Source organism: Vipera berus (assembly GCF_964194415.1).
Source record: "Vipera berus genome assembly, chromosome: 2".
NCBI lineage: Eukaryota > Metazoa > Chordata > Lepidosauria > Squamata > Viperidae > Vipera > Vipera berus.
In genome coordinates this window covers 147212821-147501178 of record NC_138203.1, presented here as the reverse complement: position 1 = coordinate 147501178, position 288358 = coordinate 147212821, and the positions used below count along the sequence as shown (strand labels likewise).

The following is a 288358-nucleotide window of genomic DNA, read 5'->3' as shown; positions in this document are numbered from 1 at the left end:
TACAGTGCTGACAATTGGATAACTTATGTTCAAAAACTTATTTTATTAACTTGTGGAGCTGTTAAAAACAGTACTAAAAATCCCTAAAACCCAACATTATAAGCTTTGGGGAATTCTGATTTAGAAGCACCTGGTTGGATTTTATTAAGTGGGTTTTATTTCCACTAGAATGCAGAAGACCATGATAGGCATCCAATGAATAGATCTGAATTAACAAGCTATGTTTTATAAGCCAGGAACAGCAATATTTTCAAACTGATTACTTAAATTATTTTCAAACTGATACCACAATTTTCTGCAATAAATTACACTCAAGACAGTTGTCAAATTGGAATAAATAAAGAAGCAAAATACAATCCTAGCCATGCAACTAATAGACCAAGAGTGATAAAACACTGGCAAAAAAATATCTCTTCGGAAAGCGCAAAGGGAAAAAATGCTATCAGAGCCAAAATATGCAAATCTCTTCCACCAAACTGCCTCTGTTACTTTAGCAATGTCTAAATACTGAAGCTGGGTTCACACGCTACCGTTACCTATATTCTTGTTTGACTTAGTACATTGGATGAAACCAGCCACTGCTGGTGGGAAATAATGCTTTATCATATTGTAAGAGTCCAGGGATAAACCATGGTTAAATGAACCATACAGGTTGTCATACAGAGATATCTTCTAGCCTTTCCTAAAGATTGCAGAAGATAAAAATTGCCCTTCGTTGTATACATAAGATATGAAATGGTAAGAGGCCAATTGACCTGAGGTCTTAGGATGTCAATCATACCAACTAAAAATAGATGAATCAGCAGCCTATTCACAGAACAAGTTTAGGACATAGATTAAAGAAAGACCTCAAAAGATCAAGGAATCTTTTTTGTTTGCAGTATGAAGTAAGATGCTGCCCAATTACTTATTTAAGATCCTAGCTAGATCTGATCCAACTTCCCACAGAAGAATGTTCAGAATAAGCATGAAAATAATACTGTGCTGAATGAGGCATAGGTAAAGGTAAAGGCTAGTCGTTTCCAACTCTAGGGGCCAGTGCTCATCTCTGTTTCAAAGCCGAAGAGCCAGCGCTTGTCCGAGGACGTCTCCGTGGTCATGTGGCCGGCATGACTAGACGCCAAAGGCGCACGGAATGCTGTTACCTTCCCACCGTAGTGGTCCCTATTTTTCTACTTGCAGTTTTACGTGCTTTCAAACTGCCAGGTTGGCAGAAGCTGGGACGAGTAACAGGCACTCACTCTGTTACACGGCACTCGGGATTCGACCCGCCAAACTGCCGACCATCTGATCGACAAGCTCAGCGTCTTAACCCACTGAGCCACCGCATCCCTGAATGAGGCATATCACAATACATATTACTTAACTCTATCTAATCAGAGCATTTTTCATCATCCTATGGGAAATGCTGAAATGCCATTGACTTGAGCCTTGGAATGTCACAAAGATGACATTTTCATAAATCTTCATCAGGCAATAAGCCTTAATCTATATGCTTGGGCCACTGGGAAATGCCCAATGGTTAGCATTAAAGCACTAAGCATGAACAAGAATAAATAAAAGACATGATAAAGCTTGCAAGAATCTTGACAAATACAGCAATATCAACTTTCACCTGTCCATGAATATTTGACAGTGGACCAATGGCTGTCCTATGTCATGAAGTTTGAAAAAGATGAAGGAACAGATGTCTTTTGTTTTGCATGCACTTTGTAGGAAAAGAAATCATTATAACGTATGTAACAAAAGAGGGAAAATATCCAATATTAAAATATGAGGAACAATTAGAATTAATGCATGGATATAATATACCAATTAAATTTAATCAAATCTAGTTTAAATCCTGCTTCACGCATCTCAATATACAGTAGACAAAATACTGTTTAATCTTTATCAATGAAGAATATTGCACAACTGGAAAAGAGGACAATTAAAATTTTCCATCATGAATAGCCAAGTCTCCAATCCCCATCATTCTCCAAATAAAATAAATATATGGCAATGCTGATGCAATGGAATAATTTTCTTTCTCTCTTGGTTAAAGATACTCTTAAGAGAGATTTGTTTGATTGTCCACTATCACACTCTGATTGCAACAACATTAAATTCATAAATGAGCAAAGGAATATGTAGTGTGTCTATGTATAGGCATTATTTTATTTATTTAAAACATTTATATGGCCATCCATCTTCCAAACAACTCTGGGCAGCTCAAAAGTTAAAACAACATGTAAAATCTTATTAAAACTATAAAACTGCTGTTGCTTCAAACCAGCTCCAGTAATATTCTCCATGGCAGAAACTGTCTATATCTGATGGGCAGAAATGGGGAACAGGAAAAGACACACAATTTATTTGGAATTCTCATCCCCAAGCCAGCTTTTCTTCAGGGCTGGCTGGAGAATTCTAGGATTTGAAGTCCACACATCTTAAAGTTGCCATGCTGGAAATACACTGATGCAATCTAATCCCTGTCTTGGTTAAAACTTATCTAGGAAAGGAAAAAGGAAACCCATGAAGCAATTTGTTCCCCTGAGTAGCAGCTCTTAACACTGGGACACTTTAATGGATGTCCAAATGAAATTTCTTTACTTGTAATTTAAATTAGTTATGCCTTCTCCTGTCTTCTGAAACAGCTCTGAATGCTTTGGTCCTATCTTCTGTATGACAGCTCTTTAGATACTTGAAAACAACCATCATGTTAAATATATCTAATGTCTCCAATTGTTCCTCATGTTTGTTCCATCTTGACTGACTTCCTGTGGACATTAAACAATTTAATATTTTATTTGCTCTTCGCTGCTTACACACTATCATACCAGGATTATTTTGGCCCTGTTTGTCATTTAATAAGCCTAGGTTTTGACATTTTCCTATTAATTATTTGCCTCTGATGGCTCTGGTTTTTTTTTCCTCCACTTTATTTTTGATTGCTTCTCCTTCTGATAGCTGATACTTTGCTATAATCCCTTCTCTTGATTTATGCATAGACACATTTCTCCATATTTTCTTTTTTGTTAAAAATGTAATAGCTTTAAAGGCCCAAATTCAAATTATGTGGTTGCTAGTAGTCAAAAATAATGTAATGTCACACAATCAATCATTGAATCAACAAATTAGAAAGCCAAGATATAATTTAAGAAATAAATATTGCCTAAAGTTAAACTATGTGCCTGTATCCCTTCTCCTCAGAAGGGGTTCTAGTGTTCTTTTGGTTTATAAAAAAAGGAGCAATGCACAGCTCTGATTGGCTGAGACCTATGACAAGCAGAACTCTTCTTGCTTAGAGAAAATGTTCTTTCCAATTAACTCAACAAAATGTTGGACAGATATTATGCAAATGGTGTCAGGGCTTTATCTGACTGCCTATATGTCAACAGAATAATACTCTAAACATTGAACACCACAGGACCACCTTTATTGTAGGGAAAGAAGCTGGCCAAAGAAAGATCAACTTTGAAAATGTCCTGGAATCAACTGAAGAAGAAAATAATCTTTGAACAAAATAATCTCTAAAGAATTGCCTAGAATATTGATAACTATTCTAGTCTAAGAAAACTCCTCTTCCATTCTGGTCACATGGCCCAGAACAAAGCAAACATCAATCAATGTATGCTTCTCAGTGCCAATGTCCACACAAACATATGGCATTGCTGGTACAGGTAGTCCTCGACTTTTGGGCATAATTGAACCCATAGTTTTGGTCATAGGCCATGTTGGTCTTAACAGAAGAGAAGAGAGCTCATCTTTTGGGGCCTCATGACAAGGAAACTAATCCATAACTGCTGGGTAAACCAAACTGACTACAGCAATACCAATTTTGGAGTAACTATATAACCGTTGGGGACGCGGTGGCTCAGTGGGTTAGGACGCTGAGCTTGTCGATCAGAAGGTCGGCGGTTTGGCGGGTTGAATCCCGAGTGCCGCGTAACAGAGTGAGCCCCTGTTACTCGTCCCAGCTTCTGCCCACCTAGCAGTTCAAAAGCACGTAAAAATGCAAGTAGAAAAATAGGGACCACTATGGTGGGAAGGTAACAGCGTTCCATGCGCCTTTGGCGTCTAGTCATGCCGGCCACATGACCACGGAGACGTCCTTGGACAAACGCTGGCTCTTCGGCTATGAAACGGAGATGAGCACCGGCCCCTAGAGTCGGAAATGACTAGCACGCATGTGCGGGGGAACCTTTACCTTTTTTTTTATATAACCGTTGTCATTTATACAAAACTAGAGAAATGTTTACAGCTTTGTTTTAATGTTCACATGTTCATAGATCAAGCTTGTCTAAGTGAAATTCTCCCTATAAACTTTCAGTACTAGAGCAGAGAAACCAGGATGAATGACTAAACGCAGGATTTGTCTATGGATTTAGACTAAGGAAGCTACTTGGATAAGCAGTGAAACGTTTCAAGCTGAAAAGGAGAGGAAGTCCAGTTGCCGTGACTCAACTTCCACACAACTCTGCCTGGATGACTGAGAATATCCATCGACATAGCTATAGATTTATATAATGTGAACATTCAGCTACAAACATGCAGGGGTGTGATTCAAGGATGGACCACCGACTTCTGAGACATGCCTTTATCTCTTTCCATGCTCTCACCCTTCCGCTTCATATTATAAACAAACATGGGTGATTCCCCCAGAGTAAAACTTCTGTTTTTTCTGCCAAGCACCTGTTTTTTTCATTTGCTGCAAGCATCTCAAAATACGTTTCTATTAATAACTTCATAAATAGAGCCCAGATGAAAGCTCTGTTGAGATTTCTGGATAATTCGGATATGATAGTTTGCACTGGCACGTGAACGGCAAAGCATTTTTTGAGCAAGAAATGATTGTTTGGTGGAAAAGCATCTTCTTTGCATACCAAATGGATCTCCTAGAGACATTTGATTTGGCCCCTTATAAAGACCCACATATATAATTTATTTTTTTAAAAGCATTTCTATATTGATAACACAACTCATACTCTTAATGGAAATGAAAGGAGTGGGAGTCAGACCGTGAGTGACAGCAGAAGCCATGACATTTGAAAAGAGAAGATGGAATAATAGCATTTCTTGTTAATTTGGACAACGAAACTGGCAATTCCAGGAGTAAAGGGTGAGACGGAAAAGGAATAAGGGGGAAATATATATTTTTTCCTTCTGGTTACAAACAACACTGAAAGAAAAAGAACACTTTCTAAACAGTCATTTGCTTGACGAATAGAAGAAACTATTTCTTAGGAAAGCAAACCTGCCCTACTAGTTAAAACTCAGCCATAAACTGTCAGCTTTTAAACCAGGCTAAGAAACCAATGCCATGTACTGTAGGTAAGGCCTACTTTTATTGTAACAGCTATAGAAACAGTAACTTGCGAGTCTGAATATGTTCTTCTCTCCCTCCCTTTGTTTTCATTTGAACTAGGGAGGGTCTTATCTAAAATGTTTTCTCAAGCTACATTTTTTGGCTTGAGCCCAAGCCTCTCTTTGTTGTGACTCAGGGCCAGCCTGTGGGGCCGACAGCCGGCTCCAATGTATCGGATGACTCAGATGAGGGGGAGGAGGGAGACGAACCGGCTGATGATGGTTTGGAGGCTTTGCAGAGCCCTCAGCCGGGGACCTCTTCTCAGCTGCGTGAGCCCGATAGTGCGGAGGATGATGACCCACAGCTGGCCCTGTTCAAGGACGCCCGACGCAGGAGGCAGTCGAGCAGGAACAAACAAAGAAAGGCTGTGGGACTCCTCGGGAGGAGGCACAGGGAGACCACGCCCTGAGCTCTCAATAAAAGGAGTGTTTGGGGAGGGGCTGGTTGCTGAAAGCAACTCTTCCGCTTGAGGAGACAAGCTCTAGTGTTTTTGTTAATTGAGTAATAAATCCTGGCAGACGCCTTTTAGCCTTGGACGCTCTCCAGTCTCTTCTTTCTGAATAGGGGTTTGCCTTACTACAAGGCCAGAAGAGGGCTGGTTCAGAACACTCTTATTTGGCCAATGCCTAGGTAGCAGCTCTTCCTCCTGGCCTTCAAGGCCATTCCTCATACAGAAGTGTAGCATTGCTTGTAATAAGAAGATCTGCCCTTGCTTTCCACAGACAGATTTGGTTGTTGGGGGCGGGGGTGGGGGTGGGGACAAAGTATTATATATGGACTAATATTGTCCTAAAACATGCACTTTTCTTTCAGTAATGATACTATTCCTGAAAACAAGGGGTTGTTTTTTTTAAAAAAAAGATAACAGTCAGGTTCCATGTTTTCCTCTGAAACAAGAAGGCTTCACCCACATCATAGCAGCCAGGACACTGGAATAAGTCTCGGGCCTGCTCGGCATGCCTTAGGGAATTCCTCTTCTGTATTTAGCAGGAGACAGCCAAAGGACAAAAGTAAATAGTCTGTTCTACTGAATGACAAGCAGCATTCTTCAAATACCAGATACTGGGGAGGAACAGAGGAATGTGGTTATCTCTTTGGCCTTCTTTTCTAAGCTTGTGATTTACCTGGATTTGTCTGGTTGGCCAGTGAATGATAGAGAATGCTGGATTACATAGATCCTTGGCCTCATCCCACTAGCTCCTCTTATTCTTAATCAGGGGTCTTCAAACTTGGCCCTTTTATGACTTGTGGACTTCAACTCCCAGAATTCCTCAGCCAGCGTGTCTGGCTGAGGAATTCTGGGAATTGAAGTCCACAAGTCATAAAAGGGCCAAGTTTGAAGACCCCTGTTCTTAATTCTTAATCACACCTGTAATGGGTGTGTGTGTGTGTGTGTGTGTGTGTGTGTGTGTGTGTGAGAGAGAGAGAGAGAGAGAGAGAGAGAGAGAGAGAGAGAGAGATATCACCCTAATCTATACAGCAATTCCAGATGAAGACTAAAACCCTGCCTGTGCATCTAAATTTTATAAAAGCAAACTTTACTGAGCAGCAATATCATAAGACCATGTTATTAGATCAAGATGCTTTTTGGACTTCCTAGTCGGACCTATAGCCCTGGGATTTCCAGGTAGTCTCTTTTCCAAGTCCTAACCAAGTTTGACCCTGCTTAGCTTTTCTCCAGGTCAAAATCAATTCAGTCCTGTCATCTGCTGCAGGAGGCAGCCTAAAGCTAAAAGCTCTAAAAACACTAACATTTTGACTCTACAACCTTCCCCCCCACCCCCGCCCCCGCTGAGTTCTACTCCAAAGATCAAGTGCAGTCTGCTGATTTTTAGGGAGAAAACGTCTACCTTCGATGTAACTGCATAGTTTTTCGTCCAAGGTTTCCTTTAAAGCAAAGAGGAAGCAAAAACTGCTTTCAAAGAAGCAGCAAGACTCGGTGATAAAAAAAAAAAAGATGAAGCACCAGACTGCTTGTGCTTGCCTTCCTGCTTATTTACATACTTAGTTATTTGCGGTCAACCATTCTGCTCAAAACAAGGGACGCGGTGGCTCAGTGGGTTAGGACGTTGAGCTTGTCGATCAGAAGGTCGGCAGTTTGGCGGGTCGAATCCCGAGTGCCGCGTAACAGAGTGAATGCCTGTTACTCATCCCAGCTTCTGCCAACCTAGCAGTTCGAAAGCACATAAAAATGCAAGTAGAAAAATAGGGACCACTACGGTGGGAAGGTAACAGTGTTCTGTGGCGCCTTTGAAGTCTAGTCATGACCACGGAGACGTCCTCGGACAAGCGCTGGCTCTTTGGCTTTCAAACAGAGATGAGCACCAGCCCCTAGAGTCAGAAATGACTAGCACACATGTGCGGGGGAAACTTTACCTTTACCTTTTATTCTGCTCAAAAAGCAGCCATTCCTAGGGAGGGAGGTATTCAGAACATAGAACAATAGAGTCAGAGGAACAGAGAGAACTTTTAAATAAGAAGTTAGCTCATTGAATGTTAATATTCACGCCTGTGCCATGCAATTCAGTGTGTTTGTTTCTGTATGTGTTTGTGTAACATGAGCTGGTTTATTGGTGGGTGGAGAAAAAGGGAGATCATCCCTCTGGGTAACAAAACTCTGCAATCTGATTGCATTCAGTGAATATTCCCAGTTAAGTACATGTAGAATAGTAGCTTAAATTCAAGTTTCCTACAGATATATTGGTATGGAATAACCTTGGAGTAAGGTCTTCTCTCTATTTACCTCTTCACCTCACCATTTAGGAACACACAGGTAGTCCTCAACTTACAGCACTTCATTTAGTGACTATTCAAAGTTACAATGGCAATGAAAAAAGTGACTGATGACCATTTTTCACACTTAGAAAAACCATTGCAGCATCCCCTTGGTCATGTGATCAAAATTCTGACAACTTGGCAACTGGTTCATATTTATGATGGTTGCCATGTCCCGGGGTCATGTGATCCACTTTTGCGAGCTTCTGACAAGCAAAGTCAATGAGGAATCATTTAACAAAAATGTTACTAACGTAACAGCTGCAATGATTCACTTAACAACTATGGCAAAAAAGGCCGAAAAATGGGGCCAAACTCACTTAACAAAATGTTTCACTTAGCAGCATAAATTTTGGGCTTAATTGTGGCCATAAGTCGAGGACTCCCTGTACTCCTTGCAGAGTTGTGGAGTTGACATCTTTGGGGGTTCTTTAAAAGACCCATAAAGTACATCCCTTTCATGCAGGCATTTTATAGCTAGTTTTAACTGTTAACTGAATTAATTTCATTGTTTTATTGCTATTTTAACTGTGTTTATTGCCTCGGTTTTAAATTTGCTTTTATGGTCAACCACTGAGAAAGTTCGGTAATCAGCAGTATATCAAGTCAAATAAATTTAAACTCTTGTACTGAAATAGGAGAGGTGATGAATGTACAGCGTAGGAGAAAGAAGAGTGGTTGACTGAGATCCTACTCCATTTTTCTTTTTTTATTCACTCCTCTTCCAGTCAGGCTTCATGTGAGGGGGAAAAAAAACAGTGATAAAAATGAGTTGGCACAAAAGGCTGCCACACAGTTCAAAGTAAACCAACCTGATTGTCAATCTTTGGAGTCTTGTTCAGATGAGAAAGCAGTTGCTCGGAACAATGTGCTCTTAGTTTACCTGGAAAAAACTTGAGAAGAGAGATTTGCAATCTCCATAGGTTCAGCCCTCTGACGTAAGAGGAATCTAAACACACCATGTTGAAAAATTGCTTCCAAACAGGGCAAATGTTGAAATAAATGGATTTAATCCATCCTGTTTCCCCTCGTGCCATGCACCACCCACAAACATAAATAAAGTTTGCTTTTCTTACCTCATCCCCTGTTTCTTCTGTGACACGTCTCTTAAGATGGTAAACTTGAGGGGAAAGAGCATCTGAATTTCACTATTTGGTGATGGGAAACCTTCAGGCTGAACAAGGTCTGTAAATAATGCTGGTAAGAAAAACCAAGTCTTATTTGGGATCTTCAGAAGTCTTTTGTTCCAGCTTAGTTGGCGCTGCCTTTTTCTTTAGTCTCTGCTTCAACTCCTGGAACTACACTAGTGTGAAAAAGCATTTGCTCCCTTCTAGATTTCCTATGTGTTGTATATGTTCTCCGTGTAGTGTTACTAGAGCTTCCTGTGGGTCTTGCTGACATAGAAAAGGAGTCTTGAATGAACTCTCATTTGATGTTTGCTTCCCTTATTCGCAGACAAAATCATTCAACGAGTGATCATTGTACAAGAGAGACAGAAAGTTTAGCCTATAGAAATAAAACCACAATTGAGTCATCCGATAAACAGTCTACAAAACTGGCAACATCGTTCTGCAAGACTAAACATGTGTAGCTCTAAGGCATGAGTGGCATGCCAATTATCATCAGAAATAACACTGACAACAAAAGACATCTCTACCGTGCAACAATTCCATCTCTCCAGGAGCTGCTTTACATAGGTATGAAGAACGATGCTGCATTTAAGAGAGCATTAGAATCATTAAGCTTTTTGACTGGATCAGAAAAGCCATCTCAATCTCTCTGGCATCTTGGGGGCTTTTCAAGGCTCCTCTAAGCTGGGCACTTGTTGAAAGAGTTAATCCAAACTTGCAGAGGTGTTGGCAGGTATATCATGCTTCAGTAAAACTGTCCAGGCCAAGGTCTGCCTGAAGAATTCATCAGTGGCCAAGCAGAAAAGGGAACAGAGTGTCTACAGATTGATAAATAATATACTACCTTCATTAAGCCATTCACGGGAGGTGAGGAAATTGGTATCATGGTCAAGAGGCAAGAGGCTTTTCATCATATACTTTTAATAACTTTGCTGAATACACTAAAACTGCTCTTGTAAACAAAATGTAGCGCATCCCATAAGGAATTCTACAGTATTTCTGGATGCAATCTGGCTGGCTTCCAAGATTTTCTAGTTAAAATTAATCAGAGCTGGTTTTTGAAGTGTGTATACAATATTTCTTAGGACGTTTAGAGCGTAAAAAGTCTTTGTGAATCACTCAAAAGAGTCATCCAGTGCTGTGTTTTCTTCTGATGCAGATGCCTTTCAGAAGTCGAGAACCAAAACCTGAGTGTGATAGTGTCTCTGTCCCCAGTACTGACAACCACACAAACTCTGATCAGGAAAGAATTAAATTTTATAAAAATGATTTCGTAATAAATAAAAGTGGGGGGGGAACAGATGACTGGGAGAAAAGAAGTGCAAAGAAATAAATGGATCACTGAACAAATCAACCCAGATGTCAGTCCTAGCCCAGCCTGGTCTTCTAAGAAACACACTCAAATACATTTGTAGTGAAAAGGTTATTTTTTACTTAAAGTCAAGTGGTGACAATAGCAAAACCAATGCTAAATATTTGTGTGTGAAGATTCCCTAGCTAACTTTCCCTTCTCCTTTCCACCCCCCCTGTTATCTCCCATTATATTCCATGAAGATGGTTTGGTAACTGTCCCTGTAGATGGATAGGCATTGCATTAAATTTCAAGATATGTGGCCTTCGAATGTCTCAGGATGGCAGGAAGTTCACTTTTGGTCTCCCACTCATCTTCCCACAGCTTTCTCCCCCCCCCCTACCCACCCAGCTGACGGAAGGCTGGCATCTAGTGAAGCATACATGCCAGTGCAGGATGGCAGCTCTGATACCAGAGCTCTCACTCCAGGCACAAATGGCCAGGCTTAAATTACCCTACTTCTGACACATTATGTGAAAACCTAGCTTTCTGGAGAAGGTTTTAATGCCAGGAAAGATGAAGGAAAGAGAAGAGGATAAGCAGCAGCAAGGTGGATGGATTCAGTTATAGTGGTGATGAGGATGTCATTGGAAGGGCCGAAGGACCAGGTTAAGGAGAGATCGCCAGAGAGAAAATCTATGTGGCTATGAGTCCACAGTGACTTGATGGCACATAATCAATCACTCCAATCAAGCATAGTATGCTGGGAAAATGCAGGCTACCAATATTAGGTTATAGTTTAATGCTTGGGGTGAGCCCAGTCACCTGTGGGTTATTCAATTAACCATGGTTAAGCAAGTCATGACTTAGCATCCTGTCATAATGTAGTCAATATCTCACAGTTATTACGAATCAGTGTCTAAGGAGAGACAGAAATACATTCTGGACCTACAGTTTGAAGCAGCCTACTTGAAATACAGATTAATAGCTTAGATATAATTAAATCTTTATCTAAGGAAGAAAATGCTTTGGCACTGTTCTCTAGTCCTGTTCTGTGAGCCACATACAATGAGAGTTGTAAGCCCAACACATCTGAAGGATACTGGAGTTGGAGACCCTAGCCCTAAGGAATAGCACACAAATGCACGTAAAGGAGCTCAGAAATAGTTGCTTAAAAGATAATAGTTTATTTAATATTTGAAGCATTTAGACCCAGAGTTTCAGCCTGAAAGGCTGCTAATGTGACCTGCGTAACACAAAAACAGACAGCCCCTGTCCTTTGGTTGATGCTGGGACACAGAAAGGAAATGGGGAAGGGGCATGTAATTCTTCACATTTTATGGCTAAATACAGATAGTTCTCAACTTACAACTGTTTGTTTAGTGACTGTTCACAGTCACAACGGCACTGACAAATGACTTATGACCATTTATGACACGACCGTTGCAGCATCCCCATGGTCATGTGATCAAAATTCAGACACTTGGCGACTGGCTCATATTTATGACAACTGCGAAGTCCAGGGGTCGTGTGAACCTCTTTTGCGACCTTCTGACAAGCCAAATCAATGGGGGAAGCCGGATTCATTTAACCACTGTGCGACTAACAGAACAACTGTTAGTGATTCACTTAACAGCTGTGGCAAGGAAGGTTGTAAAAACGGGGCAAAATTCAAGAAGCGTCTCGCTTAGCAACAGAAATTTTGGACTTCATTGTGGTCATAAATTAAGGACTTCCAAAAGCTTCTTTTTTTTCCTTGGTTCAATGAAAAACAATTAATGTTGCACATTCAATTCAATAGGAAGCAGGCAGGGCCTCATTTGAAGTTGCAGAGCATCCTTCCTCTTTAGAAGAGTCTCTTGAGCTAAGCTACCACCGCCTCTTGTGGGAATATCCTGTCAGTTCAGTAATACTTTGTTTTTCTTAGTTTTGGAGAAGGTCTCCCCACTCTCGAGCATTCAAGCACTGGTCTTATCCTACCTATCCCATTCCAGACATAGCTAGTCACTCTGGTTACCAAAGTGGCCAGGGGTGGGGGGGGGGGAAGAAATCGCCGCTTGATCCAATGTCAAAAGCTGCAAGGAAGAAACTATTCCTTTGAACCGGAAAGGCAAAATCCAAAAGCAGAAAGGGAAAGATAAGGCATTTATACTTCTTTATTGAATTTGTGGGAAGTCAGCTCCCCAGAGAAGGAAATATTAAAAAGGGCAGAAAAATATATTTCCTAAAAAGATATTGAAGAACCAGAAAAGCATGGCCAGTTTGCTTAATAGCCCCAGCTCTCCCTCCCCCAAGCTCTGTACAAATGCAGATGTAGGAGGCTAGAAGCTTAGGACAGGGCTTTTCAACCAGTGGTACGGGTACCACCTGTGGTACTTTGGCACCTGGCAGGTGGTACGCAACCATCCTAGAAAAGTGGTAACAGGGGAGGGGAATGAGCTGAACCAGTGGCAGCACTGCACAAGCCTGAGCGAGAGATGGTTGGAGCTGCAGGGCTGTCAGGGCTCAGCGAAAGAACCAGGATCAGCGCCAGGCTCCAGCTGGAGCTCGGCGCTGATCCTGGCGCTTCTGCTGAGCCCAGAAGAAACGCCGATCTGCTGGAATGTTGCAGCATCTCCAGGTTCTTGTGATTTACATTCAGATGCTTGGCAACTGATTCATATTTATGACGGTCACAGTGTCCCAGGGTCATGTGAAGTGACCAAAACCTGCTGCAACCACCCAGCAGAGGGGGGATAAAAACCAACCCAACCCACCCTTGCTGCCAATCCTCAACAGAAATCCTCCAACAATGAGAACCTCGAACAGGAGGAAGTGCACCGCTGGGTGGGCAGGCAGGTGTCTTGCTTGGCTGTGGCTTGGGGGGGCACTTTTTTCAGTGCCATTGTAACTTCAAACAGTCACTAAGCGAACTGTTGTAAGTCGGGAACTACCTGTACTTTATCACTTTTTTCCTTCTTTTTTTTTGGTGATCGAGTTTTTGATACCTTGCTAGGCGACTGGTGGTACTCGGATGTTGCCATATCCTAAAAGTGGTACAATGGGTGAAAAGATTGAAAAGCCCTGGTATAGGAAGACAAAGACCTAATATCTACATACCCCAACCAAACCCTAAGACAGGACATAATAGGGTTAACCCACAGATGCCAAAGGGCAAACCCAGACTCAGCTCAGAATACGTGACACAGGAAATAGCCTCAAACAGGAACAGGAAATAACTCCAAACAAAAGGCTCCAGGGAGTATAAAAACCTACTCCCTGGATGTGCTAGTTCCTTTTTTCCTGCCAGAGCCATCTTTCTGTCTGGCTCTACTCTTCAATAAACTGTAACCTTCTTTCTAAAGCAGTCACCATGTTGTTTATCCCTGGCATGGATGAATCACGATGAAGACTTTTCCTTCAACACATTGTATCATGAAGGATAATAGGTGGGATGCCACCCTGGAAGGATGAATTCTACAAAATGAAAAAGGATGTGAAAATAGGCTTCCAGCAGGATGAAAAGTGTCCAGCTTTTTTTCAGTCGACAAGAGGATAATAGGAGGAATGGCCAAGAAAGATGCTCTGAAAAGTGGGGAATCAGATATTGTCAGATTGCAGCTTCCATCCTCTCTGACCATTGGCCATCCTGGCTCAAACTGGTAGGAGCTGGATTCCAGTGCCTTTTGAAAAGCCATAGGCGGTTTATCTCTGCTCTAAACCAAAGTGTTCAGAGCACCAGTTAGAAATAGAAATAAAAGCCTTTTGTTCACAATCCAGATCCATTAAAGAGATGTCAATTTTGTTGGGAAATACTCAGTTTGTTCTTTCTTTATTCTTAGTATACTATGCTATAAACACTTCCTGCATGGCAGGCTTCCCTTATCCAGAGTCACCAAATTAAGCTAATCTAACCCTATGATTTGCTGCCCAGCCCTCTGGCCGTAATTCCACACCTGCCACCACTGCTTTCAAGATCTGCCAACAGTGCATGTTTACAACTTTGCAAAGTTCACCCTGCTAAGCAAATAGGACCACCAGGATATAAAAAGCAGGAAGAGTTATGGCCGAACTGCAAAAGAGAAGCAGAAGTATTTTGCAAAAGGGACAGAGAAGTCTGCAATAAAAGTCACTACAAACGAGGTCTGACAGTTGGATCATTAAAGTGACACAGTGTCTATACAACCCAGGAGTGACAAGCCCTGGCCCACAGATGTTCTAACTGGAGAACTCAATCCATCAATCTTTCAGCCTATTCCTGACTTTAATTGTTAAAAACCTAAATGGCTGGGAAAATCATATCAAAAATCTGTTTTGCCATTTTCTACATCACTAGTAATCCATATCCAAAGTTCTGCAGAGGCACTTCACCTGGTAGGAATATCACTGAAAAGCTGGTTTCCATGGGGACAGCCCAACAGCCTGCATGCAACAAAGTGCCTTAGGCACATAATAGTGAGGGACACACATGCACATACCTTGTCTATTACTGTTTACCAATTTTATAATCTCCTATTATTTCTGATGCTAATGCCCAAGGCAGGTACCAATAATAAGTATTGGGATTTTAAAACTTTAATTGTGAGATCAATTACAACAATACAATTTAATGTGTAATCAGGAGAACTTAAGAAGCATGTCAAATATCTCCAAATGCAATCAATTAAAAACCAACTCAAAATTAAAATCTTAACCACAAAAAGCTGACCTAGAGTAGACTTTTCCTGCCAATGGAAATAGATTGATCATCTTCAGGGAATTGAACTAATAAGGACCAAGTTAAAGAGTTCTCAAATTTTGTAATCCTATGATAATCAAATCCCTAATAGCCCAAATAAGATTAATGATGAGTTTTTTTAAAAAATATATCAATTTCATTGGAAACAAACCCCAAATGTAATCAAATATAAAGTCATGTTTTTAATAGGAAAGAGAATCTCCTTTACTGTAGTATACTTCCTGACTTCTGGATTTTATTACTGTATTGAGATCATTCTTTTGTTTGTCCATGTTTCATTTGCTTTTTACAATAACAATTAAAAAAAAAGGAAAACCTGAATAACTTAAATATTGCCCATGGTGCTAGCTGTCTCGCTTAAGTCTTTGTATGCCTTTTACACACTGAATACAAAATTCAGGGTAATACTATATATAGTTAGGAATTTTATTTTGAAGGAAATTCAAAAGAAATGTCAGTGACTTGCTCCACCATAATAGTACTGAGTAAATCAGTTCTCAGTTTATCATCATGTAGATTCAGTATCTTTACTAACACTCACATTTCTCTAGGCTTTCCAAAGACTAATTAAAAATAATAAATAAATACACACACACCATTGTTGACAGACTTACTAGAGATTCACAAATATGTCCTAGAAAGCTCAAACCCAACTCTTCACATTCAGCATTGATGGTTCTTTAATATTTAATGATAGTTTTTTCATATGCTGGACAGGTGTCAGTTGTTATACTCTGTAAAAGATGAGAATTTAGTCCATTTCAACTGTGTTAAAAAGCCACATTACACTTTAATCAAAGTAAATAAAACTTTGAAATTTTTGACAAAACAGTGAGTTTCAATAAATTGAAGTCAAACATATAGCAAAACAAACAAGCGTAACAACTCTTCATTTAAAAATAATATCCCATAATATAAATTAAAATTTACAGAATAACAAGATTTTTGCAGTTCATGAAACTCTGCTGCCTTTCTTATGAAAAGGAAGCAAGTAGAAAACTGTGGAAGCTCAATAATGCTCAAAAGTTCAAACTTACAAACTTGCCTAAAGCTATTTATGTGTTTATTAACAACCTCCCAATTTCAGCCTAATGCATGAACAATATATGAAATTCCAAAGTCTAAGAACAACCCTCCACCACTTGTGTGTTTCCATTTGGGTCATAATGTATTTTAATATGCTGCACTTGTCTTGCAAAAATCCAATGACCTTGTGTTGGAGGAGGCATACAAATCCATCAAATTATACATAAAATCTGAGAATCTCATACAAAAAAAGACAGAAAGGGTGTATCATATTGCAATAATCTCATGATAAATCAGTTCTTCCAAAGTAGTAAACCCAAGGGGAAAAAATCATTTCCTTTAAAATGTGTGCAATTGAGGAAGCTCTGCAATGCTTAATAATGATACATTTGAATTCCAAAATGGGTGAAATGCTGTATGTGTAGATAGATAGATAGATAGATAGATAGATAGATAGATAGATAGATAGATAGATAGATAGATAGATAGATAGATAGATAGATAGATAGATAGATATGCTTTAAAACTGATTCTCATGACAAGATTATGAATCACCTCTTTTGATTAGTTAAACAACACCTCCCTCTCTTGGACACATATGGTATTAATTTGCTTGCTTTATAAAAGAAGAGAAAAGTTATATTATTTGGCAGTTTAAGGCCACAACGAATTAATTAGTGTATGTATGTACTATTTAATTCATGTATAAATATACATATTCATACAGGTACCAGGGAGAAATCCTAAGGTTGCTGTATCACCATGCTGAAGCTGGGGCACGAAACGCAAGAGAAACTATCTGCTATCCTAGATCTTAATGAGCTGGTGAAGATTCTGCAGAAGAGATTTCATGCAGACCCCTTTTGCCATTTGTCAGAGTTCAGCATCTGCCTAATGACCTGCTGATATTTTCTGCTGATCCTGTCTTTGTGGCAAAGGGCTAATGAGAATGAAAGAGGATTCAAACAGACTGTCAATGAAGACCGGCCTGCGTAAATGCAGCCCCTTCAGGGTGGAGAAGTTTAGCTCTTGTTATTTCCAGGATTTTCAAATTAGGAGCTCTCCGGATGCAAATCCAGCCTTTCCAGTAGTTTGTGGTGTGCAAGGCACATTTTGGATGCTGGCCTTGCTTTATGCCAGACAGCGGAGTGCAAGTCAAAGGAGGCTCTTCCGGCTAATTTATTTCAAAGGGAGAGCTAGCACACTTTGAACTTCTGTGTCAGCACCTTTCGCTCAGGAACATCAAAGTCTCTTGCAAGGCAATTAGTTAATGAGTTGCTCAGCCTTTAGGAAGCAAAGAAATGAAGATGGCAGCAAGCAGGGGGAAAATATGGCAAATTGATTGGCCTAAGAGGGCTGTTCTCCCTGACTGAGCGGTTTACAATGTGAGGCTGTCCATTTCAATGCTATTGAAAAGAAACCGTCCCTGAATTTAACTGAATTTAAAGCGGTGTAAATATGCACAGGACAACTTTTAAAAAATGAAAACTCCTATACTTCGGGGTTCCTCCTGCCACCTGGGACAAGATCAAAGTGAAGTATAAAGACATATTTGAAAGCACAAAGTGTCAACGCTGCTAACATCGAATGTTATTGCTTGACAAGAGATGAAGAAGTAGTTATTTCATATGTTAAACTTGTGTATTGCTTTAAGACTTGTGTATTGTTTTAGTTTAAGGTTAGGAGGGGGGATGAGTAGGATTGCACTTTTCAAGGCCATCTCTAACTAAGAAGATAAGGCTTTGGCGGGTCTTCTAACTGAAGGGAAACTGATTCTTTAAATTAATAGGAGAATATGATTAATGACAAAATTAGAAAGGTGGAGAATTGTGTTTTAATATATTGTGCAAGGGCCAGAGATCTCAGATTCCAGCTTCCTTCAAGCAAGCATTTGCCAGTGTATTAGGCTAATAAAGGACTTTTAAGGTAAACAATGCCTCAGAGTCACTTGTATTGTGTAGTGGGTCCGACGCAAGGAAGAGATGCCAGCCGGTGTGTGAGTTCAGCTCTTTATTGAAGGGGGGTAGTGAACTGGGGAATGAGGGCTACCTGGCCTCCTTAAATACCTAGCCAGGTAAGCGGACAGCCAATGGGGTTGGCCCTAGGCTTCCCGCCGAAACTGGGTTTCCCGCCGAAACCGTCCAGGCCAACGCCCCCTGGTGGCTGTTGCTATGCAGGTGCCTGCATACATAACACCCCTCCCCCCTTAGAGAAGAACCGCATAACAATGAAACAACTTGCAACTGACTACAACTATGTACACTGATTCAACACTAATAAAAAAACACAACGATGCCACTGTGTGGGGGTCACTTGCACACATAGTCCGATAGGTAGGCAGGTGTCCTGTGTGTCCGAGTGGACCGTCTGGGTGTAGTTTGGCCCTGGGCTTGGACCGCGGGTTCTTGAGGCCTCTGTGCAGGGTTGCAAAGAGCTGGGCTCAGGAGGCCCTCCTCCCCTGGTTCCTGCTCTGTGCAGTTCCCGGCTGGGTTGACCTCTCCTGGAGTGTGGCTCTCCTGTTGGGCGTGTGTGCTGCGCTCAGGTACCCTTCCTCTGAGCTGGTTGATATGTCGCCTTATGCGTCTGTCCCCCTCCACCCCCACGATGTAAGAGAGGGGTCCTGTTTTCTCAACCACTGTCCCCGGAACCCACGGATGTCCAGCCCCGTAGTTCCTTGCCCAGACCAAGTCCCCTACGTTGAGGACCCTGTGTGCAGGTGATGATGGCAATGGTGATTGATGGTGATGATGGTGATGGTGGCCTTACGGTCTCGGCTGCTACCCGGTCTGGGTGTAAACGGTCCAGCTTGGTGATGAGGCGCCGCCCCCATCGCAGTTCTGCTGGGCTCTTCCCGGTAGCCACGCATGGTGTAGTGTGTTGGGCGAGCAGGAATTTCACCAGCCTGTGGTGCCAGTCCCCACTGATGATGCGCCGGAGTGCATCTTTGGTCGTCCTTACCATCCGTTCGGCTTGCCCGTTGGTTGATGGATGGAAGGGCGCGGAGGTGGCGTGCTTAATCCAGTTCGCCTTCAAGAACGCCTGGAAATCATTAGCGGTAAACTGAGGCCCGTTATCAGACACAATTACGTCGGGGAGGCCGTGTGTGGCAAAGAGTGCTCTGAGCACCTGGATTGTCCTCCCCGAGGTCATGTTGGGAACAGGGACTACCTCTAACCACTTGGAGTGACTGTCCACCACTACTAAAAACAGTTGGCCTTGGAATGGCCCTGCATAGTCAATGTGGATGCGGGACCAGGGGGTGTGTGTGGCCTCCCACCGGTGCACTGGTGCGTGTGGCATTTCTGGCCTGGATCTCTGGCACGTGTAACAGGCCTTGACCCGCTCCTCAATGTCCTTGTCCAACCCTGGCCACCAGAGATAGCTTCTGGCCAGAGCCTTCATCCTGACCACCCCCAGGTGTCCCTCGTGTAAGGAGTCCAATACCCTGGCCCGTAGTACGGTGGGAATGATGACCTTGCTACCCCAGAGGAGGCAACCCTTGTGTGTGGAGATCTTGTCACGTCTGTTGAAATAGGCCTGGAACTCCGGCCCCGGGGATTTGCCCTGCCACCCCGTGCAAACCTATGAGTGCACCCGGCCCATGATGTTGTCTGTGGCTGTGTGGCTGGCAATGTCCTTGGCATGAACGGGACACTCCGGTAGTTCCTGCAGGGCTAGGATCTGTGTGGCTGGGGCTGGGGCTGGATCCGGGGTGTCTAAAGGAAGCCTACTTAGACCGTCTGCGTGGCCCATCTCCTTCCCTGGCTTGTGCACCAGCTTGCAATTGTAGGCTGCAAGGAAGATGGACCACCGGAGCATTCTGGGGGACAGAATTTGGGGGGTCTGCCTGACACAAAGATTATTAAGAGTTTGAATTGTTTCTTAAGAGAACTGACCAGTGAATTTTTCTAAACAAAGAGATAAGGGAAACTAGGAAATAAGGGAGATTAGCTGGGTATAAATTTAGCAACAGGTAAAATTGAAAGAGAACATGAAATATTTCAGTGAAGTATTCAGTGAAGGTTGTTGGAAAAATCTGAAAAGAATACAAGAATGGCAGTGGCAGTATCAAGTCTGTTAAGAGAGATTTTATTACATTTGAAGGGAGAATGGAAAAAAGATTTGCAAATATGGAAGAAAAGATGAATAAAAGACTCTGTAATACAAACGGGTGAGACACAAACAATAATTCAAGAGGTGAAAACAAAATGATAATGTGACACATTTAAAAGAGAATGAATTTCCCTTGGGCCTAAAAGCAGCTACAGAACATCCTGACAAAGATAGTAAGGACAGGGTTGTTGAAGCCCTAATATATTTTTTTAAAAGGGGAAGAGGAAGACATGGGTGTAGAAGAGGACAAGGTGTACAGAATTAACACAAGAAATGAAAAGTAAAGAAATTTTAAGAAATACAGTATGCTTGTGCATCTTGTCAGAAAGAAGATAAAAGACCAGGTTTTATGACACTAAGCTAAGAATTAGTGACACCAAAAATATATAAAATTGACAGGTTTGATAAGGCAAGGGATAAAACACTCAAAACCCTTTATAGACCTTTGTTGAAAATGGAGGGAAAAATGAGTTGATGATTTCTGGATTTACTGATTGAAAAAGTTTGAAAGTGAGAAGAAGTGAACTATGTAATTTAATCTTACAGGGTAAGGAGTTTGTAACTGGTATAAAGAGGATCAGGATTCATTTCTTTAAATATATATATTTCTTTTTTTTTTCCTTTATTTCCTGCAGATCTTTATTTTCTCTATCTTTCCTTTTTTTCTCTTTTCTGTATTTTTTTTCTCGTTTTCAGGTTTACCTTTTATATGTAAGTCCTTGACTTAACAACCACAATTGAGCCCAACATTTCTGTTGCTAAGCGAGACAGTTGTAAAGTGAGTTTTGCCCCATTTTACAATCTTTCTTGACACAGTTGTTAAATGAATCACTGCAGTTGTTAAGTCAGTAACACGGTTGTGAAGTGAACCTGGCTTCCCCATTGACTTTGCTTGTCAGAAGGTCACAAAGTGTGATCACAGGACCCTGGGACACCACAGCCATCACAAATATGAATCAATTGCCAAGTGTCCAAATTTTGATCATGTGACTTTGGGGGTGCTCCAATGGCCGTGTGAAAAACGGTCATAGGTTGCTTTTTTCAGTGCCATTGTAACTTCAAAAGGTCGCTAAATGAGCTGTTATAAGTCGAGAGTCGAGGGCTACCTGTACTTGTTTAAAAATTTGCAATAAATTTATATTTAAAATGTCTGTTTTGCATTTGTACATCAACAGGACAAAGGAAAACATCTAAAGGCATGATTGATTTCTAAAGGCATGACTAAGTACAAGGAATAGTTAAGTTTAAAAGAGAGAGATAAAATGTGCAGCATGGAAATTTACATATATATAAATTACACTGCCTAATGTGCGATCAGCCCAGTTTCGAATCTCAGAAGGGTATGACTGACTGATGAAGACTAAAGAGTCAGAAATGCATCTCAGCCTCCCTTAATTCTTTGTTAGTAATTTACACAAATATATGAACTGTCCGGTGTGACTACAGCCTGTTCGATGGCCTTCAAGATAGGCTGAAAACAGGAAATATATATATATGTGTGTGTGTGTGTATATATATATATATATATATATATATATATATATATAAGTTAAATGCTTGTTAACTATTTAGATTACCTTGCTAGGCCCCAAACATGGGACAAATCATTATTTCCTGTTTCAGCCTAACCGAAGGCCATCGACAGGCAGTAGTCACAACAGTGACAGCTCATATTTGTGTAAATATATATATGTAAATTTCCATGCTGCACATTTTATCTCTCTCCTTTAAACTTAACTATTCCTTGTACTTATCCCCCAAACTATAGAAAGATTAATTTATTAAATGTGTTTGGCAGAATTCTGGTCAAAAGATGTAACATCCATGAATAAAATCTAGGATGTGCAATGCAGCTTTATGCTGAACGGTATTTCCACAGACCATATATTTCACCTTCAGCGGATCACTGAGATAGGCATGAATGCGAGAAAGAAAGTTTATTGTACGTGTGTGGATTTAAAGTTTATGCTAAAGTGAGTAGACTTGAATTATGGAATGTTTTCTGTGAATATGGAGGAAAAGCTTAGTTGCTGAATGCAATCATAACAGTACGTGATGAATGTAAAACATGGTGTTAGAATAAATGGAATGCTCAGTGCTTTTTTAAATGCTTAGTTCAATACTGATAAGGAAAAAGACAAGCATGTATGATGTCCCTCTAACCATTTAATGCACTTATCCTTGGGGTAACTCTAGAGATGTGTTGGTTGGTGTCGTGAAGCAGCATGTTCTTTGTATGCAGATGATGTCACATTGTTGCTGCTTCACAATTTGCAGTGAAGGCAAAAGACTAATGAGTTCAGAATTGGAAGTTAATGTATCAAAGAGCCAGGTAGTTGCATTTGTCAAGAGATTGAAATGAGTGGCACATGGATGGCGAAAATTACATTAACTTAATTTATGTACCTCGGCAGAATGTTTATTAAAAAAAATGAAGATGTGGGTAGATAATATTTATCGTAAAATACAAGTGATAAGTTGGTAGTGCTTCTGCTCACTTTGTTACACAGAAGTGGAAGATGCCAGCAAAAAACATGTCAATCAACTGAATAAGGTGTGAGTTGGAAATTTATAAGTGGGTTAAGGGAAAAACAAGGGTCAGAAATGAGTGGATGCTAAGAAAATATAGACTGATGGCAAAAGCAAGTGGGCAGAGCGAAAGTCAGAAATGAAATTTGCCATATAAAGAGGATGAAGGTGGACTGAGTTGCAAAGAAAATATACGGAGGAAGAGTGGATGTGTGAAGAGAAAGACAGAAAATGGAGTTGGAATAGATGAGATTCTTAAAAAGAGAAAAACAAGAAGTTTAAAGGACAAAAAGCTATGTTTAAAAGTGTGTAGACCTGGTAGAAAGAAAGACAGTTTGCAAGGAAAGAAAGATAAGGAGCTCATATAAACTACGTTAAGTTGCTTTTCCTTTTGTCTCCAGCTTTCCAAAATCTTTTGCTCGGCACTGAACAGCTTTTCTGCACCTTGCAGAAGGGAAAGAACCTGATGGGCACGAACTTAACTGGACTGAAGCCGAATCTTGTTCTCTGAAGGAAAAGTGTGCCACTGAATCTTTAGCATCTGACAGCCTACTGGCCACAAGGACGTAGAGAGTGAGGGATTTCTTCAGATTTCCTCTTTGCTTTCCCTCAGCCTGGTCTTTGTCTGAAATTGCTACTCCTGCTTTTGCTCCCAGGGCATTTGTAGCTCTTTTGCTGACTGATTCTCCACCTAATAAAAATGAAGTTAGCTAGGTCAGGGCTTTTCAACCAGTGGTACGAGTACCACCTGTGGTACATTGGCACCTGGCAGGTGGTACGCAACCATCCTACAAAAGTGGTAGCGGGGGATGGGAATGAGCTGAACTGGTGGCAGCACCACACAAGCCTGAGCGAGAGATGGCTGGAGCTGCAGGGCTCTCAGGGCTCAGCAGAAGCACCTGGATCAGAGCTTCTTCAGGGCTATCAGGGCTCAGTGGAAGCTCCAGGATCAGCACCAGGCTCCAGCTGGAGCTCGGCACTGATCCTGGCACTTCTGAGCCCTGATCAGCTGGAATGTTGCAGCATCTCCAGGGTCTTGTGCTTTACATTCAGATGCTTGCCAACTGATTCATATTTATGACAGTCACAGTGTCCCAGGGTCATGTGAGGTGATCAAAACCTACTGCAACCACCCAGCAGAGAGAGGGGGAATAAACCCCCGCTGCCAATCCTCAACAGAAATGCTCACAACAATGAAAACCTCGGACAGGAGGAAGAGCGCCGCCGGGCAGGCAGGCAGGCAGGCAGGTGTCTTGCTCAGCTGTGGCTTGGGGGGCACTTTTTTCAGTGCCGTTGTAACTTCAAACAGTCACTAAGCGAACTGTTGTAAGTTGAGGACTACCTGTACTTCACCACTTTTTTCCTTTTTTTTTTTTTTGGTCAACATGTTTTTGACACCTTGCTAGGGGACTGGTAGTACTCGGATGTTGCCATATCCTAAAAGTGGTACATTGGGTGAAAAAGTTGAAAAGCCCTGAGCTAGGTAGTAGCTTTTCCTACCTTCTCCCTGTATTTTCTTAAATAAGCTTTCTTTTGATTACATTTATGAACCTGCTTCATGAATCCTAGATTCCCATTTTTGGGAATACTCTCTTGCGCACATGCATGCATGTATACACAGAGAGAGAGAGAGAGAGACAGACAGACAGACAGACATTTGCTTTCTTCACCATCAGCAATTTATCTTCCCTCTGTGCCCAGAGAATCCCTTGTATAGGTAGATATCAAACCATTTCTCATAGATCAGGACTGGTGCCATTATAGCTGTTTAAAGTTTATTCCGTTGGCCTGCTGGCCCAATGGATAATTACACTGCCAAGCAGTCCCAGACATGGAGTGATTTAGAAAGCTCTCTCCTCCATGACTCAGGAAGAGTTTGTCTCCAAAATCTGCTTTGGTTCCCCTGCTGTCCTCTAATAAACCCTCCCCACTTCTTTCTCTTCCATACACACAATAGGATTTTTAATTCTATTTCTATTTCCAAATTCTATTTCCAAAACAGGACACAGAATGAACCTAAAATAACATGAGCATTATAGATCATAAAACTGTTAACCCTGCCATAAAACAATAGCAAAAACAAAAAAAAGAAAAAAGAAAACATTATAGCGGATGCTGTTTTTAATGGCACCAAGGTTGTTTAAGAATGCCTTAGCCTGTTTCCGGAAAGATGACAGACAGGCTGCCACACAGGAGCTGATGTTGATGCTTTATTCTTTGCACCACGATAAGCCTTGGCAGCATTTACAAAGCAAGCTTAATATGGGAACTGAAATAACCCGTTTTCTGAGTTAGCACAGTGCATCAAACCATGTAAGAACAATTACAGAACATGCTAAACTAGAACATGCTACACCACCTACACTCAATCATATTGTGTTCGCATGTTGTGTGAATGCAGCCACTCTTTAATTGACATGGATATGGGTATAACTATGTTCGGTGTGGACATCAATTTTTTTCAGTGTTGACTGGAATGTCAATGGGCACGCTTGTCAAAAGCCCACCTTTTTTTATTGAAAAGTTTTACAATACATTTTATCTTTAACAATCCCTTCCCCCCTCCCTCCACCCAACCCTTCCTAACCCTCCCTAACCCTCCCCCCCTTCCCCCCTCCACCCTCCCCGACTTCCCAGAGCTAAATACAAGGTATAAAAGTAAAAACAATCATAAACAACCATATGTTAGCCACAATAAACTATTAAGTCTATCGCACTCTAGCTCATATAAAATGACTACAAACAATACTAATATCATATAAAAAAACTTATACAAAAGCCCACCTTTTTGAGTTCAAAACATACCAAGACTCTGATGCCAATATTCTCAAACTTTGGATGGACCCTGAAAGGGGTCACAAGCAACTTAGAGCAGGTCACAATTTAAAAAAACAACAACAACTGATCATGGGAGTACCACATAAACTCTTTCTGGAGTTTGTTTCTTGCTTTATCCATGCAAAGCAACTTTGGGCCGGTCCAAGCAAAGCAGAAGCAAATCCCAACAGTGCTTCTCTTTTGCCTGCACAGATAAACTCCCTCTGGTCTTTGCTCTTCATTTTGGGAGCAGTTGCAAAGTTTGAGAAACTCTGTGATAAATACTTTAACATTTAACACTTACTTTTTAAGAGTAAGTGGTATATTTATTTCCTAACCAGCCCTAATACTAATAAGGTATTAGTTTAATTCGTGGGAAATCATATATCATTATTTATCATTTTAAGCAGTCATGGCATTGCAAAGTTGCAAAGCTACTTGCTGTAATGTGAGCCCTAAACCAGATTTAACAGTGTTAAGAAACAAACAAAGCAGTCTCAGAATAGTCTCTTGCTGCACTCAAAATGGAGGGACAGGAAACTAGGGCCCTGTCCTTTCTATTCTTACTTTGCCACTAACCACCACCCAAAAATTAAGTGATTCCTACAGGGAATGAAAAATGGTTCTCTGAGTAATTTCTTTGAAACTGTAAGGTTTTCCACTTAGCCTCACATTTGCCCCAGCGTTACTCAGGAATTTAAAGGCACCAAAGAAACTCCTGAGCTGAGATTTCAGCAAACAAACAACTTTTATTTTGATCAGAATAGAGTTGGGTGACCCCATCTCTCTTCATGGCTGGTAGAGAGATGAAGGCAAGAACCAGGAAAGATGTCTTCCACCTTTTATACCTTTCCAGAACAAAAAGATCAGGTCTTGGTTCCAGACATAAGATAGCACAAAAAAATAATTCCTAGATGATGACTCATACACAGCAACCCAGGCTTCACCGGAACTCCTTTCCCCCCTCCCCTTATTGTGCTCTTTTCGTGTAAGCAATCTCCTGTACGTTTAACGTGAAGCTTTTACTTTTCCAATATGCATAAAGCATCTGCTCAGGCAATTGACTGCAAACTAATGATTGCAAAATAACAAAACAATGATTACATGATAACACTACAAGTATCAATATAAGATGGTTAATATATAGAAAATAGCTCCTAATGTCAAACTTAAACATACTAAACTCATAAGCACAATAAAATGCCTTCAAAACCCTCTTCCTCCTCCTCCTCCACCCCCCTTCTAAGATCTGGGAAAGCAAATTAAAAGGCCAAGGAGGCCAGGCAAACTGACAGAAATGTGAAGGGTGATTTTGGTAAAAGAAACTAATACGGTAACATGTGGCTGTGGTCTGGGAATAAAAGAAAACTAAAACCTGCAACAGATGTTAAATGTGTAAACCGTATATGACAATAATGTAAAACCCAAGAGGGGAAAAATCCAAGAGATAAATTCCATTTTATACTCATAAAATAAAAGAGAAGCCTACCTCCTGGATAATTTAGGAACAATCTGTCAACATTTGAAAGATGCACCTGGGTCTCTTCTTGGGATTGTGTGGCTACCCTCTTTGACTGCTGCATGACCATTGCAAACTGGAATTACGTTTGCCCTCCCACCTCCTCCAAAGCATCTTTTGGGGACTGAATCTTAAGCAAAGCAAAGTCCTACCAAAGAGAGTCTGATGTATTGAGCAACTTCATGAATGCTGGAGCTAAACAGGTGAGTTGGTGGTCTTAGAAATTGATCCAATTAATAAATGCCTGCGATCCAAGTGGGATGCAAGGAGGTCTCGGGTGAACTTTCCTCCTCTTAAAGATAGTCCTCAATTACCAATGTAATCAGGACTGACAACTTTTTCACTAAGCAATGTGGTTGTAAAGTATGATATTTGTTATGTATGGGGTTTAAGCAGCAGCTCAGCAAATACCACCAGGTGGTGCTGTACTGTTACCGTATTGGCTGGTTAACTTTCGGTGGGAGATTCAGATGAACGGATTGGCCGAGAGCGTACCTGGAAAGGTATATAAGGGGTACAGGTAACCCCTTTGTTCAGTACAGTCCTACCCATAATAAAGAGCTGTTGCTGTACTCATCTGCCTGCTGTCTTCCACGTGGTCCAGAACCCACTACACAATAGTGGCGATGAGGGTGGGATGCTGCTTCACTCAGAGCTGAAATCACTAGCTGAAATCACTAGCTGAAGTCACTAGGAACGGAGGAAAGAGTACCTTTCTCCGATTCCCTTCTACCAAGCAGCATCCACAGGACCAGGCACAGCATGGCAAAACTCGGTCAGATCTGCGAATGCGATGTCAGCCATCCCGAACGCTGGGAATCGCATCTGGGCCAGGTCGAGGGATACCTGCTGGTCAACCAGATCACTGAAGACCGTTTTAAAGCGGTGGCCCTGCTGTGCATCAGTGGGCCTGCCGTTTACGATATAGCCATAGGGTTGTGCTCACTGACAGCTATCGGAACCGTTTCCTATAGCGATCTCACGGTCAAACTAAACAAGCATTTTATGCCACGGAGGTCCGAAATGTTCTGTCGTTTCCAGTTCGTCCAGCGGATCCAGTTACCCAGCGAACCGACGGCCGACTTTATAGCGGCCATGCGACAGGCTGCCCGTCTCTGTAAGTTTCCCGATTTAGAAGAGAGGCTTCGCAACTGGATCGTTTTCGGTCTAAGCGAGCAGCGGCTATGACAGAAATTGCTCGCGAAGCCTACAATGAGCCTGCAAGAGGTTCTGGAGCAGGTCCTGGCATATGAGGCGGCCAGCGACTCAGGCCAGACCACTCACCGACCCAGCAGCAGCTCTGGGGGATCAGTCCACCATGAGAGCGCTGCGTATGGCGGAGCAGACGAAGACGAAGCAGCTGAAATTGACGCGGTACACCGGAGGCCGGACAATCGACAAATCCAACAGCGCGGAGACCAAGGGGCCCATCGGCGACCAACACCATCGCAAAAATACACCGGAGGGAACGGTGCTGAAACTACCTCTGGAGATGGAGCAACCAGTCCCAAGTGTGCCGGCTGCAGAGGGAACCATGCGAGGGCGGCCTGCAGATTCCGCTCGGCTAAGTGCCGGGTCTGTGGAAAAACAGGCCACATCACAGTGGTCTGTCGGAGTCATTCCCGGGATGAGGAGGCATCGCCGAAAGGTACCGGGAAACCCCTAGTCACCACCTCCAATTCCTTCGTGAGTCTGAGAGCCATGTCCCACACTGGGGTCCATCGGTTGCTCACCCCCAAAATTAAATTAGAGGTCCATTTGCAAGGTGTGCCTTGCAAGATGAAGCTCAACTCCGGGTCTGCTGTCTCTATAATTTCTTACGAGACGTTTAAACTAGTGTGCGGCTGGAGCAAGCGGTGGGCACAATTAAGACTGACCAATCTTAAACTAACTGATTTTCAAAGTGCACCCGTTAAAATTAAGGGGGAGGCCACCCTGTCGGTGGGGTTCAGGGAGTTCCGTGGGCACTTGGATGTCCTAGTAGAGGGCCGGAGGACTAGCCTAGTGGGGCTGGACTGGTTTGGGGCTCTGGGCATAGGGATCTCTGGGATCCATAGCACCCAGGCCAAGAGCCTCGAATCCATCTGCAAAACATTTGCAGACATATTTGATGGCAAGTTAGGAAGGTACACCGGGCCACCCATTAAATTCAAACTGAACCCCAACATCATGCCCATTAGAATTAAACCCCGGAGAGTTCCCTTCACTCTCAAACACAAAATTGAGAACGAGTTAGATAGGCTAGTGGAGCAAGGGATGTTAGAGCCAGTAGAAGGGGGAGAGTGGGAGACCCCTATAGTTACCCCACTAAAGGCTAACAGGGAGGTGAGGATCTGTGCTGACTATAAGTGCTCGGTGAACTGGGCCCTTAATCCGCACACTTACCCGATTCCGACGGTCAGCCACGTCCTCGCCTCTCTCCAGGGCGGTGCCATCTTTGTGAAGCTGGATCTGGCACAGGCATACCAGCAGCTCCCAGTTACCAGGGAGACGGCAGACACTCAAACCATAGTAATGCACAGAGGAGCTTTCAGAGTTAACCGTTTGCAGTTCAGTGTCTCTGTAGCTCCAGGAATTTTTCAGGAGGCGATGGAAAAGACTCTGAAGGGCATTCCGGGATTGTGCCCTTACTTTGATGATGTCCTCATCGCTGGAAGCTCTGAGGAGGTATTGGCTGAGAGAATGCAGGCTGTTTTAAGTAGGTTTCACTCTGCAGGGCTCAAACTCAAAAAAGACAAGTGTAGCATTGGGGTGGCATCCACAGAATTCCTAGGGTTCAGGATTGATGCCAAGGGAATCCACCCTGCAGAATCCAAGGTAAGGGCAATCAAAATGGCCCCTACCCCCCAAAACAAGGGGGAACTGCAAGCATTCCTGGGACTCCTGAATTTTTACCATTCATTCCTCCCACACAAGGCAGCCATAGCTGAGCCTCTGCACAGGCTCCTAGACAAGCAAGCTGCATGGAACTGGACCAAGGTCCACAAGAAGAGTTTTAAAAACCTAAAGGAACTACTATCTAGTAATTCCTCTGTCACCCAGTTCATAGAGTCAAAGCCCATTTGCATCGCTTGCGATGCATTTCCCTATGGAGTGGGCGCAGTTTTGAGCCACTTAGAGGAGAACGGGGAACAGGTGCCCATTGCATACTACTTCCGCACGTTGTCAGGGGCAGAAAGGAATTACGACCAGATTGACAAGGAAGCCCTGGCTATAGTGGCCGGGGTCAAAAAATTCCATGACTACCTCTATTGCAGGGATTTCACCATATTCACGGATCATAAGCCTTTATTGGGGTTGTTCACAACAGACAAACAAACCCCTCAAATTCTGTCACCTAGGATGCTCAGGTGGTCCATATTCCTATCTGCATGCACTTACAAACTGGTTCACAAACCAGGTAAAGATATGGGCCATGCAGACGGGTTAAGCAGGTTACCCTTAGCAAATTCAGAACCTGATCCAGCGCCTGCAGCCCAAATACTGACCATCCAGGACCTACCTGAGTGCCCCTTACAGGCAAAAGACATAGCCGCTGAAACAACAGCAGACAGAATCCTGACCAGAGTTCAGTCTTGGGTAGTCATGGGGTGGCAAGAAAAGAGTCCAGGCCCAGAATTCCAGGCTTACTTCAATAGAAGACACGAACTGTCTGCTCACAAGGGATGCCTTTTGTGGGGAAGTAGGGTCATTATTCCCGAGACACTGAGAAACAAAGTCATAAAGTCACTACACGAAGGACACCCGGGAATAGTCAGGATGAAAGCGTTAGGTAGGAGCTACCTGTGGTGGCCAGGTCTAGATAAGGCCATAGAGGAACAGGTTAATAGTTGCTATGACTGCCAAAGGTCCAGACCAGAGATGCCCCATGCACCTGTACACAAATGGGAGGCTACACACAGCCCCTGGTCCAGAGTCCACATTGATTACGCTGGTCCTTTCCAAGGACAGCTGTTCCTAGTGGTGGTAGACAGCCATTCCAAATGGCTAGAGGTGATACCAGTCAATAGCATGACTACGGCCAAAACTATCCAAGTGCTCAGGGGGCTCTTTGCCACACATGGCCTCCCTGACGTATTGGTCTCAGACAATGGGCCTCAATTCACCTCTGCTGAATTCCAGGCATTCACCAGGGCCAAATTGATTAGGCATGTCACAGCTGCACCTTTCCACCCATCAACCAATGGATTAGCAGAACGCATGGTACGAACAACCAAGGACGCATTGAGGCGCATCATCAGTGGCAACTGGCATCAAAGGTTGGCACAATTTCTGTTAGCACAACACACCACACCTTGCACAGCCATGGGGAAAAGCCCAGCAGAACTTCGTTGGGGCAGGCACCTCATCACCAAATTGGACAGGCTACACCCCGACAGAGTGACTGCAGAGACTGAGCAACCGAAGCCCTCTAGAGAACTTCTCACCAATGACCTGGTTTGGGCACAGAACTATGGGCCGTGACATGCATGGATTCCGGGGGTTGTGGTTGACAGAACTGGGCCCTTGTCCTACATTGTAGGGGTGAAGGGGGACCATCAGATCAGACGACACATAGATCAAATCAGGAAGCGGGTTCCAAAAAGGTCACAGATCGATCAACCCCAACAACCGACAACAACAGGACGGGAGGAGAGCCGGTCCTTACAACAACAGGCCCAGGACCATCACAACAGCGTGGTTGTAAGGGCTGACCCTAGGATGGGTCAACCAGGAACACTGAGCCAGGACTCAACCTCTGACACTGCTGTCCCAGATGAATGGCAAACTCTGAGGCAGTCATCCAGGGCTCACAGGCCACCTGCCTATCTTGCAGACTATGGACAATCTTGAGGGGGGGACAGGCCTAGAGTCAAGTCATGGTTTGCCATTAACCATTGTAACGGCAGGGAAATATTATGCATGATGTCTTGTATTAAGTATATTGTTTGTTCTTTTAAGGGGGAAGGGGTGTTATGTATGGGGTTTAAGCAGCAGCTCAGCAAATACCACCAGGTGGTGCTGTACCATTACCATATTGGCTGGTTAGCTTTCGGCGGGAGATTCAGATGAACGGATTGGCCAAGAGCGTGCCTGGCAAGGTATATAAGGGGTACAGGTAACCCCCTTTGTTCAGTACAGTCCTACCCACAATAAAGAGCTGTTGCTGTACTCATCTGCCTGCTGTCTTCCATGTGGTCCAGAACCCACTACACAATAATATTGACTGACCATGCTGACTTATGACTGGAGTTATGGCAGTTGCAGTTGCCTTCATTAAGCAAATCCCTCACACTGCAGCATCCCACAATCACACCAATCCAGCTACAACCTACTGCTGGCTTCCCCCACTGATGTAGTCGGAAGCCCCCACAAAAGATTAGAAAGAGCAACTGTGTGACCGTAGGATGCTGTGACCATCACAATTGCAAGCCAGTTACCACGTGCCCAAATTGCAATCATGTAACCACAGGGACGCTGTTATGACTGCAACTATGAGCAATAGTCATTAATCCCCTCATCCAATGCCATTCTAACTCAGAATGGTCCCTGGAAAAGTAGTCCTTGAATGATGACTACCTGTATGACCACTAATTAATTAATTAATTAATTAATTAATTAATTAATTAGCTTCTTTATTTATTCGGTTTTTATAGCCGCCCATCTGAATCAATGACTCTGGGCAGCTTGCAATTCCATAACATGCCAAGGTAGCGAGGTTAGGCTGTTCTAATCTTCCCTACAGGGGACAACCCTGGATGACTGTATGAATGTTTAATGACTTCACTTGGGGCACATTCACATGTGTTCATCACACAACACCTGCTGGCTTCTGATTCACCCAGGTTTTAGATGCTTGTGACATATGAAGCCTTTAATGGCTGTAGCGCCACAGACTGAAGAGTTTGTTTGCAGCATTTCCTGTTTCTCTAGGAGGAAGTAAGCACAAATGATAGCTACCATCTCAGGAAGGTTCTCTTCCTGTTTACTGATATTTTGAGTACAGTTTTTACAGCAAAGGGCATCCTAGGAATTATTCCTATATTCTAGCCCCATGGTGGCGAACCTATGGCACGCATGCCACAGGTGGCACGCAGAGCCCTGTCTGTGGGCATGCGCGCCGTCACCCCAGTCCTGGGCCTTCAGTTGGTTTTTATAAAACCTTTTTGCTTTAGGCCTCCACCGCCATGGGCAAAAACACCCCCGTTCAATCAATCAATCAATTTCAACTTCTCGCAGGGGGGAAAATAATCTCGCAAAGTTGGAATTGATTGATTGAACTTTTTAGTCCCACCCAGTCTGCCAATATCACCGCAGCCACGCCCACCCAATGGGCCACGCCCACCCAATGGACCACACCCACCCAATTCCCCCGCCAACCCTGTACCCAATGATACATAAGTGGGTTTTGGGTTGCAGTTTGGGCACTTGGTCTCTAAAGGTTTCGCTATCACTGTTCTAGCCTTTTGAAAGTCTATGCAAAAGGCTAAAATATAATCAATAATAAAATACAGAAATAATTTCTATGTTAGAGTACTGGATGGAGACCAGAGAACTGACTTTCAAGTCTCCACTGTGTATGAAGCTCATCTGGGAATTCATCTGCAATATCTAACCCACAATTATTATTATTTTTTGATGCCTTTAAGTTATTGTTGACTCCTGGCAACTGCGTAAATCCTTGCAATTTACTTGACAAGATTTTAGAAGCGGTTTGCCATTGCCTGATTCCTGAGAGAGAATGACTGGCCCAAAGTCATCCAGCTGGCTTTGTGTCTAAGATGGGACTAGAATTCATGGCTTCCCATTTTCTAGCCAGGTGTTTTAACCAATACACCAAACTGACTTACAGGAGAGAGAAAAAAACGGGGCAATTTGAATATAAGCACCTTCTCCCCAGAAAAAAGTAAGGTATCAATAATGACGATTTTCTCTTATTGTAGAAAGCATATTCCAACTGATTAGCTACCTTGGAAGAAGACATTTCAAAGGGTGAGAAGATCAGCAGTGGCACCATGTCTGCTTAGGGCAGTGTCTGCAAAGCTTAGCAACTTTAAAATACGTGGACTTCAACTTCAGTGGGACTTAAAGTCCACTTGTCTTAAAGTTGCCAAGGTTGGGGAAAAACTGGCTTAGGGCCTAATCAAAATAGTGCAATTCCTATAAAAAGGGCTTGCTGTAATAAACTGAGTAAAAGAGCTAATGACTCCATCTGTATCTGACAACGCCTGATTGCATTCCTTTGAGCTACTTATCACAAGAAGTAAATTACTGTTTTGCAAACTGCAAAAGTTTTTTCCTCTTTCAAGTTAATGTTAGCCAGCAGAGGGAGTCACTGTGTGACGGAAGAGTCTTTTTGCAAGGACAAAAAAGAAGCAAGCTAAGTCCCAAAGATGCTTTTTCAGGAGGCAACTGGACTCTTGTGTTTTAATTTGAAGATGTTTTGCTTCTCATCCAAGAAGCTTCTTCAGCTCCGACCAGATGGTGGGGAATGGAAGGGGTTATATTCCTTGCAGGCAGCTGGTCATTTGCATTCTTGTAGAGAGTTGTTGAAGCCATTTGTAGGTTTAACTGTCTCCTCAGGGTCACCTGAGTAGTGTCAATGTGTGTGGAGCTTTCTTGGTTTTCTGGAAATACGTTGGTACTCCCTCACCATTCGAAGGGTGTTCATCCCAAAGTGCATACCTACTAAATGTCTATGGAGATTCTCAGTCATCCAGGTCATGGTTGTCCCAAAGGTGCTTTTTCAGGAGGCAACTGGACTTTCTTGTTTTTCTTTGAAGATGTTTTACTTCTCATCCAAGAAGCTTCTGGATGACTTCGATGACTGAGAATCTCCATAGACATTTAGTAGCTATGCACTTTGGGATGAACACCCTTCAAATGGTGAGGGAGTATCAATGGATTTCCAGAAAACATTGTACACTGTTGTTGTTAGCTGCGAAGTCGTATCTGACCCATCTCGACCCTATGGACAACGTTCCTCCAGGCCTTCCTGTCCTCTACCATCTGCTGGAGTCCATTTAAGCTCACGCCTACTGCTTCAGTGACTCCATCCAGCCACCTCATTCTCTGTCGTCCCCTTCTTCTCTTGCCCTCAATCTTTCCCAGCATTAGGCTCTTCTCCAGTGAGTCCTTCCTTCTCATTAGGTGGCCAAAGTATTTGAGTTTTAGCTTCAGGATCTGGCCTTCTAAAGAGCAGTCAGGTTGATCTCCTCTAGGACTGACCGGTTTGATCGCCTTGCAGTCCAAGGAACTCGCAGGAGTCTTCTCCAGCACCATAGTTCAAAGGCCTCAATTCTTTGGTGCTCAGCCTTTCTTATGGTCCAGCTTTCATTGCCATACATTGCAACTGGGAAGACCATAGCCTTGACTATACACACTTTTGTTGACAGGGTGATGTCTCTGCTTTTTAGTGTGCTGTCTAGATTTGCCATGGCTTTCCTCCCCAGGAGCAAGTGTCTTTTAATTTCTTGGCTACAGTCCCCATCTGCAGTGATCTTGGAGCCCAGGAAAATAAAATCTGTCACTACCTCCATTTCTTCCCTATCTATTGTAGACTACAGGAACCATTTTGAGATGCAGACAACACAGACTTATCCCCAACAGCCTGCGGCTGTCTTCAACAATGAAGAGATACAGGGCAGAAAACATCTGGTTTATGCGGCTCGGGAGGGGACACGAGGCTGGCTCCAGGCGGTTATATCTGCATCTTTGAGTGAGGGTAGTTTCCCCGCCATCTTGAAGGAGGCGGTGGTGAGACCTCTCCTCAAGAAGCCTGCCTTGGACCCAGCTGTGTTAAATAACTTTCGTCCGGTCTCCAACCTTCGCTTTCTTGCGAAGGTTGTTGAGAGTGTGGTGGCGCATCAGCTCCCTCTGGTTCTGGATGAAGCGGATTATCTAGACCCATACCAATTGGGTTTCAGACCCGGGTACAGCACGGAGACGGCATTGGTCGCTCTGGTGAATGATCTCTGGAGGGCCCAGGACAGGGGATATTCCTCTGTCCTAGTCCTATTAGACCTCTCAGCGGCTTTCGATACCATCGACCATGGTATCCTGCTGCGGCGTCTCAGGGGATTGGGAGTGGGAGGCACGGTTCTTCAGTGGTTCTCCTCCTATCTCCTGGAACGTTTGCAGTCAGTGTTGGCAGGGGGGCAGAGGTCGACCTCGAGGCCTCTCGCTTGTGGAGTTCCTCAGGGGTCGGTCCTCTCGCCTCTCCTGTTCAACATCTACATGAAACCGCTGGGTGAGATCATTCATGGTTTTGGAGTTGGGTATCATCAGTATGCTGATGATACCCAGCTTTTTATTTCGACCCCAAACCACCCCAGTGATGCCCTCGACGTGATGTCCCGTTGCCTGGAAGCGGTTCAGGTCTGGATGGGGAGGAACAGGCTTCAACTCAACCCTGACAAGACTGAGTGGCTGTGCGTACCGGCATCTCGGGATATTCAGAACATTTCATCTCTTTGTATGGGGGGGTGAGTTATTACCCCCCGTAGATAGGGCTCGCAACTTGGGAGTCCTCCTAGATTCACAGCTTTCTTTGGAAGACCACATAATAGCTGTGACTAGGGGGGCCTTCGCCCAGGTTCGCCTGGTGCGTCAGTTGCGGCCCTATCTAGACTGGGATGCCCTGCGTACGGTCACTCATGCGCTCGTGACCTCTCGTTTAGACTACTGCAATGCTCTTTACATGGGGCTGCCCTTGAGGACCACTCGGAGGCTCCAACTGGTACAGAATGCAGCCGCGAGAGTTGTGTTGGGAGTTTCCCGATACTCCCATGTTACACCTCTGCTCCGTGAGCTGCATTGGTTGCCAGTTGTCTTCCGGGTGAGATTCAAGGTTCTGGTAATGGTTTTCAAAGCCCTACATGGCATGGGTCCGGAGTACTTTAGGGATCACCTGCTGCCGGCGTCAACTTCCCTCCGCCCTGTGCGCTCCCACAGAGAGGGCCTCCTCAGGGTGCCACCGGTCAGAGAATGTCGTCTGGTGGCCCCCAGGGGGAGGTCCTTCTCTGTGGGCGCCCCGGATTTATGGAATCATTTGCCGGTTGAGCTCCGGATGGCGCCCAACCTTCACTCCTTCCGACGCGATCTGAAGACTTATTTGTTCGAACAAGCCGGCCTGGCCTGATGGGGGATGGGTTTAGGTTTTATTGCTATTTTAAATGTATTTTAATCTACTGTTGTAACTTGGGCATCTTGTTTAATTCTTTTTTAGTTTTTGTATTCCTGTACTTTTATATGTTTGCCCTGTTCACCGCCCTGAGTCCTTCAGGAGAAGGGTGGTATACAAATAAAATTATTATTATTATTATTATCCTGTAGCCAAGAAAGCTCCACACACATTGGCACTACTCAGGTGACCCTGGGGACACAGGTAAACCTCCAAATGGCCTCAACAACTCTCTGAAAGAATGCAAATGACCAGCTGTCTGCAAGGAATATAAATCCTTCCATTGCCCACCATCTGGTCAGAGCTGAAGAAGCTTCTTGGACGAGAAGCGAAACGTCTTCAAAGAAGAACAAGAAAGTCCAGTTGCCTCCTGAAAAAAACACCTTTGGGACAACCATGACCTGGATCACTGAAAATCTCCATAGATATGAAGCAAGCCAAGATCTCTTCATATATGTAAAGAGAGAAGAGAAACAAAAATGAAGAAGAAAAAGAAAATTTTCTGCTAACCAGGAGCCTGGTAGCATCTTTTCCAACTAACACATTTTATTAAAAGGCACAAGCTTTTGAGAGCTGCATTTCATTCCATCAGATGCTTCTTGCAGAAAGAGTTACATGGCTCCCGGCCATTGCAGACTAGCATAGAAAAGCCAGTTTGGTGAAGGGGTTAAGGCAACAGGCTAGAAACTGGGAGAGCATTTTAGTCCTGCCTTAGGCACAAAGCCAGCTGGGTGACCTCAGGTCAGTCACACTCTTTCCACCCTAGGTAGCAGGCAAAGGCAAATCACTTCCACAAAAAAAACCTTGCCAAGAAAACTGCAAGGACTTGTCCAGGTAGTTGCCAGGAGGCGACACTGACTTGAAGGTGCAAATAAATAAAAGAATAGCATAGCTCCTGTAGAACTTCCCAAAGGTGTTTCAGAAAACAGAAAGTTCTATCTACTGATAATGGGAAAATACAGGATTCAGGGTTGAAAAGAGACTAAGTGTCCCTTTCTCATTTCCAACAGCACGTTGGAAAATCTGCTTTCAAGTAAAATTGGAGTTCTATTCTCCTACCCGACTCATAACTTTCATAGAACTGTAAATGAGAGACTTCTGTTTTTCCACACTGGGGCTGTTTAGGTATACTGAACTATATTTCTTTATAATGTCTGCAACTCAGGAATATACCTTTTCTATTGTCAGCACATCTTGAGGTTTTTTTTGGCAACCCACTCTTCCCCTTCTCCAGGGCACTGTGTTTAAAATAGGACCATTAAGACTTGCTCTATAAGTACTGAACAAAATTGGGACAGGTGACCCTTGTCACCCATATCTCAGTGTTTGCCATTTGCCATATCTGCAGTGGATAAATCTCAGCAAATGTAGGAAACTTTTCAGACATTGTGACTTTGCCCTTGCTTTTTTGTTGCTTTAGGTATGCTTCAAATGGCAGAAGTACTTTACCACATGCATTGGCTCCAGGTACTCAACTTATGACAATTTGGACCAAAGCTTCTGTTGCTAAGCAAGGTGGTAATTAAGAGAGTTGTGCCTGATTTTACAACCTTCTGGCCACATTTGTTAAACTAGTTACTTGCAGTTATTAAGTGAATCATGTGGTCACTAAGCAACCCTGGCTTTTCCCCCCATTGGTTTTGCTTGTTGGAAGCTGGGTGGGAAGGTCGCAAATAGTGATCATATGAGCCGGGGATGACGCAACTGTTGTAAATACATCCTGGTTCTCAAGTGCCCAAATTTTAATCATGTGATCATGGAAAGGCTGCAAATGGTCATACCTGTGAGGATTGGTTGTAAGGTACTCTTTTCAGTGCCACTGTAATTTGGAACAGTTGCTAAAAGGATAGTTGTAAATCAAGGATTACCTGTACATTTTTTTCTGGTCAACGGACATGTTTCAGTATTTGCTTCTCATTGCTTAGTCATCACAATTACAGGGTGATTTTTTTCCACACAGCACCTGCTTTTCTCATCTTATCCTATAGATAAGATCATATTTTTTGCACCATATAGCTGGTGTTTCTCTACTCTTGGGTAGAGAATATGGCGAGGGTCCGGGATATTTGAGGGAACACCTGCTGCCAGCATCAAGTTCCCTTCGTCCAGTGCGCTCGCAGAGGGAGGGTCTTCTCAGGGTGCCGCTGGTAAAAGATTGCCGGCGGATAACACCCAGGGGGAGGGCCTTCTCTGTGGGTGCACCTGCCCTCTGGAACTAGCTGCCCATGGAGCTCAGGACTGCCCCTGACCTACACTCATTCCACCGGGACCTGAAGACTTGGCTCTTTGAGCTCTCTGACCCAGGCTGAGAATTTTTACTGGGGTTTTATTTTCAGGGATAATTTAATCTTTTAATTCTCTTTTAACTTTGTATTTTATATTGATGTGATTTTAAAATGCCATGTAAACCGCCCTGAGTCCTTCGGGAAAGGGCGGTATATAAATCTAATAAAATATAAAAATCTAAATCTACTCTGCTCTTTCACCAGGAAATTCAGGCCCACCAACACTAGCACTCCCTGCAGATTGCTCCAATTGCAAAGAATGGTATGAGGGCAGCACTTAACATCCAGAGGCTTTTCACAATCCTGTGAATGAATAGGGTTGCCAGGTGTCCTCCTTTTTTATCCCCATGTCCTGCATCTAGCAGGCATAGCTGATATTGTCCAGCTTTTCAGGTGCTTTTAAATTTATTTTGGGCTGTTTTCACAATAGTAGTCTTTCAAACATTTGAGATTGTGACCTTGTATTATCTGCTTGTTTCTTTCCCTCTTTCATCAACACAACTCAACAGTCTGGATTTATGTACAGTAGTTCCATTTCCTGATTCCAGCAAACAGCTTCAATCCAGGTCCTTCAAATCTATATAGATCACATGGCTTATGCTTCTATGGTGAAATCTGCAGCTTTTCACTGAAATCTTTGGCTCAGATGCCAGTTTGCATAATCTCCTTCCCCAACCCAGTTTGGTGTTCTTTCCAATTGTCCTCCTTTGCCTGTTGATGAGGTACAATGGAGCATGGCCATTGCACACTGTCCATTATGGTGCTCAGGGCTTTTTTTCTCATAGAACACTCAGAACGGAGTTCCGGCACCTTTTTTGGATGGAACCTTGTAGGGTAAGCAAGGCGGGTTGTATGACATATCTGAGTTCCGGCACCTTTTTCTTTTACAAAAAAAGCACTGATGGTGCTTAATCCTAACAAAGTAAACACCAACTTTTTTTCCCACAGGAAACATCTAGTTAAAGAAATGCAGAAGTTTTTATGGTAAAAGATTATGATTCCAGTTGATTATGAAAGCCTTTTTAAAAAAAAAGTAAAGGGCCACATCCTGTGGCTCTTGCCTCTGCTTTCTCACAATCCACAACTCACAGACTAGCTTTAGTGTCCTTAATTAAACCCAAGGTACAGCAACTATGTTATGGCTTAAGCATAATCCATGACCCAGACTCAGGTATGTAAGCCAAATGTTGTGTCTAGTTTAATGAACAAATTGTGGTTACAAATAAACCATAGCTTAGCATATTTGAACCTACCCATAATTTCAGGTTACATCACAAGGTTGAAGACGAGAAGGAGAAGCCTCAACCCCTTCCAATTTCCTCCAGACTAAGTGTGAGCAACTATGCCTTTACAATTTAACTTCAACTCCCAGAATTCCTGAGTCAGAAATGCTAGCTCAGGAATTCTGGGAGTTGAAGTCCACAGGTCATAAAGTTACCATAGTTGCCAACTCCTGCTCCAGAGCAGGGGTCCCCAACCCCCGGTTTGTAGACCAGTACTGTTCCACGGCATGCCAGCAACCTGTCCGCACAAACAAGGAAAGCCCCATCCACAGGATGCAAGCAGCACACAAAACCATGCCCCCTTCGGTCCTCGAAAAACCTCTCTCCACAGAACTGGTCCCTGGTGCCCAAAAGGTTGGGGACCTCTGCTCCAGAGGATTGTTGGAGGCAAGGGCTGACAGTGGCTCCAATAGGCCTAACAGAGAGCAAGGCTTTTTCCAGAGAAATAACTCAAGGTATTTGGGGCCTAAGGAGAAAAATATAAGCAGCGCCCCGCCACCCCAGTAACCAAACCCCAGCCATTGACAAAACCAGGAACCTGATTTCCTACCTAAGGCAAATTACTTCAACTTGTGGTGTCAAAGAGAAAGATTTGAAATCTCCCGGATATCCTGATGGGCTGCAGAGACAGGTAGGCTGTGTTGCATTAGATGATTTTCTAGAAAGCAGTTTTCCTGATTGCAAAGGGCAGTATTAGCTTTCCCAACAAAGAACATTTCCTGGTCTGATATCATTAGCCATGAACATGCCTCGGATTAGGTAAACACGGCATTGTTCACCTGTCCTACATCAGCAAAGCCATAAATTCTTGTTAAAAAACCAAGGATAGGCTGTTGACACACTTAAGCCCCAAGCATCTGGTCAGCATTGACTTGCAAAATAATTGTTTTTCATCAGTATTTTTCAGGCATTTTCATCAAGTAAGCACCAGGAAGCTAGTAAGAAGCAGCAATTCTCACCAGAGGTAGAGAAGTGTGAGGCAATTTCTGCTAATCACAATGACCTCACTTAGCCTAGCGTTAGTTGGCTTCTGCATCCAGCAGCATCGGAAGGTTTCAGAATTCATTCATTTAGCCTTCTTTGGAGGTGGTGCACTCATTCTAACATTGCTCAAAGTTTATGTATGGAAAATATTGTACAGCAGTCCTCCCAGCCTTGCTGTTTCCTGGAAAGCCAATGTAAGGTAGCTTATTATTATTATTTCCTGACAGTGAGAACATTTCCCCAGTGGAACAGCTTGCCTCCAGAAGTTGTGGGTGCTCAATCACTGAAGGTTTTAAAGAAGAGATTGGACAGCCATTTGTCAGAATGGTATAGGGTCTCCTGCTGGAGCAGGGGGCTGGACTAGAAGACCTCCAAGATTCTTTCCAACTCTGTTATTCTATTATTCTAAGTATTTGTGCAGGCAGTCCTCATTTAGCCACTCCCTTGGATAGCATTCTTTTGCAGTTATAGTGGTAATGGAAGTAACTTTGCCCCTTGTTGCCTCTGTTGTTTATCTTGGTGCTGGAAGTTTTGAACAGAGATATTAGGCAAGATGAGAAAATAACGGATATATACATCAAGAAAGAAGTTTATAAATTGAGGGCATTTGCTGATGATTTGGTTATATTCCTGCAAAAATATAACATTGTGAGTGCTTCATCACTAGAGGTTTTTAAGAAGAGACTGGACAGCCACTTGCCTGAAATGGTAAAAAGTCTCCTGCTTGAGCAGAGGGTTAGACTAGAAGACCTCCAAGGTCCCTTCCAACTCTATTCTGATTGAGTTAGGGGCTTTAGAGGGTTTTAAAATAAACAAACTGAAAACAACAATGTTGATCAAGAATATGTCTTTTCAGACAATACCAATACTTGCAACTAATATTCCATTTAAACAATGGCAGAGGGATATTTCCAAATTTATATGGCAAGAGAAGAAAACAAGAATTAGACATAAGTTACTGCAAGATGCTAAGGAAAGAGAGCTGTTGGGTTTGCCACATTTGAAATTGTATTTTGAAGCTTGTTGTTTGGTCTGGCTAAAAGAGTGGGTGTACCTCCAGAACAATAGGCTACTTGATTTGGAAGGTCATGAATTAAGGTTTGGATGGCACGGTTATTTAGGGATATGATAAAGTTAAAGTAAATGTTGATTTCAACAATCATTTTGTTAGCCTTGCCATACTAAGAGTTTACAAAAGAGTTTACAAAACATTATTGAAATTGAATTTGGAAAGTGAACACTTAGGGTGGGCATGTGACAAAGCAAAGAAATATTGAAGTAGGATTCACATTCTAATACAGAAAATTCTTAAATCAATATAAAGATAAAGCCAGAAACTTTTCTTCTGGACCTAATGGAAAAAGACTTGGGGAAAAAATAGCACTCTGATTTTATATATGTTGATGGCAGCAAGATTATTTATGGACAAAAATGGAAGGCTGTTTCAATTCCCACCATGGATGAATGGCTATAAAAGTTGATGGAGTTAGCAGAGATGGCTAAATTGACTGTTCTGATCAAAGAAAAGAATATAAGTACTTTTGTTTCTACTTGGAAACCCCTTCTGGACATTGTGCTTGAGGTGGAAAAAAATGATACTTTGATTTTGAGTTTTACTGATTAGATTGGTTTCTAACTATAGAAATGGCTAGTTTATACTAATATACAGTAGAAGAGTAAAAACTATCTTGGGTTTTTTATTTTTTATTTTTTTTATTTTAATTCCATTTATATCCCGCCCTTCTCCGAAGACTCAGGGTGGCTTACAAGCTTAGCAGTAGCCTTCATTCTATGTATATGCCTGCTTATTAGGGCTTTCACACACACCCCAAGCGGCATTATTACAAAGTCAGCTTAATTGCCCCCAACAATCTGGGGGCAATTTTACCTACCTCGGAAGGATGGAAGGCTGAGTCAACCTTGAGCCTGGTGGGATGCGAACCTGCACTAATTGCAGGCAGCTGGTGTTACTTAAGGAGGCATTAGTCCACTGTTCCACCAAGGCTCTTTTGACCCTTCTCCCTTGTCAGTCTAACCAGTCTCAAAGAGCAGGTGCTGTAAGTATAAAATTAAGAAAGACAGCATCATAGGAAAAGCAGGACATACATGCAACAAACTTTTTCCCTTTAAATTTCCCTTTAGTAATTTACTAAATGGTTAGTAAATTCCCCATCTTTCTCAGCCAGCATTCAACACTTCTGAAAGGCATCAGATTTGGAAAGGCTTGTGCACTAAACACAAAATTAAAGCAGCATTCCTTAGGATAGGTAATGAGACAACAGGCCAAGGATATCCAGCATTTTTTTCCAAGCCAAGGGCTACTTTTGGTGTTTAGTTTTTTAAAATTCTCCAGAGAGTAGGTGAAGTCAGGAAAAATAGAGGATGCTGTCTGTTGTGAGAAACTGGGTGGCTCCAGATTCTAGAATGTCTGGGAAAACAAAGGTGAAATACTGTACATTTAATCTTCGAGGCAGAGTTACTGGGAAAAGAATGTGACACGCTCCTGTCTCCATTACTATTTACTAGTGTCAGTGAGTTGGATATTAGGAGTGGCTTGTATGAGTTGAAAACATTTGTGTTAATGAAACATGGAATGTGTAGGGGTGGTGGGGGTGGAGAAGTAACTGCAATTTCCCTAAATCCCTTCTTTCATCCTGAGAAGTGTGCTAGAGAAGTGTGTAGTGGGGTGCCTCAGGGCTCTGTTCTGGGCCCAGTGCTCTTCAACATCTTCATCAACTATTTGGACGAGGGAACAGATGGGGATCTCATCAAATTTGCAGATGACACCAAGCTGGCAAGAATAGCCAACACTCCAGAAGACAGGCCTAAGATACAGGAGGATCTGGACAGACTTGAACACTGGGCGCTATCGAACAAAATGAAATTCAATGGTGAAAAAAGTAAGATTCTACATTTAGACAAGAAGAACCAAATAGATAAGTATAGTATAGGTCAGGGGTATTAAACTCGCAACATTACATGACATGTCACAATATCGCGATTTTTTTCCATTGCTAGCAATGGGGTGGGCATGGTTTTGCCATGACACATTCAGCCCATGGGCCGGCAGTTTGACACCCCTGGTATACGTAGGTGGTACCTTGCTCAATAGTAGCAAGTGTGAGAGGGATCTTGGAGTCCTAGTGGACAATCACTTAAATATGAGCCAGCAGTGTGCTGTAGCTGCCAAAAAAGCCAACACAGTGCTAGGCTACATTAACAGAGGGATAGAATCAAGATCACATGAAGTGTTAATACCACTTTACAATGTCTTGGTAAGACCACACCTGGAATACTGCATCCAGTTTTGGTCACCATGATGTAAAAAAGATGTTGAGACTCTGGAAAGAGTACAAAGAAAAGCAACAAAGATGATTAGGGGACTGGAGGCTAAAACATATAAGGAACGGTTGCTAGAATTGGGCATGTCTACGAAGAGAAGGACGAGGGGGGACATGATAGCAGTGTTCCAATATCTCAGGAGCTGCCACAAGGAAGAGGGAGTCAAGCTATTTTCCAAAGCACCTAAAGGCAAGACAAGAAGCAATGGATGGAAACTAACCAGAGAGAGAAGCAACCTAGAACTAAGGAGAAACTTCCTGACAGAACAATTAACCAGTGGAACATCCTGCCTCCAGAAGCTGTGAATGCTCCAACACTGGAAGTTTTTAAGAAGAGACTGGACAGCTATTTGTCTGAAATGGGTTTCCTGCCTGAGCAGGGGGTTGGACTAGATGCCTCCAAGGTCCCTTCCAACGTTGTTGTTATTGTTGTTATCCAACCTTCAGGAGCAACTTTAGAATACATGCAAAGCAGAAAGATGTCTCAGAAAGGAAGCAAAAATTGCCAGCTCCTATGATTCAGTTCCCTAGCTTTAATGTCATAATATTTTATCTCTTTCTTTCATATTTTCATGTACTGTTGTGCTTAACTGTTAGCTGTGCTGACATGCCAGTGTAAAAATGATCAATCAACATGGGATGTAATCAAATTTGGATTACAGTAGAACTTTAATGTCATCTGAATCATAATTTCTTCATAACACTTGGCTTTTTATTTTTAGTTAGCAAGGATACATTGTGAATTCCAAATAATGCAATACTTAATTCTGTCATATCAAGGTAGGGGAAAAGAAACCTACTGTGTGTTTACTCAGAAGTAAGCCTCTGATTTCAATGTGATTTACTCTCAGGTAACTATGGGTAGCCTTAAGGAATCAGCTTTTATTTTGTCCTTCATTGGCCACATATATTAAAACTGTCCAAGCTTCAGATTAAATTATGATTTAATAATACACTTGTGGCCATGAATTGTACTTGCATCCAGCCAAAGAAGATAATCACACTTTATGGGTCTGTTCTTGAGAAGCAGGAGCAATCATATTAGTGTGGCTATTTTTTTAATGGTCATTTGGGTTTCAATTACATCTACTGAATTGGTACATGGGCTCGGAGAGAAGTATGTTAAATATGGTTATGGCAATCGTATCAAGGATTTTAAGAGTGGAAGTGGAAACAGTTTGCCTGTCTGAGACTTCCAGCTTCTATACCCCCACTGAAATCCCCTCCAAAACATTGAAAGAGCTAAATCCCACCAATTCAGCACTTGCTAGCCCATCACCACTTATGAGTCTACCTTAGGTCTGAGGTCTACAGCCAAGACATATAATACAAATTAAGCACACAAAAATTCGGTCTTGAGGTTCAGGCAGCCAAGCAAGGGTCAACTGCTAAGCTTGTAAGCCGCCCTGAGTCTTCGGAGAAGGGCGGGATATAAATGGAATTAAAATAAAATAAATAAATAAATAAATAAAATAAACAGCCAGTCCAAGGGTCAGAGTTTCAAGTTTCTTATAGAAGCTGAAAACAACTAGCACAGCAGACATAGAAAATCAGATAATTGTTTCTAAATCTTACATAAGGCTGTTTTTAGTTAAGCCAGGTGGCTCTTGTTCGACAAGGGGGTCTCAGTGAGCATCTTTCTTCTGCTCTCCACTCTACTCCCAGAGCCCAAAGGCTTAGAAGTTACATTCCATCACCTAATTATTCCAGCTGTTCTGATTGTGTTATCGCCTCAACTGATTCCTGGCTTGGTGTCTCCATGGTTCAGCTGGAACTGCTTCTTCTGATTCAGAGTTGTTTAGGTCCTGGCTTTGACACTAACACAGGGGTAGGCGACCTTGGCTCTTTGATGACTCATGGACTTCAACTCCCAGAATTCCTGAGCTATGCTGGCTCAGGAACTCTGGGAGTTGAAGTCCATGAGTCATAAAAGAGCCAAGGTTGCCTACCCCTGCACTAACAAGTACTTTTTAATTGATTGTCCTTAAAGGCCTAAACGTATGACTCTGGAAAGCTGTCTAGCTTTTCAGAGACCCATTTTTAAGCAGAAATGATTAAGATTAGCTTTATGCCAAATGTAGATCTAGAATAGCATCTGTTACATCTTAAGCATCTCACCTGATATATAAGCTAACCAGCTATGTTTATTTGTTGAATAAAAAAAACCTAGGTTATTGACTGTGGAGGGACATGGGGAATGGCCTTGAAAGACAGGAGGAAGAACTGCTATCAAGGCAATAATCAGATAAAAGGCGCTTGAGCCCAGGCCAAAAAAAGTAACTTGAGAAAACATCTCAAACAAGCCCCTCCTTAATTCTCACTAAAATAAAGCGAGGGAAGGGGAAGCACCTTCAGATTTTACTACTATAGCTATTACAATAAAAGTAGTCTTGATTTATAGAGCATTGGTTTGTTAGTCTGCTCTATCTTGTTGTCCCAACCCTGATCTTCAAATATTAAATTATATTAGAGGACCCATTTTCATTATCCTGTCATTCTTCCTCCTGATGCCTCTGGATTCACAAGCATTCCTGCCGTGAAAATAAATGTAAAACAGGTAAGAATGTGACTAGCTTAGAAAATGATAAATTCTTTAGCTCAAATCCATACAGAAAAGTAAAGTGCTGAAGGCAGAACAAAAGAGTACCAGATGTTTGTATCTAATGTTTCACTCTTTCTAAATGCCACATCATGGTTAACCACAACATTCAAGAAATTGTTTAGACCTCCCCTGCCCTCCTTTTTCAGCTATGATAAATGGCCCAACAATGTGTTACGATAGTATAATGGTAGACTTGCATGCCTGGAGGAACTGTAATGCCATAATTTATTTTCCCCAGCTATTCATTTTCCTAACCAGCCTTAATAGAGGTGACAGGAAAGAATTCAGGTAAATCACAGTTAACAGCGGGGGGGGGGGGGGAATTCCCAGGACTCCATAGTTAGTCTGACCATTGGTGAGAATTATGGGAATTGAAATATGATCTTTTGAGGGTCCCCAAGCTGGAGAAGAATGTTTAAGGAATAACAAAAGCCCTGGGACTTTCTTGAATGTGGATTTTGCTTGCAGTTGTCAATCTGGAAATGCATTCCAGTGAAGTCGCTGGGATTTAATCTGGAAAAAAAAAATATCAAATCTCATTGTGGCTCTTGTCCCAATTGTAAAATGCAATTAACAGGGGACTTACATCCCGTTTTATGTCCCTTCAGCCCTCAGGTATATTACAGAATACCATGAAAAGAATACAATCAATTTGATAATAAATAAATAAATAACTTTTTTTTTAAATTCCATTTATATCCCGCCCTTCTCCGAAGACTCAGGGCGGCTTACAAGCTACAAAAAGATTCTTCTAATTATAAACAATTTATATGTATATATGCGTATACTTTACTAAAAGCGCCGATGCCTTTCTTTCCAAGGGAAAAATCCTACAACCACTGCAGTAAAGGGCAAAAGTCCTGTGCTGTTTCAAACTGCATCTACTTTATCAGGCTAATAAAAAAGATGAAGGGAGACTGACTAGGCTAGAAGGGGTGGTAAAGAGCAATTTCAACAGTTTATTTTTAGTTGTTTTGCAAACCTTCAAACCTACCAGGGCAACTCTTTCTAACAGGCCGTTTATCGCCATAGCACCCATTTTGCTGATGTGCCTGCATTAGAGGTGCTAAATTCTGAATGTCCCCACCAGTCCCAAAAAGCTGTTTAAAGAAAGGCGAAGCAGAGGAAAGTTTAAGCTTTCCAAACAAAAAGATGGGATTCTTCCCCATGTCATTATTTTAATCAATCAGAATAGAGCTGGAAGAGAACTTGGAGGTCTTCTAATCTAGACCTATCCTCTGCTCTAGCAGGAGACCCTCCCTATATCATTCCAGAGAAATGGCTGTCCAATCTCTTCTTAAAAACCTCCAGTGACGGAGCACCCACAACCTCTGAGGGCAAGCTGTTCCACTGGTTAATTGTCCTCAAGGTTAGGAAATTTCTCCTTATTTCCATGTTGCTTCTCTCCTTAATTAGTTTCTATCCATTGTTTCTTGTCTTGCCTTCTGGTGCTTTGGAGAGTAGCTTGACTCCCTCTTCTTTGTGGCAGCCCCTCAAATACTGGAATCCTGCTATCATGTCACCCCTAGTCCTTCTTTTCTCTAGACTAAAGGTAAAGGTAAAGTTCCCCCACACATGCGTGCTAGTCATTTCCAACTCTAGAAGCCGAAGAGCCAGCGCTTGTCCGAGGACGTCTCCGTGGTCATGTGGCCGGCATGACTAGATGCCAAAGGCGCACGAAACGCTGTTACCTTCCCACCGGAGTGGTCCCTATTTTTCTACTTCCATTTTTACATGCTTTCGAACTGCTAGGTTGGTAGAAGCTGGGACGAGTAACAGGCGCTCACTCTGTTACACAGCACTCGGGATTCAACCCGCCAAACTGCCAACCATCTGATCGACAAGTTCAGCGTCCTAACCTACTGAGCCACCGCATCCCTTCTCTAGACTAGCCATACCCAATTCCAGCAACCGTTCTTCATGTTTTCCGTCTCCAGGCCCTTAATCATCTTAGTTATTAACGATCTTTTTGATCGTTCCCTCACTACAAAGATGGACGTCTGTGGTGATAATGGTTACTAATTTACCATACGGGTTATGTATGAAATGGCAATGATTTTATAAAAGTTGCTTTTATTTCTGCACCTACAAACGTAAAGGGTTGCGAAATTGGGAAATCTCAGAAGAGGCATTAGGATGGCAAAACAACAATACAAACAAAAGGTGGAGAACCACTTAGCGAATAACGATTCGAGGCAATTATGGCAGGGACTGCAGCACGTAACCAACTATAAGGGCAGCACGAGGAGCATGGCAAACACCGATGCCTCGTTGGCTGAGGAGCTGAATATCTTCTTCGCCCGCTACGAGGTTAAAAGACCAGACCCCGTAGCCTTTGCTGGCCGGCCTTCTGACTCTCAGCCACTCACCCTGTGTGAACACCAAGTGAGAGCTGTATTGAAGGCTGTGAATCCCAGCAAAGCCGCAGGCCCAGATGGGGTGCTGGGGATAGTGGTCAGGAATTGTGCCGATCAATTAGCAGTGGTCCTGGCAAGGATTTTTAACACCTCCTTGCAAACGGCATGTGTACCATCGTGCTTGAAAGCAGCTACCATTGTCCCAGTCCCCAAGAAAACTGAAGTTGACTGCCTGAATGACTACAGACCTATTGCATTAACGTCTGTAGTCATGAAATGCTTCGAAAGATTGGTTCTCCAACATCTTAGGACATGCCTCCCACTGGACTTTGATAAACATCAATTTGCCTACAGGGGAAATAGGTTGACAGACGATGCCATAGCTACTGCTTTACACTCTGTAGCAAGTCATCTCGAGAGACCTGGAAGTTACGTCAGGATGCTTTTTGTTGACTACAGCTCGGCTTTCAACACCATTTTGCCGAGCATTCTCATCGAGAAGCTGACTGACTTGAAATTCTCCCCCGCCATCTGCGATTGGATTCAAGACTTTCTTAGGGATCGGTTACAAACAGTGAGGGTCGGGTCTGCTTTGTCCACCCCCCTGAAGCTTTGCACCGGCACGCCACAGGGCTGTGTGCTTAGCCCCTACCTGTACTCTTTATACACTTATGATTGTGTATCATCTGACCCATCCACTGCGATAATCAAATTCTCAGATGATACAACTGTGGTGGGTCTTATTACAGGTGGGGATGAGACAGCATATAGGGCGGAGGTACAAAAACTATCCATATGGTATAGTAACAACAACTTGCACCTAAACATTGGCAAGACGAAAGAGATGGTGTTAGACTTCCGGAGAAAAAAGGAGGAACCTGCCCCACTTTACATCGGGGAGGACTGTGTGGAGAGAGTTTCCTCCTTTAAATTTTTGGGAGTCTACCTCTGTGAAGATCTGACCTGGAAAGTTAACACAACCCAGGTGGCTAGAAAGGCCCAACAGAGGCTTCACTTTCTCAGGGTCTTGCGGAAGAACAGGGTAGAACAACGGCTAATGACCCTCTTTTACCGGTCTACTATAGAGAGCGTCCTCTCGCACTGTATTGTGGTTTGATATGCTGGCCTGAGAGCCGCGGATAGGAAGATATTACAGAGGGTGGTGAGTGCAGCACAAGACATTGTGGGCTGTCCCCTGACACCACTGGATGACAACGCCAGAGCTCGTTGCCTTGGAAGAGTGAGGAAGATTCTCAGGGATGACTCACACCCTGGACGGTATCTCTTTACTCTCCTACCATCCGGTAGGAGATATAGGAGTATAGCCAGCCAACAGGCTGAAAAATAGCTTTTATCCGTGGGCTGTTAGGCTTTTAAATGGGATATAATCTCTATGCACTTATGCAGAATTGATTTGGGAGGCCGGTGTGGTGTAGTTGGTTCACATGGTGTGGTAGGATGGAGGGTTTGTTGTCACTGTGTGTTGGAGGAATAGAGCAGGGGGGGGGAGAGGCTCAGCTAATCGCAATGTACACGTTGTACTTTGACAATAAAGGTTTATTATTATTATTTATTATTCAGCGTGATGCATCCTGAACTGATCCAAAAAGTTACCAGAAGGGAAGCTCGATTCGAAACAGACTAAATTTCATTTTTAACGTGTGCCGATGTGCCCACAGTAAAAAATAAAAAATGACAATAAAGGTTATCTTATCTATTAGCTCGAATTTATTAGCCGGACTCAAACGTGCCGACGTTCAGGGTCGGAACAGGAGGGGGGAAAAGTGCGGTTGTGGGATACCAAATCGTTCTCCCCTCCCGCTTCGAAAAGGAAGCAGACACCCCGGGTGATGAGAGCACCCCCGCCCAATCGCGGAAGTTGCAAATCGAAACGGCTTTAGGAAACACCAGGGAGCAAAAGAGGCTTCTCGACCTCGTGGTATTCCCCGAAGGAAGCGTGGGGGGGGGGGGAAGCAGACCGCGGGCAGGCGCCTCCCGACGCTGATCTCCAAGCCAGGGCAGGTCTGATCCAGTCCCGCCCGGCACGTGATCCCGGTCGCGGAGCTTATGGGAGGCCAGCCCTGGCGAGCACCTGGAAGGCGGTCGCCAAGCTCCTCCTTCCCGCCTCCGGGAAAGGCACTGGGCAAGCGGTCCCCGACGGGGCAGCCACTGGAGCAGAGGTGGAAGGCGTCGGCTTCAGCTGCTAAGGGAGAAGGTTGGCGGACGTCGTTCTCGGGTCCGATCTGAAGATCCTGGTCTCTCGAACGGGCCTGAAAAACTCAGGCGCAAGCATGGCTTTTGGGAAGAGCCAGAAGGATGCCTTCGGCACCCCCGTGGGCCATCTGATCGGTAAGCGGCGCCTTGCCGGGGAGCTCGCGTCCCCTTCGTCTTGGCCCGGGCCGTCTCTGAATTTAGCGGCTCAATCCTGAAACTTCTGCTTTCAGCGCTGGGTAGTAGCATTGACACTGCGATTGGACCCAGACGGCGTGCGTGAGGCTCTCGAATTTGTGTTCTCAAAAGGGTTGTGGGGAGAAGGGCTTCATTTTATGGTAACTCGAATCCCAAGCTATTATCCACTGCCCACTGGAAATTAAGATTGCTGCAATGTTAACAGAAACGCCAACGGCAACCGATTGCTATATAGGGCGCTCGAACCTTCCGCGAGCCTTGGAAGAATGGGGAGAGCAACTGACAGTTTACCTAGTTGGTAAGATTACTTACAGGAAATGTCAGTCAGCAACAGAATCAGAACTCGTGGGAAGTGCACATCTGTGCTTTCTGAACTTTGCAAGAGTTTTTAACCACAACAGGTGTCCAATAGAAGGTAGCATCTGCTGAAGTCTCCTCTTTCAGGGCCAAAAATTGTCGATATAGGCATTAATGCAGTGCTGGTGTTCCTGCATCCTACAGGGCAATGGGTGAAATTCCAGAAGTTGTTGATTAAGATTGATGGAGATTAAGGTTCAGTAGCATCTGAGGGCTTTAGGCTCATTTTATCTTGGATGCATACACCCTTGGCGCCACCAAATACAATCTGTTACCATTAGCTGAATTCCCTACATTTTAAAGTCGGCAGACAGATATGTATTTTTATTTATAGGTGGAACCTTGACTTATGACCACAATTCAGCTCAAAATTTCGGTTGCTAAGCGAGAGAGTTCAGTGAATTTCGCTCCATTTTTACTACGTTTTTTGCCACGGTTGTTAAGTGAATCGCTGCAGCTGTTAAGTTAGTAGCAAGGTTGTTAAGTGAATCTGGCTTCCCCATTGACTTGGCTTGTCAGAAGGGGATCACATGACAACTGGGACACTCCAGCCGTCATAAATATGAGTTAGTTCCCAAGTATTTGAATTTTGACCACATGTCCATTGGGATGCTGCAGTGGTCACAAGTGTGAAAAAAGGTCATAAGTCACTTTTTTCATGGCCATTGTAACTTCAAACAGTCACTGAATGAACTGTCGTAAGTCGAGGACTATCTGTACTAGATATATATTTGGCCATTCTCTCATTTTTTTACTTTGGAAAAGCTGTCTTCTAAGTCTAAATGTCCTACTTTGATTATCTAAAATAACAGTTTGTTCCAAATTGTCTAGCTTTTTAACTGTGAGCCCAATCTTTCCTTTGGCAGCGAAAGCTACTTTTGGAGCCTTGCAGACAGAAGAATGGGGTCAGTTTATGCATATTTGTGACCTTATCAACACAACTGAGGAAGGGTAAGCTGCTTGATGTTCTTTGAAAAGATAAGTGTTCAATCTTTAGCTATGAGGTTAGAGAATAACAATGCTTCTTCATGAATTGCTGCCTTTTTTGTTTGTATCATTTTGTTCTTCAGCAGTTGGGGAAACTTGGGGGAACTTTTTTTTTGTGGCTTTTGTGGAACTTGAGGCTAAGAAATATAAGATGATAGTCTTTCAGGTTTGAAAGAAGACACTGATTTGCAGTTCATCTCTGGATGTGGAGGTGGCTCTGCTGTCCCAGGCTAGAAGCACAGAATTTAGCACAGTGGAAAGGCATGGGAAGTCCATTGTTGTGGTAATTGTGGGTGATGCTCTGTGATGCCACTTTGTTTTCTATCAATTTTGGGTGGCACGTGTCTTCAAAGCTGGTGAAGGCTTCATAGCAGAGGCCTTGTCAGCAGCTGCAGCTTCTTGTTTTCTTAGCTCAGGGGTGTCAAACTCGCAATGTCACATGACGTGTCACAACGTATCACGACTTTTTTGCCATTGCCAGCAATGGGGTGAGCATGGTTTTGCTATGATGCATCTGGCCCACAGGCCGGCAGTTTGACACCCCTGTCGTAGCTGGAAGTCACAGTGGTGTGGGATTTCTTTCGCAATGTCTTTGTAACGCTTGTATGATCAACCTTGAGATCTCTTCCAGACTCCAGTACACAATAGAATAACTAGAGAGGTATTTTTATTTTTATTTATTTTATTTTAATTCCATTTATATCCCGCCCTTCTCCGAAGACTCAGGGCGGCTTACAAGCTTAGCAGTAGCCTTCATTCTATGTATATGCCTGCTTATTAGGGCTTTCATACACCCCCCAAGCGGCATTATTACAAAGTCAGCTTAATTGCCCCCAACAATCTGGGTCCTCATTTTACCTACCTCGGAAGGATGGAAGGCTGAGTCAACCTTGAGCCTGGTGGGATGCGAACCTGCACTAATTGCAGGCAGCTGGTGTTACTTAAGGAGGCATTAGCCCACTGCTCCACCAAGGCTCTTGTATATAGCATATAGTATATATATATATATAGTATATATATATATATAGTATATAGTATATAGCACTCATCCATTCTGATGACATGTCTCACATATCTCACAATTATTATTTACTTAAACTTTATTTTTAAGAAGTAAAATAAATATAAGTTTAAAAAAAAATTCACAAAATGTTCCCTGAAAACAATGCATTCACAATTCTGATTGAATGATGCGGGAAGAGATTTGCACGATTAGGGGGGAAAAACAACTGCCAACCAGACCGAGTGGTGTTTACGGTTTACCCATTTTAGCTTTATATGAAGTTGTAGGAACTCCTTCATCTGTTGCAATGCATGTTAGGGGTTGCCAACTTTCACCGAGTCCCTTTTGCTTGCCTTTAAGTGGGGCTTGATTGACATGAGACCCATGTAAAAGTTTCTTCATGTGCTGTGAAATCTTCATCTTGACTTTTTTTTTAAATCACAGGCAGCAAGAAATGAATAGTTTGAAAATTGATATTGCTATATGTTTTTGATATTGTGATTACTGTTGCCCTATGAGTTGGATTTGAATGTGAATTGTCCGGTGTCTCTGGAACAGACTATAAATGCAAATAAATAAATAAATAAATAAATAAATAAATAAATAAATAAATAAATAAATAAATAAATAAATAATAAATAGACAAATCGCACATATTAGGCAATCCTAGTTTCCTGGTAGCTGTACTTGTATCCTGCCTCCCATAAAAACTCATATTTGTTGGTACTTGTTCATTAAATGTGTCTGTAAATGAATGACAGTGTATACTTAGAAAACATGGTGAGTAAAGCAGTTCTGTAATGGTCATATATAGAATCTATAGTAGGGTGTCCATCTGTTATCTGGGCAATTCTGGAAGTTGAAATCCACAAGTCTTAAAGTTGCCAAAATTGGACACCCCTGATTTATAGGATCTTGCAAGTTTGACTAGAGCCTTCACTGGTTTTTAGCATTTGAATAGATGTGAGCAATAGTAGCTATTCTTATCCCTTTTCTCCTGTCCAGTCATGTCCAACTGTAGGGGGTGGTGCACATCTCCATTCTTAGCTGAGGATGTCAGTGTTGTTCAAAGACACTTCCATGGTCATTTGATCAACTTGACTATATGCCAATGAAGCACGTTCGAAGCTGGAGTGTTCGAAGCTGGAGTGTTGCTGTGTGTCAGAGCTTTTGTCATTCACTCCAATTCCTGTCCACCTAGCACAGGGGTAGGCAACCTTGGCTCTTTTATGACTCGTGGACTTCAACTCCCAGAATTCCTGAGCCGGCTGGCTCAGGAATTCTGGGAGTTGAAGTCCACAAGTCATATAAGAGCCAAGGTTGCCTACCCCTGACCTAGCAGTTCAAAAGCGTGCAAACGCGAGTAGATAAATAGGTACCACTTCAGTGGGCTCATTAACAGGGACATGAAAGGAGCTCCAAAGTGCAAATTGGAAACCAGCAAAGATGTTGCAATTAATAGTCACATGATCGCAAGGTGGGCAACTGGTCATATAAGTGAGCCAGTTGCCTGAATTGCAATCATGTGACTATGGGGACGGGCAACAATTGTAAGTTCAAATTTAGGTCATAAGTCTCCTTTACGGAGGTTGTTGCTAATTCAAATCTTGTTTAAGCAAACGGTCATGAATCAAGGACTACCTTTAATTACATTGGTGTCCTGCCTTCAAAAAAATGCAGAGAAGTCCATTATCCTGAGAGCAACCCTGGGATGTGTCTTTGCCTGAGAAAGAGTGTTTGATCAGTGAGTCTTGTGACTAAATGACACTCATGCCAATGCTCAGTCCACAAGCTGTATTTCCAGGAGACCTTTGAAGCAGGAACTACAGGGCATCTAGCAGAAAACATCCTGTTTGAGGTGTGTAACTTTGCAAAGAAGCAGCATGGTATTTTGAGCATGTAATTCTATGTCCTGAGGTTTGTTGTTTAAGAACTACAATACTAGTTGAAACTGACTTTTTAATTGTACCATAACTCTTACTTATGGATGAGTTAGGGCTCTCTTTTACTAATATTCAAAAGAGTTCTAGTAATATTCAAAACTCTCCCAAGTGTACCCCTTATTTGCTAACTACTGCTATGTAAGGGTAACATATCCTGATTTGCTTGAAGTGACAGTACCTCTTTTGCCAACATGCAAAAAAACCAAACAAACCACTTTCAACCTACTTCACATAACACAAGGATAGAGGCAAATGCCATTTCTGAATTGATATTATTGCACAAATGGTGCAACTTGTCCTTGCATCAGATGTCACATTGTCATTAAAGCACAGAATTGTACTATTTGCATGACAATATGACATACTGATTTGTTATTGTGACTTGCAATGGAGGTTGCTGCACAATGGGAAACTGTCCTGAAAGTGCTGAACTACAGTTACTAGCATTCCTTACCATTAGCCATGATTGTTGAAGACTGCTGAGAATGATAGTTCAGCAACTCTGAAAATCCAAAAATGTGTGAACATAGTTCAGTGTATGAAGTAGCAATAAACACAACATCTAGAATCTTGGATGAGTTATCAGGAGCTACATATCAGAGCTCTTGAATGTAACTCTTCCCTTTCCACACACATATACTCTGGTATATCTTGGCTGCTTTCTTTCAGTAGAGAAAAAGAATCGATCTTAATCTTATTGGGTGTGCTTTAGTCTAGATTACGGGTCCCCAATCCCCGCTCTGTGGACTGGCACTGATCCGCGGCATGTTAGAAATCGGTCCGCACAAACAAGTGAAGTCCCATCCGAGGGATGTAGGCAGCACACAAAACCATGTCCCTTCCAGTCCACGGAAAAACCTCTCTCCACAGAGCTGGTTCCTGTTGCCCAAAAGGTTGGGGACCACTGGTCTAGATGACTTGTTGCTTAACAAGTTATTTTGAGAATGTTTGCAGTTATGATGGCTGCTGAATGGGTACCTTACAGCCCATAAAACATCCCTGACCGTCATAAATGGTCACACCACATGCCCCCTGAGGTCATGTGGCTGCATATAGGGCAGGTCAGCTTTACGACCCATTGTGCAGCATTCCTCAGCCATGTGACCACAATTCCAGCTAAAAATGCCCATTCAAATGAACAGGTTTATTAATAACTGCCATGTTCTTTTAACGATTAAAAACCATCACAAAAAAAGGCCTGGCAATTACTTCCAGTTATGTGGATGACTTGACTTACGACTATAACAATTTATAATGGTAATTTCAGGCTCAATTACAGTTATAATTCAAGGACTACCTGTAGGTCTTTAACCAGCATAGCCAAAGAGAGTGAGAGTCCCACATATTTTGAAGACTGCAGTCTGTGAGAATCATTACTTAAAGAGAAATTTTTGCCCAAAGCAAAACTGGAATAAAATAAGCGTTATCTCTTACTGTTTGCTCCTCTGTACACATTAAGATATAGGCTGATGTTTATATGCATTTAGAAGTATTGCTTATTGCTAATCCTGGGTTTATTTTTCTGGGATGGGTTTTGTTGTTTTGGTAGGGATTATTCTCTGGACTCCAGCCATAGCCTTTTATTTATACTTTAGCAGTGGAACCTGTTCTTCTTTTTAAAAATGTTTCCTGGATGGCTTACAAATATAATAATAATAAAGTAAACCAGCAACAAAGGCTGAATCAAATCAACAAAAAAACAGCAACTCATAGTTACAACAGAATTACCCAGCCAAAGGCAATATCAGTGTTATTGCTGTGGACCTATCCTCTAAGCAATTTCCAACCACGCAAAGAAAATTGGCACATTGTTTTGAAAGATGTCTCAGTTTAATTTAATTTATTAAATTTGTTCTAGTTGCCCACTCTATTAGATTCTGGGTGACTTTCAAAACCCAGAAATAATAGATTAAAAACAATTACCGTATATACTTGAGTATAAGCCGAATTTTTCAGCCCACTTTTTGGGCTGAAAAATTCCACTTCGGCTTATACTCCAGTCAACAAAAAAACTTACCGAGGACTTGTGCGCGGCCGAGGCTTTGGTGCTTCCGGGATCGCGCGCACCTCTCCCAAGCCACCGCCGTCCGAGACCTGCCGAAGTTTGGGGAGGTTTGGGGAGGTGCGCGCGCACCTCCCCAAACCTCCCCAAACGTCGGCAGGTCTCCGTTCCTCCGCGCCCTGCCTGCCTGCTTCTTTCCGCAGCGGAAAGAAGCAGGCAGGCAGGGCGCGGAGGAACGGAGACCTGCCGACGTTTGGGGAGGTTTGGGCGCCTCCCCAAACCTCCCCAAACGTCGGCAGGTCTCCGTTCCTCCTGCCGACGTTTGGGGAGGTTTGGGCGCCTCCCCAAACCTCCCCAAACGTCGGCAGGTCTCCGTTCCTCCTGCCGACGTTTGGGGAGGTTTGGGCGCCTCCCCAAACCTCCCCAGGTCTCCGTTCCTCCGCGCAGACCTGCCGACGTTTGGGGAGGTTTGGGCGCCTCCCCAAACCTCCCCAAACGTCGGCAGGTCTCCGTTCCTCCTGCCGACGTTTGGGGAGGTTTGGGCACCTCCCCAAACCTCCCCAGGTCTCCGTTCCTCCGCGCAGACCTGCCGACGTTTGGGGAGGTTTGGGCGCCTCCCCAAACCTCCCCAGGTCTCCGTTCCTCCTGCCGACGTTTGGGGAGGTTTGGGCGCCTCCCCAGGTCTCCGTTCCTCCGCGCAGACCTGCCGACGTTTGGGGAGGTTTGGGCGCCTCCCCAAACCTCCCCAAACGTCGGCAGGTCTCCGTTCCTCCTGCCGACGTTTGGGGAGGTTTGGGTGCCTCCCCAAACCTCCCCAGGTCTCCGTTCCTCCGCGCAGACCTGCCGACGTTTGGGGAGGTTTGGGCGCCTCCCCAAACCTCCCCAAACGTCGGCAGGTCTCCGTTCCTCCTGCCGACGTTTGGGGAGGTTTGGGCACCTCCCCAAACCTCCCCAGGTCTCCGTTCCTCCGCGCAGACCTGCCGACGTTTGGGGAGGTTTGGGCGCCTCCCCAAACCTCCCCAGGTCTCCGTTCCTCCGCGCAGACCTGCCGACGTTTGGGGAGGTTTGGGCGCCTCCCCAAACCTCCCCAGGTCTCCGTTCCTCCTGCCGACGTTTGGGGAGGTTTGGGCGCCTCCCCAAACCTCCCCAGGTCTCCGTTCCTCCGCGCAGACCTGCCGACGTTTGGGGAGGTTTGGGCGCCTCCCCAAACCTCCCCAAACGTCGGCAGGTCTCCGTTCCTCCTGCCGACGTTTGGGGAGGTTTGGGCGCCTCCCCAAACCTCCCCAGGTCTCCGTTCCTCCGCGCAGACCTGCCGACGTTTGGGGAGGTTTGGGCGCCTCCCCAAACCTCCCCAAACGTCGCGCAGACCTGCCGACTTTGAGAGAGGCTTTGCAGTGGGCAGGCATTGTGGCAGTAAAGGCATACTTCCTCTATCCTATAAAGCAGCGGCCCCCAATCTTTTTTTGGCACCAGGGACTGGTTCCGTGATGTGGGCAACTATAACAAATTTTTAAAAAATTAAAAATACAATGTAATCACACAAATGAGCCAGTGTGAAGTAATCGATAAAATATTGGATTAAGAGTAGGGAGACCCAGGTTTGAGTTCCTGACCTCACCTACGGAAGCTGTAATGTTACTCCTCTAAAACAGTCTTTCCATCTTCAACATGGGGAGATATACAGTACCTCCTCCCTTTCCTAACTACTAACTTTCTTTGGGTCTGCATAACCTCAGACATCTGTGGGCTTAGCTAAAGAGAAGCCATGTTTACAGGGGGAATAGGATTATATGAGTTTTGGTTTGGCTTATGTGTCAGCGTTTAGCAGCCCTCTAACCTATGTCCAGTTCAGCATTTGAAATTATGTGACTAAAAGCTGGTCATTTAACAGTTGGTTGGTATCGTTACCGTTTAATCTAGATGAGCAATAGAGATAACCAAAGTTAAGCTAAGAGTCATCAGGAACAATAGAATATGCCTGTTTACGAAGTATTAAAAAGTGAAATGATCTCTTGCCAGAGAAATTTCACCCGGGGGTGGAGTGGGGGGGGGGGGCGGAAAGCTCTAAAGTCATGCTTTTCCTTTTGTATTATATAGTCAGAAGTATCTTGAAGGCCACATAAGGCTTCATGTAGCATTTGAAGGCCACCTTAAATTCAGGGCCTGAATTTAAGATAAGATAACCTTTATGTTCACTTTTTTCTGTGAACACACTGCACCTGTTAAAAAATGAAATTCTAATGCCCATTCTCAAAAGAATACACACAGACACACACTACAAACACACACATATATACACACAGAGACATGTGTGTTTATATATTAATCACAATAGTGGAAACACATAGTGGAAAAAAAGTCTTGAAAGTTAACAAGGTTGATGCTATATACCGGTAATACAAAGTTATTACGGAATCTAGCTGTTCTGCTTCCGATACTGTGAAGCCTCCTCCCAGAAGGTAACAAAGAAAACTGGTCATAGAGAAGATGTGTAGCATTCATGACAATATGCGGACTCTGGTCAAGCAGCGCTTATATGCCATGTCCTGAATAGAAGGATGTGAACATCCAGTAATCTTTTCTGCTGTCCTCACCACTCTCTGCACAGCCTCCCTATCCAAAGCATTTCCAAACCATACAGTAATACAAAATGACAGGATGCTTTTAATTGTCCCTCTATAGAAAATGGTAATGACTGGGGAAGGAAGATGTGCTCTTCTCAATTTGGAGTCCATTGTTGATGCTTGAAGTTTCTGCAAGGCTTAAGCATGCCATTTCACCTTTTAAAAATACAATGTAATCCCACAAATGAGCCAGTGTCAAGTAATCAATAAAATATCAGATTAAGAGTAGAGACCCAGATTCTTGACCTCAGTCACGGAAGCTGTTTCTCAGCCCAGTCTACCTCACAGGATTGTTGTTTTATGGAAAACAGGATACACACACCACTTATAGCTTCTAATTGAAAGATGATTTAGAAATATAATGTCCTCCAAAATGCAAAAGAACTAAGCAAACCCTTGAGCATGCTGGTTTTTTGTCCTGTGTGATGGAGGTGGAAGCACTGAGTTGTATGAAGACTTCTCTGTACCAAGAGCTCTTTTTTTTTGACATGCTATCTTAAACCTCAGCTCTGTTTCTTCAAAATCTTTCCACCAAAGAAGCTCCTCTGTTGGTTCTCTTCTGCCCCTTTAAAGAAGACATTGAAAACTATGGAAAATTTCCCTATGCAGAGCTATTACCAGAAGGACAGTTTTGGGGTGGGGGGAGGGGGTTGCCTTTGAGATTAATGGAAAAACGTAGAGGCCTATTAGTAATGGAATCAAAGCAATGGACTAGACCAAGATTTTTCAACCTTGCCAATTTTAAGATGTATAGACTTCAACTCCCAGAATTCCTCAGCCAGCAGGTTGATTACGGAATTATGGGAGTTGAAGTCTGTACATGAAAAACACTGCACTAGACGAAGTTTATGTGAGAGCTAAGAGGTGTGAACCCTAATTACCTCATTCCACTCAAAACCAAATCTTTTGTTATTTTTTTAAAAAATAAAGGTATTTATAGTGGGGGAAAATCTCCATTTTTCACAGAAAATTTGTAAACCAATTTTTCTTCCTTTTCATAAATATATAAGGAGGTGCAAAGAACACAATAACCTAGCACAGCCTTCTTTAAGGTGGAGTACAATTTGTTTAATAGCGTGTCTGCCTTGATTGTTTTGAAGCATCCTTTAATTAGACTTAAAGTGAGCCAGGATCCTGATGTTAATGTCTTGGCCTTGCACAGAGTAATTTTGTATTCTAGGTATTTGGCCCACAGAAGAGAAAAATCAATCTTTCCTTCCTCCCTTCCCTCCAATAAGCTAATCTGTTGCAAATGTGGAAGTAGCTAAAATGCAATTAATGTACTGTAATCCTTAGTTGTCCTGTGTGATAGTGGCCTGATTCATATATCATGATGAGCTCTAGGGTGGCTTAGCATTTATAAAAAAATCAGTATGTTTTTAACTCCAGGCTTGTGGCTTGCCTTAATATGTTTTGTGAAACCAGCTAATTGATTCTTATTTAACAAGCCATGGCTAAGCAATTATGGCTATTCATGATATTGAACTCAATAATTGATAAAGCACAACTACAAACCTATATGCAATTATCTGGAGTGGATTTTTTTTGGGGGGGAAATCAGACAGATTATTAAATTAATAATAAAACATGTTTTTTTAACTGATGCTATTGGTGTTGAGTCTACTTAGTGATGAAGTACACTAAAGCAGGGCTGTCAAACTTGCAACGTCATGTGACATGTCGCGATGTATCATGACTTTTTTTCCCATTGCCGGCAATGGGGTGGGTGCAGTTTTGGTGTGACGCATCCGGCCTGTGGGCCGGCAGTTTGACACCCCTGCACTAAAGGGTTAGATAGGAACATAAAGGAAATTGTAGATAAAATTTCTTGTTCCCCTACAGATCTTCGTACAATAAATAATTTTCAACACTAGCATGCCCTGCTGTCTTAGCTTATTTATATTTGGAAATGCTACCGGTAATTCATCAATATTGCCTTTGTTGATATTGTCACACTATATTTTGGCCAAGATAATACAGTAAAGAGTAAAGATAATACTACAGTAAAGAGTAAAGATAATACTGTAAAGAGTAAGGATATGTAGTAAGGATTTTCAGTAGTTAAAGACTTTGCAGGCTATTAGAAGCTGGGAGTAAATTCGGAATCTATCTCAGAGTCACTCTGAATATAATCTTTTATTGTTTTGTTTTTATTTTCTCTCGTATTGATGATGATGATTATTATTATTTTTCCATGCCTCTGGGAAAGGCATCTTACTTACAACACTGACTGTTAGGCATGCTACAGCATTTGGGGCTGATGGGAGTTGGAATTCAACATTTTGGTAAGACTCTAGTGTTCCTACAGTACTTTTACTGTAGACAGAAACAATGCCTTGAGTTTGGGAAACCATTTCAGCAAAGCTTATGTACGGTCGCATATTACCTTCTGTATGGCAGCGTTCTCCAGGGACAAAAAGGAGCAAGGCCTCTTTAAGGAAAAGGTTGAAGATACAGGATCAAAAAAAGGAAAGGAGGTGAGGTTGTCCTGCAGGAATACAAGCTAATTTGAGGGCTAATCCACATGGAGCTCCGTTTCCATCTGTCCTGTTTGCCATCGTTTGCTCCCTAGAGACTAAAATGGAAGATCTGTAACTTGAGCTGGCCACGAACAAGGAGTGTATATTGGAGATGGTGACCCTTTGAGAGCTGTATGCAACGAAATTTCATTTTGAGGTATGCCGATTGGTGTACATTCAAAGTGACAGTAAAGTTGTTGTTGTTGTTGTTGTTAATAGGGATGCTACGCAGTCAATTACCAAATACAAATCATCTCAGACATGAGGTCATGCAGATGTTGGAAATTAACTATCTATTGTACAAGCTTCAGTAATGGAGTGAGAAATTTTATTCTTTGGCAGGTGGGCAACTATGGAACTTTTTTGACCTGTGTACTTCAACTCCCAGACTTGTGCGATGACTTGTCCAAGCCAGCTTGGTAATTCTGAAGCTGAAATCCATAAATCGTAAAGTTGCCTTAGTTGCCCACCTCTAGTGTATGTACTCTAAACCAGTGTTTTTCAACCTTTTTTGGGCAAAGGCACACTTGTTTCATGAAAAAAATCACGAGGCACTCCACCATTAGAAAATGTTAAAAAATTTAACTCTGTGCCTATATTGACTATATATAAAGTAATTCTCTTGAATAGGAATCAAATAAACACAAAGAAAGTATTTTATAATTACTTTTCAATTTTTCCCACGGCACACCAGGCAACATCTCGCGGCACACTAGTGTGCCGCGGAACAGTGGTTGAAAAACACTGCTCTAAACACACAACTCACCTTTGTCACTGAAGTGGCTACCTTGCTTTATTCCCATCTTGATTTAATTTTCCTCTTTGGGGGGTGGTTTCCTTTCAGCAATCTTGATTCCTTATTTTCAGCTAACATTATAAGAGAAATAATATGTATGGTGAATTTTAGTTAATGGTCAGTATGTTTTCTGACTTTATTTCTTCTAACCACAGACCCAAGGATGCAGTGAGAGCACTTAGGAAAAGGCTTTCCAAAAACTGTAATCATGTGGAGATTCATCTTACCTTGTCCGTAAGTACAACATGTTTGGTCCTTAGGAAATATTTGTACAGCACAGGACAGAATTTATGGGAGTTTTTCAGATAAGTGTTTTGCTGGAATATTAGCACAATTTTCTGAGGCATGAAAAATCAGTTTCATGGGACAGAAGTTGCCATTTTTTAATCAAACTTACAAAATAACATTTAGATCCCCCTTATTTTGATAGGCAGAAGACTGCTCCCCCCATTGAGAGTAGCAAAAGTACTTTGTATACCTCAGTTGCTTCTCAACAAATGGTAAAGGAAAGACAACTAAAGCAGAACACACTCTTACAAATTTTAGGTTCCGGCACTGTAGCCTGGAAATTAATTTAGAACCTCCAGTTCTATTTACTTATTAGTTTTATCATCTGCTAGTTCTTCAAGAGCTCAAGACAATTTCTATTCCCTTTATTTTTACCCTTATAATAGCAGGCCTCAGAATGACTGAGAATGACTCATTCAAAGTTAATCAGGGATCTTATGTCCTGAAGGTGGACTAGGGTCTAGGTCTCCACAGTGCCCATGCAACACTTAACCACTATATTAATACCCTCCTCCTCCCCACTTCTCTTGAATGAATCTGGAGGTACTAAGACACAACAAAACACCCAATTTAAAATGAAAAAATAAACAGAAATTCAAACATTGTTCAGAGTTCTAGTTTGTTTGTTTTTTTAACATTCTAGCTTTATCCAACCCACTCTTAAAGTAGGAAGCTTAGCATCTTAATCAGCATATGGCCTCATTTTTTCTTTATAAACTAAGCATTCAAGTATTCAGTTAGCTTGGAAGAAAAAGAATGACATCCTGTTAAAGGAATTGTTGCTTAACCACAAAAAGTTTTCTCTGAGAGTTTTCCATTTTACAGCGTGCGGTAATATCTTTATATGCTAGTATCAAGTCCTATTGACAATATTTTTGAACCAAGTCCATTGAAGCATGTAGTTTTAACTACACGAAGGTGTTGGTGGCTCAGAATCAGATCACATAGAGAGGAGATATTTATTTTGTAATTTAAAAATGTCTTACAATATTTTATCTATAAAGTCAATGTGAAAAAATAATGTCTGTTCATGTATTTCTGTCTTTGCTGGGCTTTAATTGAGGAAGGCACTATTTGAATAACTGGATTATAACTTTATTACAACATAAAGGATGCTGGGAGTTGTAGCTTTAATAATAACTGTTGGGCAACAGTTCACCTTTGCTGTATTTGCAGGCATCTACTGTCTTTCATTTCAACATTACAATGCTGGATGGAAACTTTATATTTACAAAACTGCAATCTGCATGAAACTTAAAAATCTTGGTACTTTAGCAGTAATAATATGTGTATAATACCTTTGAACAGGCTATGGCTTGTTCCACAAATCACAATTACATTTCATCTGTGATTTAGTGTGATACATGAACCAAGTCAGAAGCTGATGAAATGAGTCTTGTGCATTTAGCCACCAGTCCAGTTTCCAGGATGTTGTAGCAAATAACATGCAATTTTAAAAACTGGAGTTAAATGGCATGAGAGCCAGTTTAGTGCAGTTGTTAAGGTACTTGGCTAGAAACTGGAAGACTATGAGTTCTGATTCTGCCTTAGGTACAGCTGGGTGACCTTGGGCCAGTCTTTGTCAACCCTCAGAAACAAGCAAGGGCAAATCACTTCCCAAAAAATACTTGCCAAATAATAACAAGTGGGTGTGAGTTAGAAATACTTGGAGGGAAAAAAATGAGTTTCCTGTATAGTAGCCCAGTCTGATATTTTTATGGGTGTTGTCTAACATTCCTATGTAGGCTGTAATCTAGGCCAGTATGGTCAAACGGCGATAGCAGTTGGGAATTTGGAGCAATGTAGATTGGTCCATTGTTGGAACCTATGTACAGTCATTGTAATGATAAGACGGATTCAATTCCTATGGTTTTTTTTTTTTTAAAAAGTCAGGCACATTGCTAGTGGTACAAATGATTGATAGTTCTTGTACACAGGATTACCTACCTCATTGGTTGTAATGTAAGATGCAGCTTTTGGAATTTGAGGAATTTGCTTTTCAAAATAACAATTACCACGCTGTATGACTGAAGTCCTACTGATTTAAATTTCTCCAAAGGTTTGATACCACCTAATGTTTGAATCCTTCCTTTCAGAAATTATAGAACTGCAGTGAAGGATGTTTCCCTCAAATGAATACGATAGCTTTCATTCCTAATTTGTACCTGTCATCCTAATTAGTTTGCAAACAGTTTCAAAATACGTGAAGTATTGTAGAATGAATGAAACATATGCAATTATATTCCAGCCTCTACTGTAATTAATCATTATTCATAATTTGACAAATGTGAAAGATAACAGGGGTCCCTTGAGATTTCATATCCTGTAAGAAAATAGAGAGAAATTTTTATCCAGTGATCTTTCCATTGGGGATGGTGGATACCTTGAAATACTAAATGGAATGAATCACATCACCATTTCAGAATTCTTTCAGTGAAATCAGATGTGTAGGTGTGTGTTTCTGTGTGTTTCTATAACATAAGCTTTTCTAAACTGGGATATAGCCAGTTTGGTGTAATGGTTAAGGCATAGGGCTAGAGACCACCTTAGTTATGAAGCCAGCTGCAAACATAATTACTTCTGAAATCTTGCCAGAAAAAATGCAAGGACTTATCCAAGCAGTCACCAGGATTCATCTGTCTGTCTATCTATGGAGTGGAGCCTTGTTCTTGAAGAATTCTTATAGAGAAGTATCATGAAAAATACAATGTTGTTGTATTCACAGTAAAGGACAATGTAAGCAGAAATCTGTATATTGTGTTAAATTTCAGGGTTTGCATGATTATTCAGGATTTGATCAGCAGTGGATACAGGTGCAAACAAAATGTCTGCTAGCTCTGTGTCTCCGGAGAAAATAGTACAGTATTGTGCAATGTGTGTGCTACCAACTTCTCTGCTTAATCAAAGGAGCTTGTTAGGTCTGATTATCAGATGTGCAGGAGCAGTTTCTTATTGCGTATTCTGCTTTTATTCTGGTAAATAGTTGAGCAGGACAATTATCGGCAGAGTTGAGCTAATTTAGGTTGATAAATGGCCAACATTTTCCAGACATCAATTTGATGTCTTAGTATGTTATGCTAGATTGGGTATGTCGACAAACTTCTGTGCCCCCACCCTCTTCTTAGTAACTCTGAGTCACTACTATAAGTATTTTGAAGTTCTTCTGAGTTGCAAACATATGGACTAAAAAAACAAAACCAGCTTTGGCTTCCTCTTGGCATACAGATTAGATATCAAACTATCTGCCTTTTATTTATTTTCCCTGCCTGCTCAGCACACTGTAATGTGTGGCTTGAAACCACCTTGGGATAATTTATCTAGGGATTTATTCTGCAGATGTTAATTTATCTGCATGGAGTTTAAATAAAAAAAATTCCATATGCTTTTATAGTTACATGAGTTGGTGGAAGTTGGGAACATGTCTGACCTGCAAGTAATTTCTGTTTATCTACAAGCAAAAGTAGAGGAAACTGCTTAGAATGACAAGATTTTTTCTTCTGCTCAGTTCAGCTTATTCTTTCTGTCCCTCTGTTAAAGAGTTAAAATAGGGAATTTGGAGCTGGATGTATTGTTATGTACTTGCTTCATTAAGGCATGAGGGTGTTTTGATATTTGAGTGATGAAAAATTAGAGACTAAAACCAGAGAACGATAATAAACAGGTATATCATTGAGACAAAATGGTGGCCCTCCAAATTCCCTGTCCCATCTGTATAGATTCTTTTTTCATCAATTAAAAGAAGTCATATTTTCAAATCAGTATTGCAGGCGGTTTTTTTGTCATAGATCTTAGAAGAATAGAGGCTGCATGCAGCCTAGGGGAACATTCACAAATCCTCGCTGTTTACAATATTTCCAAAATGAAGTAAGAAGGAACATTTTTAGATAGGCAGCCAAGTTTGCTGCTTGGTTACATAATCTTTATTACCGGTATTAATAAACTTTGGGTGTGTTAGACCTGCTTTCGTGGGAGATTACCTAATAGTTTAAATGTAAATAAACAAGCTGCTGGATTTACTGGAGCCTTCTCTAGGCCTTTGCCAGTCTTTTTATATGATTTTTACTGTAGTAGAAATCTTAAGTGTTAATTGAAGGATCCTGCTACTTTGGAAGATCTATGGGAGCTAAACATTTTCCCAGGCAAATCTCATTTCAGGGATCTGGGTATCACAGTACTACAGCTTTCTCAAATGCAGTTGCAGAATCTCCATAATAAATGGCTGGACTAGACAGAATGAAAAGATGCCGGTTTGAAACAATAATGGGATTACAAATTAGATGATGTTTAGAATCAAGACGTTTATTCACCTTGAAGGATAGAAACTTGAGATAGGGCTTTAGGGATAAAGGGGAGGGGGCAAAATAGTCTCTCAGTTGCAGTGATGGCCTCTTTGTAATGAGCTGCATCATTAAATGCTACCTGGAACCAAAGAATGCCTTTAAGTTTGTTAATGTAGGGACAACCCTATTGGGCAGTCACACTTCTGAAAAAGACATTCATTTCTTCTTGTCTCCCACAATGGGTTAGGCTAGTTTTGAGGATTTGGGACAGGGGTCAAGGGTTTTGATTTACAGGCAGATCTTACAAGAATATAATATTCCCAATTTGTAATCTGAAGCACTAAAATTGAGAGCTTTACTGTATTTTGACCTATATAAATTGAATACACGGTAGGTACCTCTGTTTCATCATTCTTTAGATTTCCATCCTGCCTTTCATCCCATTAGAATGACACTTAATATCGAGACTTGCATGCCACTCCAACCCTAAAATAGATTGTATGATTTGGCTTGCCAAGTTTCATGAATCTCAGCCATTGTGGCCTGTAAATTATTGTTTATGGTTTTGGTAATTATAATGAACTTGGTCAATTATGACTTACTCAGCAAATCATATTTAAATAAACAGTGGGCCTAATCCAAGGAATGATTCTGACCAAATTGTATTTAGGATGGGCTACAACTTTATTAGGGACGCGGTGGCTCAGTGGGTTAGGACGCTGAGCTTGTCGATCAGAAGGTTGGCAGTTTGGTGGATCGAATCCCGAGTGTCGCGTAACAGAGTGAGCGCGTGTTACTCGTCCCAGCTTCTACCAACCTAGCAGTTCAAAAGCACGTAAAAATGCAAGTAGAAAAATAGGGACCGCTACGGTGGGAAGGTAACAGCGTTCCGTGGCGCCTTTGGAGTCTAGTCATGCTGGCCACATGACCACAGAGACGTCCTCAGACAAACGCTGGCTCTTTGGCTTTGAGACAGAGATGAGCACCGGCCCCTAGAGTCGGAAACGACTAGCACACATGTGCGGGGGAACCTTTACCTTTATCTTTTACAACTTTATTACAGTGCTACTAAAGCAGTGTAGCCTTTGGCTTGCATTGTGTTGCATGTTAGCACTAACTGTCATAGCCAGATATGGAGTAGTGCAAGATGCAAAGCTTCTTGAAGTACAGGAAGAAGATCAACTGTAGATGGGCAGAGTGTCCACCACCAACATCACCGAGGCCTTTCCAGCATTCCAGAATCTCCTTAGGAGACAGAAGAACAAAGTTTGGAACATGTAACTTCTGTGATGGTTGCGCTAGGTAAATAGTCCGAGTGGTTAGTGTGAGTAGTTACTTTCTTTAACACACAAGTGAGCACTGTGTGGCCATCCAGGTATTGTTCAACTGCAATTCAGCATTACCATTCCAACAACATCTGGAGGATCAGCTTGGTAATATTTTTTTTGTCCCTTCTATACACCTCTACTGCTATTGATACTATCAGGGGTCACCAAGTAACTAAGAAGCTCGCACTGATTTATTAAGTGTTAAATTTTCTCTGGATATTTAACATTAAAGGATTTGTATTTAATGCATTCCATTCAGCTACCTGAAATTCTGTGTAATGTAGGTTGATCTACTTTCTCTCAATGCAGATAGTTAAACAAACAATATGAGATCTGTTTTCATTAGTGAAATGATATAATCTGTATTTATATGGCTCCATTTTGTTTGGAAATATTTGTAGTGCTTGCCTGGAACCCATCCCTCTGCCAGTAGAACTGTGCTTTCATGAAAATATTTCCTCCACACCCTTCCCAGTCTATGCCCTTACCCTGCAGAGAGGTTTTGAGAACAAATGATAAGCTGGAACAGAAAGGAAAACTTGTGCCCACTTTTCATGTCACTGACTAAACAATTCCATTAGCAAAACAGAACAAAACTAATTCATGATCACTGTTGCATTTCCTGTGAAATAAATAGAAACATTGCACATTAGGTTTGGTCCGTGGAACTAATATGCCCTAGGAAGTTGTAGAATTACCACCTTCAGTGGAAACTATCTGGTTTGACAGTCTTATCAAAGTTGTACAGAACTAATGACTCTTACTTCGTTTCAAGAAGTTATTTGATAACTCAGGAGACTTGCTTCTAGCTTTTTTCCAGGTCTTAGCACTGCAGCTGTAATTGCTTTCCCCTTCCCATTTTGACCTGCAGGCGAAATGTTCTTCATCAAATGCAAGCAGTACTTCTCAAGTAGGTTGCACCTTTAGAGATTAGCTTCCTTCTCCATTGCTGGAAAATGGCCTTTCCTATTAGTATGCAATTCTTGCCTGCCTTGGGCAAAAAACCCCCCATACTAGTGGTTCTTTCTTTCTTTCCTTAATTGTGCAAGATGCTGTTAAGAAGTTCTTAAGATACTTTAAATAAGGGAAAGTTTATTTGTAAAAACAAAACATTGTGAACAAGTATCATAAGAATCTTTTTTTGTCTATCTCTGGCAAAAATCAAATCTCATACAGTATATCCTAGCTGTACATACCAATAATAGTTTGTTCCTTCATTATTTTCATCTATTTATTATGTTAAGGATATATAAATGCATCGACTTCATTTTCATATTTCTGTGTTATCTTTCCGTTTTTTTAGAACCTTGTCACAACTGAATTTTCTTGCTGCAGGCAAGTTCTTAATAGTAGGAATACAGAACTAGGAATGACAGCTCAAGTCAATCACCATTCTCTGATTTATTCTTATATGCCTCTTTTTTACATGCGTGTTCTTCCAGCTGCCACTGCTGATTAGTGTAGTTTCCTAAATCAGTTACTAAAAGTCATGTCAGGTTGCACTGTTGGAGACATAAATAGTTGTTCAAAACTACAATGGATCTACGATATGCTCGGCAACAGCAAAGACAGTATACTGTTTCCCAGGTTAAGCCTTATATGTGCCTGTTTTGTTGTATATCATTTGTGGATCTTCTGCTTCTATTGTAGCTGTAAAATAACATAGGCTGCCTCAGGATGGCTCTGCTATTGGACAAAGTGAAGTAGCCAACTAAGGCACAAGAAGGGGCATGGAGTCATAACTGGTGAGAGACTTTGGAAGTAAAGTTTAGTGTGCCATCACAACTTGCTTTGTATTCCTAAATTAGCCTCTCTCTTGATGCAAAGGAGGACATTGTTCATTGTCAGTACAGTACTAAAATAAGATGCAGCTTCTTGCTTTATGATGAATATTTACCTTAGAAGATATTCTAGTAGGCAGGAAGTTCTACCCTTCAACAAATCCATAGTTTGCCATCATTTTTTTAAATTAAAATATTTTAAAAACTATCCATTTTTTTTAAAAAAAGGTTCAACTTGCATGATTAACTTGGCTGTCTTCTCGTATTCCATTTAGCCTCTTGAAGCTTCTTTTTGGTAGCTCTTATTTACCTGACTGTGGATGCTAAGATTTCTCTGTAGCATTCTTGTTGCTGCTTTCCAGTTTGTTCCTTGGAGATTCACCAAAGCCTAATATAATCATCATCCAGGAGACTGGTGACCTTTTGTTGCCTATAAGAGTCTCTCTGCAGATATGTAATTTAGCATGCAATCAAATGCATCAGAGTTACAGTTCAGTATTCAGATTAATATTTAATCCATAACACACAAATGAGCAATTGGAAAATAGTTTTAAGATAAGATAAAATATTAAGAACAACAATCAAAATACAATTTCAAATCTGGTAAACCCAAATCTCCTCTTTCTTTAGCATCTTGCAATAATTTGTATCTAATTTGGGGGAGGGTTTCCCCTTGCCATATGAACTTAGAAATATCCATTTGCCATTATTTATTCTTATATTTATAATAATTTAAAAGAATCCATAAAGTCTGAAATAAAAATAACATCTTTTTTACGACAATCATCTTAATTATACAGATTCTAGCCAAAAAAGATAATTGCAACTTTGTCCCATCTTAATAGGTCTTTTTTTGATATCATTCTACACAAGTAAAAAGTTTGAAACAATTTAGAATTTGTATTTGTCAATGTAACCCCAAGATATTTCATCTTTTTCTCCACCTTGAAGCCCAATATCTTTTCTCACTGTTTCATAGTGAAATGTATTATTGTTAACAAGCATTGTTGTTTTCTGTTTGTTTTGAAACCCGATAAAGCTCCTAACTCATTTATTTTCATCAAGTATTCTATTCCAGCTTTTGGGTCCTGCAAAAAAATGACTAGGTACTTGAAACGATCAATATCTACTGGGAGCAGGACAGAGAACTTGCAGTATTTGTTGTTGTTGTTGTTAGCTGCGAAGTCGTGTCCGACCCATCGCGACCCTATGGACAACGTTCCTCCAGGCCTTCCTTTCCTCTACCATCTTCTGGAGTCCATTTAAGCTCACGCCTACTGCTTCAGTGACTCCATCCAGCCACCTCATTCTCTGTCGTCCCCTTCTTCTATTGCCCTCAATCTTTCCCAGCATGAGGCTCTTCTCCAGTGAGTCCTTCCTTCTCATTAGGTGGCCAAAGTATTTGAGTTTCAGCTTCAGGATCTGGCCTTCTAAAGAGCAGTCAGGGTTGATCTCTTCTAGGACTGACCGGTTTGATCGCCTTGCAGTCCAAGGGACTCACAGGAGTCTTCTCCAGCACCATAGCTCAAAGGCCTCAATTCTTACAATAAATATTTATATTTCATTCCAATGGATGTGGCTTGGTACCAATAGATGACCTAATTGGGGCATTCTTCTCTGATGAAAATAGCTGTTACCATGGAAGTAGCTTCCATTAGTTCACTCACAAAAGCTTTGCCAAAAAGCAAAAAAAAGGCTTTTAATTCACACTCTCAATCTAGCTGTTTCAGCTTATTGAAAACAATAGGACTAAACTACTCTAATGCGATACAAGATCCAGTAATTCTTCATCACTGTCTGTATAGGGAAAGTGCAGCAAAGGGAGAAGTGTCGCTATTTTTTTCATTTATCTTGCAAAAAAATGTTTTCCATACACAGAACCACTTTAAACCCGCTTCTGTGAGCAAATAGCTGATTAACATGTCTTTATTTTAGGTAAGATGTTTGGTAGCTGTGATATAGTCCCTATGTGATATACTGTAGCTGTCCCTATCACAGCCTTCCTTCCTTCCTTCCTTCCTTCCTTCCTTCCTTCCTTCCTTCCTTCCCACTATCTATGTTTTTTAATCTGGTTTGCTTGCTGCTTTTCTAATCTGTGATTTGGAGGATATTAGGTTTTCCTACTGTTTCTTGCATTTTACTGTTATAGATGAACAATGATCTAGCCAGTGAAATTGTGGGTTGACTTTATTGTCTTGTAGTGCAGAGGTGGTCAAACAGTGAGCCGTGCTTCCCACTCCCCAGGGATCACGAGCAAATTAGACGGGGGAGTTATACATTTCTGAATTCATAGTTGGTGGGCAGAGAATTGACTCCCCCAGGAAGAAGGCTTTAAGCAGCTTTCAGCCTAATCTATTAATTTCCAGACATGGAGAGGAGTTCTGATCTCCCTATCCTCAACTAGCTGATAGGGGTGTTGTGGATTGGCATATCTCAGGGTTCTAGAATGCAGTCCAAAAAACACCATACATTTAGAGATGGCTTAATTATTAAGCAATTATAAATATCCCTATAATTTGTTGCTGTTACAGTTATTACTTTGGTATTGCCGTTGCTATTATTGTTGACATGATTAGTACAAATTTGCATGGCACCATAAGGTCTGAGAACCCTGGTTTAGCACAAGAGATCCTAAACTGTTTCAAAGTTGAAGAGCCTTTTCCTGACATCAATTTAAATTAAATCTTATAACAAAAAATACCACTAGTATAATTGTGCCCCATGTGTACACTTTCTCTCTTTTGTCACATTATAAAACCAAGAATTCAATACCTATTTTGCAGGACATCTTGGGCCTGCAGTACAAACATTGAGGACATTATACAGATTGGTCCTTGACTTATGAACACAATTGGGACCGGAATTTTGGTGGCTAAGTGAAGTGGTTGTTAAGTGAAGCATCACATGACCAAACCTGATTTTATAACCATTTTTGCTATGGCCATTAATTGAATCATGCAGTCGTGAAGTGAATTTGGCTTTCTTCATTGACTTTGCTTGTCAGAAGCCAGTTGGGCAGGTCTCAAATCACGTTCACATGATAGTAAGATATTGCAACCATTGTAAATGCAAGCCAATTGCCAAGTGCTCAAATTGAAGTCATGGAACCACAGGAGTGGTGCAACAGTTGTAACTTCGAGGACAGGTCATAAGTTTCATTTTCAAAGGCTGTCGTAACTTTGAACCATTGTTAAATGAACAGTTATAACTCAGTGACTACCCATATAGCCTTGGGAATTCACATTATACACTGAGGCTTATCAGAGAAGACATTTATGTTTACAAAGCTGGTTTGATCCCCTCAGCCATATTTAACCACTGGTTAACTACAGGTTTGGATTGAGACTTAAATATAAAATGCAGCTAATTGAAAATGAAATTGCTTCTTCAGTGGGAGAATTGATGCTCTATGTGTGCCTAAAACTTTTGTGGATAATGCTAAACGATGACTTTATTTTAGAGTTACAGTCTGAAGTAGATCATTGTAAAATTACAGGGTAGCTGTGATATAATCTGTTTTTGTCATTGGAATTCTTGATGATGGGAATATCATTACTGAAAGACTGCACTGTTATTTCAGTACGTGATTCAGGATCCTGGAATGGCATTGTTTAAATTTAATGTTATGTTATTGTCTCTTGGTGTTTCTTTTGTGATTGAGAAAGCTTTGTAGCATTTTTACTGCTCTTATAAATGAGTTAAATACTATATTTTGATTATCTGCTCTGAAGGTAAGTGCCTTTCTGCTGTAGTCATATGCATAACCCATTGGATGTATATCTGACAAAACAATAAAGCTGTGCCACTAGCATATCTTAATGATAGCTTATATTTTCCTTTACATCTCATACATTGGTTATAGATCTTAATGGATGTGTGAACTTGCATAGGGTAGCATGTTTCATCAATATTTGGAATGAGATAATTAAAAACTTAGAATCAACATATTGTTCATCTTGTTTCAGTAGCTGAGTGCTGAAAATCTATTTTCCAGAAGAGGTACTGAAGAGAAAGGTAGTGGGATTATAGGTGTCACTTGATTTAAAAAGCTCATATTCTCTGTGAGTTTTCATTCAGGTGTCTCCTAGTGATTGTTTCTCTTCAACTGTTTCATCTATGACATCTGAGGAGATATCTGCCACTGCCCCCTCTTAATTCATGGATAAGTGCTCGGCTCACTTGGCTACCAAGACTGAATGGATCCAAACTCCATATAACTCTTCACCTGCCCCTTCCTCCCAATTTTATCTTGCAACCAGTTTGTAGAATCATTTCAAGTTATTCAGGCAATATTGATGGCCTGTGTAATGTATTTTAAGAAACTGCAGTAGGAGAACCATTGGCTGAGAAACACTCAGTAGTATAAGAGGAAGCTTGAGGTGATAACTGATGGCAAGGGTACAGTGAAAAATGGGGCAGGAGAAATAAAAACAAAAGGGGCTTTGTAGGGTATTGCTCTCACAGAAGTGGAAGTAAATGAAATTGTTCATATCACTGATGCAAAAACCCATTTTTTGCAGCTCCTTGAGATGTGTATAAAGAACTGTGAGCCACGTTTCCAATCTCTGGTAGTGAAACGAGATTTTTGCAAAGATAGACTAGTAAAGCTACTGAATCCAAAGTTTAACTTACCAGTGGATCTGCAGGAGAAAATTTTGACCTTTATCATGGTAAGCTTTCCCCCCCCCTTTATTTCTCTTTTGCTTCCTCTGTGAAATAAATGTAATCAGTGTTTCATGACAAGCTGTGCTGTGGTGCCTGGGAAGGGAGTGTGTGAAAAACAGTTTCCTTTTATTCTCTTTGAAGCTGGAGAACAGAAAGTGCAAAGAAGGATAGAGTATCTGTTGCCCTGGTTTTCAAATGATTCCTTTGTGGTTGCATAAGCTTCCCTATCTGCTCAGACTGAAAAACCATAGGTCAATCATTCTGTATTTTTTCTGCTCTTAAAAAAAGTTATTTTCCCAATCAGCAAATAAAAGAAGTGTATCTGATGGGAAAGTGGGAGTTTTTCCTTCACTGTCAGTTATCATGGGATCATACTGAATCATAAATTCACTTCTACATCTGAGTGGGCCAAAACAGAAATAAGAAACCTTCATGTCCAGTTTTAGCCTTCAGTTTCCAGAAGCCAATAGTAATGGATTATGGAAGTTGTGATCCAAAACATCCAGAAGCATCAGTTTGCTTACCTAAGGTATAAAATTTACCCTTTCACAAAAGTATTTCAGTCGGTAGGGGAATCATTCTGATTGTTTACCAACTCTCAGAAATATTTGTATCAAGCATCCGTTAAGAATCAGAGATTCGAAGGCTGGAAAGATCTGTGAAAGTAAGAAATAAAGTCAGCCTTTCTTTCACAGAACTTTCCAGCTTTACTAGCCATCGAGAATAAAATGATATTCTAATCTCTGATCCTTAATAACTGATTGACACCACTATTTCTGAGGGTTGCTAAACAGTTAGAATGACTTCCGTAAAATAAAAATAAAAATTTAGCACGTCTCCTTATGATGTTGAAAGCTAACCTATCACACGGAGCACGGGTGTCAAACACGCTGCGTCACGTGCCACGTTGTGACGTGTCGCAACTTTTTTCACATTGCCAGAGCTAGGGTAGGGCGCAGCGTCCACATGATGCAACTGGCCCACGGGCCGGCAGTTTGACACCCCTGACATAGAGGAATAAACATTCATTAGTTTGATGAATATGAGAAACACCAGCTTTGAGAAGAACAAAAGAAGGATCGAAGATTCCATCTCATCTATTGCCCTGCACATGCTGCTTTTGGATATGGAAAAGCATTTTGCCTCTCAACAGAGGCATCATATGAAAACTATAGTTCTTTCCACATTACAAGTCAGTTTAATGGGATGACCTCTAGTGTAATGTAAGAATCAGGAAAACATCTGCAGAATGCGTAGTTTTATAACTTCCTATCTTTGGCAATCCCTTTTTAAAGTTAAATCTTGTTTGTGTGTGTGTGTGTGTGTGTGTGTGTTATCCAAAGCAGGGGTAGGTAATTTTTGACCTGTGGGCTGGATATGGCCTGCCACCTGAAATAATCCAGCCTGTGGTCCCAAAAATAAATATATTTACCTGGCCCACAAAAGAGAGGGAGAGAATGATTGCTCTTTTTTGCGCCCTTATCACTTTCTAGGGTGACCATTTTGATGACAACTTCACCAGTCACCTCTGCATAGACAACACAACAGGTCCCCTGTCCAGGACCAATGAGAGGGAGGTGGGAAGGGGGAGGAAATGGAAGTGGCATGGCCTTTGGCTCTATGTAGGAAAAGGAGAGTCCGTGTTCTGAAGTATCCATTTTGAGAAATTTGAGAGATCTTCATTAAATGGCATGGACAATTTTTTTTGAATCTTTGATTTGGTGTTGATAGACATCTCTTAATGTCTCTAAAATGGTTCCATTGAAATCCCAAGGAATCACTTTGCTCCGTCTTGATCTGTCCATGTACTGATTCAGCAAGATGGGGGAGGAGAATTTGGTGCATCAGATTCTTTTCTGATACAGGCACATTCCTCTGAAAGTCTTTTGAAGAAATAGCTGTTGTCCAGTTTTTGGCCCAAAATGGCAGTTATCAGGTTTTGAAAGATAATTAATTGTTTCAGGAACTGTAATCTTTTTCGCAAACAGACCTGTGCCAAGGGGTTTCAGAATGCTGTGGATGTGACGGAAGTCCAGGAGGTTTATATGGAGCTTCTTAAGAAAGGAGTTGAATTTCCATCCTCAGAGATCAACAGGAGAACCACTAAGGTAAGTGCTACGTTGGGAGCTGCTGATCTGAAACAGGCTCTGCAAGTTGCAAAGATTTGCACATGCATAGAAGGTGTGTTAATTAACTCAATAATGTCTATTTGGCACAGTGATTTCCTTTGCTTATGAAGCCAGTCATATATTTCTGTCTTGGAGCTCTTTAAAAAAAATCTAAGAGTAAGAGGAATAGTTTAAAACTATTTCTTAAGCAGGAAACGTAGAAATTGAAGCTTTGAATCTGCCCACAAAATCCTAGTAACCCAGGTTTTTTCCTCAGGATAAAGGAAATTAAGTGCCTGGATTACCCTGAAGGCTTTGCAAAATTCCACAAAGATGTAAACAAAACTGAACACTTGGACAGAAAACACAATATATCTTTTGAAATTGGCAAAGGGTTTAAATAAATGTTTTTATTATTATTATTATTTTATTATTATTATGCCTTAAAAGTACAGGGAAGTTTACTTCCCAGAATTCATAACGATGGGTATATAGATAGGTCTTGATTAGTTAATGAATCCCACAAAATGGTCACTTTAGTCAAATTTACATTATTCAAAGTGATATTTCAATATGGTAATTTGTTCCAGCTTGACCAAAATAGGCAATCTTAAAATTGTTAAGGTTGGGAAACACTGCAATAAACAATAAAAGAATATGCTTTTAATTTAAATTTATGTTTAAGAAAGTCACAGAATAGTTATAGAAAGCCAGAAAAAATCTATGGATTCATACATTCCAACATCTCCTCCTATTTTAGCATTGCTGCGATCACATTCGTGCTGCTCACTTACTTGGGTGTAAATAGTTGTTCTAATACATGGGTGTCAAAATCGATCGCATCATGTGACGTATCATGATGTATTGCGATGTTTTTTGTCTTTGCGGAGCCTGGGTGGGTGTGGCCTGCGGGTGACGCATCCAGCCCGCAGACCACCAGTTTGACACTCCTGCTCTATTATGAGCCTCCTCTTTTTCAATTTTGTACTTTTTTTCTTCCTTTTTGTCCATTTTGCCCACAAAGATTAGCAGCATCTAAAACTGCAACTGTGCATGTGCAAATCTCAATTCTGCATTCACTAGCCTTGCAGGAACTAAATTTTGGATCACATTAAATGCGACCGGGTATCAATTTGCAATTTTCACTAAATCAAATATTGCATTATTTTAACTCACCCTAATTGCAGCCTCCCTGTATGCTCACTTTTTAAGCTACCTTAGTGCATAGTATTCACTTGATATAAGTGGACTGTTGCTAGTTTTTTCATTACAAGTACTACATATTTTTCAATCTAAACCTGACATTTATTGATTGTAAACATTACGTGAGTATGATATTACTCAATTACTGTTGGGAGTTAGAACGTTTGGATCAAATAAGAGATCAGTACTTGAGATCAGTTGGTTTCTGCTGGTTGCATTTGAAATGTGATTTATCTATAATGGTCACTAAACAAATGGTCATAATTGTATGTTAAGCCTCATTAGTGAAGAAAAATTTCAACTAAGACTCATGCTATTTAATTTATGGCTAAAGTAAGAATTAAATTGTGATTGACAGCTTAAAGGTGTTCCTAAATATATTTGCATGTACACACCAATATAAATATGTGGGAGAAAAGTGTGGCCTATTTGAAGTACCTCCTAGCTTTAAATATTGAAAAATCTCCTGTTTGTATCCACAGCATTTGTCCCAGAAGTGCCTTTCACAACCCCTCCCCCCAGCTGCAGTAATAACACTGATTCCTGAGCAGGTACAGTTTATTTCTTCAGATATTTTACAGATTAAGACTCATTATCTCTCTGTTAGATTTGGATGAGAGTGTAAGTTTTTAGTTTATCACTTACTATCTTATCAATACATTTTAATTTAGTGGGTTTCTGGTAGGACAGGCTTCTTCCACCGAGCTGGGGAAATGAGGCTGAACTTTCAATTTAAGAAGAGAAGGAACATTGTTTGCCTTATGAGTCAATAAGACAATGTTCTGATAAAAATGTTGATATTTTTTTTTAAATCACAGACCACAATAGGCCTTCCATTTTATTTTGAATTGAATCTCATGTTTTTGGACAGGTTGGAAAGCTCTACAGTGAACTGGACATGGTAAAAATGAATGTCAGAGTCATGTCAGCAATATTGAAAGAAAATGTTCCTGGATCAGAAAACCCAGATGATATGGCGCTTCTACAGGTAACGTAATGCAGGGTTTTTGTTGTTACTGTTGTTTCTGTTTTGTGCTGGAGGTGAAAATACTTTCTGCACTACCATCAAGCACAGTCATTATACAGAAGTTTAGCTGGTGGTAAAAATATGGGTTGGCGTATCACAAGTAAGAAATGGTCCAAGTGAGATTGCTCAGCTGGTTCTAGCAATTCCTCAGTTGCTCCCTGAATTCCCCAGAATGTCGATTGTATGGTCAAGACGTTTTCTGGACATAGTGAGATGTCTTTTCATATTGTTCTTTTCTTATTAATAAAAACCGATTCTGCCAAACACAAGACTCCAAAATGTGTGGAGTGTAAATAGAAATCACAAAGAAGGGGCAAAATATGTTCTTTCGAAATCATAGCATCTGTTTGGTTTCTCTCCATGTAAAAAATAGCTGTCTGTTTTACATTATTTCTAATGCAGATAAGGCCCTTGACTTACAACCACATTCGGGACCAGAAATTCCATTGCTAAGCAATGTAGTTGTTAAGTGAGTTATGCCATATTGTATGACTTTTTTGCCACTGACATTAAATGAATCACACGGTTGTTAAGTGAATCTGGCTTTCCCCCATTGATTTTGCTTGTTGGAAGCCCCCTTGGAAGGTTGCAAATGGTGATCATGTGCCTCTGGGATGCTGCAACTGTCATAAATACATACCAGTTACCGGGGGCCTGAATTCAGATCACATGGTTTGGTACAGCAGTTAAGGATAGAAACTGGGAGATTGTGAGTTCTAGTCCTGCCTTAGCCATGAAAGCTGACTGAATGGCTTTGGGCCAGTCATTCTCTCTTAGGCCAACTCAGGGTTGTTTATTGTGGGGGAAATAGGAGGAGAAAAGAGTATTTTGTATGTTTGCCACCTTGAATTATTTATAAAATAATAAAAGTGGGATATAAATATAATAAATGACTGCAGGGACACTGCAACAGTCATAAGTTGCTTTTTCAATGCCACTTTAACTCTGAACAGTCATTAAACAAATGGTCGGCAACGGACAGCTTTGTGTAAGTGTTTGTAGCTGGAGTAGGCCACCATTTTTCCATAGTGACAAGATTCCCTCAGTTGCCATCCCTTAGGGGTGCCAGCTAAGGAAAGGATGGGGCAGTGCTGCTGGAAACAAAGTATCTGGGACACTCATTGTCCAATATACCCTTCCCCCTTTTATATACTTTCTTTAATCATATTATCTTTCCTTTTTGGATATCCTCTTTCTTTGTGAAAGAGCAATCTGTGAAGAGCCATCTATTATTCCCCAAAGTCTGACTGATCTCTTGTAGAAAATTGGGCTGAAAACTACAAGTTGCCTATCCATGATTTATAGCATGGAAAACATTTTCCCTTTCCTCCAGTCACTTTTGATACTTTTTAAATAAGGTGGCTTTGTGTGGCATTACGTTATGACTTCAAATAATGAGATGTGGTAATTAATAAATAAGGGCAGAGATTACCTCATACTGTAAAATGGTGGTTCTGTAATCAGATAACATTCAAAACTGCTATGGAAATATCAGCTTATGAAGAAACAGAAGTTAGACTAGGGAGCAATATGGTGTCTTCTTGTTTATTTTTAATATGTCGTGAGTTTCTGCAACAGAACCTAATTAATCTTTAAATGCCGTAAGATTCTGTAGCATGATTGTCCTTCTGGGGGCTTTATGATATATGTGGTAGATCTCCAGTGATTTCTGGATTACTCTATTTATTTATTATCATTATAGTGATCATGAATATGATCACTATATTTCTGTGGTTGTTTCATTTGTGCTACAGTTGACTTTAGCTAAGATCTGGGCAGCCCAATTCTATGCATGCTTATTTGGGCATAGCTATATATCTCTGTGTTCAACTGGATTTACTCCCTGTATCTCAGTGAGAAGTATTCAAAAATGTCCAGAATGGCAGAATACACACAGAAAAAAATAAGGTGAAAAATGAACATTAAAATAATTGAACCCTTCAGAAGCAAAATAGTCCCATTTATTCTCTGACAGAGCTTCAAAGCATGTAACATTCAGTCTTCTGCTTACTTTCCTTATCCACTTTAGAAAGAAACAAATTTTATTGCATTTCTTTCCACAACTAGAATTGAATTGAATTGAATTTATTAAATTTATATGCCGCCCTTCTCCCTAAGGACTCAGGGCAGCTCACAACAATAAAAAGTCAAAAACACAAAATACAAAATTTAAAAAATAATTAAACAATACATGTAATAAATACATAACAATTAACCCAATAAACCCAAATTTAAAACTATAGTCAGTCCAGGCCCGATTGTTGGAACATCCATGTCTTCAGGTCACGGCGGAAGGACCGAAGGTCAGGGGCCATCCGCAGCTCCAGAGGCAACTCATTCCAGAGGGTTGGCGCGCCCACAGAGAAGGCTCTCCCCCTGGGGGTCGCCAGCCGGCATTGCTTAGCCGATGGAACCCTAAGGAGGCTGACTCTGTGGGAGCGAACTGGGCGATGGGAGGTTGATAATGGCGGCAGGTGGTCTCACAAGTACCCCGGGCCTAAGCCATGTAGGGCTTTAAAGGTAATTACCAGCACCTTGAATTGCACCCGGAGGGCAACCGGAAGCCAATGCAGTTCGCGCAGGAGTGGTGTAACATGGGAGTATCGAGAAACTCCCATAAGCACCCGCACGGCCGCATTTTGCACCAGCTGAAGCCTCCGGGTGCACTTCAAGGGCAGTCCCATGTAGAGAGCATTGCAGTAATCCAGGCGAGAGGTGACAAGGGCGTGGGTGACCGCGCATAGAGCATCTCAGTCCAAAAAGGGGCACAACTGGTGCACCAGGCGAACCTGTGCGAAGGCCCCCCTGGTCACAGCAGTTAGATGATCCTCCAAGTTAAGCCATGAATCCAGGAGGACACCCAAGTTGTGGGCCCTTTCTGAGGGGGGCAATACCTCCCCCCATCACAAGAGATGGAACATGTTGGACAGTATGAGATGCCGGCATCCACAGCCACTCGGTCTTGGAGGGGTTCAGCCTGAGCCTGTTCCTTCCCATCCAGACCCGCACCGCCTCCAGGCACCGGGACATCACGTCAAGGGCTGGGTTGGCTCGGGGTGGAGATGAACAACTGGGTATCATCCGCATATTGGTGATAAAGGTAAAGGTAAAGGTAAAGGTTCCCCCGCACATGCGTGCTAGTCGTTTCCGACTCTAGGGGCCGGTGCTCATCTCCGTTTCAAAGCCGAAGAGCCAGCGCTTGTCCGAGGACATCTCCGTGGTCATGTGGCCGGCATGACTAGACACCAAAGGCGCACGGAACGCTGTTACCTTCCCACCGGAGCGGTCCCTATTTTTCTACTTGCATTTTTACGTGCTTTCGAACTGCTAGGTTGGCAGAAGCTGGGACGAGTAACAGGCGCTCACTCTGTTACGCGGCACTCGGGATTCGACCCGCCAAACTGCCGACCTTCTGATCGACAAGCTCAGCGTCCTAACCCACTGAGCCACCGCGTCCCTTTGAGCCACCGCGTCCCTCACCCCAAAGCCACGGATGATCTCACCCAGCGGCTTCATATAGATGTTAAACAGGAGGGGGGAGCGAACCGACCCCTGAGGCACCCCACAAGTGAGGGGCCTCGGGGCAGATCTCTGCCCCCCTGCCAATACAAACTGCGAGCGGCCCGAAAGGTAGGAGGAGAACCACCGTAGAACAGTGCCTCCCACTCCTAACCCCTCGAGCTGTCGCAGCAGGATACCATGGTCGATGGTATCAAAAGCTGCTGAGAGGTCAAGTAGGACCAGGACAGAGGAACAACCCCTGTCCCGGGCCCACCAGAGATCATCTACCAGTGTGACCAATGCTGTTTCTGTGCTGTAACTGGGCCTGAAACTGGACTGGTGCGGGTCCAGATAGTCCGCTTCATCCAGGAATTGCGGGAGCTGACGCGCCACAACACTCTCAACAACCTTCGCTACAAAGCGAAGGTTGGAGACAGGATGATAGTTATTCAAGGAGGCTGGGTCCAGGGCAGGCTTCTTGAGAAGGGGCCTCACCACTGCCTCTTTTAAGACACCCTCCATCAATGAAGCGTTGACAACTGCCTGGAGCCAGCCCCCTGTCACCTCCCTGGCGGCCGAAACCAACCAGGAGGGACATGGGTCCAATAGACAAGTTGTAGCGCTCAGTCTATGCATAATCCTGTCCAAATCATCCAAAGACACAGAGTCAAACTCATCCCAAATGGTACAACCAAGACCTGTCCTTTCCAGTCTGCCGGATTCCACCCAGTCGGAGTCCAAACCAGTCCGAATCTGAGCAATTTTGTCCTGCAGATACTGTACAAATTCCTCAGCCCTACCCTGCAAGGGGTCATCCCTTGGTCGCTGATTAAGCAGTGAGCGGGTCACTCTAAACAGGGCAGCTGGGCGGTTATCTGCGGACGCAATGAGAGCGGAAAAGTAAACACGCTTTGCTGCTTCCATCGCCACTAGGTAAGACTTAAGATAGGTTCTTAGCTGTGTTCGGTCAGATTCTGATCTGCTGGACCTCCAACAGCTCTCTAAGCGTCTTTTCCGGCGCTTCATCTCTCAGAGACCCTCAGTAAACCAGGGGGCCACCCGGGATCTGCACCGGGTCAGAGGCCGCAAAGGCACAACTCGATCCAAGACCCCAGCAGCCGCCCTCTCCCAGGCTTCTACTAGGGCCTCAGCAGAGTCATGGGCAAGGGAAGCAGGAAATGTCCCAAGCTCCATCTGGAACCTCTCAGGGTCCATCAGGCACCTGGGGCGGAACCACCTGGTCAGTTCCGCCTCCCAGCGGCGGGGGGTGGGGTACTGAAAATCTAGCCGGAGAAGAAGAAAAATTTAAAATCATGTTGCAACAATAATTTGGGCTCCAGTGGATCTTCAGCTTCCCTTTTCTTACAGTGGGGCCTCTGGCTTTCCAAAGGTGGTTTTCACTACTAGAATTCTTTTTCTTCACAAGGAAATACGAACAATCCTACAGGCAACTTCTTAGCAACTATAAGAGTGCATGCTGAAACCTCTTATGCTTGTTTCTTGATATCTGATTCATCCTGCTGTGGTGGTTTTATGTTTTCTATTTCTTTTTTCCACATCTTTTCTGAAGAAAAGTAATACGCTTGGGTGAATGGAAGCTGTATTTTGTAAAACAAATATAGGAAGTTTTTGTTAAAAAAAAAAACCAAACATAAATGATATATAGCAAAGGTGTGAAAATTCAATTTCCTTCACAGAAGCCTGTTTTCTCTAAAGGTGGTGGTAAACATAGAATAAGTGTGTATTTTAGATAAAAGTTTATCAATTGTGTTATAACAATCATTGGATGCAGAAAAGGGTAATGAAAGTGGTTATAGAAATTTCCCTTTTATACTTCAATAGATTTCACTGAAGAGAAAAGTAAGCCAATTGGAGTGTTATCTTCAAGTTTTCCAAAAATATGCATGATGAGGAAGAGGATAGCTATGTTTGGCTTTTTTGTAATCTTACAATTTGAGGCTATCTAGCTGTCTTGATTCTTGCACACAAACACATATTCCAAATAAGTATTCAACCTCCATGTAACAAAATCTTATCAGAAACACTCATTGGAAAGTTAGAAGGTCTCTGTTCTAGGATCTGATTCATAAAAATGTTAAGTCGATTTTGAAAAGCAAAAAGTCCAAACTTTGCTTTTCTAAACAAGCTATTGTTCACATCCATATCAATCTATATTTTCAATTTTTAGTTAAGGCTCTCTCCCCTAAACATAATTTTGGTTGTAATTAGAACTTGGATGTCACAATTTCACCCAGTTAAATTATGATTTAGCAGTTGGATTGTAAGCACAAAACAAACAATAGTGTACCTTAGCATTATGTATAAACCAAGTCTATGTCTTAATATGATGGTCCCTCTCATTTCTCGGAGAGAAATTTATAAAATGGAACACAGTTTTTGTTAAATGTACTGTATGTTTAAAAGTGCACACCAACATTTTCAGTAATCCATGAAACACATTCTAAATGCCTCCCATTCCTGCAGGAATATCCCTTGCAAAATTCAGATATAAACCGTTCCTTAAAGAACCGTAGTGGCACAGTGGTTAGAATGCAGTATTGCAGGCTAACTCCGCCCACTGCTAGGAGTTCGATCCTAACCAGCTCAAGGTTGACTCAGCCTTCCATCCTTCCAAGGTTGGTAAAATGAGGATCCAGATTGTTGGAGCAATATGCTGACTCTGTAAATCACTTAGAGCAGCAGTCCCCAACCTTTCTAGCTCCATGGACTGGCGGTGGCAGCAAGGGGGGAGGGATGGCTTCACATGCACGTCCTAGATCCCACACAGGCAGAAATAAAGCTTTGCGCACTTGCCTACCACTTGCGTGGCCCAATTCCCATGGTGAGATTCAGCCGGTTCGCACCACCTTGGCAGAACGGGTAACTAATTTTTTGTTGCCCAGGCCCAGAATGGACTTCCGGAAGCAGCATCCAGACAGAGAACTGGTTGTTCACATATTTGAATCCCACCACTTCCCGGTTCCCAATGGGCCATTGACCAGTAATGGTCCACAGACTGAGGGTTGGTCCACAGCCTAGTTAAGAGAATGTTGTAAGCACTATACAGTAAAGCAGTATATAAGTCAAAGTGCTGTTTGCTATTGCTTTCATGTTCTTTGGTGCTGCATCCTTCATGATGCTACCTAAGGCATTTGCTGTATGATTACAATTACCAAAAGGGAGAGAGGCTTGTGGCTATTTCTAAAAAGTTTTTAACTATATCAATTTTAAAATGTTTCCTCTGTAAAACAAGAGATCATGGCCAGGGAGGAATAAATGAATCCGTGCCATGTTTTTTTAATGCCATGTGGACCTGTGCTTCTTATATTTTCAGCATCTCTTATTTTTTCTATTCAAATGCAAATAGTATACCTTTTACCTTTTCTCCCTTGGTAGAAACTCTACAAAACAAGTCGGGCAATGCAAGAGAGAATTATGGAATTGCTAGCAACTGTGGAGAATGAAGACGTGATTACTGAACTCATACAAATGAATGAAAACCTAAATAATGTCTTACTGGGACATGAAAGGTATTGTTACTATTATTAATGTGATATATGTAGTCTATGCTAACAAATTGTTGTGCCTTTATGAACAAATCTCTTTTTTGAGTAAGGGGTGAAGTAATTCTGGATCTTAAGTTAGGGACTGTTCATAGAAATAATAAATGAATAGGTTATGTTTTTTTGTACTGGACAAGTATGAAGCCTAATAAATGGAGCATGAGTATAGAACAAAATTCAGTCTTTTTTGAGAAGCATATCACAAGGAAGAAACAAACATGACTTCTTACCAAAAGTTCAAATATCTATAAATAGGTTAAATAATCATACTATTTTCCTTGCTGAATTGCTTGTAAAAATTATTGTAAAATAGTATCATTTGTGACTATAACACATTGTGAAGATCTGTTCAGAGGCTGTAAAATGAATCAGATATCAGCCATCACACATTTGGGACAAAAATTGTAAACCCATTTAATCAAGCCAAGGGTTGACCACTGATATAACTGTGAAGACCTAACCCCCCCCTCTTTGTTCCACTTTGTTCTACTGTTGAAATATAGCTTGAGATTTCCATCCAAGGCTGGTTGTAATATTCAACACTTTTTAGCCTACAAACATTTCTTTTTCAGTTAGATTTGGAAGTTGCTTTAAGCTGATTAAAGGGACGCGGTGGCTCAGTGGGTTAGGACGCTGAGCTTGTCGATCAGAAGGTCGGCAGTTTGGCGGGTCGAATCCCGAGTGCTGTGTAACAGAGTGAGCGCCTGTTACTCGTCCCAGTTTCTGCCAACCTAGCAGTTTGAAAGCACGTAAAAATGCAAGTAGAAAAATAGGGACCACTACGGTGGGAAGGTAACAGCGTTCCGTGCGCCTTTGGCGTCTAGTCATGCCGGCCACATGACCACGGAGATGTCCTCGGACAAACGCTGGCTCTTCGGCTTTGAAACGGAGATGAGCATTGGCCCCTAGAGTTGGAAACGACTAGCACACATGTGCAGGGGAACCTTTACCTTTTACCTTAAGCTGATTGCCTTTATGAAGATCAGTTACTTTGAGACAAAGTAGAGGCTGAGCAGACACTAATTGCCTGACTCATTTGTAAACACATTTTTTTTTGAAATAGAGTTCACATTGAAGAACAAAAGATTCTGGTTACATTTCAAAATGACCCTAAAAAGTGGTCTGCCTTGAAGTGTGAATGTAACTCTTGACAGTAAGAGTTTTTGTTACAAATACTAGGAAAGATACAAGTAAAAAGGAAAACAAATAATTATAAAATTCAAACTGTGCATCTCTTTCTCTCACCAGGAAGTTTTAGTTGGTTGGTTGGTTAGGCAGAAGAAGCACCCGACATCTGTATGTTTTACTATAAAGGGCATTTGCTTCTGCTAGGCTTCATATAACCTATAGGCAGGGTAGTCATTTTTAGAGCTTTCAGGACAGTGTGTTACCACCAGAGGAAGGCACTGCATGACCAGTTTCCATCTATTTGGGACTCACTCCACATAGTCAGCCAGATATGTTTTCACTTATCTTGATCATCAGGAAGCAAGCACTATGTGATTGGTTTGTCCTATTTGGGAACTTGTCAGTACCACCTTCCTTTGTCTCTCAAGGCCTCATGTTCTATTCCTGTCCTTAAGCCTTCAACCATAAATCAAAAAAGGTAAAATTAATCTGAAAAAATTGCAATTTTTAACAGGATTTAGAGATGGCTAAGAGCAGGAGGCATTTGGACGGTCTCCTTCTGTCATTTCTGCCCTTAGGTTTGAAAAAACAAATTAAAAATAGTTTCAAAGTGTTGTTGAATTCTGGCAGTTATTCTACTAGTCTTGGGTGCCAGAATGTTGGGGTGCTGGGCAAGGCACTATTGCAAGCAATTTGAGCGCAATCAATTTCCCACCTTTGCCTTATGGGCTGTGACATTACTGTACCCTTTACTGTGACACTTGTGACACATATTCCAGAAAGCCTCTGGCATGACCATTAAGTTTCCATATATTCTGAATGTTTGTGCTGCAAATTCTCAGGGTTCTCGTTTGTAAAGCCTCCTTCCACATGAAAAGATATATAAGGTGTGTTCAGGGAGAATAGTCTACAGAACTTTCTTTAACCAACAGTTCTGTACCCTGAAGAAAGGAGCAGGAAGTTCATACTCTGAAATCCTTGTACTTTTGAGTCATGTGCTACTTATAGGAGCACCTACCTGATATTGCACAAGAGGAACAAAGGAGATTTATTTCAGTTGTTCCAGTAAATACCTCTACAGGTATTTGTTTCCTTATATCATCTACATGGCTTAATAGTGCCCAAGTTTTCAATATCCTAAGTCATCCCAGACGCTTAAATGTAAAAGGACAGGTATTGCATATAAATATGAAGACTGCCATTAGTTTCCATATTTATGTGTTTTATGTTAATAAAACTCACTGAAATTGCTTTGCTTGAAACTGATTATATTGATTACGCTATTTTTTATCTAGATTTTCTAGAAACAGAGTACGTTTCTGGGAGAATCAGAGGATCCAAAATGAACGTGCAGCAGTAAGTAATCCTAAAATTCTGAATTCTTTTCCCTTCCAAAACTCTGAATGTTCACAGAACTAAGTTCACTGAATGCTTAATTTATTCTTTTGAACGTTTTCATCTTCCTACCTTCATTGTATTCTAGTTAGTGGAAAAAACAAAGGCATTCAGGGAGGTGTGAGGATTTGCACAATACAAATCCGTTCTAAGCATGATAGGAATGAAGAGCTTCAAGAAAGAGAAGAGGAAAAAAAACATGTTGTGAACACAGGAAAGCAGCTATTATCATCTGCCTTTATCTAAATCTCACCTGGCAGAAAACAATTCTCTTTTGTTCACTCATCTTCAGCGTGCAGTGATCTTCTGATTGGCACAGAATCATATGTCACATTCAATATAATTTATGCTTATCAAATAACAGGTAACAAATATAAAAACTGAGCAAGATTTCTAAGGTGTTCTTAACTGGGCAGGAACCCTTGAGGGAAGTAAATTATTTCATTCTGGCTTTTGAGGCTATATTTGCTGCTTCAGTGGTTTTGGCCAATGAACGGATTGTCCTCACCGGGAAGGAGACAAGGGATATGCCTCGATTGATCTTCTGAATTTATCAGCAACTTTTGGCATCCGCAAGTATGAGGACAGGGTGAAATGGGGATTTTGTTTCTTGTGACTGTCCAAAAAACCTATGGAAACCTCTTGTTCAACATCAGGAATTTCATAGAGACCCATGCTATTATCCATGCTTTCTCATATTTATTCATTTGATTTGATTTTTGATGCCACTCAACTCACAACTGCCTCCAGGTGGCTTACAGGTTTAAAAAGTAATACAAAAGCAACAAACAAATAACATAATCAAAATCAATTCCCCCTCCCCCCATTGCAAAGTGGCAAATACATATATCTGAAAGAGGTCCATCGACCCTACCCCAAAGTCTTTAGGAATAGCCAGTTTTTCATATAAAATCCCTAAAACTGATAAGTATTTGGGGTAGAGATGTAGTACGATGCTGATAAAACCAAATATGAATTCTTGTCATCTGAACAAGGTAAGTGCATGAAGATGATGAATCAATACTTGAAGGCTGGAATAGCTAAGAAGACCATGAATATGAATTCATATTCACATAAGATGGCTGTTCTTTAACTGACCCTTTGTTCTAAGAGTTAAAGGAATAGCCTGTCTGAATAGGGTTGTACTCCCTCCAAAGAAGAATAAATCTCTTGGGAGTAATTTTGATGCAGCCTTGTTATTGGAGATCTAAATGGCTAGTGTGGCTGTGAAGATGAAAGAATGTGTGGTCCTTGATGCTCTCTGAACTTGGTTGTTTTCTCAGAGATGTTTCATTACCCAAACTAGGTAACATCATCAGTGCTAGTGAAATGTTTTGTCAGGAACTGTTGTCAGAATCCACATAATGTATTTTCAGGAAAGATTTAACATTGGCTATATAAGATGAATTAGAAGTCCTTGTATTAACCATCACAAAATCTTACATTACTTGGGAGCTGAGTATCTGAAAGATTGCCTCAACAAGAACTGTAACAGCTTACCTGTGACCTTAAATCATCCCATCTTATCATGAAGAAAAATATAGCAATCAGTTCTACTATGAAAGTGCAGTGCTCTCCTCTGAGAAGTATTTCTAGTCCCAATTCAAAATATTTTGAGCACCAAGCTAGGACCTACTTCTTTTGCAAACATTCATGAAAAATAAAGTGGAATTTGCTATTCTGTTTTTTAAATCTTGTGTTGATTTGATCTACCTTTATTGAAAGAATGTTGTTTGTTTTAGTGTTGTTGTTACCTTAAATGGACTATGGCTTATGTCAGGCGGGATGTAAATTGAATGAATACAGTATGTAAATAAACACTGACTTCAAGAGATACTCACTGCCTACAAGATGTGTTTCACTGAGAGATTATTTGCAGTTACAGGTATTTAATATGGGCTTAGAGGCAAAGTAGGCATAATGTCTAACAACTTTGTTTAATTTTAAGGCAGTTGGCAACCAACCATCTGCTCCTTCCTGTGATTTGCTTGATCTTGAGTCATGTCTTCCTGCTGCTGTGCCAAAGCCTATGAGAACTGACCTTCCCCAATCTTCAGAGTTAAGTAAGTAAAATATATAAACTCTAATATTTTAACAGAATTCTAGAAGTTATGTGAGGAAAAAAAATTTCTTTGGGTTTCACTTTGCAGGTTTGTTTCAGTTGTGCAAAATGTAATAGTATTTTTATTTATTTATTTATTTATTTATTTATTTATTTATTTATTTATTTATTTATTTATTTATTTATTTATTTATTTATTTAATTTGTATACCGCCCTTCTCCCGAAGGACTCAGGGCGGTGAACAGGGCAATACATAATAAAAAACAAGATACAAAAATTAAAAAGTAATTAAACAGCAATGCCCGTAATAAATTAGTACAGATTAAAAAGTTAAGACCGATTTATAAAACCCAACCCCATCCCATCAGGCCAGGCCAGCTTGTTCAAAAAGGTAGGTTTTAAGATCGCGCCGGAAGGAGCGGAGATCAGGCGCCATCCGGAGCTCGACCAGAAGATGGTTCCATAAATCCGGCGCGCCCACAGAGAACGCCCTCCCCCTGGGGGCCACCAGTCGGCATTCTTTGACCGGTGGCACCCTGAGGAGGCCCTCTCTGTGGGAGCGTACTGGCGGAGGGAAGTTAATTTAAATTTTAAATTAAATGAGCCTTGGTGGAGCAGTGGGCTAATGCCTCCTTAAGTAACACCAGCTGCCTGCAATTACTGCAGGTTCGAGTCCCACCAGGCTCAAGGTTGACTCAGCCTTCCATCCTTCCGAGGTAGGTAAAATGAGGACTCAGATTGTTGGGGGCAATAAGCTGACTGTAATAATGCTGCTTGGGGGGGGGGAAAGCCCTAATAAGCAGGCATATACATAGAATGAAGGCTATTGCTAAGCACATTGATTTGTGTTTCTTAGATTGTAAGCCACCCTGAGTCTTCGGAGAAGGGCGGGACATAAATGGGATTAAAAAAATAATAATTTTGAATATGTTTCAAATAAAGATGGTGGCTTATCTTCTATCAGTATTTAGGATTGTTTCAAATGCATTTCAGCTACCAGAAAAATTCTGCTGACATTCAGAGCAGTAGTAGTGGGTAGGCTGGTTAACTGAATTTCTTTAGAGGCTGCAGGTTTGTGTACCTCTGCTGTCTTCCTGGCATGGCAGCAAGAAGATAGATTGCTCTTGAAATTGCACATGGGTGGCAGAAAATTTGACTGTTACGCTACATAGCTCTAAGCTTATGGGATGGCTATCCCAGTCTAACATGTCAGATGTACAGGTAGTCCTTGACTTACAACAATTTGTTTAGTGACCATTTGAAGTTGCAACGGCACTGAAAAAGTGACTTTATTACCATTTTTCACACTTACAACTGTTGCAGTATCTCCATGGTCACATGATCAAAATTCAGATGCTTGGCAAGTGACTCACATTTAGGGCAGTTGCAGTCTCCCGAGGTCATATCATTACCTTTTCCATTACCTTCTGACAAGCAAAGTCAGTGGAGAAACCGGATTCACTTAACAACCGTGTTACTAACTTAACTGAGGGATTCACTTAACAAACTGTGGCAAAACAAAGTGGTAAAATGGGACAAAATTCAATTTACGACTCTCACTTAGCAACAGAAATGTTGGGTTCAATTATGATTGTAAGTCGAGGATTACCTGTTCTGATTACCATATAGAAGGCAATATGTTATGTATCTCATGTGCATTCACAACACGTGTGCTTAAGAAAAGGCTAAATACTAAGCTCCCTAATAATATGTTGTTCCCAAATGCTGACTAGATTTGTTTCCTGTATTTGAATATGTGCAGGGAAATTCTGCCATTCACAACTACTAACTTGCCTCTCTTTAGATTATCCACCCCAAAGTGTGGTTGCTCCACATCCTCATCCTGCTGTGCCATCAATATACCCTCAACTAAACTCACCTGGTATTGCGAATGCTTCACAGTCTTTGTAAGTAACCATGTTTAAAGTCATGTAAACATTTAGATAAACTTTGACAGTTTGTTAAGCCAAAAGATCTCATTGTTGGAAGTTTATTCAATAATTAGCTAGGCTTCCCGTAGATTTGATTTTCATTAATCCTTCATTTTAAAAGCTAATTTATGTAGTCATATAGCTATTGCAAATGAAGCAACAGACTAAGAAGCATAACATTGACTAATAAAATAGTTGAATAGTTAATTGTCCTATTTTGGGCACAGAGGGAAAGCCATCATATTGTATCTTTATTGTATTTTGTTGGTGGTTTCCAATGCACTGTTTTTCCTTTTAAAGATTCCCAACAGAAGCACAAAGGACATCCCAGGTGATCCCAAATGATCCAATGTATATCAATGTGAGTATCAAACTGTGGCCTGATTTATTAAATTTATTGCCTGCCTATTTTGCCTTGGGCTACCTCTAGGCAGCTTACAACAATAAAAATGGAGAAATGAAAAGGAGGTGTAAAGAAGACAGTAGCAAAATAATGGAACAATAGAATAAAAAGAAAACAGTGAGAATAAAGCGATATGAGAACAAAAGATGGGCAGGTAGGGAAGTGGGGGAAGAGGGTTTTTTTATTATCAGTCTAGTAGCCACCTCCAGTGTGGTAATCCCCCACTGAGTTCCCAACCAACCAGAAGAGTCATTTCTTCAGACTCTTACGGAAGGATAGGAGGGTGGAGGCAGATCTCACCCTGGAGGAAATGATGTTCCAAAGGGTGTGCCCATAGGACAGAAGGCTCTGCTTCTGGAGCCTGATAGTTGGAGTTCTTTGATTGAAGGGATCTGCGGTAGGCCCTCTCTGCTGGCACAAGTGGGGCAGGCTCGTCCTAGCAGGATGAGACAGGTAGCCTAGGCCTATGTCATTAAGGGCTTTATGGTCATACCCAACACCTTGAATTGCGCCCGGAAGCAGACTGGTAGCAGTGCAGTTTGCGGAACAGAAGTGTAATGCAGGCCATTCTAAGGGCCCCAAAGATTGCTCTTCCTACCACATTTTGAACCAGCTGTAGCTTCCAAATGGATTTCAAGAGTTGCCCCATGTAGAGCATACTGCAGTAGTCCAGATGATAGATGACCAGGCCTTGAATAACTGAGTGAAGGGAGCCATGATCCAGGAAAGGTTGTAGCTAGTGCACAAACCAGAGCTATGTAAAAGTTCTCCTAGTCACACCTGTCACCTGCTCTTCAAGTTTAGTCTTAAACTATTCGAGTTTAGTTGCAAGGATCAGAAAAACTGTAGATACTTTAGCTGTATTCACTCTTTTGTAAACTGATTTATAGATTAGTGAGTTGTGTCAACACACCCACTAAGTGTGCACTGTGGAAGAGAAATTAACCGTAACTTTTTCAGATCGTTGCTAAGGATCCCTAATCCCTACAGATCTGTATAACCAAGAAATACAAAAAGGCAATAGGCTGAATTTATTTCCACAGTGCTCATTGTTTTGAAACCAGCATATACTACATGAGTGCAGGTACAAATAAATTTAAAAAATCACCAGGCTGAAGTTGTTTTTTAAAAAATGTATTGCCCAGGATACAGAGTCTGAGGAATCTGACTCCATAAGCCAAATACAGAATGTTTTGAATTCTATTGTGTTAATTCTATGGGGTTAATGCAGTCCAAACAATCCTATGGATCTTTTCTAAATGATTTATTCAATATTATCTAATTTATAGAGGCCCAACAAAAAGCTCACTTAATGTACTGTTTATATTAATAGAATCCTTAATCACTTTTATTATAATCTTATGTCATATAGACAAAAATGAATGAACCATCTTGTTATGCTAAACCATTTTTTTACCAAAGCATCTTCCTGCATATCTGATTTAATTCATTTAATTTCCTTAGGTAAACACATGTTTAAATCCAGAGCCCTTGAATGCAGTAAACAACATACGTAATGGTATAGGAAATATACCACCAGGAGGTAACATTTTTATTATTGCAATTAGAGTTTGCAATTGCATTATTATAATTACAAGACTATAGGTAATTGTAATTGAGCCAGAATTACAATTGTAATTCATAGTGGTGATTTACAACTTTTTTGGTAGCAATTGTTAACCAAACACTACAGTTGTTAACCAAACACTACAGTTGTTAACCAAACCCATTTTACTCAATGAATGTTTTTTGCCAGAAACTAGAATTAAATGCTGGTTTCCATCAAAGCTGCCAAAAATCACAATCATATGACCATGGGAAAAGCAGGTTTACACCATTGTCAGATGAATTAGTTGTGTGGTTTAAGTCCATCCGTCTATCTGTCTAATAGCCTGCCTTACATTCAGGAGCTCAAGATGTACCTAGCCCTCCCCACTCCCATTTCCCCTGACAATAACAACTCTTGAGAGTAGGTAACTAGTCAGCTTCTGTGAATGAGAGTGGACCTGTATCTCATAATTCCTAGTTCAACTTCTTCACCACTATGCATATTGAACATATGAAGATGGGGCAGGATGGCAGTAGCAATTGCTCTGTATTCTCTTGGTATTTTATTTAAAAAAGTGTATTCAAGTGTATAGTCTGCTCACTCCTGAACTTCACTGCTGGAGGAAAATGTTGCCCAGATCCTATTCCCTTCACACTCCCTTCCATATATAATTTTTATCTTTTATCTTAGAATTGAAATAGAATATGAGATTCAATATAAATTTTTTGTTTCTTAATACTTTTAATCAGCAAAACAAAACTTTTTTGTCTCTCTTTTTCCAGACATATCAAAAACCAACCCACATCCTCCTAATTATTATGAGCTAATGGAATTTGATCCTTTGGCTCCTTGTGATCCAACCAAGTATGTGATTTTCAAAATGATTAAAATTCTTGCTTGCTTATTTCTTGTTCTTAATAGTCCAGGCCAATATAGAGAGCTTTTTTTTATGCCAGTGCAGCAAAAATACCATGTGGTACCTATTTTAAGACATTAGTGATAGCCACTAAAATCAAACAGCCACACAGAGATTTCTTGAATGGATCTTTGTTTCATGTTACTTAATTGCATCTAATAGTACCCATCCACTAGAGTGCAATATCTCTTCTGCCATTCCCCAACTTTCTTAGCAGATACTGTACAGGGGACCATAGAAAAGAGAAAAGTTTTGCTGAGTGAGCAGTTATCTACCATATTTTTACCATTGTAACAAACAATATTTATATACGTACACTATTCCTTTTGGAGCAAGCATCATTAATGCAAAGGCATAGAAAAGGGTAAGCATTAACAGCTGGTAGCTTGAAGGGTGAGGTGTCTATGCTGGCCTCTGGGATGGCACCTTTCTCCGAGATAGAAAAGAGTAAAACATGTAAAAGACCCAAACTTCACAAAGAAGCAAACACTTCAGCCATATACAGCCGAGAAGAAAATGCAGAACTACATCCATTCATCACATGGTGAGTGATGAAAGAGTGAGAGACTGCAAAAGGAGAAAGACAAGTTCACAAGAATACTGGAGAATATTTGAGGCCATCTAAACTGGGGATAGGCTGGGGTGTCTGGAAATATAAATAAAATCATTGAACTAAGTACTATATAAATTTATTATGGATTGAGAGGCAAGTTCATTGCCATTGATAGAAACTAGATTGGGTAAATACATGACATGTAGTTAATTCTAGCATGTCATCCCCTAGAGGGAAGGATTTTATTTTTATTTTATTGTTTGTCAAATAAGAGATAAGTGTATTTGAATCACAAATTGGACATACTTTTGTTACTAATGAAAATATGAGCAGTTTGATGACTATTTTAACTGTCACTTAGCTGAAATGTGGGATGACTGGTTCAAAGAAAAACGTTTGGTAGATATGCTGCAAGTAATTTTTTTTTATTATAAGGATATGACTAGGACTGTGAGGTTAGTGTTATATCTGTCCTTAACTCTCCTACCTGTGAATGTTCCTAATTTTTAGATTATTCCTTGTCACAAACTGTTTATTATCTGCTTTGATTTCAGACATATTTATGAAGAAATTGATCCACACCTGTTCAAAGCACAGGTTAACATCAAATGCTAGAAGTAGATACCAATAGCAAGATTTTATTTAACAAAATAGTAGATTCTGCTGATTGCTTCAAAATGTAAAGACAACTTCTACTCACTAGGCTGAGATTTGGGATAAAGTGTTTTAAGAAGACACTTCAAATCTAAGATGTGTATCCTACACACCTAAATACATTGCATCGGGTTCAACTCATTAAAAATACAAGATTCACTTCTTATGCAATCTTTGGATCAAAATCTACAATGGATACAATGGATGTTTTTCAAAATGTCATTCTTATAGCAAATATAACACTCAGAATCTTTCATCTAAAGCAGGTTACTTTTATAGAATCCTTTAATAATAAAAGCAACATCTTTTCCTATAAGAAGAACTACACTGCATATTGCTGAATAATTGATTGGTGTCTGATAGAACTGCTTATGATCCCGAAGAACTAAAGTGTTGGATCGATGACTAATACCTATAGAGGCCCAAGTACAATTCCAAACTATTGTAGGAGAGATCTAGCTATTAATTAAATCCTGCAGTCAGATTTCCTGGTAGGCTGCTTAGGAGGAAAGACTTTACAGTTTGTCTTTGATGTTGGTCTTTAGTGAAAAATAATCACTAACTTCGGAGGTTGAAGTTAGATTTCCTTGCAGTACATTTCCTATTCTTCTGATAGCCATTCTAACACTTTTCTTGGTTATGGAATGCACTTTAAATGCAAAAGAACGTTATGTAAAAGCTACTGCAAAACAGAGCATATGAATCGATAGCAATTGTGATGTGCTATAGTAGCATATCTTGTTCCACATTGCCTTAATACAGTTTTATCTGTTTTCTTAGATTATTTCACTCTCTTACAATGCAGCTAAATACTGTATGTATGAAGCAGTAGTTTTCATAAGTTATGGAAGGTTGTATTGGGAGCAGCTACAGCCAAGCACTACCAGAATGCATGGATCCAGCAAAGTATAAAACATGCATTGTGTGATATTTGGAATGACTTTGATTATATTACCGCTGTTACTTTCTATTATTCCCAACAATTCAGGTTATCTTGACTAACAATTACTTGGTCATGAGGTCATATAAAAGTGTGATTGAAATAAGTGCCTTTTCTCTCTCTACATTTCCAGAACTAGTTTATATAAATTGGTACCCTTTAAGTCTTGAGTAATATGTATACATTATTTGTTTTACAATGGCTGTTATTAACATACAAGTAAAGAATATGGAATGGAAAACTAAATTAAATTTGAACACAAATTTTCTCAAATGCTTTAATGGTTAGCTTGTTTTTATGTAGTGTTTTGTGGTGCATCAGATCCACTCTACCAGATTTGCTTTGGACTGTTAAGGGATCTTCTATAAATATTAGGGAGATGCATAGGAAAAAATATAAAATTAACAAATGTTAGGCTTAGCCTATTTTCTAGGTAAATGAGCTTTACAATAACATTGTTAAACCTATAAAGATTTTATATGGGGGGGTCTTCTGCCCCTCTTTTTTCCCACTGATTTCCACCACACAGTGGAATTTGTGATGAACAAAATCACTTTACATTTGAAATGTAATATATTTTACATATTTTGACACAGTTTTCAATACATACTATACCCTAACAGTGATACTACTTTCTTCTTTTGGAAAAGCAGTTTGTCAAGTTGTTCAAGGCAGGGATCTAGTCAAATTTACTGAGGTTAAAAGCTCATGTTAGTGAAATCATTTTCTCAACACCCTCCACCCACCCACCCAACATAGATCTATTTAGGAGAAATCTTCCACACTGAAAAATTAGTGCAACAAATTTAACATAATTATTGAATTTTAATCTATTTTCTGAGTTTGCAGAAGGGACATTGGATTTGTACAACATGCTAAGCCACAGAAAAGGATAACCTAATCAAGTTTAGCATGTTATACAGATACAGCTATTCAAACCTTTATTTGACCTGGTTATGTGTTACCAAGGTGATAATGAAAATAGAATAGAATCAAAGTATATTACCCTGAAGAAGAACTCAAGAGGAAAGTTTTAAGTGAGGATATTATGGGATTCATAAAACTAGCATTTCATAAAAGGTTGCTGTTCTTAGTTATTCATTTATTTTGGTAACTCACGAAAAGTAGGAGCGTAGCTTTTAGAATAAAAAACTGCTGCACAGAATAACTGAGTTTTAACATAGTACACTGAACAGTATCTTCTGCACACTTCTTTAAAACAGCTTACAAAACTTACCAGATTGTGCTACTTCTGATTTAAGGTAGGCAAGTAAAGTCAAATCTAGCGATGTTTGTTATTTTACTGATTACTTAATACTTCATTAGGCAGACATCAAATCTCCAAAAAATAAACTATTTACTATTTTACCCTTTGTCACACTAATCTATTAAATAACATTTAGATAACTGTGTGGAATTGAAATTAAAAAAAACTTTATAAAATGACAGTCATAAAAATTAGCAATTGGATACATCTTCCTGTAAATGAAAGAGAGAGAAATGAATGAAATGAACTATTTTTGTATATCATTTCTTTATATTCTTAATTTGGTTTTAAAATGAAGATTAATCACATCTCCAAAGAAGATACACCAGTGCATATTCAGAAAATAAAACATAATGCCTGAAATATTCAGCGTCTTCTTCCTGGGTTAAAGAAATTATTTTTACACAGTCAGTGGATTATCAATAGAGAATTGAAGAGAAAACTCCAATGTCGAGTCTACATGTTGTATTGTTAATTATAACCTGGAAGGGGTGGTGTATATCCTGTTTTGGCTTCAAAAAACGTGTAAGAAAGAGTAATCAAATTAACTTTCTCCATCCTTGGGTCTTCTACAAATTCAGGATCAATAAAGAAAAATACTGGCATGTCCACTTCCTCATGAGGATTGAGTCTTTGTTCTTCAAAACAAAAACACTGAAAGAAAAAAAAAGATTTATTTTCCAAAATTGAATAGCTAACTTCTATGTTTTGTTTTAACCTTTAATTCAATACATTTTTAAAAAATATTAAAAACAAAACTATTTTCAAACACTCTATCAATTATTTTATAAACATTTTAAAATATGTCTAAATATAAAACATTTAAATATTAAGATCAAAAACTAAGTGATATTGGTGAACATCCCTGTTTTGTTCATATTTCATGGAAAAGTGAGCATTTTGAACTATTGGAAATCTTATATTTATTATGCTATACCAGGGTTAGGCAACCTTGGCTCTTTTATGTCTCGTGGACTTCAACTCCCAGAATTCCTGAGCCAGCTGAGTCATAAAAGAGCCAAGCTTGCCTACCCGTGCTATACAAAAGCAATCCTTAAAGAAAAAAAAAATGAAGTTATACAGAATTCAAGAGGACAAGAATAAGAAGTACTGAGATCATACCATACCATAAATCTAATTCTATGAATTTCTGCAAATGTGGATTATCAAAACAGACTATTTTTAATTAGAAATATTTGAGGAAGTTAACCAAACTGAGCAGCACCTACCTGTATCTTATTGAAATATTGTCCAGCCTCAGGTGGTAGTACGTTGTAGGTAGATATTCCAATTATTGGTATATCAGTGGGATTCTTTGCTTTATAAAAGGCCAGTGCAGTTTCTCCTGGAACCACCTATTTTAAAAAGTTACAACTGTTATGTTTCTAGCTTCTCTCCATACTTTTATTTCATACAAAATGGGTTTTCAAAAAAAAGTCTGTGCACCAAGTTACATTAAAGCAGGGTTTCTCAAGAATTCTCCCAGAATTCTGAGAGTTGATATCCATGCATCTTAAACCAGTTGAGGTTGAAAAACACAGCATTAGAGGCTTAATAATTTGAGGTAGAGTATCTTTGTTGCATTATATTTCAAAATATTTATTAAAAGCCATTTTAGATTGTACAAAGAAACTAACCAGAATTTGTGTCACTCTAATACACAGAGAAGACTACATTAAACTATAGTTGTGCACTTGGCAAACAAGCAATGTACTGGGATTTAACCTGGCTGCCATTTATATTTGCTACTAGCAAATTCTAAAATTAGTTTTGCTAATATAACTTAGTAAAACAAAATTTATTGTTTGATTATATCTTATCTAATTATATCTTATCTAATTATCTAATCCTTTCGAGCCTCTTAATTAAAAACTCGGTTGGCTACAACTACTTACATTCTTGATTATTTTTATAAAAGCAGCATATCATTTTATTCTAAAAAAATGCTTGTAAACGTTCATGCAAAATTCACCTAGCAGATTTTAATTACTTACATAAACTTCAGTCTGCTGAGGCTTGAAGTTCCACTGAAGACTTGAATGTACATCTGAATTGAAGGTGACTTTAATGATGCGGTCTTTTACAGGCTCCATAGTCTCAATCTGGTCTGAACTGTGACCTGGTAAAGTTGACCCACTAATCCCAGTAGCCTGAAAGGAAAATAAGATGAAATTAAAAAACAATCTACTTGAAAACAAATTATTTTTCATGGCAATAAGTAAAAACTGAATAGTTTTTTTCCATTACAAATTGTTTACTTAAAATTAGCAACACTTACTAGAGCTGGGCAGTGCTTTAGATTCAAAGGCAAGAAGATGCCTCAGTGTTTGCAAGGGTGCTCATGGAATATTTCTCTGCAGCTCCTTAAAGCAGCTGTGTCTTTTCTCAGGATCATGCAGTTTTCTTCTGTAGTTGCAGTAAGATCCTGGGAAAATATGAGTTTGGTTTAAGTAGTTGGAGAGAGAAGCAATGTGTGCACCCATTAATGCTTCGAAGCAAGTTTTTGAATCTGAAGTACTCCACAGCCATAATCTGAGCAGCAGTTGAGGTCCTACCACCAAAGTCATGGTTGATCAAAGGTTTATCTTATCTTATTGTTCAAAGAGACTAACTAAATACCAATGGGGACTTCACAAGAAAGACATTAAGTACACTAAGGAAATTCATATGTGCACTACATCGGTTGCTAGAGGAAATATATAACCACGGTTGTCCCACCTTCATGAAACTGTAAAATCCCCTTACAAAGCTCCCTCTTAGCAGATTAACACTTTCATGTAATGGTGAAACTTGTTTCAGTAAAACTGACAAGAATGGGAGCACTAACTTAAGTTGTTTCTGAACAGTTAAAAGTGGAAGAGAGAAGTTATTTTAGACAAGAAATTCAAACAAAAACCAGAAGAAAAGAACAAACCATCTCTATATTGTTAACAAGGAAAGCATATGGGTATGGCTGGAACATTTAGACAAATGATGGTGGTACCAGATAATGAGAATCCCTTTGTTCCAGAAGTCATAAAATAATTGTCTACTAATTGAAGAATAATGAATTTTCGTGTAGAAATCTGGATGTGATGATGTAATCAGATACAAAGAAAGGCCAGTAAAATCTTTGTTATATTCAAATGTTCATTCAATCTGCCATTTGAGTCAATTGACAATTGACATCTCTTGTCAAAAGTATACTAAAGGTATCTTATATAAATTATATAAATTTCTTTGATCTGGATTATTTGGGGTACAATAGACTGTTTAATAAGGGACGCGGTGGCTCAGTGGGTTAGGACGCTGAGCTTGTCGATTGGAAGGTCGGCAGTTTGGCGGGTCGAATCCCGAGTGCTGCGTAACAGAGTGAGCGCCTGTTACTCGTCCCAGCTTCTGCCAACCTAGCAGTTCGAAAGCACGTAAAAATGCGAGTAGAAAAATAGGGACCACTACGGTGGGAAGGTAACAGCGTTCCGTGCGCCTTTGGCGTCTAGTCATGCCGGCCACATGACCACGGAGACGTCCTCGGACAAGCGCTGGCTCTTCAGCTTTGAAACGGAGATGAGCACCGGCCCCTAGAGTCGGAAACGACTAGCACGCATGTGCGGGGGAACCTTTACCTTTTTTTAGACTGTTTAATATAGCTGAAATCTGGATGCAGTTTAAGTTTATTATTTGAAGTCTACTAAAAAGTTGTTAAACAGATTTTACTATACTGGAAGAGTTTACAAGGACATGAACAATTGTGAACATGAAAAGTGTGATACATGAATCAATGAAAACTGAAATTGTCAAAACAGAAAGAAAGAAATTAGGAGGGATAGAATGTGGCAAAAAGCCAAGAACATTGGAGATGGTTAAAAGAAAGTAAAAATGAATGGAAAGTGCTGAGATAATTAGAGGTTTGGCCGAAGGCATGTTTGACACCAAGGACATCAGTAGAAAAGCTAAGCAACTAAGGAGAATTAGGGAATGGAAAGCACTAAGAAAATTGACAAGTGAGATGACCACCTGCAGCAGAAGGAAGGGACAGTACCAGCCTTGTCCTATCTATCGCTTCAAGATATGTATTCAGATTTTGTTTCAGCCCAAGCCTTGAATGTTCACGTTTCAGTTCTACCAATCACAGCTTATCCACATCTCAATGTATATTTATTATACTTCTAGACACACAGAGTAATGTAATTATTCTTGGCAGCTTACAGGCTATAAAAACACAAATATTCATATAGAGAGAGGTTAAAACCAATCAATACAATCATATTCATCACAATAGCTATATCAGTTCCTACCAAATAAATATCAGAACATAAAAATGAGTCAAGGCAATAAAACAGTAAAAAGAGATGCAAAACAAATGCACAAATTACTGAAATCACGGCAGTAGTTTTTCACACAATCACATTTTGCTTAAGATTTTATTTAAAAAAAAGGACTATAGCTGAAGAGGAAAAAACAACACAGGAACACAGTATTTTAGAAAAGGCTCAGGGGAGCATACGATAGAAAACAAGGTGGATAATGGATAGAGCAGAAGAATATGTGGACGTTTACTTCTGATTTAGAATATTAACCATACAGAGGCCTTAGAATGGCAAGACCATGAATATATCGAAGCTAATGGATGTGTCAAAACAACCTATTATTCTTTTGAAGAATCTTTAAAGTGACAAAAACCACTGTAAGAATTGAATTTAGAGAAAGAGGGTAAGTCACAACAGAGAAGGGAAAGAGACAAAAATACATATTGACTCAATGTCTATTTCATGTATTCAGTGTACATACGGAAAGTGGGACTGGAAGAAAGGATTAAATACATCAACGTGTACTATACATCTGAGATTTGCAAATGCAACCCCTTTTTTGGCTGAAAGTGAGTAACATTTAAAGAGCTCATTACGAAAGCAAAATCAGAACACCAAAAATCCATACTGCCGCTAAATTTTAAGTCAACCGTAATGTCAACCATCACACCTCATGTACTTAAAGAGTTGATGGAAAAGGCCTGACGGTCATACACCTGTTTCCCTGTGCACAAATGCAAACAAGACAGCCATCTTAGAGAAAAGTATATAATAATAAACCTTTATTGTCAAAGTACAACATGTGTACATTGAGATTAGCTGAGCCTCCAGCCCCTGCTCTCTCCCCCCAACACACAGTGACAACAAACCCTCCATCCTACCACACCATGTGAACCAACTACACCACACACCGGCCTCCCAAGTCAATTCTGCATAAGTTCACAGAGATTATGTCCCATTTAAAAGCCTAACAGCCCACGGATAAAAGCTATTTTTCAGCCTGTTGGTGCGGCTGGCTATACTCCTATATCTCCTACCGGATGGTAGGAGAGTAAAGAGATACCGTCCAGGGTGTGAGTCATCCCTGAGAATCTTCCTCACTCTTCCAAGGCAACGAGCCCTGGCGATGTCATCCAGTGGTGTCAGGGGACAGCCCACAATGTCTTGTGCTGTGCTCACCACCCTCTGTAATATCTTCCTATCCGCGGCTGTCAAACCAGCATACCAAACCACAATACCATACGAGAGGACGCTCTCTATAGTAGACCGGTAAAAGAGGGTCATTAGCCGTTGTTCTACCCTGTTCTTCCGCAAGACCCTGAGAAAGTGAAGCCTCTGTTGGGCCTTTCTAGCCACCTGGGTTGTGTTAACTTTCCAGGTCAGATCTTCACAGAGGTAGACTCCCAAGAATTTAAAGGAGGAAAAGTGGGGCAGGTTCCTCCTTTTTTCTCCGGAAGTCTAACACCATCTCTTTCGTCTTGCCAATGTTCAGGTGCAAGTTGTTGTTTGTACCTCCGCCCTATATGCCGTCTCATCCCAATTTATTATTGGGAATAATAAATTTAAACGACATCGTTTAGAATGAATATATCATCGTTTAGAATAAGGACATGCCAATAACAAGAAAGATCAGAATAAGTTTAGCAAATTAGCAATCCGTACATAAGATCGCCGTTTTATTCTCCTATCACATATTCCACGGACCACAAGAACGAGCCCCGCCCTCGCCCCTTCAAACACATTAACCCTAACGGGGCAGGCTGGCGTGGAGAGGGAAACGCATCGTCGGCTGCAGGTGGACTCCAACCCCGCCTCCTCCTACCTCCCCCCCGCCCCCGACCGCCCCTCACCTGGCAATAAAGGCGATAGAGTGGCACGGCTGCGTAGGATAAGCCTGCCATGCCCACGACCCCGGCCGCCAGATAGGTGAGCACCGTCCTGTTGCGGTGCTTCCATTGCTGCTCCTGCTGCCGGCGGAACGCGGCGATAGCCTCGGCGCTCTTACCGCGCTGGTCTCCGCGGAATTCCTGGCTGTTGCCACGGTGACAGAGCCGAACCGGCCTGCAGCCCCAGCCTCTCACCGTTCGGGCCACCGGCACCCAGCCCTTTGCCCCCAAACGCATGCTTCTTCCTGTCACGTGACCACTCCCTTTCGGCCGGGCTGCCCTCGGCAGGCCGGCGAGCGCGATTAGCAAGTATCGCGAGAGTAACCAAGGTCAAACCCCAGCCGGGTTGTCGCTTTGATACTGCAAAGCTTCCAGCGCTACGTTCTGGCTACGGCGGCCGCGGGGGGTAAGTTCGCGTTTTCGTTACCTGTCGCCTTTTTGCCCCGCCTCTGAGTTAGGAGCGGTACGCGTTTCCCGCCAATGTTGCCGGTGCTGGATTTTTTTTTCCAATCCAGATCTGGGTTTTTCAATCCTTGTTGGGTTTCTTGGGGTTTTTTTTGTCTTAAAATTTAATGAAATCTAAGTTTTTCTATACATTACATTATATTGTAGGTGTTAGATTAGGTACAGATAATTTAGTTTAAAACTGATTTATGGTGTTTTGCCACCTGGGCTTTTTTTTTTTTTTGTAGAATCTGGGTTTATCTGAGCGCGAAATCTGGTTTTAAGAATCCCCGCTGGGAACCCTGATAAATAGGTAAAAATAATTTGTTTAAAACTGATTTGTTGGGGTTTTTTTGTTATCTGATTTTTTTAAATGCAGAATCTGGGTTAATTTAAGCGCAGAATCTTAGCACTTTTGTCTTGTTATTGGAAATTCCGCTTGCAACCCTGCTTCCCGCAATCTTAGACGCCCTAGGCTAAGTTGCAAAAAAGACGAGTGCACTGCAGACTTGTTTGTTATCAGGACACACCCCTGGAAATCATGGGAAAGCGCTCGGCTTCGCAGGGCGCAGTTTTCTAGGGATTCTGATGAAACAAGTTTGAAAATGTCCGGTCTATTGATCACCTGCTTCGTTAGGGATTAAAGGAGTTATAGCCCCTTTGATATTCACACCAAGCGACCTGAGCAAGATAAGGAGCCAGACTTGTACCAGGAAGAACGCATTCAGCCACCACCACAAAGATCCCTGGGTGATTTGAGACTAAGCAAGATTTTTCAACTGACCTACTCAAAGTTGTTTTTAAGGATAAATTGGGGCAGCAGGTGGAGTAGTACTAGAATGTTACTTTGGGGTTTTTGAAAGACAAAATTGTTTTAAATAAAATACCAAGGTAATCGGTCTTTCCCATTGTATTGCTTAAGTTGTTGTTGTTGTTGTTAGTTGCGAAGTCGTGTCCGACCCATCACGACCCTATGGACAATGTTCCTCCAGGCCTTCCTGTCCTCTACCATCTTCTGGAGTCCATTTAAGCTCACGCCTACTGCTTCACTGACTCCATCCAGCCACCTCATTCTCTGTCGTCCCCTTCTTCTATTGCCCTCAATCTTTCCCAGCATTAGGCTCTTCTCCAGTGAGTCCTTCCTTCTCATTAGATGGCCAAAGTATTTGAGTTTTAGCTTCAGGATCTGGCCTTCTAAAGAGCAGTCAGGGTTGATCTCCTCTAGGACTGACCAGTTTGATCGCCTTGCAGTCCAAGGGACTCGCAGGAGTCTTCTCCAGCACCATAGTTCAAAGGCTTCAATTCTTTGGCGCTCAGCCTTTCTTATGGTCCAGCTTTCACTGCCATACATTGCAACTGGGAAGACCATAGCCTTGACTATACGCACTTTTGTTGACAGGGTGATGTCTCTGCTTTTTAGTGTGCTGTCTAGATTTGCCATGGCTTTCCTCCCCAGGAGCAAGCGTCTTTTAATTTCTTGGCTACAGTCCCCATCTGCAGTGATCTTGGAGCCCAGGAAAATAAAATCTGTCACTACCTCCATTTCTTCCCCATCTATTTGCCAGGAATTGAGAGGGCCAGATGCCATGATCTTGGTTTTCTTAATGTTTAGTTTCAACCCACATTTTGCACTCTCCTTCTTCACTCGCAACAAGAGGCTCTTTAGTTCCTCTTCACTTTCTGCCATTAGAGTGGTATCATCTGCATATCTTAGGTTGTTGATGTTTCTTCCGGCAATCTTAATTCCAACTTTTGATTCATCTAGCCCTGCCTTTCTCATGATGTGCTCTGCATATAAGTTAAATAGGCAAGGCGACAGTATGCAGCCTTGCCGGACTCCTTTCCCAATTTTGAACCAATCAGTGGTTCCGTGTCCAGTTCTCACTGTTGCTTCTTGGCCTACATATAGGTTTCTCAAGAGACAAATAAGATGGTCTGGTATGCCCATCTCTTTAAGAACTTGCCAGAGTTTGTTATGATCCACACAATCAAAGGCTTTAGCATAGTCAATGAAGCAGAAGTAGATGTTTTTCTGGAACTCTCTAGCTTTCTCCATGATCCAGCGTATGTTAGCAATTTGATCTCTAGTTCCTCTGCCTCTTCGAAATCCTGCCTGTACTTCTGGTAGTTCTCGATCCACATACTGCTGGAGTCTAGCTTGTAGGATTTTAAGCATAACTTTACTAGCATGAGAAATGAGTGCAATGGTGCAATAGTTTGAACATTCTTTGGCACTGCCTTTCTTTGGAATTGGAATGTAAACTGATCTTTTCCAATCCTGTGGCCACTGTTGAGTTTTCCAAATTTGCTGGCAAATTGAGTGTAGCACTTTTACTGCATCGTCTTTTAAGATTTTGAATAGCTCAGCTGGAATACTGTCACCTCCACTAGCTTTGTTGTTGCTCAGCTTTTCTAAGGCCCACTTCACTTCACATTCTAGGATGTCTGGCTCGAGGTCAGTGACCACCTCATTGTGATTATCAGGGACATTAAGCTCATTCTTGTATAGTTCTTCTGTGTAATTTTGCCACCTCTTCTTAATCTCTTCTGCCTCTGTTAGGTCCCTGCCATTTTGGTCCTTTATCATGCCCATTTTTGCATGGAACGTTCCCTTCATCTCTCCAATTTTCTTGAAAAGCTCTCTGGTCCTCCCTATTCTATTGTTTTTTTCTATTTCTTTGCATTGTTCATTTAAGAAGGCATTCTTATCTCTTCTAGCTATTCTTTGGAATTCTGCATTTAATTGGGCATATCTTTCTTTTTCTCCCTTGCCTTTCGCTTCCCTCCTTTCCTCAGCTATTTGCAAAGCTTCCTCAGACAGCCATTTTGCTTTCTTGCATTTCTTTTTCTTTGGGATGGTTTTGGTTGCTACCTGTTGTACAATGTTGCGAACCTCTGTCCATAGTTCTTCAGGCACTCTGTCTATCAGATCTAATTCCTTAAATCTATTTGTCACCTCTACTGTATATTCAACAGGGATATGATTTAATTCATACCTGACTGGCCTAGCGCTTTTCCCTACTTTCTTTAATTTAAGCCTAAACTTTGCAACAAGAAGCTCATGGTCTGAGCCACAGTCAGCTCCTGGTCTTGTTTTTACTGACTGTATAGAGCTTCTCCATCTTTGGCTGCAGAGCATATAGTCAATCTGATTTCTGTGTTGACCGTCTGGTGATGTCCATGTGTAAAGCCGTCTCTTGGGTTGTTGGAAAAGAGTGTTTGCTATGACCATCGTATTCTCTTGACAAAATTCTATCAGCCTGTGCCCTGCTTCATTTTGTACTCCAAGGCCAAACTTGCCTGTTATTCCAGTTATCTTTTGGCTTCCTACTTTAGCATTCCAATCTCCCATGATGATAAGGACATCATTTTTGGGTGTTAGTTCTATAAGGTGCTGTAAGGCTTCATAGAACCGGTCAATTTCATCCTCTTCAGCACTGGTGGTTGGGGCATAGACCTGGACTACTGTGATATTGAATGGTTTGCCTTGGATTCGAACTGAGATCATTCTGTCATTTTGAGGGTTGTATCCCAGTATTGCTTTTCCTACTTTTTTATTGACTATGAAGGCTACTCCATTTCTTCTGAGGGATTCTTGCCCGCAGTAGTATACCTGATGGTCATCTGAATTAAATTCACCCATTCCTTTCCATTTTAGTTCGCTGATACCTAAGATGTCGATGTTTAGTCTTGTCATCTCTTGTTTGACCACGTCCAGCTTTCCTTGATTCATGGATCTTACATTCCAGGTTCCTATGGAGAAAGAATCTTTACAGCATCGGACTTTCCTTTCACCACCAGACATATCCACAGCTGAGCGTCCTTTCGGCTTTGGCCCAGTCGCTTCATTCTTTCTGGCGCTACTAGTACTAGCCCTCTGCTCTTCCCCAGTAGCATATTGGACGCCTTCCGACCTGAGGGGCTCATCTTCCAGCGTCATATCGTTTTGCCTTTTGGTACTGTCCATAGGGTTTTCATGGCAAGATACTGGAGTGGGTTGCCATTTCCTTCTCCAGTGGATCACGTTTTGTCAGAACTCTCTGCTATGACCTGTCCGTCTTGGGTGGCCCTGCACGGCATAGCTCATAGCTTCATTGAATTACGCAAGCCCCTTCGCCACGACAAGGCAGTAATCCATGAAGGGGATTGCTTAAGTGCATAGTATTAAATGGCATACAGCATTTAATTTTATTAATTTATATCCCACCTTTTTATTTCTATAAGGCAGTGAACATGCCTAATACTCCTTCCTATTTTCCCTATAACAGCCTGCGTGAGGTGAGTTGAACTGAGTGATTAGCCCAAAGTAACCCAGCCAACTTTCATGCCTAAGCCTGGGCTAAAACTCACAATCTTCTGGTTTCTACCTTTATGCCTTAACCACGAAGTCAATCTGGCTCTTCTGTTGGTTGCTATCTATAGTTTAGTTTGGTAGGGACAATATTACATTCAAACTTGGTAGCTCAAAAGTACAAACAATTGCTTCCATCTGCCATCCTTTCAAGATGCATTCTGCACATACACGTACTGGTTGATCTGGACTGCAATCATAGAAAAAGTGTAGCTACTGTAATAAAAAGAGGTTAGCATACTAGCTGGCTTCCACTTGCTGGCTTTCTCAGGAAAGAAAAGATGGAGTTATTGGAGGATGGTTGTAATTGAAATTGGTACCCCTATTTAAGGGCTGTTTCTGTGGAAATAAGGTGAGCTGATCTGTGTAATGACTGGTCAGGAAAGATACGTCAGGAAGAGCAGGATAAGCATTCCAGTACAAAGGGGACCATCACCTTGATACCAGTACCCATTTCTGGCTCTACAGCTTCAGTTGTGGGTCTTGGTGACCAAGATTGTTAGTGTTCTCTGTCTCAAGCTGCTAAAAATGTGGAATACTTTATTTTTTAACTAAGAAATATTCAGTAAATTCAGTACCAGGTGTATCAAACCATCAAAGAATGTGTGTCTGCATTAGTTTGAATGCAATCCATAGTAATGATGCTGTCAGGACCCACCTCAATCCACATCTTAGGAAATAAGAACTCTTGGATGCAAGTTTAGTCCAAAAGGAAAATGTTTACTAGGATGGAATCGATTGTGGGAATACAAGACGGAATCTGACAAAAGTTACATTTCAATCCTATATAAAGCATTCCCATTTCAGCCCCTCCCCTCATCCATTTGGTCAGGCTGTCATCAGTTGCTAGGTGTCAGGTCCTTCCATGGGAAAGGGAACTCTCCTTGGTTTTATGGTTATTGCTTTCCTTTTCAGTTGTAAATGAAGATACAATCCAGACCTGTCTGTCCCCCTTCCCCCAGTTAAAACATCCCCTGTTGTTTGAAAATCACTTTAGTAACCATCCTCTCCCCCCCCCCTCGGAGAGATGGCAGAATCCCCAGAAATAGCACATTGTTCTACCTATACAATTATGAAATGTGATATAAATGGATTCTGACATTCGGCTCTCCTTTCAGAAAAAAGATGAGTCCATCTGTGGGGAAAGAAAACATATAAATGTTAGCCTGGTTTGTTTGGATATTCTGTATGAAACCTCTTAAGCAACTTAGGTGCTTTAACATGGAGTTTGTTAACCCACTCATTTTCTGAGGAGGGGAGGTGTTTCCATGCCACTAAATATTGTATCGTTCCATGGTGTTTTCTGGAATCTAAGATTTCTTTCACTTCAAAATGTTGTTCTCCTTCCACCATGATGGGGGATGGTGGTGGTGGGATTTTTTCTCGTAGTGGTGATTGTTGTTCTCTCTTTAATAGACTGCAGTGGAAGGTTGGGTGTATTCGTCTAAGATTTTTGGGTACTAATTCAACTGTTACTGGGTTTATGATTCTTTTAATTGGAAAGGGTCCAATATATTTTGGTCCTAGTTTTTTACAGGGTTGGAGTGATTTCAGGTATTTTGTGGATAAATATACCATCTCTCCTACCCTAAATGGTGTGGGATCGGTTCTTTTTTTGTCTGCCTGTGTCTTGTATGCTTTTCTGGCATCTTCCAACGCTTTCCTAACGATTGGCCATGTATTTTGTAATTGAGCAATCCATTCCTTCAGATCAGGGATAACCGGTTCTTTTGGGGTTAGTTCTGGTATTGGGTTGAAACTCTGGCCTGTAGCTACTTGAAAAGGAGTGTAACCTGTGCTTGAGTGGACTGCATTATTATATGCTACTTCTGCAAAAGGCAGTAGGTCCGTCCAGTCGGACTGCTGAAAATTAATATAGCATCTCAGATATTGTTCAAGTATATTATTAAGTCTTTCAGAAGCTCCGTCTGTCTGAGGATGGTGACTAGATGACAGTCCTTGGGTGGTTCCTAAGAGGGATAAAAATTCTTTCCAAAATGCCGACGTAAATTGCACCCCTCTGTCAGATATGATGCCCCGTGCAATCTGTAAATATGCTGTACAAAAAGTTTTGCTAATGCTTTTGCAGTCGGGATTTTTTGGCAAGGTATGAAATGTACTTGCTTAGAGAACAGATCTGTGACAGTCCAGACTACGGTGTTTCCATTACTTTCTGGCAGTTCTACGATAAAATCCATGGCTATTTCTTTCCATGGGGCTGAGGGGTTTGCCACCGGTTGTAACAGACCTGGCGGTTTCCCTTGCAGTCTTTTGGCCATCGCGCAAATTTGACAGCTACCCACATAGCTTTCTATGTCCTTTTTCATAGATGGCCACCAAAATTGCCTTTTAGTTAAGTGTAAGGTTTTTACAAAGCCAAAGTGTCCTGCTGATTTTGTATCATGGCACAGTTGCATGAAATTGATTCTCTGTGTGGCAGGTATATATAGCTTCTCCCCCACCCACGGCAGTCCATCTTTAATTGTGCACACATGTTTATTTTTCTGGAACCATTCATCACTTTCCAAAGATTTCCTGAATTCTATTCCAGTTTGGCTATCTACCTTCGGCTTCATTTTTTCTTGTGCCCTGGTGGTGACTGGTGCTGCCAGTTGTTGTTCCGGTACAAGTGGTTTAAAGTCAGTAACTCTTGTGCTGTTATATTGGGGCATGCGGGATAATGCATCTGCCAGGAAGTTCTTTCCCCCCGGTAAGTGTTTGAGAGTGAAATTGAATCGGTGAAAATGTTGGGACCAGCGGGCTTGCTTAGGAGTGAGCTTCCTGGGCGTTTTTAGTGCTTCCAAATTTTTGTGGTCTGTCCAGACCTGGAAAGGTATTTTATTTCCTTCTAAAAATTGGCGCCATGTTAGTAATGCCCACCTCAACGAGAATGCCTCTTTTTCCCATATTGGCCAGCGTTGTTCTGTTTCTGTGAGTTTTCTGGATGTGTATGCGCATGGTTGCAATGTCCCCCCATCATTTTCTTGTAATAGTACGGCTCCTACCGCTACATCACTCGCATCTGCCTGTATTACAAAAGGTTTGTCGGGATCTGAGTGTTTTAGGACAGGTTCAGCAGAAAAAAGTCTCTTTAGCTTCTCAAATGCTGCTTGACATTCCATTGACCATTTCAGAGGCTGGCTGGGTTTCACGGGTGACCCCCCCTTCGTTTTCAACAAATTTGTGAGGGGCATGGCTATTTGGCCAAATGCGGGGATGAATTGGCGGTAGAAGTTTGCAAACCCCAGGAAACTTTGCAATTGCTTCCGTGTGCGGGGGGGTGCCCACTCTAGTATTGCCCTGACCTTCTCAGGGTCCATTTCGATGCCCTCTGGAGATATGCGATATCCCAGGTAGTCGATTTTTTCCTGATGGAATTCACACTTCGATAATTTAGCATATAAGTGGGCAGCTCGCAACTTCTTCAGGACTGCTCTGACTAGTTTGATATGTTCCTCATTGGTTTCTGTGAGGATAAGGATGTCATCGAGGTAAACCAGGACCCCCTTATATAGGTGCTCTCTCAGCACGTCATTAATTAATTGCATAAAGACTGCGGGGGCCCCTTGCAGTCCGAATGGCAATACTTTGAATTGATAGCACCCCATTGGGCAGTTGAATGCAGTCTTCCATTCGTCTCCTTCCTTAATCCTAATACGGTAGTATGCTTCCCTCAGGTCTAGTTTGGTAAAAATCTTTCCTTTCGATAGGTGGGATAACATATCCTTCATTAGGGGAAGGGGGTACAGATTACATTCACTAATTGTGTTCAAATTTCTATAGTCCACAACCAAACGAAAAGACCCATCCTTCTCCTTGAACAGAACCGGGGCGGCCACTTTGGGTTTGGCAGGCTCAATAAATCCTCTTTCTAAGTTTTTCTTTATGAATCTCTCCATTTCTGCCATTTCCCTTGGGCTCATGGCATACATCCTGGGTTTTGGGAGTTTTGCCCCAGGTTTGAATTCTATGGTGCAGTCTGTGGGGCGGTGGGGGGGAAGCTCATCTGCGCTTTCCTCACTGAAAACCTCAGCCAGGTCCCTGTATTCCTCCGGTATCTCTGGTAATCCCTTCTCTTTCCCCACTGCTGCTGTCTCCTCCCTCTGGGTTGGGGGGGTGCTTTTGGAGTCTAAGTTCTTCTGCCCCCCCTTTGGGAAATTGAGTTCTGCTGTCCTCCAGTTTATCCCGGGGTTCCATTTCTTCAGCCATTCCAGTCCTAGGATCATTGGGCATTCCATGCCTGGGGCCACTATAAACGTTATGTCCTCCTCATGGGGCCCCAGTGATAGGTGGATTGGTAAAGTGGCTAGGGTGGCTGGTCCTCCCCCTGCTATTGTCCCATCTAATTGACTAAAAGAGATTGGTTGTTTTAGCCTCCTCACTGGGATGCTCAATCTCTCCACCAGCGTTGGGCTGATAAGGCAGCGGATGCACCCAGAGTCTATCAGAACTTTTATTTTGGCTGCTTCAGGCATAGGGGAAGCTAATATAGTCACTGTCTTAAGTATGGGTGGAAGGGGTCCACTTACCAATGGTTCTCCCTCTGAGCTGTCTTCCGAGTTGTCCACCGTCCCTGCGGTGCAGGCCGGAGTCCAGTCCCAGTTCCTGGCAGGAATTGTGGACTCTACAGCCTCTGTCCCCTTCATGGAAGATTCTTTTGTGTTGCCTTGGGGCTTCCCCGGCTTCTTGGAGGATGATGCCTCTGGTTTTCGTGGGGGGGCTTTTGAACGACATTCTGCAGCACAGTGGCCCTCTCTCCCGCAGTTGAAGCAACCTGTTGATTTTTTGGCTGTGGCTGGTGGTTTTCCCCCCTCGCGTGTTTGCTCGGGTGGCAGGCGGCCCCATGGTTTTCCTCTGCAGTGTCTCTTCAGTAGGTCTATTTCCACTTCCTCCGCCAGGATGTACCAGTCGTCAAGGTGGGGTGGGTCTCCTCGAGGCAGGCAAGCATCATACAGGTCGTAGTTCAGACCATCTTTGAAGTGGCTAAGGAGGATGTCTTCTGGCCAGTTCAGCTTGCTGGCAATGGCTCGGAATTCTTGGGTATAATCAGCCACTGCTCGCCTGCCCTGCCTCACTGTTTTGATTCTCTCCCGGGCCTTACGGTCAGCCAAAGGAACCTCGAACCGTCGCCTCAAAGATGACATGAATCGGTTGAAGTTGAGTTCTGGGGCGTTGGAGTCATGCAAGTTCACCACCCAGTCTGCAGCCATCCCGTCCAGGGCAGATTGCACAATTCGGATGCGTGTTTTGTCACTGGGGATGTCCCGTCCGTACTCTTCCATGTAGCTGAGGACTTGGGTTAGGAAAAATCCCAGTCGTGATGGCTCCCCCTTGAATTTGACTTCCAGGGGCGGGAGTCTTTGGCTGGAGCGTTGTCTGCGCCGTGGCCGGTATCGCTCCTCATCCTGGTCCCCATCTGTGGTTCGGGGGGGTGGGTGGGTACTGCTGAGGCAGCAATTCCTGTTCCATTGGACGGCCCCGGGGTTTCAGGTGTTGGATCCCTTCCGTTACCTTTCCAGTTACGTCCCCAGGCGCTGCCTCGGTTGCGATTCTCAGCTCTCTCCTCCCTCAGTGAACTCAGGGTTGCTTTCATCAGATCAATGGCCTTTTCCAGGATCCGCTCCTCCTCGCTGGCGTGCAGGGAACTCTCCATCTCTTGCCTCCATTCCGGTTGGTGGTTACTACGCCTCAGGGTCGTTTCTCCCGAAGCCTTTTCCCACTCACTTTTCCTTCCAACGCCCATCGACCACCGGGGTTTTCAGTCGTACTGCTCCACCGCTTCTTCCCCGGGGGAATATGCTGCTTCAGCTTCCCATTGTCTCTGGGATTCCATTTGGGGGGAAGACTCCCCCTCCATGGGACTTCCCTCCTCTCTTGCTTCGTCGCCAGACATTGTATTTGTTGCAAAGTCCCCCGGAAAGGTTTTCCCTTCCAGGTTGACTCTTAAAGCAGATTCCGTCTACTGTCAGGACCCACCTCAATCCACATCTTAGGAAATAAGAACTCTTGGATGCAAGTTTAGTCCAAAAGGAAAATGTTTACTAGGATGGAATCGATTGTGGGAATACAAGACGGAATCTGACAAAAGTTACATTTCAATCCTATATAAAGCATTCCCATTTCAGCCCCTCCCCTCATCCATTTGGTCAGGCTGTCATCAGTTGCTAGGTGTCAGGTCCTTCCATGGGAAAGGGAACTCTCCTTGGTTTTATGGTTATTCCTTTCCTTTTCAGTTGTAAATGAAGATACAATCCAGACCTGTCTGTCCCCCTCCTTCCCCCAGTTAAAACATCCCCTGTTGTTTGAAAATCGCTTTAGTAACCATCCTCTCCCCCCCCCTCGGAGAGATGGCAGAATCCCCAGAAATAGCATGTTGTTCTACCTATACAATTATGAAATGTGATATAAATGGATTCTGACATTGATGCATATAATACCCAATGGTGTTCTTTTCTGCTTTACAGCAAAGGGGCAGTTTTAGTTGTGAGCTTGTTGGAATATTCCATTATTAATGAGATTTGTCAACAGAAATGGCATCCCCAGACTCAAATCACTCTGAAATGTAAGTCATGTATGTTTACACATCTTTAGACCTACAGTATAATAACTAAATTCAATATCTATCTATGATTTATATTATCAAAACAGTTCCTAATATATGTATATTAATGTTAGTGTAATATATCTAGTTAGTGCAGAATATAACGAAAGAAATGTGCTTTCATACGTGTTACAACATTCATGCCTACATTACTGCATTCTTACATGCTGAGCTAATAAGAGTCCAGAGTGATATATCTTTTGTGATCACTGACAGTAAATAAAGTACAATACCAATAAAAGAGAATATATGTAGTTCAGAGCTGAACTGTGGAGTTCTTGGTGCTCTGGGAGCTTCAAAGGAATAAAATGTGCAAAGGGAAGAAGAAAAAACACTATACCAGGGCTTTTCAATCAGTGGTACAGGTACCACCTGTAGTATATTGGCACCTGGCAGGTGGTACGCGACCATCCTAGAAAAGTAGCGGGGGAGGGGAATGAGCTGAACTGGAGGCAGCACCGCACAAGCCTGAGCAAGAGATGGCTGGAGCTGCAGGGCTGTCAGGGCTCAGCAGAAGCGCCAGGATCAGTGCCAGGCTCCAGCTGGAGCTCGACGCTGATCCTGACATTTCTGAGCCCAGAAGAAGCGCCGATCAGCTGGAATATTGCAGCATTTCCAGGGTCTTGTGATTTGCATTCAGATGGTTGGCAACTGATTCATTTTTTCAGTGCCATTGTAACTTCGAACTGTTATAACTAAGCGAAGTGTTGTAAGTCGAGGACTACCTGTACTTCATCACTTTTTTCCTTTTTTTTTTGCCATCAAGTTCTTGACACCTTGCTAGGCGACTGGTGGTACTCGGATGTTGCCATATCCTAAAAGTGGTACAATGGGTGAAAAGGTTGAAAAGCCCTGCACTATACTTCTTGGTTATCTTTTTCAGCAGAAGAAATAATAGAAAATTAGAAAGACAACCCTGTTGAAAAACAACCCACACTAACCAAGTGCTCCATTATCAAAATAACAATCCAAGCTTCCACAAGAGGAACTATGCAGGAATATTATTATTTATTTATTTATTTAATTGATTTTATATACCGCCCTATTCCCGAAGGACTCAGGGCGGTTTACAGGGCGAGTTAAAACAATACAAATAAGTACACTTTAAAATAGAATTAAATAAGACTAGCCCACAATTAAACAAATTAAAATTAAAATTAAATTAAAACCCCCTCAGTCCAGGCCAGCAAGATCAAACAACCAAGTTTTAAGGTCCCGGCGAAACAAGCGAAGGTCTGGGGCAGTCCGAAGTTCTACCGGCAGTTCATTCCATAGGGCAGGCGCGCCCACAGAGAATGCCCTCCCCCTTGGAACCATCCGTCGGCATTCCTTAACCGGCGGAACCCTAAGGAGGCCCTCCCTGTGGGAGTGCACAGGACACTGGGAGGCTCATGCTGGTGGCAGCAGGTGCTCCCTGAGATAATCCGGACCCATGCCATTTAGGGCTTTATAGGTCATCACCAGCACCTTGAATCTCACCCGGAGGAGAATTGGAAGAGGATGTAATGGAATGTGTGGCTCAGAGGTGCTAGGAAATAGAAGGAACAGGAGCCCCCTAACAGTCAGAGGAAAAAAACTCAGGAATGACCTGCTTTAATCATCTACAATATACAGGGTCTGTAACAGTTACTATGTAGAACAGTTAGGCAGGAGACTGGCACATCCATGAACATCAACCAGCTATAAGAAGAAACTGAGTATCTTAGACCAAACCAAATCCCAAAATGCTAGGAGATTCCTGGAAAGCTGGCATTCAGACAAATCAGACATCAATAGACACATAGAAATAAAACATATTTATACATCATTCAGAAGAGACAAGAAAAAACTAAGAAGGAAACAAAAAGTCCAGGACATATCCTCTCCAGCAGCCAACACCCACATAAGCAGTGATTAACACCAGAGAAACAAGCAGAACACAATACCCTACTCAAGAAATAGCAAGGAGAAAACCTCATTCTGACCAACATTGGCAGGGCAAGCTACTACATATAAACGGAACAAAACCCACATTCACAATTATGATGCTACCTTGTTGGATAATGAAATGTCTGCAAGCAAACAACCAAGCATAGAGAGCACCAATGACTCCAAAGTAAAATACATGTTATGGTACTTTCTGCCATTCCGTTTAGTATCTTGTATCTGTAGAACCTCCGCAGATTGTATATCCATCAGTATTCTGAAGTATTTCTGGATCCTATCAATAAAAGTTGATATTTTACTTGCAAATTAATTAGGACATACAGTTTTCCAGTACCAGAATGCTAACCACTCTGTCAGCATTATCTTATTCTCATGGCAAAGCTGCAAAAAAATGGTAGATAAATAATGGTAGATAAGTTAGATTAGAAATCTAGGAAGGTATGTCAAGAATCAAACCTAAAATCCTAGCTTGAAGAGCTGGGAAGGAGAAACAGGCAAGCTAAAGTAGATGAATCTAAACATTCTTGGTGACAATTTTATACAGTGTATAAAATTCATTATTTTAATTTTTGTGTTTGCATGTGCCTTCGAATCAGTGTTGATTCCTGGAAACTTCTTGACGTATCCCTGCAGTTCTGTTGGCAAGATTTCAGAAATGGTTTGCCCTTGCCTGCTTCCTAGAGCTGAGGGAGAGTAGTTGGCCTATCACCCAGCTGGTTTCATGCCTATATCAGGATTGGAACTTGCAATCTCCCAGCTTCTAGTTTGGTGCGTTAACCACTACACCAAACTATCTGTCATATGCATCGGATATATTGACAGATGTTTTATCTCCTTCATATACAAATGTAAGCACAGACTTTTGGTCAACCGTTAACAGCTAAAATAAAAATCTGGTGTTACTGCAGTTCTTGAAGAACAGTTTTGAAGGGAATCAGCAAGCATTTTGACTTGGAATCAGATGTTCTATTAGATTAAGCCCATAAATGTCTAGCCCAATGGTTCAATTTTCAGTTACAGAAAACCTGATATGCCTAGAAACAAGACATAAGAGAATAACTGTGTAACTTTTGTTAATGCCTAGCATTGCCATTCAGAATGTAAGGAATTAGTTGATAATTTGTCTATAGAAAGGTATTGGAAAATAATTGCTTTGCAATATCGTTCTGAATTTATCTAGCTGTCTTCTGTGCCACTATGTACATAATGGATAAGTACTGGGGAGTTTTAGATTATTATAAGTTGGTGAGTAAGGAGTTATATTTCCTACATGTGCTGACACAATCTGGTAGACAAATTGTTTTAAATAGATAAAGGCAGTTGAAGTTTTATGCCAAGAGGATTATAAAGAATGAATCCTAACACAAACAAAAGGAGCTGTATTTTATTTATAAACCTTTTAATGGGGAGAAAGATAAACGATATATTAAGATCCAGAGAAAATGCAAGTAATTGGTATACTTTTTAAAAATAGTTCTTCCTACTTATTGAATTGCACTGGGAGAACTAATTATTGCTGTCACGTGTGAATTATGTCAGGTGAGAAGATTAAATGGAAGGAGAGACAACACAAACTTAAAATATGATGGAAGTAAGCATTTATACTGCTGCTAAATAGGAAACCTCTCAGCGCTTTTTAAGATTGATTTATTTCATCTGCAACAATTGTCTTTTTGGTGGGGGGGCAGGGGGGGAGGAATGGGATGGATGAAAACCAGAGAATAAGATCTATAAGATGTGTTTCATGGTTAGATTTTAGATAGCTGTTCCCAGCCATTGTCTGAAATCTTATTTAAACAGATATTTTCATCTCTATAAAATGTAAAGTTTATTGCAGGCTTATTCTGTAACAAGACAGATGATAGGCAGGCAAGCAGGCATTTTACTTTAATGGTTTTTTGTGGTTTTTTTGTGTACCTTACTCCGAATAAAAAGAAGTGATTCATAGTTTTTTTATTATTAAAAGTTCTTCATTTACTGAAATTTCTTTCCAACCCTCTCTCCTAAATCTACATGCATATAAAACCTGGTTTGTAGATGTATTTTACATAAATCCAGAAATAAGAGTTGGGGGTGTGTGTCAGTTGTTTTCGTTTGCCTTCCAAAAACTTAAACATATTTTAGCAAAATAAAAAAATATTGATTATCAGTAAAGTATCATTCAAGAAACCATTTGTATATCTTAAGCTACCAAAAATGATCGTCACAGAGAGGGGCAAATCCTAATTGACTAAAATGTAGATTTTAAGATTCAGTAATGCAGTTTCAGATTATTTGCTATTTAACAAAATCCTGCATACATTATCATTTTCCATCTGTAAACCTTTGTGACAGAATAGGCAAAACACTAAAATCCCTGCTTCTGAAATGTGATTTATTCCAGTTGGAATGTGAGCTTATGTTCTTTAGAACAATCCTGTACTACAACAACAACAACAACTTTATTGATTAGCCCTTGGGCCATATCAAAGTGCAAAGTTCCAGCAACAAACGGTCAACAAAACCTGATAAAAGCAATCCAAAATGGAATTTGATAAAATACAATTTAAAATGGAATTAAAATACAATTTAAGATGAAATAGTAATAAAATACAATCTAAAATGAAATTGTAATAATGTACAATAATTTGAGATATAGATAAAATATGATAACTTTATATTTCGGAGTTGCCCTTTGCAGTCTACCCCAATCAGTCCCACATATGCAGATCTTAACCGGATCGTTTTGTTTAAATAGTGTGCTACGTTAAATGTTATTTTCAAGTTCTGACCGGACATAAGGTAAGTTATTTTGATGTGGGGATCCCAATGTGTCATTCGTTTGGTATATAGACCAAGCTACCTGTCTCTCACCCTCTTATACAGACAACAGTCAAATAGGATGTGAGCCAGGTCCTCTACCTCTGCCGCTCCGCAAATGCAGAGATGCTCATTGTACGGTATAGCATGAAATCTCCCATATCTGACCATTGTGTCAAGCTGTTCGAATCTCGCTCTCGTAAATATCTCCCTAAGATGTTTTGGGAGTTGTAACTTCAAATAACTGTCCACTTGAAAAGTACATTTGTATTTACTCAGCCATTTCAAGTTACCCACCGTACTAAGGATAGCTATATCAGTTTGTGCTTCTATATCCTTAATTCTTTGGGCAACTCTTTTTTTAGATTGTTCTCCTGTTACGCAAGAAACAGGAAGGCCACAGCTTCTTACGAAATTTGTTAGTTTGGTGATCCAGGAGATTTGTGATTGTAGTTTTATTTGCTCTAGTAGGCATAATTTGGGGAGTCTATCAGTCTCCATTTCATTAACTTTGCACCAGTAGTTATAAGCTCTAATTTTAGATAATGCCTGAATTGTATGAATTCCCAATTCAGCTCTAACTGCTGCAGCAGATGTTCTTGGATCTACACCCAAAATACATCTCAAATGCTGGGACTGTGTTTGTTCTAGGACTGTGGTTGAGTAAAGACCCCAAATTTCTGCTCCATACAAGAGCATTGTGGTAACCTTAGCCTTATAAACCTTGAGTAATGGAGCTAGGGACCCTGGGTAACTATGGTTCTTTAGTTTGAGCAATAAATTCAAATGGGCTTTTGCTCTAAATGTACTCCGTTGATGATGGCAGGCCCAAGATCCAGTCTTGCAAAAAGTTACTCCCAAATATACAAAGGTATTAACCTGCTCAATTGGTTCACCATCTAATTGCCACTTATGTCTCTGATGGTTTCTTCCAAACACCATTATTTTCGATTTAGATTTGCTAATGATTAGGGAGTTATCCTGGCAATAAGAGCAGAATCTTCTTAATAGCCTACGTAATCCTACTTGTGAGTATGATAATAAAATCATATCAACATAAAGCAAGCTGTTAAAGTAAGTATTTAGGATCATCGGCATGTGTACCATGGTATCTTTCATTAACCCTGGCAAGTCATTGATGTATAAATTAAATAATAATGGGGCCAGGATACACCCTTGCCTTATCCCTTTATTTGTGTGAATCCTGTTAGTCAGGACCCCATTAACCCCATACCGCACCCTCAAACAGGTACTTGTGTAAAGGGCTTTAATCAAAGCCAGGAGTCTGGGTTCTATTTTAAGAGATGTCAATTTACTCCATAGTACGTCTCTATTTACCATATCAAATGCTGCTGTAAGGTCCATGAAAGCAGCAAACAGGGGTCTCCTCTTATAGGCATATTTGGCAATTAGATGGTTCAAGACAAAGCAGTTATCAATAGTAGATCTGTTTTGTCTAAAACCTGCTTGTTCTTCTGTGAGGATGTTGTTTTCCTCTACCCAGATTTCAATTCTGTTCAAAAGGTACCTAGCATATATTTTTGCTACAATGTCAATCAGGCTGATGGGCCTATAATTACTAGGATCCTTTTTATTCCCTTTTTTATATGTGAGGACAACTATTGCCATCTTCCACCCATCTGGTATATGGCAGGTGTTATTTATGTGTGTAAAAAGACCCGCTAATGCAGGGCCCCACCAGTTGGGAAATTTCTTAAATAATTCTGCTGGTAAAAAATCCTCGCCTGGGGCTTTATTGCTCTTTAAGCTTTTAATGATGGACTGTATCTCCTTTTCTGAGACTGGTGGCCAAGGGGGGAGAGTTCTAGGATTTACCAAATCACTGTTTAAAAATAATTTCTTTACCGGTTCGGTGGGGGCGAACAAGCACTGATAATAATTCTCCCAGTCCGCAGCAGAGATTGGTATGTCAAATGCAAATCTCCGTTCCTTCAGGATACCTGCTACAGAGTGCCAAAATAATACTGAGTTATGACTTCTGGCAGCCAACTCAAGTTCTGACCAGATTGAAATGGCAAAACGTTTTTTCTTTAATGTTATAGGTTTTTTATATTCCCTTCTTGTGTGCAGCATCTTAGCTTGTATATGGGCAGTAGGATTCCTCTGGGCAAGCCTCATGGCTGCCTTCAATTAATTTTTCAGTCGCTGGCAATCAGGATCAAACCAGTGATGTCTACCCACTTGGGCTCTTTTTGTAGTAGGTTTAGCTGTTAGGTGTTTCTTCAGTATGTTACAAAGATTGGAGAATGCATTGAAGGCTGACATCCAGTCAGCTGTACTAAATTATTGCTGTTACTAATATTATGCAGTAGGTGCCTTTAGAGCAACCTAGTTTATTGAGGGGAGACTGTTTTTTTATATATAGCAAATAAAATGTTGCTAGATAAGCAGATCGTACCAGTAACTACAATGTGCATTTGTGTTCTTTCTCCGCTTTTTACTTCCACTGTTTATTAAAATCTCATGTTTTTTACAAATTTTTTTAGCAACAGTCCAAGATTATTAATCTTCCTATCTTTCTAACTTAAATCTGGAAGGTTATAGAGAAGACAAAAGTGGCATCTGTGCACTACATAGCATGTTTACAGATCAGTGTGATGACAGGTAGCTGACAGTGTAGATCAGAAATACACAAGAGTGTCCTTTTACATTTATGGTATATGCTGCCTGTTTACTTACTTTTCGTCACTAGGAGGGTGCTGCCAAGGTGACCATGACCTAAGGCAGGGGTGTCAAACTCAATTTCATTGAGGGCCGCATCAGCATTGTGGTTGCCCTCGCGGGGGTGGCCAGGGTGGGCGCGGCCGGAGTGCGTGTGGCCCACTGGGTGGGCATGGCCAGCTCTACATCGTTCGTGTCAAGGATGCCTATGGGGGCCTGGGCAGGAGTGGGACAGAACTGAGGGTCTCTGGCAGAAGGAGATGGGACCAGGGCAAGTGCCAAGGCATGGTCCACTGGAGGAGCCTCACTGTTCCTCTCAGGCCATGTGGGGGGGATGGATGGTGGTGCAGAGGTCAAATGCCCAGCCCTCAAGCACCCGCGGCACTAAGCCCAGCTCCACTTCCCCAAAGGGGCGCCCAGCTGCACTTACCTCCTCCTCAAGGCTGCTGCTGCTGTGCTTGCTCTCCTTAGCCAGGTTGCTCATGATGGGTATGAGGGCAAAGTCAAGAGGGGGGCCCACTCCCTCTCCATGTGAGGAGACCTGGCTTTGTATCCAAAGCTTCCTTAGCAATAGGATGGGGGACCCCCCAAGATAGGCCAGGAGGGGGGGGCAAGGGGATGGTGAAAGGGCAGCAGGGAAGGACTAAGGCAGGACTTCCCTCAGACCCTCCCTCTCCTTCCTTCCTTCCTTCCTTCCTTCCTTCCTTCCTTCCTTCCTTCCTTCCTTCCTTCCTTCCTTCGAGTGGTGGGAAAATATTTGAGATGAGGGCAAGAAACAGGCAAGAAACACAGCTGGGGAAGTGTCATCCTTCGTGAGGAATGAAGAAATGCACCATCGCCTGGAAGTGGCCAGCACATGACCCTCACCTACTTCACATATCCGGCTTGGTGGGCTCTGGGGGAGGGAATGCCATAAGCAGCATGAGTCAATGTTACCTGCGCAATGCTGCCTAGCTCCCAGCCTGCCTGGTTTTCGCAGACAGCAAGGCGCTCCCCTCACAGTGCCGAGAGACTGAGCTAGGTGGCATGAATCTGAAGAGAAGCGCAACGCTGCCCAGCTCCTAGCCTGCCCAAAGTAGGCAGGGCCATGTGCTGGCCACTTCCAGGCGATGGTGCATATCTTTATTCCTCACAAAGGGTGATACTTATCCAGTGCGTGCCCAGGGGGTGGGGCCAACACGGCAGGGGCTGGTCCCTCGCTGTTTCCACACGGCCTTGTGGAGCTAAGGCTGAATGCGCTTCAGCATAGATGGCCACCATGAAATTGTACATTGGCTCCCGGCCGGCCGGGGCCAAAGCAACAGGGGCCGTTCCCTCACTGTTTCCAGGATGGCTTCTCGTCCTAAGGAAATGTATCACATTTCTTTGGTTACAAAGAATGTGGGGAAAATTCCAGGATACCGTGACCATAATCTAACTTTTTTTTTACAGTATCTGCTTCTTACCTTGTTGCTTATTTCAAATTGCATTATACTGTATTCTTTTATTGTAGAATAAATAACTTAATGACTGCCCTATTTGGTGACTGTTTGAAGTTACAATGTTGCTGAAAAAGTAACTTTATAACTAGTCCTTTCACTACAACTGTCACAACATCCCCATGATCATGTGACTGAGATTCAGACACTTTCCAACCCACAGGCATTGATGATATTTGCAGCATTCCACAGTCATGTAGTCGCCATTTGTACACTTCACAACTGGCTTCTGACAAGTAGAGTCAACGGAGAAGCTGGCAGTAAAATTGCAAGTCACAGTCACATGATGTCTCATTTAATGACTACAGGTGATAGTGTAGTGTTGCAGTAGGTTTTGGTCACTACATATGACTCTGGGATACTGATCATAAATATGAATCAGTTGCCAAGCATCTGAATGTAAATCACAAGACCCTGGAGATGCTGCAACATTCCAGCTGATCAGCATTTCTTCTGGCTCAGCAGAAGCACCAGGATCAGTGCTGAGTTCCAGCTGGAGTCCTGCGCTGATCTTGGCGCTTGCATTAAGCCCTGACAGTCCTGCAGCTCCAGCCATCTCTCGCTTAGGCTTGTGCGGTGCTGCCACCAGCTCATTCCCCTCCCGTGCTACCACTTTTCTAGGATGGTCGGGTACCACCTGCTAGGTGCCAATGTACCACAGGTGGTACCTGTACCACTGGTTGAAAAGCCCTGCTCTAAATGGTGGAAGGAAACGATGGGAGGAAGCAAATGAGCTCAATCAATTTTTCATCACCATTTTTAAAGATACCTGCTTTTATTACCTTGGAACTGACACAATAGGTTCCATGTTTCAATTTTTTTAAAAAAAGTATTTCATAGGTTGCAACCATTCTGAAATCAACCTTCTCTTCTCTATTTCAAAGGACCTTTGTAGGCTCACATGGAACTCAACGAGTTATACATCGTGTTGTGTTTTCAGACTGTCAAAATGGATTAGGTAATTATGCATTCAATTTACTCTAATAAAGTTGGCGTATTGCTACACTGTTTAGGGCAGGTGGTCCACTCTGATGTAGATTGGATTTGTAATGTATATAGTTATTTAGTAATTACCATGGTATGTTTATCACAGTGGGGAAAATAAGAAAATAACCTATTTCGTGTTTGTTTTAATTGCTCAACAGGCATTAAAATTATTGGAGGCCGTCAAGTTCGATCCAAAGAAGAATATGGAATTTTCATAAAGGAGATATTACCCAAGACGATAGCAGCTACAGATAGTAAATAATTACTTGTGATCTTCACTGGTGGCAATACTGCTTTAAAAAAAAGCTGTAACAATCCATATATTGATTTTTTTTATTAAAGAGCCACACTTCCAGACCATCTTCTTTTTCCTTCCCCTACAGAACATCCTCATTCTGTTCTAGAAATTCCAACCTTTTAGAGTAGAAGGAGATTACACAGGAGAGGCTGAGGTCACTATATCCATAGTTGCACTCGTGGAAATAATTCTTTCCTTTGGAAAAAAAAAGTCTTTGGATTTCATCCATTAGATTCAAGTGAGAGAATTTTAGTCGCACTATATACCTGATTTAATCAGGCTTTCAACTTCTCTCTGGATCACACACACAATAAACCAGCCAGGAGATTTGAAGAAGTTGCTTTTTAGCTCCAACTAGCCGTGGGGTGCTTATCTGCTGTGCTGGCCAAATAGAGGGGAAAAACTTCTCTAAGCCCATCTTCTCTGTCCCTGTTTTACTTCTCGTAATATAGACAAAGGACACAAAAGGTGGAATAAGTAGCCTCTCCCTGCCATCTCTATCCATGGAGGCTCCAAAGCCTGTTAGATTACCATGGATATGTTTGGTTTTACTTTTTTTTTTTAACTTTCCTCTTCACTTGAAATGCAAATACAGCTTTTTATTCACTTTCCAACCTCTTATATATCAGCTGATTTCAAAACTCTCAGTTCCCTCTTTAAGTAGAACATTGTTGATCATATGTTGCTGGTGCACAAGATAGGTCTACTAGTGGAGAATAAATGACTAAGTCATAGAAATGCAGCTATTAATACTTAGTTCGCTAATTCAGGGCAATAACATGGGATCAAGATATATATTTTTTTATTAAAAAGTTTTACAATACATTTTATCTTTAACAAAAAAAGCCCTCCCAACCCCCTCCCCTCCCACCCTCTTCCCCCTCCCCAACCCCTCCCTCCCTTTCCCCTCCCCCCCCACTTCCCAGAGCTGAATACAGGGTATAAAAATACAAAGAATCATAATCTAACTTACGCAAACAATCCTAAACTATTTAAACTATCACACTTTAACTCATATAGATAAACTCCAAACATATATATATCATATCAATAATTATTCAAATACAAAATAATACTTTTTAGTCCCATATTTGTTCCGTAGTATCTCTCTGTTGCAAATAATCTTTCAGGTGCACTAAGATCTTTACCATATCCTTGAAAAAAAAACTTTACAGTCCATTCTTCTGTAGTCGGTAATTTTACCTTTTTACTAGAAATCTTACTACCATAATTAAATTCAACGTCCATTTAATATCCACCACAGTAATATCAATAATACCCAATAAAAACAATCACAGATAAAACAATTTATATCAATTATTAAAAACTATTCTTCTTTCCAACTAGGCTTTAAATTCATACTAAAACCAAGTTTATACAACCTTTCCTTCTCCTAATATATTATACAACTTAAAATACCATACATTACTTTCCAGACTTAAAATTTTTTATATAATCACATCATTCTTATATTTTCTATTACCTGTTTCATTATTACCCATAAAAATATTACAAGTTAACTTTCATCTATAATTTTTCCCAAAATTGCACCAGAGCATATCACAAAGTATATACCTAGCACACAATATCCACCTTCTTATCACACCGTAAATATACGTACCAACCAAATAGCAAATCATAACCTACAGAATATCAATAAACACTACTACAAATCTTCCCAATTAAATTTTCATAATCTTAAAACTAAAGCAACATAAAATATTACATAGTTATTTTATAAGGGTGAAAAGTATATCCCCAAATATTTAGTCCTTCTAACAATTTCAATTCCCATAATCCTTATTACATTATTATCTCCTGCAGTTATGCGACTAAATCTTCAGGCTTGGTTCATTCGTCTAGAAGCAGCACGCCTCTTCCAATTTCTGGCCTCCTCCAGTGGTACTGAAATTTGATCCACTCCTGTAACTTTCTCATCTGTCCTTATTAGTCCTTCAGCATCTTGTAGATTCTCTCTGTAACATTGAGACTCTCTCTCACCTTTTTTCTTTGTAGATTCCAAAAATGGTATGGGGGCTGCTTTTAAAACATTACTGTAGAAATCACGTGCCTGAATCACCGTAGTAAAACAATGCCTCGTACCTTCATAGGTCACCACCATACCCACTGGTATCTGCCATCTAAACTTGATATCACGTCGTCTCAATTCTTGTGTCAAAAAGCAAATTCCTTCCTTTTTCTTAAAATTCTTGAAGGGATCTCTTTTAAAATCAGAACTTTTTGCTCAGCAATTACAAAATCAATATTATAGGAGGCTTGGATAACTTCATTTCTAATCATTCTCTTTGTAAAATAAACCACCACATCTCTGGGTAATTTCCTTTGTCTTGCAATCCAAGAATTAACACGAACAATTTTATCTATATCTTCCATTATTTCATCTGCTGGTCGTCTCAGCACCCCTTCCAAAGCCTCAGAAACCATTTTCTTCAAATTTTCCTTAGGATTTTCTTTTAGGCCTCTAATCCTTAAAGCAAACTCCATCTGATAATACTGTGTCGAGATCAAATCATAATCAATTTTCTCTACCACATTTTCAGTTTCTGTCATTTTTGCTTCCAGTCTAATATTTTGAATAAGATCTTCCACTCTTTCGTCCAAATTCTCAATGCATTTAACCATGCCTTGCATTGCAGATATAATATCTGCTCTCAGTTCTGTTAATTTCTCTGTAATCTTTTCATCCATAACCTTAGCTAGTTTTTCTGTTAACTTCTCCTCCAACCTTTTATCCATTATCTCAGCAAATTGTTGCATTTGCTTTTCCATAGTCTCTTGCAGCAGATTCTGCAAATCTTTTACTGTTAAAGCTGATGCAGATACAGATGCAGGGGACAATAAAGTTTTCAACGAAGACTTCTGCACCAGAGCAGGAACTTTAGAAGATATAGCCGCCATTTTCACCCACTATTGTTAGCTACGCACTTCCACTTACGAGCTCAGCAAAGTCCATTGAGTTAAAGATCAAAACACCATCTTCACCAAAATCTCCTGCATCGCTCTGCCTGCGTCCTCGTTCTCAAAAGTTCTTCCTTGCTAGCAGGGATGGTTGCGAACGCCCTGTTCTGCTCCAAAAAACCCGGAGCAGAGGCGCCTCGCAGTCCGGAGCATGTCCAGGCTTCGGGGGGGCTCAATCCTTCAGCCGCCAAAACTTTAAGTTCTGGCGGCCCCGGAGAGCTCTACCCCTACCTGGGCGCTCACCCCCTCCTCTTCTCCCGAGGAGGGGGCTTCCGAGCCACCGAAACAGCTGATCAGCGCTGTTTTCGGCGGCTCTACGGAGCCGCGAGGCTGACAGCCGAAGAATGGCTGCCTCCGGCGACGCCTTGCCATAATAGATATGTCTGATAGTAAAATTCATATGATAGTTAAGTTACCCCCAACTATAACGTTCATCATACAAAAATAGTAAAATAAATAAAACATTAAAAATGGCATAAAAGATAAATGAAAGTGTGCCTTAAGTCGTTATTATGAAGTCCTATAGAAAGATATAAATAAATGTCACTTAGCATAGCTAGAAAATAGCTAATTACTAATCTTGTAGCTGTTTCATACTGCTTGAATATATCGGGAGTAATTCTGACATTTTTCTGTTCTTGGTGGGGGTTTTGTGTGTGTGTATGTGTGAGAGAGAACAGGGTTTTTTCCCCTAAATGAAACATTTTGTTTTCTTGATGTAGCTGATTTCTAATTAACTATCATGATTTTTTTTTCAAGATCAATTGTGTATTGGAGATTTGATTTTAGAAGTGAATGGCCAAAAATTATGTGGTGTAACTAATGAAAGGTAAGTTCTAGCATATAATTATAAGCATCAACTGGAATGGCTCGCATTTGTATTTGCCTATTTGTATTTTAGCTCAGATTAGCTACAGAAGCTATATTAGCTGTAGAAAGAAATAATAGTTGCCTCCAACTGCTTTAACATCTTCTTTAACGTGTTCATGGATAAGATGCCATACAATAAGATAAAGTGTCACTGGCCTGCTCTGTGTCAATTTAAGACAAAAAAAGAATGCTGTCTTCACAGTATCCATTGCTATGATTGTAAAAAGGACATTTAAGGAGAGCCCTTCACTAAATTTGAATGCAAAGTTCCTTCACTGGTGCTTTAACAAGTGTGGCTGTCTGGGATTTTTAATCTCTAGAATTATGAATCATGGCATTGTTATGACAACATTAATAATGTTTTAAAAAATGAACATGTAATCATTCAACTCATAGAAAACAGATAGAATGAATTATGGTAGTGCTTTTGTAGCACCTCAGTGGAGAAAGTCAGTACATTTAACTCTTCATTTTTAATTTTACAGAGCTGTTTACATACTACAGATGGCATCGGTAACCAATCACGTGTCTTTGCTTATCGCCCGAGATGAAGATGCAAAGTAAGAAATGTTAAATTTCCCCAAGTCCTAGAAAATTATACTAAGGATTTAAGGTAAATTATACATTTACCTTTAAAAAAATCCCTCTTTATTTAATCTCTTTCATTAGAGCTTCTTTAATAGTGTAGGAACTTCTCTCAGCTCACTGCAAAAATGTAAAGTTTTCAAGTTTTTCTGCAGGTTAAAGAAGAAAAACCACAGTCCCTATACCTTTTTGAGAAAATTTGGAATAAAAAATAAATATGGCATCTGTTCCCGCTTTAATAAATGCTGTCTGACAAAATCAACAGAGAAGTGAAACTAAATGTGAATCATAAATGTATGGAGATGATACCTGCAATCTGTTCTTCAAAAGTGAAATCTGAAACTTTGTTTTCCTCATTTGTGTGTTATAGACTTGTAATCTTCTGATTGTAGCAGGTTCAGTGTTAGCCCTATCTTATGAGCTACAGGTGAAACTCGAAAAATTAGAATATCGTGCAAAAGTTCATTTATTTCAGTAATGCAACTTAAAAGGGGAAACTAATATATGAGATAGACTCATTACATGCAAAGCAAGATGGTTCAAGGCGTGATTTGTCATAATTGTGATGATTATGGCTTACAGCTCATGAAAACCCCAGATCCACAATCTCAGTAAATTAGAATATTGTGAAAAGGTGCAATATTCTAGGCTCAAAGTGTCCCACTCTAATCAGCTAATTAAGCCATAACACCTGCAAAGGGTTCCTGAGCCTTTAAATGGTCTTTCAGTCTGGTTCAGTAGGAATCACAATCATGGGGAAGACTGCTGACCTGACAGTTGTGCAGAAAACCATCATTGACACCCTCCATAAGGAGGGAAAGCCTCAAAAGGTAATTGCAAAAGAAGTTGGATATTCCCAAAGTGCTGTATCAAAGCACATTAATAGAAAGTTATGTGGAAGGGAAAAGTGTGGAAGAAAAAGGTGCACAAGCAGCAGGGATGACCGCAGCCTGGAGAGGATTGTCAGGAAAAGGCCATTCAAAAGTGTTGGGGACTTTCACAAGGAGTGGACTGAGGCTGGAGTCAGTGCATCAAGAGCCACCACACACAGACGGATCCTGGACATGGGCTTCAAATATCATATTCCTCTTGTCAAGCTGCTCCTGAACAACAAACAACGTCAGAAGTGTCTTACCTGGGCTAAAGAAAAACAGACCTGGTCTGTTGCTCAGTGGTCCAAAGTCCTCTTTTCTGATGAGAGCAACTTTTGCATCTCATTTGGAAACCAAGGACCCAGAGTCTGGAGGAAGAATGGAGAGGCACACACTGCAAGATGCTTGAAGTCCAGTGTGAAGTTTCCACAGTCTGTGTTGATTTGGGGAGCCATGTCATCTGCTGGTGTTGGTCCACTGTGCTTTATTAAGTCCAGGGTCAACGCAGCTGCCTACCAGGAGATTTTGGAGCACTTCATGCTTCCTTCCACAGATGAGCTTTATGGGGATGCTGACTTCATTTTCCAGCAGGACTTGGCACCTGCCCACACTGCCAAAAGCACCAAACCCTGGTTCAATGACCGTGGGATTACTGTGCTTGATTGGCCAGCAAACTCGCCTGACCTAAACCCCATAGAGAATCTACGGGGCATTGCCAAGAGAAAGATGAGAGACATGAGACCGAACAATGCAGAAGAGCTGAAGGCCTCTATTGAAGCATCCTGGTCTTCCATAACACCTCAGCAGTGCCACAGGCTGATAGCTTCCATGCCACGCCGCATTGAGGCAGTAATTGCTGCAAAAGGGGCCCAAACCAAGTACTGAGTACATATGCATGCTTATACTTTTCAGAGGTCCGATATTGTTCTATGTACACTCCTTGTTTTATTGATTGCATGTAATATTCTAATTTTCTGAGATTGTGGATTTGGGGTTTTCATGAGCTGTACGCCATAATCATCACAATTATGACAAATCACGGCTTGAACTATCTTGCTTTGCATGTAATGAGTCTATCTCATATATTAGTTTCCCCTTTTCAGTTGCATTACTGAAATAAATGAACTTTTGCATGATATTCTAATTTTTTGAGTTTCACCTGTAGAGTTGTCATAAAGCATTTTTTTCCCAATCTGGTACCTTTCAGATGTGCCTAGTATATCACTACTGATATTCCCAGCTAGCTACTGTAGCTAAGGATTCCGGGAGTTGTAAATGGATTATTTCTGGAGAACATTTTAAAGATGGAGAAAATTGCCACTAATTACAGCATTTGTCTAAATTTGATTTCCCTTTTTAGTATTGCAATTCTGCTAGTGTGGACGTATAATGTATATATGTTGTTACCTCTAGCTTGTTTGCTTGCTAGCTTTTTTATTTGTTTGTTTTTAATACCTGTGGGATCAAACTAGATATTATCTAAGCAAAATGTGCATACCAGGTTAGCTACCAATGCTAGAGAAACTGCTCCTATATGGAAGGCTTTATATGGATAGGAATGGGATTTAGCCACATTTGTGCAGGATTTTAAGCTAGTTTTCTTCTAAGCAAGGCTTTGCCTGATTTTAAAACCTGGCTAACTGCTTGTACATGAAAGCAGCTCTGAACAACTAAATGCACAAATACATGTTCTCAGAGATTGGGAAAAATTGCTGGATGTGTAAAATCTTGAACTGTGTTCAAAGAAATAATTAGAGACATTTAGGAAGCAAAAGACAAAATTAAAAATGTAAACATTGGAAATAAAGACATTTTGTTTCTTCCCCTAATGGTGGTTGGAGCATTCTGCCTTTTAAACTCTGGATTCCAAACAATTTGCAGTGAGGAAGTATTGGCTACAGTTGAAAGAAAAATGGCTAATTTCCTCTAATATGGGAAATAACACTATGTTTCTGGGCATTGTGTAAACTGCCAATTACACACAAATGGCTTTATTCTCTCCGTTCTGTAGATTGGAGATTCCTAATCTGCTTCTAGCTAAGAAATACTGGCCTGTTTTTTTTAACTACTGTAACCATCTTGAATAATTAAAACTCGTAATCAGTTCAGGCATTCCAGCAGATCTCAGTGCAGAACAGAATTAGAACTCCCTCTTGCTAATTTATAATTTTGTTTTATTGGGCTCATACTAAGGTGTGTTCAACTCTCTTTAAATTTACACTGGCAAATTGTTATATAGCCTACACCTGTCTGGTCTTGGAGGCTTTTTTTCATCTGCCCATTTTAGTCAGGATGATCCTCCTCACTATAGTAATAACAAGTGAGTGCAGTGAGGACATTTAACCAGTGGAATAGTTTGCCCCCAGAAATCATGGGCGCTCCATCACTGGAGATTTTTAAAAAGAGGCTAGACAGTCACTTGTCTGAGATGGTTCCCTTCTAGCTCTATTCCATTCTGTTCTGTTCTGTTCTATTGTCCTAAAGAGGTAGACTAAACCAGCAGTCCCCAGCCTTTCTGGCTTTACGGACCAGTGGTTTGGGTGGGGAGAGGGTTCATGAGTGGTGGGTAAGCACACGCAAGGCAATCTCACAAATGGAGCTTTTGCATGTGCACATGCATACCAGTCACCAGCTGCTTACGCAAGTTGGAGCTGTGCGCAAACTCATCTGCTGCTTGCACGGCCTGGTTCTGAACAGGCCATTGGGGGGGGACCCCGGGCTAAACCATATTGAACTTAATCAGATTTACTTCTGAGCAGATCTTCAGATGTTAGTATGGTGGCCTGAGTATTATAGAAGAGGCCTTCTGATTACATCTGTATCCCCCTAGGCTTCTAGTAGTTATGGAAAATGTGTCTTTCCTTTAGAAAAGATTGATGCATTTGCTACTTAAAATCAAGTCTGATTTCCAGAATTGGGCTGTTTGATCATTCTGATCACAGATTTGTTAAATCTATGAGAAAACCGTAATATAAACCTGGCTAAAATAGCACATCTTCCTGTTTGTGGGCAGAGAAATTGGTCCATTTTGCTATTCCCTACTGATATATTGAATGGTTGCAGATCTCCAGATTTGAAAAGACAGAAGAGAATGTGGGAAAGTTACTAATCAGCCTTAAAAATCAATATGGGGAAAGCATAGGCATCTTGGCAAGCCTAATTTTGTGTTGGAATTTGCAAATTAAAAAAGCACATCTTGCTGTTTCAAGTCTATCTTTGAGAATGGATCGGTCTTCATATTCCATGCCACACACAACTGTAATTATGCAACCTAGCTGCACTGCAATTGAAACATGATGGAAACTATCTCATATTTGACAGAAAATATATTTAGGTTATCTTTTGCCTAATCTTTAATACCGCTATTCCTGCTTTTCATAGGTTGTGAATGTATGTTATATATATTTGTTAACTGCTCCATAAGACACAAAGCAAAACCCAGGATTTAGCTCAGCAACGACAAATAAGCTAAACATGTATTTCTTGAAAGGTCTTGGGTCAACACATTGTAAGAGATATTAAATGAGGTATCGCACCTTCAACTTTTAAAAAAAATTATTGCAGGAAAGAATTTCTGGCCTTGATGGAGAAATACAGTTCACACAGTAACATAAACTCCAGAAGGAATTCCCCAACGCAGCTCCTAACTGGTAAGGGATTGGTTATGTTTTCACTCTGCAATATAAGAGAACAGTAGAGAAAGCTTCTTGGCCTGATGGCCTCCATTAATATTTCAGGTTGGTGGAGATGCTTTCACGAATTGGAAGGTAGACCTTTAACCCAGATTTTATGGGCTGATGTTTGATGGACAGAAAGGACACCTCAGTTCAATCAATATTATATATATATTTCTTTAGGAGACTAAACAGTTTAGTAGTAGTGTCATACTGCCCCCTAGGGCTTCATTTGTACATTTCCAAATGTTTGGTGGTTTCAAGAACATATTGAGCCTATAATTCCAAAGTGTGCCATGTAAACAATTAAGTGTATTCTCAGGCAATCACTGGCTAACACTGTTGTGTTATGATTGTGCCACAGTGAGAGGGAAAACACCAGTAAACCAGCTGTTCAGGACCGTTTCAGGCCCCAGAATCCCATATTGCTCATAGGTTACCATGTCATGTGCCAATTCCAATCAGTTAAAGCCTGTGCAGAGCCTTGCACTGTAATACAGGAAACAGTTTCTGGCTTAGTGTTTAAAAGGGAAAGAACTTAAATTGTTGCTAACTTCTATTTTGTCAAAATGCTTGCAGGTTTATTTATTGCCCATGTGAATAAAAGATTAGCGTTTGAAACCTTTATATATTATAAGCGACTGGACAGAGCAGATTACAGTTCATTGTAAAGGATGGTTTTGGGCCTATCAGCTTGTTGTAATTAAATTATATTTGCCCTTTTTCCTTTTTCCCAAGGAGCTCATGGTATGTTTTCCTTCACTGTGAGGTGGTGTGTAGGTTGATCTTTATGACTGAATGGTGATTTGAAATGATGTTTCCCCAGCCCTCGTCCAGCAGTCTGTTAAATTATAATTCTCTTTATTTTATTGGGGAGCCATTTCTGCCCTTACTGATAGGCAGTTTAATCTGAGAACATTCATAGATGAAAGTACTGTTTACAGGTAATCCTCAACTTACAACTACAATTAGGAACAGAATTTCCATTGTTAAGGAAGGCAGTTGTTAAATGAGCTGCGACCGATTTTACGACCTTTTTGCTGTAGTCATTAAGTGAATCATGCAGCCATTAAGCGAATCCAGTTTCCCCCATTGACTGTGCTTTTTGAAAGCTGGCTGGTAAGGTCACAACGGCCATCACACATGGTCAGGGCCCTGCAAACATTGTGAATACCTGCCAGTTGCCAAACACCAGAATTTTGATCACGTTAATGTGGGGATGCTGCAATGGTCATAAGTGCGAGGACCAGCAGTAAGTCACTTTTTTCCAATGCCTTTGTAACTTTGAACGATCATTGAACTAATGGTTGTAAGTCGAAGACTACCTATAAGGAGGAGTCTTAGTTTTAACTTGAATTCACTGCACGCCATTCTGCATCTTTGCATATGGAAGGTGGGGTGGAACGATGTTTCTAGCATCTAGTCCTTCCAACTGCAGGTTTTCCCCTTTCTTCATTCCATTCCCACCCATGTTGAATACGGATGTCTTAAAAGAGAAAAGCAATACATGAGCAGTTGCCTGTGTGCAAGTATCAGCCTTTCTAAGTAATCGGAAATAAATGATGGAAACAAACAAAAGGCTCAGGCAGAAATGGACTGTATAGTGGCATAAGTGAAGGGAGAGAAGGGGAAGGGAGTGACAAATTATACAAATGGTTGAGAAGGGGGAATGTGGTGCTTCACTTTCTTTTAATTGACAGAGTGAGCTTTGTTTTCTTAATTCAACTTTAGCACTTAGACTCCAATTTCTAAATATTTCCGTTTAAAAGGTAAGTAATTACAGGTGAAACTCGAAAAATTAGAATATCATGCAAAAGTTCATTTATTTCAGTAATTTGGGGTTTTCATGAGCTGTAAGCCATAATCATCACAATTATGACAAATCACGGCTTGAACTATCTTGCTTTGCATATAATGAGTCTATCTCATATATTAGTTTCCCCTTTTAAGTTGCATTACTGAAATAAATGAACTTTTGCACCATATTCTAATTTTTCGAGTTTCACCTGTATGCTTCCAAATTGGGAGAATTAGAGTTGGAGGTTGTTCCTGAGGCTGTAAAACAGGGCTATTTAACCTTGGCAACTTTAAGTTCTGTGGACTTCAACTCCCAGAATTCCCCAGCCAGCTATTTATGCTGGCTTGGGAATTCTGGAAGTTGAAGTCCAGAAGGTTGGACACCCCTGCTATAAAAGATGTTTGGGGTTATATTTGGCCCTGGAATTGCCAGTCTCTTCCCATCCTTGATGTCAGGGAACTCAGTTAAGATGCTCCTAACAGGACATTGTGACCTTTGGATTGGACCCCATTCTTCACCCCTACTTTAAAATAATAGAAGATTTGTACAACAGGGAGTAATCTTTGTGGTACTGAGCAGTTGATTGTTGCAGAAGATACTCATTTTGTTTCTGTGATTCTTTTTTTAATCTTCCCATAAAAGGTGCTGATAGCTTTTCTTCAGAGGCATCTTCAGTGAGTCCTCCACTATTTCATCCAAAGGACACTGTGACAAACCTCCCAGGGAGGCCTGCGGCGATAACTTCCCTTCAAGCCACCACAAAGTAACTATGCAAAGTTTGTTTTTCATGGAGAATTTGTGGAAAAGACAGGATGCTGGGCTTAAAGCGTAGGATCATTATCATTTCCAAAGCCTTCCTTTTAATCTAAGGTTGTGAGCTGTCAGTACTGACAGAAGGTCCTCAAAGAGGCATGGGTTTCAATTTTTTGTTTTATATGCTTTTTCTCTGCATGGAAAGCCAATTAACTATGAAAAACGTCATAGTCAGGTTCTGCTGCCATTTTCTGTAGTTTGCTCCCAATTATTTTTTTTAAATGGTCTCGTGTTTTTTTGTGGTTTTTTTTTTAAGGAGGCATAGGAATCTGGTCATATGTCGTTTGAGAGGCAATCTTTTTCATCCATTCGGCAGAATTGAGGAAGCTTCTTGAATGAGAAGGGAAATGTTTTTTAAAGAAAACAAAACCAAGGAGGTCCAGTTGCCTTTTGGAAAAAGCACCTTTGGGACAACCATGACTTGGATGATTGTGAATCTCCATAGATATCTTTCCATCCAGTACTGTCAGGCTTTTCCTGTGACCTGCTCCAAATCCTTTAAACTTGAGCCCCTAGAACTTTCCCAAGGCCTTTCTTCATTTGCTTTTTCCCCTTTTTTAAAAATAAGCCACCACCCCCCTCCCCCTGTCATTCTCTGAGTAGATTCTGAGGGCTGAGAGGCACCATAGCTTCCAGGCTGGGAACTCCCACCCATAATCTTTTGCAGATGAAGAAAAACTTCCCTTGTCCCCATTTTTCAAAACCAGGAAAAGAAGTAATGATGTCACTGTTGCTTAGCAACTGTGCTTTTCTTTCATGGGCCCAAGTAAAACTCCCAGCTTTGTTCGGTGGCAAGCAGACACATATCCAGGAGTCCACAGCAAGGCCACCCAGCCTGCACATTTTGTGTCATAGTTACTGATCCTGGACACATGCATTTCTGAAATTATGAAGCAAAGATCACCCAACAGCAGGAACCCTACTGGGTTCCAAAGATGGTATCTGTAGACATATTGGCCTCCATGACTGCCATGCTGTGGGGACAGCGTCTTAAAGCAGCCTGGTTGGAAATGGATGCCTTCCAGCACTCAAACAGAATTGCCCCCATGATCCAGTTTTTATTTTATTTTTATGTTGCATTTATTATTTTTACGAATAACTTATGGCAGCAAACATTTCACATGCCTTCCTCCTCCCTATTTTCTCCACAACAACCACCTGGTGGGGTGGGATGGGCTGAGGGAGAGTGACTGACCCAAAGTCACCCAGTTGGCTTTCATGGCTAAGGCAGAAGTTGAATTCACAGTCATATATAAATTTATATGGTATATAAATTTAAAGAAACACTATCCAAAAATCTTGTATCCCTGCTCCTGATCCTTAGGTTCCTGGGTCCAAACCTTATTTTTCTCTATTGTCTGTTTCCTAGCTTCTGGTTTACTCTCAGGTCTCGTTATGCTTATATTATGAACCACAATTCATTTTCCTAATGTCTTGGTATGCTATCACTGAATTTACAGAGAAATATATAAAATGCCTGTTTTCCCTGGTCTTGGTTCACCATTAAACTTCAAGTTCAATGCAGATTTATAAGGCTCAGCTTTTAGGTGTGTAGAAGAAAGGAAGAAAGCAGTGACAAAAACACTTCCATGTTATTGCCAAGATAACTCATGAACTTGTTATGAGTCAAACCAAACTTAAGAGTTTAACTTGACATATGTTGAATTTACCTATTATTACAGTAAGAATATAGACAGCTGTTGATAAATTAATCCCCATTTTCAAAATTGGCAGAACTCTCTGCAAGCAGAACTCTCTGGCTATTTTATTTTTTTCTCAGTACATTAAGAAAATGATCTTTTTCATTAGTCTGGTTCAGAGTTGGTGCCAGAAATATATAAAATGCCTCCTTTCCCTGGTCTTGGCTCACCATTAAACTTTCAAGTTCTATGCAGATTGATAAAGCTCAGCTTTTAGATGTGTAGAGATCGGCATTGCCTGAGGTAAAAAAATAAAATGCTAGTTTGCCTGATTCCACATGAGGCCAGGCATTGAGTCCTGGCAGATGGCAACGTTGTTAAATAAGGGTAGGACAGACCAAGTGATTTTGCCCAGGCAACCTCAAGTTCTGTCTGCTCATCTACAGCCTAGAAACAGATTGCGTTCTGGCATGGGTTTTGGTTATACAATTGCCTTGTCTGAAACACAGCATATTATAACGGAGAGGAGGCAATTTTGGATAAATGTCTTTTGATACCTTCCTTTCTGTTCGTACCACTTTTTAATCTTTTTTCTTTACCCTTAAATTTCATGAAGTGAAGGGGGGGAGGGAAGAGAAATCTTCCAGATATAGGAAATTGTAGGACCCAGAGTAAAAAAACTAAGTTTAAGTTTTTATTTTTATTTTTTTATTTAAAACATGTATATGGCATATTCACTTGCCACATTCCAAAGACATAGAGTAGTAGATTCTTTCCTAGCCCACTGTGAAAAAATATTCTTTACAGAAACAGAATTGTACAAGAGACCCTACGCCAAAGTTTCCATTTTGAACAGGATTCCTTGATTCAACTTCCCTGTCCTTAGTTCCATTTTAGAAGGAGGTGGCGGGTTGGGAGAAATGGATCGCCTGCTTAATATGCCTAAGCATAGCAGGCATCAGTGCACGGCTATGAGAAAAACGAAATATTTTTCTGCAAGGTGTTCTTTGTGTTTGTGCTCAGTTTCCAGTCACTGACCTTTTAAAGCTAACTAACTTTGTTTCTTTTTTCTCTAGTGACAGCATATTTCAGATTATCAGTGTTTCCAAGGAAACAGGTCTGGGCCTGCAGATTGTAGGAGGCATCGACAAGAATGAAGGGCCCTTGGTATATATTCTGGCAGTTATTCCTGGAGGTGACTGTCATAAGGTACAGAAGGCAAAAGAGGCTTTTTCTTTCTCTACTTTTCTCTGCGACCCAAGGAGGACACGGGTGCCATTGATTGGTGTCTGCCTAAGTCTTAGAACCCTTTCAGAATTAAGATGACTGTCTAATTTAAAGGAGCAGCAAATCTATTGCTAGATCCCTCTGAATTTTGCCTTCCTCAAATAAAAATGGGCATAGCTTCATTCTCACTATCCTGGTCAACATCTTGATAACTTTGACAATATCCTGTGAACACCTTCTGATGTTAGATGTTCTGACAAATATTCAGGACAAGAATGTATCGAAGCTGGAGTATAGACTGGGTTGATCTAGGACAGGGCTCTTCAAACTTGGTCCTTTTATGACTTGTGGACTTGAATTCGCAGAATTCTGGGAGTTGAAGTCCACAAGTCATAAAAGGACCAAGTTTGAAGACCCCTGATCTCGGAACTGGATCAGTCAGCTGTCAGTACAGAGTCATCTTCAGTGCAGAGATTTTAGCAGTGAAGTGCTGTTTGCTTTGATGCTTTCAGGTTTCTTGGTCCATTGCACTTCATATTTTAAAGTTTCATCCAATACGAGATGCTATTTATCAGTGCTTTGAATTTTCCTTAACTTTGATATTGAGGGTACTGATTTCTCTGTATCATCTGGATAACATTCAAGCACCTGAAATGTCTCGTTAAAATGAGCACAGGTGATAACACTAGGCTGATCTTGTCTCTACTTGAAAGCTAAGCAGGGTCAGCCCTGCATAATTCTTGGATGAGAGATTGTCAGGTAATTTTAGAATTGTGGGCTAGACTGGGGAGTGGAAAGACATCAAGGAAGAAAGCAGTGACAAAAGCGCTTCCACGTTATTGCCAAAATAACTCATGAACTTATTATGAGTGATTTAGACCGAACTTAAGAGTTTCATTTGACATATGCTTAATTTACACATTATTATAGGAAGAATATAGACAGCTGTTGATAAATTAATCCCCATTTTCAATATTTGCAGATCTCTCTTCAAGCAGAACTCTCTGGATATATTTTTCTCTCAATACATTAAGATAATGATCTTTTCTATCAGTCAGGTTCAGTGTTTGTGCCAGAATTAGGCAACCTAGTGTACCCCATATGTTTCGGGCTGAATTTCCTATAATCTGTTTTCATGTGCCTTGTTGTCTGCAAATGGTACAGTAGGTTTAATTTCTTACATTCAAATGGAGAATATGCTATTTGCAGTCACTGCCACAAGAGGTCACCATTGTTGCTTGTATCATCATGCACCATGCCTTCTCCAACTTGGTACATTCAATCGCAGTTTCCAGGCTAGTTAGAAATTCAGGAAGTTGCAGTCCCAACATATCTAGAGAATTGAGAATGCTATGTTATTAAAGCAGTAGAAGGCTAATCAAAAGGAATCTTAAAGAACCATCCAAATGCAAGGGCTCAATAATACTGTAGCTGAAGATATAAATCCAGAATGTTATTAGAGGAAATAATGTTAAAATAGTAATGGTGGTTTATTGTAGGCATTGCATTGTTTTCTGTGAACCTTTATTCCAAGCATTTCATACTGACAGTCCCACAACTCCTGTTATTCCTTTTTCTAGGTATCTTACTCTTTCCTTTATTTCTTTTGTAACGTCTTATTGCTGCATGCATACAACATAGAATCTCATTTAAGACAGAAAGCCCAGATTATCAACATAGTACCTTGCTGATATAAAAAAAAATTCTTCTGGCACTCCCCTGAGAAATAGCCAGCAGTAAATCAGCCTTCCTCAGTTTGATTTTAACTTCAGATCCTTAACCGAAGGCTGGTGAAAACTTCCTGAATTTATTGATATAAAAGCCAGTACATCATATTTGTATCTTTCTAATCAATTTGTTCACTGAAGTATGTCTGTGGTAGTCATTGACAGCAGAGCTTTTATTCTCATCCCTTTGATAATAAATTAATCAAGCTCAGGGTTGGATTAACTAGCACAGAAACTTATTGCGTATCTGTGGCTTAATTCTGTAACAAAATTAACATATGTAGTTTAATGTAACCTTAACCCCAGATCTCTCAGAGCTGCTATTCAGGTAAAATTAATAATAATAGCAAATCGGCTTCCGGATGGCAAGGCGATGCCGGAGGCAGCCATTTCTTGGCTGTCAGCCTCGCGGCTCCGTAGGGCCGCCGAAAACAGCATCGATCAGCTGTTCGGCAGCTCGGAAGCCCCCACCTCGGGAGAAGAGGAGGGGGTGAGCGTCCAGGTAGGGGTAGAGCTCTCCGGGGCCACCAGAACTTAGAGTTTTGGTGGCGGAAGGATTGAGCCCCCCCGAAGCCTGGGCATGCTCCGGACTGCGAGGCGTCTCTGCTCTGGGTTTTTTGGAGCAGAACAGGGCGTTCGCAACCATCCCTGCTAGCAAGGAAGAGCTTTTGAGAACAAGGACGCAGGCAGAGCGATGCAGGAGATTTTGGTGAAGATGATGTTTTGATCTTTAACTCAATGGACTTTGCTGAATCTGCAAGTGAAAGTGCGTAGTTAACAATAGAGGGTGATAATGGCGGCTATATCTTCTAAAGTTCCTGCCCTGAGGCAGCAGTCTTCATTGTCCTCTGCATCTAAATCTGTATCAGCTTTTACAGTAAAAGATTTGCAGAGTTTGCTGCAAAAGACTATGGAAAAGCAAATGCAACAATTTGTTGAGATAATGGAGAAAAAGTTGGAGGAGAAGTTTACAGAGAAATTAGCAGAAATGAGAGCAGACATCACATCTGTAATGTTAAATATGGCTAAAAGCATTGAGATTTTGGATGAAAGAGTGGAAGATCTTGTTCAAAATGATATTAGAATGGAAGCCAAAATGACAGAAACTGAAAATGTGATAGAGAAAATGGATTATGATTTGATTTCGACACAGTATTCTCAGATGGAGTTTGCTTTGAGAATCAGAGGCCTAAAAGAAAATCCTAAGGAAAATTTGATGAAAATGGTTTCTGAGGTTTTGGAAGGGGTGTTGGAGCGACCAGCAGATGAAATAATGGAAGATATAGATAAAATCTTCCGTGTTAATTCGTGGATTGCAAGACAAAGGAAATTACCCAGAGATGTGGTGGTTTATTTTACAAAGAGAAAGATTAGAAATGAAGTTATCCAGGCCTCCTATAATATTGATTTTGTAATGGATGAGCAAAAAATTTTGATTTTAAAAGAGATTCCTGCAAGAATTTTAAGAAAAAGGAAGGAATTTGCTTTTCTGACACAAGAATTGAGACGACGTGATATTAAGTTTAGATGGCAAATACCAGAGGGTATGGTGGTGACTTATGAAGGTACGAGGCATTGTTTTACCACGGTGATTCAGGCACGTGACTTTTACAGTAATGTTTTAAAAGCAGTCCCCGTACCGTCTTTGGAGTCTACAAAGAAAAAAGGTGACAGAGAGCCTCAACATTCCAGAGAGAATCCACAAGATGTTGAAGCGTTAACGCAGACAGATGTGAAAGCTACAGGAGTGGGTCAAATTTCATCACCACGGGAGAAGGCCAGAAATTGGAAGAGGTGTGCTGCTTCTGGAAGAAAAACCTGAGGATTTAGTTGCATAATTGCAAGAGATAATAATGTAATAAGGATGCTAGAAGGATTAAGTATTTGGGGATTCATTTTTCACCCTTATAAAATAATTATATAATATTTTGTGTTGCTTTAGTTTTAAGATGATTATGAAAATTTAATTGGGAAGATTTGTAGTAGTGTTTATTGATATTCTGTAGGTTATGCTTTGTTATTTGGATGGAAAGTTTTAAGCCTGGAAGGTAATGTATGGTATTTTAAGTAGTATAATACATTAGGAGAAAGAAAGGTTGTATAAACTTGGTTTTAGTATGTTAAAGTTTAGTTGGATAGAAGAATAATTTTATAAAACTGGTATAAATTGTTTTATGTGTGATTGAAATTAATTTTTAAAACTCTTATGGGCAATATTGGAGTAGGTAATAGAATATAAGAATATAAGAATGATGTGATTATATAAAAAAATTTTAAGTTTGGAAGTAATCTATGGTATTTTAATTTGTATAATATATCAGGATAATATGAATTTAAAGTTTAGTTGGGAAGAAGAACAGCTTTAGACAATTGATATAAATTGTTTTATTTGGGATTGTTTTATTGGGTAGATTGAAAAGTATTATCTTGTTTTTGAATAATTATTGATATGATGTATATATATATGTTTGGAGTTTATCTATATGAGTTAAAGTTCGATAGTCTATATAGTTCAGGATTGTTTGCGTAAGCTAGATTATGATTGTTTGTATTTTTATACCCTGTATTCTGCTCTGGGAAGTGGGGGGGGAGGGGGAAGGGAGGGGGGGTGGGGAGGGTGGGAGGGAAGAGGGGTGGGGTTTTTTTTTCTTCTTCCTTTTTTTTGTTGTTTGTTAAAGATAAAATGTATTCTAAAACTTTTTAATAAAAAAATAATAATAATAGCAAATCAGTTCCCCAAGAGATTTATATTAATTTTCCCTTAAAATGCCCCACCATCTTTTATGAAAAGCCCTTTGGACATTATTTGTAGGAGGTCCCCAGCTATGCTTGATAGATTAGAAAGCATGGAGAAAGCCTATACAGAACATTATTCTGAGCTTTGGTGAGTTTCTAATGTCATTTTCTTCTCTAAAGGCATAAAGCAAGAAGCTGGTATCACTTGTGTATCCTTACTTATCCCACACCAGACCAAATACAGTCTGCTTCTTATTCAAGACAAACTAACAGTATTTTGAATGTCTGGTGTTACAGAGAATAAGAATATTGCTTCCTATTAATTCAGTAGACAAAACAACTGATTCTAAAAGAACGAGACATACTATGGAGTACATATTTTTTTTCAGAAACATATGCAATATGAAAGATTTCCTCAAACACCTTTCCATGAGTCACCTTCAGTGCCAGAGACAGATGAGAGTTATTTCTCCTATCTTTTATTTGGGTGGAGAATACACTTCAGGGGGGAGTAAAGTAAAGAGTTTATGTTCTTTTAGGAGTAGTCAAGCATACTGCAGAATTAATGCATTCGGATCAGTAGAAGGGAGACTCCATTACATCCTTTAGGGGGAAATATAATTTTGCTATCGTTCTCTTTTCCTGCATATGTTAGTATATTGTAACACAGCTAAGCTTTCGGAGGGGGCAGTGGGCTTATTTGGACAAGTCCCATTTGCTCAGAGATGAAACACAATAGTAGTTTCATTATATGAATTGCTTTTCAAAAACATATTTGCTACTTTACTTCCAGAGAGCATGTTATATTATTTATTAGATTTTTATCCCATCTTTACAGTATTACTTTATAACAGGAGTCTCTGAACCCCGGGCTGCGGCCCGTTGGGAACTGGGCCACCCAAGCAGTGGGTGAGCGCACAAAGCTTCATTTGTGCAGGCACTGGATTTAGGTTGTGTGCAAACCTACCACCACCACCACCAAAGCCACTGCCACCAGTCCATGGAACCAAAAAGGTTGGGGAATCCCTGCTTTATAAGTAACTTAAAGTGGTAAATATACATAATACTCCTTCCTATCTCCTATTTTCCCTACAACAACAAGCCTGTGGGATGGGGTGGGGTGAAAGTAATCTTCAGGTTTCACGCCTAAGGTAGAATTAGAACTCAGTCTCCTGTTTTCCAGGCCACCACTTAAACCTCTAACCAAACTGGCTCACTCTCTTTCTTACATGGCTTGCTGTTAAGGTCTCTGTGCCACTGTTTATTGGGAAGACCCACCCAGGGTGAATGAATTAAAAGTGAATGCTTTGGGAATGTGAGCATGGAACAGAGAAAAATATTAAAAACTGGCTGTTAAAGCAACATGAGTTGTATTTAGCAGCCCTCCCCTGCCCTTTCACTCTTCTTCAATCTGACTGGCAACTTAAGTTTCCCTTCGCAGTTAATAGATTTACAGAAGTTTTCATTAAGCTGTGTGAACTGATTGCAAAAATCGGCGTGAAACCCTCTCCTCATTATTCTTGTTAGGATGGTCGATTGAGACCTGGTGACCAGCTTGTATCTGTTAATGGGGAATCATTGATTGGAATCAGCTACGAAGAAGCAAGAAATCTAATCAACCGAACACAGCCGAGGTAACCATTTGTTATAAAACCAAGCATCTGAACATTCATTTTCAAATTATATTTATGTATTTAGCTCTTAAAATTGTCAAAAAGAGTTTTGGACAGGTGCTTTTGAAAATGTGTGTGGGTGTGATAGTTTTGTAATTAATCATAGGAAATTAAAGTTTATTTATTTATTTATTTATTTATTTATTCGGTTTATATACCGGCCTACTCCCAAAGGACTCAGGGCGGTTTACAAGGCAAAATTTAAAAACAATACAATATAAAATTAAAATAAAATTAAATTAAGTCTAGCCGCAAAAAATTAAAATCACAATTTAAAACATTAAACCCCTCAGTCCAGGCCAGATAGCTCAAAGAGCCAGATTTTTAGGTCCCGGCGAAATGAACGAAGGTCGGGGGCAGTCCGGAGTTCCGTTGGCAGTTGATTCCATAGGGCAGGCGCGCCCACAGAGAACGCCCTCCCCCTGGGGATCGCCTGTCGGCAATCCTTGACCGGCGGTACCCTGAGGAGGCCCTCCCTGTGGGAGCGCACAGGACAATGGGAAATTGATGCTGGCAGCAGGTGCTCCCTCAGATAATCCGGGCCCATGCCATTTAGGGCTTTATAGGTCATCACCAGCACCTTGAATCTCACCCGGAGGGCAACTGGAAGCCAATGCAGCTCGCGGAGAAGAGGTGTTACATGGGAGTATCGGGAGACTCCCATCACAACTCTCGCAGCTGCATTCTGCACCAGCTGAAGCCTTTGAGTGGTCCTCAGGGGCAGCCCTATGTAGAGAGCATTGCAGTAGTCTAGCCGGGAGGTCACGAGCGCATGGGTGACTGTGCGTAGGGCATCTCGGTCCAGATAGGGCCGTAACTGGCGCACCAGGCGAACCTGGGCAAAAGCCCCCCTGGCCACGGCTCCTATGTGATCTTCTAAACTGAGCCGTGAATCCAGGAGGACACCCAAGTTGCGGGCCCTATCAACGGGGGGTAACACCTCACCCCCCCATAGTTAACGATGGAAAAGATTGGTTAGTCTGAGATGCCGGTATGCACAGCCACTCAGTCTTGGCAGGATTGAGACGAAGCCTGTTTCTCCCCATCCAAACCCGGACCGCCTCCAGGCAACGGGACATCACGTCAAGGGCATCATTGAATTGGTTCGGGGTGGAAAGAAAAAGCTGGGTATCATCAGCATACTGATGATACCCCACCCCGAAACCACGAATGAGCTCACCCAGCGGCTTCATATAGATGTTGAACAAGAGGGGAGAGAGGACCGACCCTTGAGGAACTCCACAAACGAGAGGCCTCGGGGCAGACCTCTGCCCTCCCGTCAACACCGACTGCGAGCGGCCCAGGAGGTAGGAGGAGAACCACTGTAAAACAGTGCCCCCCACTCCCAACCCCCTGAGACGCCGCAGTAGGATACCATGGTCGATGGTATCAAAAGCCGCTGAGAGGTCTAATAGGACTAGGACAGAGGAACAACCCCTGTCCCGAGCCCGGCAGAGATCATTCACCAGCGCAACCAATGCCGTCTCCGTGCTGTACCCGGGCCTGAAACCCGATTGGTACGGGTCCAGATAATCAGTTTCCTCCAGGAACAGGGGGAGCTGAAGTGCCACCATGCTCTCAACCACCTTTGCAAGAAAGCGAAGGTTGGAGACCGGACGATAGTTGTTCAAAATAGCCGGGTCCAGGGCAGGCTTCTTGAGGAGGGGCCTCACCACCGCCTCCTTCAAGGTGGCAGGGAAGGTACCCTCCCTCAAAGAAGCAGTTATTACTGCCTGGAACCAGCCTCGTGTCTTCTCCCGGGCTGCATATACCAGCCAGGAGGGGCACGGGTCCAATAAACACGTGGCAGAACTCAGTCTCCTCATGATCCTGTCCACCTCATCTGGGGTCACAGGATCGAATTCACTCCAGGTAACATTCTCTAGACCGCTCGATTCCTCCCCGTCAGTCTCTGCCCAGTCAGAATTCAAACTGGCTCGAATCTGAGCAATTTTGTCCGTCAGATGATAGCTAAACTCCTCGGCCCGCCCCTGCAAGGGCTCCTCCCTCACCTCCTGATTAAGGAGGGAGCGAGTCACCCTAAAGAGGGCGGCCGGGCGATTATCTGCGGATGCGATGAGGGCAGCGAAGTAATTAGACTTCGCTGTCCTCATCGCCGCGAGATAAGACCTCGTAAAGGTTCTTAACTGCAATCAGTCAGACTCAGACCGGCTGGATCTCCAACAGTTCTCTAGACCTCGTCTCCAATGCTTCATCTCCCGAAGCTCTACAGAAAACCATGGAGCCCACCGGGATCTGCGCCGGGTCAGGGGTCGCAAGGGTACAACACGGTCGAGCGCCTCGGTGGCAGCCCTTTCCCAGGCATCCACCAAGGCATCGGCCGGGCTGTGAGCGAGTGGGATAGGTATAGACCCAAGCGCCATCTGGAACCATTCCGTATCCATTAGGCGCCTGGGGCGGAACCACCTGGTCGGTTCCGCAGCCCAGCAGCGGGGGGTGGCATAGTGGAAGACCAACGGCAGGAGGTGATGATCGGACCATGACGGGGACAATAGTTGGCGAGCCCCCTCCCAGATCATTAAACCACTGCCCAGATAAGAAAACTAGGTCGAGAGTGTGTCCTCCCCCATGAGTCGGACCCTGAATTACTTGGGTCAGGTCCATGGCTGTCATGGAGGCCATGAACTCCCGGGCCAACTCAGACGACCCTCCCAGAGAAGGCAGGTTAAAGTCGCCCAGAACTATAAGTCTGGGAAACTCAACCGTCAACCCTGAGAGGGTGTCGAGAAGCTCGGGCAGGGCCGTTGCTACACAGCTGGGTGCCAGGTATGTTAGCAACAAGCCCAACTGAGCCCCAGGGCCACACTTCAGGAGGAGGGATTCACTCCCACCTATCTGTACAATAGTGGTCTCCCGCGGACATAAGGTCTCCCGTATAACTACCGCCACCCCACCGCCCCTGCCTTGAGCCCGTGGCCGATGTAACACACAGAAACCTGGAGGGCAAAGCTCAGTCAGAGGGACACCTCCCTCTGAGCCCAACCAGGTTTCTGTAATGCATGCCAGATCCGCGTGTTCCTCCTCGATCAAATCACGGATGAGGGGAGCCTTGTTCACAACGGATCTGGCATTAAAGTACACCAGCCTGAGCTCAGGGGCCTGATCCCTCTCACCCCCGGATAGATGGGTACCAACCAGAGGGTCGGAGCACACCACCGCTTGAAGACAGCGGGGGCGTGATCCCAGGTGTTGATATGGCCCTCCGTGTAACCGCCTGCTGCCGTTCCCAATCGTCGTGGGGATTTGAAACCCCACCCCAGTGCCAGGGAAACCAGGAGACCCCAACCCCATCTCGCCGGGAACCATTTCAGGCCCGGACTGACGACCGCTTGGTGGGGTACACCCCAATTCCCTCCCAACCCTACCATTCCCCCCCTCCCTAACCCTTTAAAACAGCCGGCTAGAAAACATATTAGGGGCCTCTTAATATATCTCCACCAGAGGCCCCTATCTATGCCCAACCACCTCTCGGGGTCCCAACAATTGGGCCCATCCTTAATGGGATTGGAGGAAAAGGCGGCAGGTCATAACCAGGAGGGAGGTGCCCTCCTGAGGGCATACAGGTCAGCACTGGAGTAGCGCAAACGAGCCATATAATTATAAAAAATATCCACATAGGGCAGTTGTTAACAAATGGGTAGTCAGATGGTATTAACAAATATCAAGATGACATTGATATTGAGTCCGGAGAGTACCTCAGGTCCACCAATCCGGCTCCGCTCTCACCTGAGTCGGAACCAGGCAAAGAAAGCCCAACCACCCTCTCACTACAGCTGGGCATCCAACCTGGGGTGGACAGAGTACAGGCTACTGGGATAAACCTACCCCAACTGGTCTTTCACACCAGTGGGGTGGTTGATGACCAATCCAGAACCGCCCTCTCACCTCGGTCAGGTCCCAGGTCCATTCCGGACTATCAGTAGGGAAGTCACAGGAGCAGGGGCATAAACCATATCCAAATAATCAGCATAAAATTAAAGATAAGCAGATGAGCAGAAAGGACCCGGGTCAAAACACCACAGCTATAATTCCGAGACCACGTCCACAGCCGAAACTTCAGGCCACTGTTGTCACCTCGCTACTTCTGCTGTGGAAAGGGGGGCCACCGTGGAAAAAAAAACTGTGCTCTGCTCCAACCTCCAACCGGGCGTTAAAACGCAGCCGCGGCCGATCTTCGGGCCGCCATAATCCGCGGCCACTGCTGCCATTCCGGAGGGGAAGGAATATCTCCACGCCGCAAAACGGCGCCCACCAGCTGGACCAAGGCGCTGGGCTGGTCTGCGGCCGATCTTCGGGCCGCCAGGCTGCTGCCGCCATTCTGGGGAGGGTGGGAGACATCCACACCGCACAAAGCGCCTGCTAGCTGATCCAAAGCACTGGGCCGGGCCGCAATGAATGGACTTCATTGGGGTCTTCATTGAATTGTGCAGAACTTATTTTGATCCTACCTCATGAGTTGTCTTATTTTTCCTAAACACTGTGCCTAAGTCACAGAATGTTAAAAAAATTAAGGTCTTCACAACTAAAATACAGGTAGTCCTCGACTTACGACTATAACAGAGCCCAGAATTTATGTTACTGTGTGAGAAATTTGTTAAGTGAGTTTTGCCTCATTTTACAACTCTTCTTGCCACAGTTATTAAATGAATCATTGCAGCTGTTAAGTTAGTAACCCAGTTAAGTGAATCTGGCTTCCTCATTGACTTTGCTTGTCAGAAGGTTGTAAAAGGGGATCACGGGACCTTGGGACATTACAAGTGTTCATAAATGTGACTCAGTTGCTCAAACATCTAAATTTTGATCACGTGACCATGGGGATGCTGTAACGGTCATAAGTGTGAAAAATGGTCATAACTTAAGTCATTTTTTCCATTGGTGTTGTAACTTCGAATGGTCACTAAATGAACTGTTGTAAATCAAGGACTACCTGTACTCATCTCTCATATTAAAAGCCAGTAAAAACAATGTAATAAATTTTAATTTTACTGAATTTGCTTTCTGAATGGCTAGAAAGCAACAAAAAAAATATTTCGTTCCTTTTTCGTTCATTTAGATCAAATACCTCTTGGGAGATAACTTTCATTCGACATGATTCTAGTCCTGATGAAGTGGAAAGTATGCATCCATTCTCCAATCTGCTAAGTTCAGAGAGATGTGCACTACAGAATGATCTACCCAGTCCAACATTGTCTTCTAATGAGAATGTTGCTGCCGAGAAGTCTGTCCTTAATATGGCAAGTTTCATTTGTCAGATTTTTGCTTTCCTTAAAAAGTTGCTCTGCTTTAGGTGGATAATTTTACTGAAGCAGCACCTAATAGATCCTGGCTGATCTCAAACACCTGAGCACGGAGACTTAGTACTTTAATGAGAATTCATTGGGAAACAAGGCTGTAAACTAATCAAGGAACAATAATTTTAAAAATCTTGGAGGATGGCAGTGCCAAGCAATCTGCTGAGCCATAGCCATGGAGTCACCAGGAGCTGACTTCATTTCAAAGAGAACTTTACAGTTTGATTTTGCAAAATACATGGCCACAACCTACTGTAATAAAAAAAAATCAGATTTCTTGCAATGTTGTTTATGTACTGATTGTTTTTATGAATTTAGAGGTGACTATTGTCTTCTGCCAGGCCGTACCCAAATATTTCCAAATATATAGTGATAAATGAGCATTTATTTGCATGAGACAATTCCTCGGCAAGACTTTAAAGACAATTCTTTTTAGGTTTTCCGGGTGAGCACGTGAGCGCACGAAACTACATTTGCGCATGTGGCACACTATCCCCTCCACCCACCACTTGGGAACTGGGCCGTGCAAGCGGTGGGCGAGTGCACGAAACTGTCCCCTCACCCCGCTGCCACCGGTCCGCAAAGCCAGAAAGCTTGGGGACCGCTGTTCTAAATGGAAGCCATTTTTTCAATTATTTTTAAACATAACACCATTCAACTCCCAATGACTCTTTTATCGCTAATGGTTAACTGGGGGAAAAAAATCAACAAAGTCATAAGAAAAGAAGGTGGGATTACTGATCCAAGGTAACCCAAGTTTGGACTCCCTTTAAAATTTTATGAATGAGGCATAACTATTACCGTATATACTTGAGTATAAGCCGAATTTTTCAGCCCACTTTTTGGGCTGAAAAATTCCACTTCGGCTTATACTCCAGTCAACAAAAAAACTTACCGAGGACTTGTGCGCGGCCGAGGCTTTGGTGCTTCCGGGATCGCCCGCACCTCTCCCAAGCCACCGCCGTCCGAGACCTGCCGAAGTTTGGGGAGGTTTGGGGAGGCGCCCAAACCTCCCCAAAGGTCGGCAGGAGGAACGGAGACCTGCCGAGGTTTGGGGAGGTTTGGGGAGGCGCCCAAACCTCCCCAAAGGTCGGCAGGAGGAACGGAGACCTGCCGAGGTTTGGGGAGGTTTGGGGAGGCGCCCAAACCTCCCCAAAGGTCGGCAGGAGGAACGGAGACCTGCCGAGGTTTGGGGAGGTTTGGGGAGGCGCCCAAACCTCCCCAAAGGTCGGCAGGAGGAACGGAGACCTGCCGAGGTTTGGGGAGGTTTGGGGAGGCGCCCAAACCTCCCCAAAGGTCGGCAGGAGGAACGGAGACCTGCCGACGTTTGGGGAGGTTTGGGGAGGCGCCCAAACCTCCCCAAAGGTCGGCAGGAGGAACGGAGACCTGCCGACCTTTGGGGAGGTTTGGGGAGGTGCGCGCGATCCTGGAAGCACCGAAGCCTCGGCCGCGCGCAAGTCCTCGGTAAGCTCCGGGCGGTCACTTGCTTCGCGTCTCCTGAGGGAAGGGGGGGCGACTGGAGCGGGCGTGTTTCCTCGCCTGCTGGGCGCCGCGATTTGCCCGGGTAACGCGCGGGCCCCGAATGGCAGCGTGGAGCGAGGAAGCGGACAGCCAGGGCTTCCCCGAGAGCCGCGGCCACACAGGGTATTCCTGTGTATTCAGGCTTGCAAAATGGCGGATCGAGCCTCTGCTGGCGGCAGAGGCTTGCAGAACGGCGGATCGGCTTATACTCGAGTCAATAACTTTTTCCAGTTTTTGGGGGTGAAATTGGGGGTCTCGGCTTATACTCGAGTCGGCTTATACTCAAGTATATACGGTACATAAGCAATTTATTTGCAAACATCCACTGTTTATTGATTTTCTGTCTACTTTCCAGCACTTTTAAGGCAATTTGCAATTTAAAATTATGCTTGCTAAAATAATCACGCATACCTTTTGCAAAGAAGAAACAAGAAAAACAGAAATTAAGTAATCAAAGAGAAATTAAGCTAGTTAAGAGCAAGCTCTTCATGCTTATTATTGCCTGGACTGGGTGTCATGTTTAGTTTCATCCGATTGCTACTTCTGTTGTACTCTTTTTTTTCCTTACGCGTAAAGCTTTCAATGTAAAGAAATTCTATAGATGGCCAGTGCTATTGCTGAGGAGAGTATGACTATCAATTGCCTAATAAGCTAGGTAAATTATACATCTTCAACTTAAAGCATCTGATTGTCTACTAATTAGTATTACCACAAATACTTTCTTTGAACTCCTGGCTTGTACGTGGCACAACTCACAGAAATAACTTGTTCTAGTTGGCTTGGCTCTCTCCAACCTTATGCCCTCTGTATATGTTGCCTTTCGTCTCCCAGCGGGCATGATTTTTTATCATATTTCTTGGATATTACATGAGCATATCACAGGGCACCAGCTGGAGAAGACTGCTTTGGATGAACAAAGCGGCAGCTTGAATTTTTCTGCACAAAGTGGGTTCATATTTACCCACTTTAATTTGCTTTATGAAAAGAAGTAAATCTCTGAAAAACATCACTCTTTCCTTTGAGGAAAAATCATTTTCATCTATTCTTAAGCTATAGGAAGCAGCCTTAGTCTGAGAAGATAATTAGTATTCAGAATAATTGATTGTCTATATCTGCTTTTAAATTAGATAGCCCTTCTCCTCTAGACAGATGTTTGCAGAAGAAAGATTTTGAAATAGCCTAAGGGGGAGTATATGTCCTAGGAGATGTGGGCTAGTTTTTCCACTATCAGCATACTTTCTTTATGGAGAAACATATCTATGAATAGAATATGACTGCATCAAGGCCTCCTGGAAAACAAGTAGTGCAGAAAAATCATGCTTCTCTTTGAAATAAAAACTCAACTCAAAGCATGCTGCATCCCTCAGAGAAATTTCAACAGGCAGAATAATGTGGTTAAGCAAAACTTTCAAAAAAGAGTCTTTGCAAGACCATGTTCCTATACCACAGGTCTGCAACCCGCGGCTCCGGAGCCACATGTGGCTCTTTCAGCCATCTCCTGCGGCTCCGAGTCTTCTGCCATGTGCAGTCCAAAAAAAAAGTGGGACTAAAAAAGTTCAACCAATCAATTCAAATATGCAGGGTAGGTACATATCTCGCCTTGGCTCCACTCTTCAGTCAAACCCTGTTCTGCACATGCGCGCATGTATGCACATGCGCACACATTTTTTTGCGGCTCCCAGTTTTTCCTTTTGTGAGGGAACCGGTTCTGAGTGGCTCTTTCACTGTTTCAGGTTGCTGACCCCTGTCCTATACAAAACAACCCTCTTTCAAATGATAAAGTAGTTGCATCAACCATAGGATTCATGTGACTACTTCAAAAACGGTTCCTACTTCTGTGTAGATGCACGGCCATTTGGTTCATGATTTTGCCCAGACCTACAGAATAATGTTTTGTTCCACTGAGTGGTTGATTTTGAGTTTTGCATTTCTTTTTGGTACTGACTGAGAAGGGCCTTCCCCTAGATTAGACTAGAATTCCAGTTAGAATCCAAAATCCAGGAATTGAGCCCAATTGAATTGTTGGAATCTACGCATATGATTGTATAACAACAACAACAACAACAACAACAATAATAAAATTGCAAAAGGTGGCCTTACTAGGAACTGCTTCCATCCTGCGACGATATCTATAATACCATCAAACATCCACATCTGCCTATCCCAGGTCCTTGGTAAAGACTCGATAGGTAGACAGAAATGCCAAATCCAGTCTGAACATCTGGCTGACTGCGATGATCAATAATAATAATAAATGGAAGGGACCTTGGAGGTCATCTAGTCCAACCCCCTGCTCAGGCAGGAAACCCAATACCATTCAGACAAATAGCTGTCCAGTCTCTTCTTAAAAACTTCCAGTGTTGCAGCATTCACAGCTTCTGGAGGCAGGTTGTTCCCCTGATTTAATTGTTCTAACTGTCAGGATGTTTCTCCTTAGTTCAGGGTTGCTTCTCTCTTTGGTTAGTTTCCATCCGTTGCTTCTTGTCCTGCCTTCAGGTGCTTTGGAGAATAGCTTGACTCCCTCTTCTTTGTGGCAGCCCCTGAGATATTGGAACACTGCTATCATGTCACCCCTCGTCCTTCTCCATTAAACTAGACGTAATTCCCAATTCCAGCAACCATTCCTTATAGGTTTTAGCCTCCAGTCCCCTGATCATCTTTGTTGATTAAATAAATATACAATCATATGCATAAACTCCAGCACCAGAGGAAAGAACAGAAGTAGGGAGAAAGCAGAAAGGATATTGTACAGATTTTTTTAAAGCTTTATTTGAGACATTCTGCCTTCAGTGTTTCTGAAACACCAGCATGCAGTTTTAATAAAATTTGTATAAATAATGTAGAACACTGTTTATTTTTAAAGGCATTAATAATTTCTAGCTTGTTAAGAAATTTCATGAAACAATGAAATTTTGGGTGCTACAGATTTACTTTGAAATGCCTTCATCTGGCAAGTTGTAGCTTGCTTAATGTTGAGTTCTATATGAACATATTTACTCGGGGGAGGGGTGGAAATGAATTATACTCAGTGCTGTTTTGGATCAGTGGTACTCAAAAATATCACTTGCGCATTCTGTGTGTGAAACAACCAAGGTAAAAATTATACAAACTAGCTCAGATTCGAAAAGCAATAGAAGAGTCAGTATCATACAGTAAATTGATTGAAAATGTTTTTCACCATAGAATCTGACAGGTTGATGGGTTCTTTAACTAGGGTCCCTCAGTGAAAACTACCATGTTATAAATCCTGAGATACTTATGCTTGCTCCTATGTCTAATGGAACACTCCTCTCTTTTTTGTGATTCTTGATTTCATTGACTTGAGTATCACTGATTGACACAGGCTTCTGATAAAGTTGTTTGTAGTTTGCTCTACACCAGGGGTGTCAAACTGTTGGCCCACGGGCCGGATGCGTCATCCGGAAGCCGCACCCACCCCATTGCCGGCAATGGCAAAACCGTCCAGATACGTTGTGCGACGTCATGTGACGTCGTGAGTTTGACATGTCTGCTCTACACTTAGTCTGCTCCTTTGGGGCCACATCATAATTTTAGATAAAAAGCATTTGCAGAAATACCCATTTGTTCTAATCCTGCTTGAGAGGGAGAATTAATACTACGGAAAGTTTCTGCTAATCTTTATAGACTAAGATTACTATGCTAAAAGTATTATTTGGCACACCTTAATAAGTAAACTTGTTGGGTGTTCACCAAAATGTAAACACATTTTTCTCCATAATAGACTAATAATTTGGTTAAAAAAAACTTGACATCAGTATTTAGTCTGGGACCCAACCTACTTTGGTAAATAGTACTTCTCAATTTTTATGTTTTTCTTTCACAGATGAAAACTGGATTCAAGAAAGGAGAACAATTTTCTGCTTTTTTTACAGACAACAGTTCCATTGATGTATCAGCTGGGGGTAAATGCTTACTTATTTGTTCACCCTCTCTTTGTTGTTACTACTTTTCACATGAGTAATATGTAATTCGTTTCCTTTTCTTTAAAAAAAACAGTAGGTGGGCCTTTTCTTTGACAATGTAAATGAAAAACTGGAATGAATTGTTGAGGCATCTTTTTTTTCAGTGTGACAACTGAATAAAGGTTGATTGTCCTTGTTTGTAACATTTGCTCGTACAGTGTAGCTATTGTGTGGCACTTAAACTGAGAGATTCTAGTTGTAAATTTTAGGATACAATACAAACTTACGTTACACCAAGGAAGCTGCAAAGATTTAGGCCAGGGGTCTTCAAACTTGGCCCTTTTATGACTTGTGGACTTTAACTCCCAGAATTCCTCAGCCAGGCATGCTGGCTGAGGAATTCTGGGAGTTGAAAGATACGCCCAATTAAATGCAGAATTCCAAAGAATAGCTAGAAGAGATAAGAATGCCTTCTTAAATGAACAATGCAAAGAAATAGAAGAAAACAATAGAATAGGGAGGACCAGAGATCTTTTCAAGAAAATTGGAGAGATGAAAGGAACGTTTCATGCAAAAATGGGCATGATAAAGGACCAAAATGGCAGGGACCTAACAGAGGCAGAAGAGATTAAGAAGAGGTGGCAAAATTACACAGAAGAACTATACAAGAATGAGCTTAACGTCCCTGATAATCACAATGAGGTGGTCACTGACCTCGAGCCAGACATCCTAGAATGTGAAGTGAAGTGGGCCTTAGAAAAGCTGAGCAACAACAAAGCTAGTGGAGGTGACAGTATTCCAGCTGAGCTATTCAAAATCTTAAAAGACGATGCAGTAAAAGTGCTACACTCAATTTGCCAGCAAATTTGGAAAACTCAACAGTGGCCACAGGATTGGAAAAGATCAGTTTACATTCCAATTCCAAAGAAAGGCAGTGCCAAAGAATGTTCAAACTATCGCACCATTGCACTCATTTCTCATGCTAGTAAAGTTATGCTTAAAATTCTACAAGCTAGACTCCAGCAGTATGTGGATCGAGAACTACCAGAAGTACAGGCAGGATTTCGAAGAGGCAGAGGAACTAGAGATCAAATTGCTAACATACGCTGGATCATGGAGAAAGCTAGAGAGTTCCAGAAAAACATCTACTTCTGCTTCATTGACTATGCTAAAGCCTTTGATTGTGTGGATCATAACAAACTCTGGCAAGTCCTTAAAGAGATGGGCATACCAGACCATCTTATTTGTCTCTTGAGAAATCTATATGCGGGCCAAGAAGCAACAGTGAGAACTGGACACGGAACCACTGATTGGTTCAAAATTGGGAAAGGAGTCCGGCAAGGCTGTATACTGTCGCCTTGCCTATTTAACTTATATGCAGAGCACATCATGAGAAAGGCAGGGCTAGATGAATCAAATGTTGGAATTAAGATTGCCGGAAGAAACATCAACAACCTAAGATATGCAGATGATACCACTCTAATGGCAGAAAGTGAAGAAGAACTAAAGAGTCTCTTGTTGCAGGTGAAGAAGGAGAGTGCAAAACTTGGGTTGAAACTAAACATTAAGAAAACCAAGATCATGGCATCCGGCCCTCTCAACTCCTGGCAAATAGATGGGGAAGAAATGGAGGTAGTGACAGATTTTATTTTCCTGGGCTCCAAGATCACTGCAGATGGGGACTGTAGCCAAGAAATTAAAAGACGCTTGCTCCTCGGGAGGAAAGCCATGGCAAATCTAGACAGCACACTAAAAAGCAGAGACATCACCCTGCCAACAAAAGTGCGTATAGTCAAGGCTATGGTCTTCCCAGTTGCAATGTATGGCAGTGAAAGTTGGACCATCAGAAAGGCTGAGCGCCAAAGAATTGAGGCCTTTGAACTATGGTGCTGGAGAAGACTCCTGCGAGTCCCTTGGACTGCAAGGCGATCAAACCGGTCAGTCCTAGAGGAGATCAACCCTGACTGCTCTTTAGAAGGCCAGATCCTGAAGCTAAAACTCAATTACTTTGGCCACCTAATGAGGAGGAAGGACTCACTGGAGAAGAGCCTAATGCTGGGAAAGATTGAGGGCAATAGAAGAAGGGGACGACAGAGAATGAGGTGGCTGGATGGAGTCACTGAAGCAGTAGGTGTGAGCCTAGATGGACTCCAGAAGATGGTAGAGGACAGGAAGGCCTGGAGGAACATTGTCCATAGGGTCGCGATGGGTCGGACACGACTTCGCAACTAACAACAACATAAGGCAGGATGAAGGCCTCTTTCATGTGTTTCCAGCCAATACAGATAGTGATCTATCTGTCTGTCTATCCGTCCATCCATCCATCTACTTATCTATCCATCTATCTATCTTCACCAATGTCCCTGTAAAAAATTATCCGTTTTAGAAGTTGAAATGACAGTATATATACGGTAAATGCCCAAGTTATTTCTGAGAACTGTTTTTTGAACAATAGCTCCCTCCTCTCCTAGTGTGACCACCTATTTTAAAACAAAGAAAAGTTTAAGGACAGTTTGTGATACAGCTAATTCAAAAGAGGAACATTGAGTCTCCTTGGATCATATCTCAATCTTTGGAAAGCTTGAAGCAGATCTCTGGCTCTTGTTTAGTGATGGAAAGAACAAGGGTGCAAATTACTTAAGGTTGCAAGTTTCCCAGATGCTGTGTTACTCCAGATCTGTATTGGGAAGAATAATTTAATACATAATAGAGGCCCTCCTTATGTCATGTCAGTGCTGATGCTGGGTGGAAATTATAATCCAACATATAGTATTTTGAGACTTATCAGTTTGAGAAGCCTTGCATCATGAGGTTATTGTGATTTTGGGGGGAAAAAGTGATTTGCCAAGAGAGTTTTTTCTACAACAAAATAATTGCCATAAGGATGATTTTCATAAGTATATTCACAACCGATCTGTCTCCTGTGTCTTGTTAAAAAATGTTTCACAGGTACAATCTATGTGTTTCTATCATAATATGACCTTTACTGTTTAAAGAGTACCTTTTTATTCTACTGTGTCTTTGTCAATTAAGCCCCAGGTATGTGTGATTGTGTTTCCCATCCCTCTTCATTTCTTGGTGGGTAAATATAAAGGGGCTTAACAGGATCTGTAAGTTTCCATTTTAATAGCATCTTGCTTAATATTTAAAGGGAAAAAATAATCAACATTTGGCATTCAAGTGATTAGCTGGGTTGTTTGAACAGCAGGAGTTTAGAACATATCCTTCAGCAGAAAAAAAATCCAATTAGATTTCCAATTAATATGCAACCTGTTTTCTCATAGCTGTTAGCCCCTCCTGGAGAATTGATTATGGACCACAAAGGAAGATTTCCCTCAATCCCTCAGTTCGCCTCAAAGCAGATAAACTAGAGATGGTAAATATATCATTTTAATGTTTGTTCTTATGTAATGTGATAGCTTTCAGATAGGTTTTCAGAATTCATTTTTATCTTAGTTCAAAACAAAATTACTATTCCACTTGGGTCAATAATTAATTCATCAAGCTTATAATTTATGATGCGGCATCTATGTTGATATGAGGTGAAATTATTTAGTCAGAATTGAAATGATTTGACTGTATCAATCTGTTTGGGAATTTGATCCCTCAATTAAAGCTGTGATTTCATTTGCTAGCTTTGGAAATGCTTTATTGTTTGTTTTGCAAGCCATAAAGGATGTTGATTTGTTCATTCTGACCCACCCTTCTCACCAAACAGCTGGAAATAAGTTACAGGTGCCTTCTAGTGACGTTGCATGTTTTCTTCCGGTAGTCTTGCTTCAGCAGCTGTTATTTTTTAAGGTGCAAGCCATTTCAGAAAGTGTAAGTTGCCTTTTCAGAATAAGGAACTAGTGCAGCAAATAAAGTTTTAGCTATACCGGCAGAGCACATATTTTATAGAGTAAAATTTAACTTACAGTTAGAATCCCAAGGGCCAAGTGCATTCTATGCATTCATGTTTTGCTCATTAACCAACATGTTTCCATCTGTCTTTGGCAGGGCAGCTAGGTAAAATTCACTTGGCATCAAAGTTGCCCTCCTTTTTAGTCAAGACAGAACAATAAATTGTCTAAGATTATAAGAGCAGTTGGGATCAAGCCAAGAACTTTTCTGATTCTGCATTTTCTTTAATTGCTGCATTTATACCTTATACATAAAGGACACATACACATTACTTTTTCTCTTGGAACTCAGGATGGGGTATATAGAGAGGTTTTGCCTATTTTTATCCTCAGAACAATAACCCTGTAAGGTAGATTTTGCCGAAAGAGAAAGATGGACTCAAAATCACTCACTAAAATGGGGACATGAACTTGGGTTTTTCACAGTCCTTGTCCAGCACTTGAAATGCAACAATGCAGTGGCTGTTTCCACAGTGCCTCTCTCATTTCATAGGCCATCTCAAGCTCATTCTGTGCATTTTGGCCAAGGAGATTATAGCATGTTCTGCAAAGTAAGATTTTTTTGAGGTAAAATCATCCGGTTCTTTGGAGAACTCTATGCTTTTCTTGTTTCTAGGCAGATATGACTGTATGTTACTGACTTTTCCATGCCAATAGATTTTCTTTTGTTTCTCTTGATTCTATATTCTCCTTTAAAACCAGCTCATTCATTTTGGCTCCAACTTCTGAGCTGTATATAGTATCTATTTCCCTGTGTGTGCATTTGGCTTTGGAGAAGAAGGAGGAGGTGAAGGCAACATGGCCGACACTGGCCTTTGAATCACAGCAGAGCCACCCTCATGCTGCTGAATCATTGATACATATTCTTTCGCCTGCTGCAATCGCTTTTCAAAAACACCAATTTGTTCACAGTAGCCTTGCACAGCCCTCTCTCGCATAGTTGGCTCAGGGCTTGGAGGAGCATGAGGAATGTTCTCCAGCCTGACTTTAGGTTTCGCTCCAAGCCTTTGGAATTCATCATGAGCCCCTGGAGTATGAACATTGTCAAGAGTAGCTGCCAGGGAGCTTGGAAAAGCAGAAAAAAGAGTGACTGACCTTGCATCGTCGACAGGAGCAGGTGTTTCCTCTCCAAAGCGTGTGGCTGAAGCGAGCGGAGTCTGTAAACTCAAAGGAAGATGCCCCAGAGACAGGCTTCGAGCCTCCCTTTTTATCCGTGCCTTCCTTCCCGACATGTTTCAGCAGTTAATCACAGCTTCCTCAGTCGCCAGAACTAACCAACTGATAACAGTCTCAGAAACATGCATCGTCTGAAACATAAATCAAACCATCCTCGGCTACCAATGTCCAGGAATAATTCTTCCTACCAGAGGGCGATGGACCGTGCTTCAGATGATGCATAATGTGTGTGGGTGAAGGAAAATAAAGCCCGACGCATATTCTATTAAAAACCTTTAATCACAAAAGAAAAATATATATAAACAAAGTAATCTAACTGACTACATCCTCTTGTTGTGACTCAGGGCCAGCCGGTGGGTCCGACAGCCGGGTCCGATGTATCGGAGGACTCAGATGTGGGGGAGGAGGGAAACGAACCGGCTGATGATGATTTGGAGGCTTTGCAGAGTCCTCAGCCGGGGACCTCTTCTCAGCTGTGTGAGCCCGAGAGTGCGGAGGATGATGACCCACAGCTGGCCCTGTTCAAGGACGCCCGACGTAGGAGGCAGACGAGCAGGGACAAACAAAGAAAGACTATGGGACTCCTCGGGAGGAGGCACAGGGAGACCACGCCCTGAGCTCTCTATAAAAGAAGTGTTTGGGGAGGGGCTAGTTGCTGAAAGCAACTTTTTCGTTTGAGAAGACAAGCTCTTGTGTTTTGTTATCTGCGTAAATAAACCTTGGCAGAAGCCTTTTAGCCTTGGACGCTTTCCAGACTCGTCTCTTAATTAGGGGTTGGGAGAAGAGGGCTGGTTCAGAACAGTTTGCTTTCAGCCACCCACCCCTTAATACTACGATGGAGCAGCTTCTTGCCGAGAATGCCCAGCTCAACCAGCAACTCACCTTGCTGGCCACTCAGGTGGCACAACTGCAGGCTCAGGTACATGCTGCCCCCCCACCCAGGAGGAAATGTCAGTTAGCTATGCCGGATAAGTTTGCTGGTAAACCAGAACTGTTTCCTGCCTTCCTGGGACAATGCCAGCTTTATATCAGCGTGAGAGCAGCTGATTTCCCCACTGACCGTGATAAGGTGGGATTCGTGTTGAGCCTTCTGTCGGGAGATGCAGCTCGTTGGGGCACGCCTCTGTTGGCACAGCCTAGCCCTTTGTTGGATAACTTTGGGGGGTTTTGTGACCATATGCGCCTCATGTACGAGGACCCGATTAAGGCGCAGACCGCCACCCGACGTCTGAAAGCTTTGAGGCAGGGTCAGCGCCCCCTACAGGCCTATATCAGCGATTTCCGGCTGCTTAGCCAGGATTCCGCCTGGAATGAGGCTGCGCTCGTGGATGCCTTTCAGGATGGCTTGTCAGAGGAGATGTTGGATGAGCTGGCCCGCGTGGACATTCCCTCAGACCTGAATGGGCTGATCCATCTTTGTCTGCGGATCGATGCCCGGCTGCAGCAGCGTAAGAGTCGCCGTGCCACCCCACAGACCCCTGCCGCCCCTGTTGTGCGTGAGCCCCCAGTCCAGAGGGAGGAGCCAATGGAGCTGGGTGCCGCCAGGTCCCGTCTATCGGTGACGGAAATGGACAGACGACGATCGGAGGGGTTGTGTTTTTACTGTGGGGACCCTGGACATTTGGCTGCTTCTTGCCCAAAGAAGCGTCAGCGGGCGTCAGTGACCAAGCCTGCCCCGAGAAAGTCCCCTGCTTTGCTATCGGGAATACGGCCCGAGCCCGATCTAGACGGTGTGAAAGATCGGGCGACCCACAACGATCACGCCGAGCGACGCCGTTCCGACGGTGCCTGTGAACCTCCACGGCATTTGATTTTGGAGGCACGACTGATCCTTCCTGGCAAGCCAGAGGGGATTCCGGTCCATGCCTTAATTGACTCTGGGGCTACCACTAACTTTATGGATTCGGCCTTTGTGGCCAAATGGGCTGTTCCCCAGTGTCCGGTGGATCCGCCCATGCTTGTGGAGACCATCGATGGTCGAGTGCTCCTGTCCGGGCCTATCACGGCCGCCACGCAACCCGTGTGTATGGCCATCAGTACCCATGTGGAGGCCATTCAGTTTTACGTCACTTCGGATCTGCACTTCCCCGTGGTCTTGGGACTGGCGTGGCTCCGGGCGCATGATCCACAGATCTATTGGTCTCAGAACTTGGTCACCTTCCCAAGTTTGCAGTGCGTGGACCACACCCGCCATATCTGTGCCGGCCAGGTGGAGGGTTCCTCAGGGGTTTCCTTGCCTCCCGTACTGTCCGACTTTGCTGACGTGTTCAGCGAGTCAGAGGCGGACCAATTACCCCCGCACAGGCCCTACGACTGCTCCATTGACCTAGTCCCTGATGCGCCTCTCCCAGTGGGGCGTTTGTACTCCATGTCGGAGCCCGAGTTGGCCGCATTGCGGGACTTCCTGACAAAGAACTTGGCTCGTGGATTCATCCGGCCCTCGTCCTCGCCAGTGTCTGCGCCCGTGCTCTTCGTCAAAAAGAAGTCGGGCGAGTTACGGCTTTGCTGTGACTACCGGAAACTCAACGCTATCACGGTGCGTAACCGCTACCCGCTGCCCCTCATCCCCGAGCTCTTGGACCGACTCCGGGAGGCTAAGATCTTCACGAAACTGGACCTGCGTGGAGCTTACAACCTCGTCAGGGTTCGGCCGGGTGATGAGTGGAAGACAGCGTTTGGTACTCGCTATGGACATTTCGAGTACACGGTGATGCCGTTTGGCCTGACCAACGCCCCCGCTGTGTTTCAGCATTTTATGAACGACATCTTTCGGGATCTGTTGGACCAGTTTGTTGTGATTTACCTGGACGACATCCTGATTTACTCCCCGTCGCGTGAAGCGCATCATCAGCATCTCCGTCAGGTCCTGCAGCGCCTCCGGAAACATCGGCTGTTTGCCAAGTTGGAGAAGTGCCAGTTCTACCAGGTGACCATTGATTTCTTGGGCCACCGCATTTCTCCCGAGGGCATCGCCATGGATCCAAGTAAAGTTGAGTCGTTGCAGAGTTGGCAACCCCCGCGTCGCGTGAAGGATGTTCAGCGACTTCTTGGATTTGCCAACTACTATCGGACCTTCATCCCTGGCTTTGCTGCCTTGACAGCCCCCCTCACCCGGCTCCTGCAGAAGAAGACTCGGTTCCAGTGGAACGCCCCCGAACAACAGGCGTTCCAAGCTTTGAAGGACGCCTTCATGAAGGAGCCCATCTTGAAGCATCCTGACCCGCAACGGCCGTTTGTCGTGGAGGCGGACGCCTCCGACATTGCCATTGGGGCCGTGTTACTCCAGGCAGCGACGCCCAACGGTACCCTTTTCCCTTGCGCGTATCACTCTCGGAAATTGAATCCCTCGGAGCGCAACTATACCATCTGGGAGAAGGAGCTGCTGGCCATCAAGGCGGCGTTCGAGGCTTGGAGGCATCATCTGGAGGGGGCGCGGCATCAAATCGAGGTCCGGACGGACCACAAGAATCTGGAAAGCCTGCAGACCGCTCGGAATTTGAACCAACGCCAGATCCGGTGGTCCCTCTTCTTTGCGAGGTTTGACTTCCGGGTGCGGTACATACCAAGCGGGAACAACCAGAGAGCGGATGCTCTGTCCAGGAAGCCCGAGTACACCCGAGTGGAAGACAAGCTTCCGCCCAGGACAGTGATCCCCGTCGCATGCAGGCAGGCCAAGTCAGCGACAGGGGCCCCGCCTGGTTTACTGCAGCCTTTGCCAACGCCCAAGAGACCCTGGGGGGCTGTGTCCATGGACTTTCTGACGGATCTACCCCCATCCTCCGGCTTCACGACAGTGTTTGTGGTGGTGGACATGTTGACCAAGATGGCGCACTTCATCCCCTGTCGCGGCTTACCGTCAGCTCGCGCCACTAGTCGCATGTTCATCCAACAGGTGTTCCGGCTGCACGGCCTTCCCGACAGGGTCGTCTCCGATAGGGGGGCCCAGTTTACAGCCCGCTTCTGGCAGGAGTTGATGCGGGCGTTGGACATTAAGGTTTGCCTCTCGTCCGCGCATCATCCTCAGACCGACGGGGGTACCGAGAAGGTCATCGGCATCTTAGAGCAGTATCTGCGCTGCTATGTTAACCTGCAGCAGGACAACTGGGTGGACTATTTGGCCATAGCCGAGTTTGCCTTTAATAACTCGCAACACACCTCCACGCAGATGACACCGTTCTTGGCCAACGTGGGTTATCACCCCAGGTTCTTCCCTCTTTCTCCCGTGGACTCACCGGAGCCGGCAGCGAACGAATTCATGGCGGAGTTACAGGCGATCCATCGGTTGGTGCGACGGCAGCTGGAGAAGGCCAAGGCCGACTACAAGAGGTTCGCCGATCGGTCGAGAAGGGATACGCCTCCACTATCGGTGGGGGATCGGGTCTGGCTGTCCACCAGGAACCTACCATCCACTCGGCCGGCGAGGAAGCTGGACCACCGTTACCTTGGACCGTTCCCAGTCGAGGCCGTCATCAACCCGGTCGCCTATCGTTTAACTCTGCCACGTTCCCTGCGCGTGCACCCCGTCTTCCATCGGTCCTTGTTGGTCCCCGAACAACCGGCCTGTCCACTTCGCCAAGCGGAACCTCCCCCATCAGGAACTCGTGATGGAGGCAGCACCCCCGAGTACGAGGTCGCCAGCATCAGGGATTCCCGCTGGCTGAAAGGTCGCTTCCAGTACCTGATCGAGTGGAAAGGGTACGGGCCGGAGGACTTCACATGGGAAGACGCGACCGCCGTTCATGCCCCTGCGTTGGTGACTGCTTTTCACGAACAGTTCCCATCCCGACCGCATCCGGATCGGCAGACCCGAGGGAAGGGCCCTGCGGTGCGGGATAGTGTTGTGACTCAGGGCCAGCCGGTGGGTCCGACAGCCGGGTCCGATGTATCGGAGGACTCAGATGTGGGGGAGGAGGGAAACGAACCGGCTGATGATGATTTGGAGGCTTTGCAGAGTCCTCAGCCGGGGACCTCTTCTCAGCTGTGTGAGCCCGAGAGTGCGGAGGATGATGACCCACAGCTGGCCCTGTTCAAGGACGCCCGACGTAGGAGGCAGACGAGCAGGGACAAACAAAGAAAGACTATGGGACTCCTCGGGAGGAGGCACAGGGAGACCACGCCCTGAGCTCTCTATAAAAGAAGTGTTTGGGGAGGGGCTAGTTGCTGAAAGCAACTTTTTCGTTTGAGAAGACAAGCTCTTATGTTTTGTTATCTGCGTAAATAAACCTTGGCAGAAGCCTTTTAGCCTTGGACGCTTTCCAGACTCGTCTCTTAATTAGGGGTTGGGAGAAGAGGGCTGGTTCAGAACACCTCTGTCATCAGACAGTAAAAGGAAAAAATGTAAAGACAAAAACTAGAAAAACTTTTTACGCTTGCGCACACAGCAAAACTAACTCATAACATAGCTAGGCCACATGACATTCACTATGGTTACCAGATAGGTTATCAACACAGGTGCAGAACAGAAAGAAATGTACAATTAGAGTTGAGCTTTTCGGTCGAACTAAAATAACGTGCAGTGACATTCCCCGTTTGTTTATTTTTATTCTGTTTCATTACTGCCCTACTCCAGACTGACTCTGGGTGGCTTTTTTTGGATAGCTCACGTTTTATACTTATTTTCTACTCTTTCTCCTTTTGAATGTGCCACAGTATCTTTAATCTAGACAGAGATGATTCTTCTTTGAACCAGATAACTCACCAATTTCAGTCATGCTTTTCTGAGTTCACATGAAATGGCACAGTTTAATTTTAGTGCCAGCATTCTGGTTCCATTCTGGTTGTCTATTTTGTCCAGGTTTGTTAAAAAATGTTTCATAAATCTAACCTTTTTATCTTTAGCACTGCAATTCAGTCCTCCTCAATCAGCCATAGCTATCCTGTGCACAAAACAGATAACTTTTCCAAAAACAATGTTTTGTCTTTCAAACTTTCAAGCAACTTAAATTAAATTTTTGTTTAATTATGACAGCATGTCTTTGGCTTTCAGCTATGGTTACATTAACCAACGGTTGTGAATAGCTTGGGACTACAGTGCAATGATGGTGAACCTTTTAAACACTGAGTGCCCCAAAAACACCCCCCACCCGCTCCACCCCCTGCCCTGCCCGCCCACAGGGCCACCTATCACCTCCACAGCCCGCTGAAGCAGATTGCTCAGGCGGCCCTGCAGCGCCATGGCGGCCACGCCCCGCAGCATCAACTGCGCGCGACAGGGCGCGAGGGCAGAGTCTTGTCCCTGCTACACGGTTGTCATGTCCTTGGCTGCGTTGCTCTGCATAGACTGTGCCCAGGGGCAACTCTCCTCCAGGGGGGGCTGTTGGTGAGGAGGGGGCCGCCGGGGAGGTGGGGCTGGGGTGACAGCTCGCATGCCCACAGAGAGGGCTCTGAGTGCCGCCTCTGGCACGCGTGCCATAGGTTCACCACCACTGCTATAGTATGTTCTGTTTGCCCAGATTGCCAAATAAGTTAATGTCAATGAGATTGGATTCAGGACCTTACAAACAAAAACAAGGGGAGACTTAATGCACAGGGGAGTTCCTATCCTAGTGTAGCTGAAGAAAAAGGCTAGATCAGACATGTCAAACACAAGGCCCGGGGGCCGGATCCGGCCCGTGAAGTGGTTTCATGTGGCCCGCGAAGCCATCCTGGAAACAGTGAGGGAACGGCCCCCACTGCCTTGGCCCTGGCCCAGAGACCCTCCTCCTGCCAGAGACCCTCAGATCTGTCCCACTCCTGCCCAGGCCCCCATAGGCACCCTTGATGCGAATGATGTAGAGCTGGCCACGCCCACCCAGTAGGCCATTCGCACTCTAGCCACGCCCACCCAGTAGGCCACGCCCACCCTGGCCATATCCACCCGGCCCCCTGAGGGCAACCGCAATGCTGATGCGGCCCTCAATGAAATTGAGTTTGACACCCCTGGGCTAGATCTTTGAAACCAGACACAGTGCGCAGTTGCAAAAATACTCGCTGAAGAAATGAATCACCTCCACAACTTTTGTCAACCTGTAGTTTCAAGGATTCCTCTGTCTGAAGGTTAAAGCACGATGTGCCTTTCTCTAGCATCTTAGTTCTCCAGAATTTCTGAGAAACTACTTCTGAGGCCATATTAACAAGTTTGCTAATTCTTTAGAATGAAAATAATTTGACACTGATGTTTTCAGTTCCTTTGCAGGAGTTAGATATCTCCTGACCAGCTTCTCAGGTTTCAATTCTCAGTCACACACACCGATGTTACATTCATGAGCCTGCATGCATTTAACTTTGGAGATAACAAGGGCAGAAAAGAAGTTCACCCGTTCTTCCTTCATCCCGTTGTGTATTAAAATGTCATCGTGATTTCTTACATTCTTGCTTCAAACATACCTGAAAAAGGTATTTTAGTTGCTATACTCAATGTGTACTAAATCCTAGCTTTCCTGTCCTGTCCTGTCCTATCCTATCCTATCTCTACTATCCTGTCTTCCCTGTTCTGGTCATTTTTTGTTTTCTGATCCTTGTTAAGCTTTTCATTTGTATCATTTTTGTTGCTAAATTGAATTGTTAGTTACAGTATTGTGTATCTAATAATACTCCCTCCTTTTCAAAAAATATTCTCCTACCAAATCTTAGGCTTCTTTTATAAGTGAAGTCTCATTCAGTTCATACTCAGTTCCTCATGACCACAAACATGGCCGTGAACAAGAAAACCCATTAATATGTGTGTGTTTTTTGTTATTACAATATAGAAGCAATTTGCCATTATTTCTTCTGGAATATTTTTTAGAACTTCCCAGTCTAGTCTACAGCCCTGATAATTGCTGGGAATCTTCATTCTGGTTCCAATTAACCCAAACTCTGCTTATTTTCCAAGCCCAGAGAAGGTCAGTCTGGTAATGCCACCTGCTGAGACAGGCTCCTTTTAGACGTTAGTCTCATTACATTGAATTAAACTGAAGCATTTCATTTTGCATTTACCTGAAAAGGCTCTGGGACAAAATTATAAAAATTAACAAGACAGCCCTTGCCCTCAGGCCTGTGAATTAAAACAATATGGCACAAATTGAAAATGAATTGGGCAAGAGGAGAGAAAAGGTTCTTAGAAGTATTCTTTCCCACAGGAAAACCTAAAGCAAATTCCTTGAAGATGCTCCCTGTATGACTGAAGCGTGGAACCACTTTGGTCTTTCCTTGGTATAATGTTCTGGGAATACAAAAGATGTGGTGACACAGTAGCCCTTAGTCTAGTAGCATAAGCTGAAGTCTCAGGGTAATCTCTTTGAGCTGAATGTTTGTTTGTTTTTTCTAGGTAAAATCAAGTTGCTTTTCTTCTCTGGTTAGTAGAATCCAACCTGACAGTTCTCCATCTAAAGAACACCCTTGACTACAGTCATATTTAGATTTTTCATAAGATCATGGGTTCCAGTTGTTCTCCTCACCCGTCAGATTCCTGATACTTTAATATAATTGACCAGTGCTTCCTTTTTGTCTAGAATCAAGTGAAATCTAGTCAGTGCAATTATTATTGTGTCAGAAACATATAATAAGAATTTAAAACAGATTCATTCATTCACTCACTCACTCAATCACTCCATTCATGAAGAGGAGATCCCATACTGCATAAATCGAGTAAATGAATGAATGAATGAATCAGTTTTATTATGATCACCGATCCATTTGTGAAAGAAGAAATGGAAAATAAAGCTCACGAAACTAATAATTATAAAACTGATGTCAGAGGACAAATTATTTTACAACTAGTAAACAAAAAAAAAATAGCCACATTGAGAAGAATGAAATTATGTTGGGGATGTTGATTGTGAATGGAATGAATCCATTTAGCCTCAAAATCTAAACTTGGTGAAAATTTGCAGCCTATAATTTGGCTTCTTTCTAATAAAGGCAATGTAACAAAACATGGCAATGTTTCAATACCTCTTCACAGAGGAAGAATCTTTGTTCAAATAAAATACCCTGAAATTATATCTCAACTTTGGAAGGGCATTAAATCTCTTCTGATTTAGGGAAATGTTATTTAGCTTAAATATTAAATGTTAAAGCTTATGCTTAAATACTTTGTCACTTTGGAAAAAAAGAGGAATGACTGCCCAGGAGCATATCGTCAAGTAGGACAACTAGATCTAATTGGCTTTCCAGGTCTATGGCATACTGTTTAATGGCTGTGTGTGCTCACATCCCATCATTAGAACTGTTTCAGGTGAGAAACCACATCCTTAAATTTCTTTGCCCTATTCTAGGATGAGACAAAAATAAATTAAAACCAGGAGGCCAAGCTTATTTGCCCACTGAAGGAGAAAGGAATCCTCCTCAGAATAACAGTGGGAAGGGACCTTGGAGTTCTTCTAGTCCAGACATGTCAAACACAAGGCCCGGGGGCCGGATGCAGCCCGCGAAGTGGTTTCATGCGGCCCGCGAAGCCATCCTGGAAACAGTGAGGGAACGGCCCCCACTGCCTTGGCCCTGGCCCAGAGACCCTCCTTCTGCCAGAGACCCTCAGATCTGTCCCACTCCTGCCCGGGCCCCCATAGGCACCCTTGATGTGAACAATGTAGAGCTGGCCACGCCCACCCAGTAGGCCATACGCACTCTAGCCACGCCCACCCAGTAGGCCATGCCCACCCTGGCCATACCCACCCGGCCCCTTGAGGGCAACCGCAATGCTGATGCAGCCCTCAATGAAATTGAGTTTGACACCCCTGTTCTAGTCCAAACCCCTCCTCGAGTAGGAGATCTTATACCATTTCAGACAAATGGCTGTCCCATCTCTTCTTAAAAAACCTCCAGTGTTGGAGCATCTACCACTTCTGGAGGCAAATTGTTCCACCAATTAATTGTTCTCACTAATAGGAAATTTCTCCTTAGTTCTAGGTTGCTTCTCTGTTTGATTAGTTTCTATCCATTGTTTCTTGTCTTGCCTTCTCGTGCCTTGGAAAATAGGTTGACCCCTTCTTCTTTGTGGCAACCTCTCGAGTACTGGAATACAGCTTTCATGTCACCTCTAGTCCTTCTTTTCTCTAGACTAGCTATACCCAAATCCTGCAACTGTTCTTCACATGTTTTAGTCTCCAGTCCTCTAATCATCTTTGTTGCTCTTTTCTGCGCTCTTTCTAGAGCAAGCATGTCAACCTGCCAGCCCGTGGGCTAGATGCGTCACGCCAAAACCGCACCCACCCCATTGCTGGCAATGGGGGGAAAGTCCCGATACGTCGGGCGACATCATGTGACATTGCGAGTTTGACATGCCTGTTCTAGAGTCTCAACATCTTTTTTATATCATGAATGCAATATTCCAAATGTGGTCTTACCAAGGCATTATAAAGTGGTACTAACGCTTCATGTGCTCTTGGTCCCTCCTCCTCATGGGATGGGAAAGTTGTTTAACCAGTATCAGTAGAAGCTTATCCAAATATGTGCCTCAGTTTTAGTCATGTTCAGCTCTAGGTGTAAATCCACATTAGGAACACTCTGTGGAACTTAAAATATGTTCCTTAAAAATTTAAACTACCCTCTCCAAAGGAGTGAAGAAGCTATATGGCCTCAATTGGGCCCTGAACAGAAGTTGTACCTGGACTCTAGCCAAAAATACTTTCAGTACATCAGGTATGAATAATACTCCTCCAAAATAATCAAAAGATTGAAGAATCATTTCTATATGATTTGAAACGATGCACTCCATAGGTGTACTGCATTTATCTGTAGCATAAATCATTATCCCTGACTATTGGAATATTTTAACCTCTTTCGTTTGGCACTGTCTATATTTAGTGAAATTTCCTCTTGATACTTGAAATGTTCCCATTATTCCTTATGCTTGCTTCTTTGAAACATCTACAATTTGAGAGAAAAATGCTTGGTTCTCAGTAGCATAACTCCCCCCCACACACTTTAAATACTTTTATCAATACACTTTCATTACAAATAGCCATTATTTTTCAAAATTGTTGACCAAGAGGAATTTATTTGCTTTTATTATACTTTCCTTTTCACCTTTTAATAATACTGACATAAGAAAAAAAACTTGGGTTTGCAATATCAGTTTACTTTTAAGACGTATTGTTTTGGTATATCAGTGAAAATGTGTTTTTAGGACTTATTCTCCCTTTTGTCCTTTGTTTATTTTAGAAGTAGAAATGTTGTTGAAGAGTTGTCTCAAATTGCATCACCTGCTTTTCAGAAATGTCCCTCCTGAATCTTTGTTTATATGTGGGAAGGCAGTTAGTAAATAGCTTTTATACATTCTTTGCAAATAGGTCTTATTCATGTGCTTAGGCCAGTGAAGAGTATGATCTTCTCAACATCACTGTTCTGAATTTGTCATCAATTTCAGCAAGAGCCTATTGAAAATACAGGTGAAACTCGAAAAATTAGAATATCGTGCAAAAGTTCATTTATTTCAGTAATGCAACTTAAAAGGGGAAACTAATATATGAGATAGACTCATTACATGCAAAGCAAGATAGTAATTGCAAAAGAAGTTGGATGTTCCCAAAGTGCTGTATCAAAGCACATTAATAGAAAGTTATGTGGAAGGGAAAAGTGTGGAAGAAAAAGGTGCACAAGCAGCAGGGATGACCGCAGCCTGGAGAGGATTGTCAAGAAAAAAAGGCCATTCAAAAGTGTTGGGGACTTTCACAAGGAGTGGACTGAGGCTGGAGTCAGCGCATCAAGAGCCACCACACACAGACGGATCCTGGACATGGGCTTCAAATGTCGTATTCCTCTTGTCAAGCCGCTCCTGAACAGCAAACAACATCAGAAGCGTCTTACCTGGGCTAAAGAAAAACAGACCTGGTCTGTTGCTCAGTGGTCCAAAGTCCGAGCAATGCAGAAGAGCTGAAGACTGCTATTGAAGCACCCTGGTCTTCCATAACACCTCAGCAGTGCCACAGGCTGACAGCTTCCATGCCACGCCGCATTGAGGCAATAATTGCTGCAAAAGGGGCCCAAACCGAGTACTGAGTACATATGCATGCTTATACTTTTCAGAGGCCCAATATTGTTCTATGTACATTCCTTGCTTTATTGATTGCATGTAATATTCTAATTTTCTGAGATTGTGGATTTGGGGTTTTCATGAGCTGTATGCCATAATCATCACAATTATGACAAATCACGGCTTTAACTATCTTGCTTTGCATGTAATGAGTCTATCTCATATATTAGTTTCCCCTTTTAAGTTGCCTTACTGAAATAAATGAATATTCTGCACGATATTCTAATTTTTCGAGTTTCACCTGTAATAAGATTAGAGAACAACCTGGGTTTGATTGAGTTTGAAAGCTGAATAGTTTTTTTTTTAATTTGCGGATAGTATCAACATTACGTAGTGAAAAGAGTTTCTTCACATAAAAAAGTTCACTTTCTGTTTGTGAAAGGTAGAGCTATCACACAGGTTTTGTTTCTAACCCAAAGCAAAGTCTTAAGGCACCTTTTTGATTAGAAAACCCGAAGCCTCCTTACTTTCAGGTTTTTTCTTTCCTTTGTTTTTCTTGACCAGGCTTTGAAGTATCTTGGGATTCAGCCTACAGAAGAAGAGCAAGAAATTCTAAGGCAACAGCTACCAAGGGATTCTGAAGGAACAGTCTGTTTTGGAGGTAATTAAGTGAAGGGATTTTTAGGAAACTATTAAGGCAGATTTCAAAATTCTACGTACAATTCTTCCGGACAGAAGTCACTAGGTATGCTTCAGGGTTGATTGGATATTTGGTCAAGCACTCCATGAAGTCCCTATATATAATGTGTATAATGTTAAGATTTGCACTCCCATTTTAAAGGTATTTGTTACCCAGCACTTCCTTAATTACAAATTAAAACACTTTCTAGACAACCTTATTCCAACATATTTAAGAAAAAAAGAACAAATGTGCAGAATAAATTAAAAGGAGCAGGAGGGTTAGTGGATCAAATTTGCAGATGAGGAATAAAGCTGGTTAAGAAGATCTTACTGTCCTTGTATTTTTGTTGTGAGATTTCCATAGATATATGAGTAACCATTAAAGGAACAAAATTTAGACAGACCTGATGCAGGTATTATATTTTAGGATAACGGATGAAAATGTAAGGCCTGATCCTGGGATCTTCAGAAACGTGTCTTCACAAATGCATTCCATAGCACATTTTCTTAGTCCTGCCCATCTCTACCATGAAGCAGGAAATGAGTTCTCCTCAGAGCTTATCATTTTTCTTGGCTTTTGTTGCCCAATGCAATGTTTTACCTCAAAAACGCAATGCAAATTGCATTTTAATTAAATATTAATTAATTAGAATTATGAGACTTAAGATTGCATGGGCCCATCCCATATTCAGAGCTAAGGTGATAGAATTCCCACTGCTGTTGGTTAAATTTCCGCACTGCATTAACACAATTAGCAAAATTTGGAAGAGCTACTCAACACACAGGAGCCCACGCAAACTATTTCTCTTTGAATCATTGAAATAGTCATTTTTCCCCCAGGTTAACACAGTTGCACAGTAAGCTTAGCTGCATATGGGTGCACGCACATTCACTTAGATTTGCATCTATACTTCCTCTGAAAGATTTGCTTCAACCATCGGATCAGTTAGAACTAACAATCAGTTACTTCTTCAGTGAAAGCTCTAATTTATCCCTATATTCGGTCTACATGACAGTAATGGTGTGATGTTTGCTTTTCAGATATGAAAAACAAGCCAAGGTTGTGCTGCTGCACACAATTTTAGCTTGGAAGGCAATCACAAGCAAATAGCTTTCAATTTTTTACTTCCTGCTAGTTCACCTAAATGATTCTGAATGCATGAGGGGGAGAAGGAGGAAGCGTCCGGGCTTTAGCGTTTGTTCTATTTTGTCTCTTTGAGTCAGTCTTGATTCTTGGTGACCATACAGAAAAGTCCCTGCAGTTTTCTTGGCAAGGTTTTAGTTTGGAGCTGAAACCGAAGTTCTGAAATAATAACTGGGTTGTTTAATGAAAAATATGTTGACTTTTCTGTGATTGACACGATTGTTCTGACTTAAATTATATGTTTAGATTTTGTTCAGGTGGCAAGAAATTTGTTTTCTCAGCAGCTGGATGAGACTGGTCACAGCCCTATGCATGACATTGCTAAATTACTAGACTCACAGGTAAATAATATAATTCTTACCTCCAGATAAAATGTGGTGAAATTTTGATTTTAAATTCCCTGAAGACTTCCATCCCACTGTGGTCTTTCAAAAGGATGACTAGAAAGGGTAGAATATCTAGGCGCTCTCACAACAAGGTGAAAACTACTTTCAATGCTGTTATACAACCGTGTTTTCCAGAAACTGTAGCTAATTATTGTGCACAATGTACACTTAGTTAAAATAGTCTTCTCTCACCCGGCACCATCCCAGATGTAGAATTAGATTCCCAACTTCGCTTGAGGACAGTAGGTAGAGAAAGTTTATATAAAATAATCGTGGATGACAAATTAGGCACTGATAGCAGCAGACCTCTGATGCCCTGGAGTTACAGCATCTTCAATGTGGCTGGCTGCCCATGGGCAAAATAAAAACTTTCTTTAAAGGTCCCAGCAATTTTTGAAAGCTAACCATTTGATTATAATTTCACTCGCTTTTCTACTGCTGTCTTTCGTGAGTTATTTGGCTTGTTGCCGTTTTAATTATAGCTTGGGAGAGTTTAACTAGACCGCTTGTGTGTATATTTATTTATCTGTAGTAAATAAATCAAGCTTGCTTTCACTAATGTAAATAGCATTGGCAGATAAACTAGTACTTGAGGTAGTCCTCAACTTATGATAACAGTGAAGCCCAGAATTTCTGTTGTAAATCTTTGCAATCATAAGTTGAGGCACCATGTGACTGGACCTGATTTTACAGCCATTTTTATGACAGTCACCATTTTGCTAAGTGAATCACGTCTTTAAACAAATCCAGCATATCCAATGGGCATTTTTTGCCGTTTTCTGCCAGAAAATGGCAAAAAAGTCACAAATCTCAGTCACATGTCTACTGGGGGGGCATAATTGTAACTTCAAAGCCAGGCATAAGTTGTTTTTTTTAAATCCATCATAACTTTGAATATTTGTTAAACATCCAGTTGTAAGTCAAGGACTATAGGTACGGTACATTATCCAGTATTTCAAAATCTAAAAATGAAATAGTTCTCCACCCACCCTCTTTCATTGTACCTGTAGTTTTGTAACTTTATTTATATACAGTAGTAGAAAGGAGTTTTTGTTCAGTGGACTGAATTAGAAAGCTTTAAAGCATTAGGTTAAATAACAGACATGTTGTTATTTTTCTGTCATTTGTATCCATACATTCCCTCAACTTCTGCTTCTGGTTTTTTTTAATGCATACAGCTTGTATCTTGTGATCGTTTGGAAAGACATGAAATGGAACAGCTTAGGAAAGAGAAAAATGAAGCTTTGAAAGAAATATGTCAACTGAAGGTGACATTTTGCTTTGATCAATTTTAAACATCTGCACTGATCTTTGTTTATTTTAAACACATTGCAGTACTTGCCACTTAGTAAAAAGGTGAGCTAAATGTAGAATGGTTAAATAATATTAATATTATTTGCTTTCTTTATACTGTACTGTCAGAAAAATTCCTAGATACGATGCAGTTTAATTGTGTTCTTCCTATACTAGAAAGGTAGCGTAAGTGTCGCAGTGCCATTTTGGACAGGGAGAAGAAAATGTGCAGCAGTGATTTTTTTCTTCTATAAAATGCCATGTTATACCTATGTAACACCTGCTCCATGAGTTGTACTGGTTGCCAGTTAGCTTCTGAGTACAATTCAAAGGGCTGCTTACATGTCATAATCCTTTGTGACCCAGGGCCTGGCTATCTGTGGGAATGCCTGGCTCTGATCCTTTCTACCCTCCCTGTATGATGGGTGGGCATGCTTCAGGTTCCTTCAGTCATACAATGTCACCTGAGGACACCCAGGAAATGGGATTTTTCTCTTGTGCTGCCTTCATCCTTCCAGATTCTCATATGGCCCCAACCCCACCTATCGTTAAAAAAAAATCTCTAAAAATCTATTTCCCCAAGCTTTGGGTTAGGGTGGATGACAAATCCCTTTTAAGATGTTAGGATTTCATATATCTCTTTAATGTTCTTTTTGGGAGACACACTTTGTTCTTTTGGATTTTTTCTTTTGATGTGGGACACTGCTTGAATCATCTGGGTTTGGATAGTCTTTTTAAATAAATAGAGTCCTGTCCCAGTTGTTGTTCACCAGTAATTATTTCTGCTTGCTTTATAATTTATATATTAATATTTTTTTTAAATCCATTCCATTCCCATTGATCCGTTGTATTTTTGGTATGTTGCCCTGAAACCTTTGAGGGGCGTGGGAGTCGAATGAAAACACAACTTATTATTAAAATATCTTTCCTGTAAGATTTTAAATGCTGTACTGGCAGACGGTTTCTGATGTCATCATTTTTGTTTCATTAGTTCTCTACCAACTTCATGAAATAATCATTGTTCCTATGTGATTGTCTACACTAAGAGTTCATTTGTTAAGTAATTAAAATAATCATTTGTTTGATTACGCCCTTGGATATGTCCCCAGGACAATTCTCTGCAGACTTCCACAATATGTCTTTAATGCTGGCAACGTGTAATTGCTATTGCTACCTATTCCAGTGACGTATTGTTGGGACCATGTACATGCTTTAATTTATAAACACACTGCTTTAATTTTGATTATTTTTAACTCTGGGCCCCACTGAACTTATTTATGTAAAGCTTTGATTCAGTAGAATTAAGAGGAATTGCTTAACCAACTGAATCTAATGTGATGAAAGTAAATAGAAGTCAGAAAGCAGCGAAGGGAGCTCAAGGGAGGCCCCTTGAGATTGTTTCTGTAAAGAAGGGAAATTGAGAGGTTTTTTTTTCATCGGGGACTTTTAGATCAGGTTTTCCCAGTGTGGACAGCAACTCTCATCAGTAGTTGGCTGCCCATAATAAGAATTAATCCAACACATCTGCAGAACATAGGTTTGGAAATGCCTAACATTCTAATTATTTCCAAAAATGCTTTGGGGCCCCACGTAGATAAACAAAGCTTGTTTAAGAATATACTCAACCATCCCCAGAAAAAGTATCAAGTGGCACCATGCTGGGAAAAGGGCAAGAGGAAATAAATAGTAAGGGGTATTCTCACAGGCTGCCTTCTAGTGTGGGGCTGTTTTGTGATTTGCTTTGCTAATTAGGACAGCTAGTCTGTGCGTGTGTGCGTGTGTGTGTGTGTGTGTGTGTGTGTGTGTGTCCCCTTGGCGATCTCTGAGCTTGGTTGCTTTCTTGCAACCAAGCCAGCTACCAAGTCACTAGCACCGATGAGGTTACCTAGTTTGACTAGCACTGATGGTTGTTACCTAGTTTGGGTAATGAAAAGTCTGCAAGAAAACAAATTCAAAGAGCACCACTGACCCCTCATTTCAACCCTGAGCCACAAATATTCTCCTTTAAAAGCTGCCTGGATCTGCTCAAACCACCGTTCTGAAATAGTTTGGAGCGGAGGAAGAATATGTATCTGTGAACACACAGCCCTAAAATCCATTTCCCAATAGGAGGAAATTCAGTCACCTTGGTTCATTGGTTACAGAAGGGAATCACATCTGTATCTATGGGGTGGAGTATCTGACTTGTACTTGCAGTTCCCCAGTTTTAAAAACAAATAATTCAGTGGAAAGGAAAAAAGGAGCATGTGCATCGTTGCCTTGATAGTAGTTTAAGTGGTTGCCACTTATGTCCCTGAAAGAAACAGGTTCTGAAAGGTATCAGTGGATAATCAATTTTTTGAGTTTGGTTTATGGTGGGCAGGCTCAAGGAGCTTATGAGTATTAATGAGATGCAGCCCCCTGGGATGGTGGAATGATTAGGACTGGATAGTATGTGATATTGGATAGGAAGGGTTTCTAGAGATTTGGGAAGATAGGACTGATGGGATTGGGAGGCAGATGGGAACACCCATTGTCACAGGAAGAGAAAGGTAGAGCAGTGCTTTGAAAAGTGGGTTTCAGATTCTCAGAAGCTTTGGTCTGTTTTATAGGAAGCTGAAATCATTTACTGGGAGTTGCTTTAACCATCCAGATTTTCTTATATAAAAATGTCATTGAATGATGGGAGGGGGTGGTGGCAAAAATCTCTAAATGTACTGCTTATCTTTTCTCCATCTATGTCTTAGGAAGAATTGGCAAAGTCAGAACGTGTGAGAAAACAACTAGCTGAAGAGTTGCGAATTACCAAACAAGTGGGTAGAGTATCTGTATAAATTAAATTAAGCAATTTGCTCTGTTTTTCCCCACACACACACACACTGAGAGAGATTCCTTGTTTCTGAGATATCCCTTTTCCATATTTCATATCTTGATTACATAGTTTATAATATAGATAACAACAGGTTGCTTAGTGACCATTCAGAGTTACAACAAATCCCGGAAAACTAAACTGTATGGATTTTGGAGAAAACTTTATGAATATAATCCAAACAATTTATCATAGACAAACAGCTAAAATAATTGTGAATGGAGATTTCACGGAGAGTTTCAGTATTAAAAAAGGCACAAGACAAGGGTGTCCACTATCCACTATTATTTATTCTAACCTTGGAAGTGCTGAACAGAAATGTTAGACAGGACCCAGGAATTAAAAGAATGGAGATAAAAGGTGAAAAGTACAAACTACAAGCATTTGCAGATGACTTGGTATTTATATTAGAGGATCCCTTGGAGACAAGTCCTAAATTATTAGCAAAGATTGAAGAATTTGGAGAAGTAGCAGGACTGAAAATAAATAAAAGACTAAAGTTATAGTTTAAAATCTTACAGATCAGACATGTCAAACACAAGGCCCGGGGGCCGGATCCAGCCCGCGAAGTGGTTTCATGTGGCCCGCGAAGCCATCCTGGAAACAGTGAGGGAACGGCCCCCGCTGCCTTGGCCTCGGCCCAGGCCAGGCGGAAGCCAATGTACAATTTTGTGGTGGTCATCTATGCTGAAATACATTCAGTCTTAGCTCCACAAGGCCAGCTGGAAACAGTGAGGGACCGGCCCATGCCACGTCGGCACTGCCCCCTGGGCGCACGCTGGGGAGGTATCACCCTTTGTGAGGAATGAAGAAATGCACCATTGCCTGGAAGTGGCCAGCATATGGCCCTGCCTACTTTGGGCAGGCTAGGGGCTGGGCAGTATTGCGCTTCTCTTCAGATTCATGCCAGCCGGCTCAGCCTCTCGGCACTGTCAGAAAAGTGCCCCGCTGCCTGCCAAAACCGGGCAGGCTGGGGGCTGGGCAGCATTGTGCAGGTAACATCGAGTCTCATGCTGCTCATGGCATCCCCTCCCCCAGAGCCCACCAAGCTGGATATGTGAAGTAGGCGAGGGCCATGTGCTGGCCACTTCCAGGCGATGGTGCATTTCTTCATTCCTCACGAAGGATGACACTTCCCCAGCTGCGTTTCTTGCCTGTTTTTCTCCCTCCCTCATCTCAAATATTTTCCTACCACTCTGTTCTTGGAAGGAAGGGTCTGAGGGAAGTCCTGCCCTGCTGCCCTTTCACCATCCCCTTGCCCCCTCCTCCTGGCCTATCCTGGGGGGTCTCCGATCCTATTGCTAAGGAAGCTTTGGATACAAAGCCTGGTCTCACATGGAGAGGGAGTGGGCCTCCCTCTTGACTTTGCCCTCGTACCCATCATGAGCAACCTGGCTAAGGAGAGCAAGCACAGCAGCAGCAACCTTGAGGAGGAGGTAAGTGCAGCTGGGTGCCCCCTTGAGGAAGTGGAGCTGGGCTTAGTGCCGTGGGTGCTTGACGGCTGGGCTGGGCATTTGACCTCCATGCCACCGTCCAACACCCCCCCCCCAAGGCTTGAGAGGAACAGTGAGGCTCTTCCAGTGGACCATGCCTTGGCACTTGCCCCGGTCCCATCTTCTTCTGCCAGAGACCCTCAGATCTGTCCCACTCCTGCCCAGGCCCCCATAGGCACCCTTGATGTGAATGATGTAGAGCTGGCCATGCCCACCCAGTAGGCCACACCCACCCTGGCCACACCCACCCGGCCTGCCAAGGGCCACTACAATGCTGATGCGGCCCTCAATGAAATTGAGGTTTTTGTTGTTGTTTTTTTTATTAAAGAGTTTTACAAAAACAAAATTTTACAATATATCCCCAAATCCCTCCCACCCCAAACCCACCCACTTCCCCCCCCCACTTCCCAGAGCTAAATACAGGATTATAGTTACAATAATCATATTCTAAATAAAAATTATGCATAATATACAATTAACCAAATTCATAATGCGCTTTAACTCTCTTTTAACATAACTACAAACAACGTACCAATAACAATATCCCACTAAAATCTACTCATAAGCTAAATGATACTTTTTAGTCCCATATTTGTTTTGAATATAATTTATCCATCTCCTCCAAACTGAAATATATCTTTCCTGTGAATGATGCTTTAGATAAGCAGAAATCTTAGACATTTCTGCAAGATTCGAAACTTTAAATACCCATTCTTCTACAGTGGGCAAACTATCCTTCTTCCAATATTGTCCCACCAGTAACCGTGCTGCCGTTATCATGTTCAACATCAAGTTAGTTTCTTTAACATCACAATCTACAACAATGCCCAATAAAAACAATTGCGGGGAAAACTTTATCTTTCTCTTAAAAATCTTTTGAATGTTCCACCAAATTTTAATCCAAAAAGCTTTTATATTTCTACAAGTCCACCACATGTGAAAATAAGTAGCTTCTAAACTACCACACCTCCAACATTTAGACTGTAGATTAGGATACATGTTGGACAGCTTCTTGGGATCCAGATGCCATCTATAAAACATTTTATAAAAATTTTCTCTTAAATTTTGAGCCTGGGTAAATTTAACATTTCTGACCCAAATTATCTCCCAGGTGTCCAATGAAATTGGTTCCTGAATATTTTGTGCCCACTTTATCATGCAGTCTTTGACCAGTTCCGTTTCCGAATCCAATTCAATTAAAGCATTATATATCCTCTTTATATGTGCACAATTTGAATCTCTAATTTGCTTTACTAAATTTTGATCTGTAGTTGTGATGCCAACCTTTTGATCTGACTTCCACCTAGCTTTCAGTTGGGTATATTGAAACCAAGAGTAACTTATGTTTTCTTGTCTTAACTCCTCTACCGGTTTAAGTTGCCAATCATTCCCTTGCAATCTAAGTAGTTCCTTATAAGAAACCATATCCATACTCACTCCCATAGATACGCCCTCTATCGCGTGTCCAGGAATTCCCCAAATCGGTATTTTATAATTTAACTTATAATAATACTTTTTCCAGACACGCAATAAAGCACTTCTAAGAATATGAGATTTAAAAGCCCTGTCTACCTTCTTATCATAAAGCAAGTATGCATGCCATCCATATACCAAATCCCATCCCTCAAGATGCAGTATTCTCTTGTTAGTTAGATTAAGCCAATCACTAACCCAGGTCAAGGCAACCGCATCATAGTACAATTTCAAGTTTGGCGCCTTGAGTCCCCCTCTTTCCCTGGCATCTTGTAAAATCTTGAATTTAAATCTTGGTTTTTTCCCCGCCCAGATAAATTCGTTAATACCCTTCTGCCATTGATCAAGGTTGGCATCAATGAAATTGAGTTTGACACCCCTGTTACAAATAAACAAAAAAAAATCAATTGTCAGAAAAAACAGACCTTCAAGTAGTCAAGAAAGTTAAATACTTGGGGTTATATCTAACAGCAAGGTGCGCAACAATAAAAGAAGACAACTTCATAAAATTACTAGAACAAATAAAAACTAGACATGGAAAAATGGAAAAATCTAGAACTATCAATTTTAGGAAGAATAGCAACTGTGAAAATGAACATTCTACCAAAACTACTTTTCTTATTTCAAACAATACCAATAAAAATTGAGATATTTTTTTTTATGAATTAAATGCATCGATATTGAAATTTATTTGGCAAGGAAAAAAAAGCCAGAATTAGATTGAAAATGTTACAAGAAGCGAAAGAAAATGGAGGCTTTGGGCTACCAGGTTGGGTTTTGTACTATCAAGCAGCTGCACTAACATGGTTAAAAGAATGGATAATCCTTAGAAACAAAAGACTATTATACCTAGAAGGGCATGACCTACAACTTGGATGGCACGCATTTCTATGTTATGGGAAGAACAAAATTCATAAAATACTTTCAAAACCACTATGTAAGAAATGCATTGCTTTTGACATGGGAAAAGATAAAGTTGAGAATTTACATGAAAATACCAGGATGGATCTCGACCATGGAACCGTTTGTACACCCAAATTTAATTAACTATGAGAAACTTGTGACTTACAAAGATATTTTGAATTATGGGAAACTACAAACTAAACAATTAGAGCTTTCACGGTGGCCACATTTGCAAATGCAAATTAGATATGAGAAAGATGCAAAAATACATGGTTTTTACCAGGTTCAGACAGCGTTTGACCAGCGTTTGATACTATTGTCATCAGATGACAAATTGATTAAGAAATTGTACAGCTTTCTGTTAAATTTAAAGATGGAAGATGAACAAGTTAAAGAAACAATGATAACTTGGGCAAAAAATTTTGGGCACAATGTAGAGCTAGAAAAATAGCAAAACCTATGGGAAAGAAACTATAAAATAACAAGGGCAGCTACTTTTAAAGAAAATCCATATAAAATGTTCTATAGATGTCATTTACCACCTGCAAGACTAGCAAAAATGTTTTAAAACATGTCTAGCAATTATTGAAAATGTAGACAAAATCCCGGCATGTCCGTCTTTGGTGGACATGCCCTAAAGCAAAAAAACTTGGTCAAAAATACATAGGTGGCTAGAGAAGATGATAGGAGCACATACAGACTATAAACCAGAGCTATTTCTTTTAGGTATAATCTCAAAAATATATGATAAAAATGTGTATACTTAATATTATATGTATTAGCAGCGAGAATTACATTTGCTCAATATTGGGAAAATGAAGAAATACCATCTGAAGAAGATACAATTAAGAAAATCTTGGACTGTGCAGAAATGGATAGGCTCACATTGAAAATGAAAGGGAAACAAGACTCAGAATATTTCCAAACGTAGGAAAATTTTTATAAATGGTTAGAAAAACAGAATAAAGGGTAGGAATGGAAACTATTACTATTGATGTTAAATATGTAAACCCAGATGTGTTGCTTAGTAAATACTAAAGATTGTTATGATTTAAAAAAAACTATCTGTCATCTATCTATCTATCTATCTATCTATCTATCTATCTATATACCGTGTATATATATATATATATATATATATATATATATATATATATATATATATATATATATATATATATATATATATATATATATATATATATATATATATATATATATATATATATATATATATATATATATATATATATATATATATATATATATATATATATATATAAATAAAAATAAAACTTGGCCCAATGCTCAGGGGAGAAACCAAGTCTTCCATGCCTTTAAGTAAAAAGGCCCACCTGAATGTCCAGGAAAGGTTGTGTCCACAGGGAGGACCACAACAAAGGCACGGCACTGTTGAATAGAGAGCGTCCACCCTATCAGAAGGGCAAGCCGAAACGATGGGAGAGGGAGTTGGCTTTGGGAATTCTCGAGCATTTTTACTCTTTTTTTCTTGGAGCCACTCTTTCTGCAACAATACATGTATTTGCAGCTTTTTGGGTTCTGGGTTTTTTGAGCTGTTTCGAAAGGAGAAAAGATGCATTTAAAGTAACTACCCAGTCAAAGCAAAATTAAAAGTATCAAGTCAGCACCAATGGTCCATTTTAAAAATAGAATTTGATTCCCTGTAGGAAGCCAAGGCATCTGTGGAGGAGGCGAGAACCTTGCGAAGTAGAATCCACCTCGCAGAAGCTGCCCAAAAGCAAGCTCGTGGAATGGAACTGGACTACGAGGAAGTCATCAGTTTGTTGGAGGTAGAAATCACCAGGCTTAGGGCTCAGCTTGCTGATCACGGTGGTGGCCAAAATAAAGTAAGCACCTCACTAGTCTGTCGTAGAGTTGCCATGGTTTCCTTGCTGTTGACAAGTATCCTGTTTTTCATTTTTCTTCCATTTGTTCTCCTAAAATAAGTCACTGTTTGTCTTGTACAATTCAAGAGCTGGAATTAACCTGCTGTGAAGGGAAGAGGGGCATAAAAGCTGTGAACTTCTTTTTCTTCAGTGAACTGTTTTGAGTGGCAAAATATGAACTTTGGCTTCATTTGGGTTGCTGGCCAGTATGGCGTAGCTCAAGCACATGGGATATATAGAGCATATTGCATTTATATTTGATCTATGTTTTAACTGTGCAGTAGATGAAACAGTTTTTATTTGGCAAATTAAAATTACAGTGGCTCAGTGGGTTAGGACACCGAGCTTGTCAATCAGAAGGTCGGCAGTTTGGTGGGTCGAATCCCGAGTGCCGCTTAGCAGAGTGAGCGCCTGTTACTCGTCCCAGCTTCTGCCAACCTAGCAGTTCGAAAGCACGTAAAAACACAAGTAGAAAAATAGGGACCACTACAGTGGGAAGGTAACAGCGCTCCATGCGCCTTTGGCATCTAGTCATGCCGGCCACATGACCACAGAGACGTCCTCGGACAAGCGCTGGCTCTTCGGCTTTGAAACGGAGATGAGCACCGGCCCCTGGAGTTGGAAATGACTAGCACGCATGTGCGGGGGAACCTTTACCTTTACCTTTAAACACTTAATTCAGTCTGAGTTCCAGTTAGCTAGGGGTCTGTACATTCATTTTGGTTATTTTATATAAAACATTTATAACCTGCCTATTTATGAAGAGGATTTTATGGTGGTTAATGGGGAGTAAATATTATAGAGATTATATAATTACTATTTATTTTTATAAATATTAAAAAATAAAGCTTTTATTTCAAATGCTTTCTTTTTAATGCTGCAATTCAGTTGCAGTTGTGGTAACCAGATATTCTATCAGATTGATTAGAAATGATATAAGGCTTAAAGCAAAAACAATTAAGTCAATGTTTCAATTAGTAGAAATAGGCTACAACCAATGTTCAGTTTACTATAAATTTTATTTACTTTATAACAGACCACAAAGAGTGAAACATCCTTCACCCTTTCCAAAGAACTATGGACTTCCCTGCATACAACAGACTAAAATAAATTAATTGCCAGCTTGAGAGTTAAAAGTAATGTTGACCCTAGAAGAAAGGAATGGGATGACTCACTTAATGACCCCACTGATTTGCTTAATGCGCTCTGCAAAAATGTCATAAAAACAGCCTCGACTTATTTTTTTTTAATCCCATTTATATCCTGCCCTTCTCCGAAGACTCAGGGCGGCTTACAATTTAAAGCACAAATCAATGTGCTTAGCAATAGCCTTCATCCTATGTATATGCCTGCTTATTAGGGCTTTCGCTCGCCCCCCCAAGCGGCATTATTACAAAGTCAGCTTAATTGCCCCCAACAATCTGGGTCCTCATTTTACCTACCTAGGAAGGATGGAAGGCTGAGTCAACCTTATGACTGTAATAACTTACAACGAGAAATCTAGTTGTTACTTGAGGGTTACCTGAGATGTGGGTCTTCATATCTTGTTTGCAACAAATATTTCAGTCAGTTTTTGCACTGATTACATAAAAATACCCTACTTCTCCTTTTAATTCAATTCAGTTAATTGAAAGTAGCTTTTCTTGATCTTTAAGGTACAGACAGCAAAGAACTGAGGACTACTTTTGTATTATAATAAAGACAAAGCTACGAGGGAATTATTTGCCAAAAAACAATAATTTGTCTTTTATTTTAAAAAAAGTTTCCTAGATAGGTGTGTGTATGTGTATTAATGTTTGTATACATACAGTACATACACACACTCATACGTACTGAAAATGGGGTAATATACATGCATTTAACAGTATAGGTTGAGGCCATCTGAAGTTGCCATGGGTGATAATGTTTTATGTTGAGTACATACGTGTGCACTCAATATATCATTTCTCTAAATCTGATTCTTGATTACTAATCTTAATTTTTATAGACACTTGAAGACAGGGTTTCCTCTCCATTCAGAAACTCTAAAACATACAGTTAAGTGCCTTTTATCAAACACTATACAAGTTCTATAGCAGAATCTTTGTTATAGGTGAATTTGATTATGATCCCTCGGCTATTTAGTATAATTACGGATGAATATATAAGAACTGCTTGTGATAATGTAAGAGGCTGGTTGTTTTGTGAAATGAATGTACACGGAGTTTTGTATGTCGGCAATGTTAGACATTTCAAGTATACCTTGAATCCTCTCTAGAGTAGGCCATGTTCAGATAAAATGCATAATCGTACATAAGGCCAATAACCCCAGGGACCGGTTGACGAAGTCAAACTAGCAAAACCATATAACGATGCTTTGTAACTTAGCTTCTTACATCATCACAAGCGGTTCCTATACATTCATCCATAATTATACTAATAGCCAAAGGTAGTTGGCTTAGTTTGTAGTTTGATGTTTGTAAGTAGTTAACAAAGAATGGGGAAGGGAGGAAAAGAGCGCAGTGCACACAAGAGAATGCCTCTGCAGAAGATGACTAGCAAATATTCCCTAATGTACCTTTTATTGGTACATTACTTCCTCCTGACAAGATTTCAGACAAGTTGCCTTCTGTATGCAGCAGCCTATAATCTAGCACTTATTTCTGTCAGCATTCATACAAAAAGGAAAATGATGCCGCCGAAACCTCAAGAAGGGCCCTCTGCAGCTAATGTTAGCATGGGTTGTTGGAGAATGAGTCATTTTAATGATCCTTGTTTTGTGCTAATTTTATCTTAAAGTAACAGTAATGTCCTTTGGGGAAGTCAGGCAACTTCATTGATAAAAAAAAGGCTTGTCATAATACAGGAATCCGTTTTTTGAAGGGGAAAAAAATGAAAAAAACCCCTTTCTATTTAATCTTTAGAGGAGTCAAAAAGTGCATCCCCCAGCATAATCACATCATAATTAATGGCATTGGTTTGCCTTGTGTCCCTATGCTAATTTTTGAAGATGAAGAAGCAATAATTTTATGAATTGAAAATTTAACTGAAGTCTTTAACACACAAGTACATGCCATTGGGTGGATCTGAGTAACATGAAAACCTGGAATTAATCATACATGAGGAAGGGTAGCAAGATTTTAGAATAGGGCTCCCCAACCTGTGGGCTGCAGCCCACTAGTGGGCCGTCAGGGGATTGCAATCAGGCCACGGAAAAGGTCAGCAAGCACGTGCACGCATCCCCACTTGCACAAGCAGCAGGCGAGTGCCTGCGCGCATGCTCCATTTGTGTGACCAGCAGGCTGCGGCGGCTTGCCAACCGCTCATGCGAACCATCCCCTCTCTCTCTGCCCCCCACCAGTCCACAAAGCTGGAAACATTGGGGAACTCTGTTGTAGAATACATAATAAGTGGAGGCAATTTTGATAACATAGGCTACAATATATTTAAATATAAAGTTGCAATTTTGGAAGAGGGTATAATTCTTCCCCTTCATGGATTACTGCCTTGTCGTGGCGAAGGGGCTTGCGTAATTCAATGAAGCTATGAGCTATGCTGTGCAGGGCCACCCAAGACAGAAAGGTCATAGCAGAGAGTTCTGACAAAACGTGATCCACTGGAGAAGGAAATGGCAAACCACTCCAGTATCTTTGCCATGAAAACCCTATGGACAGTACCAAAAGGCAAAACGATATGACGCTGGAAGATGAGCCCCTCAGGTCGGAAGGCGTCCAATATGCTACTGGGGAAGAGCAGAGGGCTAGTACTAGTAGCGCCAGAAAGAATGAAGCGACTGGGCCAAAGCCGAAAGGACGCTCAGCTGTGGATATGTCTGGTGGTGAAAGGAAAGTCCGATGCTGTAAAGATTCTTTCTCCATAGGAACCTGGAATGTAAGATCCATGAATCAAGGAAAGCTGGACGTGGTCAAACAAGAGATGACAAGACTAGACATCGACATCTTAGGTATCAGCGAACTAAAATGGACAGGAATGGGTGAATTTAATTCAGATAACCATCAGGTATACTACTGCGGGCAAGAATCCCTCAGAAGAAATGGAGTAGCCTTCATAGTCAATAGAAAAGTAGGAAAAGCAATACTGGGATACAATCCTCAAAATGACAGAATGATCTCAGTTCGAATCCAAGGCAAACCATTCAATATCACAGTAGTCCAAGTCTATGCCCCAACCACCAGTGCTGAAGAGGATGAAATTGACCGGTTCTATGAAGCCCTACAGCACCTTATAGAACTAACACCCAAAAATGATGTCCTTATCATCATGGGAGATTGGAATGCTAAAGTAGGAAGCCAAAAGATAACTGGAATAACAGGCAAGTTTGGCCTTGGAGTACAAAATGAAGCAGGGCACAGGCTGATAGAATTTTGTCAAGAGAATACGATGGTCATAGCAAACACTCTTTTCCAACAACCCAAGAGACGGCTTTACACATGGACATCACCAGACGGTCAACACAGAAATCAGATTGACTATATGCTCTGCAGCCAAAGATGGAGAAGCTCTATACAGTCAGTAAAAACAAGACCAGGAGCTGACTGTGGCTCAGACCATGAGCTTCTTGTTGCAAAGTTTAGGCTTAAATTAAAGAAAGTAGGGAAAAGCGCTAGGCCAGTCAGGTATGAATTAAATCATATCCCTGTTGAATATACAGTAGAGGTGACAAATAGATTTAAAGAATTAGATCTGATAGACAGAGTGCCTGAAGAACTATGGACAGAGGTTCGCGACATTGTACAACAGGTAGCAACCAAAACCATCCCAAAGAAAAAGAAATGCAAGAAAGCAAAATGGCTGTCTGAGGAAGCTTTGCAAATAGCTGAGGAAAGGAGGGAAGCAAAAGGCAAGGGAGAAAAAGAAAGATATGCCCAATTAAATGCAGAATTCCAAAGAATAGCTAGAAGAGATAAGGATGCCTTCTTAAATGAACAATGCAAAGAAATAGAAGAAAACAATAGAATAGGGAGGACCAGAGATCTTTTCAAGAAAATTGGAGAGATGAAGGGAACGTTTCATGCAAAAATGGGCATGATAAAGGACCAAAATGGCAGGGACCTAACAGAGGCAGAAGAGATTAAGAAGAGGTGGCAAAATTACACAGAAGAACTATACAAGAATGAGCTTAACGTCCCTGATAATCACAATGAGGTGGTCACTGACCTCGAGCCAGACATCCTAGAATGTGAAGTGAAGTGGGCCTTAGAAAAGCTGAGCAACAACAAAGCTAGTGGAGGTGACAGTATTCCAGCTGAGCTATTCAAAATCTTAAAAGACGATGCAGTAAAAGTGCTACACTCAATTTGCCAGCAAATTTGGAAAACTCAACAGTGGCCACAGGACTGGAAAAGATCAGTTTACATTCCAATTCCAAAGAAAGGCAGTGCCAAAGAATGTTCAAACTATCGCACCATTGCACTCATTTCTCATGCTAGTAAAGTTATGCTTAAAATTCTACAAGCTAGACTCCAGCAGTATGTGGATCGAGAACTACCAGAAGTACAGGCAGGATTTCGAAGAGGCAGAGGAACTAGAGATCAAATTGCTAACATACGCTGGATCATGGAGAAAGCTAGAGAGTTCCAGAAAAACATCTACTTCTGCTTCATTGACTATGCTAAAGCCTTTGATTGTGTGGATCATAACAAACTGTGGCAAGTCCTTAAAGAGATGGGCATACCAGACCATCTTATTTGTCTCTTGAGAAACCTATATGCGGGCCAAGAAGCAACAGTGAGAACTGGACACGGAACCACTGATTGGTTCAAAATTGGGAAAGGAGTCCGGCAAGGCTGTATACTGTCGCCTTGCCTATTTAACTTATATGCAGAGCACATCATGAGAAAGGCAGGGCTAGATGAATCAAAAGTTGGAATTAAGATTGCCGGAAGAAACATCAACAACCTAAGATATGCAGATGATACCACTCTAATGGCAGAAAGTGAAGAGGAACTAAAGAGCCTCTTGTTGCGAGTGAAGAAGGAGAGTGCAAAACTTGGGTTGAAACTAAACATTAAGAAAACCAAGATCATGGCATCCGGCCCTCTCAATTCCTGGCAAATAGATGGGGAAGAAATGGAGGTAGTGACAGATTTTATTTTCCTGGGCTCCAAGATCACTGCAGATGGGGACTGTAGCCAAGAAATTAAAAGACGCTTGCTCCTGGGGAGGAAAGCCATGGCAAATCTAGACAGCACACTAAAAAGCAGAGACATCACCCTGTCAACAAAAGTGCGTATAGTCAAGGCTATGGTCTTCCCAGTTGCAATGTATGGCAGTGAAAGCTGGACCATACGAAAGGCTGAGCGCCAAAGAATTGATGCCTTTGAATTATGGTGCTGGAGAAGACTCCTGCGAGTCCCTTGGACTGCAAGGCGATCAAACCGGTCAGTCCTAGAGGAGATCAACCCTGACTGCTCTTTAGAAGGCCAGATCCTGAAGCTAAAACTCAAATACTTTGGCCACCTAATGAGAAGGAAGGACTCACTGGAGAAGAGCCTAATGCTGGGAAAGATTGAGGGCAAGAGAAGAAGGGGACGACAGAGAATGAGGTGGCTGGATGGAGTCACTGAAGCAGTAGGCGTGAGCTTAAATGGACTCCAGAAGATGGTAGAGGACAGGAAGGCCTGGAGGAACATTGTCCATAGGGTCGCGATGGGTCGGACACGACTTCGCAACTAACAACAACAAATAATTCTACTGTTTTTATCATCTTAGGGCTCAGGATATCCAGTGGCTCATATTTAAATAATATGCATGTCAAAACAGGTTCCTAAATTCACCTTATTACACCCTAGCTTGACAACCACAGTCAAACACTATCCTCACTGTGAATATCTGCCACTCAGTGTGGCTTCCTTACTCTGCTTGTAGAAGCCCTATTTTTTTCCTATACTTGTCACTGATAGATGTACAACCCAGTTAGTTGGTGTAAAGCTAGTGCACCAAGGATAGACGCCTAAGCACTGAACAGAATGAACTAGCATATTCTAGGCTGTCAGGACTGTATTGTGTGTGTCTAGCGTGTGCAGATTTCCTTGATATTGTATGCCACATGCTAAATAAGTACAACCCATGAAAAGTTTACAAATTAAGGAAACAATTAACCAACTCTAAGGGCACTGGACTACACTTTTTGTTTAAAAATATGGATCAGCTTCTCCAGTATTTTAATCACCTTCACGTTCACATCAAATTATGATGTGACCCCCCCCACCCCCACCCCACTATAAAACTGTTTATTTTGCAATGTGTCGGGATGCTAGATCAGATCATGGTACAAGTAATGCCTTTTTGCTCCTTTGTTGACTCCCTACCCTGATGTTTAGATTCTAGTGTTTTGGTTTTTGTTTACGTAATTTCTTTCTTTCCTAGGAGAGTCTGCAAGATTTAAGGAAGAGGATTACTGTGCTTGATTGTCAGTTAAGAAAATCTGAAACAGCCAAGAAGACCTTTGAGGTGGCAACTGAAAAATTGCTAGAATTTGTTGAGGTAACGGCGAATTCCAATATTTTTCCTTCAAGGGACTAGAGTATGTTGATTGTATTAATTGTTACAAAGATGTGTTGTTAAAAGTTATTTAATTGCACTATTATTTTTAATGGGTTGAAAACTTATTCTTTTCAGTAAAAAAAAACTAAAAATTCAGAAAGCAGAACCAGAACATCTCTGAGAAAGTAAGTCCCTTTGTGAACAGACAAATCTCTGTTCAGCCTGATGCTATGCAAGGATATCAAATATTTTATATAACTCAGCTACTGCTGCAAATCTAGGGTTTGTAATTCAAGGAGCACAGAATTCTAAAACTAGATTTTTCACATTAGAAGTTCCTAGATTGTCTCAGAAATTCAAATAAGACTTCATGGATTTTTTTTTCTGATTATTAACGCAATGTTTAATAATAAGATACGTCTTTGCTTTGGCTTTTACTTTGCTATTGTTAGTTTTTAACTTGTTTAGTGGTACAGTCCATGATGCCAACTCTAAAGAGATGTAGCTAATGCTGTTGGGTTTCCTTTCCAATCTGCCTTCTGTATTAACCGTAGTTGCTTTTCTAGCAGATCACTAGGGAAGGAAGAAGAATCCCTAACATTTTTTTTCTTCCGCCTCTTAAATCCTCAAAGATGTTCATTAACAATACTGTTTTTGACATCTCCAGTATCCCCTCTCTCTTGTTCTTCCGTGATTATGTCTTACAGCTTCACATCGACATAGAAGCTTGGGACAATGTATTTGGTCACTAGATCATTGTTCAAATCACATGAGGCTAGAAGGAGTTCTTGTTTCTTCCCTTTTTGATTGCATCTCTTACATTCTGTCTTAAAAATATATTCCTAAGGCAGGGGTAGGCAACCTCGGCTCTTTTATGACTCATGGACTTCAATTCCCAGAATTCCTGAGTCAGCTGACTCAGGAATACTGGGAGTTTCAGGAATTCTGGGAATTGAAGTCCATGAGTCATAAAAGAGCCGAGGTTGCCTACCCCTGTCCCAAGGCATGATTTGGATAGTTTCATTCCATACAGCATTAACCTTGTGAACACTCAGGCTTTCTCCTTCCGTTATATATTCAAGATGGACAGTATTTAATATTTTATTGTTATGTATATGTAGGGGTGTGGGTCTATACATATGTTGTAAATAGTATGTTTTAGGTGTGTGTCATGTATGTGTTCCACTTTGAGAGCGGGCAACTAAATTTCATTTTTGATGTGTGCCGTTGTGTCCACAGTAAAAAAAAATGGCAATAAGGGTTATCTTATCTTACATGAGGATAATTTTCATTAAACCTCTTCCCTGCTTTTATTCCCATAATTTGAACGGTGGACTAGAGATATTTCAAGGCATTCTTCTAATAATAGCAATAGCACATAGACTAACAGCCCTCTCTAAGCGGTTTACAGCCTAATGCCTCCAACGATCTGGGTCTTCATTTTACCAACTTCAGAAGGATGGAAGGCTGAGTCAACCTTGAGCCAGTCAGGATCAAACTCTTGGCAGTGAGCAGAGTCAACCTGTAATACCGCACTCGTAACTACTGCGCTGCCACGGTTCTAGATGCCACAGTGTAGGACGAAACAGAAGTTGGCAGAAGCAGCTTAAGAAAGGGGTGATCTTGTTCATATCTCACAAAGCCAAGCCTGTCTCCAACTTTGGCTTTTATACAACACTAGTTAGGATTGTTGGTAGACTACAGCATGCCAGCTGCAGATTGGATGCTGATTTGCTTGCCTAACTACCTTTCCTGATAACAAGAGCACGGAATTCATAGACACCTGAATGATAAGACTGTTAACTGCTATGGTGATAACAACTGAAAGAATCAAGAACCATTAAGAAGGGTATTTAATGGCTGTTGATTTCAGAAGGGTGTAAATTGTTGCCAGCAAAGCTACCGTACCTTAAGAGACAGGTATACAAAGCTGTGTGGTTTCAAAATGCACACTTGGAGGACTGACGATTATATAACCGGTGAAAGAGAAAGCCATGCTATTTTGCTTTTGGAAATTGTTATTTTATTTCTTTTTCTGATTTCTACCATTTGCCTATAGACTGTACCTGGAATACTATTGCATGGCAGTAGCCCTCCAGTCACTTTAAGGTAAGAAATGTGTGCTGTTGAAATTTTCTTGAATTAATACTTTAACTCTGGACAAAGAATCCGAGAACTGATTCTTAAACTTTGGTACTATTTGCTTAGAAATCCTATACAGAGCTTTTATGCAGATTTTTTTAAAAAATTAGCTTTATAACGTGGATACCCAGAGGATTCTGTTTGACGAAATAAGTAGTCTTATTTTCAGACAGATAGAATTGACTCTATAGAAATATCTGATTTGCCAAGGCTAAAAAACTGAATCTGTTACACAAAATGGATATGAATACGGTTCTCAGTTCTACTCACCCATCCTGTTGAAAATTGTTTTCAGGGATTTTGAGAATAGAATCAGATTTTATTTATTTATTTATTTATTTATTTATTTATTATATTTTTATACCGCCCTTCTCCCGAAGGACTCAGGGCGGTGTACAGGGCAATAAATACAAAAACAAAATATAAAAGTTAAAAGCGATTAAATAAATGCCCAAGGTTAAAACAATAATTAAGACGTATTAAAACCCCAACCCTAACCCATCAGACCAGGTCAGATTGCTCAAATAGATACGTTTTTAGATCGCGCCGGAAGGAGCGAAGGTCGGGGGCCATCCGGAGCTCAACCGGCAAGCAGTTCCATAGGTCTGGCGCGCCCACAGAGAACGCTCTCCCCCTGGGGGCCACCAATCAACATTCTTTGATCGGAGGCACCCTGAGGAGGCCCTCTCTGTGGGAGCGCACTGGACAGAGGGATGTTGACGCCGGCCGCAGGTGTTGCCGTAGGTAATCCGGACCCATGCCATGTAGGGCTTTGTAAGTCATTACTAACACCTTGAATCTCACCCAGAGGGCAACTGGCAGCCAATGCAGCTCGGGGAGCAAAGGTGTAACATGGGAGTATTGGGAAACCCCCAGCACAACTCGCGCGGCTGCATTCTGCACCAGTTGGAGTCTCCGAGTGGACTTCAAGGGCAGCCCCATGTAGAGAGCATTACATTAGTCTAGACGAGAAGTCACGAGCGCATGAGTGACTGTACGCAAGGCATCCCGGTCTAGATAGGGTCGCAACTGGCGCACCAGGCGAACCTGGGCAAAGGCCCCCCTAGTCATGGCTCCAATATGCTCTTCTAAAGAGAGCTGTGAATCTAGAAGGACCCCCAAGTTGCGCGCCCTATCTACGGGGGGTAATAGCTCACCCCCCATGGCCAAAGATGGAATAATCGGAATTTCCCAGGATGCCGGCACGAACAGCCACTCAGTCTTGTCAGGGTTGAGTCTAAGCCTGTTCCTCCCCATCCAGACCCGGACCGCCTCCAGGCAGCAGGACATTTTGGGGTTAGAATCTATCAGAATACTAAATACAATCCACCTTCCCTTTAGCTTTCACAGCAGAGAGTTGTGGATACAATATAACATTATAATCATGTTTCCATCTGGAAAATTATACATGACTTCTACCTAATTAATAATCTGTCTCACGTATTGATGTGGATCACTGCCGTGTTGATTTATAGCTCTCAGTCTTCTGTTGCAATTTAATGCAATTGTTCATTTATTATTCACTCTTCTTTTGGCCAACAGACCTATAAAGCCCAATAAATACAATTCTGGTTTAATCATAATACTATGTTAATCCACAGTGTATTAATTTGCACCCAAATTCCTTTGGTTTTTCACAAGTCCACCTCGAAAGATGAATGGTAAAAAGTCCCCTCTTCATCTTCACACTTCCAAGGCTTCCTTGATATTCTTTATACATTTTAGATTGTAAATCAGGTCATATACCATTGGTACATTATTTTATAATATTGTTCTCTTAAATTAGGACACAATGTGAATTTAACACCAGTTTCTCACATTTTTGCCATATATCCATATTTATAACATAGCCAAAGTCTGCAGCCCACTTCACCATGCAGTGTTTAATCTCTTTGTCCTCTATTTCAAGAAATGGTGTTTATTTATATTGAGAAATATTACAGGTCAGAATAAACTGTTCTGGTAAATCAATCCTTGACTACTCTAGATATAGATGAAAATGAAAATGCATTTAGTGACCTAAACCAGGGCTGTGAGCCATGACCCAATACTGGACCTTGAGCCATTCGGAACTGGGCTGCGGAGGCGGCGGGCAAGTGCATGCCCGCTGCTCACACAGGCCCATGCTATCTCCCCCCCTTCTGCCAGTCCACAAAGGCAGAAAGGTTGGGACCTCTGATCTAAACAAAATATTGCAACCATGTCCAAGAAAATGCTTTGTTCTTTTTTTCTGATCATTTTATCCAGTGACAGGAAAGCCACAATCTCTTCAAAAATGCTCCTTGCACATCTGGGACGGAATGGCCACACTCTTGCGGCATCTCTTGCAACAGAAGCCAAAGAACTTGCTAGATCTGTCCGGTCCATTCTAGAAGCAGATTGTGAGTTTTATCAGATTGCTCTTCTTTTTCTACCCTCTATTTTTTTTTCATTTTCCGTTCTTTTCTATCTTACTGCCTTTCTCTTGTTCTTTTTTAAATGTCCCTAAAAAAGAATATTTGACATATTTTGGGTTGTGCCATGAATTCATTGTGTGGTTTGTCAAAAGAAAGGAAAATAACCATCTGTGAAATGTTCAAATGGCGACAGGTGTAATAATTCAGATCAACTGTATGATATGTACTTGGGACTTTCGAACTACATAATTGAGAAAAATAGTTGGTGTATGCATTCTTGATCTACAGTTGTACCTATTCTTGTTTAACTGCAAGCGTGCGAAGCAAAAAAACTCAAAAGAGCAAATTGTGATTCAAATAGATGAAGCTTTCAAATTACGTGCTAATTATTCCAAATGTTGTTTCTGCCAGTAGGATAACATACATAGGAAGTAATCACATCTTCATAGTAAGCAGAACTTTAAAAAAAGTGTTACATTTAAATGTACTGCATGGATGGAATTTATAACAAGGCCATTCTAAAAGTTACTGAGGGATCATTTGCTATTCCTTCAAGAAAACACATGACCCCGGTTGGCTAAATAGTTATTTATTTATTTATTTATTTTATTTTATTAGATTTATATACCGCCCCTCTCCAAGGACTCGGGGCGGTGTACAGGGCAATTAAAACGCTAACAACACACAAGGTATAAAAATTAAAATAAGATTAAATCAATAGCCCTAAGTAATAAATACATTCTAAAATTTAAAATTTTTAAAATTTAAACTCTAAAATCCAATCCCTTAGTCCAGGCCGGCCTGTTCAAACAACCAAGTCTTCAGGTCGCGGCGAAACACGCGAAGGTCAGGAGCCATCCGGAGCTCAACTGGAAGCTGATTCCAGAGGGCAGGCGCGCCCACAGAGAATGCTCTCCCCCTGGGGGCCGCCAGTCGACATTCCCTGACCGACGGCACCCTGAGGAGGCCCTCTCTGTGGGAGCGCACAGGGCGATGGGAAGTTAACGCCGGCAAGAGGTGCTCCCGTTATTAGAGAAACTGCTTCTGAATTTCTATACAGGTAGTCCTTGGAGCCTGCCCATTACCATCATAAGTCAGGATGGTCATAAAACAGAACCTTTACAAACTTGTTTGCCATCATAAAGCAAATGTTGCAGTCATTAAGCAAACTGATCGTTTTGTATCGGCTGGTTTTGCCAAAAACTGGAAGTAAATGTTGTTTTGGGCAAAACATAGTAAAACGTTGTCACGTGACTGGGATGCTGGAAATGGCTGTAAATGCAGGCCATTGACAGGCACCCAAAATTCAGTCACCATGACTGAATGGGGAGCCCAATCATCAGAACTTTAGAACCAGCTTGTAAGAACCGCCAGGGCAGTCTGTCTTAACTTCTAACATCAATTAAGCAAATGGTTGTAAGTTGAGGTATGTTGGTGCTATTCACTTAGTTACAGAGTGAGTGGGAACCAGTCATCTGTACCTAAGAATAATCCTTCCTTTGAAGCATATTTATAGTTATTTCCCATTGTTAAATAAATAAACAAATTCTATTGTGTTAATTCCAATATTGAGTTAATATTGTGAAAAATATTGTGAAAATCCAAAATGAAGACTTTTGCCCTGAAGCCATTTACTATTTTAAAAAGTGTATGCCACTGTAGCATTCTGTGTATCTTCTTTTAAGACATTATCCAGTTGACTCATCAAAACAATTACACCAATTTAATAATGTTGCCTTTTTTACACTAAAAAAATATCAAAATAATTATGCCAGCAATCCTATAAAGAAAACTACATATGGGTTTCAGGCTAAACCATAGTTTAATTGTGATGAGAACCACTTGCACAGATCCAATCCTATCCTATCCTTCTCCACTGTGACTACAAAGAAGTGTTCAGACTTTTTTCTTTAGATTCAGATTAATCTGTTGGTCTTGCTTTCTGTGAATAACACATTCAGGTTAAATTTAAATGTAATATGCTAACTTACAACTATAGGCTATTTGTTGAATCAAACTATGGTTAAGGATTCAAATAATGCTACAGTTTGACATTATAATTGGAAATAACAACTTCCAATTATTACTGTACAAGAAGGAATCTTATAGTAACATAGATTTACTGTGTTAATCCCTTAACTATGGGGTATTTAGTTTTTCCAGGCACTGTTCTATAAACCAATTGCAATTAATATTTTACTTAATGAAGAATGGCAATATATTCAGTGTGAAGGAAGCATGTATTTAACAATACACACTTTTCCTTGGCAACTGTCTAAATATAAAACATCCTTATTTTGTTTTTATATTTGCATAGGCATTTATAAGGAAGAAATTGAAGATCTGTTCTATTAGCCAAGTTATTCTAGAGGAATATGCTTAATGATTAGCATCATAAATATTTTTCTATATTTTTATTTTGGAAGTTATTTATATGTTGGACATTCTTACATACCTTGTTTAGGAATTGCTTATAATCTCAAATTATGATAACCACAGTTTCAGAAAAAGAATAATTCACCTTTTAAATTTGTGTAATCCTAACACACATACAGACACACGCTGTCATAGTCATCCTTGATATAATAATAACATTAATTATCTATTCCTTTTCGGTCTGGAAAATGTTGTTAATGGTATTCAGATTTTAGAATCAAATGGGAAAAATAATAATTGACCTTGCTGATGAAAGGAGCAAGGATTTTCTAACTCAAACAAGACCATTTAATTTATTATTCAAAGTATTTATGGAATACTGATAATGCTGCCAAAAGGTTAAATGCTTCCTCTTTCAAATGTATATTGCAGTGCTTTGAATTAAAACTAGATCAAAGCAAATTGCAAACCAGCTTATACTTCTATAAGAAAATGTCATAGAGAATTCACTGAAATAATAGTCAATTTTAGACAGTATCGCCTATAACTTTTTATCATGGCAGAGTGACTGCAAAGTGAATGTTATGTAGGACACTGGATTTCATGGATCTATAATGGCAAGCATTTTAATTTGGCCCAAACTTTTTAGATTAACCTGAAAAGGCTGTTTTGTACACATTGTCTAAGTGTAACTTCTGTCCATTTTCCACAATTATCCTGTTTGAAAGGAATATGGAATACATAAGATATAGTAGGGCCTCAGTGTAAAAACATTTAGGACAAATTTAGGACAAATTTTTTCTTTCCTGATTTCCAAAGATGCTACAAATGTAGACAAAAAGGATATAAAAACCTTACAATATAAACTTTTCATGAGTCTCAGTACCTTTGTTCACTATCATAGTTATATAGGGTAATGTCTAAAGGCTAGGAACAGTGAAACCTTTTATAATGTTCTACATGTTTATGGCAGTATGCAGGGAATAATAATTCTACTCCTCCTGTTACCACATCCTAATAAGTAAGAGGAAAGTGGCCATGGAGAAAGCTTAGATTGGTTTGCATGCTGGCTTATCAGTGCAAGCAACCTGAGCCACTTGTGAATAGTGAAAGCCAGTAACTTTATTGCTTACCAGCTATGTTACAAGAATCTCACCAGATTGCTTGCCTTCCCTGGGAACGACCAGATAAGGCTCATGGATATTGGGGGAGGTGAAGTTTATGCACTTGTGGCTGTGCAAGGACTCCAAGCTAGGCCCTCGTTGATCCCTTCCTTCCAGCTTAGCTGGCATTTTCCCAACCTGGCCCCAGTTCAAACTTGGTTTATTTTTCTGAATCTTTGGAAGGTGATAGATTGAATACGTGCCATCAAGTCAGTTTTGATTCTTAGTGACCACATAGGTATATCTTCTCCAAGATGATCTACTCCCACCCTTGCTCTTCAGATCTTCCAATAGTGCACCGCTCAAGTATAGGCACCGTGCTGCTGCTAATTGTTTTCTCTTTCTTTTCAAGGGAACTGAGCCTTTGCATAATGTGTCCAAAATACAATAAACCGAGCTAGCCATTTGTCCCTCAAATGAGAACTCTGGATTGGTTTGTTCTATTATCCATTTGTTAGGTTTTCTTACCTTTCTATGATACTCTCAAGAATACTGACAGCCTTAATATAGGTCCCTACATTATTTTCAGTGCAAAATGTGCTTCTACAGAGAGATATCATTGACTTACGCATAACATGAACATCAGAGAACTTCAGAAGATGTCAAGAGAGTTTCAGTAAAATTGCTGTATAAATCCACCTGTGGATCAGCTCACCCTTTAAATTTTTAACTAAAATACTATGAAAAATGCACTACCCATGAATAAGCCAAATTGTATTTTTCATAGTATTTTGGGTTAAAAATTCAAGGAGATGCTTTATCTACAGCTGCTTATATACAGATACATCAGAATATACAGGAAATAGAGGTACGTATGTGTTACTGTATGTACTTGCAAATAAGCCTTTCATTGGATAAGCTAAACCTGATTTTTAAATGGCATCTAAAAGACTTAGTTTATCTGTGAGTATATACAGCAATGAGATTTCTGAGCCATTTTTTGTATGCAAGACCTTATTGGGGGGATGGGTTGGGAGGACTAAATTTATATCCACAAAGGAAAGTTTGAGAATTATGAAAAGCCAGAATACTTTAAGAATATGGTTCCATATAATGTTCTGCAAAAGCCAAACATTCTTTGCAACCAAAAACTGTAAACCATTGGTTATTAGCATGGGTTCGTTACTTAGTTCTCATTTAATGTTAAACAGGGATTTTAAGGGGAAAAGATATAACACGATGTGGGTGATTGTATGATTATAAAGCTATAATGTAACTAGATGACAATCCAGGTTTTTTGTGCCTTACTTGGATTGTGCATGGGCAAGATTGGCAGTAGAAATCACATGGACATATGCATACCTCTTTAGCTATTCTTCTATTTGGGCCTTATTATAAGTCAGTTCAAAATTTTGAAGCGCTACTATGTAAATATGCTATTTTCTGCTATAATTTTATTTATACACAGACATCAGTGATATTGGAAGCATATAATATTTACAAGATGCACTTAGTGCTTAAATACAATGATATTGCTAGAATGGAGTTTGCATACATGAAAACAATCTTATAGTGTAATACTAAGACATAAAGACAGAGGACACCTTTGTGTTATTTAAGTACACATAACCACAGGATACTTTACAGTCTAGGAAGGGAGAAGGGCGTATTTTTCTGCACTGAAGAGTTTAGTTTTATATGTGTTTGTTTTAACACAATAGGAAATTCTAGGTATGTACATGGAGTTTGTATAAATTTGCATTCTTTATGGCTCACCAGAACAGTGCAATAAGAATCTCTTTATGTGCCTGCTTTTTCACACATGAGGACTTTCTGCTACCTGCTTAATGAAAGGAATCAGGATTAGTATTTACCTTGTCACAGTTAATACACTAAATGTTTCAAAAGTGGCCTTGCCACTTTAAGTGACCTTTGGATACAAGACCAAAATAAGTGATGAAAGTAATGTAAGTAGCATTAGTGCTACTAGTAGTTGTAATTAGCAATAGGCACAGAGGTTCAACAATTAAATAGGTACTTTTGAATCCATTTAAAGTTTTCTTCATTGTGAAATTAATTGAGAAATTACTGCAGTATGTGAATCTACATTGAACATGTTTTCATTATAATGGCTATTTGGACAATCTACTAAATACATTTTTAAAATTGGATTCATTCTCTTGAAGTAAAGAGTTAATAATGAATTACAGTATGCCAGCCAGTAACGTCTTTTGTACATATTCCTGCAATGTTCTTACCTTTCAGAATGATTAACATATAACCTCAGATATATTACAACTGGATTACTGTAGTATATAATTTGAAACATTCAGAATTTCTTAATGAAAGAATTAAGAATGATAATTATTTGATTCTGAAATAATTATGTGCTCACTTGTTTCCAAGCAGTCAGATTATTTATAGTTGGAACCTAATCAGTCATTTTATTAAGAAATAACTGTTAACTAGTTCAATTAGTGTTGCTTTCAAGTATGCATGTACAGTTGAAGTTTTAAGCTAAATCTAACCAAGATTCATAATTCAATAAAACTCTTTTTGTTTTGTTTTGTAGTTTTACACAATTTACAGATAAGTGTTCTTCATAAAAGAACACTCTGTGAAATTTATCACTTTTGTTTGGAGTCAGTGAGCAAATATTATCGTTCCAATCTCAAAAGAATTAAAAAATGTCAAACAAAAAAGTCTTATCTCAATCTGTTGCGTAACTCACAGAGTACACATTTTCTTTTACTCTGTAATGTTTACAGTCTATATACTAGTAAAATTCTCATTGTCATGACTTTTAGCAGGACAAAAAAGTGCCTCATAGGGCAGCACTGTTTGAGCTACCTCAAATAGCTAACTCGGTGTTTCTCAACCTTGGGAACTTTAAGATGTGTGGACTTCAACTCCCAGATTTCTCCAGCCAGCCAGAGAATTTTAGGAGTTGAAGGCTGGAGAGTTCTGGGCATTGAAGTCCACACATCTTAAAGTTTCCAAGGTTGAGAAACGCTGACCTAACTTAGAGAATGTGTCCAAAATCTGGGACCCATGACTTCTAAGGGGCTGAAATTTGAGAAAGTTTTAGCTGCTTCGCTAGTACTGGCTGCTGCTGTGGTCGTGTGATCTTCATTTTCAACATTCTATGACAGTTTTCCAGCCAGTCTTACAGTTCCTCACTTCCTCCTCCACCCAGCAGTGGCCATTTACCTGCCTGCTGAAAAAGGGAGGGAGGAAGATCCTCTTGCACCCTCCCTGACCTGCATGGCACCTCTTAACAAAGCTTTATGCAGCCAGCCCTGACCCCGCCACTCCCCACGTGTCTTCCCTGACCTGCGCAACACTTCTTGCACATCCCTTTGCACCCTTCCCAACTTGTGTACCTCCCACCTAACCCTTCCTGACCCACATGATCCCGTGTGCTTTTCATGACCTGCATGGAAGGGAACCTCTTGGGCACTCAGACTGCACCCTTCTGTGCGTTATCCCTGACCTGCATGGGCATTCCCAAGCACCCTTCTGAATCCATCCACCACCACTATCCCAAGTATCATCCCTAACCGACATGGTTGATACTATGTCTACTAACAGAATAACAGACATGGAGGTCTTCTAATGCTATTTCCTGCTCAGGCAGGAGACCGTATACCATTCAGGACAAATGGTTGTCCAATATCTTCTGGAAAACCTCCTGTGTTGGACCACCCACAACTTCTGAAGGCAAGCCGTTCCACTGGTTAATTGTTCTCATTATCAGTAAATTTCTCATTAGTTCTAAAATGCTTCTCTCCTTGATTAGTTTCTATCCATTGCTTCTTGTTCTGCCTTCAGGTGCTTTGGAAAATAGGTTGGCCCCTTTGTCTTTGTAGGAGCCCCTCAGACATTGGAAGACTGCTATCATGTCACCCCTAGTCCTTCTTTTCATTAAACTAGACATACCAATTCCTGAAACCATTTTTCATTATGTTTTAGCCTCCAGGCCCCTAATCATCTTTGTTGCTCTTCTCTGTACTCTTTTTAGAATCTCAACATCTTTTTTACATTGTGCTGACAAAGGGGTCAAAAACAGGATGCAATATTCCAAGTGTGGCCTTACTAAGACATTGTAAAGTGGTATTAACACTTCACGTGATCTCAATTCTATCCCTCTGTTAATGCAGCCTAGGACTGCGTTGGTTTTTTTGGCAGCTGCAGCACACTACTACTATTTTTTATTGCCATCAGAAGTCTCCTTCAGTATTTGTATTGCCATAACATTGTGCATCATCTTATAGGCCTGTATATCTTTCCTCTACCGAAAATCTTTAGTCCCCTCTAGTTTCTTAACTTTTGAAATAATGAAATTACTTATCCATGTTATGTATTCAATTATCAATGTCGGAGTTATTTCTTATGAGAAGCTGTTTGTAATTTATAAGGTAAAGGTAAAGGTTCCCCCGCACATGTGTGCTAGTCGTTTCCGACTCTAGGGGCCGGTGCTCATCTCCGTTTCATAGCCGAAGAGCCAGCGCTTGTCCGAGGACATCTCCGTGGTCATGTGGCCGGCATGACTAGACGCCAAAGGCGCACGGAACGCTGTTACCTTCCCACCGTAGTGGTCCCTATTTTTCTACTTGCATTTTTACATGCTTTCGAACTGCTAGGTGGGCAGAAGCTGGGACGAGTAACAGGCGCTCACTCTGCTACGCGGCACTCGGGATTCGACCCGCCAAACTGCCGACCTTCCGATCGACAAGCTCAGCGTCCTAACCCACTGAGCCACCGCGTCCCTTTGTAATTTATAATTAGCCCCAAAAACCTATTGTGAAAGTTTCAATATTTGAATTTTATCTGGACCCTTAGTTTGTTTATAACTTTCTAAATCAAAATCTTATTTAGCTTTTTGCTGTTTATTTCAGACTTTTTAAATTCTTAAGTTTATGATTAATTTTTTTTCTTTCATTCAGTATTGAGGGGAAACTCACCTCGTGTTTTCATACTTGTTATTCCAAAGATCTCTAATAATTTAATAGGAGTTAATGAACAATTTCTGAAAATGGCTAGGAAATAAGGTTTGCAAACTTAAGTGTACCTTAAAACCTCTGCTACCGTTGCATCTTCCTGCTCTCAAACCTGCAGAAAACTGTCCTGCAGTCTCTTCACTAGGAGCAACCATCCAGAGTACATGAGGACAATCTCTTGTTCTCTCCTTATCTGGAGATGTTCCAAGGAACTGGTCTATTCATTGTTTCACTGGTCTTTGCCATACTCATCAGTTCCGCTTTTGCAGAACCATATCAGTTCGCCATACTTCTCCTGGCAGCCTCTACTAATGCCTTTTTCCAGAATATCTTTTCATTACCCAAACTAGCCTGCAGTTATAAATAAACCTTTATTGTCAAAGTACAACATGTGTACATTGAGATTAGCTGAGCCTCCCCCTGTGCTCTCTCCCCCCAACACACAGTGACAACAAACCCTCCATCCCACCACACTATGTGAACCAACTACACCACACACCGGCCTCCCAAGTCAATTCTGCATAAGATTATGTCCCATTTAAAAGCCTAACAGCCCACGGATAAAAGCTATTTTTCAGCCTGTTGGTACGGCTGGCTATATTCCTATATCTCCTACCGGATGGTAGGAGAGTAAAGAGATACCGTCCAGGGTGTGAGTCATCCCTGAGAATCTTCCTCACTCTTCCAAGGCAACGAGCCCTAGCGATGTCATCCAGTGGTGTCAGGGAACAGCCCACAATGTCTTGTGCTGTGCTCACTACCCTCTGTAATACTTTCCTATCCGCGGCTGTCAGACCGGCATACCAAACCACATTACCATACGAGAGGACGCTCTCTATGGTAGACCGGTAAAAGAGGGTCATTAGCTGTTGTTCTACCCTGTTCTTCCGCAAAATCCTAAGAAAGTGAAGCCTCTGTTGGGCCTTTCTAGCCACCTGGGTTGTGTTAACTTTCCAGGTCAGATCTTCACAGAGGTAGACTCCCAGAAATTTAAAGGAGGAAACTCTCTCTACACAGTCCTCCCCGATGTAAAGTGGGGCAGGTTCCTCCTTTTTTCTCCGGAAGTCTAACCATCTCTTTCGTCTTGCCGATGTTTAGGTGCAAGTTGTTGTTACTACACCATATGGATAGTTTTTGTACCTCCGCCCTATATGCTGTCTCATCCCCACCTGTAATAAGACCCACCACAGTTGTATCATCTGCGAACTTGATTATCGCAGTGGATGGGTCAGATGATACACAATCATAAGTGTATAAAGAGTACAGGTAGGGGCTAAGCACACAGCCCTGTGGCGTGCCGGTGCAAAGCTTCAGGGGGGTGGACAAAGCAGACCCGACCCTCACTGTTTGTACCCGATCCCTAAGAAAGTCTTGAATCCAATCGCAGATGGCGGGGGAGAATTTCAAGTCAGTCAGCTTCTCGATGAGAATGCTCGGCAAAATGGTGTTGAAAGCCGAGCTGTAGTCAACAAAAAGCATCCTGACGTAACTTCCAGGTTTCTCGAGATGACTTGCTACAGAGTGTAAAGCAGTAGCTATGGCATCGTCTGTCGACCTATTTCCCCTGTAGGCAAATTGATGTTTATCAAAGTCCAGTGGGAGGCATGTCCTAAGATGTTGGAGAACCAATCTTTCGAAGCATTTCATGACTACAGACGTTAATGCAATAGGTCTGTAGTCATTCAGGCACTCAACTGCAGTTTTCTTGGGGACTGGGACAATCACTGACATTCTCAGTGATTTCCCTTGCAACAGTAATCAGGACCAGTCATATACGTATTTCAAGAGGAATCAAATGTTGCTATGTGCTGAAAGTAAAAATGTGTTACCACACACAAACATGTATGTGAACCGTCTCAAATGAGTATCTGCCTTAAATTTGCAGAAGCAGGTGTTCTGAACCAGCCTGCTACCGGCCTTGCAATAAGGCAAACCCCTGTTCAAACAGTAGAGACTGGAGAGCGTCTGAGGCTGCAAAGCGTCTGCCAAGATTTATTACACAAACAACAGAACAAGAAACAAAAACACTGGAACTTGAATCCTCAAACGGAAGGGTTGCTTTCAGCAACCAGCCCTTCCCCAAACACTCCTTTTATTTAGAGTTCAGGGCGTGGTCTCCCTGTGCCTCCTCCCGAGGAGTCCCACAGCCTTTCTCTGCTTGGTCCTGCTCGACTGCCTCCTGCGTCGGGCGTCCTTGAACAGGGCCAGCTGTGGGTCATCATCCTCCGCACTATCGGGCTCACGCAGCTGAGAAGAGGGCCCCGGCTGGGGGCTCTGCGAAGCCTCCAAGCCATCATCAACCAGTTCGTCTTCCACACCTTCCTCCTCCCCCTCATCTGAGTCATCCGAGACATCTGAGCCGGCTGCCGGACCCACAGGCTGGCCCTGAGTCACAACAGCAGGAGCATGCATACATGGTATGGTCACTTTTCATAGGTTGCCACAGTATCACGACACATCAGAAAAACATGGATCTGTGGAACAGTTAAGGGTATGCAAATATTTTAATAATGAAGTTTAGGATTCATTATGATTATGATTTTATGAAATGCTGCAGCTTTGAAAGTAAGAAACAATGCTGTTCCCAAAAGCTAAGCTAGTTTTCTGGCAAAACTATTCTTTGTGAGAGCAGGAGCAATTTGGTGGGAATATGGATGAAAATGTTCTGTCATATTAAATTACTTCCAGAAGGTTGCGCGAGAAGTCATGCAAGAGAAACCTTTAATTCTAAGTGCAGCTGAAGAGGAGCAGTCGGTTGTGTCAACTTTAATAGACAGAAATTGGTTAAAAAGTACTGGAGCTAGAGGAAGGATCCCTTCTGTGAATCCAAAAGTTAAAAATAAAGCTGTGGAAAAGGATTTAAAGAATGAACGTCATCCTTTTTCATTTGTTTTGACGTGGGGAATTATTGCATATACAGTACAGCCACATTTATTCTGAGCTGGCAAATATAGCGTTTCAAGTGTCTGCAGTGTTTTAGTGGTTTATTTAGAATAGTTGTCCCCAGAAATAAGAAAAATGTGAGAATATGTTGCCAATGAATAATCGATTTGATTAACTCATTTGCAGTCAGCAGGGATGCTTTAAAAAATATACTTGTCCTGATTTAAAACCGTTGTTACTCAATGTATACCTGTTTGTGAGCGGTCAAAATGATCTGTGTTAGTTGACCTGGAATAAATTAGCTCCCCTCTGTCTTGTTATTTCCTAACTCCTATGCTTAGCCTAGTATGTTCCAGCTTTAGCAAACCAGCTACTGCCAGATTTAATGAGAAAAAATTGTCTACATTTGTCAAAACAGCATGGATGAGGCATTTTATGATACACATTTGTAAATCCAGTTTGAAAAGCTTACAAAAGAATATAATTTACAACAACATCACTGCAGACTCACATTACAGCCTTAGATTTTTTTCAAGAAGCTAAATTCCACTGAAGTCAGTGAGAGCCAGTTTTGTCTATAGTTAAGGCACCAAGCTAGAAACGGGGAGACCAGGAATTCTAGTCCCGCCTTAGGCATGAAAGCTGGCTAGGTGACTTTGAACCAGTCACTTTCTTTCTCAGCCCAACTCACCTCAGACAGCAGTTGTGGGAAAAATGAGAGTATTGTACATGTTCGTTCATAAAAATAATAAAGGCAGGATATAAATAAATAGTAAAGGTAAAGGTTTCCGACTCTAGGGGCCGGTGCTCATCTCTGTTTCAAAGCCGAAGAGCCAGCACTTGTCCGAGGACGTCTCCGTGGTCATGTGGCCGGCATGACTAGACGCCAAAGGCGCACGGAACGCTGTTACCTTCCCATCGGAGTGGTCCCTATTTTTCTACTTGCATTTTTACGTGCTTTCGAACTGCTAGGTGGGCAGAAGCTGGGACGAGTAACAGGTGCTCACTCTTTACGCAGGACTCGGGACTCAACCCGCCAAACTGCCGACCTTCTGATCGACAAGCTCAGCGTCCTAACCCACTGAGCCACTGCGTCCCTTATAAATAAATAACAATAGTTAAAACTTACATCGACCTCGGCAGTTAATCTCAAAATAGTACTGTGCTATTAAAAACCAAATCATTCTCAGCAAATACAAAAGTAGACTGTTACACAGAGTTAGATGACATGTATCTTAGTCACTAAATGCTTCTAGGTAATTTATGTAGATGAATTTACCTTTAGTTGTCATCTGTTGAATTTAATACACTAAATGAATGTATTATAAATGAGAATATTTTCATAAAATTTGAGCAGTGTGTTCTCACTTTATTTTATTTGGGAAGAAAATGTATTAAGAAAATACCTTCCTGTGTCAGAAACAATAGTCATTCTTGTATTTTTTTAATGTTGAATATTTGCAGAACTCCCAAAGATTTTTTATTAATCAATAAGTAGATATTCTGGGTAGCAAGCATCAGTTTTTGTTATTCTTAAACTCATCTGGTACAATTGGTTACAATGGTTTTTGCATCTGACATTCTAGTGTATTAAATCCCATTTAGTTTAGGAGATCTGTAATAATGAAAGGCAAAATTGCTAAAAGTTTTCAAGAGGACTTATTGAAAGAAAGGGAACCCTATGCTTACATAACATACCTGATGATCTACCATTTGGATAGGAGTCTTATCAGATAAATCTTTTGTACAGGAAGAAACTGATATGTCACAAACACTGGGCAGAAAATTGATGCCACTGGATATACAGTATTAAAAGTATATATTATAAATATGGGAGAAAAACTGGTGTTCTGCCCTCATCATTTAACAGAACTGGAACTTTTCCTATTGAATTCAGGCCCAACAATCCTAGTTAGTACCAACTGCAATATTGATCTAGAAACTATAGCTTCTGGGACTAGTTCTGGTCTGATACAGCTAGCAATGGCCCTTGGTCCAATACAGTTGTAATTTATTATGACACTTCTTTGAATAAAGTTTTTTTTAAGGAATCCTATACAATGTTGATTTTAAAGTCTGATAAAAATTGTGCTGATTGTTCAAGCTGTCACCCAATATCTCTGTTAAATATTCAAAAAGGCAGTTTCTAATACTGTTAGATTACATTGATATTTTAAATATACAGTATACTTTAAAAAACCCTGAAATCAGCAGTAGCGTTCTCACTGAATGTAGGCCTTCCATGGTCCAGTAGAAATTTTTGACACAACTTTTGCAAAGACAGGCATTTTTTATTAATAAATTAAATGTATTTATTATTTATTTATTATTTATTATTTAAACTTATATACCGCCCTTCTCCCGTAGGACCCAGGGCGGTTCACAAGGCGATTAAAACAATATAACAATACAAAAGTTAATAATTAAAATAAATTAAATTATCCTTAATTAAAATCTAAAACCCTTAACTCTAATTAAAAACCCAATTACAATAGGTTAAAAATTAAAAGTTCTCAGTCCTGGCTGGAAAGCTCAAAGAGCCAGGTCTTCAGGTCCCGGCGGAACGAACGAAAATCTGGGGAAGTCCTGAGCTCTACGGGTAACTGGTTCCAAAGGGCAGGCACGCCCACAGAGAAGGCCCTCCCCCTGGGTGTCGCCCTCCGGCAATCCTTTGCCGGCAGCACCCTGAGAAGGCCCTCCCTGTGGGAGCGCACAGGACGAAGGAAACTTGATGCCGGCAGCAGGTGTTCCCTCAGATATCCCAGACCCAAGCCATTTAGGGCTTTATAGGTCATCACCAGCACCTTGAATCTCACCCGGAGGGCAACCGGAAGCCATTGCAGCTCGCGGAGCAGAGGTGTTACATGGGAGTATCGGGGAGCCCCCATCACAACTCGCACGGCTGCATTCTGCACCAGTTGAAGCCTCCGAGTGGTCCTCAAGGGCAGCCCCATGTAGAGAGCGTTACAGTAGTCTAACCAGGAGGTCACGAGCGCATGAGTAACTGTGCGCAAGGCATCTCGGTCCAGATAGGGCCACAACTGGCGCACCAGGCGAACCTGGGCACAAGCCCCCCTGGTCATGGCTCCTATATGATCTTCAAAACTGAGCCGCGAATCCAGGAGGACACCCAAGTTGCGAGCCCTATCGACGGGGGGTAACACCTCACCCCCCATCATTAAAGGTGGAATAGAATGATTCACTCGAGATGCCTGTACGCACAGCCACTCAGTCTTGGCAGGATTGAGTTGGAGCCTGTTTCTCCCCATCCAAACCCGAACCACCTCCAGGCAACGGGACATCACGTCGAGGGCATCACTGAGCTGGTTTGGGGTGGAAAGAAAAAGTTGGGTATCATCGGCGTACTGATGATACCCCACCCCAAAACCACGAATGATCTCACCCAGCGGCTTCATATAGATATTGAACAGGAGGGGAGAGAGGACCGACTCCTGAGGAACTCCACAAACGAGAGACCTCGGGGCAGACCTCTGCCCTCCCGTCAACACCGACCGCGAATGGCCCAAGAGGTAGGAGGAGAACCACCGTAGAACAGTGCCCCCCACTCCCAACCCCCTGAGACGTCGCAGTAGGATACCATGGTCGATGGTATCAAAAGCCGCTGAGAGATCTAATAGGACTAGGACAGAGGAACAACCCCTGTCCCGAGCCCGCCAGAGATCATTCATCAGCGCGACCAATGCCATCTCCGTGCTGTACCTGGGCCTGAAACCCGATTGGTACGGGTCAAGATAATCGGTTTCCTCCAGGAACAGAGGAAGCTGATGCGCCACCACACTCTCAACAACTTTAGCTAAAAAGCGAAGGTTGGAGACCGGACGATAGTTATTTAAAATCGCTGGGTCCAGGGCAGGCTTCTTGAGAATGGGCCTCACCACCGCCTCCTTCAAAGCGGTGGGGAAGACACCCTCACTCAAAGAGGCAGATATTACTGCCTGGAACCAGCCTCGTGTCTCCTCCCGAGCTGAATTAACCAGCCAGGAAGGGCACGGGTCCAATAAACAGGTGGTAGAGCTCAGCCTCCCCATAATCCTGTCTACCTCCTTGGGAGTCACAGGATCAAACTCAGTCCAGATAATACTCTCAAGACCGCTCGATTCCTCCCCACTTTGCCCAGTCAGAGTCCAAACCAGTCCGAATCTGAGTGATTTTGTCCACCAGATGCTGGCTAAACTCCTTGGCCTGCCCCTGCAAGGGCTCCTCCCTCACCTCCTGGGAGAGGAGGGAGCGACTTACCCTAAACAGGGCGGCCGGGCGATTATCTGCGTACGCGATGAGGGTGGTGAAGTAATTAGACTTCGCCGTCCTCATCGCCGCGAGATAAGACCTAGTGACTGGACTGATAGCCGGTTGATAAAATACCCTTATCCCTCCCACCCCTATCATTCACCCCCCTCCCTAGCCCCCTAAAACAACCGGCTAAAAAGCATAGTAGGGGCTTTTTAATCCAGTTCAACCAGCAGCCCCTATCTAAGCCCAACCACCTCTCAGGGTCCCAACAATTGGGCCCGTCCTCAAGGGAGATAGAGCACAAGGCGGCAGGTCGTGCCCAGGCAGCAGGAACTCTCCTAAGGGCATATAAGTCCGCAATAGAATAGTGTAAGCGGGCCATATGCCAGAATGTCCACATTGGGCTATTTGTAGGCAGCTAGATAGTTAGAATAAAGATGTTAAAGAATATTGTTGACCTTGTCAAGTCAGGGCGGCAAAACAAAAAAAACCATTAAGCCAAGCTAAGCCAGCTCTACTCTCACCCGAGGTGGCTGCAGATATAAAGCCATAACAGTTCTCTCACAACAACTGGCAATACATCTGGGCAAAAACTTGGCTAAAGACAACCGGGATAAATCCACCTCAGTTGATCTCTCACATCAGGGGGTGGATTGATAGTTAATTGTTCTGCCCTCTCACTGCAGACAAGTCCCAGATCTGTCAGTTCCATGCTTGGCCAACAATAACTCTTAAAGTTGCAGCTAACACTCCGTAACCAAGAGACAGAGGGGTACCGGTCAGCTGCATCAGAGTTGGTTCCTAGCCGCCGTATCCCACACTATCTTGCAACTCTGAAAGAGGGGAAGGTCTCCACGGCACAAAAAATGACATTGTGGTTTTCTAACCCTTCATGCAGGATTATTTCAAATGGAGTTGTTTCCTTGCCTATCAAATTAAGTCCAAAGTGCTTATTTCCTAAGTGTATGTAAATTGAACCCTGGCTTGTTCCATCAAAGGACTTTCTGATCAGTTTCTTACTTTCAAAGCTGCAGCATTTCATAAAATCATAATCATAATGAATCCTAAACTTCATTATTAAAATATTTGCATACCCTTAACTGTTCCACAGATCCATGTTTTTCTGATGTGTCGTGATACTGTGGCAACCTATGAAAAGTGACCATACCATGTATGCACGCTCCTGCTTCTGCAAAATTAAGGCAGATACTCATTTGAGATGGTTCACATACATGTGTCATTTGTGTGTGGTACCACATTTTTACTTTCAGCACATAGCAACATTTGATTCCTCTTGAAATACGTATATGACTGGTCCTGATTACTGTTGCAAGGGAAATCACTGAGAATGTCAGAAGTGCAGGCTAGTTTGGGTAATGAAAAGATATTCTGGAAAAAGGCATTAGTAGAGGCTGCCAGGAGAAGTATGGCGAACTGATATGGTTCTGCAAAAGCGGAACTGATGAGTATGGCAAAGACCAGTGAAACAATGAATAGACCAGTTCCTTGGAACATCTCTAGATAAGGAGAGAACAAGAGATTGTCCTCATGTACTCTGGATGGTTGCTCCTAGTGAAGAGACTGCAGGACAGTTTTCTGCAGGTTTGAGAGCAGGAAGATGCAACGGTAGCAGAGGTTTTAAGGGACACTTAAGTTTGCAAACCTTATTTCCTAGCCATTTTCAGAAATTGTTCATTAACTCCTATTAAATTATTAGAGATCTTTGGAATAACAAGTATGAAAACACGAGGTGAGTTTCCCCTCAATACTGAATGAAAGAAAAAAAAATAATCATAAACTTAAGAATTTAAAAAGTCTGAAATAAACAGCAAAAAGCTAAATAAGATTTTGATTTAGAAAGTTATAAACAAACTAAGGGTCCAGATAAAATTCAAATATTGAAACTTTCACAATAGGTTTTTGGGGCTAATTATAAATTACAAACAGCTTCTCATAAGAAATAACTCCTACATTAATATTTCAAGACATAACATGGATAAGTAATTTCATTATTTCAAAAGTTAAGAAACTAGAGGGGACTAAAGATTTTCAGTAGAGGGAACTTTTTTTCTCTTTCTTTCTTTCTTTCTTTCTTTCTTTCTTTCTTTCTTTCTTTCTTTCTTTCTTTCTCTTTTTTTTGCAAAAAAAAAAGGTGCCGGAACGCCGTTCTGAGCGTTCTATGAGAAAAAAAGCCCTGGTACAAGCAAAATACATCATATAAATAATAATCAGAGAAAGAGAACTTGAAATCAAAAGCCAGTCTCAATTTTATCCAGATTGCTTATTCTTCATTGACAGTGTTGGAATATATAACTGGATATACATTTCTTCCTCTTGTTCATTATGTATAATTTAGACATGTTTAAATCTCTGGATGCTATTGTATGCGCCTGGAGAAAGGAGTGGATTCTAGAAAACAACCTGGAGAAAGGTGTATTCTAAAAATCTTTCATCTTCATTACCCTGTATAGACACTGTTTCCAGTAACTTCAGCAATTTGCATGGCCACATCTAGCCTTAATAATTTGAGATTACATGAGTGATGAGGTAGTTAGTATGACCTGCACTTAGTTCTTTGAAACCTAAAAATATTATTTTATTATTATTTAAAATTCTTATCTCTAGCCTTTCATATGGTTCAAAACATTATGTTGATCATGTCTATAGCATTGTATGGTAGGGTCCTTTTCAATGTTTCTGAAAAGTTAAATAAGGATTAACTTGTGGAGCATTTCCATTTTAATTCTAAAAATTCTCCAGTGAATTTTTATGGGGAGCAGGCTTCTGCTTAGCTCTCTGCTCATACTAAAAATATTCTGAACCTGGACTATGGAACCAGCTCCAAAAGAAGCTTTTTTGATTTCTCTCTCTTTGATGGCTGAGCGTGAAGAGAGAGCGATTGCTGTCAATAAAGAGAGAGCAATTGAAACTAGTGTTACAACAGAGCTAAGAATTATACTCCTATCTCCAAATTTCTGACAGATCATAAGAGCCTGGTCATTTGTGTCTTGAGTGTTAACTTTGGCTAAATTTGTTTGAAAAACCATTTGTTTGTTTTCTTGTCTATGCACTGCATTCTCAAGAGTTTTCTCTGACATCAGGTTCAAAAGTATCAATACTTTTTCTATTCTGTTTCTTCAAGTTGAACTTTAGCTTCCATAGGGTATCATAGGGAAAACCATTCTTTTTAAGAAACTGAATTGCAAGATACATTATCTGAAGTTAAACTCTAGTTTGTGTTGCTCTCTTAGGGAATCTTTTTCTTTTCATTCCTGAAAAATAAATCAGAAGGTTCCACAAAGAGCTGTGATAGTTCTTGACTTAAAATCAAAATTGGGGCTGGAATTTCCGCCGCTAAGTGATGTGGTCATTCAGTGAGTCATACTCGATTTTGCAATCTTTTTTGCTGCGATCATTAAGCAAATCACACAGCTGTTAAAGAAATCCAGCTTTTCCCATTGACTTTGGTTGTCAGAAGCCCCCTCAGACTGTCGCAAATAATAACCATGTAACCGAGGTCACTGTGATCCTGAAAGTACCTGCCAGTTGCCAAGCGCCTGAATTTTGACCCTGTGATCACAGACCCACTATGATGGTTGTAAGTGTGAGTACCAATTGTAAGTTTCTTTTTTCAGGGCCATTATAACTTCAAATGGTGACTTGCGGTTTGCCATCGCAGCGCTGGTGGACATATGGAAGCGAGCTTTGTCTTCAGCATCTGGTTTTATCCCATTGGGAGACCCTAGAAAGGGTCGAAAGTTGCCCTGTTGGGGCGATGAGCAAGGAGAGGACCCCCGCTTGATCATGGAGGGGCAGCAGCCCTTCCACTTGATCTGGGGCAGCTTTCCAAACCACCGGGGAAAAGACCAGCCATAGCAATATGGCTTGTCATTAAGCTGCTGACAGCCAAAGTCAAAACTACAACCAAGCACCTTTAAAGCAATGCAGATGAAACTGGGTGAGATCTGATCTTCTCTTTAAGACTTTAAATATTTTTTTCCTGCAAAAGCTGCCCAAAGTATTTCTCCCCGTGAGGAGATAAGGAAAGGAACTCTTGGTGATTGACTACCTAGGGGAAAAGAGCAATTATAAGAATAATTCTAATTTAATTGGATGCATATAACTTTGAAATTTGGAAACTAAAAGTTTTCCTATTACTGGAGATATTGGCTTTTATTTAAAAAGAAAAGAAACAAACCTTGAAAAACTATTATTAAAACTCAGGATTTAAAAAGTTTTAAACGGCATTGGTGACATCTTGTGGCAAAATATGCTATTACAATTTGTTATTGACTAAAAGACTTGGCTGGAAGCCCAGAAATTAGAAAAAGCCCTCTCAACCTTGACATAGCACCTCTGAGAAACACAGCTGTAAAGAAGGAACTCCAAGGCGGTTTATCTATCCTGTTTGAACTATGAAGATAAACATTTATTGACTTTCAGAATTATATGTGGGAAATTATTTTCCTATTTCTTTACATGAGAAGTCTTTGTTACTACACGAGATAATGGAATACTTTGGACTATAAATTCTTACCTGCCAAACAATTTTCACTATAAGACTATCCACAACACGTGAAATATATGTCACACATCTAGCTACAAAACCACTTTTAACATTTGATTTTAAAATCCTTAATTTAATACATTATCAAGAGAATATGGATGAAGATTGGGAAAAATCCTTTCTATGTTGAAATCAATACATGAAACCATTCTTTCAGCATGTAACAAAATGAGAGACAACATAAAGGAACAAGATGCCAGCTTAAATATACAGACCCAGATTTTGACTACAACCAAAGACCGAACAATGCAGAAAGCAACAGGAGAAATGGAACAACTAAATATTAAGAGGATCCAACTGACCAACGGATCCAGCCAACAGGGAAATTAGAAAAGAGAGTGACAACACTGAAAATAGAAAAGATTTTTTTCATAAATCAGAAGAAACTTGAGGAAAAGGAAGAACAGACTGAATGGAAGATAAACTTATTAGGACAACTGTGGGAAACTGGAATAATGGGGAAGCAATCAAAGAAACTTAACATTAAGAAAACCAAGATCATGGCATCTGGCCCTCTCAATTCCTGGCAAATAGATGGGGAAGAAATGGAGGTAGTGACAGATTTTATTTTCCTGGGCTCCAAGATCACTGCAGATGGGGACTGTAGCCAAGAAATTAAAAGACGCTTGCTCCTGGGGAGGAAAGCCATGGCAAATCTAGACAGCACACTAAAAAGCAGAGACATCACCCTGTCAACAAAAGTGCGTATAGTCAAGGCTATGGTCTTCCCAGTTGCAATGTATGGCAGTGAAAGTTGGACCATAAGAAAGGCTGAGCGCCAAAGAATTGAGGCCTTTGAACTATGGTGCTGGAGAAGACTCCTGCGAGTCCCTTGGACTGCAAGGCGATCAAACCGGTCAGTCCTAGAGGAGATCAATCCTGACTGCTCTTTAGAAGGCCAGATCCTGAAGCTAAAACTCAAATACTTTGGCCACCTAATGAGAAGGAAGGACTCACTGGAGAAGAGCCTAATGCTGGGAGAGATCGAGGGCAATAGAAGAAGGGGACGACAGAGAATGAGGTGGCTGGATGGAGTCACTGAAGCAGTAGGCGTGAGCTTAAATGGACTCCAGAAGATGGTAGAGGACAGGAAGGCCTGGAGGAATGTTGTCCATAGGGTCGCGATGGGTCGGACACGACTTTGCAGCTAACAACAACAACAACAAATCAAAGAAATATAATGAGGCTAGTTCTTCCAAAAACAATTGTAATTAAATGGTTTTTCTTAACTCAAATAATACACACAATAATAGAGGCAGAACTGTACAATTAATTAAAAGTACTGACATGGATGGTTAGTTGGCAAAGGAAAACAGCCAGAGTAAGGCTGAAAGAAACTAGGGTTTTGATTTTATTTTATTTATTTATTTTTATTTTAATTCCATTTATATCCCGCCCTTCTCCGAAGACTCAGGGCGGCTTACAAGCTTAGCAGTAGCCTTCATTCTATGTATATGCCTGCTTATTAGGGCTTTCACACACACACCCCAAGCGGCATTATTACAAAGTCAGCTTAATTGCCCCCAACAATCTGGGTCCTCATTTTACCTACCTCGGAAGGATGGAAGGCTGAGTCAACCTTGAGCCTGGTGGGATGCGAACCTGCACTAATTGCAGGCAGCTGGTGTTACTTAAGGAGGCATTAGCCCACTGCTCCACCAAGGCTCTTTAGTGATTTATTAGGGGGGATTTTATACTATTGATTAGAAGGTTAAAGATGGTCAAATATAGATTTTTTTTAGAAAATAAAGTAATATTATAACTGAATAGGTAAGTTGTGTAATAAAATTAATAGATTTTTGGTTTAATGTGGGGGAAAAATTTTTTAAAATAGAATAAGATTATATGCATATAAATAAGATGTATATTTAGAATATTAGATTTTGTTATAAAAAGGGGGAAATGTAGAAGTTGAGATAAGGGAAACTCTAGTCACCTAAAGCTTAGAAACTATAACATACCAAATGTTAAGTTGAATATTGAGGGGAAATTAAACCTGGGGGAAAAGCTACAACAGGGCATTGATGTATATAAGTTTGAATGCAAACACAATTAAGATATATATAAGTTCAAAATTATTGATAAATGTAACAAAGATGGTTTTGCTTAGTTGATAACAGTAAGAATTATATTAATTCAACATGAGATAGTAGATATTAAGGGATAAAGAGAGGAAATAAAGAGCCTTGGTGGAGCAGTGGGCTAATGCCTCCTTAAGTAACACCAGCTGCCTGCAATTAGTGCAGGTTCGAGTCCCACCAGGCTCAAGGTTGAGTCAGCCATCCTTCCCAGGTAGGTAAAATGAGGACCCAGATTGTTGGGGGCAATTAAGCTGACTGTGTAATAAAGCCCTAATAAGCAGGCATATACATACCTGTAGAATGAAGGCTACTGCTAAGCTTGTAAGCCGCCCTGAGTCTTCGGATAAGGGCGGGATATAAATGGAATTAAAATTAAAAATAAAAATAAAAATATTTGATGTTGTAACTTGAGATTTTTGCTAAAGATTTATGTATGTTACGGAATCATTGATTATCCAGTGCTTTTTAAATGTTTAATTGTAAAATTAGAAAATCAATAAAATGTTATAAAAAAATAACTTCAAATGGTCATTGAGCAAATGGACATAAATCAAGGGCTAGCTGTAATATCATTAGGGTTATGAGACTCAACTGAGAAGGTTGAAAAATGAGTGCCTGAGAAATAGCCAGAGGACAATGCCCCTCTTCCCTTTACAGTTTTGTTATACAGTATTGGAGCACATGGGCAGAGTTAAGAATTTTCTTCAAAAAGGGAAAGATAAAAAAAATTAGACAAACAAGGGTATACAATAGTCTTAATTGTTATTCCCTTCACTAAAATGTGTATTTACAAGTTCATCTTCAACCTATAAGCTCAGTTGGTTTCAGCTTACTGAATACAGCAATTGTTCGTGTTTGATTGCCTTCAGCAAAGCATGCAAAGGTGTTTTATTGCTTTGTTCAGTGCTGTGTGCTCATTTCTTCTAGCACTGAACTCCTGCTTGGATTAAAAATTAGTCACAGCTGGGTGTTTCCGTTTTGAGTTTAATAACCCTTCGGATCCATGAAGCTTTGTCTGATTTGAAATAGTGAAAGCCTTTGGTCTGACAGAGTTATTATATTAGTTTTCTTTCGATAAAAATGATTTTTAATTAGCTTTTGAAAGTTTCAGTTTGCCATATTTTAAAATGTCACCAGAATAAGTAAAGGAACGGTCTTCATGCACATTTTAAATGATTGTTTATGAGTTTTTCTGCAACTACAGTTCCTCATTTGTAGCTGGCAAGCTATACTCCCATGTGTTGTGAGGCTAATGGCAAGCAGGAATGACTTTTGTTTTTCTCTAAATAACAATTCTCTGTTGCTAACACGTGTTCATACTATCTTTGCTCAGTTTTGAAATGGATGGAGTTCAGCAGATGAGTGAACAGAAACCACTCCCTGACCTTTAATTCAGTGCTAATTCCCAGCATAGATCTGTTGTGAGCACATCTTGTGTTGACATAACATTGTGCCAGATTGGACATGTTTTATGCTGTTCTTCATTGGTGAAGTGCCATTTTATCTCAATCAGCAACAAGGACAAATTAGATCTAATTGTTTATGCTGGAATCCGCGGTGCAGAAAAAAAAACCTAGGAATGTTCCTTTAGCAGAATCTTACTAAGTTGAAAATATATACTTGTTTGAACGCAGAAGCAGATTAAGGAATTGGGGGGGGGGTAATATAAGGTGAAGGCACATACTTTGTAAAGCTTCTCATGTCTTATCATAGTGAACAATACTTAGAAGTATTGTTTTTATCCAATATATCCATTTTATCCAATTTATTCTGTCAAATTCACCTTATTTTGATTTGAAGTGATTTTGGTTTTCATTCCATCCCCAATTAAAGAATGAATTTCATTCTCAAGGTCTGTCCTTAAGTCAAATTTGTGTATAAGCTGGCACATTGTGTAATAATGTATATATAATACTGTGTAATGAACTTGAGCCATTGTATATTTAAGTTGAACTATTGTTTATTTAACACAAATTTTGCTACAGAAGGCTCTATTCTTAACTTGCTGTACAGAGACTTGCTGTACAGTTATGGAAAATTAAAGGAAGAGGATACCAAAGCATGTGATTGTATAGTTGAGGTTCAGAGTTCAAGTCTATGTTTGCATTAGTAAAGGTTAGAGCAGAGTACAATGAAAAATAAAATGTCACTCCACTATTGGGTACAGTAGAAGTAAGCTTTAATCCCCAATACTTTATCCCTTTCATGGTTTTAGATATTATGAGATAGCACCTCTCTCTGTGTCATTCTCTTGGATAAGAAGATAAACCATTGATATTTGTATGACCCCAAGATTTCTGTTGCTTCCATCAAAAATTGCATAATTTTGTAAGTTAACAACCTAAAAAATTACTTTGGACCAACACTGCTACATAAGCAAATTTAGAATTGAACGACAGATGCCGCATTATTTGTTCTCCTTCTGATCCTATTGGCTAGAGGAAGATGGCAGTTTATGTCTTCGTGATCTCCCGTGTTTCTGTATCTCTACTCAGGGAAGATAGAGCATTTATTTTTAGTATTGTGATACCTGCAAGGGCTTCGCAAAGGAACATATTGTTTGGGGTGGACAGAGAAAGAAATCTGAACTCAGATATTAGAATCACCGAGGGAGCCAAGAGGAATTTAGCAGGGAATTAAACTGAGGACAGGGAAGAGGTAGAAGAAAAAGAAGTGCCTGGGAGACAGATGGCTACAGTTTCTACACTGTGCTGTTGTTTGCTGCAAATTACTTATTATCTGTGATACCTACTAGTGTGGCTCAGGTACCTTCAGAGAGTACCAGTTCCCCAGAGAGTAAACGCACAGGACCTTGGCAGAAAAAGTCAAGCAGGAGGGATATTTTTCATTGTTTTTCATCAAAGGAACGCAAAGACGAGAGGGCTGTTCTTGTGGCCTGCAGGGGATGTGCCATGTTTGTTTTCCTCTTTGAAGATGACAGTAGTCCAATTAAGAGTGGACCTCTGTGGGTGGTTTGGGAGGAGGTTTGGTGAATTGAAATGTCTCCTCGAGGGCAGAGCCAGCAGTCCCAGCAAAGACCAAGGAACCAAATGAGTAAGCTAATTTCTTGCAACCCATTCAGATAAGGAGAGGGTGAAAGATCACTCACATGTGCGAGAAGACTGCCGAACAGTAGTTTTCTGCAGTGTGAACGCCTGGAGATAATGGGATTGACCACCTTCTGACAACCCAGGTGGAGCCTTTAAATTTAAGGTCACTACGCTTGCAAGCCATCCTTTCTAATCACTTTCAGAAATTGCCTATTAATCATCTTAAAGCTCTTAGAGACCTTCCGAACAAAAAGTTTGAAAAATTAGGTGAGTTTATCTTGAACCTCTGAACAAAAGAAAATGTATTATAAGCTTAAAAAAATAAAGAATTTGAAATAAACAGGAAAAAAAGCTAAATAAGGTTTTGATCTAAGAATGTTATATAAAGGTTCAGATAAATTTGAAATGTTGACTTTTGCCATAAGACTTTGGAACTAATTATAAAAAATAAATAGCTCCTTGTGGGAAACAGACTTATTTTGGCTATCCTGACTATTGTAAGTCATATCAAAGATAAGTTACTTTATGATTTTAGAAATTCGATGCCAGAGGGGATTAAAGATTATAAGTAGAAGAAAGGAAAAAAGTACAAGTCTGTTCTTGATGTCAGTATGTTATGGGGACTGGGACTTACAAAATAACAAAAATATTATAAGAAACCTCAAAAGAGGAGGTGGAGTTGCTCTATATATAAGAAATAACTTTATCTCTACAGAAATAGAGCACAACAATGACGAAGACTGTAAACTTGAATGCATTTGGGTCAATATAAAAGGGGGTGAATGACATTGCCATAGGTGTATACTATAGGCCGCCCAACCAAGCAGAGGAAATAGATGAACTTTTTACTAGTCAGCTAACTAAGGTATGTAAGAAGCACATCACAATAGTAATGGGGGACTTTAATTACCCTGATATCAACTGGGAGACAAACTCTGCACCAAGTGGAAGATCAAACAGATTCCTGGCAAACCTAGCAGACAACTTTCTCTCCCAAAAAGTAGAGAAGGGAACTAGGGGATTAGCCATATTGGATTTAATTCTCACAAACAGAGATGAAATGATAGAAAATGTCGAAGCCACAGGAACCTTGGGGAGAAGTGATCATGCAATATTGGAATTCAACATTCTCCCGACCTCCGCTCCTTCCGACGTGATCTAAAGACCTATTTGTTTGAACAAGCCGGCCTGGTCTGATGGGTTTGGGTTTTATTATTGTTTTTAATTTTAATTTAATTTAATTTATTAATATTTCTATACCGCCCTTCTCCCGGGGGACTCAGGGCGGTGTACAGGGCAAGAATAAAACACAGAAATTTACAAAGACTAAAAGATAATTAAATGCATGCCCAATTAAAATACAATTGATACATAATAAAAACCCCAATAAAAATGATAAAAAACCCCACCAATCCCCCCTCAGGCCAGGCCGGCTTGCTCGAACAAGTATGTTTTCAGATCGCGGCGAAAGGAGCGCAGATCGGGCGCCGTCCGGAGCTCAACCGGTAACTGGTTCCATAGCTCCGGGGCGCCCACAGAGAAGGATCTCCCCCTGGGGGCCACCAGTCGGCATTCTCTGACCGGTGGCACCCTGAGGAGGCCCTCTCTGTGGGAACGCACAGGGCGCAGGGAGCTTGATGCCGGCAGCAGATGTTCCCTGAGGTACTCCGGCCCCATGCCATGAAGGGCTTTGAACACCATTACAATACTAATGTATTGTAATTTATTGTTGTATTGCATAGGGCATTATGTTTAATCTTTTCTTAATTTTTGTATCTTTGTATTTTAGTATTTATTGCCCTGTTCACTGCCCTGAGTCCTTCGGGAGAAAGGCGGTATTCAAATTAAATAATAATAATAATAATAATAATAATTATTATTATTATTATTATTATTATTATTATTATTATTATTATTATTATTATTATTATTATTATTATTATTATTATTATTATTATTATTATTATTATTATTATTATTCCTGACAGTTAGAACAATTAACCAGTGGAACAACCTGCCTCCAGAGGTGGTGAATGCTCCAACACTGGAGGTTTTTAAGAAGAGACTGGACAGCCATTTGCCTGAAATGGTATAGGGTTTCCTGCCTGAGCAGGGGGTTGGACTAGATGACCTCCAAGGTCCCTTCCAACTTATTATTATTATTATTATTATTATTATTATTATTATTATTATTATTATTATTATTATCATTGTGTGGGTTTTTAATGCTTAGCAGTAGTGTCACACATCTCCCAGCTGTGAAGAATGACTGCACTTTTTTTTCAGGCTAATTCTTTAAAGATTGATTAGAGCATAGTGACTGTTCAAATTACAATGGCACTGAGAAAAGTGACTTACAACTGTTTTTCATACTTAGGACCGTTGCAACATCCCCATGGTCACGTGATCAAAATTCAGACACTTGACAACTGACTCATATTTATGACAGTTGCAGGGTCCCAGAGTCATGTGATCACCCTTTGAGACCTGACAATCAAAGTCAACGAGGAAGCTAGATTCACTTAACTATGTTACTAATGTAACAATTGTAGCGATTCACTTAACAACTGTAGCAAGAAAAATCATAAAATGGGGCAAAAGTCAACAGCTGTCTCACTTATCAACAGACATGTTGGGCTCAATTGCGGCCCTAAGTCAAGGACTACCTGTATTGGGGCCTACCAGAGCAGGAAGGCAGAGCATGTTATGGGCCCCATCTATTAAGTACATCTGATGGTACATAGAAGAAAGACCTTCTGCGTGGTCCTTTGGAAGATCATCCCCCTGCCTGGAAATAAGATTTGTCTCCCTCCTTGCCACTTTCCCAGAAGGCCCTGAAGACATGGTTTCTCAGAAGGCTTGTGTTTGTTGCTGCCACAGGGTTAAGGTTTCTAGATTTTTTTTTATATATTGTTGACCTTGAATGTTGTAGCCTGCCCAGAATCGCTGTGTATGATTTGATTGGATATCTAAAATTATTTAATAAATAATGTGGCTGTATATAAGATGTGTAACCTCTATATCATTCACTTCTGGATGACTGCAAGTCTTTTATGTCTGGGTCTTCCTATTTTTTTTTTAACCTATAGGGAGCACTGTCACACTAATATAACTGAGCATCTGCCCAAACCAGCTGTCCCAGATTCCCTCTCTCTTGTAAAGAATTCAGGGGCATTTGCTCTGGTTTGTTTGAGGGCTCTTCATTTCATTATAACAATTTGAAAATACAAGTCTCAGAACACCTTTCTTCCAAAATACGCACAACAAACCATCAGAAAGAGGAAACATGTATTTCAGAAACTGTTCCTGTTTATTTTTAAGTTCAACCAATGTGGCTGCTTTCTCTTAGCAAACAATGAAAATAATCATAGGTGAAATAAACTCCCATTATGGTGAAAATGTAACAATTCAATTAGCAAGTGATCTTCATTAATTTATATAACCTACATTGATTTGCTTTTATTCTTTCATCCATTTTATTTAATATATTTAACTTCTCATCGGTATGTGTTCTCTGAAAACTGTGAAAAATTAAGAGTAAAATCCAGCTAAAATGAAGTTCAGAAAGACCAAAGTTTAAGGGCTTTGGTATCAGTCCTAGAGGGGTTATAGTGGAAAACATAAGAAAACACTTGACTATGAGTCGACAGATAAGTTAATGGGATCATCTTTGTCAATGTGTTCATTCAGTTTTGACCAATGTGGGCAAAAATATTTCACTTCTGAGTAGGTACGCAAAGGATTGTCATCTTTGGCATTGAATATTACCGGGGCAGGAGGATAACAACTCTTCTTAATTTGCCTCACACTCTACAAAATACCCTCCCAAAGAAATTTTGTAGGGAATGGCCTGCAGAACTAGAAAACTGTCAGGTGCAAATCAACCAAAAGCGTTTACTGAATTGAAAGCACAGAAGGGTTCATTATTTCCACCTCTGTGCAAGGCTCTAGTCAACTAACAATCAAAACTAAATTGGCTCTAGAGATGTGTCAACAGATTTCACGGGGGGGGGGGTAGACTTAGGTCTCTTGTGGCAATGCAATGACCCCAAACTGATGGCTTGTTTGGTTCCAGCTCCTGAAATATGTTTTGGTGGGATTTCTTTTCAGATTGGCATTAGGTCAGAGATCTATACATTAGTTTGTGCGCTTGGAACTCTTCAGCTTTATGCGCTTCAGAGGCAAACTGCCTACCAAAGCTTTCAGAGCCCATTTTCATAGTAGACTAAAAAGCTTAACCAAGAGGAAAAGCTTTATTTTCTGTCGACAAGTATTGTTGTAGTTGCCACTCGTCTAGTCTGCACTTTACAAAATGAATAGCAAGCTCACAAGAAGTCAAGGTCTCTGTTGTATCCGTCAGACAAAGCATGTAAACCCATGAAATCTGCACGAAGAACCATTTCCTGACTTTTGAAGGAAATTCACATTTAGTAGAAGAGAGAATTAGATGGTATAGATCAAAACCATCTGCAAGGTTTTCACGTCTAATACTTTAACCTCAGGAAATTAGCCAGGGGCTTGGGATTACCAAGCACCTACAGCTCACTATTAGAACTTTTCTAGTGGTGAGTTCTCTGTTTCGGCTCCTTGTTGCCAATACCTACATTTTCTGAGTGTAGTGTGTGCTCTTAAAGCATACACGGAATGTCAGCACAGCAGGGGGCTGGACAGCTCCAGGCTATAACCGCTTTTGGCGGGAAAGCCTGAATAGAGCTAGTCGTTGACAGCCCCAGGGCATGGTCAGCTCTGGCGGGAAGCCAGGGTAAGCAAACAATCAATTGGGACCAGAAACATAGCAGAGAAGCTTCTGTTTCCATTTCTCTTTCTTTCTGCTTTGGGACCAAAGTAAGAAAGCCAAAATGGAAGAGTTGCAGCAGGAGTGAAAGCAAGGGAGACTCTCGGACAAACATGCGAACCAGGAGCTCGCCCTCTTTGAAAGTGATGGGTCTTTCAGAATTGGGCCTTAGGACATGTTCCTACCGTACATTTAAAACTAATGGTGTGGAAGGATAGCTCCCATCATAGCCAGGAAGCTCAAAGGAGAGCACATTATTTGTAGGAAGTAAGGACCAATCTGATGATATAAAGACTTGTCATCTGCCTTTAAGTTCTCATGCTGATTATTTCTTAACTCTTTTTGTGCTTTGCAATATGAAGCGAAATAGGTTGATGTGGATATGCCATGTCTGAAAGTCAGGTTTGTGGTACTGAGAGTGATTCATTCTGTTTTTAACCATGTCTTACTTCCCCCTTGACTTAGGTCTGCCTTATGGGTGGGAAAAGGCGTATACAGCAGATGGAATCAAATACTTCATCAAGTAAGTACATCCCTTTCAGAAGGCAGTTATAAAATAGATATATAAAATCAAGGTTTATAGTCTTAAGATGCATGTGGCCGCTAAGAATATGATCACCATGCTAGTATAAAAGCATAGAAATATGCTCTAGCTGGCACATTCTTTACAACATCTTGGTAATGCATATATGTAGAAATTTTGCGCATGGAAATAAGAATTATGTTTTAAAAAATAAGGGAAGCTTCTACTTTTAGCATTTCTGTTATTGTGTTGTCTTCAAATTCTGTAAATCTTTTGCCTTTTACTAAGGATTTCCAGGGACAGGAACATTTTTACTGTGTTAGCCATGCAGAATTGTGTTCAGTTTCTTCTTTTCAAGCTTCGATCAAATATTCAATCCTTATCATGTGAATTCTGCTCAGACCTTCTCATTCTGATTTCCACATTTTTGAGTGTAGATGTCGGCAACAGTAGCTAATGAATTGGGTACCTTCCCACGACTTGATATCCTGGTTATCCAAAACCTTTATACATCAGCAAATACATATTCTTTGCTGTGAGCTCTACTCAAGATAAGGAAGCATGTCACATTAGGGCTAAAAACACAGATCTCATAATCTTATATAGGGTGACGCACCCACGCACAATTAACACTTGAATGGGGTTGTTTGGTTCTGGATTTAAGGCGTTCTTCTTTAAAGAAGATGTCACTATTATTTGAAATAATTTCTTGGCTGTCATTTGTGCAGCCCTAAGATCCCCACGATATGTACTGTTGTGGCTTAGAGAGACAACAGTCAGACAACTATTAATGGGGCAGCAACTCACTTGTCATCAACAACAGCCAGGATTCAAAATTTTAGCCCTCGTGCTCACAGCAGTCTTAATTCCCAAATGCTCCCCAGGTAGGAAAAGATCAGAAACGAGGAGATTCTTCTTGTTCAATGTTAGACCAAGCCATCTTGCTACCTCGGTGTGATACACATTTGATGCTGATTGTAGGCAAATTAAGATTCCCATAGAAAGAGATGTAAACCTACTATAACATTCAGAAATGGTTTCCACCCCTTTATAAAAATGTTATGTAGCAGCTGCTAATCTATTCATTATTATTTTTTATCTGAGTTTAGCATGGACTCACAGCACACCCATGCACCAAAGCAGAACACTTCACTTTGCTGCCTGACAGAAGCAACCTGATGAAAAGGGAGCATATGCAAAAACAGTCTTGACTCAAAAAGCAATAAGCTTTTTTCCTATTCAGTTAAAAACTCTTCTCGGAATGCAGCTTAGAGGCTGGTCAATAAAAGTTACTCTGCTTCTTAGCATTTTGTTTCTATAAAAGTATGGGAGCTATTTCTTCTTTCTGTCCTACACCTCCTTCGTAATAGGATAGGGAAGGAGACTGAGGTTGGTGCCAGATGAGTTGTGTGCTTGTTCTTTATATTAATCAATGTCATGTCATCGCTCAAAAGGTGTTGTACATTTATCAACAGCAAATGTCTATCACTGAAACAAAATGAATGTGTAAAATGTCATCTCACTCAATTCAAACAAATGACATTTAAAGATTTCCTCCAAAACATCAGGTAGAAGTGATACTGAGAAATATATTTTTGCAACAGTCTGAAATAGGTTACTAGTCCTCAGGAAGGATGGTGATCTCTCCTCTTCTCTCCCCTCTCCTTCCCCCCCCCTCCTCTCCTCTCTCCTTAAAAAATAATATTGGTCCATTTTCCCATTTGTCATTTAAATCTCTGGTAATTAAAAGTTTCTCTTAATAAGCTTTGTTTGGAACAGACCAGTCCTGAAAGAATTTTGCAGACGGAAGAACTCTTAAAGTAATGGGCTGAAACAGGCGCCAGGACTGCCAAAAGGTCTCTAAAAAATTTAAAGAAATTTTTAAAAAATTACACATACATAATATACACTAGTATCTTAAAAATAGTGACACAACATTTCCATTTATACAACACAGTTTTTATGAGTATACATCAAAATTTCAGTCAACTATTCCCAAAGAGAATGTGGCAAATTTTCTTCAGATTAGAACAGGGGTGTCAAACTCAATTTCATTGAGGGCCGCATCAGCATTGCGGTTGCCCTCAGGGGGCCGGGTGGGTGTGGCCAGGGTGGGCGTGGCCTACTGGCTGGGCGTGGCTAGAGTGCGTATGGCCTACTGGGTGGGTGTGGCCAGCTCTACATCGTTCGCATCAAGGGTGCCTATGGGGGTCTGGGCAGGAGTGGGACAGATCTGAGGGTCTCTGGCAGAAGGAGGGTCTCTGGGCCAGGGCCAAGGCAGTGGGGGCCGTTCCCTCACTGTTTCCAGGATGGCTTTGCGGGCCACATGAAACCACTTCACGGGCCGGATCCGGCCCCCGGGCCTTGTGTTTGACATGTCTGGATTAGAACATACAGTGCACTTTTATATTGCAGAGGAGCCAGAAGACTGAGGCCATTTGGCACATATTTTCCTGACAGAACAATTAATCAGTGGAACATCCTGCCTCCAGAAGCTGTGAATGCTCCAACACTGGAAGTTTTTAAGAAGAGACTGGACAGCCATTTGTCTGTAATGGTATAGGGCAGGGGTAGGCAACCTCGGCTCTTTTATGACTCATGGACTTCAACTCCCAGAATTCTGGGAGTTGAAGTCCATGAGTCATAAAAGAGCCGAGGTTGCCTACCCCTGGTATAGGGTTTCCTGCCTGAGCAGGAGGTTGGACTAGAAGACCTCCAAGGTCCCTTCCAACTTTGTTGTTGTTGTTGTTGTTATTTAGCTTGGAACTGCTCCTAATATTGCCTTTCTGCTATTATTTGCTACACTCATAGCTTGTATATATTTGGCTGTTCCTGGGATATGGATAGAAGTAGTTTGTTCCTCTTTTATCAGAACTGTCCACTGCTAAATAAAAGAGGCTTTAAATCTCCTAGTACACATTAAACAATAAGCAGAACTTCCAATCAGATGACCAGAAGAGAGGAGTTGGCACTTCGCTGGATGTCATCCGTTAGGTAGTTTTGGGATTGTTTTGCATGGTCGCTTCTACACACCTGAGAACATTTTTTAGTTTGGAGGTTTATTTACAATAACTATTTGAGAGAGAGAGAGAGAAGGGGGGGGGAGGCAGATTAAAAACCAAAAGGAAAACCAAATGAGTGGGATGGTCCTCCATAAACAAATTGGCGCTCAGCAGATATTCTGTCTTCAGGGACTTCTCCTTCACATATAGTAGAATATTCTCCTGGGAGGACTTCTGTCCAATAGCAGGAGAAACACTATTTTAAGCTAGAACATTTTAGACTGGCTTCTGCCTGCCTCAGCAAAGAGTTAATGACAAGATGAAAGTGCCTTTGTGAGAACAGGTCCTCAACAAACTGTTAATTGGTGTCCTTGCACTGTGGCAAAGAGATGTATGGAAGAATCCATAGACAGGCATGAGTCAGCTGTCACCTCTCAAGGCCAATCAGTTACCCAGACTACAACCAAAAATTGCTGCAGTGTTAAAAAAGAAAAAAAAGATTTCCTTTCCTTAGAAAAGAAGGTTCTCAAAAATATTTTTAATCAGATGGTCCCATTCAGGCTTTAGTTTAGCATATATATACATTATATAAAGAAAAATTAGTGGAAGAAGTAAATTTCAGTCTGTTCTTTCAGTCTTTGGTATTTGAAATAGCTGCAGTTATGAGGGCCTTAAAATTATTTCCTGCTGTTCTGTTTCCAGTGAACAAAATTAGGAACATGTCTTGGTTGTCATGGTAATTATAATTCCCCATATCATTCTAACTTTTAATCTACTGTGCCTGAATCCTTCAGTTTATAGCTTGGGGCTATTCTCTCAACTGCATTTCAACTGATGGTGATGGGTTAAATTAGATTCCATTGTTGTAGGGAAAGATACTAGTAAATGCAAGGGTATTATTAACTCAGCAGATATCTTGAATCCATGTTTTAATAACAATGAATGCAATAAATGCTTTATAAAAATGGCATTTGACTATTTTTAAACTGGAATAGTAAAGTCAACTCTTCTTCAGGTTTGAAATTGACTCATGCTGACCACACAAGGACAGCCATATTATTTTCTTGGCAGTGTTGTTAAGAAACTTTCTGGAATGTTCTTTCAGTTTCCCAAACAAACCTACGCTTCTGGAATATGCCGGTGATCTCTTATTACAGGTTGGCTTATGTTTGTATTGGAAAAGAACATGCTTCTGTCTATTAATATAGAAATTAATCTGTTCTAAAATGAAGGTATACAGCATAATTTATTAGGTGTTTTATTAAATATGTCATAAGAGCTAATTACGTAATCTGAGATGTCAAACTTTTGTATCGATTACCCAATCTGTTAATGTTCTTCTAGAACTTTAATCTGCATTATTTGCTAAGAGTGGCATATAAAATAATATTTGATCCTATAGTCAATTTTAAAAGGAAAAGCTCATAAAAAGTCAAATCTTTTTCAATCCAATTTTTCCTTACAATGCCTGTGGGCAGTTGTGTGTATAATTATGGGACCAAGAACAGCATATGCATAATTACGAGAAGCACATACTGAATGACAATTGGTTTCTAATATTCTTATTAGCCTGAAAAGTGGAAGACTTAGGTCAATTCGAAAACGTAGATCAAGTACAGTCATACCTCCGCACTCAACTGCTTCAAAACTCTTCAAATTCAGTATTTTAACATTCTGAAGCAGAAATCGTGTCCTGGCACTGGTCTTTCTCCCAATAATTGACACGCAAGGAAAAAACTTGCTGACATCAGCTGCTTCGTGACTTGCTATTTCTTCCAGTTGAAACGGTCACATGGAAAGTCATGTGGTTTTCTCAGTACCCATCGGTTTTAGTATTTGTTGCATCTTCTGGAACAAGCTACCAATGAGTACCAATGTTCCATTGTACATTTTTTTTCCTATTCCTCCTCTTCATTCCCAAGGACATCCAAGATAAGGACTGTATTGCTTAAACTGAATGATGGTAAATGGTTTTAAAGTTGATTGCTTACATCTGATATAATGCAGCTAAAGCTTAAATGAAAGTTTATGCATTCTGTGGTGATTATGCTCAATTCATATCCTGCGTTTTGCAGCTTTTTAATTAACATTAAAGCACATTTCTGCAAAAATAAGTGATTGAAGTGTAAACCAAAGAGAAATATTGTAAGGTATTTAATATGGCGTGAAGCTTCTCTTTGCAAAGTTTGGATTCATTCCTGTTATTAGAACATATTACACAAAAGGAGGAAAGATACAGAATTATGTGTCCAATTGATGTAAAATATAAAAATTGGCTTTTTCTTGGTAAAAACTTAATTTTTATAAACCAAGTATGCATAATAGTGAATGGTCTTTCCATATAATCTCACAAACCATGCAGTGGAGAAAATAATACTGTAACTTTATGTACTGTATCACAGGCAGATTTTTTTTTGTCCCCCATCAATCAGCAACGCTTACAAAGTCCCTACTATTCTTTCATAGATACTATTGCTCACATCTGTGTACATTTTTAAAAATTTGCTTTTTCAAAAAAAAAAGAAAGCATCTTTGATTTATATGGGCTCTCACCGTTGGCAGTCCAGCAATGATATTTTGGAACTAACAAACATTCCTAGAAATCACAGTTCAAATTACAATTTGTATAAACTAAATATTTGAGGACCTTCTTTGGAGAAAAATAGGTGTTGTGTCTCTTATCTAATCTCTGCAATGTGTGAAGAGCCTGTTCCTCTTCATATATAATGAAACCAGGATGGACAGGTGTGCCAAAATATTGGCACTCCTTTACTTTTTCCCAAAGAGTTTCAATTTGTCATGAAAGAGGTTGAAACTTAAGCAAGTAAATGGCATCTACCTTCTAGAATCCATAGTTATGTAGCAGACACATTGCTTACGATGAACAATTTAACATGTTCTCCTCAATAATAAAACATAAGCATAAAAGATTGGATTTCAGAGATAGAAGAGTTAGCAATTTCTTTTTGAAAAATTGTATATTTGGTCAATCAGAAAATATTACATTATTTCTTGGGTATTTTGAATAGGCTTGATTAAAATTAAAAGCTTTTACTTTTTAAATATGTACAATATCAGGTGACCTTGGGATATAGTTGTAATTATAGAGTCTTGTACAGCGTTTTCTAAAGGTTTTCTTTATTTGCTGTACAGTAAATTATTTTTATTTTATATTATGTTATGCATGTTTGTCTGAAAATGGATCAGTAAAAATTGAGAAAGTTGAAAGGTTGAAATAGCATGCCTGGAATTCCTGTGGTGTTTGTCATGATCTGGGCTACCTCAAAGGAGGTATAATTACAGCAACCTGAAAGCCTGTCTACGTTTCAATTTATCCCCTCTTGCGCTAAAAAAATTGAGGAGTTATTCTCAGTTTCTTAGGCTTCAATTCAGGACTATCCAGTTGTTTCTTCAAATCCATCATTAACGGTTCTTTTGTAGCAAGGTCATCTCTGGATTCCTTTACAAATACATTGCAAAGGGGCAAAAGCGGAGAGGGAAAGACTAGACAATGGAGTACCGTATTTTCCGGCGTATAAGACAACTTTTTAACCCATGAAAATCATCTCAAAGGTTGGGGGGTCGTCTTATACGCCCAGTCATCTTATACGCCGGAAAATAGTACATAAATCAATCAAGCGCCCCCGTTCTTGCAAAGCAACTTCAAGCCTCCTTAGTCCAGTCCCCCTTCCAATGTGACTCTCCCTTCCCACCCCCAAGAGCCTCTCAGCCCCTTCCCCTCCCCCTTGCAAACGCCAGACCCCGGGAGCTCTTGCGTCTATTCCAAAGGGTGGGTGGAAGGAAAAGCCCCTTTCGGCTCCGGCTTGGCTGCAAGTCAGCGAGCCCGGGAAGGCACGCCCTCCCCTCTCACTGTGGAGGAAGCAGGGCAGGCTGGCATCTGTCGGGAGCCGGCAGGGCAGTCCTGCGCACGCGCGCACTCCCCGGCTCCTAAGGAGTCCTCGGGGAGCCATGGCAGGCGCCTCACGCTCTTCCCTCTTGAAGCAGCATCGGCGGAGCCGTCGGGCGGGAGCTGGCAGGGCAGTCCTGCACACGCGCGCACTCCCCGGCTGCTAAGGAGCGCTCCTTAGCAGCCGGGGAGTGCGCGCGTGTGCAGGACTGCCCTGCCAGCTCCCGCCCGACGCTCTTCCCTCTTGAGGCAGCATCCCCAAGGACTCCTTAGGAGCTGGGGAGCGATGCTGCCTCAAGAGGGAAGAGCGTCGGGCGGGAGCCGGCAGGGTAGTCCTGCACACGTGCGCACTCCCCGGCTGCTAAGGAGCGCTCCTTAGCAGCCGGGGAGTACGCGCGTGTGCAGGACTGCCTTGCCGGCTCCCACCCGACGCCGGATGGCTCCGCCGATGCTGCCTCAAGAGGGAAGAGCGTGAGGCACCTGCCATGGCTCCCCGAGGACTCCTTAGGAGCCGGGGAGCGCGCACATGCGCAGGACTGCCCTGCCGGCTCCCGACAGACGCCAGCCTGCCCTGCTTCCTCCACAGTGAGAGGGGAGGGCGTGCCTTCCCAGGCTCGCTGATTTTCCGGCGTATAAGACAAAAAAATCTTGAAAATCATCTCAAAAGTTGGGGGGTCGTCTTATACGCCCAGTCGTCTTATACGCCGGAAAATACGGTAATGCAGTGAAAAGTTACATGGGAGACAATTTACAAGCATGATGGCACATGTCACAATAGAGAAAGAAGATCTGAAAGTTGTTGGAGCCCATAATAGACCTATTGTGAGGGCAAAGTAGACATCTGGGCTTCTTCCCATTGTCTGTCAGAAATGCATTTCTGGATTCTGTGTCAAGCAGTGCAGAATTTGCACAAAAGAATTAATGGACACAAGTCTGACATAAGGACTCAACAAGTATAAAGTAATAATGGAGCGTTTTAACTTCCCAGGACATCCTAATAGAAATCTCAGAGAAGCAATTTTGGAACAAAGAAACTTTGCCGAACAACTGAGCATAAGAGGTTTTAGGTAATTTCAGAAAGTCTAAACAATGGATTTAACACATTACAATTTTTAATTGATAAAATACTCTTAACGGGTGCCACCAGATTTTTTTTCCTGACTTTTGATTATGATAAAAACCTGCTGGGCCTAAATTAAGAGGTATACCACTCCTGAGGTATAATAATGATTTAGTTCCCAGCTGTGTTTTTCAAAACATCTGCTTGGAGAGCTTGACTGGCAGATTGAGTATTCTTACTAAGGAAAGAATGGGCATAACAACATGAAAACTGACTACAGCAATTTAATACAAAGGAAAGATTAGTGCAATAGTGGCTTTTCTGCAATTTCCTACACAGTCAGAAATAAATTGATTCAGCTTCCAGACAGATGATGATGTCTAGAAAACAGATCTGAAGCTGGTGCAAAAAAAAGTGGAATTTTCAGGAATTCAGGAAAGATACTTCAAAAATCCTTGTTTTTTTTCCCTCTCATCCATCTAGTTAAGCCACCGGCAATCTAAGCAAAACTCCAAAATGCCAATTTACATCAACTAAATTCTGAAATTTCCTTGCTTATCTAGTCACATTCAGAATATATTTTTGCCACTTGTTACCAATACTTTATCAATCTGCTTTCTACATCCTTAGTTTCCTTATCTCTTTTTTGAAATCTGGCTCCATGTTCTGGGCATCTGTCAACGCTGCTAACATCGAATGTTATTGCTTGACAAGAGATGAAGAAGTAGCCATTTCATATGTTAAACTTGTGTATTGCTTTAAGAGATGGGGGGGGGAGAGGAGGATTGTTTCTCAAGGCCATCTGAAGTAAAAGAAGATAAGAGCTTGGCGGGTTTTCTAAGGGAAGGGAAACTGATTCTTTAAATTAATAGGAGAATTTTATTAATGACAAAATTACAAAGGTGGGGAATTGTGTTTTAATATATTGTGCAAGGGAACAGAGATTTCAGATTCCAACTTCCTTCGAGCAAGCATTTGCCGGTGTATTAGGCTAATAAGGGACTTTTAAGGTAAACAATGCCTCTGGAAAAGCCCATATGTCGGAAACTTGACAGCATCGTTTGAATCTGCTTGTCTCCTGCTATATGTCTATTTAATTTTTTTATTTATCCTTTATTTCTCTGTAATAGACCAGATTTTGAAGCAAAGATAGGTAAGATCCGAGCAAGACAAATCCTGCTGATATTTTTTTCATATCCAATAATTATTTAAGAATCAAGAAAAGCTACTCTGCATGACTTGTTGGGTCATTGAAATTTCCTTAGCTATATAGAAATAGACAACTATGGATTAGCAAAAAAGCAGTGGAAGTGGAAGCAACTTGTTACTTCCTATTGGCTTTTCCACTGAGTTTCTTTATGGAAAGCTGGAAGAGAGCGTCAGAAACCTTTCTTCCTTCCACCCTTTTTTCTCACTGTTCTTCCCGCTCATCCTTCCTCCATCCCTCCTTTCTTCCTCTCTTCCACCCTTTCTTCCTCATTTCCTCTCTTCCTGCCTTCTTCCTACCTCCCATCGATGCTTCATCCCTCTGTTTCACCCTTCTTTGCCTCCTTTCTTTCCTCCCTACCTTCTCCCCTCCCTCTCCCTCCTTCCCTTTCTTCCTCATTGCTCCTCCCTCTTCCTCATTCACTTTCTTCCTTCCCTGTCATTAACTATCTTCCCTAGAACTCCTTCCTGATTCCCCATTTTGCTTGGGGGAAGCTTGCAGGAAGACAGTGAGTGGGGAAGCCAGCAGGAAGTTGCAAGGCCAGCAGGCAGATAAGTGACTGCTTCTGGATGGGGGAGGGATCAAGGTTTTGCAGGTAGCAATGGTAGACGGAAGTGAAGGAGGAGTGCCTTGTGGGCTGGGAAGGGTGTGTGCACTAGAGATGGCAAGTGATTTGGGGAGGGAGCCTAGGTGGATGGCATAGGTTGGAAAGGGTTCCCCAGGATGCACAAGAAGCGCTGTGTGGATTGGGGAGGGTGCATGAGGTGCGGGGCATGTTAACAAGGGTTTGTGGAGGTTGCAGAGTAAGAGGTACCATGCAGGTCAACTAGGGTGTTGGCACAGGTTAAGAAGAATAGGGGTAGGAGGTGCCATGCCAGTCACGAATGGCACATGGGGGGGGAGGGCTGCATGGGCTGTCGAAGTGATCTAGTGAAGAGAAGAGGTTGAGGAAAACCTGTGGAGAAAGAATTAAGGTGAACTTCAGAAAAAGGATTTCCCCCCCCCCTCCTCAAGATTTGGCTCCATTTACAGATGCAGGCTTTAGAGTAGATTGGATATCTGATGAAACACAGGATAAAGGAAACAATGTTCAGTGCCTTAAGAAGTAACCATCTTTATTCTTGCAGAGCTTTTGTGCATTGCTTCCACTTTGTAAGAGGGCTTTTATAAGTGTCTTCACTAATGGAAGGCTGAAAAGAGCAAGGAGGATAAGAATATGCAATATTTTATGAAAGGATGAGAGGCATAGAGGCAGCATTAGCCATAAAGAAAGTGACCATAGTGTCCTTGTCAATTCTATGCAATAAAAATCAAGACCAGCAATGTCCTGTTTACAGCTGTGAGAAAGGAAAATGTTTACATGCACAGTTACAGGAACGGAAAGGAGAGAAAATGGAAGGTTTACTTAACATTAAGCAATTTTTTTAAAAAAAACAACAAAGTTTTATTTTATTCTTATGTCTCCCCATCTATCAAATATGCCTCTGACTATCTAACAAAATTTAGAAACAGCACAAAACGGTACAAAGCAAGGACAAGCATGCTATGCCAACCAGGGAAATTAGGAACCAACACATCTGGACTGAACTATCCTCTTAACCGCGAGGCCTGGGAAAATAGTCAGTTTTTAAGAGCTTTCCAAAAAGCCAACTTAACCCTAACAGTGCCCTATTTAGTGCCATAACCGAAAAGGCACTAAATAGAAATATATCTGTCCTAACTCAGTCTTCTTTCTTTGATGTGATGGAAACTGACCTCTGATAAAAAAGATAATGCAGGGAACTTGATACTGGTGACATAGTTTTTTTTTCCTTTCCATCTCTCTTAAAATCAGCATGTATCTTTTCTATAATATTGCTTGGGAACTTTTTAAGTAGGTTTTACTACAAGCTCTGCCTAGAATTTGAAAAATTTTAATTGTCGAAGAGATCACCCAAAGATCCTACATAAGATGTCTTCTGAAAAGTCAGGTATGCTCTTTGGCTTTTTTAGTACTCATTTTGCCAGGTTTCCAAAATGAAAGAGTTTCTTTTTACCCTTCTTTGACCTTGCAAATACCAGCCCCCTCCCCAGCACAGGCTACCTTTTCCCCAAAGTAGCAAAATCAAACTCGAATTAACCTGTGCGATAATGGTCACTGAAGCTTAAATATATCTGGAAAGCCACTGTTGAATGTACAAAATGTTAATAATTAAGCAAGTGATTACACTGTACTGCTGACTAAAGGACACTAGGAGAAACCAAATAGTTCTAATTATTCTGAACTAAAACTATCTGAATTAAATTCTGCTTTAGCAAAAACAAGACTAAATAGATGTTGAAGAAAACAGAATTTTCTTTGACCTCATTCTGCAATTACCTTTGCAGTTTTGAAGTATTGTTGTGTAATTTTTCTCTTTGTTGGATTTTTTTTTTGTATTTATCACATTATTGACTTTTTTTTCTTTGCCAGATTTGGCTCCATTTGTAGGTAGCCCTCAATTGGAACTGATCTTAAATCAAGGCATCCATGTGACTGGGCCCATTTTTACAATATTTTTTGTGGCAGTCATTAAATGAACCCATTCTTCTGAATGGTTGTCTTTTGCCTGGAAAAAAGAGGTTTAGTTTAGTTTAGTTTAGTTTTTATTGAATTTTTATACCGCCCTTCTCCCGAAGGACTCAGGGCGGTGAACAGGGCATTTGAATAAAAATACAAAAATTCAAAAGTTAAAAAAGAATTAAATTATTGCAGTGTCACGTGACTGTGACACTGCAGCCAGCCATAAATCTGTGCCAGTTGTCAAGTGCCCAAAGTGCAGTCACATAACTGCGGGAAGCACATTTTACAACAGCTGGAAGTACTTCATAGGCTTTATAAATGGTTTCTTGAGTGATGATAAATGGATGTAGATCTGGTTATATTTAAAACAAATATTGTGTATTGTAGACATGAACATATGCATAATGTATGTAAACAATGCCATGTTGACCTCTGAGAATGCTAACAATTTACACATAGATTATGTGATGCAACAAGATGTACAGATCTGAAAATTTAGGTGTCAAAGATTAAGGTAAATTGTTTGTTTGATTGAGAAGAAAAATGGAGTGAACCATTTCAATTTATGAGCAGGCAGATTTTCTGTACTCTTTTCTGAAGAAATGGAAAAAAATTAAGATGTGCAAATGTTGGTAATGTGCTAGGCATGAACATTTAAACAAGTGAAAATATAAAAGAACATGCTTCCACTATTGTTGTATTGATGTGAGAGTTGACATATGGGGAGAAATATGGAAGCTGGATGCAGTAGAAATGGAATAATTAATTAAGCACTTTGTTAAAAACAAGAAGAATTAGTGTCAGGAATGAATCAGTCCTTAATAAAAATGCAGTGAATGTAAAAATAAGTTAACCAATATATTTGGGTTTGATCGTATAGAGAATTTATGAAAACCAAATTGCATAAGAGGAGGAATGAATAAGACCAAGAGGAAGAACAAAAAAGTCATTGTAAGAAGCTGATACATTCAAAAATGAAGTTTAAAGAGGCAACCCAATATTTAGATGTAATGAAAGAAAGAATGGTTTGAAAGGATAAAAAGATATGGAGAAGAGCGATGGTGAATAATGTTAGTATAAATTAGATTTAATTTCCCTTTTCTGATCAACGTTTGCCTAAGTTGATCAAATTTAGACAAAATCATAGAACATTTCAATCAAGTGGATTAGGAATCTATAAATTCATTGATACATGTGGAGCTTGCCAAAAAAGATTACACTATGGCATTTTATTTTTCAGAACGCCAACCAGACAGCAATGACATTTGTGCATATGTGTGTTGTGTGGTTGGTGCCAATTGGCTCCATAAGGATTTATAAATAACGAATTCACTATTAGTTATTCAATATTTTTCTTATAGCTGGCAAGAGCAGATGGGAATTAGCCAGATAAGTGCCTGTGTTCACCAACAAGTAGATTGTGGCCTAAATCTAACTCAGAGTCATGGGCTAGGAGGAATGACTTAGGCCAGGGGTGTCAAACTGCTGGCCCACAGGCCAGTTTCATCACACCGAAGCCACACCCACCCATTGCCGGCAATGCAAAAAAGTTGTGATACGTCGCAACATGTCACGTGACATGACAAGTTTGACACCCGTGCCTTAGGCAAAACACTGGGAGAGAAGCTATCACACTTTTATTTCTTTGAGGAGCAAAGTAAGTGTTATTTCTATTAACTGGAGTAAAATATAAAACTTAAAAATTATTCAAATAACCATTAAAAATAAACTGACATTCATGAATACCGGTAAATTGCATATCAGATAATATTCGGTCAAATTCTGAGATTATACTTTCAATTTGTGAAGTTCTGGAATGTTATCTTTGATGGGAAAGATGCTTCCGGTCCTTTTTCAACTGAACTATTCAAATATCTTTTTGCCCAATTAATATTTGCGTGGCTATTCCTCCTCCATAAATAATTTTGCATTTTAAAACAACCTGAATTGTATATTTCTCAATACTGAAATACATATTCCTTTTCACCTTTTCATTGGCAAAGCAATTGAATCATTACCCAATAAATCTATCTCCCTATATCAAGGAACTTCACTTTTAGTTTTTCACAACTTTAGGCTAACTTGTTTCAAAACATTTGGCATACTTTCTTGGTAGGTATGATTTGAAGCTAATCTCTCAAAATAATTGTTGTTGGTTTGTTTTCTAGCCATGTGACACAAACAACATCCTGGATCCATCCTGTCACTAATGTCCTTGCCTTGTCATGCTTGGAAGGGAACGTGGATGATGGTTTCCGAGAGCTTCCAGATCCCCAAACCTGAGACCATAGATGAAGGACAAGCTGCTTCCAACAATTTATTCATCAACAGAAATAAAGTTTAGTTATTGTTTCTGTGTAACAGATTATCAGGGTAAACAGTTGCCCTCACAGGATCAATATTATACAGAAGAACCAGTTTCATATTCTAAGAGCTTAATTTTAATATTATGTCCTTCCCATTACAAATTCATATTCTTGCAAATCAACCATGAATAACTTTTTGTATTCCTGATAATTATTGCTGAGAGGTGCTATATCTGGCGCAAGAGCTGAACTCTTTCCTACTGTATGTTATTCAATAGTGCTGAGTCCCTCAAGCTAGTCCTACCATGAGGTAGATTTAAGAGACTAGGTTCAGAAAGTTTGGGGGTGCAGAAAGGTAACAAAAACAGTTGATTTGGGGGTTTTGTTTTGGTGCCTTTGAGTCAGTATTGACTCCTGGTGACTTTAGACAAGCCCATGAAGTTTTTTTGGCAAGATTTTGGAAGTGGTTTGCTCTTGCCTTCTTCTTAGGGCTGAGAGAAAGAGAGAGACTGGCCCAAGGTCACCCAACTGGCTTTGTGCCTAAGACAAGGCTAAAATTCACACTCTAGATTTCTATCCTGGTGCCCTCACCAGTTCATTTGATTGGATCTCCAGTTATTTACTTATCTATTGCATTTTTACTAGAAGAGACAAAGGGGAGGGGGGGTGTGCTTAAAAATATACTTCCTGCAAACCCGAAGTGTATGCTTGAGGAATTTCCACTGGAATTGAGTAACCAGTCAGCACTATTTGTTCTCCTAGATCTGGAAATATCAGCCTAACCACTCTTTATATCTGATAGAGTAAGCTGTAGTTCACAAAAGCTTATGGCGTTTAATAAAATGTATTAGTCAGAAAAGATGCTACTGACACTTTGCCACCATAGACTAGCATGGCTGTCTTCTTAACATCTCTACCAAATTAATGATGTATCAGTTGTGCAACTCTTTAGTCCCATACGTTTCCAACAGTTATCAATACACAAACATAAGTAATTAGCAGTGCAGTTTTATGCTCAGCCATAGTAACATTTCAGCAATCTGGAGATGTTTCGGGTTTTTTTAAACCTATTAATTAATAGCTCTACAGATGTAGGTCACTATGTCCAGTGTATTTCTTTATCCTAGCATCATATTGCTGGTCAGGTAAGTTCCAGTCACTTCACATTTTTTTACTGACATGTCACGAAAGCAGATTATGTTCTGTTTAAAAGCAAAATATATTCCAGCCTTGACTTACTTTCTTTTATAAGTTACAAAACGTATTTCATTATGCAGGCAAATGCAAATGGAATATGTAGTCTTAAGATATAGTGCCTTAGCAGTTTGTAAGTATTAGTAATGTTCTTAATAGTTTTCATAACAAAATTAGCTGAATTTTTAACTTTTTTTATTTCCCATATTATAAGCCTTCCCAATTTTTCACTTTTTCTCTTTGCACATGATTATAATAGGCCAATGAGAGACATTGTATTGTCATTGTATTCAATCTTAATAGATGAATAAATATTTCTTTCAAGATTTTAACATTTGAAGTGTTTAAGTCTTCTCAAAGCTGTGACTACAAATCATAAGAACTAGAAATTTTACTATAGCAGATTATAGTAGCTTGCTAGCTGTGGACTAAGGGACATATTCCAAAACACATGCTTAACAAGCCAAAAGTCAACCAAAAGTTATTTATAAATTGGGGGATTTATCTGTTCCCAAAGTGTACAGTACTTGCATTTCCTTTGTCCTATATATCAGTGGTCCCCAACTTTTCTGCCACTAGGGGCTGGTTTCAGAAGAAAAATTGTCTTGCATGGACTGGGAGGTGGGGGGGGGATGATTTTGTGCACAACCTAGATCCTGTACATGTGCAGATGAAGTTTCGCTTGCTCACCTGCCACTTGCACAGACCAGTTCCTAACAGGCCATGGACCTCAGCCAGGATTTGGGAACTGCTATATATCACTCAGTTGTTTCATGAAGTGCCTGACCTAACAGTAAATCAATTTATATATTGTAATGAAAGCCTGCTGGCAAGGGAGAAATTTTGGAAATAACTTTGCTAAGTATAATTATATTAGGTAGCAATCCAAGATATAACTTAGGGAAGGAAGATCCTTATTACTGACTTCGTATCTTTTAGTGGTCCTCATAGCATAGAAAACTGTCCTGTCTAAGTACAGCTCCTACAAGCTGGGGATGATCATCCTAATGCTGCCCTTTGCAACAGCTGGGTTCTCTTCCTTGGTTATAGTTGTTACCAGGAAATTGTGTTGCCAGAGATTGTTGGACTATCAGTTCTATCAGTCAAAATCCCCTGTTCAAAGTGATGTGAGTTGTAGTACAACACAGATCTAGGAGACCACAATTTCCCTCTCTTCATGTTTGAGGTGAGGCAATTCTGGTAACGTTTTCTTCTATTGTTATTATCATCTTAGATATTTCATATGCATTGCAGTCCATAGCTTCATAAAACAGCCATTTTTTCCTTCTGTCAACTATATAGAGATGTGTTTTGTGCTGTGGCATTTTATGTGACTGATATGATATTTCAGAAATTACTGGGGACTGGGGACACTTAAATTGTAACCCATTTGTAATAACAAGAATGATGAAATTGACGTGTAAACGATCAAGAAGGAATTGCCAGAAGCTCCCAACTTGGTTTTCTGACATTTGACTAGCAACGTTGGCTCTGAAAGCCAAAAACAAACTCCCATGGAAACTCGGGAACTTAATGTCTTTATTTTTATTTAAAGAACTCTCTTCAACATGATTCATGATGAATCCCATTTCAGTTTCTTTAGTATTTGTCCTGATTTATGATTGCCCTTGACAGATGAAGGCAGATTTTAAAACAGAGCATTTAGAACTTACCCCTCCCTAGAGAATCAGTTCCACTATTCATTTGCTCTTATCGTTTGAAAGCTTTTCCTGATGTTCAACTGAAACCTTCCTTTATTCCATGCCCCACACTCTGTGATAAGTGTAACTTTTTTCCATGGGACTAACAACTCTTCAAACTGACAGGGCACACTTAACCCAGGGAGCCCCCTTACCCATTTGGCAGCACACAGTCACGTTGAATCAAGGCTGTATGTTGGGAATAAGTCCTTCAAGCAGGTGGCAAGAGGACTGTCGGCATGATTTGGGCACTGTGTGTCTGGAAGTGTGTGTTTGTGTTGCCAGGCATCAGTAATGAAGTATAAAACAAAGAGGATTTCTTTTTTTATCCATTCTTTCTCTCCAACTCTTTTTCTTAGAGAACTAACCAGGCAAAATAGGACAACTGTGTTTTGGGGGTTCCCAGGATAAGTATAATTTGCACATTTATCCCTATGCAAGACAGTGTCTATTTGGGGATAGGTTTATTCTCTTCAGGTTAGTTGAGTGGATCAACTAATTCCCTTGTTGGTATCCCATAAGATCAAGGAGAGAAGCAACCTAGAACTAAGGAGAAACCTCCTGACAGAACAATTAACCAGTGGAACAACCTGCCTCCAGAAGCGGTGAACGCTCCAACACTGGAAGTTTTTAAGAAGAGATGACAGCCATTTGTCTGTAATGGTATAGGGTTTTCTGCCTGAGCAGGGGGTTGGACTAGATGACCTCCAAGGTCCCATCCAACTTTTTTATTATTGTTGTTATACATCTCCCCCAATTGTGATTAAGGATGTTCTGGGATAAGAGCCATCGTTGGTATCAAGTTTCCCCCAGCATTCAGACAGCATTTTTCCCCGTTCCACATAAAATTTATTTTCAATACCATCATTGAGGGAGATGGGGAGGGCTACAAACAGAAGATATAAGTAAAATTATCTTTACCTCGGTTTCTTTTTCACCAGAAGAAAAACTTCAGTTGTTGGCTTAGACGAAATGCTAATGATGTATTTTCCCCTCCAGTGTAAAAATTCTAGCAGAAATCTGAAATAATCTATGGCCCCACTGTAAATTGAGAAGTTTCAACAGTAAATACATTGACAAAGTTGAGTTTCCAGATATGTAGTAATTGATATTAAGAGGCCAGGAAACAATGATGTATTCATGGTAAGTATTTAGTTCTTGAAAATAACTGTTTTCTGTCTCCAGATTTCATTATTGCTTATGTTTCATCAAGTCAATAACTCTTATTGACCAGATGGCTAAATCTTCTCCAGGATGACCTGCTTTAACTTGGCTTGGAGTTTGCACATGAGATGAGAAGATAAGGCAAGGCAAGGCAAGGCAAGGTAAGAAGATAAAATGTAAGATAAGATTGTCATTTTTTTATTGGCACAACAGCACAGATCAAAAATGAAATTTAGTTGCCCACTCTCAAAGTGAAACATGCATGACACACATCTAAACATACTATATACAACATATGTATAGACCCACACCCCTACATATAAATAACAAATATTAAACACTGTCCATCTTGAATATATAACGGAAGGAGGAAGCTTGAGAGTTCAGAAGGGTAATGCTGTATGGAATGAAACTATGGCTGAATCTGGATGTTCTGCTACGGATACCACGAAGCCTCCTCCCAGAAGGTAGCAAGGAAAATAGGTTCTGAAGAAGATGTGTAGTGTCCCAGACAATCTTACGGACCCTGCTCAAGCAACGCTTCTGTGCTATGTCCTGGAGGGGAGGGAGGGAACTGCCAATGATCTTTTCGGCCATCCTCACCACTGTCTGAAGCAGTGATGCTTCCAAACCAGACTGTGATGCTGTATGACAGGATGCTCTCAATCGTCCCCCTGTAGAAAGCGGTAAGGATAGAAGGAAGATGTGCTTTTCTCATGCGACGCAGAAAATGCAGGCGCTGCTGTGCCCGCTTCACCAGTGTCTCGCTGTTGAGCAACCAAGCCAGCTTACTCGTTAGCTGTACACCCAGGAATTTGATGCTGGTAACCATCTCCACAGGTGCACAGAGAAGTGTGGCTGTGCCTGCCTTTTCTGAAATCGACAATGATCTCTTTGGTTTTTCCACTATTTAAAACTAGGCTGTTTTCCTTACACCAGTTTACCAACCCCTCTACCTCCTTGCACCCTCATTGTAATCATGAATAAAGACCACTTCATGATCACTTCCACAATCAGCCCTTGAAATCATTGAATTGGCAGCAGCTGATAAGTTGTTTTGCTTCATTTCTCTTTCCTAAACTATTTGGTCCAATTATCTTTCTCTCTCTCCTATTCTCAACTGTGGCTTTCCATCTTCAACCACACACAGGTCCTCTTGGTCCCTGCGTTCTTCACTGAATCTTCCCAGTAACACATAAACATGCACTGCCATGAGACTTCATTATAGTTAAGTCCTGAAGGATCCAATTATTTTTTTACTGGAGACAACTATGTTACAGACATCATCATCATTTATTACTTTAATTATCCTTACCCTTCCTTAAGATCAGCTGATTAAACAGAGATCACCTCCCATCTATTACAGAATAACAGGTAGTGCCTGAGTTGCTTTGGCTGCTAGGCATAAACTAGATCTGAGTTGATGGTGAAGAGGATTGCTACAGAGGCAATGGGTTTTATTTCAGTGAGGGGGAAGCAATTCAATTTTGTCATGCAATCTCCATTAGGAATTGTGGATGGGAATATAAGATGTAGTCTCTTCTCCAAGTTCAGAAATGACAATATTCACACAACAGAGTCGTATAACTTCCTCTCCTTTATCTTAGTGTTTCCACCCTGTGCCCTCATCGAAAGAAAGAAAATCCACTACGGAGTACTTGCAAAATTCCTCCTCCTCCTCCTCCTCCTCCTCCTCCTCCTCCTCCTCCTCCATCTTTTGGTATTTTCTTCTTTAGCTGTCTTTTACTGGCACTCACACCAAGAAGAGGGTAGAAGAATTCCAAAACCTGACATACCAGTATAACAGGAGAACCCAAAGGTGAGATGTCAAAAGCACAAGTACATCCCAAAGCCATAATTGCTGTGGTTGGGAGGGACTGTCACACAAGAGGAAGTGAATCAAACAGGCCCCTGACGTGCATGTGTCACAATGCAGGTTCAGCAAAACTTTACCACAAGTCTGTTTCCCTGTTCAGCTTCTGTCTCCTTCCACCTTGGATGGTCACCAACCATGCAAAGGTCTAGTGACAATCAAACAGGAAAAGCAAACTCTGCTTGCTTTTTTGCAACCATCAGGATAAACAACATGAAATGATTAGAAAAATCTCGGCCAGCACACAAACCGTTATGAAAAGGATGTGCTGTCCACACTAGCAATTTATAATATCATCCAGCCGCTCTATGGGATGTCGCTAAGGAAAACAAACTTTGTATTGCCACAGTGACATTTGGGTATCGTTATAAATGAATGGTGCTGAAATGCACAATAAAAAGTGCAACATTTGGGGTAACAAGGATTAGGCACTCCATTCTTTTAGGACTGTGAGCTAGTGGGAGAGTTCAGAATTGGTTTAACACGTTCATGAACTTCATAAATGGTTTTCCTAGTTCCCATACAGAAATAGCAGGTTGTTGCCATTTTCTGTTTTCCCCCCAACTTACCAATCTAATTCACAGCAGAGCTCCTAGAAACCCCATGGCCAAAGAAAAGAAGGGGTCATCCCCACCTCTTATTTTCATGAAGAAAATAATCTGGAGGAAAAAACACCCATTCTGAGGGTTAGGCAGCCTCCATTCCAAGGAACATAGGCAGTCCTTGGCCTTACCTCAAAAGCCCTATGCTACAAATTAGTTCAGATCTTTGGCAAGAGAAATCTTGTCCTATTCCAGGGACTTACTGGGTGGAAAGAAGATGGAGAAAAGGACGGAGATAGTAGGAAGACAGAACAGACTCTACCCATCTTTTGACCCCAGTGTTTGTTTGTTTGTTTGTTTGTTTGTTTGTTTGTTTATTTATTTATTTTTGGGACTTATATGCCGCCCTATCTCCCGAAGGACTCAGGGAGGCTAACAACAATAAAAACAACAATACTGTACAAAAGTTAAGAGAAATTAAATAAACAGCCCCAAAATAAATTAATTAAACAATTAAAAATTAAAACATTTTAAAAACCTGTCGTCAGTCCAGGTCAGCCTGATGAAAAAGGAAAGTTTTGAGGTCGCGGCGAAAGGACCAGAGATCCGGGGCCATCCGGAGCTCAAGGGGGAGTTGGTTCCACAGGGCTGGCGCTCCCACAGAGAAGGCCCTCCCCCTGGGGGTCGCCAGCCGACATTGTCTAGCCGACGGCACCCTGAGGAGGCCCTCTCTGTGTGAGCGCACTGGGCGATGGGAAGTCGTCCCCGGCAGCAGACGGTCCTGCAAATATCCCGGGCCTAGGCCATGTAGAGCTTTAAAGGTAAGTACCAGCACTTTAAATCTCACCCGGAAGACAACCGGTAACCAATGCAGCTCACTCAGGAGGGGTGTAATATGGGAGTATTGGGATGTTCCCATCACTACCCGCGTGGCCGCATTCTGCACCAGCTGGAGCCTCCGGGTGGTCTTCAAGGGCAGCCCCATGTAGAGAGCATTGCAGTAATCTATCCGGGAGGTAACGAGTGCATGAGTGACCATACGTAGGGCATCTCGGTCCAGATAGGGGCGCAACTGGAGCACCAGGCAAACCTGGGCAAATGCCCCCCTGGCCACGACTCCAATATGATCTTCAAAACTGAGTCGTGAGTCCAGGAGGACGCCTAAATTGCATGCCCTATCAACGGGAGGTAACACCTCTCCTCCCATAACCAAAGATGGAACCTCTTGGACAAGTCGAGATGCCGGTACGTAAAGCCACTCAGTTTTGGCCGGGTTGAGCTGGAGCCTGTTCTTCCCCATCCAAATCTATACTGCTTCCAGGCAACGGGACATCACGTCGAGGGCATTGCTGGGTTGGTTCGGGGTGGAGATAAAAAGCTGGGTATCATCAGCATATTGATGATACCTCACCCCGAAACCATGGATGATCTCACCCAGCGGCTTCATATAGATGTTGAACAGAAGGGGCGAGAGTACCGACCCCTGAGGCACCCCACAACTAAGGGACCTTGGGGTTGACCTCTGCCCTCCTGCCAACACCGTCTGCGAACGGCCCGAGAGGTAGGAGAACCATCGTAAAATGGTGCCTCCCACTCCCAACCCCTCAAGACGTCGCAGCAAGATACCATGGTCGATGGTATCAAAAGCCGCTGAGAGGTCTAAAAGGACCAGGACAGAGGAATAACCCCTGTCTCGGGCCCGCCAGAGATCATCCACCAGTGCGACCAATGCCGTCTCTGTGCTGTACCTGGGCCTGAAACCCGATTGGTATGGATCCAGATACTCAGTTTCCTCCAGGACCAAAGGGAGCTGCCGTGCCACCACGCTCTCAACAACCTTCACAAGGAAGCGAAGGTTGGAGACAGGACGAAAGTTATTTAAAATAGCTGGATCCAAGGCAGGTTTCTTGAGGAGGGGCCTTATCACCGCCTCTTTCAAGGCGGCAGGGAAGCACCCCTCACTCAAGGAAGCATTGATAACTGCCAGGAGCCAGCCTCGTGTAACCTCCCGAGCCGCATAAACCAGCCAGGAGGGACACGGGTCCAACAAACACGTGGCGGCACTTAATTTCCCCATGATCCTGTCCACTTCATCTGGAGTCACAGGATCAAACTCTTCCCAAATATTATTGGCCAAACCCATCGTTTCCCATTCGTCAGATACTGCCCAGTCGGAGTCCAAGCCAGCCCGAATCTGAGCGATTTTATCCACCAGATACTCACTAAACTCCTCGGCCCAGCCCTACAAGGGGTCCTCTCCCGTCCCCTGATTTAAAAGGGAACGGGTCACCCTAAACAGGGCGGCCGGGCAGTTATCTGCGGATGCAATGAGGGTGGCGAAGTGAGCACGCTTCGCTACCTCCATTGCCACAAGATAAGATCTAGAAAAGGATCTTAACTGTGTTCGGTCAGACTCGGACCGACTGGACCTCCAAATGCTCTCTAGTCCCCTTCTCTGGCACTTCATTTCCCGCAGGTCCGCGGAGAACCAAGGAGCGAGCCGGGATCTGCGCCGGGTCAGAGGCCGCAAAGGCACAACACGGTCAAGAGCCTCCAAAGCAGCCCGTTGCCAGGCGTCAACTAAGGTCTCGACCGGTCTGTGGGAAAGGGAGGAAGGAATCAATCCAAGCGCCGTCTGGAACTTAACTGGGTCCATCAGGTGCCTGGGGCAGAACCACCTGGTCAGTTCTGCCTCCCAGCAGCGGGGAGTGGCACGACAGAGGCCCAACTGCAGGAGATAAGGGTCTGTCCATGAAAGGGGTTGAGATGTTGGGATAACCCCAACCAGACCATTAAGCCACTGCCCAGAGATAAAAATAAGGTCGGGCATGTTTCCCCCCTCATGAGTCGGACCCTGAATAATCTGGGTCAGTTCCATGGCTATCATGGAAGCCATGAACTCTCGGGCCACCCCCGACGCACCACCCAGGGAAGGCAGGTTAAAATCTCCCAGAACCATAAGCCTGGGAAACTCAACCGCCAACCCCGAGAGAGCATCGAGTAGCCCGGGCAGGGCCATTGCCATGCAGCTGGGAGAAAGGTACGTGAGCAACAGACCCAACTGACCCCCAGGACCCCACCTCAGGAGAAGGGACTCACATCCGCCTATCTGAGGGGCAGTGGTCTCCCGTGGACAAAGGGCCTCCTTAATAACAACTGCCACCCCCCTGCCCCTACCCTGAGCCCGAGGCTGGTGAAGCACACGGAAACCTGGTGGGCATAACTCAATCAAAGGGACCCCTCCCTCCGGGCCCAACCAGGTTTCAGTAATGCATGCCAGGTCTGCATCTGTGTTGTCTATTGCCATGCAGCCTCAAACGTATTTCTACCAAAGTTGTATAGCCCACTATAGATATAAATTGCTTGCCTTAGGCCACTAATCTTTATCATGAGAAGATTGATAGCTCATAGGGAAAAATCAGCCATAACCAAATCCTCCAGCGGCTGTCACACACCAATTCTCATTCATTTTCTTTTAAGATTTGTAGATATCTACAAAAGAGGGTTAGAAAGGTAGAGGTTCAGTGCCAGTCTGTAGTTCTTCCCACTAATTTGTCTGTGGAATCAAATGCAATCTGTTCTTACTACTGTTTAGATGCAAATGTTGCACAATTAGATGTCTCAGCAAGGGAGATAGTTCAGATATTCTATAAAAATACAAAAGTGCTGGAACACACACCATGCAGAAATGACAAATGATATGAAACAGCTCTTGAGATACTGGGATTTCCACTGTTCATTGCAAAGACTAGCTTTTAAAGATGCTTTTTTCCAGGTCGTACTACATTTGTGTAATGTTTATTTTTATTGGGATTTGTGCCTGTAGTGTAGTTGCTTATTCTTTATTTCATTCTTGGATGAACTATTTGGTTTTTCTTGTTAAGGCCACTGTAAGACTGGCCATTTTAATTTATTGTGATTTTGTTTTATTCACCGTATTGCAAAAAATATGGCTTCTTTTTTCTTTTCTTTTTCTGTTTTGTTTTGTCTGTTTGTTTGTTTGTTTTGGCAGCTTAAGATTTGACTCTGGCATTTGCTAAAGAAAGAGGAAAGAAATCCATTAGGAACTTCTTCTCTAAATTCACCCTGAGGCCTCAACTGTTCTCTGTAGTATAATGCAGTGTTTGGCATATTTCCAAAGGATCATAAGGCTTCAGTGAAACCAAAAGATAAAGCAGCCACACATTCAGTTATTATTCTGGGGGGAAAAAACAAATAATTTTTCAGGTGAATATTCTCATCCTTGTGAAAGAGTGTGAGTTGCGTCCATGTAATGGCTTCATCCTGCTTGACACCAAGAACCCCCTCAAACTCTCACTGACATGCCTTTAATATCAGGAGCAGCTGTCAAAATCATACCTTTAAAACCTCCATCAAACAAATGTTATAACTGTTAACACAAAGCCATTTCCACAAATCTCAAAAGGCACTTTCCATCACATAGTGAACTTTTGCAGACAAAAAAAGGGGGGGGGCATGGAACCTAGTTGGGTTGCAACCAGTAAAGCACTTGAGGACTTGAAAGCAACCAAGATACAGTATTTCGTTAGATAAGAAAGATTGAAATTAAACTCCTACAGAGCTGTTTACAAATGCATGCTTGGCAGCTTCAGATGGCAATCTGAGACTGACATACCAGAAGGTTCTTAGCAGTAGGAGAATACAAAAACCACAAGAGGGTAATGCATCTTTTTTTTACATATATCACTTTTGCATGAAGAATATTAGCTAAACTCAATTAATTATGCCATTCTGAATTCAATTTGCAATTCTAATAGAATTGCACACATTGCACACAAACACAAACATGCATAAACTTTTACCTTCTTTCTCTGACTCTTGAGATAGCTTTCAGAGAAAGATAAATTCATCACCAACCAGAGAAGAAGAAATCTAATAATTTCTAATTTTATTGGCTTTGCCATCCATCGATCAACAATATTGACGAAAGAGATGTTTTGCACAAGGATCTAGTCCTAGCACATGTGCCACATTGGTTTAAAGACTTATTATCCAAAGGCTGGTCTCACAAGTGTGCCAACAAAGCTAAAGCAAGACACAGAGACATTCTCCATCAAACATGAGGCAATTATTTACTTGCTGTTTCATTCAAGAGTTCAAGGTGATTAACACATTGTTCCCTTGTATTTTCCCCTATAACCAGTCACCCTTTGAATCTGATTGAATTGTGAAACAATGCCTGGTCCATTTAATGGCTGAGAGTGGACTAGTTGTTGGCTTTCCCTGGTGCCTATCCAACACTTTAACCATTTCACCAAATTGGCTCGACATGACATTGCATGACTAAGGCACATTAGCTAGTTGATTAAGGAAGTGCTCGGAGGCTTAAAACATACCAATTAAAATAAGAGCAGAAATAAAGCAGGTAAGCCAAGCATTGACTATTGAGCACTTCCAACGTTAGATTGAAGAGGCCAGAAGGGTAGGGTATTATAGTCTGTGGCCAATTACCACAGAGCCATAATCTCATCATTTAAGTGGGCTAGTTGTGCTGTGGGCTTAACCACATTGGCAGCCCAAACTGGCTCATGCTCATGATTCATTAATCATTTTACCGTACAATCAAAGAGCAAGTTTATTCAGCCAACTGAGGGCAACTTTCTTCAAGTTGAATCCACTGAAACAGCTCATGGGACTTAATAAAAGGATTGAGTCTGCGTAGCCAACTTTCAAATTACTCCTGCATGCAATCACCACCACAGCTCTGTAGAAAATAATGCAAGAAAACATACCTTTTGCACAGGGAAATCTACATGGTAGGTCAGAGTGTTAAATATATCCTCCATTAGAGCCACTCTTCCCCCAGTCTCCCAGAGACTCTTTCACAGGGAAGGAGAAGATTTAGACTGCAGACCAAGATGAAAACAATGATACCGAAAACAAAACCATCTGGTTTCAAAACAGAGCAGTGGGGGGGGGGGATTATGACTCTACAACCAGTGGTGGGATTCAGCCTGTTCGCATCACTTCAGCAGAACCCAGGCCCAGAATGGACTTCCGGAAGCAGCATCCACACAGAGAACCAGTTGTTCACATATTTGAATCCCACCACTGTCTACAACCCACCATAACATCCCATTATCTTAAGTGGAAGCCTTGGAGCATCCATTGGGAACTAATCATCCTGCAGGTTCTGCTAACTGAAATTCCCAACATCTTTCTCTGCTGACCATGCCAGTGGGACTAGGCACATTGCCCTAGAACAGTGATCGTGAACCTATGACGTGTGTCTAAAATGGCATGCCATGTTTAGGATGATACTCCAGCATTCACCAACACCTGACAACTAGTCTCAAAAGCACACCGTTCTTCGCAATAGCAATAGTATTTAAACATGTATGCTACCTTATAGCCCTCTCTTGGCAACTTACAATATAAGCATTCTTTGCATATCGCCCCCAACAATCTGGGTCCTCATTTTACTGACCTCAGAAGGATGGAAGGCTGAGTCAACCTTGAGTCAGTGAGAATCGAACTGATAGCTGGGGATAGTGAGTTACCCTGCAATACTGCATTCTAACCACTGTGCCATCAGAGCTTATGATTCTTGAACAATGAGGCCACATGAGAATGAGGTGTGCTCTTGCAGGGCCTCAGGACCTTCTGTAAGTTGCACAAGAGAGTTGTGCTCAAGTACGGCCTTCAGAGCCTCTGAATATCAGATGAAAACGGCATGTTTTGCATGCTTTTCAGAGGCTGCAGGGGTCGTGGAAGAGCATTCTCTTAAACCAATTCAAAAACAAAGGCTTGTGTAACCCAGAGTGGTCTTAAGTAGGCCTCGGGGCCTGTCAACAGAAATAAAGCACTGCCAAAGTTAAGAAGTGTGCAGAAGATCCTGGGGAATGAGGTTTTTGAGAGGCAGCGATTATGCTAGGCTGCAGTTGAGAACCAGGCCTCATCTTCAGGCCTAGCCTCAGATGGGGGAGATGGAAAAACGTTTCTTTTTTGTTGGAGGGAGAGTGAAATGTCAGCAGAGTCAAGTTAGGCTTTTTCCAAAATTTTGACACACCGAGCCCAAAGCCTAGACCCAGGCTGATGGTAGAGCAGCTTCAGCAAACACCTGTTCAAAATGACCACAGTCAATTGCAAAAGAAAAGGGTGAAAGATTAACTGACCCAGCAACAGATAATTTCCCTTTGGCCACTGCATCAAGTTGGAGAATACATCTGGGGGCCCAGGAGTGGCTCTGTATTGAACTCCTGTTTGCAGGAGTTGCTGAGGGTAGCAAAGCATTCAGTCACCAGCAGAGTGTGTTGAGAAGCCACATCAGCTCCGGGAGTGTTCATGGGGCTTAACTGCATTAAGCAAGGACATTCAATGCCGTCATGGCTATAAATAACCTTCTGCATTGAGGATATATGGGAACACGGCTCAGTGTTCAACCACCAGGCAAAAATATTCACTCCTAGTTTTTTCAGTGGCTTCTTTTCAAATGCTGGTTTTTAAAAAACAGATTGGCGCATCTCAGACCATTTCTTTATATCCCACAAAACAGTCACATTTCACTTGCAGCAAAAAAAAAGTCAGGTTTGTCTTGCATTCAATAGGAAATATAATTTATAGGTTAAATTGCAGTTTATTTTGTGAATATTGTAAATGTTATTAATTTTAACAACTGACATTCGAACAACTCTTTATAATCCTGGCCAACCAAAACTCTGGCTTGAATACATTACAGAATTTGAATCTGTCCATGCAAGAGGAGAGCAAATTATGGGTCCTTTGCAAGTTGCATTTCTTCTTATGAAGTGCTCATCCACGTTGCTTCACTTGCCCTGGCTCGAAGACAGCCAATTTACTTCATCCTCAAAATGGAGCCTCCCAACACATACTAGTCTTCTGAAGCTGGATCAAGGTGAATAGTGATCTTTCCATGGAGAAACAGAAGGGACCCTCCCTTGTTGGTAGGGAGGAGAAGCCTCCAGAAATCAGTGACCTGCTGGATTTTATTTATTCAATTTCTATAGCCACCCATCTCGATCAATGACTCTAGGTGGCTTACAATTCCAAAATTACAAAAACAAAACAGTAAAAAGCATTTAAAAATAAAAACATCCAAACTAAATATACACAGCAATTGCCACTTAATAGTAAAGTCAAGAAACGGGGACGTTAACACTTTCAGCTCCCCAGGCTCAGGAACACAACCACACACTTTTTTAAAGTGGTAAAGGTAAAAGTAAAGGTTCCCCCGCACATGCGTGCTAGTCGTTTCCAACTCTAGGGGCCGGTGCTCATCTCCGTTTCAAAGCCGAAGAGCCAGCGCTTGTCCGAGGACGTCTCCGTGGTCATGTGGCCGGCATGACTAGACGCCAAAGGCGCACGGAACGCTGGGGACGCGGTGGCTCAGTGGGTTAGGACGCTGAGCTTGTCGATCAGAAGGTCGGCAGTTTGGCGGGTCGAATCCCGAGTGCCGCGTAACAGAGTGAGCGCCTGTTACTCGTCCCAGCTTCTGCCCACCTAGCAGTTCGAAAGCACGTAAAAATGCAAGTAGAAAAATAGGGACCACTACGGTGGGAAGGTAACAGCGTTTAAAGTGGTACAAAAGGCCAACAGGATTGGGGCCATTTGAGGCAAAGATCTTCCACAGAGCAGGGGCTACTGCAGAAAAGGCCCATCTTCTAGTCGCCTCCAGCCAACGCTCTTTGGCTGATGGGATCCGCAGCATGCCCAATCTGCTAGATCGAATTGGACGGGTACAGACTCTTGGAAAAAGACAGCCCCCCCAGGTAACCCTGTCCCAAGCCACATAGGGCTTTAAAGTTGACAACCAGTACCTTGAAGTGTACTCATAAATGTATCAGTATCTAATACAGCTTGTTCAGTAGTTGCGTTGCACCTGCCATATATCCGGTGCCATTTACTACCCATGCAGTTGCATTCTGCACCTGTTGAAGTTACCAAATGTTCTTCAGGGGCAGCCCAATGTGGTCCACTGCAGGACCACCCCTTCCATCAGGTACAGGCTCTGCATCTCTCTGACCATTTCTCTTGGGCAGCTAGAGAAACAGGACCTTTCCTGAAAATTCCCTGTGAGAAATTCTTGTTTGTTCTCCCTTTTCCATCTCTCAGTAAGTAAAGTATTGAATTAGGGAAACGGACAAAGCATGTCCAATTGATGTCTCCCCAACGGGTATCCACATCTCAGCCTATGTTACGTCTCTTGTTAATTGCCAAAAACAGCTATATTGCCAACACTTGGAATGAGGCAGATAAATTGCCCATCCTTTCTAAGCATTACATTGTTTTAATCAATTTTTTTTTAAAAAAGAGTACACTCAATAGTGGTGGAAATGTTTGACTTTGGGACTATGTGTTCTTATGTATTCTTATGTCTCAAAGACTGTGGTGAAAGGTGTTTTTTTTTAACAGTGCTTTATTTGGTTAATTAATTTGGACGGCTGCCCAACTGACAATAGCAGCTATCCTATTAAAAGCAAGTAAACAAAAGGTAACAAGAATTTTTAAAAAGAAACACATGATCCTTACAAAATGAGTGCATTTAATTTCTCAGCCTAAGACCTAAAGCAGGAGTGTCAAATTGCCAGCCCGCGGGCCAGACGCGTCACTAGGAAACCGTGCCCACTCCATTGCCAACAATGGAGAAAAAGCTCCAATATGTCGTGTGATGTCACGTGACGTCGTGAGTTTGACATGTCTGACCTAAAGGAAGAGCCTGGTTTACAACCCCTCACTAAAGGCCAGCAAGATCTAGGGCAACCAAATCTCAGGGAGAATGCTACACCAACAGGGCAGCCATATCAACAGAGAAGATGCATTTCTTCAGTCCCATAAAATGGCCTTGTTTCAGAGAAGAGATGCAGAGCATGCTTGCCCTGCTGGATCTTGTGGGATGGGCAGAAATGATTGCAATGTCGGGCCCAAGACCAAGAATGACATGTGGCAATTCTTCCAAGCTGAGTTTGTTTCACATCTATAGACAAAACCTTGAGGACTCTACTATCTGCATCTACTACAGGAAGTCAACTTACAACCATTTGTTTAGTGACCATTTGAAGTTACAACAGCACTGAAAAAAGTGACTTATGACCGGTTTCCACACTTATGACCGTTGCCCCATCCCCACAGACACGTGATCAAATTCAAGTGTTTGGCAACTGGCATGTATTTATGCCAGTTGCAGTGTCCCAGGGTCATGTGATCACCATTTGTAACCTTCCCAGCCAGTTTCCAACAAGCAAAGTCAATGGGGGAAGCCAAGTAATGACCAAATGATTCACTTAACTGCAGTGATTTGCTTAGGAACTTTGGCAAAAAAAGATAAAATGGGGTAAAACTCACTTAGCTGCCTTGTTTAGCAACCTAGATTTGGGGTCAATTGAGTCATAAGTCAAGAATTGCCTGTATATACAGTAGGGAGAGGCTGTCTTCACCCTCTATCATAGAATATCTGGGCTGAATTGCCTACTATTCCTCTGAAATGCACCCCCATCTCCTCAGTATATCTGATCACATGGAGATAGGTAGATTTTATGCCATGAGGGACTACATAGATCATAATCTTGAATTGTACCCAAAAGCTTCCTGGCAGCCAATACAACTGGGGGTAACCCTAAATAAACTCATAAATATTCACACAGCTACATATAGCATCGGTTTTCTGTAGCTATGGTTATTAAAACAGAACTGAAAATAACTGCATCTGTTAAGCTTTACAAATCTATCGTACATTGAACATCTCAGAACTAGAAAAGAAAAAAAATCAGCAACTCAGAAGAAAGTATCAGTCCTGCCCACATGGGTATGATGCCAGGAGGACGGTGGTATGGTGATATCCATGTGGGTATCACCATATCACTGTCCTCCTGGCATCATGCCCACAGCAGCCGTCAGGAGAAATCTTTTGACAGAACAATCAGTGGAACAATTTGCCTCCAGAAGATGTGGATAATCCAACACTGGAGGTTTTTAAGAAGAGATTGGATAACCATTTGAAACAGTATAGGGTTTTCTGTCTCAGCAGGAACTTGGACTAGAAGACCTCCAAGATCCCTTCCAACTCTGTTATTCTATTAAGATAAAAAGAACTACCACACCAACACCTGCCTCTGCACTGAGATATAAACCGCAGATTACAGACTACAATGGCAGAGTTCATACATCACACTAGGCCAGGGGTAGGCAACCTCGGCTCTTTTATGACTCATGGACTTCAGCTGGCTCAGGAATTCTGGGAGTTGAAGTCCATGAGTCATAAAAGAGCCGAGGTTGCCTACCCCTGCACTAGGCCTAAGATTATGGCCCTGTGTGATGTAATATACAACCGGCCAATATTTGTCCAATAAGAGAGAGAGCTGTGGAGATCCACATCCAATTCTAACCAGTCTTTGTTGAAGAGATGTACCGGTAGGAACTAAGATTTGGGGTGCGGAGATGTGGCAAACATTAAAAAGAAAACTTCAATGATTGTATTCCTCATCAAACAGTCAGGCTATACGAGTACTGTTCTGTAGGATCTTAGAGGGAAAAAAATCCCACATTTTTTGAGGAAGATATATAGAGCTGGATAGCAACTGCAAGCCAATCGTCACTGATGTTCTGTTGCAGACACAAACATAGTTGCTAAGGAGTTAAGCAGATAATAGTAGACAAAATGGAAAACCCAGGTCTGTGCAAAGCACGCTTGCTTGAATAACTCTGTTTGAAGTTCAAGCAGCAATAGAGTGGTCCAAATTCATTCCAGGAGTCAGAGTACCAAGTCTCGTAATCAGCTAGTCCAGTAATCAAGAGCTCAACAGTAAGCAGGCACAGAAAAAAAAGAGACACAAACTCAAAATTGAAACAGTTGTTTCTAACAAAGTCTGAAAGCGAAGCAGCTATATAAATCTGTCTGCAAGCAGCTGGCTGCAATTACTCATTTCTTGCCCTTTGTCTAACAAGGAGCCTCACTGAAGAGTGTTGCTCTGCTCACCGGTGCCTGTGTCTAGACCCGGGGCTCATGCCTCATTGATGCTCAAACTGAACAGGAAATGCCTGTGGCTTGTCAGCCTCAAATGAATAATGGTTTAATGATTCCTGAGGCTGACAGTCCTGAAGCTGGCAATCCATAGGTCCAGCTGGAACAAAAAGTCAGAGTCAGATGCTGAATGGTGGGTCATCATACCTGTTACAGGTAGTCCTTCTCAGTCATGATCAGAATAAATCTACAGCAAAGCATTAAAGAGAAAATAAAATGGAAACTGGAGACAACCTGACATATTCCTGTTGCGATATAAAACAGGCTAATTAGAAAGCATAGCAGGAAAAAATAGCAGCCAAACCATTATCCCCTCCTTGGGTTACAAAGACCTATAGCAGGGGTCTCCAAATGTGGCAACTTTCAGACTGGTGGACTTTGACTCCCAGAATTCCCCAGCCAGCATGTCTGACTGAGGAATTCTGGGAGTTGAAGTCCACAAGTCTTAAAGTTGCCAAGTTTGGAGACCTCTGGTCTATAGCTATGAAGTGTCTTAACTCATCATTCACAGAGAGACCAGATTGGCCAAACATTGGTCAGAGAAGGAACAGCTGCAAGGAATTTCACTCTCCAACATCTCCAGAGAGTGTTGAGACTACTGTAACCACCAGCCAGAAAAGGAACTATTGCTCCAATCTTCTATCCAATTTATTAATTCAAGCTTATGAACACGGGATATGCCATAGCTTTCATCATATATATGGGGCTATACAACTGTAGAAACTTTATAAATGAATTATAATAGCACAGGGAACAGTAACAACAAAAAAGTCCAAATGTGTCCTGCAGGCAGTCTAGCTTTCCGCTTTCTGTATGAACATCTGGAATGAATTATCTCAAGAGGGAGGGGGAGGGGGGACGACACTCAAACATGTCTAATATAAATCAGCTAAAGAGCCCTGTGTAAAGAAGGCAAAATTATTCTGGCTGGGTGCGCCCTCTTGACTCTTTCCCTTTATAAGTGTTGCGGATGAAGTTATTTACACACTGAAAGAAACTGATATATTGGAAGTTGAACACTTGAACAGAAGAAGCCTGTCCCTGGAGCTCTAAAGTAGTTGCCAATATCCATTACGCTTACAGTTTTAAGTGGATGGAAGCTGCCATTTCAAAGGTCCTTTAATGTCCTGGAAGAATGTTATGATAGGCATTCTAGAACATTGTGGGAAATTCCCATGCCTAGCCAACACTTCAAAGGGTTCCAGAAAAGCAGGGGAGGGGTAGGGACAGAGAGAGGATCAGGTTGCATTTTATCAAGGGCATCTTCAGCTCTGAAGCCCATCTAAGTTCTGTTTTGATTTCACTGAGGCAACTGATACAAACAGGTGTTTGGAATATGGTCCAGGTGTGCTAAAAGCTAGGGCGGTAACACATCAGGTAGCCTGTAACAAACAAATACATTTTATAGGCCACCTGACATGTTTATATACAAAATGTTTGCTGATTAGAAATGCGTACAATTTTAGAAAAAAGATTTATGGGGTTTTAATATGTTAAAGAAAAAACAGTATAATAAAATGCAGCGGAGTTCCACGTAAGGAACACGGCACAATCCAGCCAAGCTGAAGTCATAAATATATTTCTGTAAGAAACTTACCATCAGTCTAATACAGCGATGGCAAATCCTTTGGGCTTGGCACGTCAAAAATTCAGAAAATGCCTACCTTGACTCTGCTGGCAGTCACTCCATCCCTGTTCTGGACAAAGGAGGTGTCTCTGGACTATCCTCTCCTGACCTTTGGGAAGTCGCACGTGAGGTGCCCTATTCTCACAGGGCCTCTGGAGCCTCTGAAAATTTCACGGGGATGGCTCGCATGATTTTTGGATGCCTCAGAGGATGTGTGAGAGCAAGACCTTCCTGGGTGGCTTGCAGAGGGTACGGAGGCCTGGTGTGTCACCAAAAACGGCCGGGTCTGTCACCTGTGATACAAGTGTCATAGGTTCGCTATTGCTACTCTTAACACATAACTAAAAATCTTTGACTAGGCCTTTAATGAACACTATAACACTACAGGTTGTCTTCGACTTACAACAGTTCATTTAGTGACTGTTTGAAGTTACAATGTACTGGAAAAGTGACTTATGACCATTTTTCACATTTACGACCATTGCACCATCCCCATGGTCACGTGGTCAAAATTCAGACGTTTAGCAACTGACTCATATTTATGATGGTTGCAGTGTCCCAGGGTCATGGGATCGCTTTGCGACCTTATCACGAGCAAAGTTAATGGGAAAGCCTGATTCACTTAACCACCGTTTTACTAAATGAACAACTGCAGGGATTCACTTAATGACTGTTGCCAGAACGGTCATAAAATGGGGCAAAATTCAAATTTAGCAACAGAAATTTTGGGTTCAATTATAATCATAAGATGAGGACTACGAGTGCATCGCTGGCACTAAAGAGAATATGTAATAGAGCAGTTAGTGGATTTCATAGTAAAAAATGAATGCAATTTCATCCTCACCACTTTTGCTTTTTTTTACCTTGTGAGGCTATTAAAAGGCATGAACAAACACCATTTTTAAGGAAAACAGCTGGAGTTCATGCATCTCCAAGGATTAATATGCCCAATTTCCAAATGTCTGCTGAAGATTTTGTGTGCCAGAGTCAAAATGAGGGATTTTAAAGTCCAAGAGCCTTTTTAAAATCCAAGGCTCCAAATAAGGTGGTGTTCCTATCAAAGTCTGGCGGGATCCCAGGTTTCCTGCTGGATGGTCTTCATGACTTCATGACCAGTGGCCAGTTTGCCAATCTAAATCACTTAGCAAGCTTTTCCTTTCTCATCAGGTGTGAAATGTTCCCACACCTTTTCTCAGAGCTTTGCTGCCAGGGTAGAAAAAACTGATCAAGCAGATCAATAGTTGTTTAAAATAATCCAAACACTTTCCCATCAACCAGCAGGGCTAACATTGTGGCACCTCAGCCTACTCAAAATTTCATTGAGTGCTTCATTACAATATTTGCAGCTTGTCTATTTTTTAGGAATCTGAATTTTTTATATATATATAAAAAGAAGGCCTGGGTGAGTGGAGGACACGCTTCCACTTACATAATCACGAAGTTGATTATATTCCAAGTTTCTGCTTACCAAGTCTGTCTGAGTTTACAAATTCCACTTAGCCATCATGTGGTCTAGTTGGTTTTTGATTTAATACTGCGTAGTGTGTGAACGCAGCCTTTTGGGGCTTCTAAATTTTCTATATCAGGGCTTTTCAACCTTTTCACCCATTGTACCACTTTTAGGATATGGCAACATCCGAGTACCACCAGTCGCCTAGCAAGGTGTCAAAAACTTGATAACCAAAAAAAAAAGAAGGAAAAAAGTGATGAAGTACAGGTAGTCCTCGACTTACAACAGTTTGCTTAGTGACCGTCTGAAGTTACAGTGGCACTGAAAAAGGGCCCCCCAAGCCACAGCTGAGCAAGACACCTGCCTGCCTGCCCAGCGGTGCTCTTCCTCCTGTCTGAGGTCTTCATTGTTGTGAGCATTTCTGTTGAGGATTGGCAGTGGGGGTGGGGTGGGGTGTGTTTGGTTTTTATCCCCCCCCCCTCTACTGGGTGGCTGCAGCAGGCTTTGGTCACTTCACATGACCCTGGGACACTGTGACCGTCACAAATATGAATCAGTTGCCAAGCATCTGAATGTAAATCACAAGACCCTGGAGATGCTGCGACATTCCAGCTGATCAGCGCTTCTTCTGGGCTCAGCAGAAGCGCCAGGATCAGCGCTGAGCTCCAGCTGGAGCCTGGTGCTGATCCTGGTGCTTCCACTGTTCCCTGACAGCCGCGAAGAAGCACTGATCCTGGCACTTCTGCTGAGCCCTGAGAGTCCCAAAGAAGCGCTGATCCTGGTGCTTCTGCTGAGCCCTGACAGTCCTGCAGCTGCAGCCATCTCTCGCTCAAGCTTGTGCAGTGCTGCCACTGGTTCAGCTCATTCCCCTCCCCCACTACTACTTTTCTAGGATGGTCACGTACCACCTGCCAGGTGCCATTGTACCACAGGTGGTACCTGTACCACTGGTTGAAAAGCCCTGTTCTATATAATTAGCCCTATGGCTCAGCCAGGCCATAAGGGCTACATTAAAACAAACTGTGGCACAGGGCAAGGTGTAAAGCAAATCAATCTAGTTTATTTAAGTGATAAACATATACAGTGCCTTTCCCAAATGGAGCAGGATACCGAACACTAAGCTATGCCAGCATACCAGTGCCATTAAAGTCTTGCTTCTTTCTGCTTAATTTAGCCTTTTGTCAATCTGGTCAAGAACCCAAGCTGCACAGCCTGAGCCTAGGTCAACCCCCAACATTCCCTTATTATTAGGCAGGCTAACAGAAGTATCTGAGAGGCCAGTGTGGGGCAGCGGATAAAAGCACTGGATTACAAACCAGGAGACTATGAGTTCTAGTCCTGCCTTAGGCACAAAGCAAGCAGGGAAGACATCTCCCATCTCACTCACAGAGTGTCTCCAAATATTTTACCAAGAAAGCTGCAGGAACCTATCCAGGCAGTCACCAGGAGTCAAAGTTGACTCCAAATGCAGACACTGTAGCACCCAATTCAAAGAAATACATCAAGAAGTATCATCCGTGAATCACTCTGGCATAGTGTTCACGTTCAGTACATGCGTAGATCACTATTGCTAGATTAGAAAAAAAAATCGCTACGGATTCTTTCCACTGTACATATAATTTGTAGCGGACAAAAGATTACTACTAACCCAACATCAAGATCTACTGAACATCTACTGGATGTTCTTGATGCATGTTGGCATCAAGAACATCCAGCATTCTATTGCCACAGATAGATGCCCTCAGGAAGACCACCAGCATAACATTTGAAAAATAGCAGTAATTGTGTTTCCAATACAATCAGATCATGTCATTGCTCTTCCTTTCACGCTCTGCCTTTAGAGGAGACTGCATCTTTCTTTCAATTTCTCACTCTCCAGAGTGACTCATTCGGAAAACGAATGAATTGAAGACAAGTGCTATATTCAGTGCTAGTGTTTATGTTCATTTAAAAAGCAAAGAATACTATTTTCAGGTATAAGAGTGAAGGCTGGCTCTGCTTTTATGATAAAGAGAAAAAGAAAAACATGCCATCAATCATTTGAGAAATATTGACACGCAGTACATGTTTTCTTATGTGGAGACCACTCTATCAGTTCAAAGCAAGAATAGACGCATGTCGCAAAACTCATTTGTTCATTATAAGCAAATTTAAAAATCCGTGCATCAGGCTGCTGTTTGACATTTCCTCTGCAAAAGGTATGTATGTTCTGTGTAATTAGAATAAAATATAGTAATTTTAAATGCAACAGTATATTCAATTTGTACACAGTTCGCTGGGCATAAATTAGGTCTCTAGTTTTTAAAAAATCTAAATAAAATCCTGATTACTAAAACTGGCAAGCAGCCACCTATAAAACCTTCTTGTGCATCTGACACAGTTTGGAATCAGCTGTCATGAGTAGCAGGGGAGAGAAAGAGAAAATGCAGTTCAATTTTTCTACACTTATCAAAAGAAGGTGTAGAAAATTCTGGTCAGGGCTGCCTGAACTGGGTTTAGTGTCGTGTTTAATACTGATCATCTCTGAATGTGATTCCTGATTCACAGGCACAACAGGCAGCCTCTCTAAGAGAAGAGCATCCGATGTGCATGTTGGCATCAAGAACATCCAAGTGATTCAGTGGCACCTCTTGTGTATTTGTTTGCTTATTAGATTTATTTGTGGCACATCTTGCAGCAATACAGATATACAGATCAGGTAGCTAACCTTAGCAGCTTCTCTTAAAGGCAACTCTGGAAAATCTAACAGAACAGTTCACTACAGTAGGAGAACGGTCACACTGTGCCTCATGCAAAGTGGAAGCCTTACTTCAGTGAGCCCAGTGCACCTTTTCTTGTATGAAGAAGGTCCCAGATTCACTACCTTCTATTGCCAAAATTTCTCACAATACTTTGTTTTCATGCATTAAAAATATAACAGAGTAGAAAACGAACGTGCACCCAACAGCTTGCCCGTTTGCCAACTCCATCTCCAGATATTCAGGAGACCGATGGAAAACCCAACAGGACCTAGAATGTATTTGTTTATTGTTTATGTGCCCATCTCCCCTATAAAGTGACTCTTATTACCAGCTTGCAAAGAAGAAAGGGGGGATATTTAACTTAGGCTTTGTGGCTTACCTTTTCCTGGCTTGAGCTTTCTGGTTTACTTAAATTTCTCTTTATCCTTTTGAACAGCTCCTCAACTGCAGTAGAGATCCATCATTCTCCAGAAACTGCTAAACTATGGCAAAGTTGAGTGATGCTGGGGACTATCATGCCTTGACGTCTTACTTATCCCTGCTCTAGGATCTCATCACTTTTGACAGTTGCCCATCTTTCCATATTATTATTAGTGCTTTTGGATAATAAAAAAACACAGTTTGGATTCAATGGCCTCAACCAGTTTCAATCATACTTTTGCTGTGATTGGCCACAGCAGGCAGCATTGTCTATTCTTGGAAGCTACCTGATTAGGAGTTGAATAGAAGATTCCAAAGAATTCCAGAGTTTGAAAAAATAAATGCCAAACCTTTCCATACCATGCTAAGAAAATGCCATGGATGTATCACATCAGCTTGACTTAAAGAATAACCTGCCTCCAGAAACTGGAGGTTTTTAAGAAGAGACTGGACAACCATTTTCTGAAATGGTATAGGGTTTCCTGCCTGAGCAAGGGGTTGGACTAGAAGACCTCCAAAGCCTCTTCCATCATCATCATCATCATCATCATCATCATCATCATCATCATCATCATCATCAACATCTTTATCATTTCAGCTGTAACTATGATCTTCAAATGAGACTGAATCCCCCTTACCTGCATCAGACATATTTATCACAGTCAATTTGCACCAGAAGATGCTGACAGCCTTCTTTCTCATCCAAGGAAAACAGCCTTTGAACCTGAGATTCCTGTCTCAGAATGGTTAGAAATGGACTCATACCTAACCATCAGCCAATATTGTTTCAAACCATGGTTGTCCAAACTTTTGGCTTGCCTGGGCTGCATTGAGTGAAGAGAAATTGACTTGGACTGCATATAAAATATGTAATATAGTTAATGTAGATAAATAATAAATTCCTTTTTAATATGTTTTATTATAATCTTGTGGGGCCACATTACTAGCTGTCCAGAACTGCATGCAACCCGCAAGCCACGGGTTGGACATGCCTGTTTTAAACCATAGTATTGAAAAAGTCACATTGACCTTATTTATGAAGTCAGAAATAAGCCAACTCATGATGTGCAATTTAGCAATTATAGAGAGATCTAGGCCAGATGTTCTCTTACTGAATCCTGATCTTAGCGTTAATCAGTCTCCTATATATATACACTCCAACTCCTCTCATATAGCAGAAGTTGGCATGCAGCATAGGGCACCTTGCCTATTTTGGACTAAATCCAAGGACTTCTCCATGGGACAACTTCTCTCTGCCAGTTCAAACCAGGTCAGTCATCCTTAGAAGTGCAGGCAATTATTCTACTTTTGTCTCAAACCTGAGACTGTAAATGTTGGCAAGCAGGAAGGGTGTGTGTATGTATATGTGTGTGTTTGTGTCTATATATCAGTCTTTCAAGTCAAGTCCTTAGGTGATGACTAACAAGATCTGTTTTTCAGAGAAGTTGGACCTCCCCAAATTATCTGAGAGATAACACTCAGAAATGGTTCCAAATCTGCCTTTCCACACTAACAAATTATTCTCCAGCACAGATGGGGCACATATGATGAGGAGAGTCTAGAGCATGGGTGCCAAACTCACCACATCATGTGACGTGTCGCGATGTATTTCAACTTTTTTTGCATTGCCGGAGCTGGGGTGGGCGTGGCCTTCGTATGATGCAACCGGTCTGCAGGCTGGCAGTTTGACACCCTGGTCTAGAGACTAAATGCATTTCATTCAACCATCCACACTTCCTCTACAAGTGAGACATCAGGTTTCCTTTGTCAGGAAAAAATCCACCATGAACAATCAAAAATGACTCAAAGCCACATATAACTAAGACATGAACTAAGATTGTTTTGATCTGGCTTGTCAGAGAGGAGGGCTGCCCAAATCCCAGGTCTTTAGTAACAAAACAAAAGGGCTGCCACATAGAAGAGGGAGTCAAGCTATTCTCCAAAGCCCCTGAAGGCAGAAGAAGCAGCAACAGATGGAAACTAATCAAGGAGAGAACAAGCCTAAAACTAAGGAGAAATCTCCTGACAGTGAGAACAATCAATTGGGAGAACAACTTGTCTCTAGAAGTTGTGGGTGTTCCATCACTGGAGGCTTTGAAGAAGAGATTGGATAGCCATTGGTCTAAAATGGTATAGGGTTTCCTGCTTGAGTAGGGGGTTGGACTAGAAGACCTCCAAGGTCCTTTACAACTCTGTTATTCTGTATTCTAAAAGAGTTTGAAAAAGAGTTCACGCAGTACCTTGAATATAAACTAAACTAAACAATAAATATTTCAATATATTAGTTTTAAAGAGTGAATTGCATTTCAATCTTTCCATAGAGCAGAAATTACATGGGGGAGGGAGAAAATACTAGCCCATAGGTCCTTCAGAAACAAAGCTGTTAATCCTAGTATTAACTCTATTATAAGGTTACATTAACAGAATAGTGCAATAGTGTCTTCACCTTTTACTCTTCACAAACTAGGGAGGGTCCCTTCTGAAACTCTTTCCACACCTCCTCTGTTTCTATGAGCTGAGATACCTTTTGCATGGCAGTTGTCCAGTTTGTGGCGCTTCCACCTGTCTCCCAAGGTCATTCCCAGATACTTTTACAAAAACAGACCACAGTCTCTGCTCCTTAAAAATTCTGAAGTGGTAGCCTTTCATTACATCCATCTTCCTCCAGTGGGATTCTCAAAATCCAGCTCCCAAACTGGGTAGGATCTCAGTAATTAAGATGAACGTTTTTATCAAAGATGCTTTTTCTGTTTCAGACATTAACAATACTTCCAACTGAAGCTCCATTTAAACAATGGCAAAGGGATATTTCCAAGTTCATATGGTAAGAGAAAAAAACCAAGAATTAGATATATCTTATTGCAAAATGCTAAGGAAAGAGGGGGGTTGGGTCTATCAGATTTAAAATAGAATTTTGATGCATGTTCCCTGCCCTGGTTAAAAGAGTGGGTAAACCTCCAGAATAAGAGACTACTTGATTTGGGAGGTCATGAATTAAGGTTCGGGTGGCATGGTTATTTATGGTATGATAAAGTTAAAGTTTGGGGAAGAAATGGAGGTAGTGACAGATTTTATTTTCCTGGGCTCCAAGATCACTGCAGATGGGGACTGTAGCCAAGAAATTAAAAGACGCTTGCTCCTTGGGAGGAAAGCCATGGCAAATCTAGACAGCACACTAAAAAGCAGAGACATCACCCTGTCAACAAAAGTGCGTATAGTCAAGGCTATGGTCTTCCCAGTTGCAATGTATGGCAGTGAAAGTTGGACCATAAGAAAGGCTGAGCGCCAAAGAATTGAAGCCTTTGAACTATGGTGCTGGAGAAGACTCCTGCGAGTCCCTTGGACTGCAAGGCGATCAAACCGGTCAGTCCTAGAGGAGATCAACCCTGACTGCTCTTTAGAAGGCCAGATCCTTAAGTTGAAACTCAAATACTTTGACCACCTAATGAGAAGGAAGGACTCACTGGAGAAGAGCCTAATGCTGGGAAAGATTGAGGGCAAGAGAAGAAGGGGACGACAGAGAATGAGGTGGCTGGATGGAGTCACTGAAGCAGTAGGCGTGAGCTTAAATGGACTCCAGAAGATGGTAGAGGACAGGAAGGCCTGGAGGAACGTTGTCCATAGGGTCGCGATGGGTCGGACATGACTTCGCAACTAACAACAACAACAAAAGTTAAAGTTAATGTTAATTTTAATAATCACTTTGTTTGACGTGCCATACTTAGAGTATGGAATAAATATAAAACAAGATTCTCCACAAAGTTGCCTCTTTGGGTGTCCCCACAGGAAGCTTTTTTAAAGAAAAGAAATGGTTGCAAAGCCAGACTCTTTAACTCAGGGGACCCTACTCTTAAATTGAGGGAAGAGTTAGAATCAGAGAGATATGTTTGCCATTGGTTTACATACCAACAACTAAAAGAAAGAATTAAATTAGATGAAAAGAATTATGGGTTTGACTTCGTTAAAAATGAATTTGAAACATTATTGTGTGGCAGTGATGAACATATTGCTAAGGTTTATGAAATGCTATTGTAATTGAATTTGGAAAATGTACATGTAAAACATGTATATGATACAGTGGGCAAGGAACTTTGGATATAATGGGAAAATATGTGGATGAAAAGCTTAAAATTTACATTGGATTACAATTTAAAAGAAAACCTTTATAAAAGATGATGAATCGTTGATATTTAACAACAGATAAGCTATCTAGAATGTACAAAGGTACTTCAAATGAATGCTAGAAATGTAAACATAAAGAAGGGACTTTTTACTGCTTACTATAAACATGTAATAAAGCAAAGAAATATTGGAGAAGGATTCATATTTTAATACAGAAAATCCTTAAAGTAAAGATAAAGATGAAACTGGAAAATTATATTTTGAGTTTAGTAGAAAAAGACTTGGAAAAATTGTTTGGAACTTTGATCTTGTATATGTTGACGGCAGCAAGACTACTGTCTGCACAAAAATGGAAGGACATTTTGATTCCCACTATGGACAAATGGCTACAGAAATTGATGGAGTTGGCAGAGATGGCTAAATTGACTGTTCTGATTAAAGAAAAAAATGTAAGTACTTTTGTTTCTACATGGAGACCGCTTCTGGACTTTGTACTTGAGGTGGAAAAAATGAAACTTTGATTTTGAGCTTTACTGATTAGATTGATTTGTTCTTACAGAAATGGTTAGTTTATACCACAGGTCTGCAACCCGCGGCTCCGGAGCCGCATGCGGCTCTTTCAGTCGTCTCCTGCGGCTCCCAGTCCTCTGCCATGTGCAGTCCCCCCCCAAAAAAGTGGGACTAAAAAAGTTCAACCAATCAATTCAAATATGCAGGGTAGGTGCATATCTCGCTTTGGCTCCACTCTTCAATCAAACCCTGTTCTGCGCATGTGTGCATGTACGCACATGCACACACATTTTTTTGCGGCTCCCAGTTTTTCCTTTTGTGAGGGAACCGGTTCCGAGTGGCTCTTTCACTGTTTCAGGTTGCTGACCCCTGGTTTATACTATTATGGAAAAATAAAAATTTGAGGTTTGATGTTAATGCTTTATTCTACTGCAACAGAGGAAGTTGGAAGCCTTTTTTTTCTTTTTCCCTTCTTCTCTCAGTTTCCTTTACTTTTTTCTTCCCCATTGTGTCCTAATATTGCTTTGTAGTTTATATTTTACTCTATAATTCAATAAAAAATATCCAGCTCTCAAACTGTCTACCAATTCAGCATTAGACCTTGGCAAGGTTATAAAGCATCTTTTCCAGCATCTAAAATCTACAGGTAGATGAGCAGGTTGGTTCCAAATACTGTACAGTATATACCAGTGAAGCAGTTATAAATATTTGTTTAATAATGTAATTATGTTGAACTGGAAGAATGGATCCAAGCAACTGGAAGGAAGGCAAATACTGAAGGTTATTAGAAAATCCTGTTTTATTGTTATGTTTGTGCTAGTGCTTAAAGAACAAATAAAAGTATTGGTAGTTGAAGATAGATTGCTATTAATAATAATAATAATAATAATAATGATGATGATGATGAAGAAGAAGAAGAAGAAGAAGAAGAAGAAGAAGAAGAAGAAGAAGAAGAAGAAGAAGAAGAAGAAGAAGAAGAAGAAGAAGAAGAAGAAGAAGAAGAAGAAGAAGGTGGTCATCTAGTCCAACCCCCTGCTCAGGCAGGAAACCCTATACCATTTCAGACAAATGGCTGTCCAGTCTCTTCTTAAAAACTTCCAGTGTTGGAGCATTCACCACTTCTGGAGGCAGGTTGTTCCACTGGCTAATTGTTCTAACTGTCAGGAAGTTTCTCCTTAGTTCTAGGTTGCTTCTCTCCTTGACTAGTTTCCATCCGTTGCTTCTTGTCCTGCTTTCAGGTGCTTTGGAGAATATCTAAACTGAAACTTGGATGTCAAGAAATTTTACCAGACATATTGTTTATTATCTTTTTAAAAAATTGTGCACCCCCCTTTAAAACTAGTTTTTCCCAGGAAGGCTTACAAAAGTCTAAAATTACAGCATCTTGGAAAATAAATATTCAGTGTAAGAAACTACATAAATTAAATCCTAAAATAATAAAAGCAGTTTCCTGAACAAAGTTTCTAAACAGCAACCATATTTAACACCGAGATATTAATTAAGCTGTTCAAACAGTTAAAAAATCTTTTTATCTGGCACTAATTGGACCCTAAAGTCAACATCTGCTTCTTTAGGGGCCCACCAATAAGGTCTGTCTGTCTATCTGATTCTTATCCACCTCTATTACTTTCTAAGTGGCTCAAGGTGGCAAACAGAGGTAGTACTCCTTCCTCTTCCTCCTCTTTCCCCCACAACAACCCTGTGAGGTGGGTTGGGCTGAGAATGAGTGACTGGCCCAAAGTCACCCACCCACCTTTCATACCTAAGGTGAGACTAGAACTCATGGTCTCCCACTTTCAAGTCACGTGCCTTAGCCACTAGGTCAACTTGGTTCTCCCTGTGCATTGAGAAGTCCTCGTTACAGTTTCCAAAAAACGATTACATGAGATGGATGGGAACAGAAGGCTTCTTTCAGATTCTGCGGTCCCAAGCCACGAAGAGTTTTTGGAGTTAATACAATCACAGGATCAGGAACAACCTGAAAGCTTGGTTAAGATTGCATAAAGACCAGCCCAGCATCTTCACCAGTGGTAATTGAAGCAGTGTGCAATGAAAGGGGTAATCCAAGACACAGCAGAATAAACACATTAATGGATACATACAGTCCCCAAACACAGCAAAACAAACACCTTTCATAGCCAGCTGGAATGAAATTGTTCCCTTCTTAGGTTTAAAAGTAGGGTAGTGTTTTTTTTTCAATTTTATCAATCTGTTTGTTTACCTGGAAGTAAATCTCACTGAACTCAAGATGACTTACTTCTAAAATACACATGCCTAAGAATGTAAGAAAATAATGAAATCTCCCAGAGGCACTTCTCAAAAGGAAGACTGATCCATCAATTGAGTACCACTACAGAGCAAGTTCAGGCATGAACCTTTCCCAACTCTGTCCAAAGATCATCTGAAACCTTTCTTGCAGATCTATGGCACAAGAACCACCTACCGGTTTCATTTCTGTAGCAAAGTCCAACTGGTCCATATTGTTGTTTTATATTATTTGCAGCAGTGGTATCCATAGGTGTTAAAATGAGCAGGATGGCAGACACTGTCGTTTAATTCACAGACTCTTGTAGACGCCTTGAATGGCAGTATAGAGTAATAGGCTGAATCAGATAAAAGCAGACATTAGAAGAATGTTGAGTGATTTATTGTCTCTTCTACTATTTTATTTTAAAAGTACAGCAATAACCCTTGTCAACAACTTAGTTTCCGCATCTCCCATATCATGACTGAGGTTCAAATCATCATGAAGTTTAGCAACGTCATCAAATAGACATTTCTCCTTTGCTCATACTAATGCATAATCTGTCTTGTTTCTGGTTGAGCAAACTGCATATGAACAGCCATTCTGGTCTATAAATCAAGGTCTATGGCTTAATAGGTTTGAACCAATAATGACTTTTCAACAAACTAAGCTATCCCTAGTATAGTAATATGTGAGAATCCACATTCTATCTCTTTGTGGAGTTGTGAAAGAATGGAAGGACAAAGAATCATATTATTCATTTTGAATTACTTGAAGATTATAAATATACTGCTTTTTAAACATCCATGAAGCCAAGCTTAATTGCACACTTCCTTCCTTGCCTGGCTGAATAAATTTCACATTAAGATATCAAAATTCTACCAACTGTCCCACACTGTAGAAGGGCTGCCAGCTTCACAGTAGGTGATGTTTACAGAAAAACTTTCAAAAGCAGCTGTCTCAATTTCTGCTTTCTTTTACAACCCTTACTTGAGATTTAAAAGTTGCTTTTCCATCTCAAATCTTATGCACAACTTGGCCTCCTCTTTTTCTTTCTAGCAACAGATGCTAGATCATAATAGTTTTTTCATTAATCTGTCTCTCTCCAGACTTTGTTTGATCCAAATTCTTCTATTAAAAATCACAAAAGTCAATTTGGTGGAATACGTGAAGGCCCTGGGCTAGAAACCGATGAGGCTGTGAGTCCTAATCCTACCCTAAGCATGAAGACACTCATGACTTTAGGCCTCTCAGTCCTAGGAAGATAACCACTTCTGAAAATGTTGCTAAGAAAATCACATAGAATCACATCTCATAAAATCACATCTCTAGAAGTCAAGACTGATTCAAAGGCACAATAAATAAATGCCATGGTCTTTCCCTGTATCTAGAAAGGTCATTTGTTCTGCCTTTCCCATTTTTCAGAAACGTCTCCAATACTTTTGATCTTTTTTTAAAAAAAATGTCTTCTTTTTAATTTCATTAAAGTCTTACTTGTAGAAAGCAGGGTACAGTACAAAGGAGACAGTTTGTGTCTGTAAAATCAAGCTGCTGAACTCTGTGCCATCCTGTTGATGGAAAAGCTAGAAGTTAATTTCAACATCAGCTGAAAAGTCACAAGACGTTTCCTATTCCTTCTCCTACCAATTTCAATGGAATTGATGAGTGGAGCGTTAATCAGAGCTCTCTTTCTGTGACCAGTTCACACAGGCAAAGTGTAAAGTAGCGGGTTCTTTGGCGCAGGAATGAAGATGAGGTAACTGAGTACAGGGAAACTCATAGTTTATTTCGTGCAGAATCTGTACTGAGCAAATGGCTGCAACTAGCCGCAATATATAGTCTAGCACCCCTAGGCAGCAGCCAATAGGTTTGAAGCAACCATTGCCGCCTAGGGATAGCCAATTATAGCGCTGGAGACTTGTAGTCTGGGTTGCTGGAGAGCCGTTAGCTGCTCCAGCAACCCACATGGTATTACTAATGAGTCCAGTACATAACACCCCTCCCCTCTTAGATCAGACAATATTAACACAAGTTAGTCTCAATGCAATTATCAAGACTCATTATCAAAACACACTAAAATAAAAGTAATAGGGGGAAAAACCCATATAGGTTACGTTATTAAACAACATCTGAACGAATAGGCTTCATGGATAGCACACTTAGTTACAACATAGCACTAGTTTCTGTAGTATAGTGGCAAACAGCAATACAACAATATTATAGCTCTTTATTTTACAACGTAATCAGCAAGATATGAAGGAGGCTTGTGTGCCCTAGTGGAACATCTTGGAGTTCCAATCACTTTGTGGTCTACCAGCTTACCCAGTGGGCTGGGTAGACTTGTGTCCCTTTGTGCACCTGAGTCAAGGGGATTAGATGCACTCTGGCTGGCCTCTCCCATTTGGCCCACCCCAGAGTCAGACTGATCAGCAGAGTAGGCGCAGCGGTTGCTGAAGTTTGGATGGCTTGCACCTTCAGGGGATCCATGTTGCATTCCAGGACTCCCCACTTCTCCCTCTGGTTCCACCTCAGTTATGAAGGAAAAGTCCTGACAGTCCATGTGAGGACTGGCTTGGCCGCAAGTTTGAGGACCTTGGGAGCGACCTATGACACAGTCCTCATTTAGTGGCCGTTCTGGAAACCGTTTTCTGAGCTGATCAATGTGTCATCTGACAACTCGCCCTCCCTCCAACCCCACTTCATAAGACAGGGGTCTGGATGCTTTGGTAATTTGACCAGGAACCCACAGATTCCCATGACCATAGTTCCTGGCCCAAACCCAATCGCTCATGTGCAGCCCCCTTGGGGGTATTGATCGAGAAGCTTCTGCTGCCACTCTATCTGGATGCAACCTGTCCAGTTTAGTGATCAATCGCCTCCCACAACGTAGTTCTGCAGAACTTTTGCCTGTAGCAGTGCAGGGAGTAGAATGCTGGCAGAGTAGAAAATCTGCCAATCTGTGATGCCAGTCACCTGTTACAATGCACTTGAGTGATTCCTTCATTGTCCTCACCATGCGTTTAGCTTGACCATTAGAAGACAGATGAAAAGGCGCAGATGTTGCATGTCTGATGAGATTAGCTCTAAGGAAGGCCTGAAATTCAGCAGCAGTGAATTGGGCCCCATTGTCTGAAACTAAGACATCTGGCAACCCATGTGTGGCAAAGAGTTTTCTCAGCACCTGGATGGTGCTAGCAGTAGTCATGTTAGGAACTGGAATTACTTCCAGCCATTTAGAGTGGCTATTCACTACTATAAAGAAGAGCTGTCCCTGAAAGGGCCCAGTGTAGTCTATGTGAATCCTAGACCAGGTTGTGTGCATTTCCTCCCACCTGTGAATTGGAGCCTGTGGCATTTCAGCCCTAAATTGCTGGCATGTATAACAAACATGGACTTGTGCCTCAATGTCCTTATCAAGGCCAGGCCACCAAAGGTAGCTTCTAGCTAAAGCTTTCATTCTGACAATGCCTGCATGGCCTTCATGTAATGACTGTAAAAACCTGTCTCTTAGGAAAGTGGGAATTATGACTCTGTTTCCCCATAAAATGCACCCCTTGTGGGCAGAAAACTCATGCCTTCTGACAAAATAGTTCTGAAATTCAGAACCTGGGCTTTTATCCAAGCAGCCCGTGTATACCCATGACAAGACTCTACTCAGTATTTTATCTGTGGCAGTTTCAGCAGCAATGTCCCCCGCATGGAGGGAAAATTCAGGTATGTCCTGTACAGACAGTATTCTAGCAGCTGGTGGCGGATCCGGTTCAATTAGTGGCTGTGGTAGTCTGCTGAGGCCATCAGCATGGCCCATTACTTTGCCCGGTTTGTGAATCAATTTAAAAGTGTATGCAGATAGAAAAATAGACCATCTTAGCATTCATGGAGAAAGTATGTGGGGGGTTTGATTGCCTGTTGTGAAAAGTCCCAACAGAGGTTTGTGGTCTGTAAAGACCGTGAGGTCCCTGCCATATAAATAGTCATGGAATTTTTTTATTCCAGCAACGATGGCTAGGGCCTCTTTGCCAATCTGAGCATAGTTGCGCTCAGCAGAGGACAATGTCCTTGAGTAAAATGCTATAGGAACCTGTGTTCCATTTTTTTCTACGTGACTTAAAACTGCCCCCACCCCATAGGGAGATGCATCACATGCAAGACATACTGGTTTAGACTCTTTGTAGTGAGTTACAGTGGACTTTTCTGATAATAGTGCTTTTAAGTCCTGGAAACTTTTTTCATGTAAGTTAGTCCATTTCCATGGAGCTTTCTTATCTAGAAGCCTGTGGAGGGGCTCTGCTAATTTATTTATTTATTTAAATTTCTATACCGCCCTATTCCCGAAGGACTCAGGATGGTTTACAGGGCAGCATAAAATACAATATAAAAATAATATAGAATTAAAATACATGAAATTAATTAAGCCCAATTAAAACAATATTTAAAAAGCTAAAACCCCTTACGTTCAGGCCTGATAGATCGAAAAACCAGGTTTTCAGGTCCCGGCGAAATGAACGCAGATCGGGGGCGGTCCTAAGTTCCACGGGTAAATCATTCCAGAGGGCAGGCGCGCTCACAGAGAACGCTCTTCCCCTGGGAATAACCCGCCGGCATTCCTTAACCGGTAGTATCCTGAGAAGGCCCTCCCTGTGGGAGCGCACGGGACGAAGGGAGCTTGATGCCGGCAGCAGGTGTTCCCTCAGATATCCCGGACCCAAGCCATTAAGGGCTTTATAGGTCATCACCAGCACCTTGAATCTCACCCGAAGGGCAACCGGAAGCCAATGCAGCTCGCGGAGTAGAGGTGTTACATGGGAGTATCGGGAAGCCCCCATCACAACTCGCGCGGCCGCATTCTGCACCAGTTGAAGCCTCCGAGTGGTCCTCAAGGGCAGCCCCATATAGAGAGCGTTGCAATAGTCTAAACGGGAGGTCATGAGCGACTGTGCGTAGGGCATCTCGGTCCAGATAGGGTCGCAACTGGCGCACCAGGCGAACCTGGGCAAAAGCCCCCCTGGTCACGGCTCCTATATGATCTTCTAAACTGAGCCGTGAATCCAGGAGGATGCCCAAGTTGCGAGCCCTATAAACGCAGCCTTATGAGGTAGAAATGTGTGATAGAAGTTTAGGAGGCCCAAGAATGCTTGTAGCTCTCCTTTGGATTTGGGCCTAGGAGCCATTTTAATGGCCTTCGCTTTAGAATCAGCAGGGTGAATGCTGTTAGCATTTGGAAACCCAGGAATTCTGTTGAAGGAACCCCAATACTATACTTGCACTTTTTTAATTTGAGGCCTGCTTCGTGAAGCCTCTGCAAAACAGCCCTGAGCCTACTGACTAACACTTCTGGGGATTCCCCTGCAATAAGAACATCATCAAAATAAGGACAGACGCCCTGAATACCCTTAAGTGTATGCTCCATGATTCCCTGGAAAATGCCCGGTGTAACACTGACTCCAAACTGTAAGCGTTTAACTTTGAAAGCCCGCCTGTGAGTCACGATCATTTGAGCTGCGGCTGTGGCCTCGTCAACCGGCAATTGCTGATAGGCCTGTGCTAAATCAAGTTTAGCAAAAATAGTATCCCCTTGCAAGGAGGCTAAAATGTGGTTGACCACTGGGACCAGGTAAGCGTGTTGCTTGAGGGCTTTATTTAGTGTGCATTTATAGTCAGCGCAAATGCGAATTTCCCCGTTGGCTTTAACTGGAGTGACTACAAGCTTATAAACTTCGGAATCAATTTTATGTTTTAAGGCAAAGGGGACCCTGCGAGGCTTAACCCTGATTGGAACTACGTTGGGATCTAGCTTAAATGAGATAGGCGGGCCTGTGTATATTCCTAGGGCTGAATCAAAAACATCTGCATAGTCATCACATACTGATGCGAGGTTTGCAGTTTGTGTCCAGTTTATGCCAGTAATCTGAATACCTAAGGCTTCAAACCAATCGAGTCCAATGAGACTCGTTCTCTGGCCCCCTACAACAATGACATCCAGGTGCCCAAAAAACCCCTTAAATTTTACCGTCAAAGTGGCTTAACTTTAACTTGAGCATTTTGAAAGTCAGTTAGGATTATATCTGAGGGCCTTAGTTTGGCCCAATTGTTACTGCGCCTACACACAAAGTTAAAAGTGTCTTGAGAAATAATTGAGACTGCAGAGCCAGAGTCCAATTCCATCTTACATGGAACTCTTTGTAGCTCTACCAAGAGCCTGAGTTTAGGTTTGAGGGGGCGTCGAGCCCCGGTGTGGCACATGCTTCTACAGCTTCTGAAAAACCCCACACTAACTGAACCCTGGGCCCCAGTACCTCTCCAAGTTGGTTCTTCCAACTGGTGCTTGGGTGGCCAGTCTCTCTGGCGAGCTCTGCAAACCACTGCGATGTGGCCTGTCCTTCCGCAAGCTCTGCACGTGGCTGATCGGAATCTGCAATCGGCGCGAAAATGGTTGCCGCCGCACCCCTTACATCTAGGTAAGAGAACTGCCTTGTAAGTGTTCTCTCGCTTCTGGCTGTTGAGGTGTTGCGCATTGGGTTGCCTTTGGAGTCTGTTGATTTCGGGCTCTTCTTCCTCAGAAGATTCATCGGTGCGTTTGGCGTCCTCAAGGTGGCCCGTTTCTTCAAACTGTCATTTTGGCAGGCTGTACTGTTTGAACTGTGCCCCCAGCAGCTTCGTCGGCCATCACTTCGTCTTGTGCTTCAGAAAATGTTAAGTTTGGTCTGGCAAAGAGTCTCTGCTGAAGCGTTCGGTCCCGTAGGCCACAGATGAGCCGGTCTCGTAGTCGCTCTTCTAAATTTGAAAATTTCCAAAGGCGTGCGGCCTGCCTCAGGCCCGCTATGAATTCTGAAGCTGATTCACCAGGTTGCTGCACTCTTTGGTCGAACTTGAACCGCCAAGCCATTTCAGACATCTTGGGCTGGAAATGTCTGGTTAGCTTCTTTTTGAGGTCTGCGTAGGAGACCGCTTCAATCGGTGTCGGCGCGAAAAGATTCTCGGCCAAATCAAAGGTTGCTGGGCCGCACACGCAGAGTAGCGTTGCGGCCTTCAGTCCTTCTTCCGTGATCTGATTTGCCCTGAGGTAGTTTTCTACCTGGGATAAATAGGATGGCCATTCCTCCGGGTGTTTCACATTGAATTCTCGAAGTTTCCTGACCTTCGGCATTCTTTCTTTGCTGATTCTTGCATTTCCTTCCGAATCCTGCTTCCAGGCTCAGGGAATGAGTCCACTGAGCACGGGTTTGCTAGTGTAGCTTGGTAGCCGACCTTGGGGGGGGGGGGAAATGCCTTTTCCATCTGGTGTGCGCTGCCTTCCCCTCGTAGACTTCAACTCTTTTTCAGTGAAGCAGGATCCCACCCAGTGTAAAGTAGTGGGTTCTTTGGCGCAGGAATGAAGACGAGGTAACTGAGTATAGGGAAACTCATAGTTTATTTCGTGCAGAATCTGTACTGAGCAAATGGCTGCAACTAGCCGCAATATATAGCCTAGCCCCTAGGCAGCAGCCAATAGGTTTGAAGCAAACATTGCCGCCTAGGGATAGCCAATTATAGCGCTGGACAGTTGTAGTCTGGGTTGCTGGAGAGCCGTTAGCTGCTCCAGCAACCCACGTGGTATTACTAATACCAGTACTTAACATAAAGGCTGTTAGATTCCTGCAGCACATACTATAAATCCACAGAGCAGACTAGCAGCGTGAGATGAGAAAGGTTTTCTTCATTCCTCTGCTACCTCTACTTTGGAGGTTGGCAATGTAATAAAGAATCCTATTCCCCTAACCAAGTCCCTTCTGCTCTATCCAAAAATGATCCCTCATATGCAGAGTCCTTGTCCCTACGCAAGTTTCTCAAAAGATTTTTCTGAGCACCAACCTTCTCACCTTTCAAATATTTTATTCAGCTCATCAAGCTGGTATAGTAGCTCACTCTACAACTGGATGGGAGAACCATGCCACACACCAAGGATCTCACCAGACTCCTGTGTACCCTAGCTTCCATTTGCCACGCGTATGACACAGCAACAGCGTGTTAATATACTTGTGGATCTAATCTCTGGCTTCCCATGTTGAGTGGTATTTGTAAACCAGTGGCTCTAAGTATCCATTCCAGGAGTGCCGCCAGGGTGTGACAAAAACTCACAATGGAGCAACTGAACTTCTACCTTTTTTTTTAAATCTAAATGTGGCCGTCTTGATTTTTTTGTGTGTCCATACCTTCTGCATTTCAGTCCCCATGTTTCAGGTATCCAAGTCTCTACCACCACCACCACGGGCTTTTATAACCCCAAATCTTCAGGATTCTCCTCAAAAACGCCGTATTTGCTTTTTTTTTCTTTCCTCAGCAAAGATCTTTACACTTGTTGCTACTCTGGTCTAAAATAAATGAATATTGCCGCCTGCTTTGAAAGGGAGTGTCTTTGGCAAGCCAGTTACGGGTACCTTCTCTTTTTTATACAAACATACAGGTACAACATTCGGGTATCATTTCGCAACTCCCGTAGGAATAGCAGCTGCCTAATGGATGGGGCGGTTTGTAAAGCAATGCACGGGAGACTTCTGAGAATAATATAGGATGGTGTCAGAAACATATGGAACTCTTCGTTTTGCACTTTCTTTATCCGGTGGGATCCCTCTTCGGCCACTTGCCAGCCCGAGCGCGTGGAAATCAGCTCTGGCTGAACTCGACGAGACTTGGCTACAAGCAACTACGGCCAGGACCCAAATGTCAGCGTTGCTTTCTCGAATGACAAGCAAACTTTTCAAAGTGCTGCTGCCGCCGCTCTAGGAACTCCCCTCGTCTTCCAGAGCCCCCGTTCCCCTCTATTATTCATTGCGCCCCAAGCACCTCTCAACCCCGTTCGCTCCCTCCTCCCCTTTGTTTTCACAGCTCACTCCGGGGACCCACCCATTCCGCCTTTCCTCCAATCTCTTCCTGGCGTTCCTAATGAAAACCCCTCCCACACCCCTCAAAGCTGTCTCCCTAGGCCCCGCCCAATGTTCTGAACTCACGGAGCTTCAATCTCACCCGGGGAGGCCCGGCGGCTGGGGAGCGGGGGGGGGGGAGCTCGCGCAGATAGTCTCTGCGGGACGGCTCGCGATTGGCTCAAATTAGGTCAAACCCCCCCCCGCGGTTTCTCACGTGACTCCGGCTGTCAGCGCCTCCGCCTGAGTAAGCATGGGGGGGGGGCACTTCAACGTGGGCGCACAGCTGAGCGGGCGGGGTTAACCGAGGCGGTGCGCAATTCTCAGTTTCATTGCGTGATCCACTGCTAAAGTGAGATGCGGACGGGCGGGCAGGCAGGCTTTCGTTTTTAGACGATTGGCCGAGAATGAGAGGCATCTTTCTCCATCAACTGCGGGACGTGGAGGCGCAGAGGTCCATTTTGGTAGAAATTGTGGAGTTATGGTGACTTCGATGACCTTTTACCGCCTCATTATTTTCTTTTCTTTTCTTTTTTTTAAATTCTGTTCTGAAACAATTTCCTGTTTTTTTCCACCAAGAATTTGCCAAACTCTAGCAACTTTGTTGGCTAAGTAAAATTTCCACTTGGAGCAACAGGAGACTCTCTCCAGCTCAGATATTACAGGTGGAAACTAGTGCAAGAAGAAAAAAAAATAGGTGGCCAAATTTATCTTGTCTGGGGCCACTAGTTAGCCAAGGCTAGACTGTAAAGAGTTTTCTTCATGTCAAATATTCCTTCCTGAGGGGAGGGGATGCTCCACACTGATTTTCAAAGAGATTTAATAAAAATAGTGGCCTACCTGTCCAACTAAATTTTCTGTTATGTCTTCTGAAAAAGATTGTTTCATAGCTGGGAGGTCAGGTTATCAAAAGAGAGCACGGCTAGCAGGGTTTTGAGGTGTCTTTTTTCCTGTTGCAAAGTTTCAGGAAAGTTTCTCCTCTGGAAACTTGGTACATGCCAATCATATTCAAGGTATTTTTCACATGGTGACAAATGAAAAGGTATTTCTATGTGTTTTTATGATGGGTAGATCCATTCAGATCATAACTACCTATTCTTGTTTAAATAGGTAGTGAAAATAGGTAGTGGAAATGGATTTAGCACCATTTTCTGAACTGAACCCTTTTTTAATTACGTAAAAATCACAGGGTCTGGGAAGGAACTATCTGACTACTCTAATTTTATGGAAAACAAAACAAAATCTTTCAGTGCCTGGAATTTTCTGCACCCCTTTACCCCTCAGTGAAGGAAACCGCAAAACAAATACTGCAAAAAAATAGCCGTAATGGAAAAGTTTTTGAAAAAGACTAATAATTATGTGACAGTCAACTGTGACTAAAAAAAATTATAGAATTTTTTTAAAATCCTGCAGTTTTAAATAGCTGAATTAGATGCATGTTAACTTTTGGATTGCAATTTTAATTTTTTGCTTTATTGGTCGTATTGGAAGAGTTCTATTATTTGC

The 288358-nt window shown here is 41.5% G+C and overlaps 3 protein-coding genes across 3 annotated transcripts; 2 read left to right on the top strand and 1 right to left on the bottom strand.

The window, feature by feature from the left end:
• The first annotated feature begins 52390 nt into the window (after positions 1-52390).
• On the top strand, positions 52391-99392 carry TOM1L1 (target of myb1 like 1 membrane trafficking protein). The gene is made up of 15 exons (XM_081317267.1): positions 52391-52627; positions 53911-53995; positions 65074-65152; positions 77116-77265; positions 79249-79368; positions 81054-81122; positions 81443-81559; positions 88496-88629; positions 91086-91146; positions 93134-93248; positions 95053-95155; positions 95480-95540; positions 97047-97125; positions 97914-97995; positions 99155-99392. The coding sequence occupies exons 1-15, from the start codon at positions 52570-52572 to the stop codon at positions 99213-99215; spliced, it is 1374 nt and encodes a 457-aa protein (XP_081173393.1). The 5' UTR covers positions 52391-52569; the 3' UTR covers positions 99216-99392.
• A 2493-nt stretch (positions 99393-101885) lies between these two features.
• On the bottom strand, positions 101886-107876 carry COX11 (cytochrome c oxidase copper chaperone COX11). The gene is made up of 4 exons (XM_081317270.1): positions 107601-107876; positions 103456-103611; positions 102691-102816; positions 101886-102115 (listed from the first exon to the last, which is right to left on the bottom strand). The coding sequence occupies exons 1-4, from the start codon at positions 107871-107873 to the stop codon at positions 101933-101935; spliced, it is 738 nt and encodes a 245-aa protein (XP_081173396.1). The 5' UTR covers positions 107874-107876; the 3' UTR covers positions 101886-101932.
• An 11085-nt stretch (positions 107877-118961) lies between these two features.
• On the top strand, positions 118962-246568 carry STXBP4 (syntaxin binding protein 4; the record flags this gene model as incomplete). The annotated part of the gene is made up of 23 exons (XM_081317266.1): positions 118962-118993; positions 128802-128875; positions 129063-129158; positions 132941-133010; positions 133537-133611; positions 138073-138158; positions 140623-140743; positions 143510-143642; positions 149651-149757; positions 154871-155051; positions 160474-160552; positions 163837-163928; positions 178127-178223; positions 179634-179728; positions 180952-181041; positions 183793-183858; positions 189472-189651; positions 197059-197175; positions 199235-199284; positions 201565-201698; positions 232285-232342; positions 242013-242069; positions 246229-246568. The coding sequence occupies 23 exons, from the start codon at positions 118962-118964 to the stop codon at positions 246341-246343; spliced, it is 2205 nt and encodes a 734-aa protein (XP_081173392.1). The 3' UTR covers positions 246344-246568.
• Positions 246569-288358: the final 41790 nt, after the last annotated feature.

Excerpts from the sequence above, each read along its gene's own strand:
- TOM1L1 (XM_081317267.1), top strand. The coding sequence starts at position 52,570 with ATGGCTTTTGGGAAGAGCCAGAAGGATGCCTTCGGCACCCCCGTGGGC. Across the intron at positions 52,628-53,910 it reads CCCCGTGGGCCATCTGATCG|CGAAAGCTACTTTTGGAGCC; the intron begins GTAAGCGGCGCC and ends TTCCTTTGGCAG. Across the intron at positions 81,560-88,495 it reads ATGATATGGCGCTTCTACAG|AAACTCTACAAAACAAGTCG; the intron begins GTAACGTAATGC and ends CTCCCTTGGTAG.
- COX11 (XM_081317270.1), bottom strand. The coding sequence starts at position 107,873 with ATGCGTTTGGGGGCAAAGGGCTGGGTGCCGGTGGCCCGAACGGTGAGA. Across the intron at positions 103,612-107,600 it reads TCTATCGCCTTTATTGCCAG|GCTACTGGGATTAGTGGGTC; the intron begins GTGAGGGGCGGT and ends TTTTCCTTTCAG. Across the intron at positions 102,817-103,455 it reads CTCAGCAGACTGAAGTTTAT|GTGGTTCCAGGAGAAACTGC; the intron begins GTAAGTAATTAA and ends TTTTTAAAATAG.